Source organism: Felis catus, chromosome E2 (assembly GCF_018350175.1).
Source record: "Felis catus isolate Fca126 chromosome E2, F.catus_Fca126_mat1.0, whole genome shotgun sequence".
Lineage (NCBI taxonomy): Eukaryota > Metazoa > Chordata > Mammalia > Carnivora > Felidae > Felis > Felis catus.
In genome coordinates this window covers 44699142-44926375 of record NC_058382.1, presented here as the reverse complement: position 1 = coordinate 44926375, position 227234 = coordinate 44699142, and the positions used below count along the sequence as shown (strand labels likewise).

At 39.6% G+C, this 227234-nt stretch overlaps 2 protein-coding genes and 1 long non-coding RNA gene across 16 annotated transcripts; 2 read left to right on the top strand and 1 right to left on the bottom strand.

The window, feature by feature from the left end:
- The first annotated feature begins 4619 nt into the window (after positions 1–4619).
- Positions 4620–18882, top strand: NQO1 (NAD(P)H quinone dehydrogenase 1). 2 transcript variants are annotated; one of them, XM_011290082.4, is made up of 6 exons: positions 4626–5055; positions 12676–12840; positions 12954–13084; positions 15902–16015; positions 16876–16977; positions 17890–18882. In XM_011290082.4, the coding sequence occupies exons 2-6, from the start codon at positions 12732–12734 to the stop codon at positions 18193–18195; spliced, it is 762 nt and encodes a 253-aa protein (XP_011288384.3). In that variant the 5' UTR covers positions 4626–5055; positions 12676–12731; the 3' UTR covers positions 18196–18882. The 2 variants fall into 2 exon arrangements, with proteins under 2 accessions (XP_044901839.1, XP_011288384.3); XM_045045904.1 differs by lacking the exon at positions 16876–16977 and having other exon boundaries at positions 4620–5055.
- Positions 18883–23266: 4384 nt separating this feature from the next.
- On the bottom strand, positions 23267–141274 carry NFAT5 (nuclear factor of activated T cells 5). 13 transcript variants are annotated; one of them, XM_045046663.1, is made up of 15 exons: positions 141053–141274; positions 139188–139241; positions 96382–96507; positions 80749–81307; positions 75785–75977; positions 73566–73756; positions 71262–71434; positions 60399–60533; positions 60227–60279; positions 50983–51115; positions 45219–45299; positions 36300–36445; positions 32905–35404; positions 32011–32254; positions 23267–31355 (listed from the first exon to the last, which is right to left on the bottom strand). In XM_045046663.1, the coding sequence occupies exons 1-14, from the start codon at positions 141123–141125 to the stop codon at positions 32019–32021; spliced, it is 4653 nt and encodes a 1550-aa protein (XP_044902598.1). In that variant the 5' UTR covers positions 141126–141274; the 3' UTR covers positions 23267–31355; positions 32011–32018. The 13 variants fall into 13 exon arrangements, with proteins under 13 accessions (XP_044902598.1, XP_023101404.2, XP_044902604.1 ...); XM_023245636.2 differs by having other exon boundaries at positions 45219–45302; positions 141053–141273; XM_045046669.1 differs by lacking the exons at positions 139188–139241; positions 141053–141274 and adding an exon at positions 81758–81819 and having other exon boundaries at positions 45219–45302; positions 80749–80820; positions 81168–81307; positions 96382–96462.
- A 64340-nt stretch (positions 141275–205614) lies between these two features.
- Positions 205615–209829, top strand: LOC123382272. Its single transcript, XR_006590398.1, has 2 exons — positions 205615–206173; positions 208264–209829. It is a non-coding gene; the product is annotated as an uncharacterized LOC123382272 (long non-coding RNA).
- Positions 209830–227234: the final 17405 nt, after the last annotated feature.

The window sequence follows — 227234 nt, the reverse complement described above, 5'->3', positions numbered from 1 at the left end:
TCAGTCAGGAATGGCCTGATCAGCACTAGGTAGGTAATCTACCTGATAGACTCCCACCATTCCCTAAAGGAAAGCAACCTCAAAAAAACCAAACCAAAACAAAACAAAACAAACCAAACAGGGGTGCCTGGGTGGCTCAGTCAGTTACGTGTCCAACTCTTGATTTCAGCTCAGGTCATGATCTCATGGTATGTGGGATGGAGCCTCGTGTTGGGTTCTGTGCTGACATCACAGAGCCTGCTTGGGGTTCTCTCTCTCTGCCCCTCCTATGCTCTTGCTCTCAAAATAAATTAAAACTTAAAAAAAAAAATCTAGTTTTCACCAAGTTTAACTTCCCATTCCTTTCTGTCTATAAAATTCTTTTCATTTTGCATAGCTCCTCAGAGCTCTGTTCTACCTGCTAGATCAGATGCTACCTGATTCGTGAATCATTGAATAAAGTCAATAAGATCTTTAAAATGTACTTAGTTGAATTTTGTTTTTTTAACAACATAAAGAATGAATCAGTATTAAGTGAGTCCTCATTTTTCTTTAGGCTCAATATGGCTTGGTTTGGCACTGGTACTGATCTTTACTTAACATTTTTATATTTTGTTTGTCATGACTTTCCTTTCTGCAAATTGATTTTCAAAAATATTCTGTTAAACAGTTATTAATGGGGGCATCTGGCTGGCTTAGTCTGTAGAGCATGTGACTCTTGATCTTGGGGTTGGGAATTTGAACCCCACATTGGGGGTAGAGATTACTTTTTTAAAAATCTTAAAAAAATAAGATCTTAACCCTCAGCAACCACTGGTCTATTCTCCAATCTATAGTTTTGCCTTCTTCAGAATGTCATATACATAAAGTCATATAGCTTTGACTCTGGTTTCTTTCACATAGCAAAATGCTTTAGAAATTCATCCCTGTTGCTATGCGCATCAAGAGTAATTCCTTTTCGGACTTCAAGCTGTATTACAAAGCTGTAATCATCAAGACAGTATGGTACTGGCATAAAAAGACGCTCAGCTCAATGGAACAGAATAGAGAACCCGGAAATGGACCCACAAACATATGGCCAACTAATCTTTGACAAAGCAGGAAAGAGCATCCAACGGAATAAAGACAGTCTCTTCAGCAAGTGGTGCTGGGAAAACTGGACAGTGACATGCAGAAAAATGAACCTGGACGACTTTCTTATACCACACACAAAAATAAACTCAAAATGGATCAAAGACTTAAATGTAAGACAGGAAGCCATAAAAATCCTAGAGGAGAAAGCAGACAAAAACCTCTTTGACCTTGGCTGCAGCAACTTCTTACTCAACATGTCTTTGGAGGCAAGGGAAACAAAAGCAAAAATGAACTACTGGGACCTCATCAAAATAAAAAGCTTCTGCACAGCAAAGGAAACAATCAGCAAAACTAAAAGACAACCAACGGAATGGGAAAAGATATTTGCAAACGACATATCAGATAAAGGGCTAGTATCCAAAATCTATAAAGAACTTATCAAACTCAACACCCAAAAAACAAATAATTCAGTGAAGAAAGGGGCAAAAGACATGAATAGACACTTCTCCAAAGAAGACATCCAGATGGCCGACAGACACATGAAAAAATGCTCAATGTCACTCATTATCAGGGAAATACAAATCAAAACCACAATGAGATACCACGTCACAACTGTCAGAATGGCTAACATGAACAACTCAGGCAACCACAGATGTTGGTGACGATGCAGGGAAAGAGGATCTCTTTTGCCCTACTGGTGGGAATGCAAACTGGGGCAGCCACTCTGGAAAAAGTATGGAGACGCCTCAAAAAATTAAAAATAGAACTACCCTATGACCCAGCAATTGCACTACCAGGCATTTATCCAAGGGATTCAGGTGTGCTGTTTCGGAGGGACACATGCACCCCAACGTTTATAGAAGCACCATCAACGATAGCCAAAGTATGGAAAGAGCTCAAGTGTCCATCGATGGATGAATGGATAAAGAAGATGTGGTGTGTATAGACAATGGAGTGTTACTCGGCAATCAAAAAGAATAAAATCTTGCCATATGCAACTACATGAATGGAACTAGAGGGTATTATGCCAAGCGAAATTAGTCAGTCAGAGAAAGACAAATATCATATGACTTCACTCACATGAAGACTTTAAGATACAGAACAGATGAACACAAGGGAAGGGAAGCAAAAATAATATAAAAACAGGCAGACTCTTAAATATGGAGAACAAACAGAGGGTTACTGGAGGGGTTGTGGGAGGGGGGATGGGCCAAATGGATAATGGACATTAAGGAATCTACTCTTGAAATCACTGTTGCACTATATGCTAACTAACTTGGATGTAAATTAAAAAAATAAATTAAATTAAAAAAAAAGAGTAATTCCTTTTTATTGCCGGGTGTTGTTGGGTTGCATGGATGCCCCATAGTTTATTCATACATTCACTCGTGAGCGGAGATGTGGGTCTTTTCCAATTTTGGGACTACTATGAATAAAGGGGTTAAAATATTAATGTACAAATTTGGGGTAAATATAAATTTTCTTTTCTCTAGGGCAAGTATCTAGGAATGGAATTTTTGGTCACCTGGTCGGTCCGTGTTTAACTTTACAAAAGATTAATAAACTGTCCTCAGAGTCACTGTACCCTTTTGCATTCCCACTGGCAATGATTTAAGAGTTTCCATTTCTCAGAATCCCCGCCAACATGCTTGGTATTGTCATTTGAAAAATGTCTTAGCTGTTCTAATGTCTTAGCAGTGTTATCTCATCGTGGTTTTACTTTGCATGTTCCTAATGACAATGCACATTATTTCATGCACCTGTCTCCTGTATATCCTCTCTGGTAAAGTGTCTGTTAAAATCCTTCCGAATTTTTTGTCTGTTTGTTTTCCAGTGTTGAGTTTTTAGAGTTCTTTATGCATTCTGCATATAGTTTTCATTGGATATATGATTTTTAAGTATTTTCCCCAGTCTTTGCCTTGTCTTTTTATTGTCTTAACGCTATCTTTACAGAGCAAAGTTGTGTAATTTTGATCAAGTTCAATTAATAATTATGCTTTTGGTATCATAGTAAGAATTCTTTGCCTAACCCCCCCCCCCCAAATCTTTAAAAATAATGACTTAACAGTTATTTATCTTGATTACTGAGTTGTTGGGGTTTTTTGCAACTCCTTAAATTTTGCAAACCTCACTTTAAGAGTGTACTTCCCACCTTCTCTCTAAATTTTCTTAGTTACCATTTCTAGTTTTTTTGACGGTTACACTTTAAACTTCTTTTTCTTTTTCCTTCCCCTTTGACAGCATGGGCATATCTCAGAGATTTGACAGGTCTGGGAGCAAAAAATGCAATAAAGCAAGTCAAATTAATTTTTTGGTTTCCCCACACATATAAAAATTATGTTTACACCATACTTAGTCTATTAAGTGTGCAATAGCGCTAACAATGTACATACCTTAATTTAAAAATACTTCATTGTTGGCGTGCCCGGGTGGCTCAGTTGGGTAAGCATCTGACTTGGGCTCAGGTCATGATCTCACAGCTCATGGGTTCGAGCCCTGCATTGGGTTCTGTGCTGACAGCTCAGGGCCTGGAGCCTGCTTTGGGTTCTGTGTCTCCCTCCCTCTTTGCCCTTTCCCTGTTTGCGTGCCGTCTCTCTCTCTCTCAAAAATGAATAAACATTTAAAAAATTTTTTTTAATAAAAATACTTCCTTGTTTAAAAATGCTCATCAGGGGCGCCTGGGTGGCTCAGTCGGTTGGGCGTCTGACTTCGGCTCAGGTCATGATCTCGTGGTCCGTGAGTTCCAGCCCCGCGTAGGGCTCTGTGCTGACAGCTCAGAGCCTGGAGCCTGTTTCAGATTCTGTGCCTCCCTCTCTTTCTGACCTTCCCCCATTCATGCTCTGTCTCTCTCTGTCTCAAAAATGAATAAACGTTAAAAAAAAAATGCTCATCTGAATTTTCAGTGAGTTATAATCACTAATCACAGATCATCATACCAAATTTAATGAAAAGGTTGGAAACATTTCAGAAAATTGCCAACACGTGACAGAGACACAACATGGGCAAATGCTGTGGGAAAGGAGGTGATGTGGATTTGTTCAAAGTTTATACAAACTTTCAATGTACAAAAAAATGCAGTACCTGTAAAACACAGTAAGACATGCACAGTACAACCCATAGGATGAAGACTTTACTGTAACTTTCACTTGGTAGGGATTTAAAACTTTTCTCTCTCCTCTGGTCAGCTGCCTAAAGTCAGCCTTTGTAAAGCCAGTCAACTTTCCTTCGTCTTGGCTATTCTTTAAATGCTTCCCTGTTACTTATCTCTCCAGCCAGCCTTGGACTAAACCATTTAGATTCCCATTCTGAGGAGCAGGGGTTTGCACCCAGCGAAGGGCGTCCTTTGAGACTCCCCAGTGCACAATGTGAACATTTCAAAGGAAGAAATGAATTCCCTTTTCCCGGAACACGTCTCCTAAGGTACCTCGGCCCTCCAAATCTAAGTCCAGAGTCACAGTGACTCAGCGAATCCGAGGCTTAAGGACCACACCCAGCACACCCTTCTCTTTGCCCACCCCATTCCGTGCGGAGGCAATTTCCCAGGACTGGGAGAGGCTCGCGGGGCGCGCTGGGACTCCACCGGAAACTTCCCCCTGCTGTCCCCAGGTGCTTCCTGGACAGGGTCCACATGGGCCTGCCTCCCACCCGCACCCAGACCCTTTAACTGCACCCTCCCGTCCCATATCCCACGCGTACCCAGGGCACCCTACTCCAGTCCTCAGACCCCCCTCCCTTCCCTGAAGAGCAGCCACAGCACGCCCCGCCCTGCGCCCCTGGGGCAAGCAGCCGGCTCCACCCCGGGAGGCCGAGCCCCAAGCGGGCAGGCGCGAGTTGCTATAAAGTGGCAGGCGCTCGGCAGGCTGCACGCCCAACCTCCCGAGGTGCAGCCCCAGCCGCTGCTTGACTGCTGTCCCCCACCCCCCAAAGCGAGGATTCGGCGGCGGCCAGGGTCGCCCTGACAACCAGCAGCGCAGCCAATCAGCACAGCCGGAGCCCTGGCTGGTGAGTGCCGCGTCCGGGAGCTGGGGCACCCCCAGGCCTCAGCTGTCTGCGAGGATCCTGGAGGGGCTTAGAGCTCAGTTTTTCTCCTGGATTCAAAACTGAAAAAGCGAGAGCGTTAAGATCCCAGGTTGAGCCCTAATCAGACACCGGGGGAAGGGGAGCTCCTGTTTTCTACCCCATACCCACAAACTTAGGTGGGCATTTAACAGAGACTTGACCTTGGAAGCAGAAAATTTCCTCCAAAACAGGTCAGAAACCGGCCGTTGTCAATGGCCAAATCTGGTCCACTGGCACACCTTGATTGGCCTTATAGAATTTAAAATATTTTGGAGTAAGTTGCTGATATTTATAGTAAATATAGATTATTTTATTTAAAAATGTGAATTCCCTGCTTCGGGAGGAAAATTGAAAGATCTGGTGAGGAGTGTGCTGGAACTGGGGAACCTGGACCCTTTAGTTGGATAGAGACCATCCCAGGCTGCCTGACCAGGAGAACTTTTTTTTTTTTTTAAGTTTATTTATTTGTTTTGGAGAGAAAGCATGAGTCGGGGAGGTGGGGGAGAGAGAGAGAGAGAGAGAGACAGAGAGAGAGAATCCCAAGCAGGCTGCAGGCTGTCAGTGCAGAGCCTGACTCCACGCTCGATCCCACCAACCGAGAAATCATGACCTGAGCTGAAACCAGGACTCAGGAGCTCAAGAGACTGAGCCACCCAGGTGCCCCTGTTCAGGAGACATTTTTGTCTGTGATCCTTGGATGGGGCAGACCCGATCCCTGTATCGGGTCCATTTCAGTGGCAGAACCTCCGCTCTCCACCATCAACCTAAGGGGACATTACAGGTCACCACAACTTTATCTGATGCCTCTAAGACACCCCAGCTGCAGCCCCTGCAGGGGCAGGGGGCTCTGTTTACCAGAGAGCCTCATTCCGAGATGGGGCAGTGCTAGTGTTTAGAAAGCCATTTCTTCAATTGGGACAGAACTCTACCTTTTTGTCATTTCCTTCCCTGTGAGCCTTGTTCTTTCTGAAGACACACATACACCTAGAGAATCTCCGCCTGTCACAAGTGAGGGGATGAGACTGCTGTTTGCCGTTGACAACCTACAGTTAGAATCTCTGTGAAAAGGGCTGAGCTGGGGACTGGAAGCCCACCCAGAGTTTCTGGAAGCCTGGAGGAGAAGCATCTGGGAGAGACTGCTGGGTAGCTCACAAGGTTTCCTGCATGCACGATAGAGGCTGTTTCTATTTCATTTTTCTTATGTTTATTCATATTTGAGAGACAGAGAGAAACATAGTGTGAGCAGGGGAGGGCCAGACAGAGAGGGAGGGAGACACAGAGTCCAAAGCAAGCTCCAGGCTCTGAGCTTTCAGCACAGAGCCCGACGCGGGGCTCGAACCCAGGAACCAGGAGATCATGACCAGATGCTTAACCTACTGGGCCACCTGGGCACCCCTCTATATCATTCTTCTGCTGGCCTGAGGACACCAGCACAGTATAGGGCAATCTTACGGAATATTCTGTACTTATGTGTAACTTAAAAAAAAGGGGGGGAGAATGAGAGAAAATGGAATGATTTGGACCTTGTTTAACTAGTATTAACTGTATCCAGCTAAGTCTTGACATTAATGGAAGCATCCAGAGCATTTGTTTATAACTACTGGGTTCCTCTGACTGGCAGGCATGCATTCTGTGAGAAACCCAGGGAGCCCGGAAGGCAGGAACAAAATGCATGAAACTGACAGGAGGGCTTGCCCTTATTCCACTTGTAACAGGTTTTCCTTGATTGCTTATTCTTCCTGCCAGAATGATCATGTGGGTCATCTATCTTTTACTGTTAAATAGATCTAGATGTGCTTTACATAAAAACAATGTACCACCATCCCTTTCTTTCTCTGCCAGCTTTATCTTTCCCTATGTTCCCCAGAACATGGAGTTCTGTGTTGGTCTTCAATGAAACTGCAGGTTGACCGAGTCCTGTTCAATCTGGAATGTCAGTGAATGCTTGGTTTCAGGTTGGCCTGCGGTTGGAGGCAGAGAATTGTAGGAATGTTAGAGTAACAGAGGAGGACAGAGACCAGCTCCCCTGAAACATTTGGGATACTTTGGCCACCAGAATGTATGCTCTATGAAAAAAAAAGATTTGTGTCTCTTTTGTACACGGATGTATCCTAAATGCCTAGAGCAGTGCCTGGTGGATACAGGTGCTCAGTAAACCCTGGTCAGGAGGCTGAGACAAAGAGTTAGGGAGAACATGAGCAGGGCTCATGCTAGGGTGGACGTGCTGGGGGGAACAGAACCCAAAAGATGGTGGGGAAGGAGCCAAACTATGGAGAGAGCCCAAATGTCCATTGACTGATGAATGAATAAAGAAGATGTGGTATGTTTGTGTGTGTGTGTATGTATGTGTGTGTCTGTGTGTGTGTGTGTATGTGTATATATATATATATATATATATATATAAAATCTTGCCACTTGCAATGACATGGATGGACCTAGAATGTATCATGCTAAGCAAAATAAGTCAGAGAAAGACAAATAACATGATTTCACTCATATGTGGAATTTAAGAGACAAAGCAGATGAACACATGGGAAGTGGGGGGGGGGGCGGAGAGAAGAGAGAGAAACCCAAGAGACGCTTAAGGATAAAGAAGAAACTGAGGGTTGACAGAGGGAGTTGGGCAGGGGGATGGGCTACATGGGTGATGGGTATTAAAACGGGCACTTGTGATGAGCACTGGGTGTTGAATGTAAGTGATCCATGACTGAATTCTACTCCTGAAATATTACACTGTATGTTAACTAACTAGAATTTTAAAAATTAAAAAAAAAAAAGAGGGTGGGGAAGGAATGAGGGATTTCAGGACACAGAGAAGTGATGATGAATGGGGAGCACATTTCATAGGGTATGAAATCTTGAAAGCGAACCAGCACAGGGAGAGAGCTGCGTTCACAAAGATATGCTCAGCTGCGTTACCAAGTGGCCTCCATCAGGTCAATTATGTGCATGGCAAGCAGAAATGAATATTAAATTAGGGGTATTGGTAATAAGCTCATTTGGCTTTCAAACCTCTCCTTCAATGGCAGCTCCTTCTGAAGGCCTTCCCTAATCTGCCAGCCCGAAGTCAACAGTTTTCCTCTGGAATTTTGTTCCTTGCCTCCCCCGTCAGGCTAATGCCATTAGTTTTTTGTGTGCACGTCTTACCGCCAGTCCTAGGGGGAAATTCTGAGGATGTCAAACGGGTCATGTAGCTAGTTAAGTGGCAGGAAGGGAAAATGAACACTTCAAGTCCAAAAAACCCCAGGTTTGTCCACGAAAGGACCTGGCAACCAGTGACTTGGTATCATGCTGTTTGGGGAGGGAGTCACCCATTTGCCCTTCAACTCTGGCCCAGGAGCGCTTTTGCTCTACTGACTGTCGATCACTGTTCTGTTGTATATTTAGAACCTTTGACCATTTTTTTCTACTGCGTTGTTTTCAGGAATCTATATATACCAGATACTGAACACCGTTGGTTTTGTTTCTGGCAAATATGTTCTTCTTTGTGTCTCATCTTACATCGTTTTTTTGTTTTTGTTTTTGTTTTTAAGTTTATTTACTTATTTTGAGAGAGAGAGAGCACAAGCAGGTGAGGGGCAGAGAGGAGAGACAGAATCCCAAGCCGACTCCCCGCCATCAGCTTGGAGCCTGACGTGGGACTCGGACTCAGGAACCCTGAGATCATGACCTGAGCCGAAATCAAGAACCCGACCTTAACCTACTGAGCCACCCAGGCGCCCCTGTTTATTTTTGAAAGCAGCAGGCGTCCTATAGCTTGTGGATGATGAGCTCCTTAAAAGCAAGGGCTAGATATCCTGATTCAGTCATTTTATGGCAAGTGCCTTTGTATTTTACTACTTCAGAAATGCCTGTGAATACTGATAAGTAAAAAAAAAAATTATCTTTATATCTATAAACATAGCTCAGAAGAAGTAAGCCACAAGAATATAAACTCACAAAGCAGTGTTCAGTAAACACTGATAGAACTAATGCAAAGGTACGTCACAGAGAAAACGCTTGTCAGAACTTTATATACTCACATCTCTGCCGAGAGTGGTGAGTCCTGGAGTTGATAAAGAGGGGGCAGGGGTTTGTTAAGGCAGCCTCAGGAGCTCCTGAAGTTTTCCCCAGGCCGTCCAAAGTAGGTAAATCGCTCTCCTAGAACTTGAATCCCTTATCAGACTTCTGTTGCCCGAGTCGGAGTTTGGAGAGTCTGAAACGCCAGGAGCGAGCGAGAGCGAGCGAACCAGGCGAGGCTCCTGGGCAGGCTAGGGCCGAAGCTGCCGCCTGGCCGATTTTAACCCAGAGCAGCTGCTCCCCCTGGAGCTCCGCCCATGGGCACAGATGTTAGGAGTTAGGGAGAAATGAGGCAGTGACACCAATTCCTAGGAGCGGTGTTGGTGGTAAACTCCATTCCCTGCCCTGCTGCCTGCACATGGTTGCATGGATTTATCTATAATTTATTAACTTTTTTTAGTGATCTCTACACCCAACATGGGGCTTGAACTCACAACCCTGAGATCAAGAGCTCCGTGCTCCTTTGAGCCAGCCTTATGTCTACATATTTTTACATTATTCCAGCTTCACCACTTGCCATGTAAACTTGGGTAACTTGCTTAACTTTTTGGTGCCTCAGTTTCTCCATCTTTAATGTGGGATACTGATTGTATCTAGCTCATGGTGTTGCCATGACAACTGGAAAAGAATGCAAAGCACTCAGAGCAGTGCCTAGCACGTAGTAAGCACCCGTTGATGCTGTTATGCAGAGAAAGGCAAATAGTATACGATTTCACTTGTTTGTGAATCTGAAAACCCAATGAGCAAGCAAACAAAAGACATAGACCCATAAATACAAAAAACAAACTGACTTTGCCAGACGGCAAGGGGGAGTAGGGGGATAGGCAGATGGGTGAAGGGGAGGGGGCGATATGGGTTTCCAGTTATAGAATGAATAAGTCATGAGGACAAAAGGTACAGCACAGGGAATATGGGCGGTGGTCTTGTAGGAGAGTCGTGTGCTATGACAGGTGAGCGCACTGGGGGTGAGCACGGTGTAAGGTGTAGGCGCGTGGAATCGCTGTGTTGTCCACCTGAAACTCATGCAACGCTGTGTGTCAAGTATACGTCAAGTAAAAGAGAATAAAAAGAGGTGCCTGGCTGGCTCAATTGGAAGAGCCTGTGACTCTTGCTCTCAGGACCGTGAGGTTGAGCCTCACATTGAATATAGAGATTACTTAAAAATAAAGAAATAAAACTTTAAAGAAATAAAACTAAACTAAAATGCCGTTGTTGCAAGAGGAAAACATTCTGGTTCTAACAACTTTGTAATACAGAGGAGGTCCAAGAAAAAAGCAAATCTTTCCCCTCTGTCTCTATGCCCTTGACATCTCTTACCTAGCTAAGAACACTATCAGTAGTTTCATGTAATTATTCCACATCTTTTTTCCCCCTCATACCTATATGCTGCAAATCTTCGTACACATATATGTAGTTTCTTTGTCTTTTTTTTCAAGTAATGTCTACACCCAACGTGGGGCTCGAACTCACGACTCCAAGATCAAGAGTCACATGCTCTACCCACTGAGCCAGAGAGGGGCCCCTCATTCTTTGTATTTTTTTTAATTTTATTTTATTCCTGAGAGACAAAGAGAGAGTGATAGGGTGTGAGCGAGGAAGGGACAGAGAGAAAGGGTGACACAATCCAAAGCAGGCTCCAGGCTCTGAGCTGTTAGCACAGAGCCCCATGTGGGGCTTGAACTCAAGAACAGTGAGACCATGACCTGAGCTGAAATCGGATGCTTCCCCGACTGAGCCACCCAGGTGCCCCTCTTTGTCTTTTATAGTAATGGATTCACACTCGCTTCATTTGATCAGTTAACAATACATCGTGGATAGCTTTCTGGGTAACTCTATACAGTTAACAGCATACTAGCCTGTAATGTGTATGTGCCATAATTTATTCAAATATTCCCCATAAAGAGTCAGTGAATGCCAGTGAAAAGAATGACACAGTCCACGTCCTTGCTCATACATCCTTATATCCCAATGCTTTTAGTCTGTAGAACAGATTCTCCAAAGTTGGAGAGCTAGGTCAAGATTTATGCGTCCTCAAAATTTAAAGAGATTCGGCCTCATTACTTTCTCCCAGGGTGGAGGCAATTCGTGTTCCCACTGGCAGCTGCTAGCTTTCCTGCAATCTTAATAGCCCTCAGTGTTGCTTGTCTTAAATTGTTTTGCCAATCTGATGGGTAAATAATGATAAATTGTTTTGCCAATCTGATGGGTAAATAATGATATCTCATTTTAATTTGCTTTTCCTGACAGGCCAGGCAAGGCACCTGCTCATTTGTTTTTTTGTCATCTACATTTCCTTCTCTGTGAGTAGAGTGCTCATATCCTTGATTTATTTTTCTATTGTGTAGTCTGTCTTTTTTCTGTGTGTAGGCATTTGTTGGGATTTTAACCCTTTGTGGTAAGAGTTGCAGGTATCTGTTCCCCGTTGATTGTCTTTTGACTTTGTTTATGGTGCCTTCTGGTACACACAGATTTTTAATTTTTTTTAAATGATTTTTTTTAACGTTTATTTATTTTTTGAGACAGAGAGAGACAGAGCATGAACGGGGGAGGGTCAGAGAGAGGGAGACACAGAATCCGAAACAGGCTCCAGGCTCTGAGCTGTCAGCACAGAGCCCGACGCGGGGCTCGAACTCACGGACCGTGAGATCATGACCTGAGCCGAAGTCGGCCACTTAACCGACTGAGCCACCCAGGCGCCCCCAGATTTTTAATTTTTATGTGGCTTTATCTGGCAAGCTTTCCGTTGGTGGTTGCTGAATCTCTAGTCTTTCTTACAAAGTATTCTCCATCTTGAGGTTATACAAATTCTTCCTTTAGAGCCGTACTCTGCCAGGAATCTATTGCTCTACGAGGTGTGTTTGTGGGATAGTGAAAACAACACGAATACAACAGACACACTGAAAATTCGAAGTGAATTTTCACAAACTTGTGTGATCAGCACCCAGGAAATAGAACATTGCCACTACCCCCTGATGAGGGGAACCAAGATACTGACGCCTGACACCTAATAGAAGGTGTTAGCAGGGGGGTGCCTGGGTGGCTCAGTTGGTTGGGCGTCCCTTCGGCTCAGCTCACGATCTTGCAGCGTGTGAGTCCAAGCCCCACGTCAGGCTCTGCACTGACAGCTCAGAGCCTGGAGCCTGCTTTGGATTCTGTTTCCCTCTCTCTCTACTGCTCCCCGACTCACACACACACTCTCTCTCTCTCTCTCTCAAAAATAAAATACAAACATAAAAAAAAAAGGTGTCAGGAGGATAAGTCCATTTTCATGCAGATGGCCAGTTAGGTATGCCAGCAAAATTAGCCACTGCATTAAGATGCGTCCTTTATTCATTGGTACTTTTAAGGAGAAAATATATTTCTGGCTGCCGTGGATGGACTGCATCACCCAATGCCTCGCAGAGTTCACTCCTCTAGTACGGATCCTGGCTCGGCCGCCCTGTAGCTAAATCTTTGCCGCTTGGAAACTGATTTTCTCCGTATGCCTTGTGTGTGTCTAAATAGCCAGAAGAGCGCTGATCGTACTGGCCCACGCAGAGAGGACGTCCTTCAACCATGCCATGAAGGAGGCTGCTGTAGAGGCCTTGAAGAGGAAAGGATGGGAGGTCACTGTGTCAGACCTGTATGCCATGAACTTCAATCCCGTCATCTCCAGAAGGGACATCACAGGTAGGATCAGCCTTCCCCCCCTTTCATTAGGTCTCTGTGGCATATCTCGCCTGTGGGTTCTGTGGCTCAGCCTCGGCCCCTCTGACTCCAGCCTGTCATTTTCCTCTGGGCAGGTCCACTGAAGGACCCCGAGAACTTTCAGTATCCTGCCGAGTCTGTTCTAGCTTATAAAGAAGGCCGCCTGAGCCCCGATATTGTGGCGGAACAAAAGAAGCTGGAAGCTGCAGACCTTGTGATTTTTCAGGTGCGATAGGACATCAGAAGGAGTGTCAGGATGCTTGAGTTCTTACTGTCCTCGACTGGTCACCTAATTAGCTATGTGATCTTAGGAAAAGTCATTTACACACTTCAGCGCCTTCTTTATAAAGAAGGGTGATGACTTCAAACGGGGTGGTGTTACACAGATTTGTAGATATTGTGAACCTGGCTGTACTACTCTGAAAATATGTGACTACACGGGGCATGTGGGTAGCTTAACAAAGCCTGACTCTTGGTTTCGGCTCAGGTCACGATCTCACGGTGTGTGGGTTCGAGCCCCCCATCCGACTCTGTGCTGACAGCTGGGAGCCTGCTTGGGATTCTCTCTCTGCCTCTCTATCTGCCCCCCCACCTCACTCCCCCCCCCACCCCGCTCCCATACACGCTATCTCTTCTCTCTCTCTCAATAAATAAATAAACAAACTTAGACAAAAATATGTGACTACAAAGATGACCAGTGAGCCTTGAGCTTCTCTTCAGTTAGTGATTCCTTGTGGGATTTCTCAAAGTTTGCACTTGACCCCTTCTCTGCGCGGAGTGAAGCACGGGGCACGGACCCCTGCGGTCAGAGCCTCCCAGGTGAAGGGGGCGCTGCCCTGCTTCCTGTGTTCCCGCCCCTCTTCTCGTGGAAGCTGTCTCCCCGCCGGGCAGTCCGTACTGTACGAGCTCTTTGTCAATCCTCTTTCCCGAAAATGCCACACTGGACTCAATGACTTTGCTTCTACCGGTTCTAACCAGCCTTTTGATATTGAACACGGACCAGATGTGACCCTAGAAACTGCACGAGGAGGGTGACACCAGCTGCGGCTTTTGCAACTGTTCAGTCAGCTGCAAAGAATCCAAACTTTTAGGTGTTCGGTTCCACCCTCAGGCCTATCGCTATCAAAGCCACGCCCCATCAGCCAGTGCCCCGGAGGATGCCTTTTTGGTCAGCGTTTTCCACTGTATCTTTTCCTAGTGCGGCCCTTGCGGCCACTGTGGCAGCTTTCAGTTCTGCTTCTCAGAATCACCGTGTTTTAGAATTGGAAAGGACCTTGGTGGTCTTTGAATTTGGCTTCTACCCGATGCATCAGTTTACTATCAGTACAACGGTGCAAGTTGTGTACTGTAAAATAGCAACATACCGAAACACTACGTAGACACTTCAGATTTGTATACTTATAACATTTTACCAACAGATGACAGGGAAAAGTCTTTTTTAATTTTTAATTTTTAATTTTAATTTTTTTTTTTTTTACTTAAAAATGTTTATTTTGAGTGAGAGTGGGTGAGGTGGGGGGAAGGCAGAGACGGAGAAGGAGAGAGAATCCCAAGCAGGGTCTGCACTGTTAGCGCCGGGCCGGACGCGGGGCGGGATGCGGATATTTGACTGACTGAGCCTCCCAGGCCCCCCTGGCAAAGTCTTACTATGGGAGTCGGTGTACTTGTATGGTAATCTTTCAGCATAGAAATAAAGCGTCCTGAGGAAGCGATACTTTAATTTATCCCAAGGTACCACTGGGGCTAGCCCCCTGCTCACTTTTCTCACTTCTCCAAGAACAACCAGGGGAAGAATAAACTTTCAATATGCTGCAAGCCAACCAATTCTGTTTTCAGCTCTGACTGTAGAACATTCACAGGGACCAAATCTACGTGTCTAAGCCACCTACACGTATATCTTAAAAGCCTCAGGTCTGGCCCCTCACAACTGCAGAGTTGTGAGTAATCTGCAGAGAAGAGATTACTCAAGCCCCTGGTTTTACAGATGAGGCCCATCAGACTTAGCAAAAGTAAGGGGCTTATGTGACAAAGGTCTTGCATCATGTCCACGGCAGATTCAGGGTGAGAACACGAATCTTGTGCTCCATCTCATGTTCCTTCTGTTCTAAACCCCAGCCCCTTCTGCCCCCTTTCCTGTGGATCAATAACCCGTCAAATATCAGGGAAAGATATCAAGCCCAACAGATTCCTTCTCTGTGCTAAACTTGTCTCATCGGGCCTGTCCCAGGTGTCCCTGTGTTTAAATCCGAAGTCAGGGAGAAGAAGAGGAAATACTGGTATCGTCCTTGTGCTGCTTTTAGTAGGACACGAGGGCCGACAAGACTCTTCCGTGGGAATTCCCTGATAAGCCGAGCGCACACGGGTCATTTGTTCGCCTGTGTGAGCGCACATTCATATGCAGCTTGTTCTATTTGAAAAAAAATTTTTTAGTGTTTATTTTTGAGACAGAGACAGAGCACGAGCGGGGGAGGGGCAGAGAGAGAGGGAGACATAGAATCTGAAGCAGGTTCCAGACTCTGAGCTGTCAGCGCAGAGCCCGACGCGGGGCTCGAACCCACAGACCACGAGATCATGCATGACCTGGGCCGAAGTCGGACGCTTAACCAAGTGAGCCACCCAGGTGCCCCATGTGCAGCTTATTCTAAACGGTAGGATTTCACATCCGTGAACACAAGATACATGTTTCACACTGTTGACAGCACTCCTACAAAATATTGATTTTGTATTTTGCGTCACACACCGTAGCAAACTTTATCTGCATTCCTTGCTATTTAGACTCGGCCGTGAAATGTGATCTTGTAGAAACAAATCATCATTGCACGTGGCTTTCTTCAGACCTACCCGGTACTTGTTTCTTTTAGGCAGAAATAGAGTGTCAAGTTGACTGACCAAGGACAATATTTTTCTTTAATGTGCTAACTCCTCCTGAAGCAACGACAAGGGCCCCAAGAAGGGTTTGCTCTTCTCTGATGTCAGCCAAGCACCTGAGCCTTCTTCGCTGGCGGTAGTTCCTGCTGTGACCTCTCTGTTCTCTGCCCCACAGTTCCCGCTGCAGTGGTTCGGAGTCCCCGCCATCCTGAAAGGCTGGTTTGAACGAGTGCTCATAGGGGGGTTCGCGTACACGTATGCTGCCATGTATGACAATGGACCTTTCCGGGTAGGTGGATGGTTCTGTTTCTCTAACAGCTGGATCCGGGCTGCCTTCTGTCCTGAGGCAGAGTTCTGAACACAATTGGGTACTAAGGTCGGGCTCCTGGGAGAGCTGGATAATAGTGCGTGTAGATATTTAATTTTTTAAAAATATTTATTTTTGAGAGAGAGACGAGAGCGTGAGCAGGGGAGGGGCAGAGAGAGAGGGAGACACAGAATCCCAAGCAGGCTCCAGGCTCTGAGCTATGAGCACAGAGCCCGACGTGGGGCTCGAACCCACGAACCACAAGATCACGACCTGAGACCAAGTCGGACACTCAACCCACTGAGCCACCCAGGCGCCTCTGTGTGAAGATATTTAGACAGGACTTTAGGATTTGTTTTAACATACCCCGGGAACACAAGGGGCGGGGAGATTAGACAGAACTGGAATGGCAAGATGCTGAGCGTTGAGGCTGGGTGGTGGAGGCCTCATGAGACTATTTTCTGTATGTATGTAGACACCCAAATACTACACCGGACACATTTTGAGGTCTCCTGGATTACATGCCTGGATACAGGCAGAGTGCCGTGGGGAGACGGACACAACAAATAACTCCACTAGGCACCAGCAGTCGACACCGGTTTCGTATCAGCCTTCACCTGCTTGGCCACACCCCGGAGTAATGTGGACTCCGGGGCTGGCCCTCGAGTGTTGACTTCTGGAGTCATACTGCGTGGCTCAGAGGAGCCGGTGTGGGAGGAAGGAACAGAAATAGCAGGTGGCTGGACTTGTGTGTCGAAAAGAACACAAGAACAGCCCTGGGGCCGTTTCGTGAACCTCCCGTCATGAAGGAGACGTGGAGCGTGATGACTTTTCCTTCGCAGAATAAGAAGACCGTGCTTTCCATCACCACTGGTGGCAGCGGCTCCATGTACTCTCTGCAGGGTATCCACGGAGACATGAATATCATCCTCTGGCCAATTCAGGTTACTTTGTTTCAGTGAACCTTCCCCGGGGATTAATTAATTGAGCTTTCTGTGGGGTCCAGATTCTCAAGATGGCAGTTGAAAACAGACCCGAGGTGTGAGGACGGAAGCAACGTAACAATTCAGAACTCCAGGGAGCTCCCTTCTAAGCCTTACTAGTCTTCCCGGGCCCCTGTGCTCAAGAGTAACCTGGGTGTGCACGCGTCCAAACAGCTCTGTCTCCTAACCAAAGGCTAGTGCAGGTAACCCCTAGATTTGTATAGCCATGGGCCCCCACTCCAGACAACTGATCTCTGTCTCCAGTCTTCCTGGCCTTCTCCAGGTTGCCGCTATGGCCTCACCACCTATGAGAAAATTTCAGAAATGATTTAGCCCAGCCAGCAAGAGTGGAGTCTGAGGGAGGCTTCTGGGTGGTGGGTCACTGGACTGTGAAGATGATCTCTTATACAGAAGAGGGTTGGAGAGAAGAGCAAATGCGGTGGCCACCTAGAACGGCGGAGAATTAACATTAATATTGGAGAATAAATTCTACAGACCACTTATTGAGGCTCATCTAGTTAGAAGGAGAGGCGGAGAAAGGCGCATCCACATACCTTGGCAGGAGTCCTGTGCCAAGAAGCCGAAACTCCCTTATGTGAAAGAAGTTCCGGCTCTTTGGCAGAGGATCCCAGGCTGGCACGGTTTCAAGATTTTGTTCATTTAAACAACAGCTCAGCTGAATAGGCTAAAATAGGTAACAGCTAGGAATAGAGTGCTAGAAGGTGAGAGAAAATAGCTATGAATTGATTCTCCGGGGTGCCTCAGGCCCCCACGTCGGAGCGTCTTGTTGGAAAGCCTACATTACTTCTGTTTGTGGCACAAGCTGTATAGGGTTTGTTCTGTGACTCACCTCTGTTCTCCGTGTCTCCCCAGAGCGGCACTCTGCATTTCTGTGGCTTCCAAGTCCTGGAACCTCAGCTGACATACAGCATCGGGCACACTCCTACGGACGCGCGAATTCAGATCCTGGACGGATGGAAGAAACGCCTGGAAAATATCTGGGATGAGACGCCACTGTATTTTGCTCCAAGTAGCCTCTTTGACTTAAACTTCCAGGCAGGGTTCATAATGAAAAAGGAAGTGCAGGATGAGCAGAAAAACGAAAAATTTGGCCTCTCTGTGGGCCATCATTTGGGCAAGTCCATCCCGGCTGACAACCAGATCAAAGCCAGAAAATGAGACTCACAGCACCAGATTCCTTTCAAAAATGTAGCCAAATCTAGGTTTCTTTTTCAGGCTTGCTTGACTGGCTTCAGTTTTTAAGATTTTTGTGTGTTTTTCTTTCTTTCCACCGGGAATGAATAGGAGACAGAATTGCCTGTATTCATACATTTTTGGATAGTTTCATTCAATGTAACTGATTCTTCTGATTCTATCATGGCCAAACCTGATTAGTCTCAAGAGGCCACTGAGGCTACAAAGCAGGGAAAGATGGAGAAAGATGCGAGGCAATATTCTTTAAGGTCCTCTACACAACTGGATTCCTCTTTTTAGGGATCCATTTTTAGGGCTAAATCTGGCTGGAGAGTATCCAACTCCTCAATGATACATTTTTCTTTTAATTGCCCTCTCGGTGGTTTATGACAAAAGGGAATTAATTGCTCTGAGAAAGAAATGACTGAATCTGACACAAGGGACTTGTTTAGTAGTTACTAATCTGTGCTTGTTTATGGCACAGGATGATACTGGTTTTGATTACTACGCAGTGACTAATATGCCTAATGTGTGTGTTACTCTTGCTTCGCCTGTTCTTTATACACAGCACACACCGATACCTTCCGATGAAAAGACAGTAAAACTCTCTTCTTTACCTCAATCTTTTAATCTCATGTCTGCAGGAAAATAAACCAACATATCTATACGCTACATCTGCCGCTATGAATGATTTCAAGAAATAGTTGCTCCCAATACTTAACAGCAGCCTTCTACAAACACTATTTCTGGGCTACATCACAGTCTGGAAGGGTTTCTTCTCTGTCATTGTTGACCTGATGACTTTCCTTTTGGAAGCGTTTGGTTCCACAGTTTTGGGGATAACACTGTAATCCTAGAGTTTCATTAACTTTGAACAATTTTGGCATAATAGTCTAACTTCCCATTGAAATGATTGAAGTGTGACTGACTCACGGGCGGTATAATTCAAGTAGAATATGATGAAAGGCCGCCCTCTGGTGGTGCGTTGAAAGGAAACACGAGGGGTTTTGCAAACCAAGGTTGCCTGGAACTGGGAACAGGTCCTGTACCTGCCAAGGAAACGAGGCGGCGGCAGGTCGGAGACCCTCCTGTGCCAGATGCTGACAGGCAATTGGGTAATTCCCCCCCCCCCCCCCCCGCCACAATATACTTAATGGCAGATGGCTGGGTGCTTCAGCTTGAAAATATCTTGTTGCCTTCCTGCTCGCTGCAATTCTGTGTAAATTTCTGAAAGTTCCAGATGAAATCAATAAAACCCATTTGTACAAAGATCCAGGCTTATTGGTTTCAGCGAAGCTAGTGATGGAGGTGAGGCATACAGGCAAAGTGGAATCGATGACTCGGGAAGATGGGATCAGAGCCTGCAATAATAAATTAAGGCCAGGAGCCTCGAACGAGAGCTCTCCCAACAGGGCTGCTTCATACTGAACGGTAATGGAACAACATATTGAGATCATCTCAGGGAACCGAAGGGATATTTAAAGAGACCCAGAAAAGAATGTTACAGAAACCAAGAAAAACCTAGAATTCAGTAAAATGCCAAAGGGCAGTATTTATTGGGATTTGCCTGACTTGTTGATTTACCCAATGGCCCAGGTACTCTTCTAGGCACGGGGAACAGAGCAATGAACAAAACCAAGCACCTCATGGAGTTTGCATTCGAGGGAAGAATGACAGAACAGTCATGTCGGGTGGTGATAAATGCTAGGAAGAAAGAGCAGGGTAAGAGAGAGACAGGCTATGGGGAGTTTTGTTTTACACTGGCCGATCAAGAAAGACCTCCCCAGTAAGGCTACATTTGAGCAAAGACCTGATAAAGCGGGAGAGATGTTGATGCCTGAAGGGAGGCACTCAGGGCAGGAGTGACATCAGAGTGCAAATCCCTGAGGCAGGAACATGCATAACATGAGGAAAAGAGAGGACTTTGGTGGCTACAGCAGAGCAGGGGAGAGAGGGCTAGGCCAGAGACACAGCTGGGACTGGAGACAGAGCCTCGTAAGTGCTGTAAGAATATAAAGATAGGAAGTCATGAAGAGTTTTGGGCTGAGGTATAGCATAATCTGACTCCTGTTTGGCTGGTAGGTGAGGAGCCAAGCGTAAGGCAATGATGGAAGCATGGAGAATTGTGGCACAATGTGACAAGCTAGTCAATAAATGCTTTGGACCAGGGTGACAGCAATAGAGGTGTGGAGAAGTGCATGTATTTATTCATTTTTAAAAGAGATTTTAAGTAGTCTCCAAACCCAACATAGGGCTCGAACTCACAACCCCATGATCAAGAGTTGCATGCTCTACCGACTGAGTCACGTGTCTCAAGAAGTGAATGTATTTACAAGGTTGGATACATCCCATTTGCTAAGGTGAGCAAGAATCTGGAAAGCATATTCGGGGAAGAAGCTGGGATCAGGAAGGGTGGAATCAAAATCTGATTTCAGACATTTTATGTTTGAGAGGGATGTCTATTAAGACTGTAATAGAAGGGTGTCTGGGTGGCTTATTTGAGCGGCTGACTCTTGATTTCAGCTCAGGTCATGGTCCCAGGATCATGGGATTGAGCCCCGTGTCGGGCTCTGTGCTGTGCATGGAGCCTGCTTGAGATTCTCTCTCTCTGAAATAAATTTTTTAAAAAGACCTGGTGTTAGGGGAGACATAATGGTAGGAGGTACACATCTGGAAATCTTCAGCATACAGATATTATATAAAGCAATGTCACAGATGACATTACCTGGGAAATGAATTATGATAGAGAAGAGATCTGGTAATTGACTTCTAGTTCTCTCCAGTGTTAGGTCAGGAAGAGAATGAAAAATAAGTGGCCAGTGGAGCAGGAGAGCTGAGTGTGGGGTCCTGAAAGCTAAGTGAAGAGAGTGTTTCAAATACGGAGGGATCACGTGTGTCCAATACTAAGCCAAGTAAGCTAGATCTGAGAATTGACCTTTGCATATAGCCATGTGGCGGCCACTGGTGACTTTGACAAGAGATATTGCAGGAGACTGGTTTGATGAAAGCCTGATTGGAATGGGTTCAAGAGAGAATGGAAGAAGAGGAAGTGGAAACTGTGTGTGTGTGTGTGTGTGTGTGTGTGTGTGTGTAGGGTCGGGGGTGTGTGGTCAAAGAAAGTTATTTGATTTTTTAAGAGATAAGGGACATTATAGCACATTTATATGCCAGTAGGAAGGACTCAAGAGAGGAAAGGTTTTGATCCTGGAGAAAGAGGACAATTAAAGGAACAGGTCTTTGAAAAAGCCAAAGCTTATGGGATCTAGTACACAAGGGACAGAAGAGCTAAGTAGTGTCAGGACTAGAAATACTAAAACAAGGTACTTACTGTATACTAGGAACTAAGCAATTTTACATGACTTAGTTTTTGCAATAGCCCTAAGAGGTTTTGCTTTTGTTTCTACTTTATAAATAAGGAGATTGAGAAATGGAGAGGTTAAATAGCATGTGTAGGAACCAGAACTCCACTCAGGTGGGCAAACTCAAGAGCTTATGCTTTTATTTTTATTTTAGAGAGACAGAGAGAGAGAGAGAGAGAGAGAGAGAGTGAGCACAAGTGGGGGAGAGGGGCAGAGGGAAAGAAAGAATCTTAAGCAGGCTTCACGCTCAGAGTGGAGCCTGATGCGGGGTTCGATCCCACAACCCTGGGATCATGACCTGAGCCAAAAATCAAGAGTCAGATGCTCAACCGACTGAGCCACCCAGGTACCCTGAACCCAGGCTTTTAAAAACTGTATTCTATTGCCTCCGTAGAAGCAGGGACGATGGCGCCATGCAATAGAGCACAGGGGTAGCAATCAATACCTCTTCTTGAGAACAAGATCATTAAGTGTTGCGGTTGAGAAACTGTAGCTACTTTTATATTTCCAGAGTCCCTGTTGTGTCCCGAGCAGGGATAAATGATGTTCCAATTCTGTTACAGGCCTGATTACATGGCTGCTGAGAATGTGTTTGCTCCTTACAATATGAGAGTAGTACTCTCACCAGCTCGGAGTAAAGTGGGACAACCACCTCCCTTGCTGTGGACACTGCACCTTGAATTATGTAAGCCAGGTTGCAGCCACTTACAGTCCCATCGTCACATCAGTGTTTTGCCCACAAAGGCACATTTTTGGACCCAAGTATTTTTGACATCTATACCTAATAAATTTCATTTGGTTATCACTCCTTTCCAGTGCTGTTGAAGTCAATAAATGCCAAAAGACATTTTTTTTTTTTTAAAGCAGGTTTCACACCCAGTGGAGTCCAATGAGGGGCTTGAACTCATGACTGTGAAATCATGATCTAAGCTGAGATCAAGAGTTGGATGCTTAAGACTGAGCCACTGAGGCACCCCCCCAGAAGACAACTTTTAAATACATATAGAACAATGGTAGCATTGTTAAGAAATATATAGCCTCCTAAAATGACAACTCATGTATGTGTATACATTTGGGTATGTTAAAAATTCAGTCACCTTCACAGAATCAACAGGCAAAGTCTATATGTGATAAGAAGATATAAGCATACTGTTGAAAGCAGGGCTTCTTAAGCTTCAGTTATTTATCGATCAAATTCATGATATCCATGTTCCATCTGTATTAGTATTTAATATTTGTCTTTAATGTCACTTACATTTCCCCACAGTCTAGTAGGTGGATATATGTTTTTCTAACACGCAAAGACATATATGTCTACTCACGTAACATTTTGAATACCACTAGTGATATGTTATATATACATTTTGGTAAACACCAACTGATATATGTGGAAATAACAGCCGAAAGAACAAAAAGAGAATGCCTCTGGGTGTGGGACTGAGGCTGAGGGCTGGGGAGATCTGGTTTTCAGCAAAAGCACCTTTATGCTACATGATTTGCTACCACACTGGATGCTACGACACTGCCTGGCAAAACAGGAGGCGCAAAGTAATTGCTCCAAATCCAACTATATTTCATACCTTTTCCTAATGATTTTATAATTTCAGCCATAGGCTCATGCTGCTCAACACTGACATTCACGGATATGAATTCATTCACAAAGTCTGAGGAAAAAACGACAGCTACTCACCGCAAAATGAAAACTTTCAATGTTTTATTTCTGACTGCAGCTGTTTACAGAAATATAGTTGCGAGTATACAAATGTTCCAATAGAAGCAAAATATCTTTTTAATATTTAACAAGTTATCACAGATAGCTAAAAACATAGATGCAAATGAAATTCCCCCAGAGAACAAACTGAAAATATCTGGTGTCAGTGCTCTGAAATCTCAACTATGAAAGCCATATACACAAAAATGTAATCCTTAATTCATTGCAGGACAATGGAAGAAGGCAGTTCAGTGGTTGATCAGTGTGCTCAAGCAAATAAAATTAAATTAAAAAAATTTCATGGCAGAATGGTAGCTAAACCACTTGAGAATGGGTTAATGAAATACGTGCAGTATGTTAAATTAAAAGACTAATAAAAGAAGTGAATAAAACTCAGTAAAATTGTCCAAAAAGAGTAGCAACTACTTGGAGCTTATCAATTAGAAGGAAACAAGGCCAGCAGATACATTCATTAGCTCAAAAGAAATTAACTCAATGTCACTGGAATCAGTTTGTAGCTACTAAAGTCATAAACCCTTCAGTGCAGGACAGTTCTTCATTGGACTCATTAGTTTGATTCCAAAGCCACCCTCAAACATCTGAGACGGTGTGTGTGTATGTATATGTGTGTGCGTGTTGTCCTGAGGTTCATTAGGTAAAATAATAAGCAAACTCTATAAACTATTTCACACCAAATTTCTTCTGGGGAAGAAAAAGAACAGGGATAATATGGCTAAACATGGGGCTTCTAAAAGAGACACTACAAGTTGGAGTCAAATAGAACCATGATAGAATTCTTTGGGCACAGGAATACATTATGCAATCAACTGGGGAAGAGGGGAAAGGGAACACGAAAGGAGGAATGTACCTAGAGCATCTCCCCACAGTTTGCCTAAGTGTTGCCAGCACCAAGGTTTGTAGAGTAAGCCACTTACACTTCCACTGCTAGTGTTAAGCAAAGACAGCAGTGGTGATTTTTATAAAGTGAATATACAATTATTTTTAATTTGAGTGTCCTTTTTTCTTCCATGAGTTAATTAATTGGTGATTTGTAAACAGTGGAAGGAAGATTACAGCAATTATGGAGGTACTAAATTACACACGAAATTAAAATGAACAAATAAATCTACTTATCTTGTTAGTTTATATTTACCATGAGGCATATAATTGGGAAGGGAGAAATGCCCAGATTAATAATGCACTGTCTTGTCCAATATTTATTTTAGTAAATAATGCGTGTCTGAAGCGTAAGTTCCAAGGATAGCTATATCTCTACTGCATCAGTTCTCATACAAACCAAGCTACTTTTAAATAAGTTTTATTGATTTAAAAAAGAAATTAAATAAGGTGCTATGTTGACCTGGCCAGCCATCTTATTTAATATCTCAGATACAAATACAAATACAAGGAATGATGTTCCGAGAGTTGGTCTAGCCAGACCAAAATTGTGGTCTGCTGGTAAAGTAAGAGGCAATGAAAAGAAAGCTTGTGTTATCACTGCCCACAAGGTACCCATTTTATGGATAAACAGGAGACTGTAGCACCCGTCAATTGTTTTAGCTACTTAAATGTCATAACAATTGAAAGAAATATAGAAGATTGCACCTATATATTTAAATCAGTCATTTAATGTAAACTTTTTAGTAAATGGTAGGAAAATGCCAAACTAAGTTAACTGAATTATCAATAACTAGACTAAGTGTATATGTATATAAAATATACTATATTTCTATAGGCAGTACTAAGAATAACTTACCATTGCCAATAAATGATTACGGATAACCAGGTTAAGCTGAATTTACATAAAGAACAATATATAACTATTTGTATGAGTAGGGGGAAAAACCTTTCTAGATCTTACTGTATACCATTTACACCAGTGGTTTTCACGCTTGAGCATACATCAGAATTACCTGGAGGGCTTGTTAAAACACAGATTGCTAGGCCCCATTCCAAAGTTTCTGATTCAGTATGTCTATGACAGGGCTCCAGAATGTGCATTTCTACCTAGTTCCCAAGTGATACTGATGCTGGCTGGTGGGCTGAGGACCATATTTTGAAAACCACTGGTTACACACTATATGTAAAAAAAACTATACACTACAATGTTCTCACAGACAAAACACAAAATACTGGAAGAGGGCTGATTTTAATTAAGTCTTAAACATATACATTAGCAAGCTGAACATTAATATTTCTAAAATGGTTTGCTGAAGTGTAATCATTTCTCCACATAGTCAATTACATTTCAAAGTCTTAAGTCCTACGATACAGTCATTTTAGAAAATATTCACAGAACACTTACACCAAGCTGACTATCCAAAATAAAAAGGGATACAAATAGTTAAGATGTATTCATTAAGAAGGAATCATCACTATACAGCATTCTTGACTTCTTTGGAATGATTAAAGTGCATAATATCATTAGGGTATTAAGAATATTGCATAAAAGCCTGCAGTTTTCAGTGCCACTAAGTCAAAGAAATACCCAGGGGGGAAAGAAGCTCTATCCCAAAGCTACCGCTGTGATGCCCTCTCTTTTAGCACCACCACTGCAGCCAGGAGCCAGGACAGAGGCAAAATAACAAAACCAGAGGGACAGTCAATCCAACTGTGTCTTGTTGAAAGGAATTATTACCTTTGTTCTAGAGGGATTCCAATATAACTTCTTCATTTTCTTTGACACTATTTTTCAGAGATTACAAAGGTTCTGATAGGCAAGAAGTGCACTACGACGAATTCCATGGCGTTGTCTAGTTAGAAAAATGGACTTTACCAGGTTTTATCTAAATTTTGTGTCAGTGATTTATTTTTATCTAAGACGAGAGAAGATGATTTAAATACTTCCTTCCTGAAATTTAACTACAAACATTTGTGTGCATGGAGTCTCACAGACAATAAAATTTTCATTAGCATTCAGATAAGACCTATCATTAGTTGGTCGAGATGAAGTCAAATTTAGATAATTTATATAAAGCCTCAACACTGTAACTCTAATGTTTATTTTTCAGAGACAGAGTGCGAGCAGGGGAGGGACAGAGAGAGAGAGAGGGGAGTCACAGAATCCGAAGCAGGCTTCAGGCTCTGAGCTGTCAGCACAGAGCCCGATGGAGGGCTTGGATCTTATGAACTGTGAGATCATGATCTGAGCCACAGTTGGCGCTTAAGTGACTGGGCCACCCAGGCACCCCTAATTCTATAATCTATTACTTACCCTCCCCCAAAGGAACAATTCTAGCAATGTATCTCTCTGTTACTCTTATGCCAAAGGGAGAGACTTATGAAGCTGTTTTCTCTGGTGTTAGAAAAATGGAGAAAAGAATGCTAAATGAAATAATTGAAAGATGGGGCCTACTGAAATAATTTATTTGTTTTTGGCAATAGTGAAAAATGAAATTACAAGAAAGGGGCACTATTATGGTAGAAAGGCACTTTTCCATATGCATTTAGTCTAGATATAAAATATTAATTAAAAATTTTTTTTCTGAGATAGTGGAGTAAAAATAGAATTTTATTAATGAATGAGGCTAGAATGGCATGAAAATAAATGGGAATTAAAGAATTAGAGTACTGAGGCAATTCACAAATGATACTATAGGAATTACTCTGATATTTACTGCATTGTGAACATTATGTCCACGATTTAGCTCTAGTGACACAAATAAGCGGAGCAGAAAACCTCTTTTTAATATGGATATACCTAACTTAGTAGGGAATGTGCTCTGAGTTTTTTTCCTAATAGAGCTGCTGAACTATACGGTCTTTGTCTTCATGGAGTCCCTCCAAATAAGTAAGGTGTGCAGACAGAACATGGCTGTACAGGTTAGGGATGAAGCCTGTGGTCATAACTTTTTTGTCAAAAAAGTTTTTTGAAACTCTTTGAAACTAAAGCTAACAGACCTCATCAAGTTTTCAATTAATTAGAAAAAAAATTAATAAATCTTAGAACAGAAATTTTCATCAGAATGATGAATAATTCTCAAATTACTCCTAGTGAGTATTTATAAGTCACGTTTAATTCGAGACTTTGATTATTAAAGCATTTAATTCTGGTCTTTAATTATTGATCTGTCTAAACAGATTTCACTCTTCTAAAACAAGTGTCCAAAACAGTTTAGATGGCCAAAAAGAATTATTACTTTAGTTCTAGGGGGACTCAGATAGAACTTTTTTCTCATTTGCTTTGACATTATTTTTCCTAGGCAGATTAACTGAGGTTCTGATGGATAAGAAATGCACTATAATGAAATTCTCAACTACAGCATAGACAAAATTACCACAAAAAGAAAGGAAGAAAGGGGGGGGGGTCCCTCATTAATTCTGCTTTTTATAATAAATAAAGCCCTTTAAAAACCTGTTCGAGAGAGTCTGGCAAAAACTGATTTGCACTGGCTGCTCTAATTACAAAGGTAACATGATAAAGCTCTGAGGCAAATATGATTTCTAGTTGTCTTCTCCCCTGTTGGTGTGGATATATCATGGAATGACAATAAGGAATAACACACACATACACACACACACAGAAAGATAAGCTCCAAGCATTAAGGTGATTTGCTAAAAGCAAGAGCAACTGAATATAACAATATAAAGGACTAAAAAAAGGTTCAGAGTTTATTTAGGTCCTTCTGCCATAAATAAATTTAATAAATTGTTGCTTCCAAGGCCTTTGCTGGCTCATGGAGTCTCTCTCATAGATCACTATTATTTGTAACATTAATCTGGAAATTGTATTATTAGCACACGTATCAACCACTGACCACTGAGCTAACTCTTCAGTAAGAAGACAAATGTCTTTTGTAACCAAATAGTCAGAATGCTGTACTTAACAGTGACCTTTAGGGGTAGGGAACATTTAACGATGTTAAAAAAAATATCCATCATTATTGAATAAGAATGTGGTAGCATAGCACAGCCCTTGTATAAATAACCACAAAATTTATGAAAATAAAATTTGGGTTTTCTGCCTCCATCCAATCAAGCCACTACAGTTCAGGTGTATGTTCTGTTCTAAACTTAGACACTATAAAACAGAAAATTGGTCCCTGGTAACTTGGCATTGGCGATCAGCATTTTACGATGATAAGCCTCTTGCGAAACAACAGAACAGAAGTCAGCACACAAGCCAGTCTTCTTGCCACCACTTCATCCACAGAGCAGTGCTAAGAAACATTCTAGTTGAAACTTGGTGAGCAAATAGACTTCCTGAGTCTCCTGTGTAATCTCTTAGAAAAAAAGTCAGAAAACTCAGAAATAAACTTACAGTATTTTATTTCTACTTCTTATTTTTATACCTGCTGGGTAAGCTCTTTTTACCTCTTTATACCTCTGCAGTTAGAGTTTTACATGTTAAAACTGAAGCACTGGATTGTGTGGCTGGTCCTTCTCATAACCTGAACTATATTGGGTAATTTTCCCTGATGCGGTGGGGAGAGATGATCTATTGAGGAAAATGCTTTTGGTTCAGAGAATCTATAAAGTAGCTCTGGATATTACAAGATGGGGAAAACGTTATTAAAATTACAAACATGGTTTGTGGTTTTTTTTAGTGTTATTATAAATAAAAGGCATAGAATACAGAAAGCCAATTAATAATAACAATAACAACAATAAAATATTAAATATATAGTGAGCAAAGACTGAATGGCTCATTCTCATGAAACACCATCTGACACAATTGCCTGATGGGTTTCCTTACTCTAACATTTTGCTGAGTGAAAGATCCAGCAAACACACAGTAAGCTGCCTTTAGCCCACTAATAACATCAAGGAACTGCCTGATGGAATGGCCACAGATGAACAGGTCATTTGTTTCAAAAGATACTTAAATACTCAATAAAGACATAACAAACCCCCCCTCACTGTTATCAGACGCCACGTTGTGGTAGAACATCAGACAAACTCACAAATTTACCACAAAAATGTGTGGCAAAAAAAGAATAGTTTATATATATGTATATATATAAATTTCTATATTTATGCCAATGTACTCACTCAGTACAAATAGCAAAATAGTATACCATTTCCTAAATACAAAATATAGCTTTCCAAAAAAATGAAACACACATTAGATATAAACCATCCAAAACTTGAACGATTGAAAACTGTATTCAAAAGTAAATGACCCAGAGTAGGTCTCTTTCTGAAAAGTTCCCTTCATATCGGCAAGAAGCCTGTACTACTGAAAACGTAATTCAATGCCTCTCAATCAGAGAGAGAAAGAAAGAAAGGGTCAGGGTGGAGGGAAGAATATATAAGAACAAAGAGAAAAAACAAATTAGGAGAAGAGCACATTCAAAGAACTAAGGAGGACCACAAAAAGGGGGAAAAAAATCTGGCTGTATAAACAAAACCAACACCACAATTCCACAAAGTTCAACTAAATGTATAGGATAGAAAACAAATTAAAAAAAAAAAAAACACAACAGAAAAGTAGCCTTCAACAAATAATTAACAGGCTATTTTTTTTGTACACTTAATAAAAATAAATGAAACAGACATGAATACCAAAACATCTTATCTACATATAGAAGCCACACACAATTTGGCCTTAAACTGTATAAACAGCTTTCTACATGCCAAAAGGAAAACGAGACGTAAGCACGTGCCCAAACGACAGGTTGTCGTGAGAAGCAGGCATCCCGTGGGTGGCAAGAACACCCAAAACTGTGTAACTAATGCTACAACTGCAACTGCAAATTCTGGAGTGTGTAATTTTGCTCTCTAGAGACGTAACACAAGTTAATTCTTCATTTTAAGTCAATGATATGACCCTGTAAAGCCTAAGGCTTGTGGGAACCATCAGATAAGTGACCACTTCAAACTGTAAAGCACTGAGGTGACAAGTGAATTACACTCACTGCAGTTTAGGGAGAAGTGATGTTTCAAGAAATTTTAGTTTGCTTTTTTTTTTTTTTTTTTAAATTAAAATGTACACTGTTTCCTATTAGAGGGAAAAATTTGAAGACTTCAGGACAGCACCGTTCATGGGGAAAAAAATGCATTGTTTCTTGTTTCTCAGGAATCAGCTCCCCTCACTCCTAAAAGAGTGGCCCCCCCACCCTGCCTGTGCTGCAGGAGTTGCTGGGTTACCCCAGACCAAAGCGGCCTTTCCCTTTAAGTTGCTACAGGGTCACAAAGCTCGTAGTATATTACTAATTGTCTAAAATAAAGTGAAGAAGAGGGGGAGAATAATAAAAATGAACATAAAAAGGGAACACCGGTCCAAGACGGGGATAAGAAGAAAACAGACTGAAGTTGCTCTGTCAGTTTAAACTGCTATAGGAGGATATCAGAACACAATTTACCATGTATTAACCCCTTCATTTTTTTGATAGAGCAAGATAATTATTCTTCTCTGCACAGGTATGGCTAAAACCCTTAATAGAAACACAGAGAATGAACAACTCTCTGGAAAATAAAATCAATAGCATTTCAGCTGTTCCTAGATTGTGTGTTGTCTGCCTTTGTAATAAAGAGGCCTCTTATCTGTGTAGAGCTCTTACTACAGTTAACTTGTCAGAATGTTACCCCTTCAGTTTCTCCATAAAAACTGAAAAAAGATTCCTTCATTTTGGCCAATAGCTGTGCTTTTTATATTGGAAAACCACAGCCTTACTTTTAGTTACCATTTGAACTTTCCTTTTTCAAAAGCCATTACTTGACTAAAACAATGCAGGTAAGAAAATATGAATGAAGAACAAAAGTAAACATGACAATATGAATTATTTTCTAATAGCAATAATAACTGAGCAGTCCAGCTTTTGAATTTGAACTATACTTTCAAAGAAATAGCGCCTAGGAAAATAGCAACAATTAATTCTGTCAGCTGGAAACTCAAATAGATTCTCAGTCATCACTGTTATTAGGAATATAAAATATTAAGATGTTAACAACGGTGGCTAATCACTGCAACAGGCAGCACAGGTGTGCTTTTTTGCAGTAAGAGTAAAATCTATCCATTTACTCAATCACAGTTTTTCATACTTTGTTTTGTTTTTAAAGTAACAGTTCAAAAATCCTCATGGAATCACATGATCTCAGGACATCTTGGAATCAGAATTTTCTTCATGGAATTTCTAAAAAAGAAGAAGAAGTTGAATATAACTCACTAAGGAGGGAACAAAATTATAAATTTCCTGTTACCCTGAAAGATTCCAAAGTATATTACAATACTATAAATGATACTGCATCATATTTATACTTCCACACACTTTCCTGACTCAGTATTTATTTCTTGAGGAAGGGAGAAATAAGACTTAATTATATCCAATCAATAGTACATTGATCAGATGTTCTGTCATTCCGTGGTGAAGAAACTTAGAACCAAAAGGATTGCCTAGCATCAATACTAACACCACAAGCTATCATCCAGAATAATTTATTCAGATTTAAAAAGTATCATCTTACATTTTATTTTGAGAGAGAGAGAGAGAGAGAGAGAGAGAGAGAGAGAGAAGCAGAGAGAGAGAGAAGAGGGAATCTCAAGCAGGTCCCACTCTGTCAGCACAGAGCCTGATGTGGGGCTCGATCTCACAAGCCCGTGAGATCATGACCCGAGCTAAAATCAAGAGATGGACCACCCAAGTGTCCCTAAAAATACCATCTTGTGAGAAAGCCGTATTTCAAAAGAGTAGGGTCTAAAAAGTGTTATTACTTAAACCTAAATCTGATAAGAATAATAAAATTTATTGATGCTTTTCAATAAAAAAGAAACCAAAATGCAATACTTACTTATCCAGTTAAAAGGTGCCAGTCAAGTTGTTCCCTTGGTTTTGCAATGAAACAAGCAAATCAATCTTTTCAATGTTCTGGTTGGTGTTTATAGAGGACGTTAGTGAAGAACTCTCTGGCATTTGCTGAGAAAGAAGTGTTGTCACAGGTGGCTGGCCCTCATTCTGTGGTTGGCCTGGCTGACTTATGGCCATCAACTGATCTGGCAATGTAGCTGGTCCAGAAGTTAAAAGCTGACTACAGTCTGCAGAAATATTTAAAATAGAGAAGCTACTTGATTAGTTACTTTCTGTTAAGGTTCATAAGAAGATATTTATTAGTTGTTGGGGGAAATTCACTATTGTGTTTACTCAATATAGAACTAGAAGTGAGGCAACTGATAGCCCTCCAAAACGGTTTTCACCGAACAGTACTGGAATTCATCCCAGGTTTACTCAAAGCAGTAGAAAAATACAACTTTGCTTAGTTAGCATCATAAGTAAGTCCTACATGCTTTCCTTGGTATGTAAACATTAACGATGGGTTAACCTCCTTGGAAACTACTTACTTTAATTGGCAGAGATATTTTCTGTCACTCTTACTTCATTTTCCTTTCAAGTTTACAGCTTAAAATGGTAAACACATTCATTTATATTCATTACCACATTTAGTCCTCCCAATATCCTTTTCAAGTATATAATTATTACCACCATTTAGATGTGGAAATTGAAGCTTCTGCAGGTCAAACAACTTCTCTAAGATCTCACAGTATGTAAGTGGTATGGCTGGGATTGAACTCAGTTCTAACTACAATCTGTGTTCTTAAAACCACTGTGTTTTGCTTCCTTTTAATAAGAGTAAGAATTTGACCATCTCAGCCACTAACATTTAAGAAATAAAATTAGAGTTTCTTACTATTTTGAATGCCAAATAAGAACATTCCTGAAGTCTGTTGAGATGAGCCAGGAGAATTCTGTAGTTGGTTCATTGTGCCTCCAGTAGTGTTGTGAAATAAAGTAGCCTGTGGTTGAGGTGAAGATGTGGCTCCTTGGATTCCAGGCATGTTGTTCTGAGGGGAATAAAGAGGAGACTGCTGCATGTCTTGTTGGTTCATACTGGTCTGCAAAGCAGACATGGATGCTGGAGAGAGGAACAGTGTTACTTGCTGCTCTTGAGAACTGGGTGACCCTTGGACTAACTGAATCTGAGGAGAGCTATGGAACAAGGAAGTCTGTGGCGACTCAGACTGGGTAGGACCTGGGTTCTGAAGAGAGGAAACTGTAGGCTGGTTCTGAAATTGCATGGGCTGCTGCTCTTGGTTCATGGGGGCCATATTATTTTGTTGGTGAAAGATGGACTGATTCTGTTGCTCCTGGTTAGCCAGCGCGTTTGGACTTGGGTTGAATATCATGTTTGGCGGTGGCTGCTTCTGAGATGCCATTGTAGCCATGGTGTTCTGATTACTGAATAAAATGCTCTGCTGTTGTTGTTGTTGCTGCTGCTGCTGCTGCTGCTGTTGCTGCTGCTGCTGTTCCTGGGATGGAGAGTTACTCTGGATAGCAACCATTGAGTGCTGTGACTGGAAAATTGTTCCTTGTTGGTTTTGAGGCATTGGATTTGGAGGAAGGGAGCCCAGGGACACCTGAGGCTGAAATATACCTTGCTGGGAGGGTTGGGCCTGTTCCTGGGAAAGCATAGGGGTCTGGATGTGTGATATTGGAGCCTGCTGTTGAAAAGCAGCTTGCTGCTCAGTGTTAGATGTGGACTGAAGCGGAGAAATTGAGTTCTGAGCTGCAAAAAATGAAATCTGTTCTTCTTGGGCTACGGTGTTACTCTGAAGATTATTCATTGGACTCTGGGAAAGAAATATGTTGGCTGACTGCTGGTCTTGAGGAACAGAAGAGCCCTGTAGCACAGCCATGGTACTTTGCGAGTGAAACATCGGAGGCTGCATTTGTTCCGAGGACGTTGTAGAAGTCTGACTGTGAACAATAGGACTTGGGCTATGAAAAATAGAACCTTGAGTTTCCTGGGAAAGGTTCTGAGCATCAGCAATAGGATTTTGGGGATGAAAAAGTGGAGCCTGTGAATGAGAAGACTGCTGCAAAAAATTCCCAGATTGGAGGGACATCATCTCATTACTTTGTTGGAATAAACCATTACCTTGTTGCTGAGTACCATTATTCTGAACACCCATCATACTTTTCGTAGATGAGAAAAGGTTTACTTGAGGTTGACTGTCCCCACTATGTTGCATTTGGACCATGGTCTGAAAGACACTGTTCTGAATCTGCTTGGCTTGTGCTCCAGTCTCTTCTCCATCTCCTGAACTTGATGTCTGAAACATGGTAGTGCCAGGGGTGGCAACCTGCTGCGTGGTGGTTGTAGTAGTTTCATTTCCAGAAACTGCAGGGGGAGAAGAGAACAATTCGCACTGCATTTGCATGTCTTCGTTGGTAGATAATGCGCTCATCATGTGAGAGGTCTGCTGGTAAACTGGAGATTGCTGAAGGTTTCCATTTGCTGAAGCCGGTGAAGGAAATAACTCCGACTGAATCTGGGCAGCTGCCTGACAGATACTCTGTTGCATCTCCATCACCATTGCAGCCGATGATTCCATCACTTGCTGCTGCTGTTGTTGCTGTTGCTGATTGGATAATGTGTTTTCGCTCTGTGGGTGAACACTTTCGGCTCTTCCAGCTATTAAATTATCTGGTCTAGTATGGACTGTTGGCTCTGTTGAGGAGAACATTCCAGGGCTTACGCTGTTTTGAATTTGACTGACTTGTTGAAAAATGTCTGCGCTAAGCTGTTCTTGAACATTCTCATTACCATCTGGAGCAGAAAACAAAACTGAAGATAACTGTTGTTGTGCCTCTAAAACTTGCTGGACCAAGTCAACATTTCCACTGCTGCCACTAGCAGTACTGCCCGTAAAACTTCCGGCTTGCAAATGCTGAATCGTATTCTGTAGCTGACTCACGCTGTTTGGGGATGGGAAAATATTTGATGACATCTGCTGCTGTAAAGTCTGTGCTTGTTCTTGTAGTGGTGACTGCTGCTGTTGCTGGGATGACTCAGTCAGGTGTGACAAATTAACCACTGTGCCATCAGATTGTAATACTTCTCTGGACTGAGTGTCTCTTGTCTGAAATGGTGTAGCCGGCTGCAGTAGTGCATCACTGTTGGGCAGCTGACTAGGAGCAGAAACTGCTGGAAAGGTACCAGGCTGTGAAATGTCCTGTGTCTGGATAGTTGTCAGGGTGTCTGGGTTGTAGGTCTTGGGCTGAATCTGCTGCTGCTTTTCATTTTCAGAAGGTAAGTGGGAAGATGATGATGATGAAAAAGACCCATTTCCTGCTATGTTAGAGATATTTTCTAATGTTTGTTGAGTTGATCCAACTGTCTTTGTAGTCTAAAAAATAAAAATCCCCAAATAATATGTGTATATAAACATTAAATTAGCTCATATGACACTTCAAAAATTATTATTCTAAAAACACACATATATATGCAGGACCAATTTCTACTCTACATTATTCTGTTGGAAAACAGGTGCAAGATTGATTCTCAGGGATACCATGACATCTGACTGTCATCAGGATATCTTTTTTTCTTAAGTTTATTTATTTATTTTGAGAGAGAGCAAGTACGTGAGCAGAGGAGGGCCAGAGAGAGAATCCCGCTGTCAGTGCAGAGCCTGATGCATGACTCGAACCCATGAACTATGAGATCATGACCTGAAACGAAATCAAGAGGGGTGCTCAACCAACTGAGCCACTCAGGTGCCCCTCTTCTTAACAAATGTTGTAAGTGAAGACAGCCAAACAAAAAACTAGAATAATCAGTTACTGATATGCTTAGGACAGGAAGAACACATTAATAGTAAATTTTAAAGTATCTCCATTTTGTGGATCATTGGTAGAATTATAGGGGGGAAAGTTATAAGTGAGAAAGGGAAAGAGAGTTATAGAAAAAGACTGGGGGAAAAAAAGGAAATAAAAAACATCTCCAATTCTGAAAATACTAAACTTATACTGTCATCAATGCCTTACATCCCACAGGTACAGCTAACATTAATTCCTTCCTTACCAAAAATATATTAGAAGTCACTTTGCAGACTATTTTATTGGTTGGTAAAAGTATTCACTCTGAAAAGCAAAACTCATTAACTGCAACCAAAGAGAAACACATGTGAAAGAAACAGGAAAAGTAAAAAGCATAAACATGGGGAAAGGTAATCAAACTATTAAAAATATAGCAATTTTTATAACAGATTAAGATGTAGAGCACTTATCAATGCAGCTTACCTTAAAAATAGGGGAAGATCTTTTTTCTGTTACTTCCATTGGAGTAACATCTTCACTCTTAATCATACTGCTTGATATGAGTGGAGTGATCAGAGCACTGGGAAGAATATTTACCTTATCTAAGTTACAACCAGTAGTTTTCATTGCTGTACACACACAAAAAAAAAGAAAGAAAGAAGGTTTAAAATCATCAGCTATTTCATTCTATAATATGTTGACTTAGTCATGATTTAAATGTCTTTTTTTTTTTTTTTAAGGGAGAGAGAGAAAGTGTGCAAGCAGGGGAGAGGGGAACGGGGTGGGGAGGAGAGAGATGGAGAGAGAGAGAGAGAGAGAGAGAGAGAGAGAGAGAGAAAATGAATCTTCAAAAAAAAAATTTTTTTTAATGTTTATTTCTGAGAGAGAGACGGAGCGTGAGCGGGGAGGGGCAAAGAGAGAAGGAGACACATAATATGAAGCAGGCTCCAGGCTCCGAGCTGTCAGCCCAGAGCCCGATCCGGGGCTCAAACTCCCGAACTGTGAGATCATGATCTGAGCCAAAGTCAGACACTCAACTGACTGAGCCACCCAGGCACCCGGAGAGAATGAATTTTAAACAGGTTTCACACTCAGCACCTATCACAGGGCTTGATCCCAAAACCCTGTGATCATGACCTGAGCTGAAATCAAGAGTCGGAAGCTCAAGTGACTGAGCCACCTGGGCGCCCCTAAATGTCTGTTTTTTGATGCTATGCTGGTAGCATGAAATATAAAACTGGTGTATCAAAATGTGTCCTCCCTTTTTTGAAGCAGTAGTGGCTTGAGGCCTCCTGATATGAGCCAGGTTAGATAACAACAAGCTTAAGCAGTTCAGTTATCGAGCTATACGCCTCAGGGCCCTTTCGAGGTACTACGAATTGCACTAATCAACATAGCCACAGTAAGTTGTAGGATACAGCTTAGAAATCTCCAGGTAAAAGCTACTCAATCACAACTCTCCTCTTAGCATATGGCTACCCAGCAGCATAAAATCAAAACTTCGTAAGGGCCATAGGATTGTTGGAACATTTCTCTCAACAAAACTCAAGTGTTTCATTAGCATATACCACCAAGTAACCAGACAGACTTTGCTTTTCTATATTAATGTCTTAGAAAACGTGTATTTGCTAAGTTCTTTTAGACAGGACTTAAATTTTTTTCTTTTCAGAAATTTAAGAATTATTGTAGGTTTACCAATTAAATCTCCAAAGCAAAACCAGCAAGTATTTTCTACTTCCCTCTCCTTCATTCTGTAGGAATAGTTACAGATTTACACTACAGAGACATAATATATAGCAGATATTATGGCATTACCATTTGGCATATCTACTTTTCCTCCTTGATTCCTTTTCTTTCTTTTTTTATCTCAAGTCTGCACTACTGGCATTTAGTGGAGCCTACTGATACCACAAATGATAGTCCTCTGAACTGAACATCTAGCCAAATTCTGAATCTAAGTGTTTACCACTACTTTGAAACCCTGTGGAGACACATACAAATTCCCCAGAAGGCATAGCTGTTAAACTCCTTAGTTTGATACTGAGAAGAAATACCAGCTACAAAGAGGATTTTAAAGTGGCATATGGTATATGACCAGGATGGCTATCTTTGTAAATATTTTGATTTACAAATATCTGAAATTTTCTTGTCTTACTTCAGCTGGTCTCACAGTTAATTGGCTAGAAACAACTCTTGTGGAAATAGATTATATTGAGGGAGAGGAAAGTGCTCATTTAATTTTTGATATTCTACATTTTATTACTCTGAGAAATGGATCATTTACTCATGAATTCTCAGGCCTATTTTCACCTAGATTCTAACAATACCAATACAATTCAATTCATAATCCAATTTTGACTGAGACAAAACTAAAGATCATGCACAAGGCAGGCATTTAAAAGTATTCTAGGCCCATCTCGGGGCGCCTGGGTGGCTCAGTCGGTTAAGCGTTGGACTCCGGCTCAAGTCGTGATCTTGCAGTCCGTGAGTTTGAGACCTGCGTCGGGCTCTGTGCTGACAGCTCAGAGCCTGGAGCCTGTTTCAGATTCTGTGTCTCCCTCTCTCTGACCCTCCCCCATTCATGCTCTGTCTCCCTCTGTCTCAAAAATAAATAAAGGTTAAAAAAAAAAAAAAAAAAGGTATTCTAGGCCCATCTGAAAGGACAGTTTGAAAGACCACTGGTAATGTCCTAAGTTGATCCTATAATGTTCAACTATCCTTTTTTTTTTTTTTTTTTTGGATGTTTATTTACTTTTGAGAGAGAGAGAAAGAGAGTGAGGAAGGGGCAGAGAAAGAGGGGTATGAGGATCTGAAGCAGGCTCCATGCTGACAGCAAAGAGCCTGATGCGGGGCTCAAACCTGCGAACCAAGAGATCATGACCTGAGCTGAAGTTGGATGCTTAACCGAATGAGTCACCCAGACGCCCCTTCAACTGCTGTATCTGCTTTTTAGTTCTAGTAGAATATGAGTGTCATGAAGGCAGATTTTGTTGTTGTTGCGTGGTACATAGTAGGTAACCAATAAACATTTGCTGAATTAATGAAGCAATGAATAATCTTACTTTACTTTTGTCATAGTTTAGTTTGTTGTGGACTGTTTGGTTAATGATACAGTGTAATGTTGCATATTTTCATTATAATATTTCTGGCCTAAAAAGTTTAACATCTCAAGACAAATTTATATTACAATTCAATTAGAAACTATATAAAAATTCACTGACAAGTAAATGCATCACCTACAGTTAAATCGATCTGTACATTTTTGCCCAAATTTATTTAGAGAGTAATTCTTTTTTAAAAAATGTTATTTTGAGACACACACACACACACACACACACATACATACAAGTGAGGGAGGAAAGAGAGTGAGGGAGTGAGGGGGGTAGGGAGAGAGAGAGAGAGAGAGAAAGAGAGAGAGAGAATCCCAAGCAGGCTCTGTGTTGAGTGTGGAGCCTGACTCAGGGCTTGATCTCACAACCCTGATATCGTGACCTGAGTCAAAATCAAGAGTTGGATGCTTAACCAACTGAGCCACCCAGGAACCTCTGGAGAATAATTCTTATTATCAGAGTTCTCCCCCCCCCCCCCCCGCCCCCTTTTGGAAAGTGAGAATGGGTGGAATAAGTTGAGCAAGAGTCTTTAACTCCTCTAAGGAGACTACTGATAGGCAGGTCTATTGGTATAGACAAACAAGAAAAGGACAATTTGTCTAATGTCCACCCAAAGATACAAATCTTTCTATAGCCACAGGCACGAAGTCTTTCTATGGCCAATAACCATTTAGTTTTCTGACACTTATTCTGGTCTGCTTTTTGTTTTAGCTATGTATGAACTACAGCTAGAATCTTGCTGGTGCTACTCACAAGAATGGAAGGTGCTTCCCTGAGCTCCCTGGTGTAGGTGGTGAGGGATGCTGGATCTGCATAAAGGGAAAGAGTTCTCCTGGTATGCTCTCTGGTCTCCTGATACTAATGGGCTTCCCATTCTATCCCTGCTGGTGCTGCTGGAGATAGGGAAGCACTTATGTGGGCTACTTCTGCCACTGGTTGGAAGGTCAAAAACTTCAAGGTCAGGGTGGGTTCCCAGCCATTGGGTGAAAGTTTGGGACACCCTGGATCTGTTTCACTTTCTGCCATTGGACTGCCTTCTATTACTGGGTGGAAGATTAGGAGACACTTGGCCTGGGTCTTCCTCTGCTGTTGGGGGAAGGACAGGGAGACACAGGACCTGCTGATACCACCAATACAGGCAGCACAGGGCCTGTGTGCTATGGCCTGGTGTGGGGTAGGGGATGGGTTGGCTCCCTGGGTTCTGTTGTTCCCTCTTCTGCAGACCGACTGACCTGCTTCAGCTGGCTTATGTGAAGCCTGTGTTTTGGCCCTCCTCAGTTCTACTGTCTGGATATCTGGCCTACTGCTACTTGGCAGGTGTGGGGCATGGAGTGGGTTGACCATCTCAAGTTCTGCTGTTGCCACCACAAATGTGGGTGGGGGGGTTAGATGGTCCCCTAATTTTGCTAGTGGGTCAGCTGCTGCCACTAGGTATGAGTCATCCTACTAAGCCTCTACTAGGCTTGGCCTTTCCTGGTCTTTCAGAGCAGGCTATTCATACTTATTTGTTGATTTATTTTGTCTGTACCTGTTGCCAGTTTTGAGTCACAGACTTCTCTGGTGCCCAATTCAGATAAATGGTAGATATAAAGAAAACCCAGAAAACTCACTTAGGGGCAGTCTCCAAGTTCTGAGGTCCCTAGCCTGTCCACTTTCTTCTTTCTATTTTCAAAGTGTTTTTACAACTGTTCAATTATCTCCAACATAATTTGGTAGATTTAGAAGGGAGGAACAGGGAAAAGTGAGTCTATACTATCTATCGTATCCCAGAACCTGTAACTATATCTTAATGGACCAGTAAACAGTATTAAATGGGTTGAGAGATGTCACTCTACCTTTCTTTCCTACATTCTCATTATGTATTTATAATCCTTTACAAAGTTTCAGGCACTGTTCTGGGTTCCAATGATGATTAAGATGGATAAAGCCCAGGGCGCCTGGGTGGTTCAGTCAGTTAAGTGTCCCCCTCTTGATCTTGGCTCAGGTCATGATCTTGCAGTTAATGAACTGAGCCCCATGCTGGCCTCTGGGCTAATAGCATGGGGCCTGCCTGAGATTCTCCCTCTTTCCCTCTCATTCTGCCCCTTGTCTACTTGCATGCTCCGTTTCTCTCTCTCTCAAAAAAATAAACTTAAAAAAAAAAAAAAAGATGGATAAAGTCCTACTGCCTAGAAATTATATTTTGGTGAAAAAGGAAAAAAACATCAAACATGTAAAGTCTTTGTATTGCCTAAGGGTTAGGGGAGAACTCTTAAGCCAATTCAGAAAATCCATAAGAGAAGATAAACACATTTCATCATCCAAACATCAATTTGAATTTGTGAAGAATATGAGTATTGACAGTTTATGCCAAACAACTTTTTAAAAAAATGCTTTAATGTTTATTAATTTTTTGCGGGAGAGAGACAGAGTGTGAGCAGGGGAGGGGCAGAGAGAGAGGGAGACATAGAATCCAAAGTATGCTCCAGGCTCTGAGACTGACACAGGGCTCAAACTCATGAGATCATGGCCTGAGCCGAAGTCAGACACTTAACGGACTGAGCCATCTGGGGGCCCCTATGCCAAACAACTTTTAAACAGTCTTCTCTTCTATCCCTCCAGACAGTTGTTGAAACTCAGAACAATCTTTACTAAAAGTCTGTTGTCAGCAAGCAGCCTTTAGATCAAGTACAAATATGTTAGATTAAAACATAAATTAAGATTTAGAGGGGAAGAAATAATAGTTTTGGGGGAAATCTAAGTTGCAAGCTATGTCAGTTACTAGCTGTGTGACCTTGAGCAAATTACTTAACTTCTCTAAGCCTTGGTTTTATTCATCTGTAAAATGAGATTGACATATGTCTCCTCCAAGCTTCAAAACCTTTCCACATAGTTAAAACCAGTCAGAGAAAAGTATATGTTCTCAACGATTTTTCACACTCATCCAATTAACCACTGCTTACAGAGCTGAAACCATGAGGGAATGCACATCAATACAAGTTGATCCTCGAACAATGTGGGGGTTGAGGTACTGACACTGCCACACAGTTGAAAATCTGCACAGAACTTTTGACTGTGTCAAAACTGTATCAAAACTAATACATAATTAGTTTTGACTGTATCAAAACTAATGATAGCCTACAGTTGACCAGAAGTCTAACCCATAAAATAAACAGTTGATTAACATATTTTGTATGTTATATGTATTACATACTATATTCTTACAATAAAGTAAGCTAGAGAAAAGAAAGTGCTATTAAGAAAATCATAAGGAAAATAGATACACCGTATCTACTGAAAAAATCTCCATAAGTGTACCTGTGCAGTTCAAACCTGTGTTATTCGAGGCTCAACTATACTTTATCCCTGAATCCTAAACCTGCAGTAAAAGTCTTTGAGCGATCTATCTAGAGAATCTCCTCACATCTACCTGTACCTACAGATACAGAAAACTTTCTGGAAATATGCCCAAGAAACTGTTAACAGTAGTTTATGCTATATATTTTGTCTTACTTAATTTGTATTGTTTTTGTGTAAAGGATATAGACACAGTGCACTTATCTTCTTTACTCTCCACCCACTCTCGCCTGAGCCCTCTCCAAGGAATTAGAAATTTCCTTTAGAGCAAAAGCTTTCAAAAACTATCATATTTAGGTTATCAAGTTCTAAATCTTGTTTTTTATTTTTTTTAAGTTTATTTATTTATGTTTTGAAAGAGAGAGAGAGAGAACAGGTGAGTGAGCAGGGAAGGGGCAGACAGACAGGGAGAGACAGAATCCCAAGCAGGCTGTGCACTGTCAGCACAGAGGCTCACACGGGACTTGAACCCAAGAACTACAAGATAATGACCTGAGCCAAAATCAAGTCAGACATCTAATCGATTTAGCCACCCAGGCGCCCCAAGTTCTATATCTTATTGTAATTGATGTCTATTTAAGTCACTTGGAAGATTCCTGCCAGCACACAAGTTTAAAAGTCATTTATAATGCTCAGTCTTCATTAAACGATACCTAATTAAATCTCTCAGATGGCACTGTGGTATTATACTAAAGCTCTGATTTCAAGCAATCATAAAAATAAGACATATGTCAAAAAAAAATTCCTGGTTCTGAAAGCTACTATTTTTAAAATTGATCACGAATCTCCAAATAATGATATTCTATTTAAAATGACAAGTGAAAAAATTAAATTGATAAGTTTAGCATTCAATTTAATATTCTATCTTCAAAAAATTTTTACCATGATTTCACTTGTAACTGTTAAAATAAGGTCTGAATTGTGAAAAATTAATAGCATGTATCTGTGTGTTTGTTTCTAATCCTTTTTATTTATTTATTAAAAAAAATTTTTTTTTCAACGTTTATTTATTTTTGGGACAGAGAGAGACAGAGCATGAACGGGGGAGGGGCAGAGAGAGAGGGAGACACAGAATGGGAAACAGGCTCCAGGCTCTGAGCCATCAGCCCAGAGCCTGATGCGGGGCTCAAACTCCCGGACCGCGAGATCGTGACCTGGCTGAAGTCGGACGCTTAACCGACTGCGCCACCCAGGCGCCCCTCTAATCCTTTTTAAAAAAATGTTTATTTATTTTTGAGAGAGAGTGAGAGGGGGAGGTGCAGAGAGATAGAGGGATAGAGGATCAGAAGCCGGCTCTGTGTTGATAGCAGGCAGCCCGATGTAAGGCTCGTACTCACAAATCGTGAGGTCATGACCTGAGCTGAAGCCGGATGCTCAACCGACTGAGCCACTCAGGTGCTCCTGTGGTCTGTTTTTTGCCAACTTTGCCATCCATGCAGGGCTTGATCCCACGAACTGTGAGATCATGACCTGAGCCGAGATCAAGAGTTGGTTGCTTAACGGACTGAGCTACCCAGGCACCCCTCCTTTGTTAACACTAGCTAAGTGACCTTGGGCAAATTATTTAATTTCTCTGGAACCTTGGTTTACTCCTCTGTGAAATGAGAATAATAAATTACCTACCTCAGAGAGTTTGGAAATAGTGTCAGTAAAGAGCATGGCATTTTGCTGAGTACTTAATATACGTTCAATAAATGTTAGCTATTGTTAGCCATTATGCAGTTTTGTAAATCTTGTAGTTGAATCAGATAACCTTGACAGATTACTTACTGCTGCATTATTCCTCACTAACCTACTCTGAAAGAGTTCATGGTCAGAAATTAAAATGACAGGCATACTGAACATGCTATATGTATATGAATGCTGAATTTTACTGACAATATAAAAAAAAAAAACCCACTGTATTTGATTAAGTATTTTTAATTTTAAAATTTTATTTGATTTAACTCACATGAATTCCAAGGCAGAAAAGTGCAAATAAAGGCTAGAATTAGAAGAATAAATCAATGGCCATTATATAATTGACCTCTTCATATATAATGGCAAAAAAGCATCATCACTGAGTTGCATCATCTCTGACTTGTGTTAGAAGTCTATTAAGAAAAATATCTACTCGATTCTGGCTCCACCACCATGTGTCAGCCACCTGAGGTATTAAAGGTTGGGTCTGGAATAAAGCATGCAAGATGGGGGAATAAAAACTAGACAGACAGAAAGAAAAAAAAATCTATTCTACCACATTATAACATCTTGAAGATATCTTCATTGTCTCTTGGGATTGGCAAAGAGTGAATAAAGATGTCAGAAGAAAGAGTAACTAAAAAAACTTAAAAAAAATTTAATGTTTATTCATTTTTGAGAGACAGAGACAGAGCACGAGTGGGGAAGGAGCAGAGAGAGAGGGAGACACAGAATCTGAAGTAGGCTCCAGGCTCTGAGCTGTCAGCACAGAGCCCGATGCGGGACTCGAACTCACTGACTGTGAGATCGTGACCTGAGCTGAAGTCAGATGCCCAACCGACTGAGCCACCCAGGTGCCCCAAGAAAGTTTTAAAGATGTTAAAATTTTTCAAAATAGTTCAAATTTTGGTGTCTTCAGTTTCAAAATTCCAATGTCAAGTACTAATCTTGGTAGCAAGAAGCTTTATAAACTCTATTTTACATACATTACTGTATTTTATACTTTTAATATTTTTAACACTGAGGAACGAAAAACAAAACAAAAGTCTCCTCTACTCCAACATGTTTAAAAAAAGTTTGTTCATATGGTGACTTAAGGGAAATATCAAGTTGGGAAACAAGCATTCAGTGAAGTTAAACAAATATTTATTTTGGGATATGGAAGATACCCTGCTAAGTGTCCCAAGTATGTGAGAGAAAACCAAACAGTCAGATTTGCTAGAGAAAACATATAGGATAACCTATTTATAATTTTTGAAAAGAATCAACTTGGTACCTTTCATGGCCTCTTCAAAAGAGCAAGGTCTTGAAGGACTAGATATTTCTTTCTTCACATTTACATTCAAAGCACCAGCTGCTGCTATTAAAGCAAAACAAAACAAAAAGATTGATGTATTTATTTGAATTTGTACATAAAAAGATGTGTATCTTAAAATTCTTTCATCAGAATATTTCCCACAAGACATTATTAAATCATTTGTTTAGCAGAAAATCCAGGCAGAAAGGAGTTTTTAGAACCATCAATCTATGCTCTAAAATTCACCAACCGAGTGGGCAGCAGCACATGCTCACTTATCAAAACAAAAGCAACGGTAACTTGAAAAATCCTTCTTGTAACAGTATTCATATTAAGGATAACTGATGAGAAGACTGATATGAAACTTTTTAAACTGATCAAATATACTGTAGCACTAGCATAAAAAAAATTCACCATTCATCCACCTAAATGATTTGTTAAAAAAATATATCGATTGAGAAACATTAGTCAATTAATTGAACTAAATTTTTAAAAACCTGTAATGAACATAAAGAATCTAGAGGGGCGCCTGGGTGGCTTAGTCGGTTAAGCGTCCGACTTCAGCTCAGGTCACGATCTCACGGTCCGTGAGTTCGAGCCCCGCGTCGGGCTCTGGGCTGATGGCTCAGAGCCTAGAGCCTGTTTCCGATTCTGTGTCTCCCTCTCTCTCTGCCCCTCCCCCGTTCATGCTCTGTCTCTGTCTCAAAAATAAATAAATGTTAAAACAAAAATTAAAAAAAAAAAAAAAGAATCTAGAGCATTATGATTATTCCTTTTGTAAAGCCTTGGAAAAATCCCTTGTGCACTGTTAATGGTGAATTGCTCAACTATTATTACATGAAGTCATATCAACTATATCTACTATGGCAACCTAAAATTTTTTTTTTACGTTTATTTATTTTTGAGAGAGAGAGAGAGACAGAGTGCAAGCAGGGGCAGGGCAGAGAGACACAGGGAGACACAGAATCCGAAGCAGGCTCCAGGCTCCGAGCTGTCAGCACAGAGCCCGATGTGGGGTTCAAACTCACAACTGTGAGATCATGACCTGAACCGAAGTCAGACAGACACTCAATCAATTGAGTCACCCAGATGCCCTGGCAACTTTAAATTTAATGGGCCTAAGAACAGAGTTCAGTTCTGAAATGATAAAGTTGAATAAATTCCAGGATCTCACTTAAAATGATTATACAATAATTTTATTAAAAATTTTAATTTCTATATTTCTATGTATTTATTTTATATCCCCTAATTCATTTAGAATGGGAATTGAGTCACCTTATTTACAATTTATTTTTTTAAAGTTTATTTACCTATTTTGAGAGAGAAAGAGAAAGTGCAAAAACATGCAGGAGGGGCAGAGAGAGAATCCAAAGGAGGATGCACTGACAGTGCAAAGCCCAACGTGGGCTCGAACTCACAAACCATGAGAGCATGACCATGAGAGCATGACCTGAGTAGAAACCAAGAGTCAGTTGCTTAACTGACTGAGCCATCCAGGCACCCCACAATTTCTTATTTTTGACATGACAATGTGAAATGATATTTATAAAGATACTATAAAGAGCTAGTCAATTGTGGATAAAGAGACAAAATGTACACATCTAAGAATGAACTTAAATAATTTATTGTGCTACACAGAAGGTCCAACAAATGATATACAGGGAGTTGAATGGAAAAGAAATCCATAGACAGTTTTAATTATTTATTTTTAAAGATTTTGTTTTAATTTTTTAGTTTTTTAGATTTTATATTTTTAAGTAATCTCTACACCCAACATGGGGCTTGAACTCACAACCCTGAGATCAAGAGTTGCATGCTCTTCCAACAGTCAGCCAGGTGTCCCTCTAGACATTAAAAAAAATTTTTTTTAATGTTTATCTATTTTTGAGAGAGAGAGAGAGAGAGAGAGAGAGCGAGCAAGTGGTGGAGGGGGTGGAGAGAGAGAGGGAGACACAGAATCTGAAGTGGGCTCCAGGCTCTGAGCTGTCAGCACAGAGCCCAACGAGGGGCTTGAACTTACAAACTGGAAGACCATCATCTGAGCTGAAGTCCGATGTTTAACCGACTGAGTCACCCAGATGCCCCTACTTCTAGATAGTTTTAAAGCATAACATTAATTCTAACAATTACAGATTTTAAAGTAGAAAATAATCTTTGAAACCACTTTAAATTTCTACTTTTATTTATTTTTATTTTTTATTATTTAAATTTTAAGTAGGCTCCACACACAAGGTGGGGCTCAAACTCATAACCCCTGAGATCAAGAGTTGCATGCTCTACTGACCAAGCTGGCCAGGTATCCCTTAAATTTCTATTTTTATTTTTTTTAATTTTTATTTTATTTTATTTTGAGAGAGAGAGAGAGAGAGAGACAGACAGAACATGATCAGAGGAGGGGCAGAGAATCCCAAGCGGGCTCTGCACGGTCAGTGTGTAGCCTGATGTGGGGCTTGACCTCACGAACTATGAGATCATGACCTGAGCCAAAATCAAGAGTTAGATGCTTTACCGACTGGGCCACCCAGGTGCCTCTTAAATGTCTTCTTTTAAAATTAAGTTTTAGTCATTTCTTGTTAGAGTAACAAAATGATGAACAAATGTTATGTCCTTCATTTCATACAGAAATCACCACTGCTGGGTCACTACAAAATTAACCTAATGTGATTTATGTGTCGTAACAGACTGAAGTAAAAGCTTTGGTGACTAACTGGCAATAAAACAAAGGTTTTATGACCCTGCAAAGTATCTAAATGTTTGAGAACATGCACGTGCAATGCCCCTTTTTAGCAGTAATAGATTCAGAGGGCTTTAGAAGGGCTTGTGTCTGAAAGAGTGTGCAAAGCCAGTTTATGTTCACTTGAGCCCTTGTCCAATCCTACTTTTAGACCATGTACCAAGTACCCATAATATCCACTTTTTCTGCAAAACTATTCTAGACTATGTGTGGAGTCTTAGACCTACGGAATGGACAAAGCTTGGAAGCACTGGTTGGTGCATTAAGGTCCTCTAGGTATAGCATGGAGCTAGGAAAGGGAAAGGCGGTTGACAGGCTGGGTATTCTCTTTCCTCTTGTTGCCACATCCAGCTTGGAACTCCCAAGGCATTATGATAATCCTAAATCTGGCCTTCCAGGTTGATATGAAAGTATCTTGGTCGAATTAGGAGAATAGGATATATTTAATTAGCCAGTTTATTTATAACTTTTAAATATTTAGACAAATAGTATAATAGTCACCATTTCTACTCTGACTTGTGAATATTAGGGTAGGCCTAGTTTTTCCTCTTATAATTATACACCACTGAATATTCAAATATTTAACCACAGTCCTCAGATGAATCACAACAGCAACTGGATGATCATAATGAGGTAGTGCAAATTTTCTATAACCAAGCTTTCCTGAAATCATATTCTCTCTCACATAAACCTGAAAAGATGATCACATTTTATAAAATACAAAAAAGTGAAATTATGGGAAGATTCTTTGATTAGCTATATCATAAAGGCAGAAACTGAAGCATTACATCTTATTACAAAGTTTGCACACTACTTATTTATTCAATTGAGAGTTTCTGAGAGTGAATGCTATCTACAGAATATAAAATATGAAGAGAAAAACTTAAAAGAATAAACATATGTTAATGATTGCCTAAATGTGGCCAAAGATAGTCAATTAGTATAGGCTATAAAGCAGAGGACTTAAAAGCTGTTTTATCTGGCAATCTATCAAAGGGAAATTTCTTTCTTTTTTTTAAGTTTATTTATTTTTGAGAGAGAGAGAGAGAGGATGTCAACAGGGGAGGGGCAGAAAGAGGGAGAGAGCAAGAATCCTAAGCAGCCTCTGTGCTGTCAGCACAGAGCCTGATGCGGGGCTCGAATTCCTGAACCGTGAGATCATGACCTGAGCCAAAATCAAGAGTCGGATGCTTAATCCACTAAGCCACTCAGGTGCCCTGGGAAATTTCTAGTAATCAGCATTTATCACTATGAAATGAAGATTCTTAGTGCTGACTCTAAGCACTTTAAAGTCCTGATGTTCTTCATCAGTAATCAATATAAACAAACAAATGACAACAAAACCTCAGGACTGCAAAATCTTTTAGGCTACCCTGACCACATACATACACTTCTTTCTCCCCTTCCCACACAAATGACACAGAAGTTCATTAGGAAGAACGTTCTTCTGTACCAATTATGCCAGCTTTTGCTGCATGGGTAAGCTCCTCTTCACATAAAATATTAAATGCCACTATTTAGTAATTAGCATTTAGTAAAATGTGTTAACTACCATTATTTTTAAATAAAACTTTCTTGGATTTTTGAGACCTTCCTAGAAAGAGAACAATTAAATATGTGGTCTGAGTATCTTCTCTTTCCTGTTTTTGTTGAAACCAATATATTATTTCTAAACTTTGCCTTTTTCTGTCTGAAAATTTTACTGCTGATCTTTTATTCTAACACAACTATTAACTTCATTAATGTTATATATACTGCGGCATACTTTTGTAGCAGACTGGTGCATAATAAGCAATGCTGTGAAATCTAGACATATTTTTTAAAAGGGAGACACATTAAGTGAGAGAAAGTATTATCAAGACTAGCTACAACTCTGCCCTAGCTACTGTTTCCATTACTTTTTCTTGCTAGGGCTTTCTTTCCCCACCACCTTTATTCACTTTGTACCTCACTGAATCCTGAAGTATTTGGGAATAACATAAACAATAAACTTTTAAATATGGAAGAACTGCTAATTGTGACGTATGCCTGAGACTGGAACGAACTGAAGCAATGGTAAACATGGCAGAAATCAAGCCTAGGTCAATGGAACATGTGAAGAATTTTAATTAGCAAATTAAACTTTCCAAACCGTTCTCCCTACTTTTGCTACGAAAAGGCTTCTCTTCTTCAGGCAACTAAATCAATGTAGGCAAAAAATTCCTAAGAGGGGCATGTGAGTGGCTCAGTTGGTTAAGAGTCCAACTTTGGCTCAGGTCATGACCTCACAGTTCATGAGATCTCACAGTTCACAGCACACTGGTCTGCTGTCAGTGCAGACCCGCTTCTGATCCTGTGTCCCCCTTCCTTCTGCCCCTCCCCTGCTCTCTCTCTCAAAACTAAATAACCATTAAAAAAAATTCTTAAGACACTTTTTACCCAGAGATCTTCTAACCTTTTAGGATTTCAATTGCTTTTATTGCTCTGGTTTCTAAAGCAACTATTTTACCTAAGTTCTTAAATTATATTTAAAATACTTATTAACCAGCAGTCTTTGATATTTTTGACTACACAAATTAGAAAATGTTACAGGCATATAACTCTATTCGTGATTTTATCATTTATCAATCCAAGCCTATCTCTCACTTCTCCCGAAATGCATCCTATAAGCCAGACTGAGACTAAACTATTAGCAGTTACCCAAAGTTGTCACTTTGACCTTTCTGCACATAAAAGGTCCTTAATGAATGGCACTTATTACTAAGGAGTAATTTGTATGATATAATTTTGAAGAGTAGGACTTGAGAGCATTCCTAGCTTTTCTTTAACCAGGACAGCACAAGGCAAAATGACACCCTAGATGTAAGAGCAAAAGCAGTATTTGGTGGCTATCTTCTTAGGAAATAATGCCCTTAGTATCAACTCATCTTAGCATACAACTTTTTCATTTTGCTTGCTGGACTTCAATTGCTTCCAAAGAACTAGAAATTAATTATTGGTTTTAGATCAGAATTCTTTATTTTGACATACCTGGGTCTGGAGTGTAAGTGAATGGCTGAACATCATGAGATCTTCCAGCATTGGTCACTACATATATTCCCACGGATACTGGCAAAGTTATATGTTGGTCATGATATGGGGGAACCTTCACAATAAGATGATTCTAAATTTAAAGGAAATAACAAGAGTCAAAAAGAAGCAATATTTAAATTAAAATTTTGAAATAAAAATTATAATTAAGTAGATTTCCTTTTAGCAGCAAAATGTAAAGAGTCTGACTAGGGAAAAAATGTATTTTAAAGCTCAGATTCACAGGCATCGGGACATTAATCTTAAAATTGCCTTTAATGTTTTACAGTGGCTTACAAGGTCCTTTTCCTGTCAACTGTATCTCTTTTCCATTCTCCCCCAGCTTGTTACACTCTGGCTACACTGACCTTCTTAGTCCATTCTTTTAACATACTAAATTCATTCTTTTACCTCAGAGGCTTTACAACTTGCTGGTCTCTCTCACTGGAATATTCTTCCTTCACCTCTTCAAATGTCTAGTTCCTTATCCATTGTCAGGTCTTATTCAAATGTTACCTCCACAGAGAAGTCTTCTGTGACCATCCTATCTAAAGTAGCACCCTTCCCAACCTGGTCACATAATCTTGTTTATTTCTAAAATAGCATTTAGCACCACTTGAAATTACTGTAGTTATTTGCTTGTTTTTTGTCTCTCTCCAATCACAAGAATGTAAGCTCCATAAGAACCTAGGATGTTTTCTTTTTCATTCTATATCCACTGTTAAGTATCTTATATAAAATACATGCAAATATATATATATATATTTTTTTTTTTCAACGTTTATTTATTTTTGGGACAGAGAGAGACAGAGCATGAACGGGGGAGGGGCAGAGAGAGAGGGAGACACAGAATCGGAAATAGGCTCCAGGCTCTGAGCCATCAGCCCAGAGCCTGACGTGGGGCTCGAACTCCCGGACCGCGAGATCGTGACCTGGCTGAAGTCGGACGCTTAACCGACTGCGCCACCCAGGCGCCCCCATGCAAATATATTTGTTGAATAAAAGAATGAATATAATTTTAAGGGAAAAATATGTCCACCAAGCACAATGTTAGTTATCATATGTTTTGGACAACATTAATTGTGAAATGTACTTTACAATGCAATTTACACTACTTCCTAACCATGTTAATTTTCATTTAAAGTCAAATAGAGCAAATCAAAGTTATTTTTTGTCAGAATAGTGGCAGAAGCATCCTTATAAGAAAAAAGTTCATAAATGCCTCACCAGCACTCATTCAAGGGGACTGCATCTTCTTGGAAGATAACCATGAACCATATCTGACTTATGCCCTTCTTCCCCAGTACATTACAGAACTGGGAAGGAATATTAAGGGGTAATGATTATGTTTTTCTACTAGGATGTGATATGCAGGAGGCCAATACTGACAACTGAAGGTGATATGAGTTTGATGACATTTGTTATTTAGCTAGACTATAGTTGGTTGATTCAGTTGAATAGATCAAATGACAAGTGGGATCAAGGTCAAGGTTTCAATTTCTGAGCACTTACTTTGTTTCTAAGCTATCTTAAGACACTATGAAATAGTCAAAACAGCTTCTGATTTATGGCAGTTAGGCTTCTTAAGCCCAGTTAGCCATCTCAAAAACAAAACAAAACAAAACAAAACAAAACAAAACAAAACAAAACAAAAACACATTTTTAAGCCAGGTGAAAAAAACATGTATACATGTATGTCCACAGATATTGAGGGACAAAAATCTGAGAGCACAGATTCAGTGCACATGAGGTCATCAAGAAATGTACCTGCAATGATCCAATTTCTAAGCAACAGTTTTAAAATTCCATCGACTCTTAATTTTACTCTTTTGTTTAAACACTGTAACTATGTCACAAACTACCTACAGTTAAAGAAATGGTTAAATAGATGTTCTTGTGAGGTGTCCTCCTCGTTTGTATTTAAAAACTTTTATTACACTTGCTTTGGAGAGCATACTTAAACTTAATTTGAAATCTTTAAAAAACTAGAGGGCTTGGGTGGCTCAGTTGGTTAAGTGTCTGACTTTGGTTCAGGTCATGAGTTTGGGCCCTGCATCAGACACTGTGCTGACAGCTCAGAGTCTGGACCCTGCTTTGGATTCTGTGTCTCCCTCTCTCTCTGCCCCTCTCCCACTTGTGCTCTATCTCTCTCAAAAACAAACATTAAAAATTTTTTTAAAAAATGGAATCTTTAAAAAACCAAATGAACTGGGGCACCTGGGTGGCTCACTCAGTTAAGCGTCTAACTTTGGCTCAAGTCATGATGTCATGGTTTGTGAGTTTGAGCCCCACAACGGGCTCTGTGCTGACAGCTCAGAGCCTGGAGATTGCTTTAAATTCTGTGTCTCATTCTCTCTCTGCCCCTCCCCTGCTTGTGTTCTGTCTCTCAAAAAATAAATGTAAAAAAAAAAAAAAAATTAAAAACAAACACAAATGAACCTATTTAAAAAAAAATTTTTTTTTAAACGTTTATTTACTATTAAGAGACAGAGAGAGACAGAGCATGAGCATGGGAGGGGCAGAGAGAGAAGGAGACACAGAATTCGAAGCAGGCTCCAGGCTCTGAGCTGTCAGCACAGAGCCTGACGCGGGGCTCGAACTCACAAACCGCGAGATCATGACCTGAGCTGCAGTCAGACACTTAACCGACTGAGCCACCCAGGCGCCCCCAAATTAACCTATTTCGATACTAATCCTTCATACTGCCTCAATCTGAATCTAGAAATTCTACAAGTGATTTGAAATAAAAAATAAGTAAATTATGAATAGTGACAGAAAGTTTGCTTCTTTAGAGGTGCCTGGGTTAAGTTAAGAATCCTGCTTGGGATTCTCCTCCTTCTTCTCTCTCTCGCAAACTTTTATTTATTTTTAATGTTTATTTATTCTTAATGTTTACTTATTTTGAGAGAGAGGGAGAGAGAGAAAAAGTACACATGAGGTGACAAATGGCAGAGAGAGAGAGAGAGAGAGAGAGAGAGAGAGAGAGAGAGAGAGAATCCCAAGCAGGCTCTATGCTGGCAACACAGAAACTGCTATGGGGCTCGATCCCACAAACCCTAGGATCATGACCTGAGCCCAAATCGAGAGTCCAATGCTTAACCGATTGAGCCACCCAGGCTCTAGTTCCCTTTATTATTATTATTATTTTAAAGTTTATTTATCTTAAGAGAGAGCAGGATAGAGAGAGTGCAAGCAGAGAAGGGGCACAGAGAGAGAGGGAGAAAGAGAGAATCCCAGGCAGGCTTCGCAGTGTCAGCGTGGAGCCCGACGTGGGGCTCAAACTCATGACCCATGAGATCATGTGATCCAAGCCAAAACCAAGAGTCAGATGCTTAACTGACTGAGCCATCCAGGTGGCCCCCGCCTCTAGTTCCCTTTTTGAATCACTTCCACATTTCAAGCTGTGAAACTCTCTTGCTTTCTTTCAAAACAAACTTATCTTTAACACTATATGTAAAGGCACATATAGAGAGAAAAAAAAGACTATATGTATGTATATCTATATATATGTATGAGATCTATTACAGATTGATTTTTAAGATATATATCTTTTATATATATTTAATGGGCAATTCCTACAGAATTCATCTGGAATTGTTAAAATGGTAATAAATAAAATGACCCTGCATACCTATTATGGCTTTGAATAGAAGAGCCAAATATTAAACAAAGAACTGTTTTCCCAGATTTAATTAATCTGAATTTTTAAATAATAAAAAAGTTTAATATCTGAGGAGTTGATTTGGGGATTGCAAATGAATAGTCATTACAATTACTCGTAATTTGCAAAGTTATCTTTATTTTTAAAATATTTTTAAAGTTTATTTTTTTATTTTGAGAAAGAGCATGAGAACGCACAGTAGGGGCAGAGAGAGAATCCCAAGAAGGCTCTGCACTCTTAGTACAGCGCCCTACACAGGGCTTAAACTCACAAACTGCAAGATCATGACCTGAGCTAAACCAAGAGTCAGATGCTTAACCAACTGAGCAACCCAGGCACCCCAGCAAGGTTACCTTTAAGTGGTCTTTTCTACTATACTATCTTTTCATCAATTTTTAATATTGTGGAGGTCCTTTTAGCTTTTCTGTAGAGGCCTGATATTTCTGTATGGACCACAATTTCTTTTCTGTTGCTGTTTGAGTATCCTTCCCTCTAAATGTTTAATATTTTAAATAGATTTTATTTTTTTTAAGTAATTTCTACATGTGGGGCTCAAAACCACAATCCCTAGATCAAGAGTCACATGCACCACTGAGTCAGCCAAGCACTCCTAAATGTTAATTTTTTTAAATTTTAATATAATCTGTTGGATCAATTCTTTATATCTCCACTGTGATCCCATTCTAAAACACTTCCCAGAGAGTCCCTTAAGAAAAAAAAGAAAAAAAAAAAAGAGAGAGAAAGTTCTCTGAAAAAGATAAACTTAAAAATGAAGAGAAGAACCACAGAATTAATGAAAAATCATATTATGTTTTAGTCTGTTATACATACTTGCTTGCAAAAACCCCAGGACCTCTAGATATAGCCACCAAATAAGGACATTAACTCCTTTTCATTCCACCATGTCTTATTTTTATGATTACTCTTCTTTAATCTATGGTAGCTGGCATTAACTACCCTGCAAAAAAGTGTTTTAAGAATATTAGCTACCCCATGCCTCAAAGGTAAAGAAGGAAGGAAGGAAAAAAGGATAAAGGAAAGAATGGAGAAGAAAGGAAGGGGGAGAGGGGGAGGTAGACAAAGAAGAGGAGGAAGAGGGAGGACAAGGATGAGGAGGAGAAGGAACAAAGACTTCTTAATATTTAGTTCTTTTTTTTAAAAAAATTTTTTTTCAACGTTTATTTATTTTTGGGACAGAGAGAGACAGAGCATGAATGGGGGAGGGGCAGAGAGAGAGGGAGACACAGAATCGGAAACAGGCTCCAGGCTCCAAGCCGTCAGCCCAGAGCCTGACGCGGGGCTCGAACTCACGGACCGCGAGATCGTGACCTGGCTGAAGTCGGACGCTTAACCGACTGCGCCACCCAGGAGCCCCAATATTTAGTTCTATATGAGACAGCAAGTTAAGACTATAATTTGTTTGGGGACATCTTATTAATATTTTGTGTAATTTATAGGGTGAGTTTCTCCGTCTCCAGAACTAATTTTCTTATCCAAAAAGCTGCATCACAGGATAAGGTAATAGACAGATAGATAGATAGAAAGAAAGGAAGGGAGGGAGGGAGGGAGGGAGGAAGGAAGAAAAGAAAAAGAAAGAAAGAAAGAAAGAAAGAAAGAAAGAAAGAAAGAAAGAAAGAAAGACAGACAGACAGGCATATTACTAGCAAGGGAGTTTACATTAATCTAACCAACTCATCAAAACCCAAAACATTTTTATGGCACACACAGAAGTACTGCATGGATAAATAAACCTTCAGTCAGGACCAAAACTATAGGTATGCAAAAACCTGGTTGAAATCAGGGTTTGAAGTGCCCTCAGGAAGAAAAAGGAACCACAGACCCTAGAGTCCTCTTTTTCTTCAAAGTAAATAGAATAAACTAACAAGTTTTTCATGAGTATCTGTTAAGTGCTTAATATTATGAGGAACACAGAAGAGTCATATTACATTGCCCCTAACTTCTAGAAGTCCTCAAGAGGAAGCCACTGTTGGTTCATGGAGAGTGGGAATGGTCTGATCTAATAACTTGTATAAGAAATCATAAAATGTTAGAAGGAACCTCAAATAATCTAGTAAAAAAAATTGTTTTGAGACAGAGGGGGTGCAAGTGAGTGAGGGGCAAAGAGAGAGAGAGAGAGAGAGAGAGACAGAGGGAGAGAGAGAAGTAGGGCTCACCTGAAGCAGGGCTCATGTTTACCTGAAGCGGGGCCTGAGCTTACCCAATGTGGGCCTCGAACTGAGTTCATGACCCGAGCTGAAGTCAGATATTTAACAACTAAGCCACCCAGGTGCCCCCATCTAGTAAAATTTTATAGACTAGAAAACTGGGGCACAAAAGTGTTTTTTTTTCTCTTATTTAGGTAACATAGATGGTTAATGACAAAGCAAGTGCTAGAACTGCAGTTACGACAGAGATTGCCCAGGGGCGCCTGGGTGGCTCAGTTAAGTGTCCAACTTTGGCTCAGGTCATGATCTCATGGTTTGTGAGTTCGAGCCCAGCGTTGGGCTCTGTGCTGACAGCTCAGGGCCTGGAGCTTGCTTCAGATTCTGTGTCTCCCTCTCTTTCTCTCTCTCTCTCTCAAAAATAAATAAAAACATTAAAATAAATATCAGCAAAACTGAAAGCCAACCGACACAATGTGAGAAGATATTTGCAAATGACATATCAGAGAAGGGGTTAGTATCCAAAATCTACAAAGAACTTATCAAACTCAACACGCAAAAAACAAATAATCCAGTGAAGAGAGGGGCAAAAGACATGAATAGACACTTCTCCAAAGAAGACATCCAGATGGTCAACCAACACATGAAAAAATGCTCAACATCACTCATCATCAGGGAAATACAAAGCAAAACCACAATGAGATACTGCCTCACATCTGTCAGAATGGCTAACATTAACAACTCAGGCAACCACAGATGTTGGCGAGGATGCGGAGAAAAAGGATCTCTTTTGCCTTGCTGGTGGGAATGCAAGCTGGTGCAGCCACTCTGGAAAACAGTATGGAGGTTTCTCAAAAAACTAAAAATAGAACTAGCCTACGACCCAGCAATTGTACTACTAGGCATTTATCCAAGGGATACAGGTGTGCTGTTTCGAAGGGACACATGCACTCCCAGGTTTATAGCAGCACTATCAACAATAGCCAAAGTATGGAAAGAGCCCAATGTCCATCAATGGATGAATGGATAAAGAAAATGTGGTATACATATATACAGTGGAGTATTACTCGGCAATCGAAAAGAATGAAATCTTGCCATTTGCAACTCTGTGGATGGAACTGGAGGGTATTATGCCAAGTGAAATTAGAGAAAAGACAAAAATCATATGATTTCACTCATATGAGGACTTTAAGAGACAAAACAGATGAACATAAGGGAAGGGAAGCAAAAATAATATAAAAACAGGGAGGGGGACAAAACAAAACAGACTCATAAATATGGAGAACAAACTGAGGGTTGCTGGAGGGGTTATGGGAGGGGTGATGGGCTAAATGGGTAAGGGGAATTAAGGAATCTATTGAAATCATTGCTTCACTATATACTAACCAATTTGGATGTAAATTTTACAAAATAAAAAATAAAGTTAAATTAAAAAAAAAAAGAAACCGGAACCTAAAAAAAAAAAAAAAAAAAAAGAAAGAAAGAAATGAAAAATAAAATAAATAAATAAAAGTCATGACATCCTTTAAAAAAAAAAAAAAAAAAAAAAAAAAAAAGACAGAGATTGCCCAGGGGTGCCTGGGTGGATCAGTCAGTTAAGATGCTAGCATCTGCTCAGGTCATGATCTCATGATTCATGAGTTTGAGCTCTGCATCAGGCTCTCTGCTGTCAGCACGGAGCCTGTTTCAGATCCTCTGTCTCCACTCTTTCTGTCCCTCTCCCACTCAGGATCTCTCTTTCTCTCAAAAAAACAAAATAAAACAAAACATTATTTTAATAAATTTTAATAAATTAGCATTTATTATTTAGAAGTTTATAAATAAACTTAACATTCAATAACATTAAAAAAAAAAAAAGAAAGATTGCCCGATGGTATATGCGACAAAGGAATGACTGTTAGGTCCTACTACCTCTTTTTGACAGCATGTGGTAGCATAAACTAGAGGAAAACTTTCTACAAAGCATTTGTCTAGGTATATAAAACCCCCCACTTTATATGATACCATATACTTTACTAAGACTAAGGTCTAGTTTTTGGTGATCTTGAAGACCCTAGAATTTCCCGTCTGATAGAAGTTATCTCTGACTGGGGGCTCTGACTATTGAACAGTCAGTACAGAACAATGTGATTTATGAAGGGGACTTATGGCTTGGGTAAACCTCCTAATTGATAATACTCTGCATATTGTCACACATGGATGTGCTGAGAGTGTAAGTAAGGTTTCCCTGAGGGCAACAAAAGCTTTGTCTTTGGGACCTTCCCACACCAAGCTCTACGAATATTTCCCTTTGGCTGGTTCTGATTTGTGTCCTTTTGCTGTAATAAAACTGAAATTAAATATAGTGCATCCTGATGTCTGTGAGTTATTCTAGCAAATCTGAGTGGGGAGTGGGAACCCCTAAATTTGAAGTCATTTGTTAAAAAAACGAGAGTGGTCAGGAGACCCCTGAACTTGTGGCTGGTATCTGAAGTAAGGGCAGCCTTAGGGAATATTGTGCCCTTAGCTTTGAATATGGCAATATGTTATAACAGATATACATTTTAAATTTTACTTTTTAAAAAATAGAAAGAAATAAATTTAAAAACTAAAAAGAAATTATAAACGTTTTTGATAAAATGGTTCATCTCTAATTTTTGCCTCTTTCAGCTCTCTGCTTGCTTTCATGTGCTTTGACTCCAATTAGTATTTAATGGTAAATTTTAGGCTTTAGGTATTTTACACATTAGTTTGTTTCTGCTTTGCTGTTCTCTCCCTGTGATATACACCTGTATGTGCTACTCTTCTGCATATGTCTTCTATTTGATTGGTTCATAAATTTATCCTTCTCTTCTTTGCTAGTACCAATTTCTTTAAGTTTGATACCATTTGTTCTACATCCTAATTCTCAAGTCAGTTTTTTTATCCTTGTTTTTAAGCTCTTTTTCCTTGTCATTTTGAGAATAATACACATGATGAGGTCCTACAAATACAGACTCTTTAACAGAAGTATAACAAACAGTACCTCTGCAAAAAAATTAACTGACAAACAAAACACTTCAGGTACTCAACAAATAAGTTTCCCTTTGATTTAATCAAATAGTAGGTTAGGATAATCCAAATCCTCAGAGCAAACAAATCTTATAAAAGAAATGTCTCATTTATTAAAAATGATAATTTACCAATGCTCCTAATTTTTAAAAATAGAGAACTGTGGAATAATTCTACTTCAATTAAAGAAACTCAAGAAAGAAAATGAAATGATTTATATGAAACCCACATAAAGAAGAAATTTAATCTGTTGATTCAGGAAAATTTCAGAACAAAACTAAATTTCTCAGAGAGTAAACAAACTAAAAACAAAACAAAATAAAAACAAACTATAGAAAGGCTTAAATTATACCTGATGAAATAATTCCATGTCAATTTCAGCTTCTGACTTCCAAGAGTTTTCATCTGATTGAAATAAAAACAGTAATTTACTAAAATTTTGAAACTTTTTTTACTTTGTAACTATACCTTTATAACAAAGTATAACATGCAACAATCTCAGTACCAGTACTATGCCTACTTACCAGAAATATTTTCTTGGAAAATAACTTTAGTTCCTTTCAGAAAGTTCTTGCCGATTAAAAATACTTCTTCCTCTCCTTTCACTGAACAGCTATGCAAGCTTTTCTTTAAGATTTCTGGCACTCCTGCTGGCTGAGCTGTGGGTACACATAAGCGTTCCATAAAAAGAACCACCAACACTTATTTCTTTTCTAAAATCAACTCAATTATCCAGTTCTAAAGAAGTTCTCTTTGTTGACCCCTGAGTTTGACTTCCTGGACTGTGCAACTTAACTTTCACCCTAACAGAGAAAAAAAACCCAGGAAAGCCCTATTAATTTTTAATAACTCTTAAAAGATTTTGTAGGGATGGATTAATGTCTAAGATTAGGTTTTATTACAGGTCATCTTTGTTTTCTCATTATGTGAATAATAAAGTTTTAAAATGTGAGCTCAGGCATTTTTTTGTCTTAGTATTTTTTAAAAATTCTACTTAAAAACAACCTTGTCCCACAACCCTAACCTCAAAAATGTCAGCTATGCTTTGCCATTATAGTACAAGATTTCTGAGGCAATGTGTGCCTCTGAGTGGTACTGACGGTTTCTTTAAGTATCTACACCCAGGACTCAAGAGGCTTCATACCAGAAGAACACCTAAAAACAGACTGAATCCAATTTAGAATAGTTTTTTCTACCAGGGGATGTCCCTGAATTAGGATAACCTGAGCTTAAGAAATAAAATGCACTTGTTTTTAAATTTAACTAACTAACCACTGCTAAAATTAACAAAGAAGTTGAGGGGCGCCTTGGGTGGCTCAGCCAGTTAAGTGGCTGACTTCAGCTCAGGTCATGATGTCACCCTTCATGGGTTTGAGGCCCACATGGGGCTCCATGCTGACAGCTCAGAGCCTGGAGCCTGATTCAGATTTTGTGTCTCCCTCCCTCTCTCTCTCCTTCTCCCTCACTCGTGCTCTCTCTCTCCCAAAAATAAGTAAACAGGGGCTCCTGGGAGACTCAGTCAGTTAAGCACCTGACTTTAAGCTCAGGTCATGATCTCACTGTTCCTGAGTTCGAGCCTCACGTCGGGCTCTGTGCTGACAGCTCAGAGCCTGGAGCCTGCTTTGGATTCTGTGTCTCCCTCTCTCTTTGCCCCTCCCTCACTCATGCACTCCCTCCCTGTCTGTCAAAAATAACATTAAAAAATGTTTTTAAAAAATAAGTAAACATTAAAAAAATTTTTTTAAATATAACACAAATAAGTTGGAAAGTACTGAGAGGGGCCAGATCTAACGAATTAATTATAATTAGCCTAACAACTTCCTCATGCCAGGATTTCTGTGAGAATTTTATAGGTATTGCTGAGCAAAACAGGTTTCAAGGTCAAGTAAATCTGGGAAATAATGGATTAAAGTTAAATGAACAAAATTAATATTCAATATATACTATAAATAAATATCCAAGAAGTGAATATAGTATCCAGTTTCCCCCTTATGTTAGACTCCAGAAACATTCTTCCTTACTGATACCTAAGGACTGATTTTCTGGGATGCTAGTGTATGCAAACAAATACCTTTTAAGTACTCAAAAGAACTGCTCCCCAGGAGGTTAAGCACTTGGACACAGATTATACTATGTGGCATTTTAGTAAACCCTCACAACATATGCACTGCAAAGGTAAATTTAAATATGGCTTATACAACTCACCACCTTCTAAATTAATAAGATATTCCACTAAACTTTAGGAAAAGCTTTTTTCTTAGACACTTCTATATTTAAATAGTTAATTTTATCCTTATAAGAATACAATATGGGAAATATTTAATGTCAAAATATTCACTGTTCCTCTTTCCCTAGGTCCTTCCTCGTGAAAGGCTGTAATTCTTGCTCCACTCGCATCAGGACTGGCCATGTGCCTTGTTTGTATAATGAAATGTGACCTGAAATAATGTGCCAGTTCCAAGGAAAACCTTTATAAGAACCTCACATGGTTCCACCATTTCCTTTTTTCTTCTACTACAAAAATGGCAAAGTTCCAGATAAGGGCAGCTTCTTCAGCCTGGATCCGACAATGAAGAAAATGGATCCACTTCCAAACCACAGTCAGTATTATCACAAAGTGAGGGAGAAGTAGGACTACTGTTGAACGCCACTGAGTTTGTTACTGCAACATCATTTAGCCTCACTTATTGATACAAGCTAGTAAGCATCCTAGCCTTTTAAAATATTTAAATGGCAAATGACATTTTCAGGAATGTCTAAGAGTTTAAAAGAAATTGTGAATGTATATCCATATACATTGGTTAGAACACACAGGGTTAATGCATGAGGACAATGGAAATGGTTATTGGTCACGTGTTGGCAATCATATACCCCCTTTAAATGAAGAATTAACTAATTTATAGCTTTTTAACGTTTATTTATTTTTGAGAAAGAGAGAGACAGAGCACAAGCAAGGGAAGGGCAGAGAGGGAGACACAGAATCCGAAGCAGGCTCCAGGCTATGAGCCGTCAGCACAGAGCCCAATGCGGAGCTCAAACCCACAAACCATGAGATCATGACCTGAGCCAAAGTCAGATGCTTAACCAACTGAGTCACTCAGGTGCCCTTAATTTATAGCTTTTTAGAGTAACACTGGAACTAGATATTTGTTTTGAAAGGACATTAAAAAAAATACTAAATATTACTTTGAGTAGAAAACAAGAGGTGCAAAATTATATGAACACACTGTATTAACAAAATGAATGGAAAGTCTATAACCTTTCACCCCATTTTCAAATACTATGTGGAAATTCCATTTCAGTGATGCTTATCAAAACTTTTTTTTCCTATCTCATTTTTTCCTTTTATGTATTAAGGTCATAAGATGGCCAAATGAGACTCCTCTGAAGGTACAACGTGTATATATCTTCTACATACTTGTATTTACATTATACAAAGAACTAGTCTGTTACTGTTCAAGATAATTTAACTTTTGACCTTAAAAGGTCTTTTCTATTAAAAAGTTTAATGGTTACCCAACAGCCCAGACATTATATTAAATAGAAGTAAAGTCAGTATTATTTAAGCATTAACTATTTTATTTTTATCTTTAAGTAATTAGTAAACCAGTTCTTCAAAGTGATCACACTGCTTAAAAAATTGTAACACAAAAAAAGCAGCCACTTTTCTGATATTATAAAAACAATGTGCTTCTAGATGCTTTTCAAATAGTAGCCTCAAATATAAAGCTGAAAAAGGGCACCTGGGTGGCTCAGTTAGTTAAGCAGCCAACTTCAGCTCAGGTCATGATCTCCTAGTTTGTGAGTTCGGGCCCCACACTGGGCTCTGTGCTGATAGCTCAGAGCCTGGAGCCTGCTTTGGATTCTCTGTCTCTCTCTCTCTCTCTCTGCCCCTACCCCGCTCACACTCTGTCTCTCTCTCTCTCTCTCAAAAAATGAATAAACATTAAAATAAATAAATAAAGGTAAAAAAAAATGAATATCTGAATACTGAAAAATAACAAAGCAAGTATTTCAAAGTGCCAAAAGAATTAAAGCTTTTTGATAATGTCTCTGAAGAGTTGGAAACTTTACTCAATGATATTATCCTTTTCTTAAAGTTGTGGGATACACAGAAACAAGGGAGGTAGAAACATGTTAAATTCAGTCAGATTTAATACAATAATCATAGTAAGATAAAATCCGATACACATTATAGCAAAGAAAGCTATTTCTTCTTATTTTGCTGTATTTAAAAAATTAGTATTTGGGGTGGATACTAAAAAAGTATGCAAGCTGATACTCTTAGATTGATCTAGTATCATCAAATAAAAAATGTATGACTGTATTGTCTGCAGAAATAGAAATACATCAAGAATATAAAAGGGGAGGGGCACCTGGGTGGCGCAGTCGGTTAAGCGTCCGACTTCAGCCAGGTCACAATCTCGCGGTCTGAGTTCGAGCCCTGCGTCAGGCTCTGGGCTGATGGCTCGGAGCCTGGAGCCTGTTTCCGATTCTGTGTCTCCCTCTCTCTCTGCCCCTCCCCCATTCATGCTCTGTCTCTCTCTGTCCCAAAAAAATAAATAAAAATGTTGAAAAAAAATTAAAAAAAAAAAAAGAATATAAAAGGGGATAATTCTTCCATCCCCTTAAAAACAAACAAACAAAAACCGACAATGGAGCCAATGGTCATTGTTAAACTAACAAATACAAGTAGGACTTCTTTTTCAACGTCACAAAGCACATGAATTCTGGCAATAGCCCTTCTTTCCACTGAGTGTTTCTAGATGGAAGATGAAGTGTCTGTTTCCTCTCCTCCCTTCCACCTCTATCACCTTTGGCCCCTCTTTCTTTTTTACCTCCCTCTTATTTTCCTGTTTCCTTCTACCTCCCATTCCAATTTAACCCTTCATACTAACCTATTTCCTCTTCACCTCTCTTTCTACTCCAATTGCTCAAACCTGCCAAAAAGGTTATATTCATGGAAATAAACATAAACCAAAAACCCATAATCAACATTCTTATTTTTAATTTTTTAAATAAAAAGAATTTTTGGGTCCTTTGTTTCACTGTGTATTACCTATATGTTTACTTTTCCTCTTCCCTCATATCCCACTCCAAAGCCGAAGTGCAAGCCTCAGGCTTCCTAAGGTGGTCAGGTTAAAATTCAAATTCTTTAGCTCAACACACAAATCTTTACAAAAGAGATCTTGCCTAGCTCTACTAGCTTCAAATCTTACTACTTCTTCATAGTATCTTTTTATTCCAATCATATCAAACTCTTTTTAATTCCCCTAAAAGAAGCATATTTCATGGAGTAGATTTATATTCACTGTTCCTTCTGACGAGGATAATCTTCATCTAAACCCTGTCCTGCCCCGGCTTACTTCTATTTGTCCTTCTAGATACTGCACAAATATTACCATCTCCAAACAAGATGTTCTTCTTTCCTAATGTTTCCATTGTACCCTACTGATGCATCTATTGTTGCTTTTTTTTCTTTTTTTTTTAAACAGAGAGAGAGCACATGCGTGCACAGGAGAAGGGGCAGAAGGAGACAGAGAATCTTAAGCAGGCTAGATCTCCCCACTGAGAGATCATTACCTGAGCCGAAATCAAGAGTTGGATGCTTAACTGAATGAGCCACCCAAGCACCCCTGCTATAGTCTTTATATCATTTTATAATAGGAGCATCTGACTCTTGATTTCAGCTTGGCTTATGATCTCACAGTTTGTGGGTTTGAGCGGGCAGTGCAGAGCCTGCTTGGGATTCTCTCTCTCTCTCTCTCTCTCTCTCTGCACCCTGTCCCCCATGCTCTCTTTCTCTCAAAATAAATAAGCTTAAAAAAAATTAGCTATGAAGTCTTCTCAAAACATTGCTAAGATCCAACTTTGGAGATTCTAACTAAGCGGCTTTTTTTTTTTTTTTTTAAATCCTAAGTGTACCACAGAAGACTAACAAATAGCCAGGATTGAGGCACAATGCATTTATATTGAATAAATGATGACAGAATGTCAATCAGGCAGTATTCTGTTAGAATACAGTACTGTTTCTATGAAGTAAATTGTAGCCCCAATAAGCACAACTGTTAAAAAAAAAAAAAAAAAAAGCCCATCTGAACAATTTTACTGCCTGCCAAAATTTGCTGACCAATCCAATGAATACAAATATTTTGGTAGTAAATCATATTTTGTTTTCAAAAATAAGTCAAATAAAATTATTGAAAACAGGGGTAAAATGATGATAAAATTAAAACAAAGAATTCAGTTCCCTTCAATATTTTCAGAAAACTGATGTTAAAACAGGGAGTAGAAGTACAGAGAAATGGTTTTTTACTTTTAAAAAAACTTGTCTTCTATTAGTCACAAATGAATTTCAAAGAAATGTTAAACAAGAAAACTGTCCACCATATGATCCAGCAATTCTATTCCAAAGTCTATACTCAAGAGAACTGAAACCACATGCCCACACAAAACCTGTGCACGTATCTTCATAGTAGCGTTATTCACAACCAAAAGTTGGAAACAACCCAAATGTCCATGAGTGGATGAATGGATAAACAAATTGTGGTATATCCAAACAATGGAATACCATTTAGCCAAAGTGCCTGATATATGCTACAGTATCAGTGGATCTTGAAAACATTATGCTAAGTGAATACAGCATAGAAGCCAGATAAAAAGACCACACAGTGTATGATCCCATTTACATGAAATGTACAGGCAAATCCATAGAGACAGAAAATAGAACAGTGGTTACCAGGGTCTGGGGTAATAGAATAGAGAGTGACTAAGAGTTACAGGATTTCTTTCTTTCTTTCTTTCTTTCTTTCTTTCTTTCTTTCTTTCTTTCTTTCTTTCTTTCTTTCTTTCTTTTTTTAATGATTATTTATTTTGAGAGAGAGACAGAGCACAAGCTGGGGAGGGGCACAGCGAGAGGGAGACACAGAATCTGAAACAGGCTCCAGGCTCTGAGCTGTCAGCCCAGAGCCCGACATGGGGCTTGAACTCACGAACTGTGAGATCATGACCTGAGCTGAAGTCAGACACTTAACCAACTGAGCTACCCCAGCACCCCAGGGTTTCTTTTTGAGGTAGCAATAAAAATGTTCTAAAATTAGATAATGGTGATGGTTGTACAACTTTGAATATGATCTGAGCTGAAGTCGGACACTCAACCGACTGAGCCACCCAGGCGCCCCGTCAACTTTGAATATGATAAAAAATTGTACACATTAAAAGGCTCAAATGCAAGGTGTGCAAATTATATCTCAGTGAACTATTATAAAAGAAAAAAGAAACCATCTTCTATGGGACAGAAAGCATAAGACTGACTGTACATAAATTTAAGATAATTAAGTGCCTATATGTCAATACCCTTATAAGCTATACAATTTAAGAAGTATATCTGCTATTATGTTAAAATTGATAAAAATAAAATCTTTCCTATATTCTGCAGTAGACACCAGCTCAAAACAATGAACAACAAAAATAATCAGATTATCTCCTATTTCTTTGTTCATTTCCTAACCTGAACAGTTTCATCCCTCTCCTATTATACAAAAAGTGAAACTAATCATTTCTATTTTATTAATAACACAGTACTATTGTTAAGATCAAATGGGATAATGTAGCACTATTATTAACAGGAAACTCCATTAGATTAATATTCACTAGAGAGGTGAAATGAGTGAACTACGGAAGAGTTGGAACCAGGGCTTGGGCATGATTATCCCAATCTTCTTTCCTCTCTCTTCTGCATCTGCCTACATGCATAAAGCATACATTTTAAACTTTTAATATTTATTTATTTTTGAAAGAAGGAGAGAACGTGAGCTGGGGAGGAACAGAGAGAGAGGGAAACAGGATCCGAAGCAGACTCCATGCTGACACAGAGAGCTTGACGTGGTGCTTGAACCCACAAACCATGAGATAACCTGACCCTAAAGTTGGACACTTAACCAACTGAACCACCCAAGTGCCCCTCACCTGTAGGGCACCTGTTGTGTGTCCTAATGCTAATATTTAAACAACAGTAATTAAAAAGTAATAAAATTTTTTTAATATTTCATTTTGTTACCAGTTTAACAATAAAAAAGACTGACCAACCTGCAGACTGCTGTGTAGTGTATTTAAAGAAAACTCATGATCAAGTAAAGTTACACTCTGAACACAGAATAAGGACATTCATTACATAAGATGACAGGTTTTTAGAAAAATCAAATCACCAATCCATTAGGAATGTACAGGTCAGGAGGCTTAGAGGTGCCTGGCTGGCTCAGTTGGAAGAGCATGTGACTCTTGATCTAAGGGTTGTGAGTTCAAGCTCCACATTGGGTATAGAGATTACTTATGTAATTTTTTTTTTTTTTTGTAAGAGTCTTAGACTCTTGCCTAAATGATTAGATCTAATTGATATTCATAGAAATCACTATTAGAAATATTTTAAAGCTAGCTATACATTTTAAGGAAAAAATCCTATTTGCATGAAATGCTATGAAAATAACAGTAAGAAATAAATAGGGAAATTATTGTCTAAACATATTCGCAAATTAAAAGAAGCATGGCAACTATTACTGTCTCTTTATTTTTTTATTTCTTCTTGCAAAAAATATTAAATTTGAGAATTGACACACAATGTTACAATAATTTCAAATGTACAACACAGTGATTAAACAACTCTATACCTTATGCTATGCTCACTATCATATGTTAGTGTTATCATATGTTAGCTCAGCTATCATATGTTACCTACCATGCAGTGCTATTCTAATACTATTAACTGTATTTCTGTACCTTTTATTCTCTTTCATTCCATAACTGGAAGCCTGTATCTTCTACTCCGCTTCATCCATTCAGCCCATCCCCCAGCTCCCTGGCAGCCATCAGTTTGTTCTCTGTATTTACAAGTCTTATTCTTTTTATTTATTCACATTTCTTTTGTTTTTTAGATGCTACATATAAGTGAAATCATATGGTATTTGTCTTTCTCTGCCTGACTTACTTCACTTAGCATAATACCCTGTAGGTACGTCTATGTTGTCACAGATGGCAAGACCTCATCATTAGTATCCCTTTCTTTCAAAGAAAGTACTGCTCATTTGTATCTAATTCAATTTCTCTAAGCAGATGGAAAGTAACAAATAGTCAATTAAAGGAATAAAAATATATATCCTACATCTCCATAATAAATGACTTCTATAAAAGAAAATGGAAGGGACCATATAGGTATTCAAGTAAAATCCCCCAACTGAAATCTATTTTCTAAATTCATAAAGTCTAAATTACACAACATAAATCTCCTAGGTAGAGGAAGCAGTTCACTAACACAATCTCGTTCTGTAACTATTGCCCTAACCATTCAGAGGCCATGGCTAGGATGAAATAAAGTGCTCAAACTTGGTTTCAGCACTGCAATTTTAAGTGACTGTAATGACAATATAGCATAGTGGCTAAAAGAGGCTGTGAATCTTGGTCTTATTATTTACTAGCTATGTGATCTTGAGGAAGTTATTTAATCTCTCTAAGTCTTAGTTTCATCAACTGTAGAGTGGAATCCATATAAGGTAACAGAGAAGAGTAAATGATACAATGCTTATAAACAAAATCCCCGGCATACAGAGTTCAAAGCATGTTAACTTTTATCATTAACTGTATATCCTTTCCACTGTGCGCTGCTGCTTCTAAGGGCTGTCATATCCACCCCCCACCTCGACTCCCAGAGAGAGAGACTTTTTGAAATATGGACATATATTATCTTTAATAGTGATAATTAACAAATGATAATAATTACAGATGAAATTTCAGAAAATCATGTTTTCTATTTCTTTTGTATTCTCTACCACCTTTAGCTGAATATATTTATATCTTAACCATACCTTAATGAAACAGAAAATGAAGAACTGATTAAACAAACTAATGAAAGAAAGAGCAAATGATTACATAAAGTTGGCAACCATTTGCCAGTCTCTGCTAAAGTAGTAGGATGTGAATTATCTAGCATTTCTGGCTCTGGCCTCCAGAGAATGGCTATGGTCATGCTCAAAGTATTACTTCACATAAAAAAATAAATGCATACACACCACTAAAATTGGAACTGTATCCTAGTAAGAGTCAAGTTGGAACATATCACAAATTATAGTAAATCCAGAATTGGAGCACCCCAATTAGAAAAGCTTAAGAATTCAATAAACCATCTATAGACTCTTTATTTTGTCTTTATCTAAATATAATAGAATGGACATGGAATATATGATCTGTAAAAGCAGTCTATTTATAATTACACATCACCCAGAAATAGCCTAAAGAAATACTAGTATCAAAACAAATTTGTTATAATAACAAAAAATAGAGAAATCCAACTGAGCTCTCTTGAGATCAGAAAGATATTTTAGTACTTTAAAAAAGACTATGATGTTTGCTAAGCTAAAGTACGGCTATAAGCATTTTTGAGATGAATTAAAAGAAAGGGAAAATAAGATTTACAAAGGATGAATAATTTGACAAAACAAAAATACAATTACAAAGGCTGTGTAACTCTCCTAGGGGTAGCAAGGGCATAATACCCAAAACAACCCAACAGGAAATTCAATTGAATGGAACAGTCTAGTCTGCTCTTCTGGATTCAGGTGTAAATTATAATGAAGCAATGCTAAAGAAAATTACACTCAATGAAAATCTTAAGTGATACATAAGGGAAAAAAATTTCTATTTACTGCTTGTAATAATGCTCATTATAGGGAAACCAGAATATACTGTGAGGCACATACAATAATAAGATTAAATTTAAACACACACGTACACACATCATTTACTTCCTAAGCCAAGATTAGCAAAATAAGAATTATGATTCCCACTTGCGAAAACTATACTTTAATGCTTTAATTTGTAATCAGAACTCCAACTGCTGTATATTTACAAAGTTCTACTTACCTTAATGTTTCTTATGTTCTAATACCAAACAGACTTAAGATCAAAGCAATTTATCACACAGTGAAGAATCCTTTGGCTTTGGAATTTAATTCAGGTAAACCATTCAAAGTACTTTTTTAATTTTTTTAATTTTTTTTAAATTTTAAGTAGGCTCCACAGCCCATATGGGGCTTGAACTCACAACCCTGAGATCAAGAGTCACATGCTCTAGCACCTGAGCCAGCCAGGTGTCCCCTCAAATTACCTTTAAAAGTAGTATGGGATAATAATAGGGAACTACAAAATGCTACATATCTTCTCAATTTTACTTGATATTATCCACCTATAGTCTAGGAAGCCTGACTACAACTTTTAAAATGCTTCAAATTTTGCACCATTATAAGCTACAGTCTTTAAAACATCTGAAATTTAGCTATGTCTGAAAATTAATAGAAAACAAAACAAAAAAAAAACTTGATATGTATTTTCTTACTTACTACATAAAATCGGAGAGGAGGGTGTTTGCAGTGTCAAAGTGGAGCCATCTTTCCTTGTGATATTAACTCTAAAAACCAATCTTGCACGAGTGCTTTTTTTCTTGGAACCAGCAATTCCTATTCTGGCTTCAACATCAGCATTCCTCAATTTCAATATCCCTACGCAGTCCACCCTGACACAGAAAAAAATACATTAACCAATATTTTCTGTTATATAAATAGCACAATATTCTTAACCAAGTAAGTTTCTTTTTTAAAAAATTTGCTAATTATTTTTTGAATATGTAATACAATCATAACGTTCCAAATTCAAATAATACAGAAGGGTAAATTCTGAATATTCATAATTCTTAACCTTGACAACTTTTCATTTACAATAATGCAAAAAGTAGTAAAGTAAAATCACTATTTCAAAATCGGAACGTAAGTAATAGCTTACAAGAGATATTTTTGCCATTTTTTCTTTTCTTTTTTCTTTTTTTTTTTTTTTTTGAGAGAGAAAGAGACAGTGCAAGCAAGGGAGGGGCAGAAAGAGAGGGAGAGAATCCCAAGCAGGCTCCACGCCCAGCACAGAGCCCCACATATGCCTGATCTCACGACCACGAGATCATGATCCCAGGCAAAATCAAGAGCCCTATACCTAACTGACTGAGCCACCCAGGCACCTTAGCCATTTTTTAATTTTAATTTATTTAAAGTATGCTCAACGTGGGGCTCAAACTCATGACCCTGAGATTAAGAGTCATATATTCTACTGACTGAGCCAGCCAGGCATCCCAATCGCTGTTTTTAGAAAATAAATGGGGGTGCCTGGGTGGCTGTCAGTTAAGCATCTGATTTCAGCTCGGGTCATGGTATTGGGTTCTTGAGTTCAAGCCACACATCAGGTTCTGTGCTGGTGGTATGGAGCCTGCTTGGGATTCCCTCTTCCCCCCTCTAATTCTGCCCCTTCCCCACTTGCATGCTTGCTCTCTCTCTCAAAATAAATACATAAATAGATACATAAATGTAGCCTCTTTATTTTTGTAGCTAATTCAGATATTAAAATAGAAGGAATGAATTTTACTTAAAAACAAAAACAAAAACACACTAGCAAACTGTCCCCAAAAGAACGGAACACTACATAGCCATTAAAATATATGCCAAAAAATATTTACTATATGGAAAATGCTGATGGTAAGTGAAAGCAAGGTTACAAAACACTTATAATGAATAAGTTCTATTTTTATAACCAGTAATTCCCTTCCTTTCTTCCACTATATATATTTTCATAATTTTCAAAAGTTAAAAAACAAGTCTACTATTTTTCAAAAATTTTCTTTTCCAATTAACCTCTTATTACTCAAAATGGCTTTCAAAAGGAAACTGAAAATTAAATAGAGAAATGTCATTAGCTATTTCAATACAAATAATTACAACATAAGTCTACCCCTTATCAATATATTTGCTGCTGTTATGGTTTCAAATTTAGGATAAAACCCCTTAACAAAAGGCTTAAGAAAAAAATGTTTTAATTTAAATTATTAACACCTCATATTTTTTAGGCAATGAAAATGCATATGGCGGGAAAAAAAAACATACTCCCAGTACATTCTTTTTTAATATAGGAAAACAAAAATAGAAAGTGAATTTAGAACAGCAACATGCTTTTCCACATCAGGATGGGTCAAGGTACCATGAAAGGTCTCTGTCAAATAGTTTTCTAATGCAAATACTAAGAATTTAGGAGAACAAATCAAATGGTTTGTAGTTTTTATTTTTTATTTTTATTTTTTTTAATTGTTTTTTTTTTTCAACGTTTATTTATTTTTGGGACAGAGAGAGACAGAGCATGAATGGGGTAGGGGCAGAGAGAGAGGGAGACACAGAATCGGAAACAGGCTCCAGGCTCTGAGCCATCAGCCCAGAGCCCGACGCGGGGCTCGAACTCACGGACTGTGAGATCGTGACCTGGCTGAAGTCGGACGCCTAACCGACTGCGCCACCCAGGCGCCCCTGTAGTTTTTATTTTTAATGTTACTTTTATTAGTCCCAACAAATTAGTCCATATTATTTCCAAAAAAGCCATTATTCCACCTGGCTTTTATTTCCTTGCCTTTCATCATAGGAATTCTATGGCAAAGGGAAAAGAGCTCATTTTGACCAATTACCATTCTGCATTAATCTACGTTTTTATTTGTAATGTTTAAAACATTTTAATAAAATACTCAAAATCTTCTTTTTTTTACATTAGAAACTAAAATTTTTTTCCTGCCCACTGCAAAAGTGTAATGTATACTGAAAAAATTTTTACTAAGTACTCACGCCAATGTCATGTTGTTGCTTGGATCAAGGCCAACTTCTATAACAGTAGTGCCTTCAATGTCCACCTCTTTACAGGGAGTTGTATTTCGCCCAGTTACCCTGCAGGCCTGATAAAATCCATGTGGTTTCACTCGACCAGAGTCATTGCCCACAAACACTTGCAACACTACTGGCTCATTATGGCCCTCCAGCTGGAGTGAGATAACATAGAACATAAAGACTAATTAGCATTTCAAATAATCTAATTGTCAAATCAAACATTTGAGACCAAGTTCTACATTTATAAATAGATAACAGTAAAGAAATAATTTAAATCTTCAAGAAAACCAAAAGTAAAATATTTTCATAAAGAGGAGAATTGGCTAAGTTTTTGCAGGAAATTCTAAGTTTTAATCCTGTAATAATCACATTTTGATTAAAATGTTATATGTTTAATAATAAATTGTCATTTACAATTAATTTGTACAACCAGATGCAAATGAATACACAGTCTTTTATGTATTTATAAATTTATGGACTGCCAAAGCATGTGGGTTACTCAAAATTTACCATCACTACTAACGGAAAATTCATTAAACTATGTTAGTGGCATCATCATCATCATCATCATCAAATGTGTACACATACTGAATTTTTACTCTTTTAAAACTATTTGAATAGAAAAGTATTTGAAGTACAGCTATATAAATAATAAGGAAATGTAACTCATTTGCATAGGTTAGATACATGTCCACAACATCATGAAATTCTGAGCCAAAACATTATGGTTTGAAAAAGTGTTAGTTCAAACCAGGATCTATGGATCCTTACAGGTCTCTAACATGCTTTCATAAATTATAATTTATAATTTGTTGAAGAATGAATAAATAAAATAGCATTTGGGAACAAATCTTTCCAATGCTGATTTTTGTTCATGTTTATAGTTAAATACTGAAGCTACTAATATAGAATGCATAAAATCACAAAATAACTTGTACAATGTACACCAAAGTACTTTAAAAGATTCATACATCTTTTGTAACCCAGTATAGCAATATCTCTGTGAAATGATATCATGAGGGAAATAAGTAGACAAAGAAGCAATCTACCTAAGCCACTAGCAGTACCTAGAACAGTGTCTGGCACATAGAGGGGTGCTTATTTGTTGAATGAATGAATAGATAAACTTTTAAGGTCAATTCACTCCCTATCAGAGATAATTAATCTAATAATACTTCTGACCAGAGAGTACTTAACCAAAGCATAACTTAAAGTCAGATCAATATGGGTTAAAAATACTAACCAACCTATCAAAATGTCTGGTCAAACAAATATTTATAGAAAGCATGACTTAAACTTATCATTTACCTATTTCTTCTGAGTCTGGGGGAATGAGGATGGGGTTGGTGTGACGAGTAGCAGAGGGACAGGAGTGATACTGTACGTGGGACTATTAACCAACCTTATTAATGACCATGGATAGATTTCCTGATCCTAAATTTCTACCATTATTCCATTAAAATTTAAAATGAAAAGCAAGCCAAGTAAATACTAACATTACATTTACACAAACTGTGTTTAACAAGAATTTACCACGTGACTAGTCAAAATTCCTACGTTTAATGTTTTACAAGGGGTAGGAACACTTGTTAAACATCCCCCACTCACTCCTTTTTGGTTTATCTTCAAAGAGAAATATTCTTTGTAACAAAGTTTCCCAGGGGCTGAAATTTAAGTCCCTTTTTTCTTCTAGTCTAAATTCTGAAAAGATGAAGAATCAGTTAACATCCTATTTCTCAAACTGAAGATTTGAATTATCTATCAACTAATTCTTTTCTGAAATGAATAGTCCTGATTCCTTTAGCCATCTCAAAAACCTTATTTTTCCAAGTCCATACTAATTTCTACAATATTTCACTTTAAATGAATTCACTTTAAAATTTCTTCTTAAATACTAAGTTTGGGAAGAACTGAATATAGTTGCTACCAATGTCAAATATAAGGGGAACATAATTCATAAATTCCAAATATTATTGGGAACACATTCTCACTTCCCCTTCCATCTAAACTAAAAATCAAATTAAAGTAACAATACTGGGCTTATGATTCAGTCAGACTTGCTTTAATTTCCATTATATACGGTATTTCTACCATTTATTTTAGGCAGCTTTTGCCAGTTAAAAACAAAATAACTAGTAAGCAAAACTGGAAAAAAATATTTTGCTAAATAAAATAAGTACCTTTACTGTAGGAAAGCCTTGCTGTGTTCTATCCTTTACTGAGCCACGGCTACCCTCAGTCAGGTACCGAGCTCGGTGCTGGGTCTCAGGCTGTACAACTATCTTCAGCTCCTTTCCCTCACTTTTAACAGGATACTGTCCGCACAACATAGGGCTCTTCTTTACTCCACTGCCTTTTTGGTTTTCCAATGTTCTGAGAAGTCAAAGCACAACACAGAAAGAGTATCAAGAAGAAGTTTTTTGGTTTTTTGTTTTTGTTTTTGTTTTTTTTATTTTTACAAAAGTCATCTAAGGTAAAGGAAGGAACAGAAAAGGCAGTGTCATTAAAAACAACTGATAATCCTAACAACAAAATAAAACACAGCCTAAGGGAAGACACATTCCATAAGCAAAGTATCTTTTTAAACTTTTAAATAAAATTTAACTATACAATGCAAAAATAAAAGAAAGTAAATTGGACAGGGAAGACAACACCTATGTGTGGTAGGAGGAATGGAGGAAGAATGAATGTTAATGAACAGAAAAATAACAGGTAAGAGAACAGCGAATGTCACTAAAACCTTTCACAATGCACTTCAGTCAAAACGAATTTAAAAAATTACACATACATGTGAGTGTAATATAAAACTATAAGATTAACTACCATTATTTTCTAATCAGACTTGCAATGCAAAAGAAAAGGGGGGTAGCCCAAAGAAATGAAGGCCTTAAAAAACAATCTAAAGTACATGTAGCATACATTTTGGGGGGATATCTTTTTCAGTACAATTTTTCTGAAAAAATTATAATAAAAAAACAGTGATCCAATTTTTATTGGGAAATCAGATTTACTCTAACCAATCTTTTCTAGAAGTACAATTTTTCACGGTGTTTTTAGTTATGATTAAATAATTAAAGCCCTTAGCATATAAAATCTTTATAATCTGGCCTTTACAGATAGGCAATCTATTTTTTAAAATTGTATTTCTAATATTTATTTGTTTATCATTCATTTGCTATGTGGAATGTATGTTCAAAGAAAAATATTTCAACCGGTGGTTAGGACTTTAGGTCAACACCTTTCATTTGAAGCACTGCAAATATGTGATAAAATAAATATAAAACAATACTATTAGTTTTAAAACAGATTTAAAATTACCCATGTACATTTTAAAATAGAGTCAGGGCCTATACTGCTTTCTGTATGCCTCACATTGAAAATACAGGAGCTAAGAGATGACTATGGACAAAATCTCCAAAAGCAAACAGATCCCAGGATTCGGAATGTTGTGATTTCAAACAAAGAAGAGCAACAGTGGCTAAGAAGCCTTAAACCTGCCCCTAATGTTTAACACTCCAGCTCTAAGTTGTTGCCTCTATTATCAATAACAAAAAGAAGAAATGCTGTACTCTCAATGAAACCAGGCACTGGGATGAACCTCATAGTGAGGAAAGGGACAGAAGGATGGAGAAGAGAAGAAATGCGAAGTAAGACTGACTAGGTAAGTGGGAGAGTTCTGAGGGCTAGTACTGTGCTCCATCGTTTTCACATTCCCTGAACCTTGCACAATTCCTGAAGCTGCAGGTGCTGAAAAAATAGTTGTTGTTGCAAATAGGAAAAAGAAAGGGACAAAGAAAAGAAAGCAGAATAAAAAGAGTTCCTATAATATCAAGATGAAGAAGACTGGATCCTCGGATTCCTGGCCAAGGAATGCCATTCATGTTAAGTTTCACATACTTAAGTCAAAGATTACCCATGTAAGTCATTTAAAAGGCCCTGAAAGAATACATTCTATGAATCAAAGTACTGAGTTGAAACTGGAACAATGGGCAACAAATCCTATTTTTCTGTTCATCGTTCTAGGTAGAAATTCAAACATGTGCTCTCAATACAATGTGCAGTCCCTTACATATGAAACGCTACAACTGTATCATTTTATATTTATTTTTAAATTCAAAGCAAAAATATTCACTTACTGAAACTATGTAAAAACACCCCCTAAATATTCAATGAAAAGGACCAAAAGAAAATACAGTAAAATACTAATAGGAGTTGTATCGAGTGACTAAATTATAGGTTATTTATTTTCTTCTATTTTTCTGCATGTTTGTAATTAATATCTATTAATTTTATAATAGAAAAGGGAAAACTTTAGCTCGAATTATAAGGAAAATTTAGCATACCAATGAATTTGGCAAGATACAGTTTTTAGATTCACTTAAGCTAGCCAAGCTAGTATTGATGAGGATAAATAGATAAAAACAAGTTTTATTATTTTAGTAAAACAAAATATTTCATTTGGGATGAAGACTAATGAGTGAGTTGACACAGTATACACATTATGGCCTAAAGAATAGTCCATGTAACTAAACAATTTCTGAAATGATACTTTTAAAAGCCCTTAAAACTACTTTTATTCTCTAAGGCTTAAATGTACAGATGGAATACATATATATTTAGATCTTCAGACATGTACAACAATGAAAATGTCAACTAATTCTTAGAAAAGAAGTCAGTGAAATTAGTAATTTTTAAGGCACAATGGCTTAGAGTTAATTGTATGGGATTTTACTTCTAAATGGCATCCAAAAAGCTAAGTCCTTTGTCTTATTATATTCTATTCAGAAGTCTTAAAATGGCATTCTAATTCCTATGTGCTATGTATCCTTCTAGTTGTCTGTCACACAAAAAAATAATTTATACTACAAAATGCCTAAAAGGAGTTTCACATTACATTATACCTTAATTTTCAGGACTATCTAGAAAAAACATAAGCCTACTGATGCTCAGAACATTTAGTTGAAGAATTTAAGAATGTGGCTAAGTAATGTTTAAATACTGAGTAATTCTTTTTTAAGTGATTTTGTTTTTTAATAAACTCTTTTATATAATACCTTAATTCTACAAAAATGCTATTTCCATCTTGAAGATCAATAAACTGCTGTTTATAACATATTTCAGAGTACATTTCCTACAATTCAGTATTATATAAATTGTAAATTTATGGCACATTATGATATCTAAGGCTATATATACCTTATCCCTCAAAAGATTTCTGAATTTCTTTCATGTTTCTAACGCCTTTCTTATTGAAGAGTATAGGACTTTTAGCTTGAGATCCTCTTAATAACTGCTTTCAAAAGCCTATGTTTCAATATATTTACATATTGCTTTATCCTTTCCTTGATATAGTTCTTATCTATTCAAAATTTAAACTTCTTCCACCACTTCTATTTGCCAGTGTCAAATATTTTTCCATTACCTAAGAAGCTGGACATTTCTTCTGCTGCTTGATGAGTTTCTGTTCCATGAATTATTTCATGAGAGATTTTGTCTCGACAAATGTTATTATACTTTCCCTGGGTAACCTCAAATCATTTCTAAGATATATCTATCATACAAAAGCAGAAGCAGAAAAGATGTAGGTCAAGATCTCTCTTAACAGGAACTGCAAATGATATGTGTTGACTAACCCTATGTCAAAATTCTATTTGTTCTTCATTTGGACCTTTAATGTTTATTTCAGTATAACAATGAAAATCTCTCTTTTGGAACTTAAAAAAACAAAAAAACCAAAAAACCTTTTGCATTGAAACCCAAATAAACGCATGCTCGTATTTAATGATGGATATACATGAGCCTTTTAATTCTGGCTACTACATTTCAGAGCATTATTCTATAGCTACTAGTTCTACAAGTATGTTTTGAAATTAGCTCTGCTAATGGTAACATTTTAGGAAAAGGTTAGTCTTGTTTTCTTTTAGATAATTTTTTAATCTGGACTTCCTAAAAAGAAAAAACATTTAAATGTTTATTTTTATTTAACTACATCACTCCAAAGGGGTTTTAAGTGAGAGTAGAGAAGAAAATAACATAAAATAATTATGCTTAAATGGTAGATATTGCTTAAAAATGTACTGAGAGAACATTTAAGAACAAGTTAAATATACATTAAGAATACTCTTTATAATAGTCAACCAGATTACTAACTTAAAAGATAAGAATGATGTCATCAAGTAGTAAACCAACCAAAAGCTTCTGCGTCACTCTTTGTAACAACCTGAAATTGTAGGAGATTCTGGGTCAACTAAAGGACCATTATCTGCCTCCCCAAAAAGTAATCTCTTAAAATCCACTGAATTAAATTTGGTCAAAATTATATTGAATGCAATAGGAAAATGTAACTAAAAGTCTAGCAATTAAATATAATAAAAGTACTAAAAGAATTTTAAAAAGTTAAAAATAAGTCATAGTATTCTATACTATAGCAATAAATATTCTATAATATAGCCATGGAAATATATTTATTTACAAATATATTTATAGTGGGTGCTGTAGACTGGCATAGATGAATGAGAACTCAAATATGTACCATGATCCTGTTCTATCATGCTTTCAATACATAAACCCAGAATCACAGGGGAAAAAAATTAGTGATCTATTTATTTTTTTTAAAGGTCAGGAGAATGTATTAAAGAAAAAGCTTAAAATAAATACAAGAATCAATGCAGCTTTTTCTTGTTTTCATCAAATAAAAGAGAAAGTCAAACCCTTACAGACATGGAAATGGGTTGAACCATATGGGGAGACAACATGAAAGAACACAAACTAGCCCTTTTTGAATGTTTTGAAGTTGTTTAACTACAGCCATTACATTGCTAGTTATTTGTCTGAGTAAAAATATTTTTAAATCCTTTTAAAATATGAATCCATTTGAAATTTAAAAATTATGTCAAAACAGATTATTTTCTACTACTTAATCATACTCATAATAAGATACCTATTGCTAAAATCTATTAATATGTTTTTCTCTAGCGAAACTTGGTAATTTTAAGTTCGAATTTTCATGTATTTCAATGATAAAATCAGTATTTGCTTTTATATTCAAACTTAAGCTGAGCAATTACAAAAAGTGGGGAATGATTTGTTTTTCTTGCTTGTTTTGCACAATGGTGATAAAACTTTAAAAAATGTGAATACCAACCCATTTCCTGCTTTTGAGTTGCCTTTGTTGTCCGTGGTAAGCTGAGAAAGCACATAGTGAGGTGCTTTGGCACTGTCGGCATCAAATATATCCATATTAGATTCTTCACAATCTCGTCGTTTGACCCCCGGCCTCTGCTTTGGATTTCGTTTTCGTGATTTACGAGGTACCTCAGTGTTATCATTGTAGGAACTGGTGCTCATGTTACTGAAGTTGGAGGGGGAATCCTCCATCCACATACTGCAGCTCTGCTCTGATTCCAATCCACACCCCTCATCCTGGCAGGACATCCGACTGTTATCCAGCAAGTCCTCAGGTGGTGGTGAGATGTACAAGACTGTGTGCCTCTTCGGTGTTGATGGATGCTGCTGAACTGTGTTACTGGTTAACTGCTTTTCACTTACCCCTCTGTTACTTACCCCCAAGGCTGAGGAGCAGCTCTCCACTTGCATAGCCTTGCTGTCGGTGACTGAGGTAGAATAAATGGTAGGGCTGGAAGAGGTGGTAAAGGAGCTGCAAGCACCGCCCATGGAGGAAGAGGAGGGAGCTGAAGAAGCATCTGCGGTGTACAATTTAAGAGTAAATACACTATACATGTTTTCACCTATGCTGGCTAGCAGTCCCATTGAAAATGTGATTTGTGAACTGATTGTTTTTCCCCAAAATGAATAGTTGGAATTTGGTTAAGTTTTAGAATATAAATGCTTCAAGCAATACAAAGCCTAAAAAACGCAATTTTAAAAAATGCCCAAATAGCAGTATTTTACTTGTGTTAGAATTGATAGATTTTAAAAAATCTAATTTAATGTTTAAAGCTGTAAAGCAAGAATAAAGCTTTTATTGCCTCAGCTGGATATTCTGTTGAATTTTAATCATTTAAAATAATAAAGAAAACCCCAATATGAAATATAAGCTTGTGGTCCACATTCAATGCCAATTAAATAATTTATTATAGAATTTGAAAAGTGGGACTGTGCTTAGCCACAAAATATTAAAATAAGTTTCTAACCTATGAAGCAGAGAACTACAGGTCATTTTTAATGCAGACACTCCCTGCTTCAGAGGCAAATCCTGGAATAAAAATATGAGAAAATAAATGAGAAAAGAGCTGCTGATTATTCCAGATATCAATTATAAAATGAGAAATAAATAGAAAAAATATATAATCAACTGAATTGGAGGCAAAATGGAACTGGTACCATCACTATGATTATTGTAAAATCTAGAATTAAAGTGAAAAAAGTTTGATTTGGAATATGCTGGGCTGTGGAAAATAAGGAAGTTAACCACTGAGGGTATCCAGAAGTTAGAAATGGCAGTTCAAAACCATGATCTCTAAAATAAATAAATCCATCCTTTATGGCAGAATGAAAAGCAGAGTAAGGACTGATTACCGGATGGATAGTTCTTACAACATCCTTAATTACACACTCAGCAATTGGTTACCACTATCCAAAACCCCTCTCTTTAAAGGGCCTGCTTGATTTTAACCATTTAGGGAATTTCTTAATATGAGTAACAGTAACTTTTATTGACCGAAGTCTAACAAAAAAGAGGTTTAAACAAAAAAAAATTCTAGTCCTGCGGAAGGTTTTTTGTAAAAGCCATTTATTTATTACGTCTAGCAAAAAAGATTTAAATAGACCTTTTCAAAATGGGTGGCAACTGGCAGAACAGCTTGTTGAAAAATAATACTACTTTAACCCTTAACAGCACAGCCTCAGAGGCATACTAATAACGTTAAGGTTGGACGTTTTTAGTTCTAAAATTTTAGAAATACCATTTGATCTTGTATAAGATATAGAAAGGTTGATAATCATACACACACAAAACTAAAAATACATAATAACATTTAATTTAATTTAATATGGAGAACTAAAATATATGTTTAAAGCTAAAATTAGTTTTTATCTATAGCCAAGTATGCCACTGTGCTAAAGTGGTAGGATAAAACTTAAAACTATGATGGGCAGTTATTGGAATGGCAACATTCTTATTAATTACAATGTACAGAGTGAAATGTTAAGAATGCCAATGTTCAGATAATCAAAAGCCAAGTGCCAAAGATCATTCTTAAAAACATGTACCAGAACACTTAAATTATTTGAAATCGCTAAATTCACCCATAATTTTTCACTGCTGTCAAAGCTGAAGAGCACAGTAATTAATATTAGCCATTAATGATGTAATCTACATAATGCCACATGGTAATATTTTTCCCAACTACCGTAAGTCAAAGAACCTAGAGCAATAAGATGATACCAGTTCCATTTTCCAGTTTGTATCCTTGTCAAATGCAGTAGCTGAAATTGGAAAATTCAGTCACTTTAAACTGCATTCCAATTTAAAGAAAATTTATCAATTTTGTATCATGCATTAATGCAATGTTTTCTTAGTAAATAAATACTTTAAAAGATTTGTAAAAACTACAAAATCTAGATGCTAATGTCAGTGATAGTTTAGGAGCTGATTTGTAGCCACTTTGGGTTTAAGTTAACAAGTTTTTTTTCTTGTTTTTTTTTTTGAAAAATACTATAAAAATCATTAAAAAATAGAAAAGGTATTATGTATAACATTCCTCCATCTGTTCCAACTATTGGCAAAATTGAAACTAAATGTGTGTGTGTGTATAAGCCTCTGTTCTTCATCTTCAGAGAAATAAAAGTAGGCAGCATGCAGTATTTGCAGTGGAACACACAAAACATGCAGCATGAATGCTGTGAACGTGTATTTCTACGAAGCTTCCCCCCACCGCCCGCCACCAGCCCTCTTTGAATCTAAGTACCATGCACATGAGAATGCAGAATATGAACATCTCAGGGATCCCTGTCCATGACAGATGGAAAGTACCGGTGAAAAGCAATCATGAACTCAAAAGCAAGTCATATGATATTTATGAATTTAATATGCAAGACATTACCTAGCATTGCTCTATAGGTATATATGATTTTATCTTGCAAATCTTATCAAAACAGTCATGGTTATAAAACCCAATTGATATAATCATACATAAACGTCTGTTCTGGGACAGGTATGCCAAACTGTGATCTCATACCCTACATAAATTAAAATATTCTATACATTTTCCTTGGGCACCTAACATATAATTTTTATGTTTTACCTGCAGTTTCCTGGACATACTTATTAAATAAAAAAGTTCATTAGCACAGAACTATGAAACTGAAAACATAAACTCTGTCACAAGACAGCAGTAAGCATTCTCTAATTTAAAAATAGTATTACTTTTTAAAGCTATCTCAGTTTGAGTCTAAATTACAAAGATTCTACTCATTTTAAGACTCTAACAAGTAAGACAATTTTTTTAAACTATAAAACTCTTTATAACAATATCAGTGTTACTTTGATGATCATGATAATGGTGTATAAAATCTTCACATAAAGATGTTACATTCTGGTTAGCAAGGGATCACCTAAGTGTAATAATGTTGCCAAATGAAGGGGTGAAGTGGAGAAATATGGGCCTCAATATGGGCCTCTTGAGAACATAGACACCTTTCTTAGACCCTCCCAATAATCTAACATAGTGTTTTGCATGTAGTAAAAATTCAATTTTTTTTTTCTTTGAGTAGGCTCCACATCCAGCGTGTAGCCCAAAATTCGGCTTGAACTCATGACCCTGAGATCAAGACCTGTAAAAATTCAACTTTTTTATTAAATTAATTGGAAGCCAATATTTGATACATGTTGAATTATACTAAAATTATATTGGCCAACAAATGTACCAATGTGCCCATGATAAACACACCAGGTATTAAAAAAAAGGATGTACTACTCAAAGTGTTTATATTATTACTATAAAGGCATTACCTGATACCAGGGAAGGGTTTAGAAGTAACTTAAGAGTTTAGAGGTAACTATTCGCTATTTCTACAGAGAGTGTGCTAATAACTATCCTTTTTTTTTTTTTTTTTTAAGATTTTACTTTTAAGTAATCTCTACCTCCAATGTGGGGCTCGAACTCACAACCCCGAGATCAAGAGTTGCATGCTCCACTGACTGAGACAGCCACGTGTGCCCCAGTGCTAATAACTCTTTCGTGAAACTATATATAAGCCCTATTATCTACTTGTGTATCAATCCATAAACTGACTAAGAATAAAAAATCCTTAATATTATCTATTAAAAATGCATAAGTGATATTAAAAACACTTTAGATTTCTAAACACAAATTTCTCATTTCCAAGCAATCCCAGAAAAGCACTAAAAAATATTCCTGGGAATACTGTAAATGTACTTAAAATATCTACAAAGACTTTTCAGTTACTAAATCATTAAATGTCAAGAAACAGCTTAATTGACATTCTGTAGAACTAAAATGCTAATGTAATCCTGCCTCATCTATATATTCTTTTTTAAGTTGTTATAAACAAAATATGCTAATTACCTCTCCCTTCTTTTTTGGTTTTGAGTCTCCATTTTTATCTGTTAGGAATGTACAATGTTTCATTGCTACATATTAAAAATAAAAAATTCCAACATAAAAAATTTTATTAACTGGTTTTATTTTCTCACTAAGCAGAATAGTCATAATGTATTTCTATTGTATGCCTTTATAATTTTATTTGTTCTTTAAATCCCTTACCAATCCTTCGTAAAGTTGTAAGTTTTTAAATTTTTTTCTTAAACTTATCCTCTTACCTAAGTAACACATGAATAAATTTTTATTATTCGTTTTTTTTCTTTTATGAAAAAATTATCTTTGAATCTAGGGGAATTTTATTTTTCTATAACATTTTATGTGACTAGAGAGCATGGTAAACCAAAGGGAAAACCCACTTCTATATTTACTAAAAGGCATTTACAATCTCAGAACAATAGATTAATTCTAAAATGTGTAAGTGAAGTTATCACATACATAGTGTTCTATGTCTACATCTAACAATTCTATTATTAGCATGAGCCAATTACCAGACCAAATGCCAGTAATGATGGTGAACTGAAATTGTATATTCTTATATGCTTTTAAAAACCAATGGAATCATTAAGGTTCACTATGAGTATGCAAAGTAGCTGGGATAAAAAGAGTGGCAGATAATGCCTTCCCAGATACCCTAGAATTTATAAGTGTTAGTTTGATGAGAAAGATGAAAATGGGACTTTTAAATGCTACCACATATAGAAACTCGTGTAGATTTTATATATTCCTTGCTTAAACTAAGTTTTGATATTAAGAACTATTAGTTCTAGATTTGTGAACTAGAAATTATTTTAATTACTGTATCATTTTAGTGCTTAAAATACCATTAAAAAAGACATGACACTTTATATGGAACTAACTACACTTTTATAGAAAGCTTTGAAATTGGAAACATTCTTTAAAGTCCCTAAAAGAAACAAATACCCTTCACTAATTTAAAAGATGTGACAGAAATGACATTTAACTGAGCTTCCAAGATGAAAATGTGATCCTTAGCATTTAAATATGCACATATATTTTATAACTTTCCAACATCCAGGCAAAATCAGTTGAGCTGCCTAAAAATGTCATGAAAACAAAAGCCATAAAATTTTGCAAGTGTGCTTAAGTGAACCAATAGTGGAACGGAGAAGGAGTAAACCACTGACTGTTCAGAAAATAATCTTAAAAAACAATCCAGATATTTCTGGTCTAAAACACTTATTGTTCAACCTTAGTTATCCTTTTTAAGTATTTCATTTTTCTTTCTGGTAACAAAGACTTCAAATCTAAACATCTTGCCTGATAAAAGTCACCAGATACAAGGACAAAATTTCAGATCAAAGAAGAAAGATATCAAGAGAAAAAAATTATAAGGCCAAGATTCATGTTGCTGAGGGATTGAAAAATCTAGAACACACAAAGTGGCTGCAAACCTGCTTTGTCAACACCTTACATGCCAACCTTCGTTTTCTACTTTTCTTCTTCTTCTTCTTATAGTATTAATGTAAAGTTTAAAACTTTACAAAGAGTTTTTAGTTTCAATCAGTATCAATCCACTATTTAGAAACAAAAAAAGAAAGGAAGGAAGGAAGAAAGAAAGAAAGAAAAAAAGACTTATGAAGAAGTCTGAAAACGAGACCGACCTATACCCTGGGTGAGATTGGATGGGTTAAGTGTCTCTGGCACTATTTGTCTTCACTATTGACAGACACTGTCACACAACCCACCACACGATGCCTGTCTCTGAATGGCGAAGCTAGAATGCAAGTTAAGTGTATTAATAGAAAAAACAACTAGCATCCCAGCATATAAAATAAGCAATCCAGATTACTTTACCAAAAGCAAAAGCAAAAAACAAAAATTGTAGGGTTGATCATTTAATTTACATGTTTAACAATTTCAATTTCCCATTTGTACTTTTCCCACCCAACATAAGTTTACATGCCACAATAAGCAATGTTTTAAAACAAACTTTAAAAAAAAATTAAATTATCAACATCCAAATAAATGCCATGTGGAAAAATTTCTTATCCAAAATTTTTGTTAACTCATATTCACCAATTTGTTCTCCTGTTTACTAATGCAATCTAATCCATAAGCCAGAATGCTCTCTTTCTCAGATGTTTTTAGGCTGTGCCTTTACCCAAATTCTCTTATAGAGTAGAAGAGAATATGCTCTGACCAATACACTCAAGCAGAAAGACATAATCTGTATTTTAGCAGAAAAAGAATCTTTTCATTTCTCAGGCCAACTTTCACATACTTCTTTATACCCCTAAAAAAAAGTTACCAATTTTCACTTTTAAACTACATAAACTTTTGATCCTAGAGGCTCTATTTTAAAAAATAATTAGCACTGTTGCTGAAGCTGAAATGTTTGTTACTGATTTATTGGAAACCATCTTTTTCTTCCCCAGGCCAAGAAATTGCCAGTCAGGGTTCTAATACTACACAATAATTATTCTATTTTTAATCTAAATTCTCCTAAAATAATTATTTTTACCTTGACAGAGTGACATTAATATATTCACAAAATATTTATTAAAGAATGTTTCCTGAAAAATAAAATGTTTAGAAAAATTGTAAGTGTCCTGACATTTATAGCAATATTTTAAATATATCTAAGCATGGTGTAAGACATGTACTAGGTATATATTATGCAATTTGGTGGAGGTTTTTTTGTTTTTATTAAAAAAATTTTTTTAAGTTTATTTATTTTGAGAAGAGAGAGAGAAAGTAAGCAGTGGAGGGGCAGAGGTGGGGGGCGGGGTGGAGAGAGAGAGAGAACCCCAAGCAGACTCCTCGCTGTCAGTGCAGAGCCCAACCTGGGGCTTGAACTCACGAACCATAAGATCACAACCTGAACCGAAACCAAGAGTTGGACATGTCACTGAGTCACCAGGCGCCCCTGCAATTTTTTTTAAATCATTTCCTATTGGAAAAGAAAGATGCTTTCTATGATCCAGTGATTTCAGTACTACTGGGCAGCATCACTGGTCAATACTGGATGAAGAGACTAAAGCCCAGAACAAATCCTTTACCTCAAGTAGATTAAACACAAAAGGGAGTAGTTACACTAGCTGATAACTATATTTATCACAATGTCAAAAACTCCAAGAAGTACAGGGAAAAAAAAAAAAAAAGACAATCATTTTACTACTTGAAAGGGAATGTTAAGACAAAAACAGAGATTATCACTATATTAATTTAGATAAGAATTAAAAAGAACAAGTCTGAAGGATGCTATTTGAAGGTCACCTCAATGCTTCATCATATAATACACTTTATTCAGATTAAATAATAAAGGTACTCCTGCCAACTCTAGTCCAATGTCTTCACATTTCTTTGTTTTAGACTAGGAAACCAAAAAGGGGAAAGAAAATAGTATTTGTATCATTAAAATCTTGTAATATAATTAATCAGATTTTACATCTGGGTCTGTATTAGAGTATATACTGGATTCAACTGCAGATAAAACAAAGTGTCTAAGCAAAAAATAGAAGGTAAGTCATACATTGCCCTACCAGCAGTTTTGATACCCGATCATGCAAATGTATCACTTCACTTAAAAAAAAAAAAAAAAAAAAAGGAAGAGAATTCGAGGAAGAACTCTTAAATAGTCACCTTTCAGAACATCCCTTTGGGAAATGTCTGTTCTCCCTATGACTCATCATATTCTATCAATGTCTGTTTTATAGACAAGGGCTCCTATTGAGAGAGTGTCAACATGAAAGAATAAGTCAGAATGTAAATACCATGCCCCAAAAGCGGCTCTATCTTGGCTGACAGGCAAAAATTCAAAATAAGGTAAAACACAGACTGGATGAGAATGGAAAGAAAAAAGCAAAATAAGTTTAAAAACCTTATTTCTATAAAAATAAGATCTATTTTTTAAAACCTTATTAACAAGTGAACACATGAACAAATGAACACATGATACACATTATACAAATGAACACATGATACACATGTGGGAAAAAAGTCAATGTTTACTGAATGATCACTAATTGTTAGGTAATGTTAAGCATTTTACATATTTATACTCCTAATAACCTTAAGAAAAAGTTGGTATCAATGTCTATTCACAGGGGCAATATTACAAATTTATTTAACTTCTACAAAATTCTGCCTACATGATAGAAATGATAGTAATGAGATTCAAATTAGATCCTTAAGATTCCAAAATGCATATTATAATACGTGTGTGTGTGCATGTGTGTGTGAGTGATATCTAGAATATGCCTGTATAGTCCTGGCACTTTGAGGTGCTTTCTCATTTATTTTCTGATTAAATTTAATTGACACTAACACCTTTTCATGAAGGAATGACATGGGGGGAATGAGTTTTACCTCAGTGGGCTAAATAAATACTACTGATGGACATCTGCTTGCATTTATGAATGAAAGATAAGGTACCCTCACTTATGCCAGAAATAAGTTCACCAAGCGTCCTATATAGCTCATACCTTTATTACCTTTCTAAATGTTTATTTATTTATTTTGACAGAGAGAAGAGCACATGCATGAGAGAGAGTTGGGCAGGGGCAGAAAGAGGGAGACAGAGAATCCCAAGCAGGCTTCAGGCTATCAGCACAGAGCCAGTGCGGGGCTCGAACTCACGAACCATGAGATCATGAGCCGAGCTGAAATCGAGTCGAAAACTTAACCAACTGAGCCATCCAGGTGCCCCACCTTTATTACTTTTTAAAAACATAGTTGATTGGACATTTTGACTTACTTTTTTTAAACTTTTTAAAAAATAATTTCTACCTTTTTAAAATTTATTTATTTTGAGAGAGAGAGAGAGAGAGAGAGAGAGAGAGAGAGAGAATGTGTAAGTGGGGGAGAGGCAGAGAGAGAGGAAGAGATAAAGAATCCCAAACATGTTCCATACTGTCAGTGTGGAGCCCAATGCGGGGCTTAAACCTGTGAACTGTGAGATCATGATGTGAGCTGAAACCAAGAATCAGACGCTTAGCTGACAGAGCCACCCAGGCACCTCATTTTGACTTATTTTAATCAACTGCTACATGGTGTTTTTTAAAATATGAAATATTTAAAATTAATACTTATGTTTCCTTTGCTCATATTTTAACAAATGCTAACATTTTACTACATATGATTTTATGTTTAAGAGAAGTAACAGAAACAGATGACATCTCTTGTTGTATCCTACCCTAATCCCTTCTCCTCACTCCTGCCCCAGCTGGAGTACTATTTATATAACTTTATTTGTATATTTACACAACTAATTGTTATAAGACAATTACTTATGGCAATTAGTATGGTAACACCTTTTACTTATGATATCATCAATCTTATTGGTGATATAAGAAAGTAAGTCCACTTCTGTGCATTGCTTTGTTAATGTGAAATTGTGTAAAATACATACAGATAGAAACGGTGTCTATTTTATGTATGTATTTTGTCTATGAAAGGTTGAAAATCTGTGAGCAGTTTTAAAATGCTAATCTACAGACTCAGGTAATATAAAAATGTGCTTTTTCTAACAGAAACAGAATAAATCACAGTTATTTATAAAGTTGTTGCTAAAAATTATAAGCGGACAACATTTAAGGAATAAATCAACAACAAGTTGTGTGTACTTTTTGTCAACGATAATTCATAATACAGTTAGCCTCTTGAATTAGTACTTGTTTCTGAATTAACCATTACGGCCCAAATTTGTTTATGCTTTTCATTTTAATAGCGCAGATGTTAACATAAATCTATATACACATACATATATATTTCTGTATGTATAAATGTATACATTTAGATTTACTATATAATTACAATAAAAAGACAGAATAAGGAGTAGAATTTTTATTTTTTATTTAAAAAATTGTTAATGTTTATCTAATTTTGAGAGACAAAAGAGCAGGAGTGGGGGAGGGGCAGAGATACAGAGGGAGGGGCAGAGAGAGCGGGAGATACAGAATCCAAAGCAAGCTCCACGTTGCTATCAGTACAGAGCCGGATGCAGGGTTTGAATCCACGAACTGCAAGATCACGACCTGAACTGAAGTCGTCCGCTTAACCAACTGAGCCACCCAGGTGCCCCAAGAGGAGTAGAGTTTTTAAATGTACTTGCAACATGTTTGTAACTAGAATCTGACTTCCTTCTGAGGTGGTCCTGTTTTCTAGAAAAAGTAGAAATGGCCATATGGAACAACCAAGATTAACTCATACTTTAGCTCACCACATCAATATATAGGTTACATAGGTGAATCATCTTTCCAGGTAATGAGTTTTGAGTTTAATTTTAGGAATAGTATACTAAATAAATGGCCAAAACTCTGAAATATGTTTACCTAGTTAACCTAGGACAGCAATCAAAGACAAACTGGCTCTCAAAATTTATTCAACTCAAGAAAATGCAAATTATATAACTATAAATACTTTCTAACATACTAAATAAGTTGTGAATCACTTTTATTAAAACTTAACATTCTTCTAGAAATCATATTCCCATTTTTTCTTTTTTTTTTTAATTTGAGACAGTGAGCGTGCGCAAGCAGGGGAAAGGGGCGGAGGGAAAGAGAGAGAATCTTAAGCAGGATCCACAATCCATGCAGAGCCAGAGGTGGGGCTCAATCCTACAACCCCAGGATCATGATCTGAGCCGAAATCAAGAGTCAGATGCTCAAGTGACTGAGCTATCCGGGTACTCCCATATTCCCATTTTGTAGATCTTGAAACTTGCAGAGTTAAAGGGGAGTATGGCTTTTCCAATTCAATATCCTACACACTGCTTAGTCCAGGAACTACAGTTTCCTTAAGTGAAATAACAGCACACAATTCTCTGAAGTGCAGTAGCAAGAAGAAAAGAACTTAGATCCCAGCAGGAAAGAAGAGAGGTAGCTTGTGCCTGGAAGCATTGAGATATGATGATGATGCAAATTGTCTACCACAATTCCTCTTACATAGTAGGAACTCAAAAATGGTAACTTACAGTTTCTTTAATTCATTTTTTTATACAGTCTGTTGTTATTGATGGTTTAGAAATTCTATGATTTTATTAGGTGATTAAGATGTCTGAAACAAACTGAAACATGGTTGTCCTTCTTTGATTACAGGACATTCATTTAGCTCTCTCGGGTCCTCTCCTCTAATATAAATAGCACTCAATTAGGTTCTTTCAGTATAGCAAATACCTGTTAGATACTTGTGATTTATTAACTGCTATAGCACAAAATTCAAAGCACTATTTAATAAGTCTCTCTCTTCCAACAGAAAAGTTTATTAGATGGATCACTTCACGTAAAGTTATTAACTAAAATTACAGCCTTTTTAAAAACCTGTAGTCATCTAACTAGTAGAGATAGTCAACAGACATTTCTATTTACATGCCTAATCTACTGGTATACCTACACATGCTAAAAAGTGTCTTGAGACTGTATTACTTCTAGAAGTATTAATATATAATCACTGAAAGTAACAATTTTACAAAAACAAATAACAAAAGAATCACCAATTATTCTTAAGATTCTCTGGCTGAATTATAAAACCTATGGTTTGATTAATTATTGTTTATCTCATGAATTAGAATAAAAATTATAAAGAAACCTTAAACAGTTACCTTAGCAAAATCTTATTTTGATATAAACTAATAAACATAATGCCATATACCAAAATGAAGAAAAAGAGTCTGGGATAGAAAAAGAAAACAATCTGATTTCTTAAAATGAAGATTAAAGTTTATTGTTCACTTTTGTGAAAGACTTCCTATTTTAATTAAGTAAATCTAAGGATTAAAAATTATAAACATGTAAGTAGGTTAAAAAAATACTTGATTGGTATATGAGTTATATATCAACAAAGCTGTTATTTAAGAAAATTGCCTGCCATATCTTTTTGCAAAAACTCCCTCAACTCTGGTGACACTGTTTTAGTTTTCTAAAATAATACTTGCATTTTAGTTCTTTATAACTTATACTATAGGATTCCCCCCACCCCACAAAAAAAACCCAAATAACAAAAAGAATCCTTTCACAATTTGCATTTCTTGAGCAACTCCTTATTTTGCCAAAAATGCCATTAATTCATTTGGATAACTTTTTTTGTGTTAGGAAAATGGCCCGTCTTAACTACTAAGAACTTATAATAATGTTCAGAAGGTCTGTATTTCTAAAACTTATTCATTCACATATTGAACCTTGAACTCTCAACTACCGTTCTAGTGGGACAAAAGCAGAGGTCTTTAAAAAATGAGGAGTACAGGGGTGCCTGGGTGGCGCAGTCGGTTGGGCGTCCGACTTCAGCCGGGTCACGATCTCGCGGTCCGTGAGTTCGAGCCCCGCGCCAGGCTCTGGGCTGATGGCTCAGAGCCTGGAGCCTGTTTCCGATTCTGTGTCTCCCTCTCTCTCTGCCCCTCCCCCGTTCATGCTCTGTCTCTCTCTGTCCCAAAAATAAATAAACGTTGGAAAAAAAAAAATAAAAAAAAAAAAAAATGAGGAGTACAATTTGAAGACTGGCGACTCTCAACTACACCTCCCAGATTCTGACACTTGGCCCACGGAGAGGAGAGGGGGTGTAGAAGTAATCTCTCTTTCTCCCAGCCCCAACTCTGAAACTTACCAGATAAAAAGAATTTACTGATGGGAGTATGTAAAAGTGTGAATAGCATACAAGCAGAAAAATTTTAAGAGATACTTTTTTACCCAATATTCTGGATTGTGGATTAGCAGCACCAATTTTACTCATTCCCTCAGTAATATGTAAAGGGAAAAAAATCTCGATTGGCGAATCTGAGAAACACATTTTTAATAATTAAGTAATAAAAAAAAGTACATGAACACCTACATGCCCAGCCTCTAAATTTTAAAATTTAAATTGATTTAGAACTTGTGAAACACAAACCTTTATGGCAGAACTAGAAGTCTGTTCCCACCAGGCCCTCATACCTGATAGCAGCCAATCCGGCTCCTTCAAAACTCTGAAGAATTAACTACATCAAGAGTCATCATTTTTATGCATTTCATATTTAAACAGCAAATGTATAGATTTAAAAAAAAACTCACAGAAGTCTAAATTAATGTGCCTTTCCCTAGATGTCAAGTCTTTTGGTCAGGAAACACTGAATAACTGGTAATTTACTCCAAATCCTTCTCTTTGACAGTTATGTCACTAAAGATATTAATATGTTAAATAAAAAAGCAACTCTATAATGATATACACTAACTGATTTCCCTACAATAATTACTCTGTAATATAAACTCTCTTACCTATAATGTTATATGACAAAAACTATTTTACCAATAAGACAGAATCCTAGAATAATATTATATTGGTTACTAAAGTAAAGTTATGTAAAAAACTTTATGTAAAATGACTTGGTTGTAGACCACAGAAACTTTCTGTATGTGAATATAAGACAACTGCCAATGTCACCCCCTTACTCTCTTCATCATCTTTATAATGTGAATAACTTCTCAATCTAGTAAGAATTTATTACTTCAGAATACGTCCTTTGGTTAATTCTCTTATTTTTATGATTTTTCAACTCATATCTTTCAATTTAATTTATGTGGATAGGATTTTCTGAAATATATGGAGGGAGGGAGGATCAACATTCTATTAGTGATTCAAATTCAAGAACTTTCAATATTTATATATAACAATTTGAAACTGAGTTTGGCATTATTTAAAAGGAAGTGCTCTTTTCCAAACCTAACTGACATTTTTTCAGCTTTTAAAAGGAACTGGATCTACTGTCAACAGATGTTAAAAAGCACAGAAGAAACAGACTTTTAGTTCTATATAGATTCAACAAGTCTATAAAAAACAATCTCAAAAGATATAAAAGAAATCAGTTAGTCCATTTCTACTTGTGGATTTAAAGTGAAATATTTCATTACAACCTTTTTTCATATTTTATCATCTGATACAATTTTAAGCAATATTTAAAATTTTAAATTCCAGAAAAAAATATTCCAGAACCCAGTGCATATAATGTAAAACCAGGTCATCTTACCAATTTGATTGTTAAAAAGTTCACAATTAAATCCACAGAATCTGTTAGAAAATGTCTGGCAACACATGAACAGTGAGCAGGGCTGATAAGTTTCCTTGCTATGTTTAAAGTTTTCCTGCCCTCAGCCAGAAAGGCTGCATACTGCCATATACAGCTCAGGGAAAAGACTGGTACACAAGGTTAATGATACACTGGTTAATGCATACAAGAAAAATATATGAAGTCCTATTATAGTACCAAATCCTCATTTAAATCACCTTTCACTTCACCATTCTTTTTGAAATGAAACGAATTTACTGAAAACAATGCTGCGATGGATGTTAAGTACCATTTTAAAAGATGAGAGGTATCATTGGATAAGAAACCTCTATTTAGAACGATAGATACAACTTCAGAGAATATATATATATATATATTTTTTTTTCCTTTGTTTTAAAAAACCAAATGCACTTTGCAATCTATAAAACCCAACTAAAAAAAGAATTACAGTTGGGCAATCTAGTATTATTGTAAGCACTCAATAATTTATCAATAATCAAGACTTTTTCTATTACCTTATCTGTCAATCTTTTATTCTGGTTCAATAAAAAATTGAACCAATTTTATATAATTATAAAGTGTATGATTTGAGAGCTGAGTAAAAATAAACTTGATAAATTTCAAACATTACTTTCTATATTTTTTCACTGATATATCAAAATACCTTTATATAAAAATTACATTCAAATTTCCCATTACTTTCAACTGAATTTAAAAGAAGTCTTAAGTCACATGTTTTTAAATGTAGGGAAAAGGTTGTAGTAACACGCTACAAACAGAAAAGAGACTTGAGTGCTAGAGTCCTTTTTCAGGTTACACAAAATCAAATATTTTTCCCTTTCAGCAAATTTTTAAAAATAATTGTTTAAAATAGAGACTCAAATGTAATTTTCTATCCATAGCTTGGTATGTAACCTTTTTATGAGCAGTCAACAAAAAAGCTTCAAATTTGTTTCCATAGCTGAAGATAAGCTCCTAGAAAGGAAATGGCACTAACAGATGTGCCAATGTGAAATTTTAAGAAGAATTATATCAAGAAATGCATATTGAAATATTTTAAGGTTAAAAGTATATGTTTTAAAACCTCCTAAAACAAACCCTCAAATCACACTCTTTTTGATATGGACTTTGCCAGCACTGTTCATGTTGGCCAGATAATACACTACTTTTCTTTAATAAAGTAAAATGAAATGCATACCAGCAGCAACTACAGCTGGAGGAGGCGAGCCTGCCTCACCACCACTTGTCTGACTCATTGATGCTACAGATGTTTCTCTAGATGGAGGTAACTGTAACTCCTTTGGGAGAAGATCATAGACAGATTCTGTAGGGGGAAGGAGAAAAAAATTTAAAAGAGTATAAGTCAATAACCTAACAAATGAGCATGAAATTAATTAATAAGGAGAACACACACACAAATCCATATAATTACTGTCATAAAGATTAGCAAATATTTTTCTTTTATTATGTAATTTTACTGAACTGAAGAATGAATTTTCCATTAGTTCGGTCCCCTGTTTTCTTCTTGGCTTTATCCCTTATGTTTAAGATGGTCTCCAAACTTATTAAATTTTAGAATTGGACAAAATTAGACAAAATATAAGAAATATCAAATAACCCAAAATGGTCCATTATCTTCCTTTGTAATAAGAGTGTAACTTAGCATACTCATAATTAGCTTTAAATTGGCTTCACCAGTGAGACCATTAGTCTAGTCTTGTTCTTCTTAGCACCTTTTAGCAAATATTTTAATTCACTCTCAAAATGCATTTTTGTCTCCCAAAACAAGCTAAACAAGGAATGTTAGAGCTCAAGGAAATAATGTCATTTCTATTCTGTATTTATACTCCAGAAAGGCACAAGAATAGGATACTCTTAAATCAGAAACCGTAAATGCCTAAACTAGACTATGATTACTTTTATATCCCAGACTAAAGAATCCATATCTTTTTGATGTATTTTATAATCATTGTCTATAAAATTACATTTATATCTACTATTAAAAAAATTCTTTTAGGGGCGCCTGGGTGGCGCAGTCGGTTAAGCGTCCGACTTCAGCCAGGTCACGATCTCGCGGTCCGTGAGTTCCAGCCCCGCGTCGGGCTCTGGGCTGATGGCTCAGAGCCTGGAGCCTGCTTCCGATTCTGTGTCTCCCTCTCTCTCTGCCCCTCCCCCGTTCATGCTCTGTCTCTCTCTGTCCCAAAAATAAATTAAAAAAACGTTGAAAAAAAAAATTAAAAAAATTCTTTTATAGTTTCATGAGTTTGAGCCCCACATTGGGCTCTGCCCTGACAGCATGGAGCCTGCTTGGGATTCTCCCTCTCTCTCTCTGCCTGTCCCCTGCTCACACTCTCTGTGTCTCTCTCAAAATAAATAAATAAAAACTTAAAAAATATATATTCTTTTATAGTTACTATTGTATGGTTTTGAGCACGAATAAGTCTCAAAATATCCTGTAAAGGTAGTAGAATCAATGTTGGAAGGAATTTCCAAAGACCAATTAGAATCATATGCCCATTTACAAAAGAACTGAGAAACAGGACTTAAGAGACTTGCCTAGTATTCCAAGAAACCCAAAATTCCGACAAATAAAAAAGATTATTAATTTATTTGCATGAGTGATTAAAAAACAAAGGTAGCACCACGGACATTTTATCCTTGATAACAAACAATACTTTCAGTTAAGTGATCACTGAATGCATGAATACTTTGATCCTTCCAATTAATTAATCTTTGAAGTATGTGCCCTAATTTTGACGTGGATAGGGATCAGGAAGAATGTTGTGAAGGAAAGCTAAAATTAGAAGATTTACTATTAAATGTTATCTTCGTTCATAGTAAAGAGTCAACTTGAAAATTTTCTTTTGAAAAACTCTATTACCTAACTCTTGAAACTTTCATCTTTAAAACATCTGGCAAGTTCAGTTTTTGCCTGAACATAATATGCCTTGACTCAAATTTTTCTGTTTGTTACAATGCTGCTAAAAGCCTTAAGTAAATAATTTGTATCTTTCAAATAACATAGGGAGGAGAGCAGGGAGAACCTAAGTAAAACAAAAATGGCACTATCATCAGATATAGATTTTAAAACAATTATTTCTAAATCCATGTTGAAAACGACAGTTACTTATACTTAGAAGCATACTCAAGTCCTTTTTTGTTTTTTTGTTCAAACTAAAAGCAATATGAAAATAAAAAGAATTTAGATGAAAAGAGAAAGATCTACCAAAATATATTTACATCAAGAAAAAAAAAAAAACTGTCCTACTAATAGCCCTATCACCAGTACTTCACTAGTTGGAACTATTTCTCCACTTCTCTAATTATTAAAATAAATCAAAACAAAACAAACTCGTGTGGAATGAGACACACTACCCTTCCCAAAGAAGTATATAAAGTTGAATCTATATTAGAGGTATAAAAGCAATGCTAATAAAAACACACAGGAAAGTAACTAATTATAGAACTTACTATATCTTAGCCCTCCCCACAACCTAGCCCCCCAAACAAACAAAGTAACATGCAAGGACAAATGGAAGGTGTGGGAAGTATGGACTCATTCCTTCAACAAAGGTATTTTCTGATTAACTGACACAAGTGTTTGGAAATTAAAGAAGTCAGAAGTTTTATCATGTCTACCTAAGGGAAGAAGCAGTTAATACAGTCATTACCATCACAGGCTATGATTTCAGACATAACTGGGTTGGCTCTGCTACTCCAAACAACCTAAGACTTAAATCTTCATTTAAACTTTTCTTTTACCCCATTATCTTGAAGAAATTCCCTCCAAGCTATGAATGTACAACCCAACCATATACAATGGCCTTACTTTTAAATCTGCTTCCCATAAGACATAAAAATATTAAAAGATTTATAATATTAAAATATTATGAATCATGCTGTTAATGCTATTGTCATTTGCTCCTAAAGTCAATCCAAATTAGTTTTACAGTATCCACTGCCCAGTGAAAGAATTCTTGACAATCCATGAAAAATAGCCCTAAGTTGGTGCTAACTACCTCATGTTAAGAGGTCACATCTATTTTTCTTGTGTTATCTTTTAAATTAGATAAGAAAGGAATGAAATTCTAGGTTTACAAACACAGAATATGAAGAAAGAGAATAGGAAATCCATGATGGAAAGGCAGTTTCCTGAGGAAAGACTCCTTAGAAAACAAAATAAAATCACTTCTAGATATTTTTTTTAAGAAAAAGAGAGAATGGTCACAAGTTTTCTTTTTAGGATGGTAAAAATGTTCTAAATTTGGATTATGGTGGGGAACCTGGGTGGCTCAGTCAGTTAAGCATCTGACTCTTGGTTTCGGCTCAGGTAGCGATCTCACAGTTTGTGAGTTCGAGCCCCACAGTGGGCTCTGCACTGACAGCATGGAGTCTGCTTGGGATTCTCTCTCTCCTTCTCTGTCTGCCCCTCCCCTATGCATGGTTCTCTCTCTCTCTCTCTCTTTCTCTCCCTCAAAAGAAATAAGTAATTTTTAAAAAAAAAATTAAAAAAAAAAAACTAACCACTATTGAATCTTGTACACTCTAAATGGGTGAATTTCATGATATGTAAATTATTCATCAGTAAAGCTATTTTCAAAAAAAAAGAGAAAGAGGAATAGAACAAGCACAAGTGAAAACTGTATAAGAGCAAGCTATGTCTCTCACTGTTCCTAATAAACCTTATGGACAAAAATATCTCTTCACACAACTTCTATTTGTAAAGAGTGAAATTATGAAGGCCAAGCTGAATGCTTATCTAATTTGCTTTTTAAGGGTCTTCTTTTGGAGGATCAGGAAAATGCTACAAGTATAGTTATCCTAAATTCAGTAAAATATCTTTTTTAATTTTTTTTTCAACGTTTATTTATTTTTGGGACAGAGAGAGACAGAGCATGAGCGGGGGAGGGGCAGAGAGAGAGGGAGACACAGAATCGGAAACAGGCTCCAGGCTCCAAGCCATCAGCCCAGAGCCTGACGCGGGGCTCGAACTCACGGACCGTGAGATCGTGACCTGGCTGAAATCGGACGCTTAACCGACTGCGCCACCCAGGCGCCCCATAATATCTTAAGAAAATATTATCAAGTTCTCATGACCGAGATGAAGAAATGGAGACTTAATAAAACAGATGACTCTAAGCAAAAGTACCCAAAAATGTACAGGTTCACCTGGAGGGAGGTGGCTACTACATCAACAGCCTAAGCAAAGATATCAAATTTATGAATGACACAGGCTTAAGAGGGATATATTGTGTGTCATAATGCATCACAGATCATGCAAGGCAGGAAAACCTGCCCAAAGGAATAAAGTGAAATTTAGTTAGGATTAATGTAACAGTTGGTAAAAACTGCTCTTTTTACTTAAAGGCACTTTCTCTTTTTTTTTAAATTGAGAAATAATTTTACTTTTTTTCTTAAATGTTTTACTTCTTTACTTTGAGAGACAGAGCATGAGCAGGGGAGGGGCAGAGAGAGAGAGAGAGAGAGAGAGAGAGAGAGAGAGAGAAGAGAGAGAGAGAGAATCCCAGTCAGGCACTGTGCTGCCAGGACAGAGCCTGATGCAGGGCTCAAACTCAGCAACCGTGAGATTATGACCAGTGCAGAAATCAAGAGTTGGATGCCTACCCACCTGAGCCACCCAGGCACCCCTCTTTTTTTTATTGTTATTTTTTATTTTATTTTAAGTAAGCTCTACACCCAATGTGGGGCTTGAACTCATGATGCTGATATCAAGAGTAGTATGTTCTATCAACTAAGCCAGCCAGGTACCCCTGTCGTCTAAGGAACTCTTTCCCTGGTCAGCCAGGCTTGAGGTGACTGTTGTCTTACCTATTTTTCCTATGAATGCTGCTAATTATGCAGTAATGTTTAACCAACTCACTTAATGGTACATTATGAATTTTAGTTGACCAAAATCCCAGGTAAGTGCATTGCTTAAATATCCATGTAGTAGAATTAGGACAGATGTGATGTAATAAATAACTCTGTTAATAGAAATTATTAACATGAGTGTATGAAAAAAGGAAATTAGGCAGAAATTGGAAAAAAAGCTCAGAAGATCAAGAATTTGTCTTGAGTTGGTGCAATATTGCAGATCATAGGGCCATCAGGGGGAAGGAAGAAATGGAGGACTGAAATTATTTTCAGATATTGAAAACAAACCAAGGCTTCCCAATGTTGGGTGGGAAGGTGAACAGTGTAAAAATGGGCTCGGTGGGGGGTTTGTTTGCTTGATCATTCAGTAAACTCTAACTGATCCATTTATGTCACTGATTATTTTCTAGGTCAATTCGGTCTTTTATTCTTCAACACTGGCTATGAGGAGTTTCACTATACTGCCTCAAACTCAAAGTAGACAGAAATCCTATCCCAAGGGCACAAAGCAGTGTGAAGAGAAGGGAAAAATTGGAAACTTAACAGTGCAGTTTATTTATTTATTTTTCTCAGTTGGGAACTCAGTTCCCTAACCGGGGATAGTCCAAATCCCATTCTCTACTACTTCATTCTGTAAATTGCTCAGTCCCATGAAAAGGTGAAAAGACTTCAAACCCTTATACTTTCTCACCTTTCCCTGGAAGTGTTCAGGAAGATAAAACATAGGAAAGAGCTGAGAAAAGGCATGCTTTTCTTGTTCTCTCTCCACAAAAGAACATTAATAACACAAGTGCCATTTGGGGATGGGTCAGGCACTGTGCAAAGCTTTTTATATACATTTCTTAACTTAATTTCAAAACAATCCTGAGGTAGGTTGTACCAATAAAGAATATGAAGATTGTGCAACAGTAAAAAATAAAAAGCATATGTGATAGAACAAAAGAAAGGAATGATGAACGATGGTTTCCTTTGATGGGGAGAAAGGACAGGGCAAAGGATGAACAGAAATAAGTAGGGCTGGACGGTGGGCTCATAGATGTTCTTTTGCTAAAATATATAATAAATCAATAAATAAATATCAGATGCAAACACTATTATACTGAAAAATGTAATTATAAACATCTGTACATTGTTTAAAAAATTGAGTTTTACTTATTTTTTTACACTCTAAATATGAAGCTACTATAGCACCTGAAAGAGTTAAAAAACTTTCAAAAAGTCCTTGCAAATGGTTTGAGAATTGCCTCACTCTTCCATCTCTCTATTAACTATCTCAATAAGCTGATAAATCCCAAGGCTATGGTTTCATGTCAGATATTCTAAAACAAAATGCCTGGCACCTCCAATGTGCCAACATAGTTCTGCATTGAAGAGACACAGCATTCATTCTGTTAAAAACACTTCAGGCTTGACAGTCATCATACTTGGCATGTCCACTGGAAAAATGTACTGGCTGCAGGTCTACTGGATATTTGGTTTCTAAAAGATTATGAAGTCCAAGAATAACTAGTAGGTGATGCTCTTTTTTAACAAATTTTTCTCCTCTCAGTTTAAGTCAATTAATAGTTTGCTATCACATATTTACTTAATCACATCACTTCTTCCTGATTATATTTTATTATTGTTTTTTGGGTTTTTAAAATTTTTCAGTTTATTTATTTGTTTTGAGAGACAGAGAGAGAGAGAGAGAGAGAGAGAGAGAGAATGAGAATGAGTGGGGAAGGGGCAGAGAGAGGGGGAGAGAGAGAATATCCCAAGCAGGCTCTGCACTGTCAGTGCAGAGCCCAATGTGGGCTTAAACCCACAAAACAGTGAGATCATGACCTGAGCCAAAACCAAGAGCTGGATGCTTAACCAACTGAGCCACCCAGGTGCCCCTAAGAAAACTAATTTGAATTCCACAATCATTTTAATACATCATATTTTTTCTTGTAAGTACTATTTTTCATCTAAAAACTTCACAATTATTTTCAAAATAACTTAAGACTTATGAAATATAGAATGGAGTATACTATTCAACTAACCATTTTAGTTATCTACATTCTAAATTCACTTATATTATTTTCAAAAGATATTACTTAAGTCTGTCCTAGAAAAAATAAGACATTCAATGTCATATCTATGGCATAAATTATTGAGTAAAACATTTATGGTTTATTTACAATTTTCAAATATCTTATAAGAATACTTTTTCAATAGAGCTTTAAGAACTGTGGAGTTCAAACAGAGTCAAAGATGTGAGTATGAGAAGGACCCAGGGGGTGGGTGTCAGAAGCCTAGCTGGGTGAGGAGGGTCATCTATGGGGATGAGGGGAAGGAGGGGTCTCTAGCATGGGGTTTCAGAGCCCAAACAGGGTGAGGAAAGCATTAATGGGAGGGGAAGGGAGAGAAGAGATATCCAGGTGCACAGTTCAAGCAAGGTAAAGAAATTATCTGCAGCCTAGTATGTGCTATCAGAGCCATACATTGTAATGTATACACACTTAAAATTTAGCTGATGTTTATGAAAACAGTAACGAATACAGATCTCTTCCACTGCTTAAGCGTTAACTATATTATATAACCATATATTTTATAGTCACTTTTTTGTAACTAAAATAACCATGTCCTTGGGGGCACCCGGGTGGCTCAGTGGGTTAAGCGTCCAACTCTTGATTTCAGTTCAGGTCATGATCTCACAGTTCTTGGGATCGGGCCCTGCTGTCAGCACAGAGCCTGCTTGGGATTTTCTCTCTCCCTCTCTGTCTGCCCCTCTCCTGCTCTCTCTCTCTCTCAAATAAACATTAAAAAAAAAAAAAAAGAGGGATAAAATAACCATGCACTTATCAATGTATGTAATAATCTATCATTGAAAAGAAATAAGTGGAATTAACATGTTATTTTATCCATAGTTGTTGTTGATGTTGTTGTGTGCTGTCAGCACAGAGCCCGACTCAGGGCTCAACCCACAAACTGTAAGATCATGACCTGAGCCAAAATCAAGACTTAGATGCTTAACCGACTAAGCCACCTAGGCACCGCCCCCCATCCATATTGTTTTTAAACTTGAAGACATTTAATAAATGATTATTTGCTCATTCATTTATATATTTATTTTTTTAATTTTTTATTGTTTATTTATTTTCGAGAGAGAAAGGGAGAGAGCCAGAACATGAGAGAGAGAGGGAGACACAGAATCCAAAGCAGGCTCCAGGTTCTGAGCTGTGAGCACAGAGCCCAACATGGGGCTCAAACTCATAGACCATGAGATCATGACCTGAGCTGAAGTCGGAAGCCCAAACAACTGAGCCACTCAGGTGCCCCAATTCATTCATACATTTATTAAACACAGAACTGAAGTGTCAATTATGTGCCAGGCACAATAATCTAGTAAATAAAATAGATGGAATTCCTAACATCAGTGTTATTTCTAATTGCACAGACCCTGCATTACAACAAGGTAGTTCAGAAGTTTATTCTCTAGGGGTACCTAGAGATTTTCTCTCTCCCTCTCTCTCTGCCCCTTCTCCTCACTCTCTCTCAAAAATATATAGTAAACATTTTTCTAAAGCTAATTTTCTTTAAAAATTTTTTTAATGTTTATTTATTTTTGAAAGAGAGAAAGACAGAGCATGAGTGGGGGATGAGCAGAGAGAGAGAGGGAGACACAGAATCTGAAGCATGTCCAGGCTCTGATCTGTCAGCACAGAGCCCAACGCAGGGCTCAAACCCTCGAACCATGAGATCATGACCTGAGCTGAAATTGGACACTTAACTGACTTAGCCACCTAGGTGCCGCTAAAGTTTATTTTCTAAAAGAAGAAAAACTTAATTTTGTCACTAGTAATCCATTTTGTATGCATAGGTGCAGACACTAAAGTGACCTGTGTCTCTGTTTTCAAACAGCTTACAGTCCAGTGAGGTAGACAGCAAGTACATAAATAACCAATGGAATCAGTACCAAGACATAGATGTTATGTACAAAAAAAAAGAGAGAATAAATATAAAGAGGGCTAGGCAAGAATGGTATGAATGGAATGAATGTGTTTTTATGAGATTAACCTAAAATTCACATAAAAAGCATAGAATTTTAGAAACTGGTGAAAGTATTCAGCATAACCCTCAGTTTTTACAGAGAAGAAATTATATTCCAATTAGGTTATGACTTGATTACAATAGCCAAGACTAGATGGAGCTGGTTTCTGAACAGGAGAATAGCTGCTGAAAGATAAATCTTTTCTCCAACATTCCTGTCTATGCAATTAGAATGAATGAATGAATATTATGAATGAATGAGCAAATCATCTACCATGACTGATTCTACCCAAACAATGTAAAACATTAATTCTTGTTTCTGTTCCCCAGAGTCTCAGTGAGGGAAAACCAAACAAACAAAAATCTTATTTTCCTTGTTATCACTACCAGAATGTTCCACCACTTTAACTAAAAATGTCATTTTTCTATAGTATTTTCTACTCTAAATACCCTATTTCCCCATATTCCATCTTCCACTGTTACCACTTAAACTACCATTTTCTTTTTTTTTTTTTTTAAGTTTATTTATTTTGAAAGAGAGAGAGAATAAGTAGAGGAGGGGCAGAGAGAGACAGAGAGAGAGAGAATATCCCAAGCAGGCTCTGCACTGTCAGTGCAGAGCCCATGTGGGGCTCCACTTCATGAACCATGAGATCACAACCTGAGCCAACGCCAGATGCTTATTAACCAAATGAGTCACCCAGGCACCCCTAAACTACGTTTTTTTCTTTTTTTTAATTGAAAAAAAAGTTTATTTATTTTTGGGAGAGAGAAACAGAGAGACAGAATCCCAAGCAGGCTCCACACTGTCAGTGTAGAACCCGATACTGGACTTGAATTCAAGAACCGTGAGATCTCGACCTGAGCCAAAATCAAGAGTCAGCCGCCCAACAGAATGAGCCACCCAAGCGTACCTAAACTACCATTTTCTTAATGAACAAACATAAATTTTCATATTTTAGGATCTTCATTTTCACTTTAAAAAGTGATTTCCTGTAAAATTTCTTTTCTATTCATATAACATGATTTTTTTTCCTCCCTCAAGCCAATACTGAATAAATCAACAATGCTCACTTTTTCCTCTCTACTCTACACAAGCATTATCAACAAACAGAATATGCAAACCTTATAATTTTTTTTAAAGTTTATTTTATTTATTTGGGGGGACAGGGAGAGGGAGGCGGGGAGAGAGAGAGAGAGAGAGAGAGAGAGAGAGAGAGAGAGGGAGGGAGGGAGGGAGGGAGGGAGGGAGGGAGGGAGGGAGAATTCCAAGCGGGCTCCATGCTGTCAGCACGGAACCTGACACAGGACTTGATTCCACGAACTGTGAGATCATGACCTGAGCCGAAATCAAGAGTCAGACACTTAACCAACTGAGCTACCCAGTTGCCCCTAAACCTCCTACTTCTAGACATAAGCTGGTTGTTTAGAGAGCAAAATATTTGTCTACCATGAGCAGCAATAAACAAATGAACAAGTTCATTACTTCTGCCTTTTAATTTAGGACAGTAGTAATCAATGAGGAATATCAGAATTGCATATGCAAATATGTGGTGTTTTTTTTTCCCCTTGAATGAAGATGCCCTGGGATTCCATCACAGACCTACTGAATAAGGGTTTACAGTAGGCAGGATCATAGAATGCATATTTATAAAGCTCCACAGTTGATTCTGGCAAAGAGCCATTACTTTAAAGCATGAAATTTAGTCTCAAATGTTAAGGCATAAGTTTATTACCTCCTTAAGTATGGCTATTTTTCCCCCTAAAAGGTAAAAAAGAAGAGTAACAAAGAGTTGAACCATCCTTTGCAAGATTACTTAAATTTTAAACCCTGAAGAGAAAACAATTATATTTACATATCAAAAAGAAGAAATGAGTGTTGTCTATCATTCTTGACTTAAATGACAATTGTTATTTCACATGGCAATAGGTAATTTTAGATATTTGATACTTGTATTTGATACATGTAGTCTTGAACAATACCTAAAATAATGAAGCAAATTAGTACATTTCTTGTTATTTTGAACCTGAGAGATATTATCTAGAATTACCGCTTAGGAGCAAAACCCAAAGATTTTCAATGGGTAAAATTCTGACAGCATAGAGTATTCTTCCAGATCATTTACCTCCTGACTATTCTCTATTTACAAATAACATTTGTTATAACATGAAAATACTTTGTTTCTTACAAAAAAAGAACAACTTTTGATTTAGATATAGTGAGTAGATGTCACTTTACTGATCAGCAAAGCCTCTCTTTTTATACTTTAAAAAAATTTTTTTTAATAACGTTTATTTATTTTTGAGACAGAGAAAGAGCATGAGTGGGGGAGGGGCAGAGAGAGAGAGAGGGAGACACAGAATCCAAAGCAGGCTCCAGGCTCCAAGCTGTCAGCACTTCAAGCTGTCAGGTTCCAAGCTGACCCGGGGCTCGAACCCATGAACCATGAGATCATGACCTGAGCCAAAGTTGGATACTCAACTGACTGAGCCACTCAGGTGCCCCTCTTTTTGTTAATTCTGATAATGATTTTTAGTTGTCATTTTACAACAGCAAATGAAAGGGTAGCTTACGCAATCTTTTATGCCATGGTGTGGTCCATAAACAGAAACAGATAAACAGCTCTAGAAAATTGAAAATTGTTCCAAAAATAAATTATATCGGGTAATATTACAATTTAAAATTTACAAAATACTTTTTTATATTTATAATCATAGTATTGATATATGAAAAGGTGCTTTAACGTAAAGTATATATAAATAAAATAATTACTACTATCTTAATTTCAGAATAAATTGTTACCTTTTTCAGTGTTTTAACTTTTTGTATATAATTATTTATATATTATTTACATAATATTTACACAAATTATAAACATTCATATATTGATTATATATCATTTACATAAATTAAATAAGTTATTTATATAAATAAAATTGGTAATTATTACTATCATAATTTCAGAAGAGATTACTTTTTTCAGTGTTTCGACTTTTTATTAAAGCATAACATATACATATAGCAAAGTATACATAACTTAAGTTTTGAGCTTGAATAATTTTAAAAAGTGAACACACACATAACTACCACCCAGCAGATTATGCATCCTTCATGCTTCCTCTCAGGTACGAGCCCTAGAAGTAACCAATCTTCTAACTTCTATCACCATAAATTATAGTTTTGCCTATTTTTGAGCTTTATATAATAAAAAAAAAATCATACAGGACATATCCTTTTGTGCCTAGCTTCTTTTACTCAGCATTGTCTGTTCAGGTTATTGATGTTGTTTACAGCTGTTCATTCTTTTGCAATGCTATATATTATTTTGTTGTATGAATAGTCTACAATTAATCCACTCTGCTGTTAAATGATTGAGTTGTTTATAGTTTTTACTTATTCCAAAAATATGGCTAAGGACATTCTTACATGCACATATATGTACTTCCTTTGGATATATACCTAGAGAAAATTGCTCGGTCATAAGGTATGTGTATACTCAACTTCAGTTGTTGGCACTAAATAGTTTTCCCAAGAGGTTGTATCAATATACACTCTCATCATCAATGTATAAAAGTTCTGGCTATGGCACAAGCTCAGTCATAAAAAAATGTTTTCATAATTTTTTTAGAGGCTATCTGGTGGAGATGGAGTGGTATCACACTGCGATTTTAATATGATAACTAATGCTTTTGAGCACATTTACATATGTTTATTGGCCATGTGGTTAACTTCTTTTTTTTTTTTTTAAGATTAAAAAAAAATGTTTATTTATTTTGAGAGAGAGGAGAAAGTGCTAGTGTGGTGGGAGGGGGAGAGGCAGAGGGAGAAGAAAGAGAGAATCTCAAGCAGGCTCTGCACAGATCAGAGCCTGACCCAGGGCTCAACTGACTGAGCTACCCAGGTGCCCCAGTATACACTTTTTTTAAAGATTTTATTTTTAGGAGTGCTTGGGTGGCTCAGTCGGTTGAACATCTGACTTCAGCTCAGGTCATGATCTCACGGTTTGTGAGTTCAAACCCCTGCATTGGGCTCTGCACTGACAGTGCAGAGCCTGCTTCTTCAGATCCTCTGTCCCTCTCTCTCTCTGCCCCTCCCCCTGCTTGTATGCATGCTCTCTCATAAATAAAGATTTTTTTTAATTAAAAAAAATAAAAAATGTATACATATGTGTAAATATAGCTATAAAGTTACACAACAGAGCACTATTTGTTGAATGAATACTAACAAGTGCCTATTTTATAACCCTTCAATCTTACCCCTTTCCATTCTCCTCTTTCTCTCAACACTCTCAAGGTACAATGATTTTCAATCCTTCAGCCAAGCACCCCCTTACTTTTATTTCTTTGCAAATGCTATCGCTTCTGTCTGAAACACTGACCTTCCCACAGCCCTTTCAAATGTTACTTCTTCCCAAAAACCTTTTCCTGACCACTCCAGTCTTGGTTAAGTATCCATTCTATGTATTCCCTTTAACAGAATATGTTTTATACACTGTTTCACAACTGCCAATCAATCTATATGTATTTCCTATTAGACTATTCACATCGTAGCTGTCAGTTTCGTTCACACTGATCTCAGCAATAGCACAGTGCCTTGCACAACAGGCATCATTTGATGAATGTATGAATGAGCAAGAAGATAGAAGGGGTGGGAATACATAAGATTGCTAACAGACCATATAAAGAATAAAGAGGCAGAAGGATCAGAATAAGAAGCCAAGCAAGAAGCTAGAGTCAGAGGAGAGCCTGAAGAGTACAGCGTCCAAAAAAAAAAAAAAAAAAAAGAACAGTCTTGGTATGGACTGCCAAAAATGAAAATGCCTCATTCAGTTCAAGTAAGGAAAAACTTGAAAGAATGTATTTATTTGATGTGGCAAAAGGTATTTCTTGATACTTTTGCCAAAGAAGTATCAAGGGAGTGATGGGGAGAGAAGCCAGAAGGCAAAGAGTTGAAGACCAAATATAAGTGAGGAAGTAAATGCAGTGCAAGCAGAAATATACACTACTATTTCATAAAGTCCTTCCAAAGACAAGGAAAAACTACTTAAGGAGACAGGACCAAATAAAGGGTTCATTTAATTTTATTGTGCAGAAAAAGAAATTGTGTATATGTTTGATGATATAAGGGAAACAGCCAGGAATAAGGAAATGTTTGAAGATCCAAGAGTGGACATATAGAAGAGATTTAATTTAAAAAGTGTGATCAGGGGGTGCCTGAGTGGGTCAGTTGGTTGAGATGCTGACTTCAGCTCAGGTCATGATCTCACATTTCGTGGGTTTAAGCCCCACATTAGGCTTTGCACTGGCAGCGCAGAGCCTGCTTTGGTTTCTCTGTCTCTCTCTGTCTCTCTCTCTGTCCCCTCCCCACGTACTCTCTCTCAAAAAATAAACATTAAAAAAAAAAAAAAACCATCAGATTTGACAATTGTGAAATTATAACTGAATTTCCTAGCAAATGCTTACATGCTAACAAAAGGTTTAGGAACAACTAGATGGTGAAGAAGTTGAGATCAGTATAACAATGACTAAATAAAAGTTTTCCAGGGCATTTTTATAGGATTATACTACCATAAAGAATTCATTTTCCTTTACAAGTACAATATTTTGGGAAATTATATCATATACAGAGGAACCTCCATGGAAATCATAGTTTAAAAGTTTGACAACTACTGCTACAAGAATACAAAAACATGAAAGAAAATGAAAAAGAAGAGAGGAAAATATTAAAATGAGGTAACTGTCATGGAATCAAGTCCAAAAGATTGGGGCCATCTTAGGAAAAGACTGGGCATTTCTTCCAATGACATGAGAGAAAAAGAAAATAGAAAATAAGAAGACCCAAACAAAAATCTGAGACGAAGAGGTAAAAAGTTGAGGGACTTCAGTGGGATGGTTTTAAAATGCTGTAGAAGATAAGTCAATTATTTTATTGTATTTTTAATTTTATTTTTAATGTTTATGTATTTTTAGAGAGTGTACACATGCCACATGCATGCACACATGTGCGAGAGGAGGAGGGGCAGAGAATGAAGGAGAAAGAGAATCTCCAGCAAACCCTAAGGTGAGTCTGACATGGGCTTGATCTCACAAACTATGAGAACATGACCTGAGCCAAGATCAAGAGTTGGATGCTTAAAACTTGAGACAGCCACCCAGCTGGCCCTTTTTTTTTTTTTTAATTTTATAGAAAGAAAGCAAGAGCAGGGGAAAAAGGCAGAGGGAGAAAGAGAGGGAAAGAGGGAGAGAGAAAGGGAGGAAGGGAGGGAGGGAGGGAGAGAGAGAGTGAGAGAATTGCAAGCAGGCTCCATGCTCACTGCTGAGCTCAACATGTGGCTCGACCTCACAACCCTGGGATCACTGACCCAAGCTGGTATCAAGAGTCAATACCCAACTAACTGACTGAGCCATCAAGGCATCCTGAGAATTCAATTATTTCTATTTGCCAATGGCTGTGCTATAGAAGTAGATGCTTAAGAGGCATGTAAGAAATCCTTCCATACCTATCATGTTTAAATGGCTAATTATATCATATAGAAGAATTAAGAGGTTAAGACTCAGGGGATAAGTGTTCTAATACAAGAGAGTATGAATATTATTATTAAATAAAAATACATGAATTTTCATTTGGCTTGATCAGAAAGTCAAAATCATGATATACTATTAGTAGGCATTTAAAATATTATTGTAATTTTTTTTGCACGAAGGGGGAATAAGGAAGGAAGGAGAAAACCACGTCTGCAATCACTATAACAAAGCAGTATGATCCCTATGTTAGCATACCAATACTATTTACAATAAATAAGAGGTAGGTAGCATGTCATAATGAAAGAGCAAAGGCAGTGAGAACTGAGCTCTCATTATATTTTTATCACTTATTTTCTGTGTGACTTTGGGCAAGTTACTTTTCTCAATCACAATATGGCAGAAATATCTATCTACCTTATAGAGTTATGAGCACTAGCAATAATGTATACAATATGCCTAGAAAGCACTGGCCACCATCATGTAAGCATATGATTATTGTGCTGATGACTAATTAATTCAAAAGTAATTTACTGTGAGCCAAAGATACAAAATTGAGTAAGACAAAAGAGGTCCCTGTCTTTAAGGAGTTTTTCTGTAATGAGAGAAACAGAAAATATTCTGGAACAAGGAACTAGTTTTTAAATACAAAGTGGAATGAATGCTATGAAGAAAACAAACAGGGGCAGCTGGGTGGCTCAGTCAGTTAAGCCTCTGACTTCGACTCAGGTCATGATCTCTCGGTTCCTGAGTTTGAGCCCCTCATCGGGCTCTGTGCTGATAACTCAGAGCCTGGAGGCTGCTTCGGATTCTGTGTCCCCCCTCTCTCTGCTCCTAAGCTGCTCGTACTCTTTCTCTCTCTCAAAAGAAAGAAAGAAAGAAAGAAAGAAAGAAAGAAAGAAAGAAAGAAAGAAAGAAAGAAAGAAAGAAAGAAAACAAACAGGAATCTGTAAAAAGAATGTGAGAACTACTTTAAGAGAAGATAGTTCTTCTATCTAAGGGAGGCTTCTGTGAGTGGTTCCTGAGGATAAAGAATCAGCAACTCAAAGCAGAAAGAAGGAAAACATCTGAGGCAACAGCATGTATAAAAGACTTTAGGCAGGTAAAGACATGGCATGTCTGAGTAACCAAATGGTGCACAGTGTGACTAAAACACAGTAACCAAGAGTTTCTCCTTGCTACAATGAGATATGGTTAGTGGGTATGGCAGAGTAGATTATGCAGGGCCTTAGCATCTTTGAAAAGGTCAAGATAATGCTTACTGAATGAATGGATAGATGGATGCATGCAAGAAACAGAATTCAAAGTTCATACAAACGACTCACAAGAAAGAAATATCTAATGATATGGCCAGCATCTTTAAAAAACAAAAATGAGGGGCACCTGGGTGGCTCAGCTAGTTAAGCGTCCAGTTAAGCTCAGGCCATGTGTGATCTCGCAGTTCGTGAGTTCCAGCCCCACATCAGGCTCTGTACTGATAGCTCACAGCAGAGACTGCTTCGGATGTCGTGTCTCCCTCTCTCTTTGCCCCTCTCCCACTTGCAATGTCTCTCTCTCAAAAATAAACAAAATTTTTTAAAAATTGGGGAGGGGGTCCTGGGTGGCTCAGTTGATTAAGTGTCCGACTTCGGCTCAGGTCATGATCTCATGGTTCATGAGTTCGAGCCCCAACATCAGGCTCCACGCTGACACTGCAGAGCCTGGTCAGTATTCTCTCTTTTCCCACCTCTCTCTGCCCCTCCCCTGCTCACTCTCTCTGTCTCTCTCTCAAAATACATAAATAAATTTAAAAAAATAAAAAATAAACTTTTCAAATAAAAAATAAAAGTGAAAACAGTCAAGTTCAACTTACATTAGTTCACTTTGTAGGTAAGAAACAAAGTAAAAAATATAGGAATAATTACTATTTTCCTAGTAAGCCTAAAAACACAGATGCTAGGGTAAACAAGAACTAAAAACATATTAACAACACAGTACTGCAGCTGCTCCCCCAACCTAAAATCTCCCAACTTAAAATGTGCCAAAAATTTACATGTAAACTGGTTATAATTTGTGATTGTCACTACCACAACCCTATAAACTCTGTTACAGATGAAGCCACTTGGCTTAAATTACATGCAGTCACTGAGAGGTTACCAGGAACCACTGAGTGGAAGTATTAATTGGAGTTACTAACAATAATAAAAGTCATAATTCCTACTCCCAAAAGGGTATGCAATGAAGAAGTATTACTGACATATTCCATGAGCATTATTTATTTTATTCCCAAGGCAATCAGGTGAATACCTCATGCTCATTTCAAGATAACTCTAATTTCACTGAAAAATACAAAGCTTTTCTTTCTGCAGGTCTTGCATCTTCTATAAGACATATCTGGACTCCAGATATATTTGGCCTGCACAGTGTTCTAAAACATTTCGAACTAGCTGTCAACGTTTAATAATGGGATTTTACATAAAAATCTAGATTTCTGGCTCCTCTTGACAAATCAGAAGATCTGGCAACATTAAGTATATATTCCCATAAGGAAAACTGGAGCTGCCTCTTTTAGTGTGCTTTCCAGTTACTGTAAGTACCATTCAGCCAATTTCACTGATTTGCATTACACTCTGAGTCTTGCTGGCATCCGAGTCTTCAACCTCGACACTTGGGAGTTATGTGATTGAGGTCTTTTTATGAAATGGGAGGAGAAGCCGACAAAAGTCTTTCCTGAGAAACTTTGCAATGGCTTAAAGACTTTAATGGTGGTCTCAACTTTCTGCAACGATCATCAAAATTATAATTTTCTTGATCCCTATCCAGAGGCAAATTTAATAAGAAAGAAACAGCATATGATAGTCAAGGGCTGATAAGTACCTAATCTTCCAGAGGGTGAAATAAGGATGTAGTACCCAAACACTTCCTATTAAACAAGTTGGACACTCAACTGACTGAGCCACCCAGGCACCCCCAGAAACATTTTTTTTTTTTTTTTAATATAAAAGAGAAAAGGAGCACCTGGGTGGCTCAGTTAGGTTAAGCATTTGACTTCAGCTCAGGTCCTGATCTTGCGGTTCTGAGTTTGAGCCCTGTGTCCGGCTCTGTGCTGACAGCTCAGAGCCTGGAGCCTGCTTTGGATTCTGTGTCTCCCTCTCTCTCTGCCCCTCCCCACTCACTCTCTGTCTCTCTCTCAAAAATAAACATTAAAACAATTTTTTTTAAGTATAAAAGAGAAAATAAAGTCACTTCAAATCCCAATTCTCAGAGATCATCATTCTAACATTTTATTTCCTACTAGTCTTATTTTTTAAAATAAAACTGGGATCATTACTTTGTATCTAATTTTTTTAATTAAAAAATTTTTAATGTTTATTTTAATTTTGGGGGGGAGGGGCAGAGAGGGGGACAGAAGATCCAAAGTGGGCTCTGTGCTGACAACAAAGAGACTGATACAGGGCTTGAACTCAAGAACTGTGAGGCCATGACCTGAGCTGAAGTCAGACATTTAACCCACTGAGCCACCCAGGCACCCCTATTTAATTTTTTTTAAGTTTATTTATTTATTTTGAGAGAGAGCTGTGCATGCACAAGTAGGGGAGGAACAAAGAAAGGGAGAGACAGAATCCCAAGTGGGCTCTGCACTGTCAGCAGAGCCCAATACTTGACCTCATGAACCTACTTGATCTCATGAACTGTGAGATCATGACCTGAGAGGAAATCAAGAGCCAGTCGCTTAATTGACTGAGCCACCGAGGCATCCCTCTATCTTCTTTTTTTTTTAATTTAACATCCATCATGGGCACTTCCCTGCATTAACTATTCTTTGAATATGATTTATAAGAATAGCACAGATTTCATTAATGAACACTTATTTTTTTTTAATGTTTATTTTTGAGAGACAGAGCAGAAGTGGAGGAAGGGCAGAGAGAAAGGGAGACACAGAATCCAAAGCAAACTCCAGGCTCAGAGCTGTCAGCACAAAGCCTGATGCGTGGCTCAAACTCAAACCGTGAGATCATGACCTGAGCCGAAGTCAGACGCTCAACCGACTGAGCCACCCAGGTGCCCCATTAATGAACACTTATTAAACAAAAGATGATAACTGGGGCACCCGGGTGGCTCAGTCAGTTACGCATCAGACTTTGGCTCAAGTCATGATCTCGTGGTTTGTGAGTTCGAGCTCTGCATCGGGCTCTGTGCTGACAGCTCGGAGCCTGGAGCCAGCTTCGGATTCTGTGTCTCCCTCTCTCAAAAAATTAAATAGATGATAACCAAAATTTCTCTACCTTTCCTTAACCTAGAAAAGGAAATAATTTTAAGTTGTACCCTGAAGGAAATAATTATTATTTCATCTTAGTTTAAAAATCCTCCCATTGAAAAAATGGTCTTATGCCTTAAATGCCTTTCATTTAAAAAAACTGGAAAGGTGAAGTTTGGAGTTCTACAACCAAAGTAAGTAGCAGAGCAACGATTTTTGAATATAGATCTGTTCTGGCTCCAAAGCCTAAGCACTTAACCACAACACTATATATTACAGGATGGTTTGAGTATGGTCTTACTCAATTACATGTAGGTAGCCTTATTTAGTTACTGCATTCTCTAGATAAAGCTAAAAGACGCAAGTCTGAAGGATTCTCCTTGAAATTTAACAGCAAAATAAATTTATAAATAAAAGACAAATTTAGGTGCTTAGAACACTGTTCACCATAGTGAAGATACTACATTAAGTATGAGCTATTATTATTCACAGGAAATATCCAGAACCGTACAGAAAAAAAATGTATGCACTACTTACTGTGTTCATTGCAGTGATGTTTGTAACAGTTAAAAAGGAAAATAGCCCATGATCCAAGGATTGGCTGATATAAGTATATTCTGTTATTTAAACTATAGAATATTCTGCAGTAATAGCAAAACAGATCTCTATTTAATAATATCTATAAGCAGATAAGAAAACATGATTGTATAATCCAATTTATGCAGAAATATATGAATATGTAGATTTGTACACATACATAGATGTCTGAAAGAATAATCACCAACATATTAATAATGGTTATATCAAGAAACAGCACACTTTCGGGGCGCCTGGGTGGCGCAGTCGGTTAAGCGTCCGACTTCAGCCAGGTCACGATCTCGCGGTCCGTGAGTTCGAGCCCCGCGTCAGGCTCTGGGCTGATGGCTCAGAGCCTGGAGCCTGTTTCCGATTCTGTGTCTCCCTCTCTCTCTGCCCCTCCCCCGTTCATGCTGTGTCTCTCTCTGTCCCAAAAATAAAAATAAAAACGTTGAAAAAAAAATTAAAAAAAAAAAAAAGAAACAGCACACTTTCATGCGATTTATCCTTGTTTTGTACTTTCGCATTTTTAAAAATTCAAGGAGTGTCTGTGTGTGTATTTTAATTCTAACAGATTAAACATAAGGCAGCATTAGCAGGGAAAAGTACAAAATGAAAAAGAAAAAGACCAATGGGGTACAACTTTAAGAAAAACATGAGATTTTGTTTTGAAGAATTCCTTTACCCTGTCCTTAGAGTTTTTCTATCATATTGATCCTAACCACTCATCTTCAACATTCCTGAACCATAGCTTCCAAGTTTTGATAGAAAAAACTGAAAACACATAGGATGACACATCCATATCATGAAATATAATGTAGCCATTAAAAATAAAGACACAGATCTATTTGGACCATAGAAAATATATTCTTGAGTGAGGGAAGCGCGCTACAGCTGTATAAAACCTAACGAAAATAATCTCACTTATGTAAAAAATATGTATATGTATCAAAATATAATATTGGCTATCTAGGAGAGATGAAATTTTTTGTGAGTTTTACTTTATTCTTTATATTTTTATATTGTCTAGAGTTGTCACAATAAAAAATAAAGCTAAGTTACACTCCATTTATTAACCTAGAGTGGTATTCAAAATATATTAAGAGAAAAGAGCAGGTTACAAAATTCATATGATCCTATTTTAGAAAAAACAAATATAAAATGTCCATACACACACAGAACAGACAGATAAGTACAGAATGAGATACTGTACATCAAAATATGAACAGTGATTACCTCTGTGTGATAGGAGTACATATTATTTTCCTTTTCTACTTTATATGACTTATACTTTTACAAGAGCCTAGTTCTTTGTGTAATAAGCATTAAAAAGTATAATTTTATTATAATTTGAAAATAAGCTTTCAATTTTTGAGAACTTTCTAAAAATATCTTAAGCACCCAAAAAGAATGACTTGTCCTAAAAAAATTAATTTTTCTTCAAACATACATACTCAACTTTTTCTCAAAATATCTAGAGCAAATTAGACATTCACATTCAAATGTTTTTAAGTACCAGCATAATGAAAAACATTATTTCATGTAACTTCATAATAACCCTGTTAGATAAAGAGGAAATGAGGATGAAAGGATTAAATTAAATAAGACTAGCAAAATGTAAAACTGATTATTTAAATACATGTTTCCTGACTATAAATTCTGTACTTTCTCTCACTATCAAACAGGTACCTCTAAATGAACTGAATTGCAAATAATATGTAACAGGAAGTAATTTTTCCCCGGTGGCCAGCCTGTAACTATCTAAAGCTTTTCTACTTCATATAATTCACTCAGAATAAGAAAACTAAGCCTTGAAAACCAGACACCTTAGATAATACAATCGTTAGTAAAGAAGAGATGGTTGGAAGTATTAGTTGCTATTGTACTGGCAAAAATTGTTTTCTAACCCAAAGAAACTTTGGCACTATTAGTATGTCTACAATCAGATAAATCAAGATACCACCCAAAGGAAAACAGCCACACACAGAGAATGCCAAAATGACTCAAAATAATACTTATTCTGCTGTATTTAAAATGTGATGTTGGGGTGCCTGGGTGGTTCATTTGGTTGAGTGTCCAACTCTTGGGTCTCAGCTCAGGTCAAGATCTCAGGGTCGTGAGACTGAGCACCACGTTGGGCTGGCTCGCTCTCTCTCTCTCTCTCTCTCTCTCTCTCTCTCTCTCTCTGCCCCTCCCTTGCTCATTCTCTCTCTCTCTCAAAATAAAAAAAAACATTTTTTAAAAAATGAATAAAATGTGATATTTTCAGGAAGAAATAGAAAATTTGAGCACACCCATAACCAGCAAAGAAATTGAATCAGTAATCAAAAATCTCCCAACAAACAAGAGTCCTGGGCCAGATGGCTTCCCAGAGGAATTCTACCTGACATTTAAAGAAGAGTTAATAACTATTCTTCCCAAATGGTTCCAAAAAATAGAAATGGAAGGAAAACTTCCAAACTCATTCTATGAAGCCAGCACTCCCTTGATTCCAAAACTAGACAAAAAGACCCTACTAAAAAGAATCACAGGTCAATATCCCTAATGAACATGGATGCAAAAATCCTGAATATAATACTAGCAAATTGAATTCAATACAACATTAAAAGAATTATTCATCATGATCAAGTGGGATTTATTCCTGGGCTGCAGGTCTGGTTCAATGTTTGCCAATCAGTGTGATATACCACATTAATAAAAGAACAGATAAGAACCAAATGATCCTGCGAATAGATATAGAAAAAGCATTTGACAAAATATAGCAAAATATAGTGATAAACACTCTCAACAAACTAGGGATAGATGGAACATACCTCAACATCATAAAGGCCATATACAAAAGACCCACAGCTAATATCATCCTCAATGGGGAGAAACTGAGAGCCTTTCCCCTACAGTCAGGGACAAGACAAGGATATCCACTATTCACCATTACTATTTAACACAGTACTAGAAGTCTTAGCCTCAGCAATCAGACAACAAAAAGAAATAAAAGGCATCGAAACTGGCAGGGAAGAAGCCAAACTTTCACTACTTGCCAACAGCATGATACTCTATGTAGAAAACCTGAAAGCCTCCACCAAAAAATTGCGAGAACTAATACATGAATTCAGAAGAGGTGCAGGATATAAAATCAATGTGCAGAACTCTGTTTCCATTTCTATACACCAATAACGAAGCAGCAGTAAAAGAAATCAAGGAATTGATCCATTTGTAGTTGCACCAAAATCATTAAGATACTTAGAAATAAACCTAACTAAAGAGGTAAAAGATCTGCACTCTGAAAGCTATAGAATGCTTATGAAAGAAATTGAAGATGACACAAAGAAATGGAAAAGCATTCCATGCTCATGGATTGGAAGAACACTGTTAAAATGTTTATACTACCCGTAGCAATCTATACATTTAATGAAATCCTTATCAAAATACCACCAGCCTTTTTTGCAGAGCTAGAACAAACAATCCGAAAATTTGTATGGAACTACGAAAGACCCCTAATAGTCAAAGCAATCCTGAAAAAGAAAAAAAACAAAACTGGAGGCATCACCATTTCACACTTCAAGTTGTATTACAAAGCCGTAGTCATTACAATGGTATGGTACTAGCAGAAAAACAGACACATAGACCAATGGAACAGAGCAGAAAATGCAGAAATGGACCCATGACCATATGGTCAACTAATCTTTGACAAAGCAGGAAAGAATATTCACTGGAAAAAAGACAGTCTCTTCAACAAATGGTGCTGGAAAAAACTGGATGGCAACATAAAATGTGATGTTTTCCACTTTTTCTTGGGTACTAATAATGATCTTAGAATAAAAGTATGGTTTTTATCCTTTAAAAAAAGAGATAATGTAGCAACTATATTCCCATAATCATAACAACTTACGTAGCTTATGCAGCAACTATATTCCCATAATCATAACAACTTATGTAGTTTATGCTAGGTATGACTCTAAACACTTTACTCACATTAACTCATTTAATTCTTGCAACCCTATGATGAAAACTCTGTTATCGACAGCGTTTTACAGATGAGAAAACTGAGGCACAGAGGTCAATAAACTTGTCCAAGCTGTCACACACCTAGGGAACAACATAATCAGAACCTGAAGCCAGACAGTCTTTACACGCACATCTTTACACGCACTGTCATCTCCATGTTAACATAACATCATGGGAGACAGTATGGTAAACATACAAAAAAAATTTTTTCAAATTGTCTTAATGTTTCAAAATTCTATATGGTCAAAGCAGAAGACTACTGCTCTTAAACAAGAACACTGGCCCCATGAAGTGAGATATTAAAGTTCCTACGTAGTTGGGCATTAGACCTTGGAATTAGATCTGCTATAAAGCAGAGAATAGGGTTCCACAACATAATTTCTGTGACCCATAATTTCTGTGGAGAAATTAAATAAGGCAAAAGTGTGTAATTACTGAAGTAAGTTGTTAGAAAACAACTCACCTTTGAGGCAACAAGAGACTCAGTGGGACATAAGTGGGACAAACCTTCTTATCCTGTCAGGCTAAGGGAGAAAAAAGCCTGGAAAAGATATAGAATACAACTTAACAAATTAAAATATGATGTTGTCTATATCACTTTAGAATTTATTTTCTCCTTATGATCTTCTAACCTGAGACAAAGTAACTATGAATGACAATTTTCCGATATTTACAAACTGAAATTCAACTGAGTTTTATTTTTACAATACAAAGAAATAGTACTGGTCTGTACTGTGAAATACCTATCTCTGAGAAATCCTAAACTTTGCCTAACGGTTTTTTAAATAAATGCTCAAACCTAAACTTATTAGAAAACCATTTTGCTTCCTTTGTATACCATAGCCTAATTGCCTAAAACAAGATTTGCCAATTCATTGGTTCATTTGGAATAGTCATATCTAGTCACCTGACACTTAGCACTCATTAAAATCTGTATGAGAAGATGTACAAAAGCCAAAGTAAGGAGATTTTAGATACCTGGGTTGTCAAAGAATCACCTATGATGGAAGACAAATATACAGAAAAGGGATACAAGAAAACAAAGGAACAAAATAAAGTATCAAAGAAAATAGCTTCTTGCTGCTCAGAGATAGAGAAAGGAAGGAAGGAAGCAAGCAAGGAAGGAGGGAAGGAAGGAAGGCAGACACTTCTCTTTTAATTTCTGGGACTGGAATTCAAGAACCTTACCCTGAAGACTCAAAGGAGTGATCTGAATCATCTTGAAGTACAGACTCTGCAACTTGCAGTTTCTATTCAATTTTAAATAACCAAAATTAGGGATATTGCTTTGTACTGTCTATTCCTAGCTATTTTAACTGATAAAACCTTTTTTACTCTTATTTTTATTAAATGGTATCCTCTGAATTTCTGTACTGAATTTTATGTATATTTAAGGATTTTTTTGCAATTCAAATGTGGATGTGCTACTAGCACGAAAAAAACCATAATATGGTATTTTTCTCACAGAATGCACCATCCAGTCCCTTTATAAAGAGCTATGTTTACTACAATCCATTATCTCTGCAAAACACAATTAGTAGTCAAATAGATGAACATTGTCCTGCTAAAAAGAAAGAAGGAAAAGGAAAGATCCAACACACTGAGATGGACCTTCCATATAATGTTCTGGTCTACTTTTGTTCAAGAACTAGATGGTGAATATACAAATAGTTCTTAATGCAAGAAGGACCAGTACCTTTTCTCTACCAATTTCTCTCTAATTTGGCATTTGCAGATGAATAGGTTCTCTCTTCTGGACAAATACCATAGGGTCCAACCTAAAATGATTTTTTCAAAAGAGTTTACTTTTCATGGCTCACTTTTTGTTTCATTTTGCTCATACAATAAAAAGACTGCTAAATTTCACTTCTAAGTCCATTTGATTTGGAATGTATCAAAATACAACTGGCTTCGAAATGCTGGTTGACAACTGATGTTTCTGAAGAGGCCCAACAAGTTGAAGAAAGACTTCTTAGTATAAAGGCATAAGAGAGCAAAACACATATAGATTTAAGGGAAAATGCACTTTTGTATTTACACACAAACAAGCAAACAAGTATGGTGAGAACACAAATTTATCTTTCAGTTTTATTTTACCTTCCTATTTTTAGAATTGGATGGCACCTCCCTCCAGAAGCTTGCCACCTCAAGCAGCCCATTATAATTCTATCAAATGAGTATATTCAACCCTGATTAAAGACCTAATCTTGGGGCACCTGGGTGGCTCGGTCGGTTAAGCATCCAACTTCGGCTCAGGTCATGATCTCACAGTACGTGAGTTCGAGCCCCGCGTCGGGCTCTGTGCTGACCGCTCAGAGCCTGGAGCCTGTTTCAGATTCTGTGTCTCCCTCTCTCTCTGCCCCTCCCCTGTTCATGCTCTGTCTCTGTCTCAAAAATAAATAAACGTTAAAAAAAAAAAAAGACCTAATCTCAAATTTTCTTTGGAGTTAGTTTCTATAATTAGGGGAAATATTAGACTACCGGTAAGTCATGGTATCCATCAAAAAAATTCTTACTTATAAAAGCACCAATCATTTTACAACAATTATTATGAATTACCAGAGTGCCTAATTTATTTTTTTGTTTTTTTTTTAAAGATATGTTTACTTATTTTTTAAAGTTTACCTCTTTATTTTGAGAGACAAAGCATGAGAGAGAGAAGAGCATGAGCTGGGTAGGGGCAGAGAGAGGAGGAAAGAGAATCCCAAGCAGGCTGTGTGCTGTCAGAGCTGTCAGCATGGGACCTGATGCAGGGCTCCATGAACTGCGAGATCATGACCTGAGCCGAAATCAAGAGTCAGAAAGGGCCCCAAAGTGCCTAATTTACGCTTAAAACATTATTTATTCATAAAATCTACTTGTGCACAGAGTAATATGTATTTATTAGTAAACATACAAATACTAGTCAAGGTTAATTTACTAAATTGAATGATGTTCATATTTTCTCATTTATTCTCAAATTAAAACCCGAAGTACGGCAATAAGAAAACATTTCTAAATAGAAAGTATTTTTGTAGTGGAAGACCATAACAAAGCAAATTAAAGAAAAGGAAATTAAGCACTTTAATGCTCACCCCAAAAAACACTAAACCACCCAACAATGCCTCTTACCCAGGCCCTCTGATGAATCCGATTACACCTATATTTAATCAAGCAGTTATGCAGAGTCTTCATTAACCCCTACTAATGTGTAATTAATCGTACCAACACAAAGAGAATACCTTTTTGAGACTTAGTACGGTTTACGGTTACCATAACTACAGAAGTGTGTCTCAACTTCACTAATGCAGCCTTTCTTCTTCCTGGCTCACTGCCACAATTCTGTGACATTTATTGGAAAACTGCAATCCACTTGCTACTATTAAATATAAACATTTGCTTTCCAGAAATCAACAAAATGAATCAACTATGCATATTAATAGTAAAAAAAAAAAATTCCACTCTAAACGAGCTTAATGTGTCTACTCCATGAATTTTTCACAGTCATCTGTAGTCTAGACTGGCTCATCAAAATTTTGGGTTTGAGCATTCAAGATGCAGCACACTCAGTGATGTCTAGGTCATCCATTTACATTTAAAGTTAAAGATTATGGGTCCCCTACAGAAAGCAAGAGAAATTCACATATGAAAACACAAGAAAGAAAACCATATATGATTTAGATAACTAAAATATACTCTGTTAAATGGGACAGTCTCTTTTCAATGTACTACCACATAATTACCTCTGTCAGTAACTTCACCAAAAAAGTCAGTGTATATTAGACTCTTAAAATTACTTTTTAGGTGGCTCAGTTGGTTAAGCATCTGACTCTTGGTTTTGGCTCATGTCATGATCTCATGGTTCATGAGTCTGAGCCCTGCATCAGGCTCTGTACTATCAGCACAGAACCTGCTTGGGATTCTCTCTCTCCCTCTTCCCCTCCCCTGCTTGTGTTTGCTCATTCAAAATAAATAAACTTTAATTTTAAAAAAATTACCTTCTTCTGTTTTAATATATTTTTGTGGTAAAATATACATAACAAAATTTACCACTGCTTTTTTTTTTTTTTTTTTTTTTTAGAGAGAGAGAATGAGAGAGAGAGAGAAACAGTGCATGCGCACATATGCAAGAGCCAGGGAGAGGGGCAGAGAGAGAGAGAGAGAGAAAATCTTAAGCAGGGTCCGTGCTCAGCCAAGAGCCTGATGTGGGGCTCAATCCCATGACCCTAGGATCATGACATGAGCTGACATCAAGAGTTGGATGCTCAAATGACTGAGCAACCCATGCACCCCACCACTGCATTTTTTAAGTGTACAATTCAATGGCCTTAAGTTCATTCACGATGTTGTGCAACCATCACCACTACCCCTTCACAGCACTTTTTCATCATTTCAAATATAAACTCTGTACCCATTAGACAATAACTCTCCAATGCCCTCTCACCATAGTCCCTAGTGACCACTATTCTACTTTCTGTCTATTCTAGATCAAGAAATCCTACAATATTTGTCCTTTTTGTACCTGGCTTGTTTCATTTAACATATGTTTTCATCCACATTGTAAAATGTATTAGAATGTCATTCCTTTTTAAGGTGAATAATATTCCGATATCTGCATAAGACCATATTTTATTTATCCATTCATCTGTTGATGGACACTTGGTTTTTAGTATAGTCAAAAATGTTGTGCAACTATCACCATAATAAATTTTAGAACATTTTTATCACTCTTCCAAAAGAACCCCCAAACCTTTTACTGTCATCCCTATCCTCAACTCCCACTTCACCCAAGGAACCACTGATCTACCTTCTGCCCCTATAGATCTGGCTATTCTGTACATTTCATATAAATGGAATCATATAATATGTGGTCTTTTGTGACTGGCTTCCTTAGCATGTTTTCAAGATTCATCCATGTTGTAGCATGTACCAGTAATTCATTTGTTTTATGCCAAATATTACTCCATTGAATGGATGCACATTTTATCCACCCATTCATCAGTTGATGTACATCTAGGCTGTTTCCACATTTTGGCTATTAAGAATAATGCTGCTATTATGTACAAGTTTTTGTGTATTTACAGAAGTTTTAATTTCTGTTGGGTATCTATCTAGAAGTGAGATTACTAGATTATATGGTACCCTATGTTTAATTTTTTAAGGAATTACCAGATTATTTTCTAAAGTGGCTGTACCATTTTACACTTCCACTAGCAGTATACAAAGTGATTTGTCCACCAGCTTGCCACACCTGTCTTTTTGATTATAGCCATCCTAGTGGGTAGAAAGTATTATCTCACTGTGCTTTAAATTTGTATTTCCCTAATGACCAATGATGCTGAAAAACTTTTCATGTGTTTATTGATATTGCATATATTTTTATTATTGTATCATTGCTTTTGTATTTTTATTGTATCAGTGTTTTTACATTAAAACATTTACATGGGGGCATCTGGGTGACTCAGTCGGTTACGTGTCTGACTTTGGCTGGGTCATGATCTCACAGTTCAAGAGTTTGAGCCTGCAGAGTTTGAGCTGACAGCACAGAGCCCACTTCGGCTCCTCTGTCTCCTTCTTTCTCTCTATCCATCCCCAACCAGTGTGCATGTACGTGCTTGCACTCTTTTTCTCTCTCTCAAAAACAAATAAACATTTACAAAAATCTATACATTTACCAATAATTATGGAAAAGATATTAAAGTCAGTATGTTCTTTTTTTAAAAATATTTACTCATTTTTGAGAGAAAGAGAGCACATATGAGTTGGGGAGGGCAGAGAGAGAGGGAGACAGAGGATCTAAAAGCAGGATCTCCACTGTCAGCGCACAGCCCAATGTAGGGCTCAATTCATGAACTGTGAGATCATGACCTGAGCCGAAATCCAACACTTAACTGACTGAACCACCCAGGTGCCCCAAAGTCAGTATGTTCTTACATATAACTTAAATAAATATGTATAATAGCACAAGCAGTATTCTGCTATTATATCATATAACATTATATATTATATAGACAAATAATTGTTCTAATCAATAAAATGGAGTAGACTCTCTTCATACTGTATTCATGTATAGCCAACCACTTAAGTGTTTCTCTTAAAGAACACATTTTTGGGGCACCTGGGTGGCTCAGTCAGTTGGTTAAGCGTCGGACTCTATATCAGCTCAGGTCATGATCTCACGGTTCGTTTGTGAGTCTGAGCCCTGTGTCAGGCTCTGCGCTGACTGTGAGGAGCCTATTTGGGATTCTCTCTCCCTCTCTCTCTGTGCCTCCTGTGCTCATCCTCTCTCTCAAAAATAAATAAACATTAAAAAAATACAAAGAACACATTTTTATTCAAATAGAATCAATTTCTATACTTAAAAAGATGTCAATCGGGCAGCCACTATGTAAACCAGTATGAAGGTTCCTCAAAAAATTAAAAATTAAAAATAAAACTACCATATGATCCAGCAATTTCATTTCTGGGTATTTATCCAAAGAAAATGAAATCACTATCTTGAAAAGATACCTGCACCCCCATGTTCACCGAAACATTACATACAATAGTCAAGATGTGGAAACAACTTAAGTGTCCATTAATGGGATACTTTACATGAGTAAAGAAAATGTGATATACACATGAACAGGAATATTACTGAGCCATAAAAAAGAAGGAAATCCTGCTGTATGTGACGTGAATGGAACTTGAGACCATTAAGCTAGGTGAAATAAGACAGAGAAAGACAAATGCTGTATGATCTCACTTTTATGTGTTGTCTAAAACAAAAGAAAATAATATAAAACAAAAACCCTGAACTCAGAGGTACAGAGAACTACAGAAAAGAGACTGATTGTTTCCAGAAATGGCAAGTGGTGGGGGGAAGAGGTAAAGCTGATCAATGGTACAAAATTCCAGTTTAGAAGACAAGTAAGTTCTAGGGATATAATGTACATCAGGGTGGCTATAGTTGCCAATACCGTATTGTATATTTGAAAGTTGCTAAGAGAGTAAAAGAGTCTCATCACAAGGAAAAAAATTGTAACTATATGTGGTGATGGATATTAAGTAAACTTATTGTTATAATCATTCCCAATAATCATTCCCCACTTGTGCGCACTCGCTCTTTCTCAAACATAAACATTAAAAAGAAAAAAAAATGTTTAAAAAGTATCCTTAACTCTTAACACAATTATTCCAAAATTAGTGGTATTATACCAATGAAATAAATAATACAAGTATGGTAGTCCCAAATCGTTGTCTTAGATGCTATATCCCTCCTAAGACCCTGCAGAAATTAAAGGCTAAAAAAAAATTTTAAGCAGTGTTTCTACACATGAAAGATATACACACACGGTTTTTAAAATCTGTCTATAAAAAAGATTGTTAAGGCTTACTTCTCATTCACTTATATACTTAAAGTGAAGTTTGATCCTAGTAAATGACAGTTAAAAATGAGAAGACTGAATAGTTGTTGAAGACCAGGGTTTAACAGAAATGATCTTCACACACACCCATACACATACCCCACTTCACTCTACTGAATTCCCAGGAAAACTATGCTTGAAAAAGCTAAGTTATGCAGAACTGATGCTGAATAAAAACGTCTTCTTTCAGTTCTATAAAATCACATCATCTTTCCTGGTTATTCTGTTCTGTGGGGCACAGAATTTTAAAAAACCTTTTTTCCTAAGACCCACCACCCAAAATATAACTATCCCAAGCACAGAGAAAAAAGTTCTGTTGGGAAAAATTACATTTTCTGATAAAGGCACTAAATATTTTCTATACCATAAAATTAAATTCACATCTCCAGCTTTCTCAATTAATTAACCATGATGGTCATCTTATTATGTATTAATTTAACTAACCATTCTAGATCCTATTTATTTTCAGTTGTAACATGTAAAAGTTCTCCTAAGAGAACTATTACATAGTCATACATTTTGCCTTAACATTGTTACATTCAAGTTTCAAGAAAACTTTCTTATTTGAGTATTCTAGGTTTAGAGAACAAATTTACCTCCATTTTCATCTTTATTATCTAAATTTTTGTCTTTAAATAGCTCTGATTCTTTAAAGGCCTAGTTTTTGATCTGTTGTAATTTTAATGCAATTGTTATTTCAATTGACGCTTTCCACAAGGTTTTATATAACTAGAACATAATCTTCTCAGACTTTCAAGATCATTCCTTCCTTCTTTTCTGGATATGGTATTCATTCATTCTTCAATATTTATCAAGCACCTTTTAGATTATAAAGCACTTGCGCCAGATGCTATGAGAATGCAAGGTATAGTTGCTATCCTTGAGAAAATTACCACCCAGTACAACTTTTTAAACAAAACTGGACTTTACTAGATGTTCTTTATGGTTTATTGCAGCTTTAATTTTATGGCAGCTTTAATTTTTACAATATTTTACAATTATTTTACCACAGTTTGGTTTTTTTCTGACTGTATGTATAATCTAGTACTTCAATACTAAAGTTCTCCTAAGTTTTAAGAGACCATTCCTCAAATTATTTCTGTAATTTTGCTAACACTTAAAAACAATGATTAAAAAGAATATGTAAAAATAAATGTTTAAAAAGATGTGTAAAATGTATACTCTGAAAACTACAAGACACTACTGAAAGAAATTAAAGATCTAAATAAAAGGGAAAAAAATCCCATGGTCCTAGACAGGAAGGTTTAATATTATTAAGATGGCAATATTCCACAAACAACACTCTTCAAAATAGATTCAATACAATCTGTATTAAAACCACAGCTCACTCTTTTGCAGAGGTTGAGAAGCTAATCTTAAAACTCAATGGAAATTCAAGGAACTCTGAATAGCCAACATAATCCCATAAAAGAAGAACAAAATTGGAAGACTCACCCTTCTCAATTTCAAGATTTATTTCAAAGCTACATAATCAAGACAGAACAGTACTGACATAAGAACAGACAAATGAAAAAGAATTGAGACACCAAAAATAAATTAACTCAAAGTGGATCAAAGATCAAAATATGAAAGCCAAAACTATAACACTCTCAAAAGAAAATATAGGTGTCTTTGTGACACTAAGTTAGCCAACAGTTTCTTAAATATGATACAAACCATGAGCAACAACAACAACAGATAAAATAGACTTAAGCAAAATTTAAAATGATAGTGCATTAAAAGATACCATCACAAAAGTGAAGACAACCCACAGAATGGGAGAAAATTTCTGTAAATCACCTATTTGATAAGGGACTTGCGTACAGAATATATAAGGAATTCTTACAACTCAACAATAAGACAAGTAATTCAATTTAAAAATGGCAAAGTCCTTGAATACACATTTTTCCAATGAAGACATACTAATGGCCAATAAACACATGGAAAGATGCTCAACAGTATTAGTCAATTGGGAAATGGAAATCAAAACCATAAAGATGTCTATAATAAAAAAGAGATAATATTAAGTGTTGACAAGGATCTGGAGAAATCAGAACTCTCACACATTGCTGCTGAAAATGTGAAATGATGCACCCATCATGTACTCTGAAAAGCTCCAATCTGTGCTGACAGCTCAGAGCTTGGAGCCTGCTTCAGATTCTGTGTCTCCCTCTCTCTCTGGCCCTCCCCTACTCGTGCTCTGTCTCTGTCTTTCAAAAATGAAAAAACGTTAAAAAAAAAAAAAAAAGTATTTTAATACCTAAGGTCCAAACTAGCAGTATGGTATATAGTATATATGATTACTGGGCAAATTTGAATTTTATTACAAATTAGTACTTACAATACAATTAAGCACAAGACAGACTCACTTATCAGGGATAGAAAGCTCATAATCTGTTTTGACCTTTACGATTAACCTACAGAAACAATCAGAGTAAATAAGTACATACTCCCTACACACTCTTCAGCTATATAACCCTCTCAAGACTTAAACTACTTTACCAAAAAATTTTAAAGTTCTAAACTTCAATTACAATTATTAAGTATAGGGCAAACCATATACTCTGGTATAAGATGCACAAAAGTACTGCCCTATTAGCAAATAAAAGTTAAAAGTCAAACATATTAATTTCATTCTCCAATCTAGATTGAATTATGAAACCCTTTAAAATACTGTTATCACTGTTTATTCACATACAATCTCTTCTACTAAGCTGTAAACTACATGTGGCTAGAATCTAGGTGTAAATTCATTTTGAGTGAATGAATAAATACAAATATTATGACTAAGTAACTTAGACTTGTGCATAAATATCAAAAGTCATCCCTAAAAAACTGCACTTGGCTACAGTATAGAATACAAGAATGTTTAAGACAATAAAAAATTTCATTACTTTTATGCCCTTTAAAAAAAATAGCTTTCCCTTTAAGAACGTTACGGTGGTTAAACAAAAGTTAAAGAGAAAAGAATATACGGTGTATAAATCCATTTATATAAACTTCTAAAAATGGCAAAACTAATCTATTTTAAGGAAAAACAGATTAGTAGTTGCCTGAGGGGCCAGAGTGGGCAGAACTGATTATAAAAGAGCAAGAGATAGACTGAAATGTTCTGTATCCTATCTGCAGTAATTACACAAATGTATACACTTGTTTAAAACTCCTGGAATGCTCAAAACTGGTGAATCTCTGTATCTCTATATACAAATGGTTTGTTATTAAAAGAGAAGGGAGGGTGCCTGGGTGGCGCAGTCAGTTGGGCATCAGCCAGGTCACGATCTCACGGTCCGTGAGTTCGAGCCCCGCGTTGGGCTCTGAGCTGACGGCTCAGAGCCTGGAGCCTGCTTCCGATTCTGTGTCTCCCTCTCTCTCTGCCCCTCCCCCGTTCGTGCTCTGTCTCTCTCTGTCCCAAAAATAAATAAAAACATTGAAAAAAAAATTTTTTTAAAAAAGAGAAGGGAAAGAGAGAAAAGATACAAGTAGTAACCACAGAGCCAACAAGTAAAATGTAGAGTACCCTGAGAAAATGGGAGACATGAATAAAAGACCAAAAAAAAAAAAAAAAAAAAGGGCCAGTGGAAAAACCGCCAAAGTCAATTAATAGGCCCTATGCAAAATATCAATACTCATACAGCATTTCATAGTTTGGTCCTCTAACATAGTGTCAGTTGTTCTTCCTCTTAACTCTGAGGTAAGCAAAACTGACATTAATGTCTCTACTGAAGAAAAGGAACGCTTGCACGATTTTTCACAGGGTCTCAAGGCCAAACTAGAATGAAAATCCGTATTTTTCTAATGGCTAACACAGAATTTTCAGGAAGTTCATTAACAATGAATTAACTCCTGAAGCACTATTAGTACTGTTTTTCCTGTTGCTCATCTCCTTTCAAATTTAGTTAGGCTCTGAGACACATCAGCAGAAAAAGGTGCAACGATTCCATGCTTCCATAAACTACTGCCAAAGATACCAAGAGTCGCATGGCATCCTCCATCTCTCAAGTAATTCTCCTGAGGGGATAGTTTGCTTACTCTTCCCCCGCTTTTCACTTCTGAGTATCATCATCTGTCAAAACAGAGGTGGCTCAACCAGTGATGTGCTTCAGCTTCATCTTAAAGACACTCACCAAAGCCAGGTAATGATTTGCTAATTTTATGTGTTAAAATTTTCCCCAAAGGGGTCATCATCATATTCTTAACTGGTTTTTACATGTGGCTTATAGACTGTCTCTCTTCTTTTATGGGAACTGTTTAGGTAAAGAATCCTACACAAACCACTCTTTTTACACCATCTGAACAGTGGTGTAATTTTAGTAGGGCCCAAAGTGTAAATACCAATTATCAAATGTTTATATTAAAGAAATTCATGATAAGCTCAATACTCTGTGGTAAAATAGTCAAGTTTCAAATTCCAGCCTCTTCGATTAGCTATGCGACGCTGGGAAAATTAGTGAATCCCTCTGTATCTCAGTTTGCTCATTTATGAAATACGAATACTGATACGATCTCATAGGATTTTTCTGAGGACTAATGTGAAAAATATCTATAAAATTCTGGCACATACAAATAGCTGAAAAATGTATTCAATTATTACTAATATTGAATTTATTAATCTTTCTTTACCAACACTTTCTTTTAACATGTCCTATAAATATTACTTTAAGGAAATCTTTTAAAACTAAAACTAAACAAAAAACCCAAAAAACCCTGTATTTATAATGACAAGAATAATCAACAACAACTTAGGTCACTCTTAGAAACTTTTCTGTTCTTGCCTCACCTTCAAAAACAATACCAATAAATAAATAAATAAATAAATAAATAAATAAATAAATAAACAAAATTTCAAATTTACTAAAAGTCTCATCATACCATTTCTAAATGGGAAAGAAATGAATAAACATTCATGACTGACCAGCCATAATTATCATCATCTGTCAAGTAAATATTAAAAAAAAAAAAAAGCACGAAAAAACTTTAATTTTTCAATAGCTGTTAAGAGTAAATAGGGGTGGTGCCTGGGTGGCTCAGTTGGTTGGGTGTCTGACTTCAGCTCAGGTCATGATCCCACGGTTCATGGGTTTGAGACCTGCATAAGGTTCTGTGCTGACAGCTCAGGGCCTGGAGCTGCTTCGGATTCTGTGTCTTTCTCTCTGCCCATCCCTCACTTGCACTCTGTCTCTCAAAAATAAATAAACATTAAAAAAAAAGTTTTTAATAATTAAAAAAATAATAATAATAACAAATAAAAGAGGGGCACCTGGGTGGCTCAATCATTTGAGCATCCAACTTCAGCTCAGGTCATGATCTCCCGGTTTGTGGGTTGGAGCCCTGCGTTGGGCTCTGTGCTGACAGCTCGGAGCCTGGAGCCTGCTTCAGATTCTGTCTCCCTCTCTCTCTCTGCCCCTTCCCTGCTCATGCTTGTCTCTATCTCGCAAAAATAAATACACGTCAAAAAAAAATTTTTAAGTTAAAAAAAAAGAATAAAAGTAACTGAAAATTTCCATATAGCATATCTTTCGTTCAAATTATCAGAAATATAGATCCTTCATCACAACACCAGGTTTTATTTATATTTAGAAGCTAAAATCATTATCTGTAGTTCATCCATAAAGAAAATGTCTACATTTTCATTCAAGGACATGTTTATATTTAATGCATTACATACTGTTAGTTTTTTTTTAACCTTGATTTTTATTTAGACAACAGCAAATAAAAGTCACACGAATCTCTTTTATGTAACTTGAAATAAAGTCTTTGCAACAAGACAGTAACATAAGATAATAAGCAACATTTCTACTGAAGAGTGTCTTATACCTTAGAACTAACAGGACTGTCTTCTCTCACTAAACAAGCAGGCCCAATAATGTCTTGGATTAATATGATCTTTTATTTTTTTCTAATTCTCTATTATTTTACAGAAAATATAATCTGAGTCAACTTTTTCTAATATAAAGTGACTATTTTTTATATATAATATTAATCAAAGTAAGAAATGTTTCTCTGTACTATCACTTTCAAGTTTTAGGGAACTCCTGGAATAATTATACTACAGTCAAGGGTGAGTTAAGAGCAAGCCAAGAACCATTTAATTATGAATTTCTATCCTCTTACTGTAATAAGCAACAGAATTCTCGTACTGAATGAAAATTACAAAAACAGAGTTTAGAAAGACACAAAAACAAATGGTAGGAAAATCAGAGAAAGATGGATCCTAGCACTAAGAAGTTAGAAGGAACTAGGTGTGTAACTTTTATCATGTTTGAACTTCATTTTCATAATTATTTCCATAATGACATTTTTTGTGTACTAGGTAATAATGTATAGAGATTAATAGATACTAAACAAGAAAAGAATCCAATAGGTTATTTTTAATTTTAAATATTTTCAAAAAATCTAATTTTTTTCTAATTTCTATTAAGATCTCTTCATTTCTAATGAAGATTATCATTTCTAATAAGATACCTTCATACATTTCATCATTTAAGAAGTAATGGCTTAACTATCTTATGAACTATCAGCTCTAGGAAGAGAAATAAATTGGGCTCAGTGGCAATTCAGAAATATTCCATAAAGTCAGCAAAACACTGCTACTATTTTTAGGATTTTCATTTTGTGAACTATAAAGTATAATTATGCCTGGTACTATATCAAATAATTTGACAGCGGTTAAGAAAAAATAGTTTATTGTCCCTCATTGTTAAAATAAATATAAAAAATAAAAATCTTCCAGTTTCAAATATTAAATTCATACTACGATCACCTCACATTGGTATTTAGCTCTTATTTAACCAGTTACTTAATTTTATCCATCATGTAATCTTGTAACTCCTGCTTGTAAACACATTTTAAAATTTTAATCCATTGTTTTTATTACTCTATTTTTTCCAACTCACTTCTATTATTTTCCTATTTTATCTGATTTTATACCATCTTATCTTACATCTCTGTATTTCCAGAATGACCTCTTAATCATATTCATTTACTTTCATTTAGTTTAATTTTTATCTCAATTTTTTCTATAGCAAACAATATATGCCCAAATCAGTATTTTTCAATACAGAAAAGTATAAGAAATGATAACTTTTTCTCTGTAGTGAATCTTTTCTCTAGGTACTCAAGAAGACTCCTAGCCTTCATATTTGTAAACCATTTTATTTTTTCAATATATATAAACTATCTTCCTTAAAGAAGGCAGAGAAAATGCAAAAATAGAATTAAAAAGTAAAATATTACAGTACATACTTTTGCATAGGACTTTTTTTTAAGTTTATTTATTTATTGTGAGACAGAAAATCCCAAGCAGGCTCCGTGATGTCAGCGCAGAGCCAGACCTGGGACATGATCTCAGGATGGTGAGATCATGATCTGAGCCGAAATCAAGAGTCAAACGCTTAACCCACTGAGCAACCCATGTGGCCCTGTAAAGGAGTTTCTGTGGGAGTTATTTTTAATATAATTGCAACAATATTTCTTTTATTTACTTATTTTATTAAGAGTTTCTCATGTAATTATGGGGTCATCAGAAACATTATTTATGGCTATGTATTATTCAATTAGATACCTACACTCTTTTCTCATTGTCAGGCCATTACATTGAGTAAAAAGGTAGTAGGAGAACTAAATATGGTGACCAATGTTAACTAGACTTATTGTGATGGTCACTTCCCAATATATACAAATAATAAATCATTACCTTGTGAAACTGAAATTAATACGGTGTTTTATGTCAACTATATCTCAATTAAAAAAAAAAACTAATTCCTGGGGCGCCTGGGTGGCTCAGTCGGTTGGGCGTCCGACTTCAGCTCAGGTCACGATCTCACGGTCCATGAGTTTGAGCCCCGCGTTGGGCTCTGGGCTGATGGCTCAGAGCCTGGAGCCTGCTTCCAGTTCTGTGTCTCCCTCTCTCTCTGCCCCTCCCCCGTTCATGCTCTGTCTCTCTCTGTCCCAAAAATAAATAAATGTTGAAAAAAAAAAAATTTAAAAAAAAATAAATAAAAAATAAATAAATAAATAAACGTTAAAAAAAAAAAAAACTAATTCCCTATTCTTTAAAAAAAAAATATGTATAGTAGCAAGAAGGACCAGCATCAATATGTAGGATAAAAGCAAACTTAATTAAAATGGCAAAGAGATTTTGAAGCTATTTTTCAAGTTCAGTAATATTCAGCTATAAATTTTCCAACCTTGTTTTCCTAAAGAGAGAACTTAAATTTGGAAAAAACATGTTCTATAAAAAATTTAACAAATGTATGATAGTAATTAAATTCTCCTCACTCTGGGCTGACTTCACTATTAAATGGATATCTAGACCACTGATAGAAAGTATACACACATAATACCAGAAAGTACTTCATATTATATAACATAGGGAGTCAGTACAGTATAGTAGTTAAGAGCACAGACTATAGTGACAAAACCTGTGTTGGAATCTTGGCTACAATGTACCAGCTGTGTGACTCTGGGTAAGTTACTAAACCTCCCTACACTTTAGCTCCCTCATCTATAAAATGGAATAACAACCATCTCAAAGGGTTGTTATGAGAGAGTTCAGTGAGTTCACACTTATAAAGTTCTTGGCACACAGTAAAAGCCATACAAGTGGATGTTGTATTAAATTTTTAATTTAGCTAACATTTATTGTGCATTTACTATGTGCTAGGTTAAATGCTTTACACGTGATTTTGCCTTAAATAATCTTCAGTAACCCACAACGAAGACACTATGATTGCCTCCATCTGAAGATGAGAAAATTAAAGCACAATGAGATTAAATAACTAAGCTGAGGTCATGCATAAGTATTGAAACAAGGATTTGAACCCAAATCTGATGCATGACTTACAATTTTAACACAGATTGCAAGGTACACTACATACTAGAAGCAGTAGCCTCCAATCATACTTTATCTTAAGGAAAGGGCAGGAGAGAGGACAGACTTTGCTGAAATAAATCAAAATAAGAATTTCCTGGAATAAAGTAGGGTATTTTAAAAATTAATATAAGAAATATCACTACAATACAGAAGTATTTATATATGAAATAATAGATGTCTGATATTTGTTTTAAAATAATATAGCTTGGGGCAAATGGGTGGCTCAATTGGTTAAGCATCTGACTCTTGGTTTCGGCTCAGGTCATGATCTCATGGTTTGTGAGTTCAAGGCTCGCATTGTTGGGCTCTGCACTGCCAGTGTGGAGCCTGCTTAGGATTCTCTCTCTCTCCCTCTCTCTCTCTGCCCCTCTCCCATTCGTGCACACTCTCTTTCTCAAAATAAATGAACTTTAAAAATAAAATAAAATAATAGTTTGGGAGAAGATAAAAGAAATAAGACTAGACATGTACTGATGATTGTTAAAACTTAGTAATAGGTATTTGGGGGTCCATCATTTTATTCTCTTTACTTTTGTATGTTCCTTAAAATGCCCATAATAAATGGTTAAAAGAGAAGTAGGGTGCAGAGATTAAATACTTCACTTTCATTCCACAACCAAACAACTTTCTTAGGATTCCCTGTATCAAAGACATAAAAGGATACTTGATATTTATACATTTTACAATGTATATATAATCTGTAAAAGGATGGTCTTATTTTTAAAAAATTGAATATCCTCTCAACCAAAATAAGAAATTAATGAAAATATTTAAGCACATACATGTAAATATACATATTAAATGACTGGCTGCAGTTCCATCAACTTGTTAAAATTATTTGCTGAAATAATTAACACCCTTTTTTTTTCATATCTCTCTCCTGCCCAATAATCTCTATGATTATGACACTCTCTGGTCTGCTGCCCAGAAAATGGATACATTTGTATAGACAAATACGAATCTACAGCATGGCACAAACTGAACAATATGAATAAAAAACAGAAATCTGCTTCACTAAGAAACACTTATAAAATTCCTCACCTCAAGTTGTAGTTGATCTTTATACTAATATATATATATACTAATATATATCAATGGGTTTTTGATAAGTATAAATATAATCAATAATTAGAGAATATTTTATATGCTCTAAATTACAGTTGAAACAATTTAGCTAATACTAAACAACAAAAAAAAAAACAACAAAAAATTTATTAAGCCAGACACTAAACTAGGCATTTTCATACACCTTACGTCACTAAATTTAAGAGATTATATCTATTTTTATAGAAAGAATAGTAAAGTTTAGAGAGGTGGAATCACCTGCCCAAGGTCACAGAGCTAATAAGCAACTAAACTGTTATGTATTCAAACTTAAGCTCAATTACAAAACCCATTCCCCCCACCCCGCTATGAGAAGTAAACATCTCAAACATCTCAACTCAAATCGAACTTAAATATTTAGGGCATTTTTTAAGTTGACCACAAAATGTTTAAGTTACTGGTCACAAATATATTTGACAGTGGCAGCTTGGCTTTGGGTAAGGAACTCTAGCTAAAACACAAAAGGCATTGTTTCTGCTATCATGTGACTCCCCCCGCCCCAAGTCTCTTCATTTCAACCTCAGGTTACTCATCTCTACAATGGGGAAATTAATATCCTTGCTGTCCAATTGCAGGATTAGAAAATTCAAAGAGGATATATGTAAAGGCCCTTCAAAAACTACAAAACACTGGGGTGCCCGGCTGGCTCAGTCCAAAGAGCATGTAACTCTTGATCTAGGGGGTCACGAGTTTGAGCCCCACACTGAGTGTAGAGATTACTAAAAAAAATAAACTTTAAAAAATACATTTTAAAAAATTACAAAATACAAAGAGTCTTTTTTGTCTTAAAATGCTAAAATAACAAAGTTTTCTCAAGTAATTGTCAGCTGTTTAAATTCTACACCTTCTATTAACATTTCCAGAACTTTCTCAAACCCTTTTTTTCTAAGCGTAGTTCATTCATCATGTCTGTCACTTGGCTTTCCTCATCCTTAAAAGTAATACAACAGTAATGACATCAATGCTTTTGTAATAAATAATTAACATACCGTTTTGAAATGCTCAGCACATAAAAGTTCTAAATTCTGAATTTTCAAACTAAATATGTGTTTGGTGTCATTCTTAGTTATATTCATGATCTTAATGTTTGAGCCTTTTCATATTCAGTTTGTTTCTAAAAAGCTAGAATTAAGACCTGGAATTCTAAAGTAGAACACCCAACACATAATTTTTAACGATTTGGTGGGAGTTTTTTCAAGGCTTCTCAAAGCAGATACAATAAGCTAACAAGCACATCAAACACAGCAACAAAATCCACTGACACATTCAGCTGCTCTAAAAGAAGGATCAGGCTCTTTAAGAGAAAACTACATTGTGTGAGTTTGCAAAGTTTCACACTTTCTCACTTAAACTCCATTTCAGAGAAAGCCTTTGCATACTCACACAATATGCTTTTAAAATGGCACTTTGCTGACCTTCCAATAGTCCAGCTCTATGAAAATTCTGTGATGGGTGTAACTTCAGAGAATCTGAAAAACACAAAAAGCATTAAGCACTTTTTATGCTGAATGACTTAAAAAAAAAAAAGGAAAAAAAAAAGGGCAAGGGTAGCATACATCTCTTACATAACTGCCACGTATTTTTAAGAGCTAAAGCCCATATTCGCGAACATGCTGTCAAAGAAGGCTGAACTGCCTCTCACATCGGTCTCTGTGCTAAACTTAGATGGTCCTAAAGTGTTTGTTTCATGGAAAATTATCTGGTGATTACTGCACAAACGGTGTTAATGTCTTGGCTATTTTTAGCACCGATGGTACCACGTTCGCCCTCTTCTAAGAATCACCTCTTGACATCTTTTTCTTCTGACGCTCGAAACTACAGTATTTCCAAACTACTTCAGGTACGTTGCCGGAGAAACATCCTACAGGATGGTGACTTGCCAACTAAAGTCATCAGAGCAACAGACAATGGCCACAGTTACGAAGGAGGACTCTGTGCACAAACCCAATCGTCGGTGTGCGAAGTCCAGCACCTTCCAGACGAAGCCATCGCTCACTGATTCACTTAAACAATCCCAAGGCACTCGCGTGAAGGCTGAAGTCCCCCTTTCCGGAGGGGGTGGAATCAGCGGATGGATACGGAACACCAAAAAAAAAAAAAAAAAAAAAAAAATGAAGGAACGCTGGCCGTCTCAGGAAGGAGGTTCGCAATGGCACTCGATTTTTTTTTTTTTTTAAATATGGTGAAATCAAGAGCTAATAACCCAGTTATGTCTTTTGCCCCTCCCAGTGGTGTCAAAAGTGGTGAGGAGAGTGCGGAGGGAGCATTTCGGTTTGATGCCCCTTTCGCACAGGGAACCTGTTCTAACACATTCTTGTGGTGCCCAGTATAGGAATTCAAACCCAGCAGAGACCAGCTCAAGGGCTGGGACCGTGGATCCCGGGAATCCCCTTCAGGCCTGGGCCAAAAGAGTTTTTAAAACGGGAATCTCGTGGCCCCCTCCCCGCCACGAACCCTTGAACGGCCGCGAAAGAGAAAATTCTCAAAGGACGACAGCGTCAGTGCCTGAGCCGGTACCCCCGGGACAGGAGAGGGATAAAACTGAGCCAGAGAGAGAGAGACCACCCCTGCCTTTGTAAAAGAGAGGGAGATGCAAGTCGTCAGAATGCCACATAGGTGGCAAGAGAGGAAAACAGAAAATTCGGGCCCTTTCCAGCAATAAGATGACGAGGAAAGGAAGAACGCCTGGTCGAGGGGGGCCGTCCCAACAAGGGGAGGGAGTGGACTAGGCCGGAGGGAGAGGGGGGTAGAACGACGGCGCACAAACAACCTGGAGGGGGAGAAAAATGGTGCCCCTGCACCCAGAACCGGCTCCAAGCCACGCCGCCCGCTTGGGGGCAACTTTGCTGGGGAGGATGGTCCTGGTAAGAGCGGCCGCGGCGCACCGATCGCAGCGGCCCCAGCGCGGGGCCCAGTCGGGGGTGGGGGGAGAGGACGTGGGCGGGGGGGGGGGGGGAAGATCCCTGAGCTGGGGAGGCCGGGGCCGGCTGCTCGAGGAGTGTGGCGGGGCCGGACACGCCGAGGGACTCTCGGTGCGACTGGTGCCGCAGAGACCCGGGGCCGACGGCAATTGGGCCCCGTGTGGCCGGCGGCTCCGCGGGGGAGGGGCCGCCACTCCTCCCCGGCCCCTTCCACCACCACCCGACCCCATCGGCCTCTCCCCATCCCCCAAAACAGGCCCGACCGGCCCGGGCTTGCCCCTACCCCCCGACGGGGACCCCTCCGGCTCCCCCGGGCCGGGCCTCCCCGCCCCCACGCCCCAGCCCCCAGCCTGACTCACCTCGCGAGTACAGGGACTTGGGCGATTCCAGGTCTAGGTCCGCGCTGAGCAATGAGATGAAGTCCGAGGGCATCGCAGCTCGACCCAGCCCGGCCCGAGGGCAGCGGGAGGGGGGGAGCGGCGGTGGCGGCGGCACCTCCTCTCCGGGACCGCGGGCACCGAACCGGGGGCGGCGAGGCGAGGGCGGCTGCCGCTGCTGCCTCCTCCTCGAGGGCAGTGACTTCCACCGGGCCGAGGAAACCGCAGCGAGGTGGAGGCGAAACTCCACGGGGACTAATTCCCGGCGAGCCAGGAGGGGGGTTCAGGGCGGGGAAAGGGAGGGGGGAGAGCCAACGGGTCCGTTTCGTGCTTCTCCTCAGCGAAAACTGACGGTCGCCGCCACCGCCGCCGCCGCTGACAGGAATCTGAGCCCCGCCCCCCGCGGGGCACTGCGCAGGCGCGGAGGGGGGCGCCCCGGAGCCGGGAAGAGCCGGGGCGGCCACCGGAGGGCGGGGGGGCGCGCCATGGAACAGCATCAACAAGGGCTTCGCTTCCTGCCGCCGCGGCCGGGGCTGCTGTTCCCCAGCCGGGAAAGGGCCCCGCCAGCAGGGAGGGAGGCAGGGAGGTGTCCGCGCCTGGGGCCCCGGGGAGGGAAAAGGTATTTGCGCCGACCTGGTGGCGGCGAGCCCGAGGCGGCCGGTCCAGCGCGGAACTGAGGGCAAGAGAAGACAGACCTGGGGGAGCCGAGGTGCCTGCTGGACGAGTGGGAAGGACCCCAGTCAGAGCTGGGCAGGGTCGGCCAGGGGCGCGCGGGCTGGTTTGGGGTCTCGCAGGGGAATGGAGTTTAGTCCCTGGGACGGCCACCAGCCCTTTAGGGTTTTCATAGGAGTGTCTAACTTGTGTTGGCCAAAGGACTATTAAACTCATTTCTTAATTAGGAAATGAAAAACCTTATCTAAAAAACTCGAGTTATTGGTTGTTTTTAATTAAAGTACTTCTCCGTCCTTTGCGCTCCCCCTCTTTTGTTTCCCTTCCCCCATCCTTTAGAGGCTGAAAATTCAAAACAAAACAAAAAACAACTTTCTGATTGTGCTGGGTGGCCGGATTTATTCGGAATGGGAGATAAAAGACTATTTAAAAATTGGATCATATGAATCCACCTGGCCGTTCTACAGGAAAAAACGAAGAAAAGCAAACCTAAACACCACTCTTCCAAACCATTTTTCATTTTTTACTTTTGGATTAGGCAAGGATGGAGGAAAAACACATTTAATTGAGTTTTTGCTATTCTGTTCATGGGGCCAAAAGTTTCCGTTGCAAAAACTGAAAATCCTCACCTACACCGCAGACCGTTTCCTGACTCTAATAGACTTCTGAGAAATTTTTAATCAAGTTATTAAAATATCAATTGGAGTGCAGGGGATGCAACTTGGGGAATAATTTTAATCTCTTGTGGGATATTGATGCCAGCAATCACTGGGCAACGTTTTTAAGCTATTAGGTTAGGTTTTGTTTTTGTTATTTTATCTACAAAGATGGTTACAAATCATACCAATTAGTCTGTTGTGTATATATACACATACCTATCTATACATACATATGTAGTTATGTATATAGATAGATATAAGTGATATAATGCAGCCTTTCCCCCAGGAATGTGCGCAATTCATCTAGACTTAGAGTCCTGGAGATGGGGAAGAAACAGCAAAGGAGGCCCCAGTGCAGGTGTCTGTGGGGTGGGGCTCTTTGCAAAGCTTTACCTGCAGACCTAGAATTTAAACTTGTGTCATCAGAGTCTCCCTATCTTTCCATCTGAACATCTGACTCAGGTTGCCCAACTATCTTCACTGCATTCTGTGTAGTAATGAATCAACCCTGTGAACATTTTCTTCCTGTCAGAGGTAAGAAAGCTTTTCAGAGCCACCCCAAGATGGCAAGATGGCAAAGCAGAACCGGAAACTACCCTCAAATCTCCATTGCCACTGTATGCTGTTGCAACAAGTCCCAAGGGAAGTCCCTCATAACTGGTAAGAGCCCCACTCATTTGAGAGAGGAAGATTCAAACCCAAATTGCCCAACAGGCCAAAGCTTTTGAATTGGAGCAAACACCTGTTGGAGACCTCCCCCCTCCCATTAGTCAATACAAAATGTGAGAAGAGGAAATTGCAACGTACTAGATAGAACCCCAATACTAAAAAGTTGGGTATATCAGTCTGAGCATATCCCCTTTCCCTAGACCTATGTAATCATTCAACAAACTTAGGGTATAGGAAATTCCCAGTACTATTCTGACCCCAATTAACAAGAATTGGCAAGGCCTCTTCCTTCCCCTTTCCCTCAGTACTTCTCTGCCCCTTTGTACCTTTTTGTCCCTCCAGTATGAGCGCTTTGTTGTCCATGTTAATCAGATTTCCCCTGATTTGATACAACAAAGTAATGAGATGGCCCCCCAAGTGTGACTTGACTTAGACTGTGAATTCTCCTAGATGGATTCTTTAGGCGCAGGCCCTACCTCATCAGGCCCTGCCTCAAGCAGTGATTCTATCTCAATGGATATTTGAAAATTCTGTGTCCCTCCATGTCCTTTTACAGAGATAAATTTTTTGAAAAACTGTTTAGATGGATAGTTTTCATGGCCATGCTTTAGCATTGAGACCTAGATTTTATGTTATCCTTAAAATTTCAGTGACTAAAAACACAAACTCATTAGTAAACATGTTTGCTCTGCTCTGCTCACAAAATATGATATGACCCGCATAATGTTGAGAGTTACCAAAAATAACTACCTGGTCATTGTGTCTTTAGTAAATACATGCTACCCCCAGTTCCAAGGATATTTCCCTCTGTAGTCATTAATGTCTCAGTTGTTTCCCCTTTTATTTGATCTTGGAAATATTCTCATGTTATATTTTAAAAACCACCCATCACCCAAATATACACCTTCATAAAACTTTGTGCACAATAAAAAGTAAAACTTTAAGTGTGTAAAATTTGGAAATTTCCTCTCATTGAAAACTACAATAGGATTATGGAACAAAACATAAAGCAGATTTAGTAGTTTGTAGAATTCCTTTATATTGCTCCCCAATCATCATATCGCATTCCCAAGTTACTTGATTAAAATTTCACAAGAACCCAGATTCAACTACAAGGTTGTATAGATTACGCAAGAGAGTGGCAGTTTTTATATTGGTGGTGTGTTCTTTAACCCCTCCTGGACCTGTTTAGGCGCTTAGTGAATTGTGTTGCTGGATCTCCTCTAAATGAAAGAGGTTCAAATATCAACCACTGAAAAGGAATTAAATCAACTCCTACAGAAGAATGTGTTGTCACAAGATCTACAGAATCTTTGTCATTGTAATACAATTAAGGCTGTTAAAATAATTTTAGTCACATGCATATTGTAAAGAACCTGCTAAACAAACAGGAGATCTGAAAGGAAAATTTCCAGAGCAATTCAAGTCACGGACAAAAAAAGTTTAGACCGAAAATTATCTTCGCTTCACCTTGGGAGCACTCCTTAATAATAATAATGGAGAATTGATAGTGGTGGGAAATAGCAATGACTGCATTTGTGCTAAAATTGTAAACAAAGTCTTATTTGACTGTGATTGTGTGTCAGTTTTCACCTTAGATCATGTTCTAGCAGATATTTCTGAAGGCAAAATTAGTGTTGATAGTTTTGCCTTTGGATTTAGAACATTCTCACTCCTTGTATCTTTCACTGCCTAAATCTGATAATCAGGCATCTAATTCACTTTGATGAAGTACTTCTGTACTTTATGACTGGGTCTGAGTCAGAGTTTTCATCTGAAATCCCACAGAGACCAGTTCAGTTTCTCAAGATCTAGAATAATTGCAAGTCCTGAGATACAGAGCAATCAGCTTGAATTGGAAGAACCCGGTGAACAATGGTGAAGGGAGGTAAATGCCAGAGAAATTCAAAGGGTGGATTAGGGAGGAGAAATTTTAATGGGAAAATAGAAACCCCTGAGGTTTACCAAGAAAGGAAGGAGGATGCCTCTAGGTCATCCCAACAGTAGGCATAGTTGGACTTATGCAAACTGTCCTTATTCACACAAACAAGTCCTTATTCACACTGGCTTGGACACTACCACGTTTGCTAAGATGTTCTTTCCACATCTAATCATAATATGATTAGTAGCCCCACCTCAGCTGTGATACTAGTTAGACCAAGAGTGTGAATTAAAAATCATTTTACCATTTCCTGTGACCCTCTCTCTTAATTCAGGGAGTTTTAACCTAAAGTCTATGGGTTTGTTTCAAAGCATCTGTGATCTCCTTAAACTTGGATACACATTTTTGCAAGCTCATACCTACGTGCACCTTTTTCCGAAGGGTGAAAGTCTTTAACTTTCATAAGATTTCTGAAAACAAAAAAACAATCCATAACCCAGAGCAGATGAAAAAGCATTCTTCTGTATGAAGCAAATCCATTCTTCCCTCTTTCCACAAACGGGCTCCGGGAACTGTGCTAGGTGCAGGAAATACAAAATTTGACAAAGATGAATATGAGAAGTCAACTCTCAGCCTGATGTGGGGGATGACCTTTAAACAAATATATGCATTGTGACGGATGCTATGCTAGAGTTTTGTTCAGGTACTAGAAATCAATGATCTTTGGCTTTATTAGTAGGCTGATAGAGGAAAAGGAAAAGGATGCCATCTAACACACATCACTTTCTTCTCCGCCCGCTATCCCCCACACCTGATTTCTCTTCACTCCAACCACAATTTCCTACAGTGGTTAAGACAGACTAGACAGTTGCAGGGCAAAGTCCTGACATAGAAATGTTTACATTGTGAGCTATTACGTGTTGATACAAATATTCCAAGAAATACCTGGGCTTCATTGGACTTTGTCAGTGGATTGTCAAAGAAACACGGAGTATCTTTTTTCGGCTTTGCTGAGGATTAGGGCTAAATGCTTAGGTTAAGGATGTAATGATAAAATAGCTGAATTGGTCATCCACAACTAAGCCCAGAACTGAAGGGCTAAGTTGAAGTTACTGGATAAACGAGACCGGCTTTAGAAATAATGTATTCCACCTGAGAAGCATTTGTTTCAGCTGAATGAGGAAACGTAGACTCCTCCAACATGGGAAGAGGCACGCAAGGGATCTGCCCACAGCTGTTAGAATCTAATTATAAAATATGAGGCTTAAAGACAATTATTCATTTATTTATTCATTCAGTTTCTCGACCCACAAAAATCCTGTTTATCCTTCAAAGTCCAGCTCAGATATTACATCTGTGAATTCATCCTGAACCCTTCCAAGTAATATTAATTATTCTCTGGGTTCCCATAGCATTTCATCCAAAATGTTGGTAGGGTGATCATGACAGTGAATTACACACAGTTCATGGGTCTCTCTCTAATGTGTTGTGAACACTTGGTTGAACAGTATCTGAGAAGGTTAAATAAAACAAATCCTTGCCTTAAATAACTTGTAATTGATTTTGAGCACATGACTTTAGTACCCACACAGAATGAAACAAACTCTCTAGTATCCCATTTGTTGATATTGTACTAGGAATTTGACATTCAGTATGGAGATTAATAGAAGGAAAGAAGAAACTGGAAAGGTAAGGAAAGGTTAGAGGTGAAAGGCCACAAACAAGGATTTTGTTCTTTATCCCATAAGCGCTGGGGAGCTCTTGAAAGTTTTGGAGGAGGGAGATAACCTGACCAGAGCTGTATTTTAAGAATGTAACAGAGGGAACAGTGTAGAGAGAAAGTTGGTAGCTGAGAGCCTAGGAAGAGAGCCCAGCAAAGACCAATGAGGCCCTGAAGGGTAAAGGCTAAAAAGATGGAAAGGAGTTGTATATGCAAGACATTATGGAAATAGAATCAGAAGAACTCAGAAATTGCTTAAATGTTGAGAGTAAGAAAGAGAGAAAAGGATGAGAATATTCAAGAAAAGGAGATGGTGAGAGAGAAGTTTAAAACATCCACTAACAGGTTCTTCATTGTTGGAGTCCAATAGTTTAACATGCCAAAAAACTATTTAACAGAGAGAAGCAAACACCACTTAAACATGAATCACCCAAGAGGCTTTATACTTTGTTACATGGAGTGGCAAAAACTCTAACCAGAAAAGAAGTTATCCTAGATTTACCCCTTACCTGTAGGAAATCCAAGTAAACACAAATTGCTGAAACTCAGTGAAAGAGTAAATTGATTAGAAACAAATCTACATGAGCATGTGTTCCGGGTGTTCACTCCAAATACACTTGAGCATTAACACATAAGCCTCTAAATGCTTATTTTCATAGTAACTAAATATGGAAGAATTTTAAGAATCCTAAAGGCCAACAGTTCTTCCAAAAAAGAAAAAAAGACTTGTAGAGATAAAAAGCAGCCATAATGTCTTTAAAGAGGATCAGTTTGCAAAACTTCCATTCATGGAAGTCTTGGGTAATAGTGGACCTAGCAAGGTTTACTCTGTAAGGCCTGGCCTGAGGACCAAAGCACTTAAAAACCAGGCACAAAATGACTGAGGGAACTCGCGAAACTCATCCCTGACCACTTGAACTGGAATCACAAGGAACAATTAGCTGGTCTGCCCTTTGTACTTATTATTATTGTTGTTTTATATAGTTAAGCATTTCTACACCCAGTTTGGGGCTCGAACTCACCACCCTGAGCTCAAGAGCCTCATGCTCTACTGGCTGAGCAAGCCAGGCACCCCTGCCTTTGTGGTTATTAAATAAGTACCTTTTTGGGGGTGCAAGTTGTTCCAATAGGCTTCCCTCCAGAAATAAAGAGGAAAATGCAACCTGTATCACTGCTCATGAGCGGGTCAACCCCAAACCCCCAATCCAGCTTGGTCGTCAGTGCTGGGGACCATCTTTTTTTTAATTATTTTTTTAATGTTTATCTTTATTTTTGAGACAGAGAGAGACAGAGCATGAGCGGGGGAGAGGCAGAAAGGGAGACACAGAATCCAAAGCAGGTTCCAGGCTCTGAGCTGTCAGCACAGAGCCCAATGCGGGGCTCAAACTCGTCAACTGCAAGATCATGACCTGAGCTGAAGTTGGATGCTCAACCAACTGAGCCACCCAGGTACCCCAATTTTTTTTAATGTTTATTTATTTTTGAGAGAGAGAGGGAGTGAGCAAGCAAATGGAGAAGGGACAGAGAGAGAGGGAGACCCAGAATCCGAAGCAGGCTCGAGGCTCTGGGCTGTCAGCACAGAGCCCGACGTGGGGCTTGAACTCACAAACTGTGAAATCATGACCAGAGCCGAAGTCGGTTGCCTAACCGACTGAGCCACCCGGTGCCCCTAGGGGCCATCTTTAAATATGGCGCCCAGTGAATTCTAATTTCTTCTGGATAGACTCTACAGTATTCACATACTGTGGTGATCAAAAGCTACCAAAGGAGCATATAATCATTTATATGATCCAAAGAAATATTTGATAGATATGTATTTCTTATGGGTGGTGCATATACCTATTTATGTTAAATGAGAGGCTACTTGATGAAGTAGGAAGTGAAGTCACTTGGAAACAGGAGCCCTAAATTCTAGTTCTAGGCACTGAGGCATCTAGGATGTCCATTTTTGGAATGCCCAGCAGGTGGTCACACTTCTCCCGGAGTACTGTGACTTTCTTCCAGGGAACAGTTCTTGCTTTTCCTCTGGAATTAACCCTCGGTGGGGTAAGGCAGGAGCTGTTGGCTTCCCCTTGCCACAAAGAGATTAAGAGCCTGTTTGGGGTGGAGAGAGCAGCCACAAGATGGAGAGAGAGAAAACCCAGACCAGAAACTGAACTACTACTACTACTAAGTTTCTGGAAGAGGCCACACCTGACTTCAATGATCTGAAATGAAGAGTTCTTTTGCTTACTTAACAGGTTTGGGATTGGGTTTTCTGTCCCTTCAAAGTAAGAAAATCTTAACTTGATACAACCTGCCCAGGCTTATGGAACTTTCTCGGACCTCTGTCTCCTCTCTCTGTGAAATAAGTGGGTGAGATTATTTACCAGGCAGGCATTGTGTTTGGCTGCTAGCAACAAACACCAGTGGCTTAGAGGTTTAATTTTTCTCATACAAAAAGCCTGGATTAGACAATCCAGGCTAATCTCACAGTACCACATGCAATCAGGCACACAAGCTTTCAAGGTGGCCCTTGTTCTCATGCTTACAAGATGTCACCTCCAAGGGGTGCCCGGCTGTCTCAGTCCGTGAAGCATCCGACTTCAGCTCAGGTCATGGTCTCCCGGTCTGTGAGTTGGAGCCCCGCATGGGGCTCTGTGCTGACAGCTCGGAGCCTGGAACCTGCTCCGGATTCTGTGTCTCCCTCTGCCTCTACCCCTACTCCTCTTGCACTCTGTCTCTCTCTCTCTCTCTCTCTCTCTCTTTCTCTCTCTCTCAACAAAAATAAAATAAAAAAAAAAAACCAAGATATCACCTCCAAGCATCCTGTCTGCATTCTAGGTGAGAGGAAGAAAACAGAGTAAAGGACTAAAAGGTCAACTCTGGCCTCTGGAAGACCCACATAATGGCTTCTATTTACGTCGCATTGGCTAGGACTACATCACATGGTCACCCCATCTGAAAGGCTAGGAAGTGTGCGGGTTTTTTTAGTTTAGAAGAGTACATTGATGCTCTGAACACAATTGGAGGTCAGTTGGCAAGGAAGAAGAGGAGAACAGATGTTGGGGAGACAACTACAGTATTCGCTACAGACTACATAATAGCAAAAGGTAACCTCATTCTCTGAAATTCTGTAATTCCAATTTCCTTTCTATTTTGTTTTACCTAATCCTTTCTTAATGGAAAAGAGCTAAATATTTTCTGGAAAAGAATCACATTTTTAAAATCTCAAATTTTGAAGACGTAGAGAGAGGTACATCTCATAAATGAAATGACAATAGGTACATAGGAAATATCAGGTTATGTCAAAAGCTCTTCACGTTTATCTCATCCCTGAAACTTTCTTAAACTTTTATTTTTAACTTTTTTTTTGTTTTAAATTTTTTTTTCAACGTTTTTTATTTATTTTTGGGACAGAGAGAGACAGAGCATGAACGGGGGAGGGGCAGAGAGAGAGGGAGACACAGAATCGGAAACAGGCTCCAGGCTCCTAGCCATCAGCCCAGAGCCTGACGCGGGGCTCGAACTCACGGACCGCGAGATCGTGACCTGGCTGAAGTCGGACGCTTAACCGACTGCGCCACCCAGGCGCCCCTATTTTTAACTTTTTAATAGAAGTTTATTTATTTGTTTTGAGAGAGGGAGAGAGAGGGAGGGCAGAGTGAGAAGGAAAGAGAGAATCCCAAGCAGGCTTTGCACTGCCAGAACAAAGCGTGATGCAGGGTTTAAACCCACAAATCATGAGATCATGACCTGAGCCGAAACCAAGAGTCAGGCACTTAACCGACTGAGCCACACAAGCGCCCCAGGAAACTTTCTTACGTTTTGAAATTCCATCTTCAGAAACCTCTTCTCACTAATCGCAACTACTCTTACCCTTTTTTTAATTGAACAAAGTCACCTATTTTTCCTTCTCATTTCCAGGACTTCTCACATGATTTCATAACCTCATCTTTTATTGCTCCCAACTAAATTGTAAACTAGTAAAGAGCAGAGCCCAACACTTAGCACAATGCTGGATTTGTAGTGAACAATCAAGAATGGTTGAGCAATGAATGAATGAATAAATGAATGAATAATTGAAATCTGAATTTGTTTCTTTTTTCCTCTTCACAACTCTGTCCTCCGGGCAAGCTTGCTAACTGACTGCATCTCAGAGTCATTACCAAGGCAATTTGTATCCTAGGAAGCCAGCTTTAGAAAGAAAGCCTTTTATTTTCTACCTTTAAATCCTCTCCACCCCTGTATATTCAACTCACCACAGGAGTCAGTACCTGACCACCTCCCTTCACCTAACTGTTTCACCTAGGCGCCTTCCCATTTTCACTGATTTTTAATCAGTTAAGGTCTTACCTTCAGGAAATTCTTATGTTTAAATTAAATTCTATGAAAGTCATTTCCTCTTCCTTTGCTAAGTTGCCAGAACACAGCAAGGGACGTGTTTATCAATGTTTACAAAGGCCCGAGTGGGTTTTCTTTTTTACTGAAAAATAATTTATGTGGGGGTTTTATATTGCAAAAGCAATATGTGTTCATTGTCAAAACTAAAAATAATAGCTGAAAATTTAAAAAAACAAGATAATAAATAGGAATGATTCAAAAACTCGGGGTACCTGGCTGGCCGAGTCAGAAGAACATGTGACTTGATTTTGGGGTTCTGAGTTTGAACCCCATGTTCAGTGTAGAGATTACTTAAATAAATAAACTTAATAAAAAAAAGAATTATTCAAAAACCCATAAACCACCACATAGAGAAGATCATTTAGCATAGATCTTTCTGGAATTTTTAAAATGTATATTTACATATACAAAAATTGGCTACACTATGTATACTATTATCCTGTATTCCTGATGTAACTGTGAACATCAATACGCATCAGTGAATATTCTTAATAATATGTCATGGCAGAGGAGTATTCCATTATAGAATATATCTTATTGGTCAGTCCCTACTTTGTCATTTCATTTATTTCCTTTTTTGAAAACCTTTGTAAATATGTAAATACCACTGAGATGAACATCCTTGTAGCTAATCTGTGCTTATAGTCTTTTCTTAATTATTTCCTTTGGATATGCCCCTTAGTAAGTTTTACTTTGAGGAGGAAGAAGGAGAAAATGGCAGATGTAATGTAAGAGAGTGAAGCAAGGCCATAGTGGCTCTATTTAGCCTTGTTTGGGGACCTAAAATGTGTTTGGTTTGCAGGGTCTAGGGCTTACTTAGCATAGGACAATGATTTTAAAATACATTCCTATGGCCCCATTCCTGTGGCCCCTATGGAATCTGAGCTGTCTGCAGAACACAGCAGAAATGCTGGTAGGGAAACTTAAAATCACAAAACATACAACTTCATGCTGCATCAGATACCATCCTATTCCAGCATCTAGTACAGACAAGCATGAGGTACCGATTTAAGAAAAACACATTAGAGAAAACTTTATTTGAGAAAATTTGGCCCATTAATTATTTTTCTATCTAAACTGGTGAAAGGCTGGCATTATGTGATTTGGTGGAGCTCAAAAAGTATTAGTGCAAGTGAAAAAAGCAGAATATTTTGTTCTAAATTTCCACTCTACCACTTATTAAATGCATAAATCTCTTAATCATCCTGAAACTTCAGTCTCCTCCTTGGCAAAACGGCTTTATAACAGTGCCTGTGTCATTCACAGAGGCATCATAGGGAGACAATGAGCTAAATTGTAAGAAACTGCTTTGTAAAGTGTAATACTGTAACTAACACAAATGTTACTGGTAATTGTTATTGTCATTGATGGAGCGTTGAAAAATTCAGGCTTTACAAGAACTGAGTTTTTCACAAAGATCAGACAGCAGGGGCACCTGGGTGGCACAGTTGGTTAAGCAACCAACTTCTGCTCAGGTCATGATCTCATGGTTGGGGAGTTCGAGCCCCGTCTCGGGCTCTGTGCTGACAGCTCAAATTTCGTGTCTCCCCCTCTCTCTACCCCTCCCCTGCTCATGCTCTGTGTCTCTCTGTCTCTCAACAATAAATAATGTTTAGGGGCGCCTGGGTGGCTCAGTCGGTTGGGCATCTGACTCTTGATTTCAGCTCAAGTCATGATCTGTGGTTTGTGGGACCAAGCCCTACATCAGGATCTGAGCTGACAGTGAGAAATCTGCTTGGAATTTCTTTCTCCCTCTCTCTTTCTGCCCCTCCCACCTGCTTACATGCATGTGCACTCTCTCTCTCAAAATAAATAAACTTTATTCTTTTAATTTTTTTTTAGTGTTTGTTTTTTGGGATAGAGACAGAGCATGAGTGCAGGAGGCACAGAGAGGGAGGGAGACACAGAATCTGAGGCAGGGCTCCAGGCTGTGAGCTGACGCTTAACTGACCAAGCCACCCAGGTGACTCAGGTCATGATCCCCTCTCTGCTGTCAGCACAGAGCCCTCTACGGATCCTCTGTCCCCCTGTCTCTCTGCGCCTCCCTTGCTCGTTCTCTCTCTCAAATAAAAAAACTTAAAATAAATAAATAAATAAATAAATAAATAAATAAATAAATAAATAAATATTTAAAATGCAAAAAGCATCTCTATAGTACGATCGTAAACGCAAAAACAGGAGTATATGGGGTCACCTGGGTGGCTCAGTTGGTTAAGTGGCCAACTTGGCCTCAGGTCATGATCTCACCGTTTGTGGGTTCGAGCCCCACATTGGGCTCTGTGCTGACAGCTCACAGCCTGGAGCCTGCTTCGGATTCTGTCTCCATCTCTCTGCCCCTCTCCTGCTCTCTCTCTGTCTGTCTCTCTCTCTTAAACATAAAATAAAACATAAGAAAAGAAAAGAAAAGAAAAGAAAAGAAAAGAAAAGAAAAGAAAAGAAAAGAAAAAAGAAAAGAAAAGAAAAAAGAAAAGAAAAGAGAAAAGAAAAGAAAGGAAGGAAGGAAGCAACAATAAGAATACTCACACTTAGAAGGCAACTTTATAGATTTTCTTTTGAAAAATTTCTCGGGGTGCCTGGGTGGCTCAGTCATTAAGCATCTGACTTTGGCTCAGGTCATGATCTCACGGTTTGTGAGTTTGGGCCCCACGTCAGGCTCTGCGCAGACAGCTTGGAGCCTGGAGCCTGCTTTGGATTCTGTGTCTCCTTCTCTCTCTGCCCCTCCCCAACTTGTGCTCTGTCTCTCTATGTCTCTCAAAAAATAAATAAGTAAAAAAAAATTAAGAAAAATAAAATAAAAATAAAACATTTCTTTATTCATAATACATCACTTCAAATGAATGTTTTTAAGTTTATTTATTTTTGAGGAGGGGGAAGGGCAGAGAGAGAGAGAGGGAGAGAGAGAATCCCAAGTAGGCTCTGCACCATCAGCATGGAGCCTGATGTGGGGCTCAAACCCACAAAGTGTGAGATCATGACCTGAGCTGAAACCAAGATTTGGATGCCTAACCAGCTGAGCCACCCAGGCACTCCTAAATAAATGTTTTAATGTATAAAGAATAAATAGGCTTCCTTCTTTGCTTTATTTTTTTCTTTTTACTTCTTTAGAATTTTTAATGCTATGGACAAATCAACTTAAAGAAATTCATCCCAAGTTGAGAGTATTTAGGGTTTTATGTCCCTGAATCAGTTTATTCTCATCCAGCTTTCAAAATATTTATAAATAGGTAGAAGACATACCATTCTAATCTATGTTCTAGAAGAATAAAATCAATCTTACTGTCCTGGTTAGAAACAAACCACAAGATAAATAAAGTGATAATAAAGGTGAGGTGGAAAGCACCTTGTAAAGGAGACAAAATTATGGTCATCTCAATCAACACAAAGTAGTGTGCCATGTTCATTACTCGGTCATGTTTAAAAAAAAAAAGAAAAAAGAAAACCTAAGCAAACTAGGAGTCAAAGGGAATTTCTTTAACCTAAGGAAGGTTTCATGAAGATAAAGTTAGATGCAAATGATGAAATAAAAACAAAAATAGCGGCTCAAGAACCTGTTTCTTACTCAAGTCAATATGGGCATTCCCTGGGCAGCACAGCAGCTCCAATAGCATCAAAACCCAAAGCTCCTTCTACTGTGATTTCCTGTCGTCTTTCCATGTTGTGTTTCAAGATGGCTGTTCTACCGCTTCTATCTAGAATGTATATCATCAACAGAGAGGAATAGTAAAAGGAAAGGGAAGAGCATTCCCCTTCCCTTTAAGACATGGACCACCTCTAATTAGGTCTTACTGGCTGAAGCTTAAAGATAACCACATCTACTAACTGCAAGGAATGCTGAGAAATGTAGTATGCATTTCGGGTAGCTATATGATTAGCTACAAATCTAAGGTTCTGTGACAGTAAGAAAAATAGAACAGCTCATGGGAGGCAGTTGTCTACCAAAGAATAACAGCAAATCTACAGCAAACCTCATAGTCAAAGGTGAAAAAAATAGAAGCATTTCATTACCGTAAGAAACAAGACAAGGATGCTTTCCTCTCAATGCTGCTATGAAACATTGTCCTAGAGATCCTAGCCAATGCAGTTAGAAAAAATAAGAGGACTAAGAATTGGAAAAATAAGAGAGAAGAATCTTTGTTACTTGCAGTTGAAATGGTTGTATATAAGAAGTCCAAGAAAAACATTAAAATAGTTCAGCAGCTCACTGGTAAAGACCACATCCAAAAATCAACAGTGTTGTTAATGATAAAAAATACAATTACAAGAGCAGCAAAAACTATGAGCCATCCGTGAATAAATAGAAAAAAGATGGGCAAGACTATTAAGGAGAAATCTATAAAACATTAGTGAGGGATAGAAAAGGACACTTAAGTAAATGGAAACTATACTATGTTTGTGGATCAAAGGACTCAGTATCAGTCTATAACTGGCCCATACATTCATTAATCTATGTCAGTTAATCTATAAATTCACTGTTATGCCAATCAAAATTCCAAGAGAACATTTTATTGGTCTTTATAAACTGATCCTAAATTTCATACGAGAGAACAAATAGTCCCAAAACAGCCAAGATAATTTTGAGGAAAAAATAAGAAGGACCTATGAGACCTGACCTGATCTACCAGATCAGTTAAGAAAAATGTGTCATAAAGTCTTATTTTTAAAAACAATTCAACTTTTGTTTAGAAATAGACAAATAGATTAAAGGAGCAGATATAACCCACAAACAGCTTAAAGACATATGGCATAAAACAGAAACTGCATTATAAATCAGTGGGGAAAATTGAAAAACATAATAAATAGTGCGAGAACAATTAGGTACTTAACAAAGAAGTAAAGTAAATGAGTTCCTTACCTTATACCAGATAAAAATAAATCAGACTGGATTAAATTTTTAATGTTTTTTTTAATGTTTGTTTATTTTTGAGAGAGAAAGAGAGAGGGAGACTGAGCATGAGTGGGGGAGGGGCAGAGAGAGAGAGGGGAGAGAGGGAGACACAGAATCCGAAGCAGGCTCCAGGCTCTTAGCTGTCAGCACAGAGCCCGACACAGGGCTCGAACTCACAAACCAAGAGATCATGACCTGAGCCGAAGTCGGTCGCTTAACCAACTAAGCCAACCAGGCATACCCCCCCCCAAAAAATCCAATTTTTAAAGTAGGCAAAGGTGAACAAGAAGTTCATCAAAGAGGGGTGCCTGGGTGGCTCAGTTGGTTAAACGTCCAACTTCAGTTCAGGTCATGATCTCACAGTTGGTGGGTTCGAGCCCCGTGTCGGGCTCTGACAGCTCAGAGCCTGGAGCCTGTTCAGATTCTGTGTCTCCCTCTTTCTCTGCCCCTCCCCTGCTCATGTCTTTCCCTCTCCTTCTCTCAAAAATAAATAAATATTAAAAACAACAGAAATTCATCAAAGAGAATTCTGGATGGTTAATAAACATGAGAAAATGCTCAACCTCACCAGTAACTGGAGTAATGAAAATTAAAACAAGGAGGTACCTTTATGAGTAGAACAAAATTTAATAGACCTTGTGTTTTGGAACAGTTTCAGATTTACAGAAAATTGGAGAAAATAATACAGAGTTTCCATATACCTCCTGCCCAGGTTCGGTGAATATTAACACCTTATGTTAATGTGGTACATTTGTTACAATTAATGTACGAATATTGACACATCATCATTATAAGTCCACAGTTTATCCAGGTTTCCTCAGTTTACCTAATGTCCTTTCTGTATTCCAGGATTCCATTCAGAATACTACTTCACATTTAGTCACCTTAGGCTCCTCTTGGCTGTGACAGTTTCTCAGACTGTCCTTGGTTTTGATGACTCTGACAGTTTTGAGGACTACTGAACAGGTACATTGTATGGCACCCCTCTACTATATTTGTCTGATGTTTTTCTTGTACCTAGACTGGAGCAATGAGATTTGGGGAGGAAAACCATAGAGTTTAAGTGCCATTTTTATCACATCATGTCAAGGATACATACTAGCAAGATAATTTATGACTGTTGATGATCTTGATCACCTGGCTGAAGAATAGAAAAATTTTAAGATCTTAAAATTCTAAGTGTAGGTGTGCCTGGGTGCCTCAGTAGGTAAAGCGTCCAACTTCGACTCAGGTCATGACCTCGTAGTCTGTAGGTTCAAGCCCCCGTCGGGCTCTATACTGACAGATCGGAGGCTGGAGCCTGCGTCAGATTCTGTGTCTCCCTCTCTCTCTGCCCCTCCCCCCATTCATGCTCTGTCTCTCAAAAATAGATACACTTTATTAAAAAAAATTCTAAGTGTAATAAGGACAAAAGGAAAGGAAACGAGAAGTTTCATACACTGCTGGTGCTTATGGAAGTATAAAGTGACAAAATAAAAACCTCTCACTTTGGGTAGAAATTTGGCAATATCTGGTGACGTTGGAAATGTCTATACTCTTGGCCTGGCAAGTCCACTTCCAGATTTGAGAACCTGTCACTCATGTATATAAGCATGCAATGACATGTTTATTGCAACATTATTTATGATACTGAAAAACTAGTAAGTTGGAATCATTGAAGACCTGGATCCACTGGTACCTGAAGCCTGACCAGCTACTTTGCAACCAAGAACGCTTCAGTTACATGACCAAATAGCATTCTATGTTAAGTATGCTTGAGATGATTTTCTGTCACTTGCAGACTTACTGAGTTCTAACTGATACACCAAGATATTAATGTCACGTTCATCTAAATCCACGCCCAGTTTGGTTTTTTTAAAAGCAAGAAGTCAACATCTATTAAGCAAAGCCTAAAAGCCTAGACTCTAGACCCTAGAGGATAATTAAACCGCAATGACCAACAGCTTTTAGGTTTATAATATGCAAACTATTCCAGGCAGTCTTGATCAAAGCACAAAAATCAATAAATGAAATAAACATAGTACTTGAAACTGAAGGAAGTAATTTCATAAAGTGATGCCTTGCGAAGTTTTATATTCATATAAATCAGCCCAAAATGAAGGTTTTTTTTTCATCTCAAAATAGGAAATATTTCAAATATATAGGAAATAGATGCCATATGTCCATCACCCAGATAACAAATTCAACATTTCCCTATATTTGTTCATATTTTTTAGAAAAACTTAAGACATTACACATAACACTGAAGTCTTATTACCTGTCCTTTTTTCCTTTCTCCCTCCCCATAGTAACCACCGTCTTAAAGTTGAAGTATATCATCCCATGTTGGTGTTTATACTGTTACTATATACATGTATAACATTGTTTGGATTTGCATTTTCCTATTATTAGCAAGTTTGAACACCTTTTCAGATATTTATTGACCATTCAAGTTCCTCTTCTGTTTATTTCCTTTGGCCACTTTTTTCATTTGGGTTGTTTATATCTTTTGTTAGTCTTTCATATATTCTGGTTACAGATCTGTTGTTGTTTACATGTGTTGCAAGTATCTCCTCCCTGTTAATGCCGGTCTTTGCCTTGGTTTATGGCATTAGTCATACAGAACTCCCAAGGACATTTGGAAGAAATGGTTATTTCTTTTTTTATTTTTTTTAATTAAAAAATTAGCAACGTGGATGGAACTGGAGAGTGCTGTGCTAAGTGAAATAGGTCATACAGAGAAAGACAGATACCGTATGTTTTCACTGTTATGCGGATCCTGAGAAACTCAACAGAAGACCATGGGGGAGGGGAAGGAAATAAGAAAAAAAGAGAGGGAGGGAACCAAACCATAAGAGACTCTTAAAAACTGAGGATAAACTAAGGGTTGATGGGGTGGGAGGGAGGGGAAAGTGAGTGATGGGCATTGAGGAGGGCATCTGTTGGGATGAGTACTGGGTGTTGTATGGAAACCAATGTGACAATACATTTCATATTAAAATTTTTTTTAATGTTTATTTATTTTTGAGAGAGAGAGGGGGAGAGTAGAAGGGACAGAGAGAGAGGGAGACACAGAATCTGAAGCAGGCTCCAGGCTCTAAGCTGTCAGCTCAGAGCCCGACGCGGGGCTCAAGCTCAAGAGCGCCCCTTTAATTTTTTTAATGTTTATTTATTTTTGAGAGGTGGAGGGGAGGGCAGAGAGAAAGGTAGAGAATCTGAAGCAGGCTCCACGCTGTCAGTGCAGAACCTGATGCAGGGCTCAAACTCACGAACCTTGAGATCATGACCTGAGTTGAAATCAAGAGTTGGTTGCTTAACTGACTGTGCCACTCAGGCGCCCTAAAAAACAGTTGTACTGAGTTATGGTGAGAATATGGGTGAGTTGTTGTTGTTATTCTTTGTACTTTTCTGTATTTTAAAAACTTCTTAAGCTATAAAAGAATTTCTAAAGAAAAATGGGAAGAAAAAGGAATAAAGATCATCTTTTTATTCTTCCTTCTGCTTTTCTATAATTTCCAAAGTTTTTGTAATAAACAAATCTATAATGGGAGGGAAACCACCAAATCATTTTTTTCCTAAAGTTTTGTTTTTAGCAAACTTTATCCTAATATTGGGAGTAGTCAGTGTCAGTTTAGAGTCAACACTATCTACCTTATGCATTTTTATATATATTATTATTACTATATGCCCTAGTATATTAATAGTATTTGTAACTTAATAGGTGATGGAAAAGCCCATATTATCCGAAAAATATCCCCCACTCAGATAAGTGGTTTAAATCCCTCTCATGAGCTTGGAATCATGCAGACATGAGTCATGGACAAGATGTCAGTGGTATTGTTTCTTTAATTTTGAAGGAACAGAATTTACATGTGCCTGTGTGTGTGTGTGTGTGTGTGTGTGTGTGTGTGTGTGTGTATTCTGATATCCTGAACTGTGGTTACTGCTCAGAGACAATGGACACATTCAAAATTGGTAGAAATGAGGTATTTGCTAAGATTAGATTGAGTTCCTCTTACAATGTTTTATCATTCATTGCACTGATATTAAGTTGGGTAACAGCAGGTGTGAGTGGGTAAAATGACTCTAAATCACAACCACGTGGGGGAAGTTAGAAAAAGTGTGCATAGCATGGAAACCTTTTTACTTTAGTAGCTATCTGAGCAAGCAAACTTGAGCTTCCAAATCTAGTGACAGATTTATATTAATGTAATTGAATAATCGGAGTTTTCCACTGTCAGAAACCTTTATCCACTCCATTACTTAGAGGATTAAAAGAACATTTGATCTGGTGTTTTATGGAGTTTTCTCTTCCCAGGGACCCAGAGAGGGAACAACCGGGAACATATGACCCTGGATATTATCTGTTTCCGCTGCATCTGACCGAGCACAGTATATACTAGATCACTGCCAAAAGTTTCAAGTCTGCTTCTCACCTCTATTGGCTCAGAATGATTGGGTTTCAGAACTGGGGGAGAAAAATCTTAGAAATCACTGAATTCCTTTTATTTTACAGGTGAAAAAATTGGGGCATAATTTTGGCAGGAAGTAATAAAATTAGACTTATGCATATACTATGACCCAGCAATTCCACTGCTGAGAGCTACTAAGGAGAGGCCTGAGGAGACATTCAAAGATGTTCGTTGCAGCATTGTTTGTAACAGAAAAAAAATTAGTAGGAAAATGGCTAATAAAACATAAAATAGTCATACCAAAAAGCACTATGCAGTAGATAAAAGGAATGAGCTAGATCTAAGTGGACAGAGGTGAAAAAACAGAGTGACCAGTTGCAGAAACCTGTGAAAAATATATTTATATAAAAACCCATCTAGCAATACTATTTTCAGGTGGGTATAAAATGAATGATACGCGATATGATACTGAATACAAAAATCTTATAGAACGTGTAGAATTATGCTGTCCAATACAGTAGCTGCTAGGTAACTTGTGGCTATTGAAATTTAAAGTAAGTAAAATAGCACTAGCCACATTGCCAGGGTTCAGTAGCCACATTTGGCTAGGAGCTACTGTATTGGACTGCATAGATATGTACAATTTCCATAACTGCATAAGTTCTACTGGACAATGCTTATCTAAAACAAATATATGCCAAATTCATAAGATCACGTAGCTAGGTAGTAGTAAAACCAAAACAGATGTCAGAAGACCACTACTTGAGTGTTCTTGGCATGAGGGTTCATTTGGGTCATTTGGGAATGGGTGAATGGATGGATCAATTCATTCATTCATTCATTCATTCATTCATTCATAATAATGTAATTACTATATATTAAGCCCTGGGTTCAGCCCTTGGAAAACAAAATTCAGTTAGATGCCACCCCAGTCCCAGAGGACAGACTAGACAAGTGTCAGTCATCAACTATTCGCTGAATACCTTTTCTCTGGCCAACCCTGTGTGAGGCCTAGGGTCAGTGGTGAACCAAACAAAGTACCTGTCCTCATGGAATTCGTAATCCACAGCAGGCTTCTCAACACTGTGGACATTTTGATGGGTAATTCTTTGTTGTGGGAGCTGTTCTGCATACCATAGGATGTTTAATAGCCTCCCTGGCCTCTACTTACTAAATACCAGCAGAATCCACCCTCTATTTTGGTAACCAAAAATGTCTTCAGATATTGCCAAATGTCCCCTGGGGGACAACATTGCCGCCATGAGAACCACAGGGAAAGAGAGACATTAATCAAATCATAACAAGTTATGTAAATGATAATAAATGTGCTGACTGCTGTGCTAGGGACATGCAGGACACTTCGAAAGTATTTACCAGGGCCCTACGACCCAGGAATTGCACTATTAGGTATTTATCCAAGGGATACAGGTGTGCTGTTTCAAAGGGGCACCTGCACTCCAATGTTTATAGCAGCACTATCGACAATAGCCAAAGTATGGAAAGAGCCCAAATGTCCACTGATGGATGAATGAATAAAGAAGATGTGGTACATATATACAGTGGAGTATTACTCAGCAATCCAAAAGAATCAAATCTTGCCATTTGCAACTATGTGGATAGGACTGGAGGATATTATGCTAAGTGAAATTAGTCAGAGAAAGACAAAAATCATATGACTTCACTCAAATGAGGACTTTAAGACATAGAACAGATGAACATAAGGGAAGGGAAGCAAAAATAATATAAAAACAGGGAGGGAGACAAAACAGAAGAGACTCATAAATATGGAGAACAAACAGAGGGTTGCTGGAGGGGTTGTGTGAGGGAGGATGGGGTAAATGGATAAGGGGCATTAAGGAATCTACCCCTGAAATCATTGTTGCACTATATGCTAAGTAACTTGGATGTAAATTAAAAAAAATAAGATAAAAAATAAAAAGAGAGGAAAAATAAAGAAAAGAAAAGAAAGTATTTACCAGGATCCTGACCTAATCTTTAAGGGGTAGATAAGGATGTTTCCCTAAGGATGTGACAACATTGCCTGCTCTGTTAGCCAAACATGGACAGAACTTGCCTGCCATGGACACAGTTCTGAATGAATAAATCCATGCCAATTGCCAGGGGCAAAGGAAGTAAGATGTTCAAGGGCAGAGATGTCAGGTTTCTCTAGGAGAGGTAAGGTAAGCTGGGTTTTGATGCATAATTATCCACGTCAGCGCCTACTGTCTAAAGCTCACTCAACTGGCAAGCTTAGGCAGGTTGCCATGAACTTAAGACTAAACCAGCTGGTAGAAAAAATGGAGACCAGTTGCAGGTCCTATCTTCTTCATGAGAGATCAGAAAGTCGTAACAGAGCAAAATGAGAATCAGGATTTATATTTCTGATTTGTCCAACAATTTGGACAAAACCTCCCTCTGTTCTACTCCATTACACTAAAAATAATCCTAGTAGAGAGAAACGGAAGATACTTGTTAGATCACCAAATACCTCCCTCCCCAGTGGCCATGGTAGTTGGGATCCCCGTTGGAAGATGTAATCAGGTCTTTAACCGTTCCTTTCCTTAATGAGGCCAAAAGGGACTCCTTGGAGCTAAGACATCTATTTTAATATTTTGAGAGTTGTGTTTACTTTAACTTCTTCATTTTTTTTTTCTCATCTAGAAAACAGTGGGCCTGTACTGTGAGAGAGGGAGCTTAGTAATCACTTACCCTCCCCATTTATTTTATAGATGAGGAAACTAAGGCCCAGAGGGGGGAAGCATCTGGCTCAAAGTTGCACAGATATTTATGGCAGTCATTCCCAAATCTCTTAATCTCCTCTCTCCCTTATATTCAGGAACAACGAAAGAATATATAATATAATATAATATAATATAATATAATATAATATAATATAATATTACAATATATAAAGTATAAAATACATAATATGTATAGTGTTTTGTTATTTTCAAATATAGGAGAATATATGTATTTATTATATAAATATATGTAAGTTTAAAAGTGATATAACTAAATGCAAAGTGGGTACAGGATCCCAGAACAGAAAAAGGATATTAATGGAAAAATAAATGAAGTCTGAAGAAAGTCCAAAGTTTAATGGCAGTAATGTAATGTACCAATATAGGTTTCTTAGTTATGACAAATGTTCCGTGGTTATGCAAAATGTTAACAAGAGGGGAAACTGGGAGTATAGGTACTCTCTGTACTATTTTTGTATGTCTTCTGTAAATCTTAAATAATTCCCAAATAATACTATTATTTATAAAGTAAAAAAGTATTTAACAAGAGCACCTGGCTGGCTCAGTCGGTAGAGCATGCAACTCTTGATCTTGGTGTCACGAGTTCAAGCCCCACATTGAGTGTAGAGCTTACTTAAAAAAATTAATTAAAAAAATAAAATAAAATTATCTTAGAAAAAAAAAGTAGGGGCACCTGGCTGGCTCAGTCAGTGTAGCATGTAACTCTTGATCTTGGGGTTGTAAGTTCAAGCCCTGTACTGGGTGTAGAGATTACTTAAAAATAAAATCTTTAAAAAATAATAATGAAATTGGGGCACCTGGGTGGCTTAGTCAGTTAAGCATCTGACTCCGGCTGGGGTCATGATCTTGGGGTCCTGGGGTTTGAGCCCCATGTCACGTTCTGTGTGGATGGCTCGGAGCCTGGAGCCTGCTTCGGATGTTGTGTCTCCTCTCTCTCTGCCCCTCCCCCGCTCACACTGTGTCTCTCTGTCTCTCAAAAATGAATAAACATTAAAAAAAATTAAAAAATAAATAATTTTAAAATAAAAAAGTAAAGATAAATGTAATAAAATAATAAACAAGTTCAAACAAAACAGAAGTGTTTAAAGAAACAACAACAAAAAAGGAGACTTGTAATTCTTCCCCTAAATTCTAACCACGTTTCATAGCTCAGTGTGCCTTTCCAGGCATTTTCTTTTATGTTTATCCAAACACACAAATAGTTTTTAAATATCCTATTGCACTTAACCTTTCAAATAATCGTATGAAATTGGCATTATAATCAAATGAGAAAAGGAGGCTCAGGGCAGGTAAATAATTGGCTCAGGGTCACTGGTAGATGTCTGGGACTAGATTTAAAGCTGACTCTACCTAACTCCGAACTCCATGTCGTTCCCAGAATCCACAAGGCTGTGCCCTGCACAAGAGCTTTCAGCTCAGGAGGTGAGTCAGGGCCTACTCTTGTGTTTCCTATTCTTGTGACTCTTGTCACTCACTCCGGCAAGGGCTGTATCTGCTTGGAGGGTGGGGACCCCTTTACTTGGCACTAAGGCTCCACATGGACCAGCACCAGCTCTCTTCTCTCCCTCTCTCCTATGCCGACAAGATGGTGATGCTGGTCACGGCCATGATCGTCGTAGAATATGGCGAGTGTGATTTGGGATGTGTTTTGCATTGCCCGTGGTGAAGGACAGAAGAGGGGTGTATTCTGAAATATAAGGAAACACACGGGCACGACACTTCATAATATGTTATAGCAAGCTTGTCGCCTGCAGATGATGATGGCACATATTTGGGTCCTCTGATGTTAACCAATAGCAGAGGATTCAAAACACAAAATAAGTTCAGCTCTCCTCCCCAAAGCAATGTGCTTCACTTGCCAGGAATGGAATTTTCACACATTTAAGGTCAAAGTGAAATTTCTGGGAGGGATCTCAGTGAATCATAAAGCCAGTCACCACGTGCAGGGGCTCTGAATAGGAGGAAATTGGAACAACAATATGCTGAGTTTTTCAACATTAGTCTGTGAGCAGTTCAGGCTTCTGGCCCCATGTGACCTTCCCAACAGAAAAATCACCTTTGTTTACATTAGCAAAGCTGCATTTTGCATTTTTTAAAATGTTTATTTATTTTTGAGAGAGGCAGAGTGCAAGCAGGGGAGGGGCAGAGAGAGAGAGGGAGACACAGAATCCAAAACAGGCTCCAAGCTGTCAGCACAGAGCCTGACGCGGGGCTGGAACTCACAAACCACGAGATCATGACCTGAGCTGAGGTCAGACACTTAACCGACCGAGCCACCCAAGCACCCCAGCAAAGCTGCATTTTGAATAATTCACTGGCGAAACAAAGAGGGTTGCCCCTTAGACAGAAGGAAACCTCACTGGGTATTAGCCTCACTCTGCGCGAGCCCCACGTTAGCACTTTCACATGCTCACTTAATCCTCACACCTCTCTGTGAGGGATGTTCTAGCATCATCCCTGTTTCACAGGTGAAGACACTGAGGCCCACAGAGAGGTGACCAACCTACATGTCACACAACTACTAAGCAGCTGACAAAAGATTCTAATCCAGAAGTGTTTGACTCTGAAACAGATGTTTTTAAAAATGTTTCAGAGTGACTTTGCAAACAAACTATATATATTTTAATCTCTTAAACTCAAAAAAAAAAATTACCACTTCTACAGCATATGCTATCCCCACACTGTGGTTTATATTCTGAGACCAGATGGTAAAATAAAAACCAACAGTCCTTTCCAGCACTCACTCAAATTCTGGTCATACTTTTCTATACTCAGGGAAGATCTAAATACATTTGACGTAGTACCCAAGGAACAGATTCCACATGTCAAGCTTGGTTTAATGTGTTTACATTGGACCTGACGTTCTCTGAGATCTGCCCCATTCTCTCTTTAGTAAATAACTGTGATGTCAACTAACATTATATTTATTTGTGAAATTGTCTTTTCCTAACATTTTAGCATAAAAACTTCTCAACGCAAGGTGAAAGGATTTCACAGGGAACGCTCATATACCTGCCAGCTGGACTCTACCATGAACAGTTTACAATACTTTACCTTTTTTATTGTTTTTTCTGGGTGCCGATATCTTTGTGTGCGTTATCTCACTTAATCCATGAAAAACTCTCTGCAGCTTCTACTGTTATTACTCCCATTTAGTGGATGAGGAAATTAAGGCTCAAAGAGTTAAGGTGACAGACAACAAGTTTGTCTACAAAAACACTACTCCAGTTATACTCACAAAGATGGAGGCCAACCTGAGCTGAATTTAAGGGAATTTTATTAGTTCAGTTAAAGTTGGATATTTGTTTTCTGAAATAGAGGAGTTCCCAGATGTAAAACTTAAGAAAAGGAGTCTAGATGCTGAATAGGAAAGGATTTGTTCTTTTGGATTTCATACTTAGGGTATTGATTTTTTTATTAAAAAAAAAACTGTAAAGCTGAGATATAGGCCCAAAGATGTTCACTACAGGGTTATTTATAATGAGAAAATTTGGAAACAATCTAAATGCTCCAAACTAGAGAAACAGCTAATGTTAAAAAGTGTTTCCTTTGCCTCGTGGAAATATTTGTCAATCTAGCATCAGACATATGTGCATAACCCAAGTGTAATATGACAGTCAGGAATGTAAATGCTAAGATTGCACATCACTCTCCCTCGCATAAAAAAAATAACAGATTGAATACCAGAAGCAGAAAGGAGGAAAGGATTTGGAAAGGGCACTATCATCTGGGCCATGTGTCAGGTGCATTTGGCTCAGTCCTGAAAAGCCTAATAGTAGGTACAACACGACAAAATATCACCAGCCTCCTTCACCGTGCACACATTTGTTGAGTGCTTATTAGATGCAGATACTAGAGACCCACTGGTGGAGGGAAAAGATTCCTGTCTTCGTGAGGATGGCAGGCCATATAGGAAGGCGTTGCCTTACCTGTACTCTGGGTTCTATCAAATGACTAGTTTAGTTAGGAAAGACTCTTCTCTCTGTTAATACGTAGAGCAATGGCTCTCAAACCATTGGGCAATATCCACACATCCCCAGCCCCCAAGGACCTTTGGCAACGTCTGCAGATACTTTTGATGGTCACAACTGGCAGCGGTGGTGGTGGCCGTGCCACTCGGATCTAGTGGACAGAGGTCAGCGATGCTGCTAACCACCTACAAGGCACAGAAGGGCACCTCATGTCAATAGTGCTGAGGATGAGAAATGGACTTAACAGAGACTCTCAGGATCCTTTCTTAGAAGGTACAGAGAAGGAAGACCCGGAGGGGGACGGATGTCCCACAGGAAGGTGGCAGCAGGCATATGTGTGCAAGGGGAAGAGGATTTGCCTGGGTGATTCTGGAGGTTATTAGGCAAAACTATGGGTAGAGACCGTCTCAATTTAGTGAGAATCCTACTCCAGAAGTTAATTTGTAAATTGCTTCTTTGGCATGTCTTGGGTCCCCTGCCTGCCTTCCTCCAGAAGGAGTCCATATGGTGAAATGAAAGGCTCTTGGAGATGAAATCAGAGGATCTGGGTTAAATCCCAACTTGGCAATAACGAAAATCACTTTACTTTTCTGAGCCCCCAATTCCACTTTTGAGAACTGGGGTTGGAAACGCTTGCCCACCCCTCCCCACCTCCCCACCTCCCCACCCCTCCCACCCCCCCCCCCCCCCACTGCAGAGATGAGAGCAGGTTTTTGAACATGCCTGGCTCGCTGCAGAGGCTCAAAGGTGACACTGTCATTTATTACTGTTGGTGTTTTCACAAGGCATCATTAACTGAAAAGAGTGGTTATAAAACAGAACATATTTTTTAATAATAAATAAATAAAACAAAACAGAACATATTGTATGCATCCAGTTTTTGCTCGATCTGAATATCTGCCGAGAAAATAGTCGAAAAGTAATTCTGTCAGATGGCTGACACAAATGGTCCCTGAGTGAGGAGACAGAACAAAACAAAACAGAAATAAATATATTACCTTTGGGAGTAGATAGTAAATACGTGGTATTTAAACTCTTAGAAGTTATTTTTGCCAAAAGATATTTTATGAAAAAAGAAAGATATTTTATGATGTGAGGAAATACCTAGGATACAATTTAAGCAAACACAAAGGCAAGGTAGGAATCGTACGGAGCGGCGCTGTCTACGAGCTCCATGTGGCCAGGCTGAATTGAGATACGGCGTAGTGGAGAAAAAGAAAGATCTCAAAGACTTCAAGCGACTGTAAAGTGTCTCACTAATAATTTTAATAGTGAGGATATGAGGAAATGATTATTGTGTGAAATACAACGTTAAAAGCAATTTTACCTTTTTGTGTTTGTTTCTCTTTAACGAGGCTACCAAAACATTTAAAATTACACGCGTGGCTCACATTTGTGATTCAACTATTTCTTTTGAGTAGTGCTGATATAAACAGTATAAGCTCGACCGTATTATGAAAAAAAGACAGAGAAAAACATCGAATGGAAAAATACCAAACTCATCCCTATGGCTCAATCTAAATGACAGGATCATGGGTGGCTCTTTCAGTTACTTTACACTTCTGTGTGTTTCCCTAACGTTCTATGGGGTGCAGAAACCTCTGTGATAATCTCGACAAGGGCAAAATGAGTCTAGATTCTCTCCTGTGCTCCAGAGCAAAAACTGTCCTTTCTCAAAATGCATCCTCAGGGACTGTTATTTTGTAGGGCGAAAAAGGATGTTTCTAGCTGGCTGACCTCTCTTTCAGTCCCGGGTGGAAGGGGAAGGTCTGGCATCCAGCTCCCCATTCCCCGTGGGTACAGGGCGACCTTCTCTGGGCCTTCCCCACAAAAAGGGAACAGAGGGTGTGAGGACTACGAGGAGCGGCTCAGTGGATGCTCAGAACATCCCTCGGCAAGGAAGTGAGTCATCCAGTGAGTCAGCCCCACCACCCTGCTTTCGTTCTCGGTATTGTTCCACATCGCTGCTCCTGGGTCTGTCACCCTTTCCCCCCGAACCGTATGCGTGGCCTTGAGTTGGCCCTGGCGGACCTGGCTGAGAAGGGCTCCCGGGTGCTAAGTACCTAAGGTGCGTCTTTCACGGTGCTGCCTGTCACCACATAATCTCCGTTCACCTGTGTAGCGACGCACTCAACACAGGTGTCATTAGGATTCTCGTTTCGCGAATGAGGAAACTGAGGCACAGAGAGGTTAAAAACTTGGCCGAGGGTCGTAGCTGGGAAGAGGGTAACGTGAGATTCAAACTCAAGCTTGACTCCAGAGCACGTGCTCTGGGATGCGGCAGGCACCCCCCCGCCCGCCCCCGGCCGCACTCTGTGTTTTCTAGAGCCCGCCCAGATGAGACTGAGAAGTATTTAACTGGGGTCTCTCCACCGCCCTCTATGTCGGGTGCCCGGGGCCCTGAAACGGGCTGCACACCCAAAATATAAGTGGGCTGCTTGCTCTCTTCCAAAATACGAGTCTGGGAAAGAGTCTGAGTCTGATATCAGACGTTTACGCCAAAGTATGACTTTCAGCCTGTAATGACACCTGCAGGGAGCAATTGTGGGTGAAATCCTGCCTCGATGGTAGGGTGAAAGACTAAAAGAATTTCTGCCAGCGGGAGGCACACAGGGGAGACATGCAGAGGAAAAGGAGGGTGTTCGTTCACAGTTCTGCTCTTTCCTGAGAACGGGAGCCCACCTCCTCCAGGAGCCAAGCCTTGCCTTGGGTTTATTAGCAGGGTAGGTGGGGCAAGGCCGAGTAAGCTGTGCTCACGTGATGTGGCTGCCACAGAATGCCACCCCCTCACAGATTCCACCAGGGGAGAGTCATGCCTCGGCAGTAAGCATTTCTCTGTCTCGGAAACCTTTAGATTTTTAAGAAGAATTTCATGTTTTTATGTGTAACACATTCACGTGGTTCCAAAATTATATAACGCTTATAATAAACATTATATATAATATTATTATATAATAACAATTATATAATTTTCGAACCACGTGAATGTACTACACACACACACACACAGAAGTTATTTTTGAAAGTCTTCCTCCTACGGGGTCCCCATCTGCCCAGTTCCTACCGCACCCCCATAGTTACCGCTGTTATTAGTTTCTTGTGTATCTTTTCAGAGTTTCTTTATACATATATAAATAAACACAAATATACACATACGGACAGACACACACACACGGGCACACTCTGTCACCCTTCTTTTTCTACAAAAGTTACAGGCTCTTTTCACAAGAGTGAAAATACTGGAGAGAAGAACACACTGTTATTAACACTTCAGTGAAAAGGAGTCCATAGGTATTCTTCTGGGGGGCACTGAAGACCTGGGCCCTTTTCCTTTGTTTTCACGTTTTTTTAAAAGTCAGGTTTCACGAGACATAACTTATATACAGTAAAATTCACTCTTTTCAGTGGACAGCTCTGTGATTTTTGACAAATGCATACAGTTGTATAGCTACTACCACAGTCAAGATACAGTTCTTTTTTAAAAAAATGTTTTTAACGTTTTGCATATATTTGAGAGACAGAGAGGGAGAGCAAGCAGGGAGGGACAGAGAGAAGAGAGGGACAGAAGATCCAAAGCGGGCTCCATGCTGAGAGCAGAAAGCCCAACGCGGGGCTCGATCTCATGAACTGCGAGATCATGACCTGAGCCGAAGTCGGATGCTTAATCAACTGAGCCACCCAAGCGCCCCAAGATACAGAACAGTTCTATCCCTCCCCCCAAATTCTCTCATGCCCATCTCTAGCCGTCCTCTACCCCCACCTCCAGCCCCTAGCAACCCTATCTGCGCCACCAGCCCCAGCCCCTAACAACGACTGATATGTTCTCTGTCCCTATAGTTTTGCTTTTCCCAGAATGTCACGTAGATGGATCAGGCAATATGTAATTTTTTGCATCTGACCTTTTTCACTTACCAGACTCCTATTCCATTGTATGGATGTATCACAGTTTGTTCATCCATTCATCAGCTGGAGGACATTTAGGTCTGCAGTTTGGGGCAATTATGAGTGGAACTTCTGTAAACATTCATACACAGGTTTTTGTGTGAATATACATTTCTCATCGACCAGTATGTCAGAGTGGGATTACAGGGTCACGTGGACAGTGTGTATCATCTCATTTTTCATCCTTACGATTGTGCTGTGATCTGGCCTTGCCAGCTCGTTCTCAGAGGGCAAATCTGAGGGCCAGAGTGTTTTAGTAGGCTGTCTCCCGCATCACCCATCAGATCAGTGGCAGAGATAGGATTTGAACTCCGATCTAACAACAACAACTGCCTTCTGCTTGTAACTTTGATGTAACACTGGCTTTCCGCCACCCGGTTAAAAGGGGTCAGAGATACCCAGGCGTAAGGGCTAAAGCCGCGAATAAAATACAAACCTCACTTTCTCTCTAATTTTGGCTCCCTGAGAAGAATTCAGTCTTCTGGTTGAAAGGAAATCCCAGCGGGGCCCCCTCTGGGCTGGTAGTACACTCTGTTGCCTCAAGAATATTAGCTTTTCCCAAAGGGAATGATTCCTAATGTTTATGAGTGGGTCTGGAATGTGCTCTTAAAAGTTTATAGTTCACTTAACATGCATCATCTCATCAGAGAACGATTTCGTGAGGGGGTGGACCTGTCTCTCCCTGTAACCCACCCACAGAGCCACCGACACCTGGTGAACGTCGGCAGAGGGAGCCTATTTGTGACCCTTATTATTTCACTCTATTCGGAGCTGCACACCCCTCCCTTTGTGCAATGACAGCCTGGCAATTCCAAACGCCCTCCTGGCACGCCTGGATTGGCAGGGTGGTGGCCTGGAACGGGCACGGGCCCGGGACTCCAGGCCTTCCCTTGGCATTTTGTTGGGCGTTAGGAGGGTCCCAGGATGGAGGAGGCAGTGAGCAAATGTCAGTCCCCTTCCCTTTCCCTAACAGAGAGACAGGTACCAAGCCAGCAAGGAAGACCCCAGAGCTCAGTCAGTGAGCTGTGGGCTTCAAGCAAGTCGCCTCCCCACTCTGCGCCTTTGGTTTTCACATTCATAAAAGTGGACCAGCTCCAAGTTCACCGTATGGAATGTAATCATAAATGTAGCCTTTCAGCCTGAAGAGGAGGGATTAAGGGAAAAACCCCTTAATCTCCTGGCTGCCTAGAAGGCCCTGCCCTCTCCGAGCAGAGATGAGACTTTACAGCCGTGGAGAGGCTGCTGGAAGTGGCAGGGAGAGGCCTGAATCTTACAGATCACCTAGGGCCAGGCCCACAAGGGGAACCAAGGGAATGTTTCACTGGCTCCTGGAAGAATTCTCTGCCTCACACTCGTTGTAGGGGATGTGAGTCTCTGTTCAATGGGAGTAACAGTGCATCTTCCTCCTGGGGTTTTGAGGATGGGGACTGGAGGACATATGTTCCTTGCTTAGCTACCTCACGGATTGTTTCTGGCTGAAACGAGAGTGTGTGGGCCACAAGTATCACGTGTGCTCCTTTTGGCCCACAGGTAGGGTGACCAGCTTGTCCTGGTTTGCAATCTTAGTTCCACATCCCAGAAAACTCCTTAGTCCTAGGCAAACCGGGATAGTCAGTCACCCTACCTACATACCCATTTTTTTTTAATCAAAAACTCACAATGTTCAAAGTTTAGAATTTCACAGTGAACATTCCAAATGTCTGGAATCTATTAAAAACCATAGGACCTGGCAACTCCGTGCCCACATATGCACACGGAAGCAACGGGCCGGGGCTGCGGGTAGCAGCTTCCCTTGGAAGGGCCAAGCGCCCACCACTTTGCCACAGTCCCCATCGCTCACTCTCGTCTTTTTTTCTTTTTTTAATATTTATTTATTTTGAGGTGGGGGAGGGGCAGAGAGAGAGAGAGGGAGACACAGAATCTGAAGCAGGCTCCGGGCTCTGAGCGGTCAGCACAGAACCTGACATGGGCTTGAACTCACAGGACCTGAGCTGAAGGCAGACGCTTAACTGACTGAGCCACCCAGGCGCCCCAAGATTGACTGATTTAAAGGGTTCTGTAATCTAACGCAGACCAGTAGGAGTGAGTGTCTGGATCCAGGGTCCATTGGATTCAGAGACTTGGGCTCTGCCCCAGCCAAGATTCTGTTCCAGCTTCTCCTCACAAACTTTATTGTCTCAGGCCTGCTTCCGCACATGGAAGGGAGAAAGGAGCAAAGGCAACTCTGGGCTCATATTTTTACTATTTGAATCCCCAAAGAGGGGAAAAGGACGGGTGGTGAGTAGTGGTGATATTCTCTTCCCACCAGTTGGAAGATCCAGTTAGAAAAATCCTAGGGGGGGGGGGGGCGCCTGGGTGGCTCAGTCGGTTGAGCGTCAGCTCAGGTCATGATCTCTCATCCATGGGTTTGAGCCCCGCATGGGACTCTGTGCTGATAGCTCAGAGCCTGGAGCCCGCTTTGGATTCTGTGTGTGTGTGTGTGTCTCTCTCTCTCTCTGCCCCTCCCCTGCTCACGCTCTGTCTCTGTCTCTCAAAAAATAAAATAAAACATTAAAAAGAAAAGAAAAAAAAATCCTAGGGAAGAATTATGATTGGCCTGGCTTAGCTCCTAGACCAATTGGATCTGTTCCTGGAAGAAAGAAGGGATGAGTGTTCGACCCAAATCATAGCCACTAACTGGTGGGTTATGCAGGTTTTAAAGGAGGTCCAGAACCCTCCAGTCTGGGAAGCTCTTCTCTGCAGTCTGTTGGTTTTTTTTTTTTTTTTTTTTTTGTACCAATTATAGTAATCATGATGGCTTAAAATGTGCCAGGCACTGTTTTAATTGCTTTGCAGATATCATCTCATTGAGTCTTCTCATCGACCCTCTAAGGAGGTTTATCATCCCTGTTTTACAAAGGAGGAAACTGAGACACGAAGTAGTTAAGTAGTTAGGCAGCTTGCCCAAGAGGCAGACCTGGGCTGGGAGGCCAGGTGGTCCGGCCAGGAATGCCATGCTCACTGGCATCAAAGCTGCCTGTCTGGAGAGAGCCACACACTCCACTATGAAAGATCCGTCACAGCTGCCTGTGCGGCGGCAGTGCTCAAAGGTGTGGCCACTAATGGTGTGGCTTTCCATCTGTGAGCATGGGTGAAGGACTGGGTGAGAGGTCCCCCAGATTCCTGCCATGCTTGCTGCCCGTGCTGGGGAAGCTGGCTTTGATCTGCCTCTGGGCCACTGGGCACGGCGCTATCTGTCCATCTAGCCCTCTGCCAGGCAGCCTGGCCCGGACTCCTTCTGCCGCATTTTTGCTTCTCACCAAGTCTGCAGTCAGTGACCCGAGCCCTGCATCAGGAATCAGAAAAATCATATTTTGAATTTTGCTTTGTTTTGTTCTGTGTTCCTGGTCCTGGCTCCGTCCCTAACAGAATACAAATAGCAATATGTTCAGTTGTTTGTCTGGGTTTTAGGGAAATTTGATTCATTCTGACAACTGTGTAGTGAATTTCTTCTCTGAGCCTGACTATGAGGACAGGGTTATAGCAATAAATGAGAAGCTGACTCTGCCATATAACAATTTAGGCTACTTTTATTTTTAAAATCCTTATCTCTAAACTGCTCCATTCTGGATCAGGCAAAAGTTTTCTTGATGGTCTGGGTCGCTTCAGTTTCTGACCTATGGGCCACAGTCAGTCTAACTGCTCTAAAATACTGCTTTCATCCACAACTGGGAATTGTTTTTTTTCTCCTAGGACTAAATCAGACCTTTATTTGTTTACTCATTTTTTAAAGTTCATTTATTTATTTTGAGAGAGAGAGAAAGAGAGAGAATGTGGGGGACGGGCAGAGGGCAGGGGGAGAGAAAGAGAAAAATCCCAATCCCAAGCAGACTCTGCATTGTCAGCACGGAGCCTGAGGCGGGGCTCAAACCCCTGAATTGTGATATCGTGGCCTGAGCTGAAGTCAGAAGCTTAACCAACGGAGCCACCCAGGTGCCCCTAATTCAAACCTTTCGATCAGATTCTGTTTATGTCTGATAGTCTTCCCCCTTTACCAACCCCACCCGCTGAATTGATTTGCTCCCTGCACTGTTAACCAGCAGGAATTAGGCTTGTCTATTACTGCCCTCTAGTCCATATCCCTTCTTTGGAATGTCCCTTATCTGCATGCAGTTCTTGGTAGGCTTAGGCAGTCATGTTTAAATCACATGATTTGCCTTCTGACCATAGCTGATTGGTTCTAAGTGATCACCTGACCCAGGCATACCCATCCACAGGCTAAGCTGAGCCAATCAGCGTCTGCTTCCTCCATATGCTGCCCTAAAAGGCTCAGAGAGCAGATGATGATGGCCGGCCCTGGAGCAGGAGGGTCTTGTGGTGTCAGAGTGTAAGCTCGCACCAAGTAAAATCCCAGGAAGGGAGGGAAGCAGGAGAATGGAGCATACACAGAGAGAGGGGCAGAGGTGAGAGACCACCCATGAGGCAATGCAGAGGGAGAGGCAGGGAGGAGAACCTCCAATTTACCAGGTTGAGCCCTCTCCTGTCACTTTTGAAGTCCACTTCCTAGCCTTGGCTGTCTAATATACCTTTTAATAGAGTCTTAGTTAAATTGAGCAAGTTTGACATGGCCTGAATTTCTTGCCACCAAACTGTGAGTAGAATGTCAAAATATTTCATCCATTCCATCACTATCACATCATTTATTACAACAATAAAGTACAGATATTCCACCTATCCCCAATGGATGGTAAGACCTTTAATTCGTCTTTATATCCCTCCTATTCTCCCTTGCCTAGTACATGGTCCGCTCTCGGTAAGAGCTTGAGGAAGGAATGAAGGAATACTCATCTCTGAATTTCTCTGTCTTGTTTTCCAGCCTCCCCCATCTGGCCCCATATCTAACCTCATTTCCCACTACTCCTCACTACACACCCTATGCTGTGGTTAAACCAGTCTCACCGAGACATCCGACCATTTCTCTGGGCCTTTCCTCACGCTGGAATGCCCTCCTCCCTCTTCGCCTGTTTATCCTTCTAATATCACCCCCCTCCTTCTGCATTCATTCCTCAAATATTTACTGAATGCCCACTCCGCATTGGGCATTATGCTACATGCCAGGGTATGGCGGAGAACAAGACAGATAGGCTTTCCTTCACCATGTTGTTAATTGTCTTACGAACTGCCTCCAAGAGCACCCCAACTCCCACTCCTTACCTCCCTCCTCTCTTACCTCTTGCAAGATTAGTTCCTAGTACCTCACACTGCTGTTTGTTAACAGTTTCTCTTGAATTTGTTTGGTCTCTCCCCACCCCCACCCCCAGCCTCCTCCTGCAGGCTCGATTTTATGTGCCTTGAGGGCTGGAGCTAGAATTTTGTACTTTTTCTATTTATATTTAGGTGGCTCAGCATTGGGGACACAGTGGGCACCTAAAAAATAATTCTTCACCGTTTGCCTGCTTGATTGAAATTGTCTCCTGCCCTCTTGGCCTGGAAAATGGAAGGACAGAGAGGTATTTGTCTGTCTTTGCAATCCCAGGAATAAACATCAGCCTGGGTTTCAGCTGATCCCAATAACCCTGGCCATAAAGCACCATCTAAATCCAGGGTAGAGATGAACAAATAGAGGTTTTATTTGTTCTGTTTAGTCCAGGGTACTCTGGGGGAGGGCTTCACAGACCTCCTTGCCACAAACCTACGCTAACAAACAAGAAGCCACTTCTTTGGCCTCCTGTACAGCGTCCTCTTACCTACGAGTCAACTCCCTTGTCTCTGGCCCTTCTGAAAGACACCTTTCAGCTCTGCATCTTTACTGGGTGGGAGGGGAAAAAAAAATAGGGGCGCTAGATTTCATTCTCTCCCAGACATAAGCAAAGGTGGTTCTTCCCACACCAAGCCCAGCAAGCTCTCACCACAGAATTTCTCTGCAGAAAGAAAGTGCCTTTTTGCAACACAGAGTTACTCTTTCAACTCAGGAAGGGGAAAAAATAATCCACCGACCAACCCCGAAACCTACACTTGGCCAAAATCCTGAGTTCAATGACAGGATTGGAGTGAATCACTGCTCTTTGCTCTGATTGTGTCAGCAACAGGCAGCTGAGAGCTGTCTTGTCCTCCCAGCAGAGGCCTCATGCCATATTTGCGCCTAACTCTGATTCCCTTTTTGCTTGTAAGCAGCGCCATCCTAACTAATGCAGGACAGGGATTAGGTTCAACCCGTCTGGTTGAGTCCAGGGACTGACAGTTCTGAGAAAGAAGCTGTTCCATCACAAGGGGCTGACCTCTTGTGTCTAAAGCTCAAGCCCAACTCACTCTAACTCTGTTGCCAGTTTGAAACACTCTACAATGCCTTCGACATGAAGTCTTAGCTCACAGGGATTCTAAGCTCTAGACAACAATAAGTAGAACTTTTTGGGGCACCTGGGTGGCTCAGTTGGTCGGGTGTCTGACTTCGGCTCAGGTCATGATCTCGCAGTTCGAGGGTTCAAGCCACACATCGGCCTCACTGCTGTCAGCACAGAGCCTGCTTCGGGTCCTCTGTCTCCCTCTCTCTCTCTGCCCCTCCCCAGCTGGTTCTCTCCTTCTCTCTCTCTCAATTAATAAATAAACTTTAAAAAAAAGTAGCACTTTTTGAACACGTCTTCCTAAGTGCCTTGCCCTCACTGAACATTATTTATACGTTATTTCATTTGATCCTAAAACAACCCAAGCACCCCTATGAGGTAGGTACGATGGTAAAGTCTATTTTATAGATAAGAAACTGAGACCCAGAGAAGAATCTCTGTTTTACAGACATAGAAACTGGCATCCAGAGAAACAGACTACCTCGTCTATACCTACTACATGATGGAGACAGGACGTGGACCCAAGCCAGGTGATTCCAAAACGGGTACTCTGCAACTCTATGCCAAGGGTTCTCTCTTCATCCTCATCCTTCTAAGGAGTCCTCATTCTCTAAAGACTGAAGGAAATTCCATCCCCTTCCAGATATCTGCAGTCTTCCATGGCCTTCCCTAATCTGACTTACTTCCTTTTACCTGTTAGCACCTCTCAGGCCATTCTGAAATAAGCATTCATTCATGCAGCAGATATTAGATGCCTACACTAGGACTGTTGTATTCTATATAATCATGGGCTCTGTTCTAGTTGAGGGAGGACAGACATTAAAAAATATAGGGGGCACCTGGCTGGCTTAGTTGGCAGAGGATGTGACTCCTGATCTCGGGGCTGTAAGATCGAGCCCCACATGGGGCATAGAGCTTACTTTGAAACAAAATGGGGCACCTGGGTGGCTCAGTTGGTTAAGCACCTGACTCTTGATTTCGGCTCAGGTCATAATCTCATGGTCGTGAGATCAAGCCTCATGTCAGACTCCATGCCGAGTATGGAGCCTGCTTGGGATTCTCTCTGTCCTCTCTTCTGCCCCTTCCCTGCTTGCACATGCATGTTCTCTCTCTCTTTCTCTCAAAAATAAATCAACATTTTTTTAAAAAAAAAGAGTATAAGTACATGACACTATATGCATAGTAGGTGACAGTAAGTGTTAAAGAGAGAAATAAGAAAGAGAAAGAAGATTGAGAATATCTGAGAAAGTGTAGACTTTCAGGCAGGGTGGCAAGGGTGGGCCTTGCTGAGAAAATAGTACCAGACTTAAGATCTATAGACATGAGAACGGCCATGTGGGGCAAGGGCATTTGAAATGGAAGGGCAGCTGCAAAGGCACTGGGGCAGGAGCGTGCCTGGTATGTTCCAGGAACAACAAGGAGGCCAGTGTGGCTGGAATAGAGTGAGTGAGGGAAGAGCAGTTGCAGATGAAGTGAGAGGGAAGAAGAGGCCAGGCTCCGGAGGCTTGCAGGCCACTGGCAGGGTGTTGGCACTCATTCTGAGTGAAATGGAAAGCCACTGGAGGGTTTTGAGCAGACATGCATTTTAATAGTGTCTCTCTGGTGGTTGTGTTGAGAGCAGGCTGAAAGGGGACAAGGTCGGGAGGCTATCTATAATCCAAGTGAGAAATGATGGCAGCTTGGATGGAGGGCAGTGGTGACAGCAGTGAGATTCTTGATGTATTTTGATGTTAACTCAGTAGGACTTCCTGACAGATTAGAGATGGGAAGTGAGAGAAAGAGAGGAGTCAGAAATGACACCCAAGTTTTTGTCCTGAGCATCTGGAAGATGGACGCTCTATCGAGATAAGGGTGGAGGGACAGTTTGAAGGAGGGCTATCAGGAGCTCAGTACTGGATATGATAAATTTGAGATGCCTATTCAAGATCTAAGTGAGTAGGTGGATAAATACACAGTTGTGGAGTTCAGGGGAGAGATCTAGCTGGAAACACAAATATGGAAGTCATTAGGGTGTGGATGGTATTTTTTAGGCCACAAATATTGAGTGAAATCATCCAGGGAGTCAAAGCAGCTAAAGAGGTGAGGTGAAAGGACCACGTCCTGGGGCACTCTGACATTTAGAGGTCAAAGAGATGAACAGGAACCAACTGGAGACTAAGAAGGAACAGACAAGGAGGTAAGAAGCAACCCAGAAGCGTTTCAAGGAAGAGGGAGAGATCACTTGTATCAGATGCTTCTGACTGATCAAGTAACAAGAAGACCGAAAATTGACCCATCAGATAAATAGAAGAAATGCTTAATTAAATAGTTGCCTTGTTTTGTTTAGATGTGTATTCACCTTGACTTCTCAACAGATAGCAAGATTGGGAAGAACAGGGATTGGTTCCTGTTGCTATTCTGTACCTGGTTCCCTTCCCCCCACCATGCCTCTCCTTCCCCTCCTCCAGTTGACCACCTCTACCCCTACACCCGACCATTTGCTGGGGTCTGGAGGTTGACTTACCAGCCAAGGGAATCTTGGCCCTGAGCTGAAGCACTAGGACAATCTCTAAGGCAAGTCACTGCTTCCAGATTTGGCGAAGGGAGTAAGATGCCGCTACCACTTTAAAGAGAAGAGGATGAAAGGGATAAACTGAGGGTGGTAGAAGGGGAAGATGGAGACACCGATATAGAGGGAAAACAAATTTTGCTTTTAAAAAATGCCTGTAGCAATTACTGTTGTCAGGAAGCAAAGGAATTTATCTTGGGGCTGCATGGCTCCTTGATTTAGACAAAGTCATGAATGAGCCTTTTCCAGTTGGCTCCATCCTGGAGCCTCGACTAGGGTAGGGGTTGAGAATTAAATTCCTCTGCACTGAGTTTTTCCCTGGCAGGTGAGGAAGACAGGCGTGTCAGAGCCTGGGAAATGGGAGAAGAGAGATGGGAGAAAGATGGCTGGCACAGAATTCCCAGAGGTGGGGCGAGGCTGAGGAACCTGTTTTAAGAACAGTGAGGTCTAACACTAATTTCTTTGAGCTTTTTGTTGAAGTAATAGTAGATACAGAGGGAAACGTGGATTTTCACAAACCCACATAACCTGCACTCAAGTCAGGAACCCCAGGAGCCCCCGTCATGTTCTCCTCCAATCATGACTCCACCCAAGGGCAATCACTATCCTGACTTTGAACAGCACAGACTAGTTTTGCCTGTTTTTGTACTTTATACAAATGAGTTGTGCCTTTAGCATCTGACTTCTTTCATTTCACATTGTGTTTGTGAGGGTCATCCATACTGTTGCGTCCAGTCCATCTTACATCCTCACTGCTGTAGACTATTCCATTATATGATTATAATGCAATTGATTTATCTCTTCTCCTGTTGATGGGCATAGAAATTGTTTCCATTTGGGGGCCATTACAAACAGTGCTGCCACAAACGTATTTGGACGTGCCTAGTGTTCACTCCCCCACTCCCAACAGTTTATTTGGAAAATTTTCAAATATAGAAAATAGGGGTGACTGGCTGGCTCAGATCGTGGGGCGTATGCCTCCTGATGTTGTGGGTTGTGAGTTCGAGCCCCACGTTGGGTGGAGAGATTAAAAATAAAATCTGTAAAAAAAAAGAAAGTTGAAATAATTGTATAGTGAACATCCTCTATGTGAATCACTTATATTATAAATTAATATTGTGCTAAAAAGTTAATATTGTACTATATTTGCTCTGTCATGTATCTATCCCTTTACCCATCCATGAAGCCATCATTTGCCTCCCCTTTTGATGAATTTCAATGTAAGGTGCACTTTCCCTAGCGTTATACTTCACCCAAAAACATTTCAGTATATATATATCACTGACAAAAGTTACTATTTATTCTTTGAGGGAAAACTGTACACAAAGTAAAATGCATTCATGTTAACAGTATTCTTATTCAATGAGTTTTTGAAATGCATGCATCTGTATAACCCAAACGTCTATCAAAATATAAAATATTATCATCCAGAAAGTTCCCTGTGCCCCTTCCCAGTCAATGTCCTCCCCGCACAACCATAGTGTTCTCATCTTTTTTTTTTTTTTTACCATAGATGAGTTTTGCCTGCTTTAGAACTTCATGTAAATGCAATCATACAATATGTACTCTCTTGTCTAAAGCTTCTTTCATTCAGCATAATATTTTTGAAATTCATTCATGGTGTTGCATAAGTAGTTTGTTCCTTTTCATTGCATGAATATATCACAATTTGTACATCTTCCTGTTGACTGACATCTGGGATGTTTCCAGTTGGGGCTTTATGAAGAAAAATACTATTACCATTCTTATACTAGTCTTTTTGTAGACATATGCTTTCATTTCTCTTGGGTAAATACCTAAAACCAAAATTGCTGGGTCATAGGGGTATGTTTAGTTTCATACAAAACTGCCAGACCTTTATTTCAAAGTGCTTACATGTTTTTACACTCCCACTAACAAAATAAGAAAGTTAATATTGTTCAATCCCCTTGCTAACGTTTAGTATTGTCAGTCTTTTTAATTTAAGTTATTCTGGTGGGTACGTAGCAGTACCTCATTTTACATTTGTTTTAATTTGCACTCTTTCTGATAATTAATGATATTGAGCACGTTTTCAAGCACCCACTGGCCATTCATCTATCTTCCCTTGTGAAGTGTCTGCTCAAATTGTAGCCATTGTTTTATTGGGTTGTCTTTTTTGCTCTTGAAGTATAGGTGTCCTAAAGTCCTAAAGGCCAATGCTTTGTTAGATAAATGCTTTCTTTACAAATAATGTCTCCCAGTCTATGGCCTGCCTATTCATTTTCTTGAGTGTCTAAAAAAAAATCTTTGCTTATCACCAGGTCATGAAGATGCTGTCCTAGGTTTTCTTATAGGAGTTTTATCATGTTAGTTACTACACTTAGCTCTATGATCCACCTCAAATTCATTTTTGTATATAGTACAAGATAATGTTGTAAGGGATATCCAGCTGTTTAGCATCATTTATTGCAAAGACTTTCCTTTCCTATAAGATTGCTTTGGTACCTGCCAAAAATTAAATGGCCACTTAAGTGTATTTTTGAGCTCTTTATTCTATTCCATTAACCTAATGGTTATCCTTATGATAGAATCATGCTGTCTTTTTAAAGTTTATTTATTTATTTTGATGGGGGTGGGTGGGGGCAGAGAGAGGGAGAGAGGATCGCAAGCAGGCTCTGCACTGTCAGCGTGAAGATCAACACAGGGCTCAAACCCATGAGCCCATGAGATCATGACCTGAGCTGAAACGAGTCGGAAGCTCAACCAACTGAGCTACCCAGGTGCCCTGCGTACTGTCCAATTACTGTAGCTTCAAGGTAAATCCTGAAATAGGATGAGTTCTACACTTTTTTTTCTTTCAGTATTGCTTTGGATATTCCAGGTCCTCCACATAAATTTTAGAATCAATTTGTCATTTAAAAAAGAAGGTGGCTAGGATTATGAAGGAGACTTTGTTAAATCTACATACCAATACACTGGAATTGACTAATAATACCGAGTTTTCCAGGCTATGACATGGCATATTCCTGCATTTATTAGGTCTTACTGAATTTCTCTCAGCAATGATTGGCAGTTTTCAGTGTATAGGACTTGTCTTTTGTTAAATGTATCCCTAAGCAGTGTATGTTTTTGTTTGTTTTTTATTTGAGAGAGAGTGAGACAGAGAGAGCACAAAAGGGGAGAGGAGCAGAGAGAGAATCCTAAGCAGGCTCCGTACTATCAGCGCAGAGCCCCATGTGGGGTTTGGTCCCACAAACCATGAGATCATAACCTAAGCCAAAATCAAGAGTCATACACTCAACCAACTGAGCCACCCAGGTGCCCCTGTTTTTTTGATACTATTGTAAGGGGAATTTTTTTTTTCCACCTGTATGCTGCTGATATACAAAAATACAACTGATTTTTAAAATAATAGCACTGGGGTGCCTGGGTGGCGCAGTCGGTTAAGCGTCCGACTTCAGCCAGGTCACGATCTCACGGTCCGTGAGTTCGAGCCCCGCCTCAGGCTCTGGGCTGATGGCTCGGAGCCTGGAGCCTGTTTCCGATTCTGTGTCTCCCTCTCTCTCTGCCCCTCCCCCATTCATGCTCTGTCTCTCTCTGTCCCAAAAATAAATAAACGTTGAAAAAAAAATTAAAAAAAATAAATAAAAATAAAATAAAATAATAGCCCTGTATCGTGTGAAGTTGCTAATTCTGGTTATTAGTTCTGTTGTAGATCTCTTAGTGGTTTTTTTTTTTTTAAAGTAATCTCTACACCCAACATGGGGCTTAAACTTACAACCCCAAAATCAAGAGTCACAGGTTCTACCAACGGAGCCAGCCAGGCACCCCCCTTGGTATTTCCATATAAACAATCATGTCATGTACAAATAGAGTACTTTTTACTTTCCAATCTTTATGTCTCTCGTGCTACTGCACTGACTAGGATCTCCAGTACAATGTTGAATACCAAAGGTGAGAGTATATTTGCCTTGTTCCTAAGCTTGGGGGGGAAGCATTCAATATTTCACCATTAAATATGATGTTGGCTCTAGATTTTTCACAGATATGCTTTTTCACATTGAGAAACTTTTTTTCTATTCCTAACTTGCTGAGAGCTTTGTCATGAATAGATGTCGAAAACGTATAAAGTTTTTTCTACCAGCGATTATCTTTTTTTCCTTCTTTTTGTTAATATGGTGCATTACATTGATTTTCCAATGTTAGACCAGTTTTGCATTCCTAAGAGAAATCCCATAGGTTATGATGTATTTTTATATACCATCAGATTTTATTTGCTGACATTTTATTATGAATTCTTGCATCTATGTTCATGAGAGATATTGGTTTTTAAGTTCCTTCCTTTGTTCCTCCCTCTCCCTCTTTCTTTTTTCTTTTCTAATGTCTTTCAAGTTTTGGTATCAGGGTTACACTGGCCTCACAAAACAAATTGGAAAGCATTCCTTTATTTTCTGGAAGAGTTTTTGTAGCATTGGTAATACTTTTCTTAAATAGTTAATAGAATTCATGAATAGACCATCTGGGCCCAGAGTTTCCTTTGCAAGAAGTTCTTGATAATGCATTGTTTATTTACTAGCTAAAGGAACATTCAGGGGTTGCCTGGGTGGCTCAGTCAGTTAAGTGTCCAACTTCAGCTCAGGTCATGATCTCATGGTTCATGGGTTCGAACCCCACGTCAGGCTCTGTGCTGACAGCTCAGAGCCTGGAGCCTGCTTCAGATTCTGTGTCTCTCCCTGTCTCTCTGCCCTTCTCCAATTCGTGCTCTTTCTCTCAAAAATAAATAAACATCAAAAAAATTATTTTAATAAAATAAAGGGACATTCAGATTTTCTATTTTATCTTATATCAGTTTTGGAAGGTGTAATTTTCAAGGAATTTGTCCATTTCCTCTACATTGTCTAATTTATTGGCATAGACTTGTTTATGACATCCTTTTAATAGCTTTTTAATATCTTTAGCACAGTGATATGCCTTCTTTTGCTCCTGATGTTGGTAGTCTGTCTTCTCTCTTTTACTGGGGGGCAGGGGGAAGGTGATCAGTCTGGCTAGGGGTTAATCAATTTTGTTACCTTCTCAAATAACCAACTTTTGGCTTTGCTAAATTTATTATTTATCTGCTTTCTATTTTATAATTTCTGTTCTTCTCTGTATCACTTCCTTCCTATCATTTACTTTAGGTTTACTTTGCTCTTCTTTTTCTAGCTTCCAAAAGTGAAACTTAGGCCTTTTTCCCCCAATATTAGGTTTTTTTTTCAACTTTTTTTTTTTTTTTTTTTTTTGGGACAGAGAGAGACAGAGCATGAACGGGGGAGGGTCAGAGAGAGGGAGACACAGAATCTGAAACAGGATCCAGGCTCTGAGCTGTCAGCACAGAGCCCGACGCGGGGCTTGAACCCACGGACCGTGAGATCGTGACCTGGCTGAAGTCGGACGCTTAACCGACTGCGCCACCCAGGCGCCCCAAGGTTTTACAGCTATCTCTAAGAACTGCTCTGTTTCATCTTGCAAAGTTTGGTATGTTTTATTTTTATTATCATTCAAATCAAAATATTTTCTAATATTCTCTGGGATTTCTTAGACTTTTTGTTATGTAGAACTGTGCTGTTTAATTTCCAAGTATTTGGGGTTTTCTACATACATTGTTACTGATTTGGAATTTAACTCCATGGTCGTCAGATAACATACTCTATATGATTTTAGCCCTTTTGAATTTATTGAGATTTGTTTTATGGCCCAGAATGTGATTTACCTTGGTGAATATATCAAGGGCACTTAAGCTTGAAAATAATGTGTATTCTGGTGGGTACTTTGTTCCATAAATATTTATTAGATTGAGGTGGTTCAAAGCGTTGTTTGAATCTTTTACGTATTTACTGATTTTTGTCTAGTTGCTTTTTATAACTGCTGAGAGAGTGGTGTTAAAATGTCCGACTACAATAGTGTATTTGTGTATTTCTCCCTTTATTTCTGTCATTCTGTTAGTTTTTCCTGCATGTATTTTGAAACTCTGTAATGTATGCTTATTATACCTTCCTGGTGATATTTATTATTATGAGGTTTCTTTTTTAATCTCTGATGATAGTCTCCATCTTAATACTTCATTTTATATTAATTTAGCCACTTCAACTTTCTTATCCTTACTGTCCGCATGATACATCTTTTCTCATCTGCTTCCTATCAACGTCTTTTATGTGTCCCTCATAGACAGTATCGTTGGGCCGTGCTTTCCTATCTGGCAGATGCTGCCTTTTAACTGAAGTGATTTAGACTAGTAACCTTAACGTAATTACTGACATGGTTGAATGTTGGTCTACCATTTTACTATTTTTTTTCCTCTTTATCTCCTGTTGTTGTTGTTGTTGTTGTTGTTGTTTCCTCTGTTCCTCCTCTCTTGCCTTCTTTTTGGGCTACTTGAATATTTATTAGAAATCTACCCTCATTTATCAATTAGCTTTTTTGTTATACTTCTTTGCATTTTTAAGAAGTGATCACCATAGAAATATAATATATATCCATAACATTTCAGTCTATTTAGAATTAATATTGTGCCACTTCATGCAAAATATGTATTAAGTGTTACATCTATGTAAGTTAAAAACCTCACAATACAATGTTAAAATGTTTGTTTTGGGGGCACCTGGGCGTCTGACTCTTGATTTTGATTCAGGTCGTGTTCTCAGGTTTTGTGAGTTCAAACACTGCATGGGGCTCTGTACTGACAGCGTAGAGCCTGCTTGGGATTCTCAGTCTCCCTCTCTCTCTGCTCCCCACTCTCAAAACTAATAAATAAACTTAAAAATAATGTGTCTAAATTCTATTTTTTAAAAAATGTTTGCTTTGGGGCACCCGAGTGGCTCAGTCAGTTGGGCATCCGACTCTTGATTTTGGCTCAGGTCATGATCTCACGGATTGAGCCCCCACATCAGCATTGTCAGCACTGAGCCTGCTTGGGGTTCTCTCTCCTCTCTCTGCCCCTCCCCTGCATGCCCACAAGCTCTCACCAGAAAGAGAGAGAGAGACAGAGAGACAGAGAGAAAGTGAAGTTTTAAAAATGTTTGCTTTAAACATCTATAAGTATTTTAAGAAATGGAGAGGAAAGTGATTTCTTATATTTATTCTTTTTTTAATTTGTAAGTGTTTATTCATTTTTGAGAGATAGAGACAGAATGCGAGTGGGGGATGGGCAGAGAGAGAGGGAGACACAGAATCTGAAGCAGGCTCCAGGCTCTGAGCTGTCAGCACAGAACCTGATGTGAGGTTTGAACCCATGGACTGTGAGATCATGACCTGAGTTGAAGTCAGACACTCAACCGACTGAGCCACCCAGGCGCCCCTTATATTTATTCTTATATTTACTATCTCTGGTGCTTTTCATTATTCCTGAAGATCCAAATTTTGACGTGGTATCATTTCCTTTCACTCTGAAAAAACTTCCTTTAGCATTTCCTATAGTGCAGATCTGTTGTCTATGAATTCTCCTAGGTTTTGTTTACCCATAAATGTCTTTATTTAATTTTAAACGGTTTCCTGTCCAGGACTATGCTGTAGTGCCCTTCTGTTTCCCACAAGACTTCAGGAAAGGCTGTTTCACAAAGAGCCTGGTTACTGGAGTCTTGGGGAGCATGGGGAGAAAAGCATCCACGGGGGTAAAAAGCCTCACAACTAGAGGGGCAAGACGGAGAATCACAGCAGCAGAAATTGAGAACAGAGATGATGCAAACTATCCTTCTCTCATCGTGGAGCACCCCAACGTTTACGCAAGCGTCCAAACCTCTCGTGTGTCTGTTAGAGGAAGAGTAACCCCAGAAACACGGAGCATGTGAGGACATTCAGGTTACACAAAAGCCAAGTTTAATTCAACTTGACAAGTATTATTAAGTGTGTGATGTGTACTTTCAGTTCTTTGGGCCTTCATTAGGACTCTTCAGAAATCTTACTTTTCAGCTGGGGAATGTGCAAACTCAGCGGAAAGACTCCTTTCCCATTGGCCTGTGGGCTCAGCTGACTCCATGACTCTACCTGGGAAGTTGCTCACTAGCCAGAGGCCGCCAGATGTGCCCCATAAACTGGTAAACGTGTCACAACAGAGAGGGTTGAAAAAAGCTTCCTCTCACCACCAGTGACACTAGGGAAAGAACTTTTCCTGAGACGTATGTCACTCAGCTCCCCAAAGCCAGGCGTGCCTGGGGCGCGGGGTGTGGGAACTTCTTTCTAGCTCTCCCTGGGAAAGATTCAGGCCCAGTGCAGGCCAGGGCTGGGGTGAGACAGGAGACGCACTCGCTTCCTGTGTGAAATTGAAGAGGCCGCCCCAAATCTCAGAAATCAAGATAAATACTATTTTACTGCCACGTTTTTCTTTTCTTTTTTAAATTTTTTAAGTATGAAACTTATTGTCAAATAGGTTCCATACAACACCCACTGCTCATCCCAACAGGTGCCCTCCTCAATGCCCATCACCCACTTTCCCCTCCCTCCCACCCCCTATCAACCCTCAGTTTATTCTCAGTTTTTAAGAGTCTCCTATGGTTTGCCTCCTTCCCTCTCTGTAACTCCCCACCCCCCTTCTCCTCCTCCCTGGTCTTCTGTTAAGTTTCTCAGGATCCACATATGAGTGAAAATATATGGTATCTGTCTTTCTCTGTATGACTTATTTCACTTAGCACAACACTCTCCAGTTCCATCCACACTGCTACAAAGGGTCATATTTCATTCTTTCTCATTGCCATGTAGTACTCCATTGTGTATATAAACCACAATTTCTTTTTTTTTTTTTAATTTTTTTTCAACGTTTATTTATTTTTGGGACAGAGAGAGACAGAGCATGAACGGGGGAGGGGCAGAGAGAGAGGGAGACACAGAATCGGAAACAGGCTCCAGGCTCTGAGCCATCAGCCCAGAGCCCGATGCGGGGCTCGAACTCACAGACCGTGAGATCATGACCTGGCTGAAGTCAGACGCTCAACCGACTGCGCCACCCAGGCGCCCCAACAATTTCTTTATCCATTCATCAGTCGATGCACATTTAGGCTCTTTCCATAATTTGGCTATAGTTGGAAGTGCTGCTATAAACATTGGGGTACAAGTGCCCCTATGCATCAGCACTCCTGTATCCCTTGGATAAATTCCTAGCAATGCTATTGCTGGGTCATAAGGTAGATCTATTTGTAATTTTTTGAGGAACCCCCACACTGTTTTCCAAAGCGGCTGCACCTGTTTGCATTCCCACCAACAGTGCAAGAGGGTTCCTGTTTCTCCACATCCTCTCCAGCATCTATAGTCTCCTGATTTGTTCATTTTGGCCACTCTGACTGGCGTGAGGTGATATCTCAGTGTGGTTTTGATTTGTATTTCCCTGATGAGGAGCGACGTTGAGCATCTTTTCATGTGCCTGTTGGCCATCTGGATGTCTTCTTTAGAGAAGTATCTATTCATGTCTTCTGCCCATTTCTTCACTGGATTACTTGTTTTTCCGGTGTGGAGTTTGGTGAGTTCTTTATAGATTTTGGATACTAGCCCTTCATCTGATGTCATTTGCAAATATCTTTTCCTATTCCGTCGGTTGCCTTTTAGTTCTGTTGATTGTTTCCTTTGCAGTGCAGAAGCTTTTTATCTTCATGAGGTCCCAATAGTTCATTTTTGCTTTTAATTCCCTTGTCTTTGGAGATGTGTCAAGTAAGAAATTGCTGCGGCTGAGGTCAGAGAGGTTTTTTCCTGCTTTCTCCTCTAGGGTTTTAATGGTTTCCTGTCTCACATTCAGGTCCTTTATCCATTTTGAGTTTACTTTTGTGAATGGTGTGAGAAGGTGGTCTAGTTTCATCCTTCTGCATGTTGCTGTCCAGTTCTCCCAGCACCATTTGTTAAAGAGACTGTCTTTTTTCCATTGGATATTCTTTCCTGCTTTGTCAAAGATTAGTTGGCCATACTTTTGTGGGTCCGATTCTGGAGTCTCTATTCTATTCCACTGGTCTATGTGTCTGTTTTTGTGCCAACTGCCATATTTTTCTTTACAAAAAAAAAAAAATTAAGGCGAAAAAGCTCTACGATGAACCAAATATTAAATTTTCAATAAGTCAGTGCAACTCTGCAATTGTATAATTCATATCACTTGCCCTCTCCTGGTCCCACCCATGCTGGGACCTACCTTCACTTAAAATATTGGTGTTTTGTTCATCATGGATCTTTCTGCATTAATTTTGATTTAAAAAAATATTCCACTAAAATGACATTTTTCTGGATTACTGTGGTTTTGGGTGCTCTCTCAAATTTTGCACTTGCTTTACCCTGGTACCAGCCCTGAACATCTTTAAGAACCTCTTTAAAATCTCCCCTGCCACTCTTCCAGCCCATCAAAAGAAATCCCCAACATACCTTGATGATAGAAAGGCATTTTTTACATACATAAATGTAAAAAGCTTACTGGAGACACTAATAACAGCCAAAAGAAGGATTTGCGTAAACTCTTGGCACAGTTCATTCGGCAGATTTATAAACAGGAGTTCTAACAGACTTCTAGATCCCAGAGTAAACATTCATCAATTAAAATGACCTTAAATTTCTTCACTTGAACATAAGAGACTAAGAACTAAGGCTGAAAAAAATAAGAATTTGAGTTTATTTTGTTACATTGGTGATATAATACACATGAATGTATTTGTTATGTATTCATGATTTCATTTGGATGGAATAATTAAATCTCAGCTCTGATACTTTTGGTAGGGTATGGTCAGCATGGGTGCCATTCATAAAATACTGAATCCATTTTACTCAGTCCCATCGCATGCCAGTAGAAGCAACGTGGAATAACAGTGAGAATTCTAGATTGTGAATCCCAGTGAGGATCTATATTACCCATGTCATTTGGAGCAAGTCATGAAATGTCCCTGGGTCTCACTTTCCTCATCTGTAAAAGGGGGCTACAAATTTAGCTTAAATACCACGTCATTAAGAAGAACTCTTAATTGCTTGCCCCTTTATTTATGCTAAATAATTACAGGTCACCTTGATTATCCTTGGTGTCTAAAATTAGAAAAGCTAATTTTGAAAAATAAAGAATTATTTATAAAGAACATTTTGAAAAAGGAGATAGGAATAAGTAGAACCAAATTTTGTTTTAAACAATAATGATTATAAAATTTTTTGGAGTCCAACAAATTGGTATTCATATACCAAACGGGAGAGAGAGTGACCATTTCTAACCAGTAACTTAATAGCGTTCAGAATAGACATTCTGAGGGGCATCTGGCTGGCTTGGTTGGTAGAACATGCAACGCTTTAAAAAAGTTTTGTTTAATGTTTATTTTTGAGACAGAGACAAAGCATGAGTGGGGGAGGGGCAGAGAGAGAGGGAGACACAGAATCTGAAGTAGGCTCCAGGCTCTGAGCTGTCAGCACAGAGCCCGACGTGGGGCTCGAACTCACAAACCAGGAGATCATGACCTGAGTCAAAGTCAGACGCTCAACTGACTGAGCCACCCAGGTGCCCCAAGAACATGCAACTCTTGATCTTGGGGTCATGAGTTTGAGCCCCATATTGGGCATAGAGATTACTTTAAAAACAAAGTTCAAAATAAAGACTCTGGGCTAAAACATCAGTGGTCTGGGGTGATTAAAAAAAAAAAAAAGATGAGCTTAGCATCTGAGCTAAAGCTCCAGCAGGTGGAGGAGGAACACTGCACTTGACAATGGCTGTCATTCGTCAGAGGTGGAAACATCACATTCTCACCAGGACTTAATGAAGAATCCAGATTCTATTATTAATTTCCTCCCCAAAGTCTAATCTTGTTGGGATTATGATTCACGATTCTGACTGTATAGCATTTGGAAGGTTAGAGTTATCCTTTAATTATCTTAGCAGACCATCTCCTCTGCTCCTCCCTTTCAATTCTAGCTGTTCTTTCCCACCTTGTAGCCAGGTGAGTCCCTTAGGACCTTCTCCAAGAACCCCACAGACACTAATATCTTAACTAAAAAGAACAGGAACAAAAGTCTTATGAGGTCCCTGTATAGTTTGTCTCTTTATAATTTTGTAACAGCTTTGTTGAGGTATAATTCACCTACCATACAATTCACCCATATGAAGTGTACAATTCATATTTTCATCACTCTGAAAGGAAACTTTGTGCCCATTAATAGTCACCTCCCATTCTCCCATATCCCCCAGCCCCAGGCAACCACTAAGTCACTTTTTGTCCCTATAGATTTGCCTAGTGTGGACATTTTATATAAATGAATCATTATATGGTCTTTTGTGACTGGCTTATGTCACTGGGGCTGATGTCCTTAAGGTTCATCCATGTTGAACCATGAATCTGCACTCCAATCTTTTTTTATGCCTGAATAATAGTCCATTGTATGGAATGGCATTTCATTTATCCGTTCATCAGATGGTGGACATTTGAGCTTGGACACTTTTTGGCTATTGTGAATAACACCTCAATGAACACAGTGTACAAGTTTTGTTGGATAGATGTTTTCAGTTCTCTTGGGCATATGTCTAGAAATGGAATTGTTGGGTCATATGTACCTTTATACTTTTTTTTTTTTTTTTGAGAGAGAGAGAGAGAGAGAATGCGAGCCAGGGGAGGGGCAAAGCAAGAGGGAGACAGAGAATCTCAAGCAGGCTCCATGCCCAGGCCAGAGCCTGATGCAGAGCTCAATCTCATTGAGCTCATGACCTGAGCCAAAATCAAGAGTCAAACACTCAACCAACTGAGCCACCCAGGCACCCTTTTGCTTTTCAATAGAATAATATGACAATTATCGATCTCTGCATGGAAAATTACCTCCAGCGTCATGGCTTAAAAGAACAATAATCAGGGGCACCTGGTGGCTCAGTCAGTTAAGTACCCTACTTCTGCTCAGGTCAGGATCTCGCGGTTTGTGAGTTTGAACCCTACATCAGGCTCTGTGCTGACAGCTTGGAGCCTGGAGCCTACTTCGGATTCTGTGTCTCTGTCTCTGCTCCACTCATCCTCTCATTCTCTCTCCTCTCTCTCTCTCTCCTCTCTCTCTCAGAAAATAAACATTAAAAATTAAAAAAACAACAACTAATCATTTACCATCTCTCACTAATCATTTACTATTTCCCGTGGGTCAGGAATTTGGGAGTAACTTGAGTAGGAGGCTGCAGTCAGACCCTGGTCACTGCGGAAGTCCTCTGAAGGCTGGGTTGGAGCTGGGGGACCCACCTCTAGGGTGGCTCACTCATGACTGGCAAGTTAGTGCCGGCTTTTGGGTGGGGCCTCAGTTCCTCTCTGCATGGGCTTCCCTACAGGGATGCCCAAGTGCCCTCAAAATAGCAGTCTTCCTCTAAAACAAGCTAGCCAAGAGACCTAGGTGGAAGCTGCATTATCTTTTATGACTTAGCCTCAGAAGGCAGACAACTGTCGCCTTTACCAAGTTCTATCGTTCACATAGGCCAGCCCTGATTCATGTGGGAGGGGGTGTGCAAGGGGCAGATGGCAGGGGAGGCAGGTTGGAGACATCTTGGAGGCTGGCAACCACAAATAGGTTGATTTCAAAGCTCCATTCTCTGTTGTTCCTGCGGAGATGATCTAAATTTATAGACCCTAGGCAAGAGGTCAAAAAATATGTGGCAGGGTTTACAGGATTGCAACAGCACCAGGTTGCACCCTGCCACCACTTGGTGGATTTAACAACCTGCAGTGGAGCTTCCCGACTGTCCTGCTGGGGACTTCGAGGAGAAGGAGAATCTAAGTGAACTACAGAATAGAAAGATACAGCCTTCCTGCTGTCCTTGGATTATTGCCCCTGGTATTCACCTCTGGAAGAGCCAACGCTTTGTCCCCCTATCTACATCAGCAAAATCCTCCTGGAATGTCACTGGGGTTATTTGATCCGGTAGCCAAATCCATGTTGTCTCCTGGCAAATCAGCAAGTACTTATTAAGCATCTACTGTGTACCCAAGACCAAAGCCCGGGATCATCTGAGACTAGTGTAGATGGAAACGCCAGAAAGGGCCAGGCATGACCAAAATAGATCGTTGTCAAACCCACCTGTCTTGAGGCTTCAAAGGCAACAAGTGGAAAGGATTTTTTTGTTTTTGAGTTAGCATTTAGAGTAGTTACAGCCTCAAGAATGCCTTCAGGTTGATTTTCATTTGGAAAATTCCCGAGGACATGAAACACAAAGATAGATTAAGGAGCATTTCTAGAGACTTTTAGTCACCTGACAACAAGATGTAACGCTTATCCTGGATTAGATCCTGGATGGGGGAAAAGTGGCTAGAAAATACATTACTGGAAATTGGTCAAATTGGAATACAAACTGTAGATTAAATAATAGTATTGGATCAGTACTATGTTAACGTTTCTGAATTTTATAATCATATTGTGGTGATGCAATAAAACATATATATTCTTAGGAAATATGCATTGAAGTATTATGGGGTAAATGTGTCTACACCTTAGTTTTGAGTGGTTCAGAAAAAAAAATTCTGCATATACATATGTGCGTGCGCACGCGCACACACACACACACACACACACATATGGAAAGAGAGACAGCAAGTAAATGCAGCAAAATGTGAACAGTGAATCTGGGTGAAGGGCATATGGGAATTCTTCATACATATGCTATGTTTGCCGCTTTTCTGTAAAATTGAAATTGAAATTGTTTTGAAATAAAAATATTTTACAGAGAAAAAGAAACACCCGAGGGTCTTCTGTGAAGGCCAAGATAGTCTGGTGTCACTGCTCCTTCACGGAACGGTAGATTGAAAAAGTCAAGGTCAGCCAGGTGCCGATTACCCACATGACCCAGACAGTGCTGTGAGTAGGGTGCTGGAAGTGACAACCAACGGTTTCAGCTGACAACATCTGCTGGCAGTGAATAAAAACTCCAGGGGCACCTGGCTGGCTGGCTTAGTCAGTGGAGCATGCAACTCTTGGTCTGGGGGTTGTGAGTTCGAGGCCCACATTGGGTGTAGAGATTACTTAAAAATAAAATATTTAGGGGTGCCTGGGTGGCGCAGTCGGTTAAGCGTCTGGCTTCAGCCAGGTCATGATCTCACGGTCCGCGAGTTCGAGCCCCGCGTCGGGCTCTGGGCTGATGGCTCAGAGCCTGGAGCCTGTTTCTGATTCTGTGTCTCCCTCTCTCTCTGCCCCTCCCCCGTTCATGCTCGGTCTCTCTCTGTCCCAAAAATAAATAAAAATGTTGAGAAAAAAATTAAAAAAAATAAATAAAATAAATAAAATAAAATATTTAAAAAAAGAAAGACTCCAGCAATACTGAAGTTTTACACTGTCTTTGTGACCCCACAGTCAGCCCCTGAAAGTGACAGTCTCAGCTTGCTCTGCCCCCAACCTCTGGCCCAGCAGCCACCTCAAGAGCTCCTCTGAGACACCCCAAGCTGGCCAAGAGCGTCACTTGCCCTCTTGTTCCCCAAGACCGAGGGCCTCCTTCTGCTCAATCGGGCCCTGGGCTGAAAGGCAGAGCCCTCCCCTGTTCCCCCAACATCCGAGGAAGCCTGGCTAGAAAGCCGTGGCAACAAATCCCCCGAGTTTCCAAGAACATCTCAGAGCCGCAGGGTCAGCCAAATGTCTTTGAAATGGTCCAGGGTAAGAACCCCCCTCCACACGACACTACTCAGTCTCAGAGGTCAAGGTGCATGTTCTGATTCTTATTCCATTAGATGTGTAGGAGGCAGCTGGGAGCCCCAGAGACTCAGAAGACACAGATCCAATCAAGGCCCGGAGGATTCCCAAGTTAAAAACGTTGGCCCTTTGGCCTTCAGAGCTCACTAAATGTGAACTCTACAAATTGGTTTCAAAGTCAGCCAAGCCTGGGTTTCGTCATCTGCCCGCCAGAGCCAACTGACTGGCTTCCCATTAGCAGGGGGAGGACGTGGAAAGGCCCAGCCCCGGTGGGGGGGGGGGGGGCGGGGGGCTTCAAAGAGGAGGAGGTCCCTGACAAGAGAATCAATCACAGAGCCCTGATGAGAACGACAGGGGAAAAGGTCTTTCTAGTCCCCATGAAAGTGGTTACCAGACTGTGATGGCTCCAGGCAAGCCACCTGCTGGGGACAAAGACCTTTCTCCTTTAGCTCAGACTCTCTGATGTGTGTGAGGGGAAGAACAGCCTCCCACTGTCTGCCTTTCACAGAGGATGTTCTTGGCCTTCCTGATTACCTGAGACCAGGCCAGTGGGTCACAGGCCCGACACACAGCAAGTTCTCATGAATAGCAAACACTTTCATGGCACTTACCAAGTGCCAGGGACTGTCCTAGGCGCTTTACAGATCACTCATGTGACCCCCGCCCGGTAACACTATGAGGGTGGTACTCCTATTATCCCTATTTAGCAGGTGGGGAAACTGAGTCAGGAGAGGTAAAGAAACATGCTCAAAGTCACTGACCTAGTAAATAAGGATTTGAATGTTGGCTTGTGTCTGTGCTTTTAACCACTTTCCTTTTTTTCTGTTTTTAAGTTTATTTATTTATTTTGAGAGAGGGAGAGAGAGAGAGAGAGGGAGAGTGCAAGCGGGGGAGAGGTAAAGAGGGAGAGAGAGGGATTCCCAAGCAGGCTCCGTGCTGAGGAGCTCAACCTTAACAAACCGTGAGATCATGACCTGAGCTGAAATCAAGAGTCAGTCACTTAACCAACTGAGCCACTCAGCTGCCTCGCTTTTAACCACTTTCTTTGCAAGAACTCCTAGCATGCTTGATGTGCTCCTTCGAAAAACCCATAATCAAGGAAATAAACACTCACGTTTCAAAAATCATATCTAGACAGGACGAGATGGATAAGGAGGTCTGCAGAGCAGGTTGGCGGGTGATAGGAAAGTGCAGTGGGTCTCACTGTTGCCTGCTGTACTGATAATCTGTCCCATATGTCCATCCATCCATCCCTTCATTCAACCTCTCACATTCAGAATTTAGGGCCCTACTAGGGCTTGAGTGGGAGGAAACAAGAGGAGCACTGCTTAGATAATGAACTGAAACGGAGCACACAAACAGTGAAAGAGTCAGAGGAGGGGGATTTGGGGCCAAGTGAGTAGTGCGTCAGGAGCAGGGTGGAGGGACGCAGTTCCAAGAAGCATTCCCTGGCCACACCCCCCCACCATAGCTTGCGGGTCCTCCTCCACCCGACAACGGACGGCAGCCTTACTGTAGCATTTTCCATACTGGGTTGCGGTTTCCTACTTGCTTCTCTGCTATTAATTTCTGTAATCCCAGTACTAGGCAAGGACCAGTCACTCAGCATTTGTTGAATGACTTTCTGAATGAAAAAGGCCCTGAGGGGAAAGAGCTCAGCTGCGCTGAGGGGAAAAGAGCAGACAAGCTCAGCAGAGCAGGGCTTCTCAAACTACACAAAGCAGAATTACATAGGGATCTGGTGAAAATGCAAATCCTGATTCAGGAGGCGTGGGGTGTGGCCCGAGCTCCTCTATTCCCAACAAGCTACAGTGGGTGATGCCCAGACTCCTGCTCCCTGGATCCCACTTTTGTGCCAAGGCCCTTGATGATACCCTGGCCCTTCTCAGCCCCAAGGGAGCCTCATCCCACACTAAGGCTCCCTTCCTCTGCCCCTGAGCTCCTCTACTGCCCCCCCCCGCCCCGCTCCCCAACAGCCTTAGCCACTGATCCCATTTGCCCTACTGCTCAGACACCGATTTGAAGACCATCTACCCAAATCCCGGCAGTTCCCACAGAGGGGCCCACTGGTCCCAGGGTGGACCTGGTGAGGGGGCTCCTGGGGTCAAGGATATCTCCCAGATCACCTCTCCCAGAACTCAGGATCACACGTCACCTTAGCATCTTTGAGGCTCCCAGACATCCTGCGATGACAAAGATTTGTGCAGGAGCCCAAGGAATGGCTGAGATGGGGGAGAAACTTAATGCTCCGTAATCCTCCTCAGCACCATCCCCAGTTACTCAGACCTCAGTGGAGCCTGTGATTGCTCAGTGGTGGTTTCCTACCCATCCCCAGATTACCATCCTTATGAACAAGTGTGCAGACATATGGAAATTCTAGAACCACCGCAGGAAACAGGCAAGGTTTGCCTTTTTTCATAAGGGGACGTATGCTTTCCCCAAACAGCGGTGCTCTTCTCTTTCTAAATCTTCAGGACCCTGGTCTCTTACCCCTCTGTTTTCTTAAAGGATCGGATGCTGTCATTCATGCTGAATTGCACACGATTGATAAGATTAAAACACGTCACTTCTGAAGGCTTATTGTTTGCTCCTCTACCCTCCGCCCAGATCCATTTTCTCTGGCTCTCTGTCCCTGGGAGCCTGGACCCTTGGGCCCCCTTACCCTCTGGCTTCTGGGTGGCCAATGGTGCGGGGCGGGGAGTGGGGGGGAGCACTGCAGAGAGATCTGAGGGCAAGAGGAGAGGAACAAGGAGATATTTAGTCCCCGCTGCAGCCTCGCATCACTGGGCAGTGTCTGCATCACCACGGCATCGGTGCTCCCTCAAGGCAGCCCTTCCGTGGCTCAGCTTCCATTAGGCTCCCTTTGGCTCCTCTGCCCTAGGGTACTACCAGCTGCCTGCTGTCGCACATCCCAGGGTGCCTCACCATCCCTGCCAGCAGCTTCCATCCTGCACACTTCACTGTAAACACTCCTGTCACTAACTGTCTTCTTTTATTTTTTTAGTTAAACCCTTTTGAGTGTGCCTTCTGCTTCCTGCTAGGATTCTGAATGATACAGAATGTTGCATTTTTATCAAGTATGGGGTCCCCAGTTTGGTTTAAGCCAAAGCAATGAAGCTCTAATTGCAGAATTTGGGGGTTGAGGGAATCCAGAGACAGGAGGTATTTTTGAGGAGGGGGGAGTACGCCGGTGTTTCTCAGTGCCTCGAAAACCAACTACAACAAGGCCTGGGAGTTAGCTTCTCATTTTATTTTCTTCAGCCGCCATGAACTGAGCGGCTGCTGTGTTCTGGAACCGGTGCTTAGGATTGTGGGAATCAAGGACGATAGAGACCAGGCCCCATGTCCCACAACCTCACACTCAGGGACACTCGGGCCAGGGCAGGATGAAAGGCCTGGAATGGAATTGAATGTGACAGGCAGCCAAGCAGGGCAAAGCCGCTGAGATAAGGGCCTAATCAGAGTTCAGACAGAGAACAGTGGCAGAACGGCAGGCGGAGGCTTTGTTCCAAAGCTGGGGACCTGGGAGGACCTCACAGGGTGGGGGAGGAGGTCACATGGGACCTTGGAGCACTGCAAAGCAGCCCATCAGCAGCCTCAGCCCAGAAGCCAGAGCGGGCCCCTTTCTGCAGCCTCCGTGGACGCCCGGGCGGTTTTGTTTGCTCCTCCCCTGAGTTCTTACTGCACATCTACTCAACTCCAGCAGCAACCACTGAGCCAGCGCTCACCCTGTGCACGGAGCTCCTTCAATCCTCCCAACAACCCTGTGGGTGGGCGTTATTCAGCCCTTTTTATAGCTAAGGAAATTGAGGCTCGGTCCAAATGACTGGCCCACAAATTTATAAATAGACACTGGAGACCAGAATTTGAATCCAGACTGCCTGGCTCTGAAATGCACTCTCAGCCACTGATCTGTCTGCTGCGATTTCTTACTCTTATAGAAGAGTCAAGGGTGGTGCCGAGCACTTGTGTGGAGTATCTCATTTGGTCTTCACAGCTCCCCCCTGAGGAAGGTCCTAGTATTACCACTTACTTTCCAGAAGAAGACATTGTCCCACGGAGAGGGTTACATCTCTCTCTAGGGCCCACAGCCAGGTCACGGTACAGCCAGGGTTTGAACCCAGGAAACCCACTCCAAGTTCATGCCCCCAGCCACCACATTCCTCCAAGGCAGAGCCTAAATTATTATTTTTTTAATTTTGTTTGTCTTGAGAGACGGTGCATGTGCGCATGCTCAGGAGGGGCAGAGACACAGAGAGAGAGAGAGGAAGAGAGAGAATCCCAAGCAGGCTCCACACTGTCAGTGCAGAGCCTGATGTGGGGCTCGAACCCACGAACCGTGAGATCATGACCTGAGCCACGATCAAGAGTCTGATGCTAACTGACTGAGCCACCCAAGTGCCCCCTGAATTATTATTTTAAAAAAAAAAAATTTTTTTAACGTTTATTTATTTTGGAGACAGAGAGAGAGAGACAGAGCATGAACGGGGGAGGAGCAGAGAGAGAGGGAGACACAGAATCGGAAGCAGGCTCCAGGCTCTGAGCCATCAGCCCAGAGCCCGACGCGGGGCTCCAACTCACTGACCGCGAGATCGCAAGATCGTGACCTGAGCTGAAGTCGGACGCTTAACCGACTGAGCCACCCAGGCGCCCCCTGAATTATTTTTTTAAAGGCCTTTATTTTGTTGAATGGTTTTACCTTTATAGAAACTTATAAAGATAATACAAAGCGTTTCCTAAATAATCAGGCCGGGACTTTCAATACCATGTTGAATAAAAGTGTTGAGAGTGGGCATCCTTGTCTTGTTCCTGACCTTAGAGCAAAAGCTCTCAGCTTTCACTGTTGAGCATGATGTTAGCTGCGGACCTGTCACATACAGTATGCATGCGTGCACGCATGTATGTATTTGTTTAAGTTTTTATTTTAAACACCTGGTGCTCTTCAGGACAAGCGCACTCCTTCATCCCCATCCCCTATCTCACCCATCCTTCTAACCACCACCCCCTCTGGTAACCATCAATTTGTTCTCCTTAGCTAAGAGTCTGTTCCTTGGTTTGCCTCTCTCTCTTTTTCCCTTTTGCTTGTTTTATTTCTTAAGTTCCACATATGAGTGAAATCACATGGTATTCGTCTTTCTCTGACTGATTACACTTAGCATAATACTCTCTAGTTCCATCCATTTCGTTGCCAATGGCAAGATTTCACTCTTTTTGCTGGCTGGATAAACATACGGCCTTTATTATGTGGAGGCATGGTTCCCTCTGGACTCGCCATTTGTTTTTATCATATATGATGTTGAATTTTATCAAATACTTTTCCTGCATTCATTTAGATGATCCTGTAACTGCTATCCCTCACTTTGTCAGTGTGATGTATCCTCTTGATGGATTTGTATACGTTGACTCATCCTTGCATCCCTGGAATAAATCCCAGTTGACCATGACGTATGATCCTTTTCATGTATTCGATTTGGTTGGCTAATATTTTGTCAAGGATTTTTCTTTTCTTGTGGCATCCTTGTCTGGTTTCGGTATCAGGGTAATGTTGGCCTCATAAAATGAATTTGGAAGTGTTCTCTCTTCTGTTTTTAGAAAAGTTTGGGAAGAAGTGGTATTAATTCTTTAAACGTCTGGTAGGATTCACCAGTGAAGCCATCTAGTCCTGGACTTTTGTTTGTTGGAGGTTTTTGATTACTGGTTTAATCTCTTTTCTAATAATCAGTCTTTCAGATTTTCTATTTTTTCACAAAATAAAGAAAGACAAATTATGTCCAATCTTACTCACATGTGGAATCTAAAAAATGATACAAACAGGGGCACCTGGCTGGCTCAGTCAGTAGAGCATGCAACTCTTGATCTAGGGGTTGTGAGTTTGAGCCCTATGTTGGGTATAGAGAATAAAAATAAATAAAAATTAAAAACAAACAAGCAAAGAAACAAAACCACACTCATGGATACAGAAAACAGACTGGTAATTGCCAGAGCTGTGTGGGGGGTGGGGGGGGGGGTGGGGGAGGGGGGCTGGTTGGCAAAATGGGTGAAGGTGGTCAAAAGGTACCAAAAAAAAGTTTCCATATACCCCAGGCGGGCTTTCCCTTACTGTTTAGTTTTTAATGTTTCTTTATTTTTGAGAGAGAGAGAGAGAGAGAGAGAGAGAGAGAGAGAGAACGCGCGCAAGCAGGGGAGAGGCAGGGAGAGAGGGGACAAAGGATCCAAAGCAGGCCCTGCACTGACAACAGAGAGCCCAATGCAGGGCTGGAACTCATGAACCAGGAGATCATGACCTGAACCGAACTCAGATGCTTAACTTACTGAGCCGCCCAGGAACCCTTTGTTTTGTTTTTTAAGTAGGCTCCAAACCTCACATGCAGCCTAGGGCAGGACCTGAACTTATAACCCCAAGATCAAGACCTGAGCTGAGATCAAGATTCAGATGCCCAACCAACTCAGCCACCCAGGCATCCCTAGTTTCCCTTACTGTTAAGATCTCACATTATGGTACATTTGTTACAATTAACATACCCGTGTCGATGTATCATTATTTACTAAAGTCCATAGTTGATTCAGATTTCCTCAGCTTACCTAATGTCTCTTTCTGTCCCAGGACCCCATCCAGGACACTCTATTGCATTCAGTCATCATATATATTCCTCGGGCTCCTCTTGTCTCTGACAGTTTCTCAGACTTTCCTCATTTTTGATGACCTTGACAGCTTTTTAAGTTGTGATTTAAAAAAAAAAACCTACACATAAAAATCTACCAACTTAACCATACTTAAGTGTACTGTCAGTAGCATTAAGCACATTCACACTGTTGTGCAACAGATCTCCAGAATGTTTTCATCTTGCAAAACTGAAACACTACACTCATAAACAACTTTCCCCCCTCCCCCCAGCCCCTGGTAACCACCATTCTACTTTGTGTTCCTATGAATTGGACTACTTGATTTATTTTTTGAGCTAATTTATTTAATTTTTTTAGTAATCTCTACACCTAACATGGGGCTTGAACTCATAACCCTAAGAGCAAGAGTTGCACGTCTACCGACTGAGCCAGCCCCACACCCCTCAACTACTTTATTACCTCTTTTAGATATGGGATCATACAGTATTTAGCTTTTTGTGGCTGGCTTATTTCACGTATCATAAGGTCCTCAAGGTTCACCCATGTTGCAGCCTGTGTCAGAATTTCCTTCCTTGTCAAGGCTGAGCACTATCCCATCATATGCATCCACCACGTTTAGTTTATATGTTCATCCATCAGCAGACAGGGTGCTGCTCCCACCTTTTGTCTGTTGTGAACATAAGTAATTGGGAAACTGCCCTATTATTTTCCATAGCGGCCGTAGCATTTCACATTCCCACCAGCGGCGCACAGGGGCCCGCTTTTTCCACATCCTTGCCGACACCTGCAACTGTCTAGGGGATTTTGACAGGAGCCATCCCGATGGGTGTGGGGGGGTATCACACTAGGGTTTTGACTTTCATTTCCCTGATGATCGGTGATGTTGAACATCTTTTCAGGTGCTCGTGGGCCATTTGCACATTTTCTGTGGAGAAATGTCTACTCAAGCCCTTGGTCCATATTTTTATCGCTAAGCAATTTATTTATCTGTTCTCCCGTGCATGGGCATTTGGTTTGTTACTACCAGTCTTAGCTATTGCACATAAAGCTGCTGTGAACATTTTTGCAGAGGTTTTTTGGTGGGTCTGTGTTCTCACTTCTCTTGGATAAATACTTTTTGTACATTTCTGTACTCACCAGAGCTTAGGACCTAGTTGGTACTAAAAAAAAAGTGGGATAAAAAAAAGTGTGACTAAGTCACAGAACTGAGACCTCTGAGGTAGTAATAATCATTTCACATAATAAAGTTTCAATGTGGAGCATGAATACCAAAAGCACGGGCTGAATAAAAAGAAAGGACATCTAAGGTGGAGACTTAGTGATTCAGCTAAGAATTTTGAAAAAGGATAGGCTTTGAAGAAGAGCCAAAACATGGGGACAACCAGAAAACTTCCTCCTGCAAGGGACAGAGACTTCTCTCCCCCACGCTGACCGGATAGGGAGTCCTGGAGGGTGTCCGGCTGGAGTCACAACAGAGGGCCCAACACAGGGGAGGCAGGCCCAGTTAGAGCAAAGATTGCAATGCCCATAGTTTGTTAAGAGAGATTTTTTGTGATATTTTATACCTTGCTGAGGAGCATTAATACCCTTTGTCTTCTCCTCTCTAAATCCACTCCTGGTTTGCCACACGGAGAGAGTTTGTCCTGGCCAGGATAATCCAGAACAGGAGACAATCCAGCAACCTTTTCTCCTTGGCTCTAGAAATTGTTTGTGTGTAGTCGGGAAACCTGGGTTTCTGCCTTTAACTAGCCGAATGTGCTTTCATCTCAAAATTCCTTCCAGCTCTCAAATATTATTACCTAGCAACTATACTTCTTTCTGCAGATTTTTTTAAGTTCATTTTTAAATTTATTTTTAGTACTCTACATCCAAAGTAGGGCTCGAACTCACGACCCTGAAATCAAGAGTCGCATGCTCTACGGAGCCCCTGGGTGGCTCAGTTGGTTGAGCATCTGAATTTGGCTCAGGTCATGATCTTCCGTCTGTAGGTTCAAACCCCACATCAGGCTCTGTGCTGACAGCTCAGAGCCTGGAGCCTGCTTTGGATTTTGTGTCTCCCTCTCTCTTTGCCCCTCCCCTGCTCATGCTCTGTCTCTGTCTGTCTCTCAAAAAATAAAATGTTAAAAAAAAAAAAAAGAAGTAGCATGCTCTTCTGACTGGGCCAGCCAGGCACCCCTGTTCAGCAAATATTTTTTTTTCAATGTGTTCACCACAGAAAGTGAGAAAATACAATAAGGGAGCAGAAGCACATATAAAATCACTCATAATTTCATCACCCAGTGCTAACTCTTATTAACACACACTCGTTCGTATAAAAATATATGATGAGTGCCTGCCATGTACTGAGACATTTGAAATATATCTTTCTAGGCTATTTATATCTACATTTTAATGAAATCATCCTGCTTTATAACCTGCCTTTCACTCAAAAGACAGTTGTGAACATATTCCCATGTCAGTAAATACTTTCCCTACAGCGTTCCAGTTTTTCATTGATAAACATTCTCAGAGCTCAGTTTTGAACAAAGTCATAACCATTTTTTTAATGTTTATTTATTTTTGAAAGAGAGACAGAGTGTGAGTGGTGGAGGGGTAGAGAGAGAGGGAGACACAGAATCCGAAGCAGGCTCCAGGCCCTGAGCTGTCAGCACAGAGCCTGACGCGGGGCTCGAACTCTCAAACCGTGAGATCATGACCTGAGCCGAAGTCAGGCACTCAACCAACTGAGCCACCCAGGCACCCCAGTCATAACCATTTTTTAAACATAATTCCTAGAAATAGAATTACTAAATCAATTAGTAATCATGATTATGTGTTTGGGCAATGCCAAGCATCCGCAGCCTTTTTTTACATCTTTCCACTCATGCGTAGGCACTCAGCAGGGGGTAGAACTGTGCTGTCCATTACAGCAGGCATCAGACACCCAGGGTTATGTATGTTTAAGTTAAAGTTAATTAAAAAAAAACAAAATAAGCAATTCAGTTCCTCAACTGCAATAGCCACATTTCAAGCACTCAACAGGCATATGTTACTAATGGTTACTTCGATAGTGTGGAAACATTTATGTCATCACAGAAAGTTCTAGTAGACATCACTGGTCCAGAATAATGTTCAATTGATGTTAATTATTGTTATTTTGGGGTGGAGAGATTTGGAGTAATTTTCCTTCTTATTGTATTTCTTGGCCCGTGACCATTTATCACTTTTGTTTTACATATATTATGTCTAAACGCTCTCTTCCCTTTGGAGGGCTAAACCTCATTCCCAGTGGCTGCCTGTGGATATTTCATTATGGGAAATCTCCAGAGTCCTTATGTCTAGTCATTGGTTTGAATTCAAATTTTCCCTCCCAGAGATAGAGTTCAAAAAAAGTTGTATTAAGAATCTTTATATAGGGGCACCTGGGTGGTTCAGTCAGTTGAGCATCCAACATTTGATTTTGGCTCAGGTCATGATCTCACAGTCACGAGATCAAGCCCCACCTTGGGCTTGGCATTGACCATGAAGCCTGAGATTCTCTCTCTCTATCTCTCTCTCTCTCTCTCTCTCTCCGTCTGCCCCTCCCATCACTTGCACGTGCTCTCTATTAAAAAAAAAAAAGAACCTTTATATAAATTTACTTAAATATGCATAAAGAAATTCTGGAAAGATACATAATTAAGAACATTACTCACCTGCAGCATGCGGAGAGGGTGTCTCTGCAGATGAGGGCAAGGATGGGAAGATTTTCTATGTGACTGTATCACCTATTTAAACAAAGAGTAAAAATATATCTTTTTAAAAAATTATGCAAATAGCAAACAATTCTTAAAAAAAGAAAGAAAAAAAAGTAGACAGTGAAACTCCTTTCCCTTAAGGTTACTGGCAGGTTAGTGAGAATCCTTCCAGGCTTATTAGAGACAATCACACATGATAACTTTATTATGTAAGTGGCTTGTGCACTCATTCCCTAGACATCACCGGAGTCCTACCTCCATCCCTATTGGTAAGAATTTAAAAAGGGTTTCTAAAGCTCCCAGACTTTTTCCTCTCACCTCTCCAGGTGGTCCCTGAGAAGACTCCATGTCTCTTTTGAAAGCACTTGTAGCAGACCCATTTCCAGGTAATTGCAGAGCCGGTGCCAGTCATTAGCCAGTTGTGGGTTTGCCCCTCTTCCCCCCATCCACCCCCCTTGTAGACTTAGCCCCTTTGCTTCTCAACCTCTCCCTTCCTCAGCTGTTCCTTTGGCCACACCTTTCCAAGGCAGTGGGGGTGGAGGGAGTGAACACCATTTCCATAGTCCTGGGTGGAGTCTTGGTGTGGGAAAGAGCCAGATACATGGGGCACGAGCCACCTCCGGGTCCCCCGTCCTCCAGGAGGCTGGTAACAGCCCCTTAACTTACTCATCTTGCCCAACCTCTGTTCCAAGTCCACTCCCAACCCCCACCTCGCTGGACACATTTCTGAGACCTTACTTACTTCTTTGCATTTCTGTGATGGGTTTGCCCATGGACTTTGGAAAGTCCATTCTCCACTCCTTCACTGGTGCATCATTGTCCAGATCTTCACCAGGAGAGCAAGGGGCACTTCCGGAGGACTGAACGGGCCTGGGGTCTGTGTAGGAAGGAGGTGGGGACACAGGATGTGAGTCATCTGCCAGCGTCTCTGATGCTCTTGGAGTTCACCACCCAGGGCCAGGACCAAACAGAGAAATCCCAGTTGTGGTGAGTGGTGGCCCCTGAGAGGCCCAGTAACCAGTCTAACTTCAAAGTCTGCTCTCCCGGCCACGCAAGACTGAAACCAGAGAATCCACAGAGACAGAAAGTAGATTAGTGGTTGCCAGGGACTAGGGTTGGGGGGATGGGAAGTGACTGTTAATGGGTACGGGGCTTCTTCCTGGAGTAATGAAAATGTTCTGACCTTGGACTGTGGTCACAGTTGCTCTGTGACTATACTAAAAATCACTTAAGTATCTACTTTAAAAGGGTGAGTTTTTGAAATGTGAATTGTATCTCAATAAAAATTAGAGGGTTGCAAATCTACTGAGATCTAACTGACACGCAATAAAAGGCACCCATTTTAATATAGAGTTCAACAATTTTGGGCAAAGACATCCATGCCACCACCACCTTCATCAAAATACAGAATATGTCCATCACCCCAGAAAGTAACCCTTTGCCCCTTCAGGATTGTTTCAACAAAACTGAACACAATGCAAACCGTCAAAGTTCATCACACATAGTAAGGGTCTTAGTTCACAAAATTTATAGTTCGGTTATATTTAAAGAGACATGCACACACATTAGAAGGTTGTGGTGTGGGTCACAGTCAAAAAAAATGTAAAAGTTCCCACCGAGACATGAAGAACCACGCAAGGCGCCGGGGGTGGTTGTAGAAGCGCTATGCACTCACTCCGATGGGCTGGGCGCTATGTGCCGAGAATTCTGCTAAGCACTTAGGTGCACGACCTCATGCCTCATCGCCTCATTCCACAGATGGGAAAACCAAGGCTTCCCTCCCTGTGCTGGCAGCTAGTTTTTACGTACTCTTCCTAATGCCTTGGTTTCCTCTTGCTGGGCTTCTAACTCCCACTGACGTGTCCAGTCCTGGAAGGTCCAGACATATCTGTCAGCCAACCTCAGGTAACCCACTCAAGCACAGGGGAAACAAGAAGAGAGAAAAAAAGGCCTCCCGCACTGAGCTTGTAGTCTAGTAGGCAGCACCCAGCAGATGGTAAAAGCACCGAAGACAAGGTCACAGTGTCATGCTGCTCTGCGTAACCCTGGGTGTAACCCGGGGTGTGAGGCTCTTCCTTTGTGCCGTCACTGGGCACGTCGCCCGGTCGTTCTCTGGCGCAGGCCTGGGCAGTCAGGCCAGGTGGAACCTGCAAGGCCCAGTCCGTTCTAAGTTGCCTGAGACCCACAGGGGTCTTAGGTGACACACACAGTCACCCTCCAGAACCCTGCGGAGTCCTCCTACCAAGCAACTGGCCACAGAGCAGCAGGGGCAGGATTCACAGCCTAGACTCTGTCATCAGAGTCTTTGCCCCTGAGCACGCCTCCATGATAACTGGTAGCCACCATCAGTCTCTCATTTCAAGAGTCAACAGAGAGCAGAGGCTGTACCTTCCAGTTAGCCCTAATTGATTTCACCCAAACGGAATGAGTGCTAATGAGCTTGTCTCAAGACCCAAACTCCTTCTGTCTTTACTAGATTCGCTGGCATTGGGAAATCTTCCGACCATTGGGACTGTCTTAAAACATGACTCTTCAACATCACTGCACCCAGCACACCCCCAGGGTCTGGAAAAGTCAGCAGACCCCCAACAGAGACCAGCTTTCATCCGAGGAGTAGCTAAAACCCTGGGGAGCCTCGGGGCCATTCAAGCCTACTCAGTGTGCTCACCTGGTCTCGCCAGCCCAGGGCCCCGATGTGGAAGGAACTGGAGTCAGACAGACCTGGGTTTGGATCCCAGCCCTGTCACTTGTTAGCTATGTGACCTTGGACAATTAAACTAACCTCTCTGAACTTGTTTCCTCATCTCAAAAAAAAAAAAAAAAAAAAAAAAAAGTGAGGCTTGCAGGGTTCTTGGATAATGAGATTAAGGTATGCAGTCGGCACTTAATACATATCCGCTGTCCTTCCCCTCCTCTTGCCTGCCAAGCACATTGACATTCTGCAGAGACAAGAACAGCCAAGCAACTTTCTCTTCTGGAGGATTTGTATCTTTGTCATTGTTTTTCCTGGAAGGGCACGAACAGGAAGCCTTGGACTGGCCAAGAGCGAGAACAACATAGCCCTGGCCCTTCGAAAACGTATTAAACTTAAGTTTCCGTGGAGTCTTAACGGCCATGCGTTACACTATGCACCCCGTGCGTTCACCTGGAAAACAGCCTCCTCCTCTCCGACCCTAGCGCCACCGAGAGGCCTGAGCCGCCATCCCCGCCCCCCCTCACCTGGCCCCCACGACCGGCCTCGCGCTGCCTCCACTTCCGCTCGCTCTCGCTCTCTCCCAATGTGCTTCTCCAGGAGGCCCGTTCCCAAACTGCAAATGACATCACATCAGACGTCTGCTCTAGACCCTTCGTCGTCTTTCCGACAAAGCGCACAGCCATCTGCCCACCGCCTACCTCTCTCCTTCCCTCTCCTCCCTCCCCACTTCGGACCGCGCCGTCCACAAGCGCTTTTCTTTTCCTCTGCGCGCGCACCAGTTCGTTCCAGCCTCAAGGCCCTGCAGCGGCCGCTGCCTCCACCTGGAGCTCACTTCCTCCCGGTGGATGCTCCCTTCTCAATAATCAGGCTGGAGCTCCAGTGCCACCTGCTCAGAGACATCTTCTCTCGTCGTGGCGGCCGCACGGTCACATCTATCACTTCGTCCTGTTTTCATACTTGCACTTGTCACTACCTAAAGTTCTCTGGCGCCTTGTCTGTCTCATTCACCACGTGCCCCCCCCGTCCCCCCCCCCCTGGCGCCTAGAACCCGCCTAGAGCACCAGCAGGTACAATACCTGTTTGTTACTTAAATGACCCCCTTTGTCTCACCATTTAAGCATAAATCCATGATCTTCAGGATGGTCTGTCTTCATAGGAGAGCTTCTAATATGTGTCTAGACAGTCCTTTTATTTTTGGCAATTTTGGCAAAGTGACTTGCTTCTGGAATTTAACAAAACCAGACAACGCCTGTCTCCCTAGTCTCATCCAAAGCTGTGCCCCCTCGTCTAGAATCTGCAGAGACTCTTGCTGTCTGCCCCCTCCGTAACAGCTAGGCACGGATGAGACAAAAGTTTTACAAATCCCACTGGAATATTCTGCTGCCTGAAAAACTGAAGCGACACCGGACCGGAGCCTCCGAACCAAGAGCAGCTTGAGGCTAGCGAAGGCCCCTGCTCCTCAGAGGCTGGGCACCTGGGACTAATTCAGGCAGAAAGCAGGCAAGAAATGCTGGCCCCTGAGAAGTGCTAAAGAAAGGGAATTTTAAGATCCTGACTGAAAAGAAACAGGGGGCAGAGGGGATTGGGAGTGGGGGAGTTGGAAGGACTGACCTTCCTTAACCCAAGGGATCTTAACCTGCTAGGATTGATGTTAAATGTTAAATTTGGGAGGGGTGTGTGTGTGTGTGTGTGTGTGTGTGTGTGTTTTAGGGAGAGGGTCTATGGTTTTTATCAGGGTTGCAGTAGGATCTGTGCCCCCAAAGCTTAAGAACCACAGATCTAAAAGGCAAGCAATTAGGTTAGCAAATCGTCTCCATCCTAAATATGACCTGAACTGAAACAATCACGAGAAAGGAAAAGTGCTTTGTGCTCCAAAGAAAACAAAAGCCATTTCCAACAGGAATTGGCTGTCACATTCTCTGCACTTGGAAAAAAAATCAACAGAGCATCCGCCCAGCCTGCTCAAGGCCCATCCCTTAAGCCCAGGTCTCTAGGGAAGGCAGTGAGCCTTTGTTTTCCAGTCTGTGGGCAACTGGCTGGGCCAGGAGCCAGAGAGGAGAGACCTCTATGGAAGAAAATACAGAGATGTGCCAAGTTGTGCGGGCTAGAGGCACCCGAAGGAGGACTCCAGCTGATGCCACAAGACCCACCGGGTGAGGAAGAATGTGCCAGTTGTAGACTCACTTCTCTCCTGCTGTCTTTCTTGATTTGGCTCCAGCTAGGATGTTGGGCCAGCTTTTCCCTCTGGGTGCTCCGAAGCACCACCATATTAGTCACAGGCCTGGGTGCCTTTCCAAGTAGGTTTTGGACCCTTCCTGGTCGGCAGGCCTACCTGTGGCCCCCCCTAGCTATCACGCTGAAGCTCCTGCCCGGTCAAGGCGATGTGTCACGTCTGGTGTTCAGAAAGGATACTCCCTTCCCCTGGCCCTTCTCGCCTTCGTGAAGGAAGAACCTGGGATGTGGCAAAGTCCCAATAAATGCTGGGAGGAGGCCTGGGAGCAGGCGGGAGGCCCCGAGCCAGCGCGCTGTGCCAGCACTTGGTGTAACCTCCAGGGAGGGCGCAGTCCACGCAAGTCCTGGCTTCCGAGAGGTAGGCCCTGGGTGTCAGCCCGCAGCCGTGGCCTCTCCCGAGTCCCGTGGATTCACACTCCAACTTGAGTTGTTATTTTTCGATGTTGGTGTATGTTCTGTCTTTAATACATCCCAGAGGGCATTCTTGATTTCCTCCCCTAAAGCTGATTCTCCTCCAAGCTTCCCCATCTCAATAAATAACATTTGAATCACCTAGGCGCTCATTCTTCAGGTCCCAGCTAAACGGCACCGCCTCCTTCCCCTTGGAAAGACCTTCCCAGGCAGCAAATCTAGTGTCGTCTTCCCGCGCCCCACACACACACCCACACACCAAGATGCTCTCTTTCATGTCAGCCTGTTTGCTTATCACATTCTGTTGCTTTTATTTTTTTCTGGTATGTCTCTCCACTGAAAATGGAAAGTCCGTGAGGACAGAGAGTCTCTATTTGCTTCTCCAGAGTCCCTCTCCAGCCTTCTCCCCTGTCCTCTAGGCCTGAGGAGGCTGACCGATGGGGTCTGTGTGGCCGGCACTCCCATACCCGCCAGCAGCAGACGGGAGAGGGAGCCGTGGGTAGGTGGCCCCCTCTCTGCCACAGCCCCTGTGACGCAGCTTCTCCTGCAGCTCTTGCTGGGTTCCGGGAACCACTTTTCTCCCCTTGCCTTTCCAGGCCTGGGGGGGGGGGGCGGGGGGCGGTAATGGCTGCCGTCTGTTGCCAACCCTGAAATGCCTCACTTCCCCAGGGACCTCTTAACCCTGCTCATACTTCTGCAAGCAGTCCCTTCACTAAACTCTGCTCAGTGACCACTCTTGAATGTGTTACTTGCTCTCTGACAATGGTTCTGACCCACATGGGGGCCGCGTCTAACTCACTGACCAATGTCTCCCAACAATGTGCTGAGGGACGTCTGGCATATCTTAGGTACTTAATACTTACATAATACGCGTGTTTTGAGTAAATGAATGAGCAAAGATACTATGTTTTTAGTTACATTTTCATTAAGATGTAATTCATATACCATAAAACTTACCCTTCTAAGGACTATAGTTCAGTGGCTTTTAGTTTATTCACAAGCTGTGAGACCAACATCACTAATGCCAAAACATTTTCATCACTTCCTAAAGGAACCCTGTACCCATAAGGGTCACTCCCCACTTCACCCCTTCGCCCAGCCCCTGGGAACCACAATCTACTTCCTGTCTCTATAAATTTGCCTATTCTGGACACTTCATGGAAGCAGAATTATGTAATATATGGTTTTCCGTGCCTGCTTCTTTCACTTAGCATAACGTGGTCTCATGTACCAGCATTTAATTCCTTTTTATGCTGAACAATATCCCGTTGTATGGATAGACCACATCGTGTTTATCCATTCATCAATTGATGGGCCTTTTGGCTATTCTGAATTGTGCTGCTATAAATATTCATGTACAAGTTTTAACATGAACATATGTTTTTAGTTCTCTTGGGTAGATACCTTGGAGTGGAATTTCTGGGCCATGTGGTAACCCTATGTTTCAGTTTTTGAGGAAAGATACTTTGTTTTGAATCTCTATGTGTCCTACAGCACTACACAATACTTTCTTCAGCCTCTGGCCCCGGTACTGGCATGTGCCTGCGAAAGAACCCAAACCCCCAAGTATGTGGAGCAGAGGAAGTCTCAGATACGACAGGTATACTCCCAGTAGGTACCCAGGAGACATTCCTGCACACATGCACCAGCATATACAGACCAGGATGCCCTTGGTAATACCACTGGCTGAAAATCGGAAATCACCTAATGCTCGTCACCAGTAGCTTGGATAAATCCACTGTGGAAGAAAGAAAGCAAATAAATGGATTACAACTATGCATAACAGCATAGAGGAACTTCACAAGTACAGTGTCGAAATTTTTAAAACGTTACAAAAGAATATGTACAGTCTCATTGTATAAATGCCAAAACAAGTAAAGCTAAATCATGTAGTTTAGGGGTGCACATGTAGACGGAAAAACGATTAAAAGCCATTTCAACAAAAAACAGGATATTGGTTACCTCTGGCAGGGAGTCGTGGCAGGGAGAGGCACAGGACAGTCTTCCAAGCTACAGCCAGTTTTCTAGTTCCTGTCCTGGGTGAGATACACCAAGGTTCACTGCGAGTTGTTTTTAACTACACCTAGATACTTAGCTACCCATGCGCTATTCTGAAAGTTTTATTTCACAATTTAAAGAACAGACAGAACAGAACCTCAGTCTAGATGTGAGGAGACCCGGATTTCAGACCACCTTTACTGCTAAAGAGCTGTGTGACAACGAGACAAATTATTTAATCTCTCTGTGTCAACTTTTTTATCTCTAATATGGGATGATAATAATAATTGCCACTTATTCGGGGCTTAATTCCTGGGCACCATGCCAAGTGCTGTTACATATGTTCTCGCTGGCTATTATGTGTCTCTTGGACATGAGAGACACGTAACCGAAGCCAGGTTAAGCAGAAAGTCTTACAAGGATGTAGAAATGGGCTACGGGGCCTAAGGGCAGGGAGCAGCCAGGACACAGACTCCGGGAACTGGGTCTCTTCTGGCTGCCTTTCTCTCCATAATTGTTGCAATTTTCCCTTTTGTTATAAACTGCACCCCCCGACCACATGGGAGAAAATGGCCACCCACAACTCCCAGGTTTGTATCTTCTCCATTCAAGACCCTAGCAGACTTGACTCTCAGTGCAAATTACAAAGTTTCCTGGGGAGAGAATTCTGACTGCTTTGGTTTGGATCGAGTGTCCACCCCTGGCCCAGTCAACTGTGGCAAAGGGGCAGAGTCATACTACGCAAAATGCCTGCTAGGGACAAACATCATGAAACTAGATGGAACTGTAGGTTACTGGCATTCAGCCCGTAGAAATCTAATTCTGTAGAGATGTAAAGTCCTGTGAGGGCAGTTCCTTGAATAGGGGGAAGGGATGGTGGAAGAACAGACAATCCAATGTCAACTGTTATTTAATCTACCCTTCACAATAACCCAATGAGATAATGTTGATATCCCCATTCTACAGACAAAGAGACTGAGAATCAGATAGGACCCAGCATTTCTCAACAGTGGCACTATTGACATTTTGGACTGAACAATTCTTTGTGGTGGGGGGCTGTTCTGTGCATTGTAGGTTGTTGAGCAGTATCCCTAGCCTCTACCCACTAGATGCTAATGGCCCTCCTCCAGTTGTGGCAATCAAAAATATCTCCACGTTGCCTAATGTCCTCTGAAGCAGAGAACCACAAACACAGGCTATGTAGATTGCACAAACATTCCACTAACAAGACAGACACAGGAACCAAACCCAGGTCTTGGTGACTCTAGAACCTGTTCTCTTAGTCACTGTCTCTCTTAGGATCAGTTCTAACTTACCTACATCACCAGGTGGTAGTGAGGATATAATGGTGTGAAAGCACCCTGAAGAGATAGGTGGAATATAATAAAACACATTGTCTCCACATTCTTTTTGTCAGCCTCCGGTTCTGCAGATCGATGTGGCTGCTCAAACAGTACAGGGCTCTACATCCCTCAGGAATTTGAATTCCAAGGGCCTGACCACCAATCAACCATACTCCCCATTTAGTTTCATGATGGGATCCCTCTTCAAATCCTCTCCCTCATGAAGAGTGGTATTCCCAGAGTCTTGCTGTCACATTATTCAATTCCACTCTCCATCTAACCCATGATTTATGGTAACTTTCCTTAGCTAGTTTTCTTGTAGCGGAGTCAAGTCTTTCTCTAGGTAATTGGGTCCCCAAAGACCATATATTTTTTCTTCCAAACAAACAAACAAACAAAAAACCTGACTAAGCATGTTATAGCTCTTCCTCCATGAATTAAAACTCTCAACAACCTGAGCTGCATGAGGTCCGTGACTGCATTCTTCCAAACCCAGTGGTTTCCTTGGAGTGGACCCCCTATAACTAAAATACCTCTCAGAGAATGCGGTTTGACAAAGCCCTTCGTGGACTGACTCTGCTCTGTTAGTTTTTAGTTGGGTTTTTAATATTCATTGTGACTGCATTCTAAAAAATGATGAAGCCCTTCCTTTGCAAGGCTTTGAGGCTCTCCCAGCCCAACCAAAAGGGAAAACATTTTGGCTGAGATTAGAGTGGGCTGGTCACACCCAAGGTCATTACAGTGAGCTTCTGGAAGTTTATAAAAGAAAGCATGTCTCTAGCTTAATTCAGCTGCCTAAAAAAAATGACCACAATATACCATTCATATCCTTCCAGTCAAGATACAGCTTGTTTGGAGGCCTGGTTACAATATAGTATTTTTCAGCAAGCTTTTTAAATTGAAGTACAACTTACATGCAGAAAGGTACACAAATCACAGATATATGGTTTGATGAATTTATCTTAAAGTACACACACCCATATGACCACAACTCCGATCAAGAAACACTAGCATTCCAGAAGCCCCTCGCAGACCCCCTTCCAGCCACTACTCCTCTCCCTAAATGTAACCACTAAAATTTTAATCTTATGACCTCCATATTTTTTTATGCATCTGATGGCCCAGATAATTATCTCTGGAGGCCAAAGTTAATCAGAAGCTGGGAGGATTGTTTCCCCATGAGTCATTCTTCTTAAGAATAGTTCATCAGTGAGGATGCTTCCAGCTGCAAGTAATAGAAACCTCAACTCAAAAGGCTTGAACAACATTAGAAAATGTATGATCTCCACATAAATGGAAGTCCTGCTGTAGAGAGAGCTTCGGGGTTCATTGAATCAGCGGCTGGAGTCAACAAAGTCTCCTGTTCTTTCCATCTCTCCGTTCGACCATTTTAGTGCACGCTTCCTCCTCAGGCTGGTAGCAGGAGAGCCACACCACTTCTTTCTGTGACTCTCTCTTTGGAGAGGAAACTTCTTACGGAGGTCTCACGTACAACCGATCAGGCCAGGGGGATAGGACTGCCCAACTGTCTTAGACTTAGTATGTGGGGTGGGATGGATGTTGAGAAGTCCACGCCAATGCTTCCTATGGAACGCCGCACAGTACAAATGGAAAATGTCTGGCTCAACGCATCTATAAACACGCTTTATAACGCTAAATGGTAACAAGGGTTATAAGCAGTGGAGATTTGTGGCTGAACATACTGCTGGAGATTCAAGGTTACAGGTAAGTAACTCTCAGTGAGGAAAGACTAAATGGACCGTGGCAAAATAAACACAGCAGCTCTTGCCCTCTCTCTCTCCTCTGAACGCCAGTGATCTTTCCTCTCTGAGTTGCCTGTTTGGGCACTGAGTCATAAACATCGTTTTAAAAGTTATTGGGATAGTGTCCGTTACCAGTTATGTTAATCACAAGACATGTTTCAGTATACACTTAGGACAAATCCCACTTCTTTACAAGTCACATGATGGCAAGCAGCAAAGGACATGCCATTAAAATGCTACCAGGTGCAGGAGTCATGGCTCCCCAAGGACTCCAATTCCTTCACTTACCTTGATAATACCCAACAGCCATTCATTCCCTCTGGAAGTTTGGATATTCTCCACATTAAAATCCCAATTTTAAAATAAAAAATATGATAAATATCAGTCATACATGTCTATTGTATTAATATTCATTTGCATAAGTTAGTTCAAAATGTAGTATATTTACATCCCTTTTTATCAATGTGCTGGTCACATATTATGAGAGCACTGGTGAATACCTCTCAGAGGTGAAATCTATCATCAAAGAAGATCTGGGTTGGTAAGCTATATGCATCAGTGGAAAACCATCATAAAAATGATATACAATAGTCATATTTTTGTATTAAATGGTAAAATGTGCCTGTCTGTGGATATGGCAAACAGGTTTCAAAGATAAGGTATCACACTGTATATGCATATAAATTTTACATATATGAGCGTATGTGCACCAATAATCTTACATTTTGTAAAGCAAAGAAGGGTCTTTAATCGTTCATGGTGGATAAATACACAACTGACACTATTCTCAGCACCAAGAAAAAATGAATACAAGGGCAATTCCAACTGACGTGTAAAATATCCAGCATATCCTTCAAAAAAAAATACATATCACAAAACTACTCTTGAAGAATTTTTTTTTCTTCTTTTCAACGTTTTTATTTATTTTTGGGACAGAGAGAGACAGAGCATGAACGGGGGAGGGGCAGAGAGAGAGGGAGACACAGAATCGGAAACAGGCTCCAGGCTCTGAGCCATCAGCCCAGAGCCTGACGTGGGGCTCGAACTCCCGGACCGCGAGATCGTGACCTGGCTGAAGTCGGACGCTTAACCGACTGCGCCACCCAGGCGCCCCTTGAAGAATTTTTTTAATGTGTTTCTTTTTCTCAAACTTTTTAAATGTTTGTTTATTTTTAAGAGAAAGAGAGCACGAGTAGGAGAGGGGCAGATAGAGAGGGAGACACAGAATCTGAAGTAGGCTCTAGTCTCTGAACTGTCAGCACAGAGCCCAACCTGGGGCTCAAACTCATGACGTGTGAGATCATGACCTGAGCCAAAGTCGGACACTTAACTGACTGAGCCACCCCGGTACCTCTGTAAGTGTTTCTAATTTTAATTGCTACTATATTTATAAGGCAACAATATCAGCACAATAACATCTAAATGTACAGTTCTGGGGTGCCTGGGTGGCTAAGTCAGTTGAGCTTCTGACTCTTGATTTCAGCTCAGGTCATGATCCCAGGGTCATGATATTGAGCCCTGTATCAGGCTCCATACTGAGTGTGGAGCTTATTTGAGATTCTCTCTCTCTCTCTCTCTCTCTCTCTCTCTGCCCCTCTTCCCTCCTTGTGCTCTCTCTATATAATAAAAGATTTGGGGGGAGGAGTGGTGCCTGGGTGACTCAGTCATCTGGGCAGCCAACTCCTGGTTTCGGCTCAGGTCATGATCTCGCGGTTCTTGGGTTTGAGCTCCACATCAGGCCCTTTGCTGGCAGTGTGGAGCCTGTTTGGGATTCTCTCTTTCCCTCTCAAATAAATAAATGTTAAAAAAAAAATAATGAAATAAAATGTTCTTTTAATTAAAAAAAAAAAAACCTGTATAGTTCTAATATGGGAAAGTACATCAAACACATTTGATCCCAACGGGTCTAACCCGTCCCCCAGTTTCAGAAAATGTATTCCTTTTTACCAAAGTAAAAATAAATACCCTGTGATCATCAATCATTTTATTTTTTTAAGTTTTTTATTTATGTCATCTCTGCACCCAACGCGGGGCTGGAACTCCCGACCCCAAGATGAAGAGTTACATGCTCTTCCAACTGAGCCAGCCAGATGCCCCATCATCAATCATTTTAATTGTGGGTTGTTGGTTTTTTTTATAACCAGCACACTTCCAATTAACTCCTGGATGTTCGAATGTTCGTTCTTATTAGAATTCCAGTTCTTTCTCATGAATAACATATGAGGCATATATATTTTACTATTTCTATGTATATCAACTGGGAATTTATCTTTTATTTATAATCCCAAACTACCCCAGTTTGCTCTCTGGTATAGGTCAGACCTTTTTGAAAGAAGTTGAGTATCGCACAATGCCAAGACCCAACACAGTCAAAATAGAAGATACAGACCTTCATTATAATGAAGATTCCCAAAAGGTATGAAGAGCTTGTTCATTTGCTCTACAAAGGTCAGATTAAGGTTGTAGAGATTTTAAGAATGCTCATTTCTACCATACCAGCAGAGGGTACATTTTCTACCTCCCTATATAATGGGTCCCCCTTCTCAGTAAGTCAGTTTTAAGATCCCCAAAGGATTCTTGAAACAAGTGATAATACAAAACCCTAAGTATGTTTTTCCCATGCATACTTATCTATGATATAGTTTAATTTGTAAGTTAGGCACAGTAAGAGATTAACAATAACTAATAATTAAAAAAACAGTTTTGGGGCACCTGGGTGGCTCAGTCGGTTAAGCTCCTGACTCTTGATTTCAACTCAGGTCATGATCTCACAGTTCATGAGTTCGAGCCATGCACTGGGGGGCTCACTGCTGAAAGCATGGAGCCTGCTTGGGATTCTCTCTCTGCCCCCCCCCCCACTCGCACACGCATTCTCCCTCTCCACAAACTTAAAAAAAAATCCATTTTAACAACAAACTATAATAAAAGTTATGTGAATGTGGTGCCTCTCTCAAAATATCTTATTGTACTGTACACACCCTTCTCCTTGTGATGATGTGAGATGACAAAATGCCCCCACGAGGAGATGAAGCGAGGGGTGGATGACATAGTCAATGTGACACGGTGTTAGCTTACGACTGACCTTCTGACCATACCGCAGAAGCAGGATCATCTGGTCCCACACCACAGCCGGCACAGGTAACTGCAACTGCCAAAAAAGAGCCCGTGGGGAAGGTGAGGGACGACTATGCCTACTCCAACCGAGCAAATGTATTCCGAGCACCTACAACGTGTAGAACATTGCACCCTGTACAGGGAGGAAACAAAGGAAGTATACTGCTCAGTCCTCTTTTTCAAGGACACTCCAGTCTAGTTGGAAAGATTAACAAAGGAACTAGTCTGGCACCAAAGAATGAAAATGGTCATCATGAGTGTGATGGGCACTTAGAGAAGGAAGAAGTGAGTGGACTGGGGTAATGTGAGGTTTCATAGAGAGAGTGAGACTCAGCATCTGACTGTGCAGTCTGGGTATGATTCATCCAACATGGTAAATGTGCCTCCCATCTGCTGCCACTCTTTGTACCTGTGGCGGGCACTGCTATGAAGGCCAGGGTGGCTCCACTTCCCGCCGAGCTCGGACCGGACACAGTGCAACTGGCAACCCAGACTGGTCAACAGGAATCAAAAGTCATGAAAAAACCCACTTGGCATTAGGAACGGGATGGAGGTGGATATTCTGGCTCATGGAAAAGAACTTTCAAGGATACAAAAAGTGGGAAAGTGCAGGTGGACGTAGTAGATAGTAGGGGGAGTGACTGGCGGGGAGCAGAAGATCTAGGTAATAAAATCTGATAGGCGGTATTGGGTCCGATCACAGAAGATACTGAAAACTAAGCAGTTCTTGAATAAAGAATGTGTTTAAGAACAAATAGCTTAGGGTGCACCTGGGTGGCTCAGTGGGTTAAGTGTCCAACTTTGGCTCAGGTCATGATAATGGCCATTCATGGGTTCGAGCCCTGTGCTGGGCTCTGTGCTGACAACTTGGAGCCTGGAGCCTACTTCGGATCCTGTGTTTCCCTCCCTGCCCCTCCCCTGCTCATGTTCTGTCTGTCTGTCTGTCTCTCTCTCTCTCTCAAAAATGAATGAACATTAAAAAATATTTTTAGGGGCGCCTGGGTGGCGCAGTCGGTTAAGCGTCCGACTTCAGCCAGGTCACGATCTCACGGTCCGTGAGTTCGAGCCCCGCGTCGGGCTCTGGGCTGATGGCTCAGAGCCTGGAGCCTGTTTCCGATTCTGTGTCTCCCTCTCTCTCTGCCCCTCCCCCGTTCATGCTCTGTCTCTCTCTGTCCCAAAAAAATAAATAAATGTTGAAAAAAAAATTTAAAAAAATAAAAAAAAATATTTTTAAAAACTAAGAAAAAAATTAAAAAAAAGAAAGAATAGCTTGGAAGGAATAAGCATAGCAAATACAGAAAAATGGGTGCACCCACTTAAAAAAAAGTCTTGAGAAAAAGCCCAAACCTTAGGTAGACTTAAAGGTGATAGTTCTTTAAATTTTTTTAATGTTTTTTTATTTTTGAGACTGAGAGAGACAGACCATTAGCAGGGGAGGGGAGAGAGAGGGAGACATAGAATCTGAAGCAGGCTCCAGGTTCCAAGCTGTCAGCACAGAGCCCGATGCAGGGCTCAAACTCACAGACTGTGAGATCATGACCTGAGCAGAAGTCGGACGCTCAACCGACTGAGCCACCCAGACGCCTCTAAAGGTGATAATTCTTAATTCTCATGAACAAGAGATTTCTTAAGTGTCCTGAATTCTAGGTTAGACGATATATTCATTCAGAAGGCATTGTTGCTTGGTGTTCTTGTTTACAGTGTTGTTGGTCACGGATACAGGTTTCCTGATTCTTTGTAAGTGATCTGTTGCTTCTCTTTGGAAGCTGACGGCACAGTGGTTCTCAACTGTCACCATGAATCAGGTTCCCCTGAAACAGAGATTCTGTTTTCACTGATGTGTGGCATGGCCACAGATGGTATTTCTTCATGTTTCACCATGATTTCAAGGTGATCCAAAGTTTTGCCACGGTCTTTGATTTTGGACTTTATTCTTAACCCTTCAAGTGTTCTGGAATTCCACAATGACAGGCCTCTCTGTAGGAGTCCCTTTTTCATTATTGTGCTGAGCACTCAGGGCTCCTTTCCAGACCCCAAATCATAATTATTAGTTCTGGGATGTTTTCTTGTATTATTTCTGTGACAATTTCTTCATTTCCACCTCCAGATTTCCTACAGGGTATCTTCTTATGTGAACCTCTCACTTTCCATTGTTTCCTTTTTGTTCTACCTTGTGGGAGGATTTCTTCATTTTTATTTTCCAATCCTGCTATTGCTGTCCTTTTTATTCCTGCTTTAATTAAACAAAACAAAAAACCAGAACAAAACGAAAAAACCTTTTATTCTGAAATAATTCTAGGGTTATAAAGATTTGCAAAGATAGTACAGAGTTCCCCTACATTCACCACTGAGCGTCCTCTAATGTCAACATGTTACATAACCAAAGAACAATTACCAAAATGAAAAGAGGTAACATTGCAAAAGTGCTATTAAGTACAGACTTTTTTTTTGAATGTCACCAGTTTTTCCACTGGTGACAAAGAAAAAAGACATTTCCTTTTCTGTTCCAGGAGCCAATCCAGGAACCCAATTGCATTTAGTTGCCATTCCTCCTTTGTCAATTTCCCCACCCCCAATCTGTGACGGGTCTTCAGTCTTTCCTTGTCTCTCATGAGCTTGACAACTTTTGAAGAAACCGGTCAGTGGTTTGGTAGAACGTCTGCCAACTTGAGACTGATATTTTCTCATGATTAGACAGAGGTTATAAATTATGGGGAATGCAGTGGGGGTGATGTATCCTCAAGGCATCATTTCAAGGGTACATGATGCTATTTATTGCTGGGGACGTTAAATTGAATCACCTGCCAGCTTTCTTCACTGTAAAATTACTGCTTTTGTCCTTGTGACTAATAAATGCTTTGGGGGAGATACTTAGAGGCTATGTAAATATCCTGTTTCTACTTAAGCTTTTGCCCATTGATTTTAGCATTCGTTGGTGGACTCAAATTTGTAATTTTCATAATTCTCATTCTCTTAATGTTCCATTTTATTTTTATTTGAATGTTCCTTTGTAAATAGCATCCTAGGTTTGTACAGTTTGTAGTAGGTGGGTACAGTATCATCTCGCTGAAGTTATCAGGGAGTTTGTGTTTTTTTGGTTGCTTTTCTTCTGCCTTATCTTTTACTCTGACTTTTCCCCTATTTGTTTTGATCTCTATCATGTTAAGGCTTTCAAAGAATGGTTGACAGTCCTTGGCTCTCCATTCGTATTCAACTGTTAAGCAAGGCACCATACACCTTTGTGGATGTTTTGCAACAGCAAAGCTTGTTGACTGAAGGATTTCACTACAGGGTGAGCATGTGGAAGCCACCAAATGTCACTTATCCGTAGATCTTCTCTTGGACTGATGAGTTTCTCCCGAGAGGAATCTTCCTATTCCTATTGTATCCAAGGAGCCAAGGGGTGAGGGCGGAGGTCTCAGCAATTAGTATGAACTTCCACTTAAGTCCTGCTTTCCACTCTACTTGCCACTGCCCTTGGCTCAGCCTTGTGATCGCCCATCAGGATCGTCTCAGGTTCAACTTTGCCCAGGATTAAGCCTCCAGTTTTCGTCAGGAGAGGAACAGTTGCCTCGCTGTGCAGGCTAGGTTTGGTGGAGTGGGCATTGGGAGGGAAGTTTAACTCACTGTTTTCAAGGGTGCTACACACCTTCTACACTCACAGTTAAACAGTGCTTCCCATTTATGAGTTTTTCAGGGATCTGTGGTGTGACTTCATTCCTGTTGACTTTTCTTCCTGTAGGCATTTAAATTGTTTTTCTAAGTTTATTGGCCTTCCTTCTTCTGAAAATTTCTTGAGATCTTTCATCAACTAAAGTGTACTCTCTCATTCACTGTCTATGGATTTAGATCTCTCTTTATACCTTACTCTCATTTGTGTGGCTTTTGGAAGGGAGCAGAGAAAAACAAGTTTACTCAAGTTACTATGTTCAATCAGAACTCCCTGTTATTATTTTTTTAGGGTGCTCAAAAAATGATCTATATTTAATTTTTTTAAATGTTTACTTACTTTTGAGAAAGAGCATGAGAGGAGATAAAGGGAGGAAGAGAAACTGAAGCAAGCTCTGCCCTATCAGTACGAAACCCAATGTGGGGCTCAAACCGACGAACCATGAGATCATGACCTGAGCTAAAGTCAGACACTCAAACAACTTGAGCACCCAGGCACCCCAAAAAACAATCTAAAGGGGCCCCTAGCTGGCTCAGTCAGTAGAGCACACAACTCTGGATCTCGGAGTCATGAGTTCAAGCCCCACAGTGAGTGTAGAGATTCCTTGCTTAGTTACTCACACACATACATACATACATACATACATACATACATACATACATACACACACTTTTAAAGAGGCAACCTAGGGGCACCTGGGTGGCTCAGTAGGTTAAGTGTCCAACTTCGGTTCAGGTCATGATCTTGTGGTTCGTGGGTTCGAGCCCTGCATTGGGCTCTGTGCTAACAGCTTGCAGCCCGGAGCCTGCTTCCAATTCTATGTCTCCCTCTCTCTCTGCCCCTCCCCCAAATAAACACTAAAAAAATTTTTTTAAAGCAATCTAAAAATTAATCAAGTATAAAATTCTGTGAACCAAACTCCCATGTGTAAGAATTACAAATAATTTATGTAGATATTCCACCCTCAAGGAGGTGGAACATAACTCCCCATTCCTGAAATGTGGGCTGCCCATAGTGACTTCCTATATGGAATAGTATGTAAGTTCCTTCCAAAGAATAACTTCATAGGGGCGCCTGGGTGGCTCAGTCGGTTAAGCGGCCGACTTTGGCTCAGGTCATGATCTCGCAGTCCGTGAGTTCGAGCCCCGCGTCAGGCTCTGTGCTGACAGCTCAGAACCTGGAGCCTGTTTCAGATTCTGTGTCTCCCTCTCTCTGACCCTCCCCTGTTCATGCTCTGTCTCTCCCTGTCTTAAAAATAAAACGTTAAAAAAAAATCAAAGAATAACTTTATAGTAGAGAAACCTAAAAAACACTACTTCAGCCTGTTGATCAAGGTCAACATCAACAGTCACAAAGTCATATTCATAGTATATACCCTTGATGTGATAAAAATGGCAATTCACCTCTGTGGCCTTCCTCCCACCTCCCACCCCTTCCTACCCCCAACCCTATAACCTCAGTCAAAGAAAAATATCAAGTTCCAATAGAGGGCATCTTACAACGTACCTAACCAGTACTCCTCAAAATTGTCAAGGTCATCAAAACTGTCACAGTCAAGAGGAGCCAAGGAAAACATGATAATTAAATGTGATGTGCTATTCTAAAATTTGAAAATGACACGTAAAAAGTGAGGAAATATGAATAAAGTATGGACTTTAATTACTATCTGCACAGTTTTTCTGTAAATTTAAAACTGTTCTAAAAAATAAAACTTAAAATATTTACAGGAAACCAATAAATACTGGCAGCTGAATCTATTTACAGAGAAAACAGGATGGTTTGCGGGCATGCAGGGGTGAACGGGGTTTTTGGTTGTTAGTGGCATAGGCAACATTGGGATTCACCTCAAAACTCAACTTGGGAGTCCTAGATAGTTCTTCAACAAATTTGGCTATGGTTGTTCATTCAGACACAGCATGATAAATCATACTCAATGTACTTAGCCCGCCCTATGGCCCGGCTTAACGCGGGGCACCCTGAGGGATGCGGAAGACCCTGCCTTCAGAGCACAGATGGTCCATTACCAAAGAACTGAATGCACGCGCACGTGCACACACACACACACACACACACACACACACAGAGTGTGTGATTACCGTGTCTGCCTTGGGGAACTGCTTCCCTTGTGATCCCCCTCCCATTCAACCCTGTGTCCCCATGCCCTTGATGGGACTAGAAGTAGACACTGTGATACTATCTGGCTGACTACATTCTCACTTCTAGGAATTAATTCCCATTAGGCATTTGGACTGGAAACTAACGTAGCCACCCTGATTCCTATTGATCTTTGGATTCCTAGTCCTAGTTCCTCCTCTGAGGTCCAGCTATGCTCCCAACCTTGAGTTCCATCAAATACTCGTAACTGATTCATAACAAGTAAGTTCCCTTCTGCCTATGTCAGCTTAAATCAGTTTCTCTATCTTATTCTATGGAAAAAATAATGTGTATCTTTTTTTTAAATGAAGAATATTTCTTCTTTGTAAAAATATGTAGACTTAGCACAGAATAAAAAGTGAGTTTCTGCCCTAGGGGAACCTGGGTACACGTGGAGAGGCAGAATCCTTACAAAGACATCATTACCAAGGCAGGCATTTAAGGTCAGATAAATCGCAGAGGCCATAGTGGTCAGTAAAGCATGCAACTCTTTCATCTCGGCGTTATGAGTTTGGGCCCCACATTGGGTATAGAGATTACTTAAAAATAAAATCTTAAAAAGAAACCAAAACACATTTGAACTAGCTTAAGACAAAAAGAAAATTTATGGACCCATACACAAAAGGTCCAGAGGTAGAATTTAGCCTTAAACGAAAGTCAACAAAGATGTTCAAAGAGATCTGCGCTAGTTTACATGGATGGTACAGATCATAAACAAATCAGCTCTATTTCTTCCAAATGTTTTCTAGGACAGATTAAATGGTACATTTTTGTGTTACTTACTTACTTACTTATTTATTTTTAGAGTGTGCATGCATGCATGCGAACGGGAAAGAGAAGCAGAGAAAGAATCCCAAGCAAGTGCCACGCTCAGCATGGAGCCCAATGCAGGGCTGGATCCCACAACCCTGGGATCATGACCTGAGCTGAAACCGAGAATGGAACACTCAACTGACTGAGTCATCCAGGCGCCCCTGTACCACAATACTTTAAAATGAAGAGAAGCATAGTTGAAGTGTTATCTTGTAATTTGTCAGTGAAACATAAGGCAAAGTAGTTCAATGCAGGGCAGGGCAGGGGTTAGGATGAGAGCTAAAGAAAAACAAAACAAAAAAACAAATTTAAAGGATTCAGGGAAGAAAGGGTGTCAAATGGAGTCTTGGAGAGCTGTTTCCTGTGCCGTTCAGGATGTAGCGTCCCCCATTTCTCTATTTGTTCCTGATTATCAGACTTCTTGGGTAGTTAAATCAGTGGGCAGATTCATGAGAAGCTTCATTTTTACCCTGGACACCATCTGCTCTTCTGTAAGGAGATGCCACCTCTCCTTTCTGAAAAACTCAGATGAGGAAACTAGAAAAACAAAACCCCAAAAGCAAGATTCTCTAAGGAAAAGTGAAATTCAAGCACTTGGTTTTTCACTTTTTTTTCTCTTTCTGGGTCCACGTAGTGCTAAAGTTAACACCAATGTGGGGCGCCTGGATGGCTCAGTTGGAAGAACGTGCGACTCTTGATTTCAGGGTTGTGGGCTCGAGCCCCATGTGGCGTGTAGAAAATACTTAAATAAATAAAACTTTAAAACAAAAAATAAAAATAAAGTTAACCTCAGTGTTTGAGTACAGAGATTAGGGCCAGGAGCAAACGAGGGGCTGGCACTGATGAATAAAAAATGCCATGTCACACTTGTAGCAAACAGCATTTGTTATTTGCGCTATGTTGTGCCTCTTTTGATCACACTTCAGCTTGAATTATCTTTTTAGGATGTAACAATCTCAAAAACTGGAAATGACCGTGTCCAAATCTTATGGTACATGGCACGAAGTACAGGATTTCCACTTCTCAGATGTCCACATGATTTGTAGAGATAAGAAGAGGCTAAGTTCAAGCCAACCAATTACCAATCACTTCTCATTTAAAAACTATAAATTTACCTATGTGTTTCCAGGTTAAATCTTATCAAGGGTCCTAGACTGAGTGATGGGACAGGTGAAGTCATGCAAGAGCTTCTCAACTATGCCACCTAAAGATTTCATCAATAGTCCTCAACTTTCTTTTATTGATTGCCTTTGA

Bases quoted from the DNA above. Each gene is read 5' to 3' on its own strand.
- NQO1 (XM_011290082.4), top strand. From the start codon at position 12,732: ATGAAGGAGGCTGCTGTAGAGGCCTTGAAGAGGAAAGGATGGGAGGTC. The intron at 13,085-15,901 runs GTGCGATAGGAC...TCTGCCCCACAG, and splicing joins CAGACCTTGTGATTTTTCAG to TTCCCGCTGCAGTGGTTCGG. The intron at 16,978-17,889 runs GTTACTTTGTTT...GTGTCTCCCCAG, and splicing joins TCATCCTCTGGCCAATTCAG to AGCGGCACTCTGCATTTCTG.
- NFAT5 (XM_023245636.2), bottom strand. From the start codon at position 141,125: ATGCCCTCGGACTTCATCTCATTGCTCAGCGCGGACCTAGACCTGGAA. The intron at 60,280-60,398 runs GTAAGTAGGCAT...TATTTCAATCAG, and splicing joins TTTCCAAGAAAATATTTCTG to ATGAAAACTCTTGGAAGTCA. The intron at 36,446-45,218 runs GTACCAAGTTGA...GTGTGTGTACAG, and splicing joins TTTTGAAGAGGCCATGAAAG to CAATGAAAACTACTGGTTGT.